Below are 218,227 nucleotides of genomic sequence, written 5' to 3' on the forward strand. Positions count from 1 at the left end.
GATGATGGTGATGATGGTGGTGGTGGTGGTGCTGATGGTGGCAGTGATGATCATGATGATGGTGGTGGTGGTGGGTGGTGGTGGTGGTAACGGTGATGAAGGTGGTGGTGATGATCATGATGATGGTGGTGGTGGTAGTGATAATGATGACTGTCACATGCAAGAGGGGCTAGACTTAAAAGCTCCTTGAAGACAAGAACTGTCTTTTACTTTTCTTTGTGTCCCTAGCACTTAGCACAGTGTCTGGCACCTAGTAGGTGCTTAATAAATGTGTGTTGACTGACTAACTAACTTCTTCTGGTTGGCCACCACAGGCAGACCTGGAACAATGGGTGAAAATTATAAGGAGGCACATTTCCACTTGAAGTAAGGAAAAACTTCCCAATGATGAGAGATATTTGTACATGAAACTTTCGGAGGGAGTGGGTCCCCATCACGGAAAGTCTTCAGGATGATTCTAGATGATTACCTGCTGAAGTTTTTACAGAAGGGAATTCTGCTCAGACGACAGTTATGTTCAACACCATGTGAACTCATTTCTAACTCTGAATTCCTAAGTGGATTCCTAACTATCCACAGTTTAATGGAGCCCTAGTCAAAGCAAGTCTTCACAAAAGTTGCAAATTGAGCCACAATGATTCCTCACTGAATCATACCAAGACCCATCTGTGATCTGAGGGAATACCCATCAATTAGAGAATGGCTGAACAAGTTGTGGGATATGATTGTGATGGAATACCACTGTGCTACAAGAAATGACAAGCAGGGGTGGAGCCAAGATGGAAGAGTATAAGCAGAAACTTTCTAGAGCTCTCCCCGCCCCCCAACCCAGGCAAATATCTGTAAAAAATGACTAAACAAATTCTGGAGCTACAGAACCCACAGAATGACAGAGTGAAGCAAATCTCTAGGCTAAGACAGCCTGGAAGGTTGACAGGAAACATCTGTTGAGCAGGGCTGGGAACAGAGTACAGTACAGTGTGGGCTGTGCTGGAACAGATAGGACCTGAGCAGGCCTCAGGGAACTAAATCACTGGCATCTGTGGTGGTTTCCATACTTCATGACCCCAAAATGCTGAGGAAAATTAGAAGGTCAGTGGAAAAAATCTGTGGGATCAGTGTGAGAGAGTAGAGTGATCTGGCCCTAGTCCCAGGGTGGCAGAGGGGATGGAGGAGCCTGCGATAGCCACAGCAGCAGGGGCAGGGGCAGGGGCAGCAGCTGTTCCTTGAGCTCTAGACTCACATCTTGTGGGGGGATCAAGCAGCTGACAGTACATACCCCCCCCACCCTGACCCCCACTGAAAGCACAGAACTACCTTGACAAAGGGCTCAAAAGTCAGATAAATGGCTGGGGAACTGAGCAAAAACTGGAAAACGAATCAGACTATAGAATCTTACTTTGGTTCAAGGAAGACCAAAAGAAGATAACAAAGTCAAAGCTCTTGCATCCAAAGCCTCCAAGAAAAATATGAATTGCTTTCAGGTCATGGAAGAACTCAGGAAGAATTTTGAAAATCAAGTAAGAGAAGTAGAGGAAAAATTGGGAAGAGAGATGAGAGTGATGCAATAAAATCATGGAGACTGAGTCAACTACTTGCTCAAGATGACCCCAAAAATGCTGAAGAATAGACTAACCCAAATGGTAAACAAGATCCAAAAAGCCAATGAGGAGAAGAATGCCTTAAAAAACAGAATTGGTCAGATGGAAAAGGAGGTTCAAAAGTTCACTGAAGAAAATAATTTCTTAAAGATTAGAATGGAGCAGATTGAAGCTAATGGCTTTATGAAAAATCAAGAAATTATAAAACAAAACCAAAGGAATGAAAAAAATAGCAGACAATATGAAATATCTCATTGGAAAAACAACTGACCTGGAAACTAGGTCCAGGAGAGAAAATTTTAAAATCGTGGGACTACCTGAAAGCCATGACCAAAAGAAGAGCCTAGACATCATCTTTCAAGAAATTATCAAGGAAAACTGCCCTCATATTCTAGAACCAGAGGGTAAAATAGAAATTGAAAGAATTCACCAATTACCTCCTGAAAGAGATCTCAAAAGGAAAACTCTTAGGAATATTGTAGCCAAACTCCAGAGCTCCCAGGTCAAGGAGAAAATATTGCAAGCAGCCAGAAAGAAGCAATTCGAGTATTGGTAGAAACACAAACAGGATAACACAAGATCTAGCAGTGTCTACATTAGTGGATCACAGGGCTTAGAATATGATATTCTAGAGGTTAAAGGAGCTAGGATTAAAACCAAGAATCACCTACCCAGAAAAACTAAGTATAATACTTCAGGGGAAAAAATAGTCATTCAATGAAAGAAGAATTTCAAACACTCTTAATGAAAAGACCAGAGATGAATAAAAAATTTGACAGTCAAACATAAGAATCAAGAGAAGCATAAAAAGGTAAACAGGAAAGAGAAATCATAAGAGATTTATTAAAGTTGAACAGCTTAATTCCTACATGGAAAGGTAATATTTGTAACTCTATTCTCAGTATTAGGGCATTTGGAGGGATTATATACATATAGAAAGAGGGCAGAGGGTGAGTTGAGCATGAAGAGATGATATCTAAAAAAATAAAATTAAGGGGTGAGGGAGGAATCTATTGGAAGAAGGAAAAAGGAAGAAATAGAATGGGGTAAATTATCTCAAAAAAGAGGCAAGAAAAAGTTTTTTCAATAGATGGAAAGAGGGGGAAGGTGAGAGGGAAAGAGTGAATCTTAATCTCATTGCATTTGACTTAAGGAGGAAATAACATGCAAACTCAATATGGTATGAAAATCTATCCTACACTACAGAAAAGTAAGGGGTAAGGGAGTAAAAGGGGGATAATAAAAGGGAGGGCAAATGAGAGGAGAGGTAATTAGAAATAAACACTTTTGAAAAGGGACAGGGTCCAAAGAGAGAATAGAATAAATGGGAGCAGGATAGGATAAAAAGAAAATATAGTCTATCACAATATAACTGTTACAGAAGTGTTTTGCATGACTACACATGTACATCTATATCAAACTGCTTGACTTCTCAACTGGGTCTAGGTGGGGAGGGAGAAAGGGAGAGAAGTTGGAAATCAAAGTTTCAAAAACGAATGCTAAAAATTGTTTTACATGCAACTAGCAATTAAGACAAACAGGCAATGGAGTACAGAAATCTATCTTGCCCTACAAGAAAACAGAGGGATAGGGATATGAGAAAGGAGGGGTGTAATAGAAGGAGGGTAGATTGGGGGAAGGGGTAATCAGAATGCACATTGTCTTGGGGTGGGCAGAGGGCAGAGATGGGGAGAAAATTTGGATCTCAAAATCTTGTGGAACTGAATGTTGAAAACTAAAAATTAATTAATTAATTTAAAAAAAAGAAATGACAAGCAGGGTGGTTTCAGAAAAACCTGAGAAGATGTATAAGAGCTGATGCAAAGTGAAATGAGAAGAACCAGGAAAACATTGTACACAGAAATAGCAATATTGTTCAATAATCAACTGTGAATGGCAGCTACTCTGAGCAATAAAGATGATCCAAGAAGATTCTGAAAGACTTATGATGAAACTTCCACCTCCAGGGAAAGAACTGAATGCAGATCAAAGCACATTTTTTTACTTTATTTCTCTTGAAGTGTTTTTTTTTTTTTTGGTTTGTTTTCTTTTGCAACATTGCTAATATGGAAATGTAAATGACTTCACGTGTATAAGCGATATCAAAGTGTTTGCCTTCTCAAGGTGGGGAAAGGGAGGGAGGAAAGGAGAGAATTTGGAACTCAAAATTTTTTTTAAATGTTTAAAAAATTCAAAGTAAAATATAATGAAATAAATTTAAAAAAACTGATGGGTGGAGCCCTGATTGCAATGCAGTTATAAAGGGCCCCCTCTCAATGAGAAGTCAGTTTTGTAATATGTACTTAGTAATGCAAGACTTTGGGGAAGGAAAAAAAAGACTCCTTTTCCTTTATGCCTGAGAAAGAAGGATAATAAGGGAAAAGGAGGAGTCAGCAACAACTGTGGGGTTTCTTTAGTATTCCAAAGAGTCTGAGAAAATGAAGTTATCTTGTTGGACATAAAAGAAAAAGCCAACATTAGGGAAGAAGTCTTGATAAACAGAAAAGTTGGGGGATTAAAGGTAAACAGGATCTTAGAACAAAGGACACAGAATGCCAGATCTCAGAGGGACCTTAGAAATTAGAATCTAGAAAGCCAGATTTTGGAAGGACCTTAGAACCTAGAACAGATGCAGACAGACCTTAAAAACCATTTAGTCAAACCCCACATTTTAGAAATGAGGAAATAGGGTCTTGAGATGGGAAGGATCACACCAAGTTCATACAACTAGCTAATGGCAGACCAATATTGGTGGTCCCCTGGTTTGCCAGCCCTGTGGTTTCTTCATAGCCCCTTACCATTTCTCCTAAATGGAACACAGCACAGCAGGCCAGAAGTATCCAGATGGATACATTCTGACTCATTTTTTTTTACCTACTTACTGTAGAGCTTCTGTCTGCCTCCTCTCTTGCCACATCACCTTTCTCAGCTGGGAAATGAGTCTGAACAACATTTTCCAATGTCCCTCACAGCTGGCCTGAGAAATTCAGTTCAGCCAAATGGTTCAGGCCACTTGTGTGAAAACCATTTCTTTAAAGAAAAAATATATTAGATTTGGTTTTGACACATCAGCAACTTTCCAATAAATAACAATGCTCCCCCCATACAACCATCTCATAAAAAAGCTAAGCAAAACTATTTAGTAATGAAATTGTGACTGCATTTTTTTCACTTCTAGAATTGATTTGTTTTTTACACTAAGGGTGGGGCAATGGCAAGGATGGCCTTGAATCTTATCTTTGCTGCCTATCACCTTTTTTCACCTTGCCATATAACCTCTCTGTGACCTCCATTTCTTCATCTGTAAAATGTGAGGGAAAGGAATGAGGGGAGGGGGGAAACTATACTAGAGTATAACTAGTATCCCTTCCAGTGGTAAACATGTGATCCTAAGACACCCTCCTTCCCCACGTTTTTTAAACCTGTCATCTGGAGTTAAGATTGGCTATTATGTTTGCCCTAGATGTCGTTTTTTTGTAATATTGTCTGCATTTACATCATCGTAGCTGTTGTATAATATTTTTATTGTTGTTGTCTATCGTTTCAGTTGTGTCTGACTCTTCAGGACCCCATTTGGGGTTTCCTTGGCAAAGATATTACAGTGCTTTGCCATTTCCTTCTCCAGCTCATTTGACAGATGAGCAAGTAGAGCAAGCAAACAGTTAAGCAACTTGCCCAGGGTCCAACAACTAGTAAGAGTGTGAGGCTATATTTGAACTTAGGAAGATAAGTTTTCCTGACTGCAATCCTGGCACTCTATCCACTGCACCACCTAGCTGCCCCTGTGTATATTGAGGGTTTGTTTGGTTTTCTTTTGGTGGGGAGGTGGAAATGGGGAAAGGTAGAGTTATTTGCTTTCTGCATCAATTCATAGACATCTTCATCTGAGGACTATTTCTTACCAACTCTGGTTTCACAGACAAATAGGCCCTGGAAATTCTCACTGTTGGAAGAAAAAAAGCTAAGAGGGAAGGGGGAAAGAGATGGGAAAAGAACAACAGAGAAGGCAAGGTGTAGATGCTTGGGAAATAAATAACTCTCCAGGCACATTATGCTTGGGCTGCACATTAGAGGCTACTAGCTCAGTTACCAAAATTTGTCATAGTCCATGATGTGAACATTTCATACTGGGTGTCTCAGAGTCATCTCAAACTCAACACATCCAAAGTGGAACTCATTATCTTTCCCCCAAAACCTTCCCCACTTCTAAACTTCTTTATTTGTTTCTAAGGCACCATCATCCTTCCAGTCTCACAGACTTATGGCCTCCATTTTATCCTCAATTCTACACTTCCCATCACACCACAGATTCAATCAGTTGTCAAATCTTCCCCTTTTCACCTCCACAACATCTCTCACATAACACCCCTTCCCTCTGCTTCATACAACCCACATTACTAATCTGCATTATTACAACAGCCCAGTCTCTCTTCACTCTAGTCCATCCTACACACTGCCGCCTAAGGGATTTTCCTTAAGCATAAATCTCACCAATTACTCCTCCACTCAGTCAACAATAGTGGCTTCTTGCTGCTTCTAGAATCAAATAAAACTCCTCCTTTTAGCTTTTAAAGACTTTCACAACCTGGTCCTAATCTGTCTTTCCAGTCTCCATGAACATTATTCCTCCACCAGCTCTAAGATCTAGCCAAACCAGTCTCTGTTTACACAGTTTTCCATTTCCCATCTCCACCCTTTGTTATCTATCCCCATGCTGAGAACTCACTCCCTCTGGCTCATAGAATGTCTCTCTTCCTTCAAGATGCAGTTTAAGCATCATCTTCTTTGTGAAGCCTTCCCCAGTTCCCCCAACTACTAGCATTCTCCCAAATTACTTTGTATTTAACTTTGTTGAATTTATGTGTACTTAGGTTGTATGGTAGATAGGTGGCACAGTAGATAAGTGTTCCTGGGTTGGTGTCAGGTTGGTGTCTATTTTCTGAGTTCAAATCTAGCCTCAGACACTTAATAGCTGTGTGAGTTAACCCAGTTTGCTTCAGTTTCCTCATCTGTCAAATGAGCTAGAGAAGGAAACTGTAAACTGTTCCAGTATCTTTACCAAGAAAACCTGTCATAAAGATTTGAACACGACTGAAAAACTACACAACAACAAAGTATATAGAGTGCGGGGCCTGGGGTCAGAAAGCCTTGAATTCAAATCCCACTTTAGACATTTATTAATTGTGTGACCCTGAGAAAATCACTTAAGCTTTGTCTGCCTCAGTCTCCTCACCTGTAAAATGAAGATAATAATAGCAGTTCCCTCACAAGGTTGTTGTGAAAACAAAATGAGATATTTCTAAAAATCTCTGAAAACCTTAAAGTACTATGCAAATGCTAGTCTAATGACTTATAATAATAATCTTTTATGATTACTATTACCATTATTATTTTTATTATCACTGTTAGCTACTATTGTTGGTTTTGTGATCCCAGGCAAATCACTTTCTTTCTCTGATCTTCATCTGGAAAATGGAAATAATAATACTTGCCCTAGTTAATCCACAGGCCAGCACTGAAGTGTTAGGTGAATGGAAGCTGTTATTATTATTGTTAATAATTTACAAAATCAAGTTTACCTTGAGTGAGGGTGGGGTCTCTGATAGAGTCACCCAAATCCTTGGATCAGGAAACCTAATCCAAAAAAAAAAAAAAAAGGCATTAGCTACTTGGCTAGGAATATCTTTTTGCTCTTTTTAAAAAAGAACTTGGCACTTGACAAAGTCTAGCTAGCCAAGACTCAAGGCAATAAGACAGGTTACTCCGCAAAGGAAAAAGCTGAGACAGGATTTCTTTTTTTCCTAGAGTTCTTGCTAGTCCATGGTGTGGGTGGCTATAAAAGTGATTTTTTGAAAGCCTCTGACTTTGAGCTAAAAGGGTGTTTCAGAAGCTATAATATCACTCTGCCCAAAGACTTGAGTTGAAGCTAGAAGCTGGAAAGAGAAAGAAGCCCCGCAGATTTACATACATTAGGGTCTTTAAATATAAAAATAATGATTTCCCACTCTACCACTTCCTAGGCACACACGCACACTACTTCACACGTGTGCACTTCTACTTGTAGACCTCACGTGTTCAATCTTTTGCTGATATTACACTGCTGCTGCTGTTTGCCCTTTGTTCTCGAAGAGGATCATGACATCAGGGAGGTGATACCATGACATGCTAGTAAACTGGATTTAAGTGAGGGAGGCTATGCAGAGTCACCAGCCTCACTTTCTCCTCCAGAGCCATATGGGATCCACTGGCAAGATACAGATCAGGAAGACTGGAGATGGCCCAGGATGAAGTAGGGGACCTTGGCCTTTTCAAGCTAAGGTCTTTAACAGGTCTCAGTTTGACTGAGGCAGAGCCCATTCAGTGATTAAGGCTTAATAAAAAAAAGTTGGTGAAGAATGGCCTCTTTAAAAAACAAAAATAGATCTGGGAGAGGAAGACCCTCAGGGTTTCTGGCCAAAACAGAAACAATTGTTATTTATATTCATTCTGAGCCAATCAGGGTCTAAATAGTGACCAAGTAGGGCTTGGTCTGGGACAAGAGTAATGTAGGGCTAAGGCTGGCCTTTAAGAGAAGAAAACCAAAATAACAACAAAAAAGTTTCAGAGATTAAAATTTATATTCCCTTTGAGCAGGGTTCTTCCAGGGAAGGGTGTGATACCCTATGTGGAGAGAGAAGAAAGAAAGAGAGAAATAGAGACAGAAAGAGAAAATGAATGAGAGAAAAAGAAAAAGGAAGAGGAAAAGAAAGAAGAAGAAGGAAGGAAGGAGGGAAGGAGGGAAGGAAGGAAGGAAGGAAGGAAGGAAGGAAGGAAGGAAGGAAGGAAGGAAGGAAGGAAGGAAGGAAGGAAGGAGGGAAGGAAGGAAGGAAGGAAGGAAGGAAGGAAGGAAGGAAGGAAGGAAGGAAGGAAGGAAGGAAGAAAGGAAGGAAGGAGGGAAGGAAGGAAGGAGGGAAGGAGTGAAGGAAGGAAGGGAAAAAGGGAGGAAGGAAGAAAGGAAGGAAGAGAGGAAGGAAGCCATGTTGCCCAAATGGAAGTTTGGTCCCTAGTGGGCAGCTCCTTCTCTAATCACAGAAGTTGCTGTTCATCCTTTGCTCTCTAAAAGGACCATGACATCAGGGAGGTGGTGCCATGACATGCAAGTGAACTGGATTTAAGTGAGGGAGGCACATGTTCAATTTTTTGCTTATGTTAGATTATTTAGGGGGAAAGAGTACCCCAAATTTATAGAGGAAGTATTTTGTTGTTACTTTTTCTACTGTACCACTTCAGTATTCCCAGTGCTTTAGCATGGTGCCTGGTATAGTATTCAATAAATGCTTCATGACTGACTAACTGATTAAATACCTCGGCATTGAATAATTGTGTACTCTTGCTGACTATTTAAAGATAGACCCTCTGATGGGGGCTTATCAGCTATGGTTTTAAGGGATACAGACCCACACAGTACCTTAAACCTGGAATAGTTTTCCCTGGTAGACCTGCTCTTTAAGTAGTGGGGTGGAGGTAGGAGAGACAGAGGGACCCCAGGTACTACACCTGTTTTAAGGATGAGAAAACTGACATTCAGAAAGGTTGTCTCTATGCAATGATGAATCTTGGTGTCTGTGTTAAATAGCCTCTCATTGTCCAGTCTTACCTAGTTAGTTCATGGCAGAGCTCACTCTGAAATACAGGCCTTCAATTCAACATTTATTGAGTACCTACAATATGCAAGGCACTGTTCTAGGCACTAGGGATACAAAGAAAAAAGGAAGCAGTCCCTGTCCTCAAGGAACTTACCCTTTTCTGGAGTGGTACAACACTTAAAATACGAATAAGTAAAAAGTAATACAAAGCACTTTCTTGGGGGAGAAGACATTAATGACAAAGAGAATGATGAAAAACCTTGATGAGGTGATGGTGCCTGGACTGTGATTTGAAGGAAAATAATGGTTTCCTTACAAATGATGCTAATCCAATGAATTTTCCACTCTACCACTCCATAATTACTAATAAGTGAAACTCCAAAATAACCTATCATTACTGAGTCAGGTCAACTGGCTTCTACTGTAACCAATGGACCAACAGAGGATTTCTATATAGAGAAATGTCAGCTATCATTATCCTTCCTGTGCAAACCTCAAAACAGCCTAGTGAAGTGAATGGAGTCAATATTGTTCTCCCACAATTTCCATATATGGAAACTGAAGATAAGAGATGGGGAGTGACTTGTAGTAGATCCTACACCTGGTCAGTGGTGGAGCAAGGACTAGAACCCAGTTCTCCTAGACCTCATCCTGGCCTCTTTCCACTCCACCATATGATACTGCTTTTTTCCACAGAACTAAAGGGGGAAGGTCTGTAATGATTACTATAATCACCAAAGCTCTTCTACTGTTGCCTCAGGGATAGCCTCAGCAGGATTAATAAAATTCATCTTTCTATTCTTTCCAACTCTGCCCATGTGCCTGCTGTGTCTTAATCAGATGTGTTTTCTCTCCCCTGAGCCCAACCTGCTGTACCTTATTACCATCATTGTCCACCCCCTGCATGCTTTGGGGAAGAGGAGGGGGATAGTGGAAGTTCTCACCTCACCACAGGATTTCCTAAAGAAAGTTCTTTGTACTGGCCTTAATTTCCTCAACTGTAAAATGGGAAAATAATAGCACCTACTTCCTAGGATTGTTGTGAAAATAAAAGGAGATATCTGTAAAGTACCTAGCACAATGTCTGGCATAGGAGGTGCTTATAAAGGCTTATTGAATTGAATTAAAGGAAAGTTTCCACCAGAACTATAAACTGATAAGAGCTTCTGATGCATAGAACAACTTCTTCAGGCTTCCACAGCCATTCTTCTTATCCTGACTCTGCCACTGACTAGTTAGCTATATGACCTTGTGTGAGTCCCATCACCCTGGGACACTCAGTTTATTTTTCTGGAAAATGGGGAACTCTGTCATTTTCCCTTTTTATTTCAAAGAGTTGTTCTAAGGCGAAAATGAGGAAATTAAAAAAAGCCATCAGCATTCTCTCTCCTGTCTCCCCAGACCCATTGGTTACATTCATTATTGTTTTTGTTCAGTCACTGAGTTGACTCCTTGTGAGGTTCTGACCAGTTCAAAACATTTTAATCCACTTCTGTCCATTCCAGTTTACTCCAGTTCTAACCAGTTCAGTCCAGTTTAGATGAATTCAAACCAGCTTAATCCTTGGTAGAGTCATGGCAAGATAGCAATTTCTGTGACAGATGTGAGAGTTTTAGCAGATAGCAAACTCATTAAGGGTCAACTGTAGGATAGCAACCTTTGGCTGGATTGAGAGCATAGATTCTGCCCTGATTAGATCACATGCGTATGTGTGTGACACTGGAGACATAAAAATTAAATGAAAACAATCCCTTTCCTCAGGGAGCTTCCATTCTCCTGGGAAATAAAATATATACACAAATAAACAAATACAAAATACATGTAAAGTATATGTTAATGGCCCTCTGGCTTCACTCATCATTCCTATTACTTTCTAAACCAAAATATTCCTCACTGGTTATCATTTCCCTTAATATGTTTTCTGCTTCTATTACATTATAAGTTCCTTGATGGCAGGGATAATGGTTGTATTACTGTTTTATTTGTATCCCTAGCACTTACCTCAGTGTCTGGCATATGAAAAATGATTAAGTATTTTTTCATTCATTCATTTTTTTAAAAAAAAAATGTATTAACAGCTGGGGAAACCAAGAGAGTCCTTGCTTAGGAGAAAGTATTCCCTTCATTACTTTGAGGAAGTATGGATTTATCAGGATAGGTACTCTACTTCTACCAACACAGACAGCAATCCCTCTATGCCTGTGAAGAGTTTCTGAGAGTTTCTTTTTCAGAGTTTCTGTGGCTAAAACATTGTCATACTAGTGTTGGGCCTCTCTGAACTCAGCTGGACTGGTCCTTGGATGACATCCCACCCACAGCCCATCAAAAGCCCCCAGTTTGGAGTCTTTCTGCTCAGTAGGACATGAACTTATGCTCTACTGGAATTGCCTTCAAGAATCTTGGGTCAGCTGTGAGAGACAAGGAGGCATCTGATTATGCCTTTCATGCAGTTATAAAGCAATTTCAAGAGAGAAATTTCAGGATGGGCATTGCAATAGGAGATGATTGCCTTTCTTCATAGAACATAAAACATTAGAACAGAAAGGGATCTCAGACCATGGAACATATAACATTAGTGTAAGAGGGGTCCTTAGATGATCTAATTTAACCCCTTCTATTTACATAAGAGGTAACAGACTAAGAGAAAGTGACTTGACCATAGCTATATAGAGAAAGTGACTTGACCATAGCTATATAGCTAACCAGTAGCAGAAGTGATATCTCCTAACTTTGATCCTCTCAATTCTTTCTCTTCCACCACAATTAACAAAGTATTTGTAAATGATTATCTCAAAGATCTTCTGTCCCACTCTCATACTCTATATTCCAAGACCATCCCAGGGAGTTAGATGGTTCAGTAGGGTACTAAGCATAGAGTCAGGAAGACCCAAGTTCAAATCCAACCTCAGACACTTACTAGCTATGTGACCCTAATCAAGTCACTTAATTCTGTCTGCCTCAAAATCCTCAACTGTAAAATGACAATAACAACCCCTATGTTACAGGGGTTGTTGTAAGGATAAAATGAGATAATATCTGTAAAGCATTTGGCACAGTGCATATCACATAGTAAACATTTAATAAATATTTGTTTTTTTCCTTTCTTTCTTCTTCCTTCCTCCCAGTTCTGCCATTCTAGAATTCCACAAAAGAGCCAAGAATTCTGTGTTCTATCCTCATTATGGTCAGGCTTATATAGGAATGTCCACAGTATAATGTCTTCTTGGGAAGAACTTAGCAGATTCTGAGATAAATAAGAAATTCAAATGGGCTTCCCCATTCTGATATAATCACCTGAAATTTCTGTCTAAAAATCTCTATTCAATTTTCCTTGTAAATGGTTGTTTAAAAATTCTTTGTTCCATCAGGCATTCCAAACTCTCTTAGAAATCATCTTGGAGCAGCTCTCTTGTTCATGAGATCTATATGCAAGGCTGGAGAAAGTTCATACAGACTACAGCTAAGGCAATGCTTGGAGAAAACTGTGCGGTGCGATGATTGAAGGAGCTCTGAAGTTGGAGTCCAGAGACCTAGATTTGGGACTGACCATGGCCATTTAGTAGCTGTGTGACCCTGGGCAAGTAATTTTCCTCTTCTGGAAGAGGGTTTCTTTGCTTGTGAAATGCAATAAGACCTGTCCTGCATTCCTAATGGGATAGACATGATCCAAAGGGAAAGGACAGGGGACTGTTCTTTGTAATGATGAGGCATTATACAGATGAGATGGACTATTATTGTTATTTTAACAAAAATTACTCAAGTAAGTTGTTTGTTTCTCTGGTGATGGTTCTGGTTCTGGTTCTGCTGCCTTCACTGCCTCAGTCCTTACTCATCTTCCCAGGTTTCTCTGAAGCTATCTCTTTGTTTATTTCTGATAGTACAATGGTATTCCAGTTTCTTGCCAACACAAAAAGAGCAGCTTTAGATATAGCGAGGAGACTTGAAACATAACTTAGGGGAATCAGTTGAAAGAACTGGGTGTATATTTCTTGGAGAAGAGAAGACTTTGGATAGTATTGGGAAGAGACATGATTATTTCCTTCCAGTATCTGGAGAGCTACCTTTTGTATGGATATATACAATAGCTGTAAAGAGGCAAAATGTGAGAGAGGCTGAGGAGTTATAAAGATGAGGTGCCCCAAGACAACTTGAAGACAGAGGGAATCACTTCCAGTGGATGCATCAAGGAAGGCTTTATGGTGGAGGTGGCAACTCTGTTGAGTCTGAAGCAGGTGAGGGATTCTAATAGGTGAAGATGAGAGGAAGTGTTCGCCTCAGCATGAGTGGTAGCTGGTGGATCTAAGCATGAACTGAATGGAAATCAGCAAACTGGCTGGGCTGGAGAGTAGATGGAAAAGAAAATTAAATATTACTTACTCTCCTTGCACAGATAATGATGTATCACAAGTCCTGACCCAGAAGATTTGTGTTATAGGGTCTATACTCATTAACCCCTCTCATGACAAATAGAGGAATAGGGGTTGTCTGAGCTCTTCTAAAGGCTGGGCTTTGGGGTCACGTTTTCTCTGGGCTCTGGAAATTGCCTAAAACATTTCAAGGCAGACTTGAATGCCCCTTGGATAGAGAGAGATGTCTAATTATCAGAGTGGATCCTGTCCCTAAAGAAAAGAGCTCATTAATTCTTTTGATCCCAGGACACTGTTAGACAATTGATAGGACTCTTTTCTCATCCCAGGGGATATCTTTGAGATCATTCTCTCCAGTGGCTCTATCCAGTTATCTTGGGGCTCATCTCCATCTCTCTGTGCAACGTCTTTCAATGGTTTCCCATTGCTTTCAGGGAAGTTCCAATCCTTCTGCCTGGCATTCAAGGACCTTTACCATTTGGCACTGCCTTTCTACTTTCATCTTACTTTACTCCCATACAAGTGTGCCCCGCTCCAGTCAAACTGAACTATGTGCACTCTCTCTTACGCCTCCTTGTCTTCGTTCTTATCCAAGGGTTACTTTGTCTGGTCTTTTCAGAGAACCCTGGAGTCAGGAGATTCCTCATAAGTCATCTCGTAGAAACCCCATGTTTGCTGAAGTAATCTCTTCTGCAATATCATCTGACCTCTGCCTGGGCACCTTCATTACTGGGGATGTCACTTGGGCTCTAATACGAATTACTTTAATGTCTCCACAAAACGCTTGTCTCTTAATTGAAATCCAAGTCATTCTTGCTAAAAGAAAGTTCTTTAAGAAGAGATTTTTCTAATTCTTTCAGGACTCATTCTGGGAATTGAGCTGACAAAAGGACCAGTCTGTGTTGCTTAATGTGCCCATTGCCTTAAAGAAGGATAATAAGCTTCAGAGCTGGAAAAACCATGAAAATCACTTAGCTCATTTTATAGATGGGGAAATTTAAGAACTAACTAAGGGAAGTAACTGTCTCAAAGTCACTTAGGTCATAAGTATAGAGTCAGAATTCGAACCCTAAATTACGTGCCATGTCTTCCTCTTAAAAAGGATAGGGGAGGACACCAGACAATCTTGGCAATTGTTAAAAATTGTTAAAAAAATTTTGATTTGTTAAAAATTGTTTAAAAAAAGAACAAAACATGAAGAAAAAGTCTAAAGGAACAAACATTAGCAATAAGAAATTTAAATATCTCTTTTTGCAGAAAACCCAAGACAGCCCCCAAAATAACTTAGTGGAGGTAAGCAATGCTTTTAGTCAAGTAGTGGAGAATTATGATAAACCCAACTCTCTTTCTATTTTGTACCACCCAGAATGATGTCTGTAACAATTAGCCTCCAAACCCATCATTTAACACAACAACTGGGCTGTATGTTTGACTCAGTAGAACTGGGACGAGTAGGTGACATTGCATTGTGATGAGAGTTTGTGTTCAAAGAATGCTTTAAGGTTTTCAAAGCCCTGTACATGTGTTCTCTCATTTCAGCTTCACAGCAACCCTGGGATTTAGGGGCTATTATTATTATCCCCATTTTACAGATGAACAGACTGAGGCTGAGAAAAGTTAAATAACTTACTCAAGGTCACATAGCAAGGAAGCATCCAAGGCTGTATTTGGACAGTAGAGGAAAGAGCACTGAGTTTGGCGTCAATAAGATCTGCTTTACTTTCCAGTACCACTCACCAGTGCCAACACTGTCACTTAACAACTGTGTGAGCTTGGGCGGGGTGGGATTGATAAGCTTTACTGAGTCTTAGTTTTCTTCAGGGTAAAAAGATGAAATTGGACTGGATGATTTCTAAAGTCCTTTCTGGCTTTGACACTTTATGCTTACAAGTCCTCTCCAGTTTTAGACAACTAATAATTCTGCACATTGTAATGGTCATTGCCATTATCCAGGTTTATAACCAAGTTGCATTCCACTCACTAGCTATGTGTCCTCTCCAAGGCTAAATTCCCAATTAGTTCTTTGGCTGATCCATGATATGTGAATGTTTTATGAAGAAGAGAAAAAAAGGAGCCTTTTCTCAGCAGATCCTACTTCAACCCTGGTCCCTGGTGGAAGAAGGAGCAGATACAGGTCCTCATTAAGACCAGATCACATCTCTTTATAAAGCACTTTTCTCACAATAAGCCCATGAGTGAAATCACATAACTATCATTACCTCCATTGTATCCTGGAGGCAGTTGACTCCCAGAAGGGATAACTCATTTGCCCAATCCCATACACTTAACCATTGCAGAGTTGGGGCTCACATTCAGGTCTTCAGACTCCAAACCCAGTATGTGTTTCATGATATCCTCCTGGATCAATGTTGCAAAATTAGACAATTCATATCCCTTTCTGCATCCTCGCAAAGCAACTGAGTGTGTATATGTCATTTTTTCCCCAACTTTGACCTTAAATTTCAGATAGGAAACTGGCAGTTAGGCTTTGCATTATCTCACCAAGTATTGCTTCATCTAGACCACAGAATGTCAGAGCTGGAAAGGGTTTTAGAGCATATGACACAGAATGGTAAAGCATGGACTCAATTATCATCTCTATTTCAGTGACTCCCAAATCTATATAACCAGATTTAATCCCTTTCTTAAACCCCCATTCCACAATACCAATTGCCTGTTATCCATTTCCACCTGTATGCCTCTATCAAAATCTCCAACTCAGTGTATCCCAAATGGAATTTTATTTTCTCCCAAATCCATCCTTCCTCCAAGCTTCCTTATTTCTCTTGGGGATAGTTCCATCCTTTCATTCTCCATGATAGGTAATCTCAGAATCATCTTGAACTGTAGTCTATCTCTGCCCAGCCTCCCCCACACCAATGAAATTAGTTGTTGATGCTGCTTCCATAACATACCTGACATTTATATCTCCCATGGCCATTTTTCACCCTATCTGCCTTGTTGTGAGACTCAAATGAGATAATAGTTGTGAAGTGCTTTGCATAGTGCCTGGCACATAGTAAACACTATGTAAATGTTAGGTATCATTACTACTACTACTGCTGCTGCTGCTGTTGCTGCTTCTACTACTACTACTACTATGACTACTACTACCCACTAACTATTATTATTATCCATTCCTTTCTCTCTCCCCTGGTCATTTTCCACATGGCACAATGGATGAAGCACTGGGCCTGAAGTCAGGAAGACTTGAGTTCAAATTCATCTCAGACACTTAACTTGGTCCCCGAGCAAGTCACTTAACCTCTATTTGCATCAGTCTCCTCATCTGTAAAATGAAGATAATGATAGCCTCTACCTCCCAGGGTGGTTGTGAGCATCAAATGAGGTAATCTTTGCAATGTGCTTAGTAGGCACTATAATAGTATAGTGGGCATCTAGGTGGCACAGTGGCACTCTATGTGCCAGCCCTGATGTCAGGAAGACCCATCATCAGGAGTTCAAATCTGACCTCAGACATTTACTAGCTGTGTGACCCTGAGCAAGTCACTTCACCCTGCTTGCCTCAGTTTCCTCATCTGTAAAATGAGTGTAATAGTAACACCTACTCCCTAGGGCTGTTGTGAGAATAAAGTGAAATATTTGTAAAGTCGTTGGCAAACCTTAAAGTGTTAGGTAATAATGATAATAATTAATAATAATAATGTTGTCATTTCTTGTGTTCCCAGTGCTTAACAGAGCCCTTGACAGAGAGGATCAATAAATGCTTGCTTGTTGACTTGACTTCCCCTTGACATTTCTCTGGATTGACTTATCTGTGTATCTGTCCTATCTCGAGCACCCTCCTTTGAGTGTAAGAGCCATGAAGGGAGGGGCTGTTTCATTTTTCCTCTTCTGTATCTCTAACATCTCCCACAGTGCGTTGAAAACAACAGGCATTCAGTAAATATTTGTTGAATTGAATGGAATACAGATTTTGGGAGCTGGAAGGAACCTTAGGCTAGAACACAGAATGTGAACTCAGACTGAGGAGGAAGGCAAGGCAAGGTCTCCTGATGAAAAGGGAAAGCAATGCCCTGGAATTTGTTTTTGAGCTGAAGCAGTTTATAAGAAGCATTTTCCATGCCAGGCCTGGAGGACTGTATGGAAGTTGAAGAATACAAGTTGCAAGGGGCTGAAAATCATTTTCCTGAATGGCAATTGAAACAAGATGTTCCTCCAGGGCGAATGGGAATGGTTCCTTTACAACCAGCCAGCATTTTTTTTTTTGCTTTTGCCGAGCAAAGCTTCGAAGGGACTCATTTTTCCAGGCTTGCTTTTCTCTTAAAAAGAAAAAGAAAAGAAAAACACAGAAAATTCTTTGAAATGGAAGCTGAACAATCACTTGAATGGGAGGTTAAATTTCCCCTATATTAGCATTGTCCCTTCTAGAAACAATAATGATCATCTTCTCATATTGGCACCATTGTGATGATCCTGAGGGTGGGCTGTGAGTTTTGTTGGGGAAATGTTTAGATTTCAAAGGATGCTTTTCACATAAAAAAAGAATGCATATTATCTCACTTATTTTTATAATCTTTCTTTATAAATCATCATGAAAGTTTCCATGGAGGATTGTGCTCTGGACTGATTGTGAGTCCTGGCCCAAGTACTTACTAGCTGTCTGACTGTAGGCTAGGCCCTTTCATCTCTCAGTGGTTCACTTTATCTGTCTGCAAAATGACAACAATGGGGGCACTACCCACCTTGCAGTTGTTGTGAGCAAAGCCTCTAAAAGTGGAATTTTTATAATAATCAGTAGTAGTAATTGTTGTGCAGTCACATCTGACTCTTCATGACCCCATTTGAGGTCCTTGGCAAAGCCACTGGAGTGATTTGTCATTGTCTTCCAGCTCATTTTTACAGAGGGGGAAACTAAGGCAAACAGGATTAAGTGACTTGCCTGCTGTCACTCAACTGGTATCTGAGGTCTTTTGAACTCAGGTCCTCTTGACTCCAGGCCTAGCACTCTCTCCATTGTACTACCTAGTAGTAGTAGTTGTGGTAACTAAAAAGCAGGATCTGGGTTAAATTCTATGTCAAATACCAACTCTGTCACCCCAGGGCAAATTACTTAACCTGCTTGGGTCCTGGTTTCTTCAGTTGTACAGTGGAGATAATAGTAATAACAAAGCCCACTTTCCAGGGCTATCCAGAGGATTCAGTGAGTTAATATACATATAAGGTCCCTTCTAAACTAGAAGGTAGGAGATAAATATTAGCTATTGTGATAGAAATGTAGATAAGGAGGAGGGGGTTGTACCTGCTGGCCTGTAAGATCCTTTCTGGCTTTATATCTGTGATTCTAAAAGTCTCTGCCCAAGAGGATTAATGTCAGGCGACCTAAGTTTCTCCCTCATTTATACCTAGATACTTTTTTCCAGTTTTATGTCCATTTAAAATATCCTTTATATAATATTTGTAAAATGCTTAGCATAGTGCCTGGCACATATACATGCCAGGCACTGCCATGATAATTACTGTCCTCATTACCATTGCCACCATCGTTATCGTCATCATTCCTTCTGTTCATCTCCAAAGTTGTCTTTTGATGAATTGTTTTAACTCTGATCCTGGAATTTCCAAAGCGCCTCCCTGGTCACACACACACACACACACACACACGTATGTATATGTATGTATACACACATATATATCCTATATATATGTATATTCTATAACGCATAAATATATGTATAGAAACATATTAATGTGTATATATATATGTATGGTCCATGACTATATAGATGTGTGTATATCAACTGTGCCACCTAGCTACTTCTAAGGGTGGTCTTACTGACACCCCTGACTCTCCTCCAATATATCAAACTGAGGTCTTCTCCATCAAACCAGTTCATACAAGGATGGAATCTCTCAATTGCAAGAAATCTCCAAAGTCACCTAGTCCAATCTCCTGTCCAATGTAGATACTCCCTCAACAGCCTCTGCTTGAATATCTCACTAACTTTGTTGGCTAATAGGTCAGACAACATAAAATCTCAGAGTTGAGATAGACCCCAGTAATCAATTCCCTACCTGATGAAACATTTCTCCTACAGTATGTTCAACAAGTGATTGTTCAGGCACTACTTTGGATAGATGAACTGAATTTTCCCTTTTTTACCTTGTGGTTTTGGAATTAAGGGGACCTGGGTTAGCACTAGGCAGTAGGACACTCACAAGGATTTTCCCCTTTCTAGGAATTTCCAGACCTTGGTCACAGAGGCAGAGTGAGGCTGTGGGAAGGAAGTACACAGGCTGGAAGTCTATCACCAACCACTTCTTACCTATATGACCTTCATCAAGTCACGGGGCCTCAGTTTCCTCCTGTAAAATGAAGAGATTTCCTAGATGATCCCCAAGGTCCCTTCCAGCTCTAAATACCATGATCCTTGGTGATGCCAACTGAGTGGGAGCAGCTTGACGTCCTCTGGACTGCTGTGTGTGCCAGGGTGTGACAAGGAATCACTTTTTCCCTCTCTCCAGCTTCCAAGAATTCACCCAAAGCCAAGAGTTTTTACTGCTTTTAAAATATTCAGGGTTTTTTTCCCTTCCCATGCCATATTTCTTCAGTGTTCAGTCAAAAAGTCCTACTTTTATTCTTCAGACATATCAAACAAGGGTGCAAGGCCCATTTGGACATCATTTAGTTCAATCCCCTCATTTTACAGAGCAAGAAAGCAAGTTCCAGGGAGAAATAAGATGTTCAAGGTCACAGAGGTTGTAAGTAGTAGTACTAGAATTTGAATTCACGTGCACTGTCATGAAATGTAATTTTTTTCCACTAAACTACACTGGTCTATCACTCTATCATGTTTCCAGATTTATTTTCTAATGCATTGACCTGGTAATGTCCTTACCTTGTGTGGTATTCAAGGCCCTTGGCAACCTGTCACATCTTCATGGTCTTACCTCCCACAAGTCTGTCTTATCTCCACTACACATTAATTAAATTAGAAAGCTCAGTATGCCCTCAAACACATTAGGCTTTTTATAATGTGACCTATTTCTTGTCTCTTTTCTCTATTTGGAATGCCTTCTTCCCCACTGAGCTACTTATGTCAAGTTCTTACTGCCTTCTGGCTTCCCTGGCTTCCTTCAGTACTTAGCTGAAATCCCATCTTCTACAAGAGACCTTTCTCAGGTCCCCCATCTACTCACCTCTTTCTTCTCTATCACATATTGTTGGTGACTTCCCTCTAAGCCACTTTCTTGTGGCTCTAAGAGGCTATAGCATAAGCAGCAGCTACATCTTGGTAAAACCTTCTCAGCAGATGAGCTGAACCAGATTGAGGGTATATGACAAGCCTCAAATCAGTTGGTGAGTTATGGCGATGTCTATTCACCTTCAGTATGTGAAGACTTCCCCCAGCAGAATGGATAGATGAGAACAATTTGTTCCAGTGATCATGATCCAAGGTGGCTGAAGCAGGTCCTGTGGAGTTGTTAGAGCTTCGTTAGACCTCAAAGATGCCAAGGTCATCCCGCATACTGGGACATGAGCAATTGCCTTGACTTTTCTTCAGACACTTAAAACTTCAGACACTTGTCTTACCACTGGACTTTGATTACTCTGGAAGTGAGAGTGAGGCTGATGACTTTGTGTGACTCTGCTTCACTTAATTACAATTCACAAGCAAGCAAGACATCACCCATTATCATGACCACCATCTCTACCCTGTTTCTATGGATGAAAGTAGTATCCGTCTCATGTTATTTCATCGATTAGTTGGGTTCAACTCTTTATCAAAACACTGACACATCAATTATTACTTCTAAAAAGAAGGTGGATCAGGAGAAGTCGCCCATAAAATTGGAGGATTTTCCTAAACAACCTGATAATATAATAGATTATGTAACCAAGGTTAGTCCCTGATCAAACTGAAGACATCCCCAGCTGGCCATTCAAAGAAGTCCTACTGATGAATCACTGAATGTCTAGGGATTGGCTAGATGAGTATCAGCTACATCCCTGGTGACATTTGAAATGCAAATAAGCTTCACTCAGCTCTAAAGGAGTGACTCCTTCTCTTCCCTTGTAACTCTTGGGGAATACACCAAATAGGGGGAGGGATTTCTCTCTCTTCCCTCTCCTGATTGACAAGAGGGTCTTGCAGCAGAAACACATGGCCATAGGAGGCAATTGTGAGGTACTCATTTAACTAGGAGTCCACTGTATAGCTCTAGGTGCATTGGTGGGTACCACTATTCAAGAAACACAACATCCATATTGCTCCTATCGGTTTTCATACAGTAGTGTAATAGGTATCGGTATTTAAATATTCAAATATTCAAGAACTATCTCAAAACAATGGTCTCCTTTGCCAAGGAAAATATTGCCAAGGACAATACTGACTGTCTTATTACAGTCTATAAACAAAATAATTTTTATACTATTTTTTTCTCCAGTGATGATTCTACTTACATACTGACACATCTAAGATGGAGACTCCAAATGAATTCTTAGGACTCATGAACCCATTGTTGTGGATATGTATTAAAACTCACAAATATGCATGGATGTCTTTGCCTTTCATAGTGACAGAGAGAGGCCAAAAATAGTTCAAAGAAAAGGCACTTACTGAAATGACACAGTAAGAAAGGCAGAGATGAACTATCTTCCCCATAAACTTGGGTCACAGTCTCCCATAAATACACCTAGCATCAACAGAGAGAGTGAACACATAGAAGTCATAAGTAGAAAGGCATACATGTAGGGAATGGATGTGACCAAGGCAAGGAGGGACAACTCACACTTCTGATGTGGCAAGGCCACTAATGTCCTCACGTGGCTCCCACTGACCTTGGTATCACAGTTCCCGTTATTCTCTCTTCAGAAATGCTTGCTCCAGGACACTATTTGGCTATTGTACCCACTGCCTTCAGCCTCTGACTCAGCTGAAAACCTCAGTGGTTTTGTGCTTCAAGAAAAAGTTTGTGAAGAAACAATTTAGACCATAGTCTGTCTTCTCCATGAAGAAGCAGAATGTACAAGGAATTCTCTCTCTAGAAGATTCTGTTCAAGAGCTCTTTAATTTGAAGTTAGGCATGAGGCAACTCTCAAAGTTGGCATTTTCCAAGAACTTCTCTTTTTCTTCTAGAAGGTCAGATTCTAGGATTGTACTAGTTAGGGAGCTCAGAATTCCCTCTCCTCTACACATAAGTTTGAGGCTCAAGGTGTGGTACCCTTGAATTCCCCTCTTAGCCTGTGTGCAAGCATATGTCTCTTATGGCCATCTGTTTCTGTTGCAAGACACCATTGCTGATATAAGGAGAAGAGAGAAAATCCTCCTCTACCTTGCTGCACTCTATCTTTGAGCAACTCTCCCTCACTTTAATCTGATTCACACACAAGTCATCACCCATGATGTCACTGATCCTTTTTGAAAACAAAGGACAACACAACAAGAATTTCAGAAAGATAAAGAGTGAATTTTATTTTATGGAATGATCAGACTAATATATCACCCAGGTGCCAGCCTCCTCTTGATGTATATTTGGGAGTTGCACAAACCACAGTAACCAAAGCCCATCTCTGCCCATAGGAACTAAGTCACTCTAAAACATAAATGCCTCTCAGGGGAATTCAGTAAGGAGAGAAAAGATGTGAGAGGGAAATGTCTCCTAGGGGAGGCAGAAGTTAAGTTTTGCTTTAAAAGATGAGTAAGTATTCGATAAACATTCTAGACACAGAACAAAATGAGACAAGGCACAGGGCCAAGATAAGATAAGCCATAAGGTTTATGTGGGGGAGCAAAACAGATTTTTAACATAAAATGTCCAGTGTGTTTTTTAGTATAAAGTTTGTTGGAGGGGAGTAGTATGAAAGGTGAAATAATATGATGGTGCCATATTATAGAGGACCTTGAATACCAACATAAGGAGTTTGAATTTTGTTTGGAAGGCAGTGGAACCACTGAAGTATTTTGAACAGAAGACTAATATGATTCGTCTTATGCCTAAGGAAAGTAATTCTGGCAGCAAGATGAAAGAAGGATTAGAGAGGTCAGATAGTGGCTATAGAAAGACTTGTTCTTAATGAGTAATAGGCCTGAACGATAAAGTAATAGGTTATCAGAACTGCGCAGAACCATAGAACCTAGAACATAGCCTGCAATAGCTAGAAGGGGCCCTAAAATGTAGAACGCCAGAACCAGAGGAAATCTTAGAGACCAATTAGTTCAAGCCCTTCCTTCCTCAGATTTGGACTTGAAGACCAGGGAGATAAAGTAACCTTCTAAGAGCATCTCCTCAAGATTTTTATTATTATGATTTGAATGATACAAGATAGTTTTACAACACTAGGGTTCTATCAGCTATCTCATCCTGAATGTGAAGAAGTTGAATTTTTTAAAAAAGCTGGAAAAACACCCCTATATCATATAATTAATAATGATTAAAATGATACATTTAAATGGTTATACAGGGTAATTTTTGTCTAGGCAGTGTCTCAGGAAGTAACCATTATTGCTAACAGTGGCCTACATGTTGAAAAGCATTCATTAGTCAATGCATTATTTAAGAGACAGAGAGCTTGGCTGTAGGAACTCATCTGACAGCGGCCCAGAGGAGACAGCAATTATTTTCATCCCTTTACGGTTCAGTGACTCATCCAGAGTATTTTTAATGCATTAATTTCTAAAGGTGACCATGTTGTGATAAATATCAGCTAGGTGTGCCTTTGTGCCAGACAACTGAAACAAAGGTCATTTATTCTTCATTCATTCGACAGATGCTTAGTGGGTGCCCAGCACTTTGCTAGTTATTAGGAGATACCAAAATAAAGAGCCTATTGTCAGGGACACAAAGGTAAGTTCATAAGAGAAGCATGAAGTGCTATGAGATCGAAGGAGGAAGAGATCACTTCTTGCTAGACAATCAGGAAAAGTTTCCTGGAGGGGGAAGCATTTGAGCTGTGCCTTAAAGCAGGAGAAATCTAAAATAAAAACTAATTGGAAAGACAGAGGAAAGCCCTCATATTCACTCATCCTCTCTATTTGATTATGAAATATTCATTACCACATTCCATATTTTACAATTCATCTCATCTAGGCCAGGAAATGCCATTTTTTTTCCTCCCTCATGACAACTTCATATGTTAGGCAGTATAAGATGTTTCCTCCTCCAGCTCATTTTACAGATGAAAAGACTGAGGCAAATAGGGTTAAGTGACTTGCTCAGTGTCTCAGGCTGGTTTTGAACTCAGGAAGATGAGTCTTCCTGACTCCAGGCCTGGCACTTTATCCATTGCACCCATATACCTGCCCAAGTCATGGACTTCCTACTTTTATCCATTGTTGGAAAAACAGGGGTAATAATTATTCAAATTTCTCAAGCATTTAAAGATTTATACACCATGAAGTAACCAAATAATAACATATCTCCTTTTTTACAGAACAAAGATTTGAGGAAAGGAAAGGGAAATAATTAGGACCAAGGGGAAGAAGTCACCAAGGAAATTTCAAGTCAATATGTAAGACTTGCTTAGGTCACACAGGTAGAAAACAGGGGGACTGGGATATAAACCAGGTCTCCTGACTTCAGGACTGGACCAATACTTCCCATTACACTGTGAAGTTCTCAGATTAGACTGTTCAGAAAGCCTTCCTCCTGAACTACCATGGATTCAACAACAGAACCTCCATTGCAAAACTGGCAGAGCAAGAACCATATATGGTGATAGTTACTGTCCTTTGTTTTAGAAGAAGACCAAAATGACATCACTATGTTGGGGTCAACACACAGTGTGTCCAACTGTGGCTGATCAGACCAGTTGAAGCTTGGAAGACTCTAGCATAGGTCAGGCACAAATAATCTATATAAACATCTGGAATGAAGATGTCTCTAAATTTGTACATCTCAGGTGTCTTTTGAGCTATTACAATTCTGCTTTGCTTTAGAGCACAGCTCCATCTTTGATGCAGGCATGTCATGCTGGGTAGCTCTGTGTCAGTATCTCCCATGTCTCATAATTGATTGCAAATTTCTTCAGAGAGACTTTGAGAGGGTCCATGTAATGCTTCTTCTGACCTTCCTGTGAGTATCTGCCCTATAGGAGTTCTCCATAAAACAGTCTTTTAGGCAAAAGAATGTTTGGCATTTGAACATGGCCAGCCCATCAGAGCTGTGCTTTGTGCTGTAGAGTTTGAAAGCTTGGCAATTCACCTTGAGAAAGGACCTCACTGTCCAAAATCTTATCTTGCTAGGTGATCTTTAGAATCTTCCTAAGACAATTCAAATTGAAGTGATTCAGTTTCCTGGCATGGTGCTGGTATACTGTCCAGGTTTGACAGGCATCCAACAATGAGGTCAGCACAAAGGCTCTGTAGACCTTCAGTTTGGTAAGCATACTTTCTTTCCAATGCTTTCCTTTGAAACCTCTCAAACACTAAGCTAACTCTGGCAATGCATGTGTCAACCTCATCATCTATGTATACATACCTGGAAAGTATGCTGTCAATGGAAATGAACTTATCCACAGCATTCAAAATTTCTCCATTTGCCATAATGGTTCCACATATGAATGGTATGGTGCTAACTAATGGAGAACCTCTGTTTTCTTGGTTTTAATTATCTGGCCAAAATTAGCACAAGTAGCAGAAAACTGATACATACTTCATTGCATCTCAGCCTCAGAGGTTGCACTGAGTGCACAATCATCTGTAAACAAAATGTCATGTACCAACTCTCCCTTTACTTTAGTCTTGGCTTGAAGCCTTTGCAACTTAAACAATTTACCATCAGTGCAACAGCTGACCTAGAAGTCATTTTTGTCCTCATTGGAGGCATTCTACAACATCACGGAAAATATCATGCTAAAAAACATGGTAGCAAGCACAGGCCCCTGTTTCACTCCACTGGTGACTGGGAAAGCTAGAGAGCATTGTCTATTATCCAGAACCCATGGAAGCACGCCATTGTAAAACTGATATATAACACTGATGAACCTCTCTGGGCAATCAAATTTTGCATAAGGCTTCATGACTGACAGAATCAGAGGACTGATCAGATTGATGAACATTGTGTACAGCCCCTATTCTGTTCCTTGCATTTCTTCTGGAGTTGTTTGGCAACAAAAGCTAAATTGGCCATTCCTCAGGCCTTTGTGAAACCACACTGCCTTTCACATAGATGATTGTCTTCCAGATGAAGATCAGCCTATTAAAGAGGACTCTGGAAAGAATCTTGCCAGATATGACTAAGAGATGAATTCTGCTGTAATTGTCACAGGACAATGTATTTTCTTTACTTTTATGGAGATGGGCAATGAAGGCATCCTTGAAGTCCTGAGGGGTAACCTCCTCTTGCCATATAACCTGGAAGATATCAGCCAGCTTTTATATGAGCAATGGACCCCCTGCCTTGTAAATCTCAGCTGGAAAAGAATCAGTACTAGGAGCTTTGCCACATGAGAGGAGCCTAATAGCATTCAAAAGCTCTTCTTCATTTAGAAGGTCAGCTAGAGAGGGATTGACTTCAGCCTGAGGTACGTGGTCAGTGACCTCAGCACTGACTGATGATAGTCTGTTGAGAACACTATGGAAGTGTTCAGTCCATCTCTCCAGGATCACATCCTTATCAATGTGCATCCATCAGCACTGAAGTATTAAGATGCACTATAGGTCTTTCAGCCCATAAATAACCTTGAGAGCATCATAAAAACACTTTGGATTGTTACTATTAGAATAAAATTGAATTTCACCTGCCTTCTTATTGAGCCTAGAATCCTGCATCTCTCTAAGCCTCACTTGCACTTCACTTTTGATGGAGTTGAACACTGCCTTCTTAGAGCAGAGAACTGTCCTGCTGGTAAACCTGTGGAATTCTCGATTTTTGGTTTATCAGCTCCTGAATTTCCCCATCATTTTTGTCAAACCAATCTTGTTGTCTGTGAGTGTTCTGGCCCAGATGAGTAAATGCAATGCTGTACACCAAATCTCTGAAAGCTGCCCACTCCTTTTCTGCTCTACTGTCTCCAATCATGCAGTGGCTCAGCTTTCCCTCCAAGTTAGCATGAAACTCATACATGGAGAAGGACTCTATTCTGTTGACATTAAGTCTTCTGGTAGTCATCCTGCCTTGGAACTGCCACTTTTGTTAAATGTGAATGTTTGGTTTCTAGAGGATAAATCTATGATCAGTCTAGTGCTCTATGACACATATTGCCTTCATTAGTCTCACATATTGTCTTGCCTCCTCTCCTTACAATGACATAGTCTATTAAATGCCAATATTTACTGCCAGGGTGCATCCACAAAGTTTTATTGCATTTAGATAAATGGAAGACAGTGTTAGTAATGGGAAGGTCATGAGATACACAAATGTTCAGTAGAAAGTGCTGTTGCTATTTCTGACGCCATTCCTCCCAGGGACTCTCTGATGTGTCTGATAGTCTGTGCCTAAAATCATCAAGAATTACAAGCTTGTTCTAGTTTGCCACATTGATGATAAGGGTCTACAGGTCTTCTTTGACCTCATCTGGGTTCATTATGATGGTAGCATGGCACTTTCCTAGAAGTGGCAATTACACTGTCATGAGCCTGCTGTTCACTCCTCTGAGTAGACATGCTTAGATAGTTACTAGATTGGTTTTGACTGAAAACCTACACCAACTTTACAGAGCTCCCCATCACCACAGCCACTCCAGACAACCATGTATACAGCTCTGACTTCAGTAAGTTGGCCTTCATTTGCCAGCCATGTTTCACTCAGGGCCACTAATTGGACATTATACCTACTGAGTTCTCTAACAACAAGAGCTGTTCATTTTTCAGATGTATTGGATTTTATGTTGTCCGTAAGTATGTATGCATTCCATGTACCAATGGTGACTGGAATCATTTTTTTTTAATTTTTATTTTTTTTAATTTTTTTTAGTTTTTTTTTAAATTTTTTTTTTTATTTAACTTTTAACATTTATTTTCACAAAGTTTTGGGTTACAAATTTTCTCCCCTTTTATCCCCTCCCCCCCCAAACCCAAGCATTCTAATTGCCCCTGTGACCAATCTGCTCTCTCTTCTATCCTCCCTCTCTGCCCTTGTCTCCGTCTTCTCTTTTGTCCTGTAGGGCCAGATAGCTTTCTTTACCCCTTAACCTGTATTTCTTATTTCCTAGTGGTAAGAACATTACAGTTGATCCTAACACTTTGAGTTCCAGCTTCTTTAGCTCCCTCCCTCTCCACCCCTTCCCTTTGGAGGACAAGCAATTCAATATAGGCCAAATCTGTGTAGTTTTGCAAATGATTTCCATACTAGTTGTGTTGTATAGGACTAACTATATTTCCCTCCATCCTATCCTGTCCCCCATTACTTCTATTCTCTTATGATCCTTTCCCTCCCCATGAGTGTCAACCTCGGATTGCATTCTCCTCCCCATGCCCTTCCCTCTATCCTCCCCCCCACCCTGCTTGTGCCCTTGTCCCCCACTCTCCTGTGTTGTGAGATAGATTTTCCTATCAAAATGAGTGTGCATTTTGTTCTTTCCTTTAGTGGAATGTGATGAGAGTAGACCTCATGTTTTTCTCTTGCCTCCCCTCTTTATCCCTCCACTAATAAGTCTTTGCTTGCCTCTTTTATGACAGATAATTTGCCCCATTCAATTTCTCCCTTTCTCCTCCCAATATTTCTCTCTCACTGCTTGATTTCATTTTTTTTTTTAAGATATGATCCCATCCTCTTCAATTCACTCTGTGCACTATCTCTATGTATGTGTGCGTGTGTGCATGTGTGTGTGTGTACTCCCACCCAGTACCCAGATACTGAAATGTTTCAAGAGTTACAAATATTGTCTTTCCATGTAGGAATGTAAACAGTTCAACTTTAGTAAGTCCCTTATGACTTCTCTTTGCTGTTCACCTTTTCATGTTTCTCTTCATTCTTGTGTTTGAAAGTCAAATTTTCTTTTCAGCTCTGGTCTTTTCATCAAGAAAACCTGAAAATCCTCCATTTCATTGAAAGACCATTTTTTCTCCTGAAGTATTATACTCAGTTTTGCTGGGTAGGTGATTCTTGGTTTTAGTCCTAGTTCCTTTGACTTCTGGAATATCCTATTCCATTCCCTTCGATCCCTTAATGTAGAGGGTGCTAGATCTTGTGTTATCCTGATTGTATTTCCACAATACTTGAATTGTTTCTTTCTAGCTGCTTGCAATATTTTCTCCTTGATCTGGGAACTCTGGAATTTGGCCACAATGTTCCTAGGAGTTTCTCTTTTTGGATCTCTTTCAGGCAGTGTTCTGTGGATTCCTTGAATATTTATTTTGCCCTCTGGTTCTAGAATCTCAGGGCAGTTTTCCTTGATAATTTCATGGAAGATGATGTCTAGGCTCTTCTTTTGATCATGCCTTTCAGGTAGTCCCAGAATTTTTACATTGTCTCTCCTGAATCTATTTTCCAGGTCAGTTGTTTTTCCAATAAGATATTTCACATTATCTTCCATTTTTCGAATCTTCTCACTATGTTCTGTGATATCTGTCTTTCTCACAAAGTCCTTAGCGTTCATCTGTGCCATTCTAGTTTTGAAAGAACTATTTTCTTCAGTGAGCTTTTGAATCTCCTTTTCCATTTGGCTAATTCTGCTTTTGAAAGCATTCTTCTCCTCATTGGCTTTTTGAACCTCTTTTGCCAATTGAGTTAGGCTAGTTTTCAAGGTGTTAATTTCTTCAACATTTTTTTGGTTCTCCTTTAGCAGGGAGCTGATCTGCTTTTCATGCTTCTCTTTCATCCCTCTCATTTCTCTTCCCAGTTTTTCCTCCACCTCTCTAACTTGATTTTCAAAATTCTTTTTGAGCTCTTCCATGGCCTGAGCCCATTGGGTGGGCTGGGACACAGAATCCTTGATTTCTGTGTCTTTGCCTGATGGTAAGCATTGTTCTTTCTCATCAGAAAGGAAGGGAGGAAATGTCTGTTCTCCAAGAAAGTACCCTTCAATAGTTTTATTTCTTTTCCCTTTTCTGGGCATTCTCCCCAGCCAGTGACTTGACCTCTGAATATTCTCCTCACACCCACCTCGCCTCCTAGTCCTCCCAGCCAGCATTTGGGGACTGGGATTCAAATGCTGCTTCCTGCCTTAGGGCTTTTGGTGGGGGCAGGGCTGCTATTCAGTGTGAGAACTAAGTTCAGATGGTCAGGTGGGGCAGGGCCACCTCTCAGGCTCAGTTCCCTCAGGGGGTTTATGTACAGACCTTTCACAATGGATCCAGGCTCCCGCCTGCTTGGGGAGCCCCTGTCTGCAACCGCCTCTCAGCTTCTATCTCCCAGGGGGCCCGAGCCATGGGGGCACCCCACTCCCCTCTAGACCCACCAAAGAGACTCTCTCACCGACCCCCGTCACCTGTGGGTGGAGGGGCTTGTGCCACTGCTGGAGATCCCGTCTCTGAAGCCTGCTCGGATCTGTACCTCTCGGAGCTGTGGCCGCCGCAGGGCTGGGCTGGGCTCCGCGTCTGCAGCCCGACGGACCATTTGCGAGAGGTTTGCAGGTCCCTCTGTGGGTGGAGGGACCCGCGTGGCCGCTGGAGATCCCGTCCCCGTAGCCCACTCGGATCTTTTCCTCACGGTGTCGCGGCCGCTGCAGGGCTGCACTCAGCTCCCAGTCCCGGCTCCCAGTCCGCAACGCGAAGGACCCCCGCGAGAGGTTTGCAGGTCTCTCCAGAACAGAAATCTCCCTCGCTCCAATATTCCGTGGCCTCTGGGTGCAGAATTCACCATGAGTTGGTCCCCTCTAGCCGTTCTGTGGGTTGTGGGTTCGGAGCTATGTGTATGTGTGTCTTTCTACTCCGCCATCTTGGTTCCGCCCCTCGACTGGAATCATTTTTGCAAAAGATTTTGTATTTTTTTGTGTTTTGACTGCAAGGTAGGATACCTGTCCAGCATGGTAAGAAGTCTAGGGTAAGGTTTGGTGAGGCAGTCAACTTTTAGTGTACCTTTTCTAGCCCCTTCCTCACGCTAGGAGGTGAGCAATGAGGTCCTCAGGGAAAAAACAATGCTGCTCAGAACCCAGGGGCTGCTGAATCTCACTGTTGCTCCAGTTCAGTGAGACAATGGCCCTATGGCCTGAGGCACCTCTGTGCAGAATTGTGACTACAGCTCCCAGTGTATCCGTACTTGGTGCTTCATCACTAGTCAATCGCCCAGGACTCTGAGGTAGGCAAAAATGGTAAAATGGTATGGGTGATGTCTTTTGACTCGCACATGAACTGAATATAAGTGAGTCAAAGTTGCACAAAGTCATCAGCCTCACTCTCTCTCCCAGAGTCATTAAAGTGCAGTGGCAAGACAAAAATCAAGACAACTGGCAACGGCTTGAGATGTAATGGACAATCTCGGCATCCACAATCTCTAGCCAAACTCTAAGTACTCCACAGTGCTTGCTTCCCACTTCCTTCATGGCCCATTGTAACATATTTTTCACATCTGCTCATTCCACCAGTAGAAGTCTTCACATGCTTGAAGTAGACACCCCCCTAACTCATTGATAGGTTTGGGGCCTTTCGGTTACCCTCAACCTAGTTTAGCCCATCTGTGGAGAGTTAACCAGGGTTTGCCCACTGCACATGCTACAGCTCTTTGAAGCCACAGGAGAGAGTTGGGTGAATCAGGTGTATGCCAAAGGTGGATAAGCAGCCCTGAAAAGGGCTTGACAAACCCTAGACATTCATACACCCCACTATATGCAATAACAGTGAGTAGGACCTGTCTTGTCTCATCCCTGGGGTCCATCTCTACATAAAATTCTCTGATAAGATTCTGACTGATGAAAATATTTTCATACTGCCCATGTGGGCATAGGATCATAGAACCTAGAGTTGGAAAGGATCATCCAGTTTCATTTTATAGATAAGGAAAGGGGCAGAAAAGGGAAGCAACCAAGATCACATAGTAAGGAGTAAAACCATAGTTCTGTCCTAGTTCATCTGACACCCAATCCAGGGCTCCAAACCAGGACAGACTCTCATCCTAGGAGAGCAGGGAGATTCTTCGCCTTCCCCAAGGACTCAGTCAGGCCATCAATCTTTCCCTTTCACATCTGTTTAATATCACTCTCCTTCCTGGAGATGTTCTCCAATTCCTATCTGTCATAATCAATCCACTAAGCTGACAGATTCCATATGAATCCCTGGAGAAAACTGTGGATTGCTTTTTTTCCCCTCTTTTACAATCAAGTTTTCCTTTGCTTTGTGCTACTTTAAGGAGATAAAATTGCTCACTAATACTAAAATCCTTACCAGTGGATTTTTTTCTATCATACCTCACTGAAAGAAGATTAGATTTGGCATCAGAAGACCTGAGTTCAAATCTAAGTTCTGCTATTTACTCCCTTTTAAAAGTTGAGAAAAAAATCAAATTACCTCTTTGAGGCTCAATTTTTAAATCTCTAACATGAAAGAGTTGAATCAGAGTCCTTTATCTATGTCCTGTATGCTATCCAGTCCTATATTTATGATCCTGTCTGTGATGAGATGATTTTTAAAGGCTGTTCCAGGTATAAAGCCTATGACCTTAATAAGCCTTTATTGAACACCTGCTTTGTCCAAGGATGAACCTATCTTCTATACTACAAGGGAGACAGAGAAAGGAGATGATGTCATCTTGACTTTCAGGTATTTTCAGTCTAGTTTGTAGAATAAGCATCTTACATCTGAAAGAATTAGAAAACATAAGATATACAATGACTATATTATAATACATATAATATAATATATAATATATTATATTATAATATAAAGGTATATATAATATACTATTGTATGACAGAGATTGTCAGTGTTTTAGGAGTTCAGAAGAAAGAAGAGCAGAGTTTTGTTTGGCTCCAGACACAGAAACAGGACCAAGGGGAAGAAATTACTGAGGCTTACTTCAAGTCAAAAAATTTAGGAGATCTGCTTAAGGATCATAGTTGTCTAACAATGGAGTGGGTTTCCAAATGTGGTAGTAAGCTGTCACTAGAGATGTCCAAAGAGAGGTCAGATCACCACCTAACCTGGTTCTCTAAAAAAACAACAACAAAAAATTCCTCCACTGGAGAGGAGTTTAGATTGGATGACTTCTAGAATTCCTTCAAACTCTGAGATTCTATGATTCTTGGCCCTAGTGACTAGAATGATAGTATAGCAGATCTGGAGGGGGTCTTAGAATGTTGGCCTTGGAATGTCAGAGTTGGAAGGGATCCTAGAGGGAAGAATGTTTAAACTGGAAGGGACCAAAGAACAGGAGATATAGAATGCCAGACTAGACAGTCCTGTAAGATAGCAGAATTAGAGAATTTCAGAGTTGGAATGGACTTGGGAGTCATTGAGTTTGAAAGAGATTTCCTGATCCTTCCCCAACTTCCAGTCCATTCTTACCTGCAAACCAAGTTATCCTCCTCATCCTTCTGCTTGACAAAATCTAAGTCTAAACATTTATTCTCTGGAATTAAACTGCTTCTTCTACCAGCCTCCTTGTAGACTGGAGCAAGTCAGACTGCAGAGCAGAAGCACACAGAGTGGGGAAAATCATTTGATGTTGATGTCATAATCAATGTTTTTCAGATGGGTGAGACTGAACACCAATTTGCCCTTATTCTTTCAACTCTAAAAATCAGGAAGTCACTGGATTTTTATCTCTGGAAGCTTTATTGTTTTTGTTTCCCCATGTCACCCATTTAAGACCATATCTCTTATCCCATTCATTCACATACCAGGACATAATGGACTATCCAGCCTAGGAAATCTTGGGCCTTGGCTAACACCTGTCCCAGTTCCAAACCCCACTTCCTCGCCCCCCCCCCCCACACACACCTATACCTTTTCACCTCTTATTCTTGCTCTAGGAATAATAATAGGATCAATATTGCCATGGCTACCAAAAAGAGCATGACAGTGATTGCCTAGTAGCTTACAACTATCCTTATCTAGTCTTCCACTCCCTTGTATATATGTCCTTTATTAGAATGTAAGTTCCTTGAGTGTAGGAATTGTATTTCCAGCACCCAGCACAGTGACAGGAACAAAGTAGATACTTATTGAATGTTTGTTGAATGATTGCCCTCCAGGCCCTAAACAACCTTGATTGCTTGGTGTTTGTGTACTGGTAATTCTACTCCAGGAGTCAAGAACCTGGGAACTTAGGCAAGGCTCTGAACCACCATGGACATTGGTTGTTTTATCTGTGAAATGGGAGTGACAATATTTTTTCTGCTTATAGGCTGTGGGTTGAACCAGATAATATCTTGAGGTCCTTTCCACCTCTAAAACTGATAATATTATCACACTGTGACACAGCTGAATGATATAATGAGCAACAGATTTGGGGTGACTGAGACAGCTCTTCTGTTCCTTCCACCTACACTCCTTCAACTTCCCTTGTGTGACCCTTTTTCCTTCAAAGCTGGCCCCAATAATATTAATAATCATAATCTTGCTTGTGGGCAGCTAGGTGGCACAGTGCATAGAGTGCCAAGCCTGCAGAACAAAAAGACTCATCTTCAAGAATTCAGATCTGGCCTCAGACACTTACTAGCTGTGTGACCCTAGGTAAATCACTTAATGCTATTTGCCTCTGCTTTTGTGGCTTTTTTCCCAGTCTGGAAAATGAGCTATAGTAGGAAATGGCAAACCACTCCATTGTCTTGACCAAGAAAACTCTAAATGGGGTCACAAAAAGTTGGACATGATTAAAACAACTAAACGACAACAAAAATCTCACTGCACAAGGTTAGACCTGATCATGGCATGAAAGTGACTCTGGTGTCCCAGACAGAACACTGGCAGAAAGCCAACCCAGGAAGCTGCTACCAAGCTGGAAAGACTTCAAGTCCAGAGCCTCTGATGAACTGAGTCTTCTGTTCAGATACCTAAACCTTGGTTCTCCCTAGCATCTAGCATAGGGTACTGAAATAGAAGGTGAGTAATACATGTTTGTTGACTGAATGAATGAGTGAATCAGCAGCAGTTTACCTTCCTAATGACACAGATTTGGCATACAATTTTTTTTTAATTTATTTATTTTAAGTTTTCAACATTCATTTCCACAAAATTTTGAATTCCAAATTTCCTCCCCATCTCTCCCCTCCCTCCACCCCAAAATGCTGAACATACTAACTACCCCTAACACTAATCTGCTCTCCCTTCTAACATCCCTCTCTTCCCTTATCTCCACCTTCTCTTTTGTCCTGTAGGGCAAGATAAATTTCTATACCCCATTACCTGTATTTCTTATTTTCTAGTTGTATGCAAGAACAATACTCAACACTTGTTCCTAAAACTTTTGAGTTCCAACTTCTCCTCCTTTCTCCCTCCCCACCCATCCCCACTGGGAAGACAAGCAATTCAACATAGGCTATATATGTGTAGTTTTGCAAATGACTTACATAATAGTCACGTTGTGTAAGACTAACTATATTTCCCTCCATCCTATCCTGACCCCTATGTCTTCTATTCTCTCTTTTGACCTTGTCCATTCCCGAAAGTGTTGAATTCTAATTACTCACTCCTCTCATTGCCCTCCCTTCCATCATCTCCCCTCCACCCTGCTTATTCCTTTCTCCCCCACTTTCCTGTATTGTAAGATAGGTTTTCTATCAAAATGAGTGTACATTTTATTCCTTCCTTGAGTCAAATGTGATGAGAGTAAGCTTCATATTTTCCCTCACCTCCCCACTTTTTCCATCCATTGAAAAGTCTTTTTCTTGCCTCTTTTATGAGAGATAATTTGCCCCATTCCATTTCTCTCTTTCTCCTCCCAATACATTCCTCTCTCACCCCTTAATTTCATTTTTTTTGGATGTGATCCCATTCTATTCAACTCACCCTGTGCTCTCTGTCTCTCTCTCTCCATGCGTGTGTAAGTGTGTAAGTGTATGTGTGTGTGTGTGTATGTGTGTGTGTGTGTGTGTGTGTGTGTGTGTGTGTAATCCCACCAACTACCCAGAGACTAAAAAAAGTTTAAAGAGTTACAAATATTGTCTTTCCATGTAGGAATGTAAACAGTTCAACTTTAGTAAGTCCCTTATGATTTCTCTTTCCTGTTTAGCTTTTCAAGCTTCTCTTGATTCTTGTGTTTGAAAGTCAAATTTTCTTTTCAGTTCTGGTCTTTTCATCAAGAATGCTTGAAAGTCCTCTATTTCATTGAATGACCATTTTTTCCCCTGAAATACTATACTCAGTTTTGCTGGGTAAGTGGTTCTTAGTTTTAGTCGTAGTTCCTTTGACTTCTGGAATATCATATTCCACACCCTTCAATCCCTTAATGTAGAAGCTGCTAGATCTTGTGTTATCCTGATTGTTTTCCCACAGTATTCAAATTGTTTCTTTCTAGCTGCTTGTAATATTTTCTCCTTGACCTTGGAACTCTTGAATTTGGCCACAAAGTTCCTAGAAGTTTCTCTTTTTGGATCTCTTTCAGGAGGTGATCTGTGGATTCTTTCAATACTTATTTTGCTCCCTGGTTCTAGAATATCAGGGCAGTTTTCCTTGATAATTTCATGAAAGATAATGTCTAGGCTCTTTTTTTGATCATGGCTTTCAGGTAGTCCCATAATTTTTAAATTGTCTCTCCTGGATCTATATTCTAGGTCAGTTGTTTTTCCAATGAGATATTTCACATTATCTTTCATTTTTTCATTCTTTTGGTTTTGTTTTGTGATTTCTTGGTTTCTCATAAAGTCATTAGCCTCCATCTGTTCCATTCTAATTTTTAAAGAACTATTTTCTTCAGTGAGCTTTTGAACCTCCTTTTCCATTTGGCTTATTCTGCTTTTTAAAGCATTCTTCTCCTCATTGGCTTTTTGAACCTCTTTTGCCTATTTTTAAAGGTGTTATTTTCTTCAGCATTATTTTGGGTCTCCTTTAGCAAGCTGTTGACTTGCTTTTCATGATTTTCTTGCATCTCATTTCTCTTCCCAATTTTTCCTCTATCTCTCTTACTTGATTTTCAAAATTTTTTTGAGTCCTTCCATGGCCTGAGATCATTGCATATTTATTTTGGATGTTTGGGATACAGAAGCCTTGACTTTTATATCTTTCCCTGATGGTAAGCATTGTTCTTCCTCATCTGAAAGGATGGGATAAGATATCTGTTCACCAAGAAAGTAACCTTCTATAGTCATTTTTTCCCCTTTTTTGGGCATTTTCCTAACCAGTTACTTGACTTTTGGGTCCTCTGTCAAGAGTAAGGTATATTCCTAGGAACTGTAAGATCTCAGTTCCTCCAAGGTGTCACAGTCAAGCCTGTACACTGGTCTGGGAGCAACCAGAAACTTTTGTGCCCAGAATCTGTGAATAGTAGAGTTTCTTCTCTACAACCACCTGGCCTTCAGTTCCACCAAGCCAGCACTGGGCACTGAGATTCAGATAAGCTACTCAATTCCCCCAGGGGCTTTCAGTGGGGGTAGGGCCACCATTCAGTGTGAGATAAAGATCAGCTGCTTGAGCATTAGGTGGGGGCAGGGCCACCACATAGGGCTGAGGTAAGAATCAGCTGCTCAGTTCCCCCAGGGGTTTTACGATCCAACAATGGATGTGGGCTGCTGTGGGAGCTACTGCTGCCAGATGAGGCCTCTGCCACACCTCTTGAGATGAGAGCTATGGGAAGACCCTGCTCCCTTCTCAGCCAGCTGAAAAAACCCTCTCACTGACCTTTGGTGTGTGTGGATTGAGGGAATCTGCAAACCACCCCTGAGACTTGCTTGTGTCCTCCTCCCAGCACCATGCCGCATGCCCAAGGCTGGGCTGGGCTCTGCTCTGGTGCGATAGATCTTTCCCATCAGCCTTTTAGGTCACCCTGAGCTGGAAATCTCCTCTATTCTGTTGTTCTGTGGCTTTTGCTACTCTAGAATTTGTTGAGAGTCTTTCTTTACAGGTATTTTATGGGCTATGGGGGAAGGGCTAGTGTATGTGTGTCTTTCTTCTCTGCCATCTAGGCTCCACACACCCCCCCCCATAATTTTTTTTTTTAGGTCTGCTTAAGGGACACAGACAATCAGCAGCACTCTGTGGCATTTTAATGGACCAGTGCTATACAATCTGTCCTACTAGGAAAGTTGGTTTGGAAAGTCCCCAAATGCATTGTTGAGTGCAACATGCATGAAGTCATGTGCAATTTAACAGTGCCATGTGTATCAGGGGCTTGCATGTTCAGCCTAAAGAGGATGGAAATTGTTGAATCAAGTTTTGCTATTGAGTCTGCAAGAGAATGTGACATAGTTCCAGCAAACCTTAGAGTTCCCACAGCAAAACTGTCTCTGCAAAGAGAACTCATTTTTACCAATGAGGAAACTGAGTCTGAGAAAAGTGAAATATCTGATCCAAGGTCACAAAGCTAATAAGTGGCAAGGGGTGGTGGGAAGGGGGCTGGAATCCAGGTCTTTTGACTCAAATCCAATATGCTTTCCAAATCACAGGAAAAGTTTATGTTCCAAGGCATTCATTTTAATAATTTGCTTGCAGATCCCTAAGCTCAGAGATGGACGAGAAAGGGAGTTTTAATCAACCCTCATCCCTGCCTTCATGAAACTTAGAATCAAGTAGAGAGCTACCCTAACTAGGCCATGGGAATGGTCTAGAAAGCCCTATTTCTAGTCACAGTCTCTGGAATTTTTCTGGGCCAGGAGGCATGTGGACTATGTAAATCCACAAGGATAAAATCCAATTTTTTGTGAGTCATAAGATTGGCCTTTGAGGCTCCCAGCCTGTCAGTGTTGGGTGAATATGACACATTGATTAGAGCCACAGGGAATCACTCCCCAGAGAAGTACCAAGTACATCTGTGAAACTAATTAAAGAGACACAGAAACTGAACCAGTTCCAACACCCTCCCTGAACCATCTCTCACATTTGTTCTTCCTTTACACCCCATGGCCCCCACTGGAATAAAGGCTATGATTGCCCCCTATGCGGGCATCTTTCTCACAGGCTATCCCATCTCTTCTCTCTCTGTCTCTCTCTCTCTCTCTCTCTCTACCCCAAACTATCATTTACATGTTGCCAGAATAATTACCATTGAGCACAGATCCAGGCATATCATTCTTCTGCTCCAAACCCTGCAATGACTCCATGTCAATCAAGTAAAATTCCATTTCCTTATCCTGGCATTCAAGGCCCTCCATGGCACGATGCCAAACAATCTTTCCAGACCTCTCTCCTATTCTGGGCTCAAGACAAATCAAACTACTCACCATTCTCTGATCTGTCCTGTGTACATCCCTCTATCCTTTGCGGACATAATTTCCTCTGCCTTATGTTGTTATTTTTCAGTCATGTCTAATTCTCTATGACCCCTTTTGGAGTTTTCTTGGCAAAGATACTGGAGTGGCTTGCCTTTCCTTCTCCACCTCATTCTACAGATGAAAAACTTGAGGTAAACAGGGGTAAGTGATTTGCTCAGGGCCACATGGCTAGTAAGTGTCTCAGGTGAGACTTGAATTCAGGAAGTTGAGTCTTCCTGACTCCAGGCTGGGTGCTCCATCTACTGAACTACCTAACTACCCCTAGAATGTTCTATATCCTCCTCTCTTCTAGTCAAGACTTGAACTTTTGAGGCCCGGCTCAAATCACCTCCCCCAAGAAGCTCTTTCGTGAGCCCCTACCTGTGGCTTCCTAATCCAAACTCATTCTCCCCTCTTTGGTGCAGTCAAGTTCATGTAAAAGCTCAGCTCAATCACTCCCTTCCCCATGAAGCTTTCTCTGAACTTGATGCTCTGATCTCAAAGGAATAACAGAAAGAACTTTGAACTGGAAGTCAGGATACTTAGGTTCAAGTAACACCCTTAATAACACCTTTAATAACTTAATAGCTATAACAATTTATATAGCACTTACTATGTGCTGAGGACTTTATAATTATCTCATTTGATCTTCACAGCAACACTGGGAGGTAGGTATTAGTATAACCCCCATTTTACAGGATGAGAAAACAGATAAAGAGAGATTAAATGATGTGGTCAGGGTCACACAGCTAGGAAGTATCTGAGGTCTTATTTGGACTCAGATCTTCCTGACTGTATGCTCTGAGTTCTCTCTACTACACCATCTAGCTGCCTCAATCTTCCACTTAAATGCTGTATGATTGTGGAGTGAGTGACCTTTCCTCTCAAATCCAGTTTCCTCATTTGTAAAATGGGATTCATAATACTTAACACTATCTGTTATTATCTACATATCAGATTGTAAAGTTCTAGGAAAATATGAGTTATCATCATGTTTACCCAGCTGATAAAGAGTTGTCTTCCTTCACTGAGGTAAGTTGGGTTCTCTCCAAAGGTAAAGTGCTGAGGGGTATGGATCTGAGTCCAAAGACTCACAGGACAGAAAGAACCCTTCCCCTACCTCTGAAACAAATCACTTATTCAAATAGTCTAAGAGAAGGGCAGACACATTGGCTGCTTTGAGGTTTTGAACATGCTATACAGGCATGTTCATTTTCTTTTTCCTATTAACCACTTTGTACTTTGGAAGTAAGTTTTGTTTATCAACAGTTCAGAGGAAAACCCTGTGGTGGTGTTAATGAGAGCTTTAGTCATGGTAACTGAGCTACCCTCAGGAATTCTTTTTTGATCCCATTTTTCCTTTCTGAATTCACAAGATGCCACAAAGCTTTAAAATAAAGAATACTCCAGTTTCTCCTAAGGCATGAAGGAAGGTGATTTTTCCACATTTCCTTAATCTAGCCCAACATCAATAAATGCTATAAATATAGATTTGTTTATGCAGCAGAGATCTGGCTTATTTCTAGACCAGTGAACAACAGTAAATTCATAGATTCGGGTTCTGATTATACTTTTTCTGTCAAGGAGAATCATGTTATGCTAAATACTTCCAGATAGAGAAATGATGCAACTGTGCAAATCAAAATGGGGGAGGGAGACAGAGGGAGGAGATGAAGAGGGAAAGGGAGAGCAAGAGGGAGAGGGAGAGGAAGATGGGAGAGGGAGAAGGGAAGGGGAGAGATCTGGAGGCAGCTAATGTGGGAATTCATCTAGCTTGGCTATACATATTTGTAATTAGTTTTGTTTTTCTTGCTGGGGAGTGTGGGGGGAAAGAATGGCAAGAGGGAATTCAGAATTGAACATAAAATTCAGTTGAATTTTTTTAAAGAGAATCACATTAAACTAACCTAGTGTAGCAGGCTTAAATGTGAAAAATCTTGGATTTGACCCTCATATGGCTCAATATTACTCACATGATCTTGGGAATTGCCTGTTAGACCACTTGTCTAACTACGTTGTAGACAGGATTTCTATTTAGATATGGGTTGAATTGGGTTGCTTCCAAAGTCCCTTACAACACTGAGATTCTGGGTGATTCCATGAATTCACCCTCCCTCCTGGTCTCAATTCCCACATCTTTAAAATAGGGATCAAAAAACACCAGAATAGAAAAGCATTACTTAAGTCCAGGGCTTTGGGGTAAAGTACATGAAATTTAAGATATTTGTGAAATTCAAACATTCTTTACTCTTGGCCACTCACGCCTTCCTTCAGACTTCAGTTTGAATTATTGTTTGATGATCGAACAGATGGTTGCATTTACTGCATACACACATATGCATAAAGATAACAGGGATAGAGATGTAGGCATAGGTATAGGTTTACATATAGATTAGATAGAAATAGATATAGATACAGAGACAGATATAACTATAGAAACAGAAACAGACATATCACTATAGAATAAAGGTATAGATGTTGTGCCCTAAAGAGCAAATTTGAAAATGTCACCTAATTTCAAAGTTGGAAGAGACCTCAGAAGACATCTAGTACAACCCATAGTTGAAAAAGAATTCTCTATACCATGAAAATAGTCCTCCTAGAGAGACCCACTACCTCTCAACCCATTCCATTTTTGTCAATAGCTCTAGTCATTAACAAGTTTTTCCTTACATGATTCTTAAATCCACCCAACTGAAACTTGCACCTATTGTTCTTAAATAAATATGCAAAAGGAAATAGCATTGGCTTTAGAGCCAGAGGACCTGGGTTCAAATCCTGCCTCTGATACTTAGTATTTGAACTAAGGCAAATCACTTCAACTCACTGAGTTTCAGTTTCCTCATCTACAAAATGGTGAGATTGGGCTAGGTTACCTCCAAGCTTATTCCCAGCCCTAAAACTCTGATCCTTCTTCTCCCTTGAGAGTCAAGCAGATAAGTCTACTAATGCCTCCTCCTCAGCTTGAAAACACCTAACAATCCTCCTCTAAATCTTCTCTTTTTTAAGCTAAACATTTCAAGCTCATTGGGCATAACCTCATATGGAATGATCTTTGAACCTTCTACCATCCTGATTGTCTTCCCATGGCAACACTCTAAAATTTCATCTTACTAGATTTGACCCAATGTTCTAATCTGTAAAGATCTTTTTGATTCCTGATTCTCATCCTGGGTGTTAGCCATTCCTCTTAGTTTTGTGTCATCTATGAACTGGAAAAGTATGCCACCTCCACCTTTATCCAAGAGTTGATAAAAATGCCAAACAGCACAAAACCAGGCCCCAGTCCCTGGGGCCCTTCCATTGGAGACACCTTTCCAAGTTGATGCTGATATCCAAGTTGACATTCATTCCTTCATTCCTCTGTGGGCTCCATACCTGACTCTCTGGACTTCTTTCTCCACCATGATCCATCAGCTTTCTCACCCTACAAGCTCTCTCATCCCCAATAGCCTTCTCACCCTGGAAGACCCTCTGTCTATTTGGTTCCTTCTTTTGATTGGAAAATTCCCACACCAACTATGTTTTTCCTTTCTCAGTTACACTCTTGACTCTCAACTTCTTTCTCCACAATTTCCCCATGTGATACTTCCCCAACTTTTCAGCACCTTTTCCAGTGCTGTCTTTCCCCATTAAAAAGTAAATCCCTTGAAAAGAGAGTCTTAATGCTTGTTTATATTTGCATTCCTAGTTTCTGGCACATAGTGAGCACTTAATAATTTTTTTGTTGCCTTGACACTGAACTGCTAACTAACAATGACTATTTTTTTAATTCTATCCATTCAATCATTTCTGAATCCATCTAATTTTATTTACATTTAACCCACGCATCTCCATTTTTTTTATAGCAGAATAGCATAAGACACTGTGGAAAACCTTTCCCAGGTGCTGGTTTCTGGTCCCCTACTACTGATATTCATGGCCCACTTGTATAGAAGAGGATGCCTGCTAGAAGCTGTTACCAATAGCAACACCCTTGGCTTCTCATCTTGAGAGGATAAGGACATTACTTAAATACAGGAACACGGCATTGAGGGACAATATCTTTCCAGGGAAGTAGACAAACAGGAAGGTCTTTCGGGAAGCTATGGGGCAAAAAGTGTATGTCTGTGAATTGTGAAGTGGTAGGGAAGACAGTAAGAAATACTCCCAGAGGTAAGAGGGTAAAACCGAAATCTAGAGGGGAAGAGAAGGCCCTTCTAGGGCTTTCCCTATTCTACTCACTTTTCATTCACAGCACATTCATAGCACATATGGCTTTGTATTCACCTGACTCATCAAGAGATTTAGGACAGAGTTCAAGCCTCACTATTTGTTAACTGTGTGATCCCAGTCAAATCAGTTTCTCCCCAGAGCTTCTGTTAACCCATATTGGTGGGAGGGCTTGGGAAGGGGGAGGTGAATAATCCCCATCTGCAGTGTAGCCATAAGGTGCCCATGAGATAAAGGATGGGAAAGAATTTGGTGAACTGGAAAGCCTGAACTAGTTAGAATTAGCATTGTTTTTGTATTTTTATTGTCATGGTTGTTATTATTTAAGACAAGGTCTCCCTAGTTGGCCCAGGCTGGAAATACTAGAGCTATTCACAGGCCTGATTCTACCACTAATCAGAATGGGAGCCTAGACTCTGACCTGGGCTGGTTTGCTCCCTACCTCAGGCAACCATATTCACCATATCAATATCTAACAGCGCGCACATGCACACATGCACACACACACACAAACACACATACACATACACACACACACACACACACACACACACACACACACACACAAACACATGCTCCACTTAGTTTGCTGTCAAAACTCCTGAGGTCAAAAGATGAATCAGCTTCAGCCTTAGCCTCTCAGGCAACTGGGATTATAGACATGTGCTGCCATGCCCAGATAATCGTACATACATACACACATATTGCATATGCTTTGTTATTATACATTATACATATTATATATGTATACACATATATTATATGCATATAATATATATGCACCCATACCCATATATGTATATATGTATATACACATTACATATATATTTTATGTATTATATGTACATATCCACACTCACCTACATGTATATGTGTATACACACACACTCACACACACACACATATATATAGTCTTTCCAACTAAACTTTAAATTTCTTTGAGGGTAGAGATGGTATTCAGGGCTTTATACAGGATTTGTGTATGCTTTTCTATGCCCTAGAAATAAATGCAATTTATTTGGTAAGGAGTAAGAGACATCCCCTTGAAGGCCCCCTGGAGCATTACTAGTCAAATGCTCACAGCTGATGTCCTAATCCAACCTTCCTTCCTTCCTTCCTTCCTTCCTTCCTTCCTTCCTTCCTTCCTTCCTTCCTTCCTTCCTTCCTTCCTTCCTTCCTTCCTGTGTCTTTCTGTTTCTTGGTCCTTCCCAGTTTTCCACTGTCCCAGGATTGTGATGAGCCTGACCACGCTTTATTCCTTTCTTGTCCCCCCCCACCCCTCCACAGCCCAGCTCTGTGCACAAAATCTCCCCTGACAAACATTGATTGGTGGACTGCAGGAGGGACAAATAGTAACCAGGCAGAAAGAAAAAAATAATAATAATCCTCCTTGTAAGAGGTCCCTAACTAGATTAGTTTTTTCTACACCAGATTCAAAAGGCTTCAATACTTTACTTCTCACTTTTCACATTAAAAGCCACATGGACATAGAGGCACAGATACGGACACACAGACACACATAGATAAATACACAGATATAGATAACTAGGCTGGAGCAAATAGGGCTTTGTCTTGGGGCAGAGGCATGGGAAGGACATGCTTCCTGGCAGGGAGAGAGGCAATCTAAGTACCATGCTTTGCAGGACCCTCTCTCAAGTCACCATCCCACTGCCTTATCACGGTGGTCCTCACCTGCAGTTTCCATCCTTCTTCCAATCACTGCAAGTTTGAAAGCTGAGCCCTTTGAGAGATGGACCAGCCTACATCTTGTCTCTTTTGCACCAGCAGTTGGATGAAGTCAGCCCTGCCACCAGGTCACATCCTTCTTATTCTAGCTACAGGCTTGCAGAGATTCAGACACACAAAGAGAGATGGACACCCAGAAACACAGACACTGACACTCATGGGGACCCAAACACAGAGACAATAGGCACCAACTCATACAGGGGCACAAAAACAGACAGTGACACTCTGGGACCCAAATTCACATATAGGGACACAAGCATATACCCCAGGAAATAGAATACAAATTTGTCAAAGTTTCTCATCATCTTAATGGAAAAGTTGGAGGTGTGTGTCCTAGTATACTTTGCTGTTGTTTGGTCATTTCAGTGATATATGATGCTTCATGACCTCATCTGGGGTTTTCTTGACAAAGATACTGGAGTAGTTTGTCACTTCCTTCTCCAGCTCAATTTACAGAGGAGGAAACTGAGGCACACTGAGCTAAGTAACTTGTCCAGGGCCACACAGATACTAAGTGTCAGCAGCCAGATTTGCACTCAGGCAGATGAGTTTTCCTGACCCCAGGCCCACTCTGAGCCACCTAACTGCACATAACACACTTAGATAGACTTAAAACCAGCTGAAAGTTTGGACCCCAAAAGTAGTCCTTAATGGCTCAATGTCAAATTGGAATCGAAGTCTCCAGTAAAGTGCTCCAAAGATAAGTACTTGGCACCATTTTAATGAATTACTTGGATAAAGGTATAGATCGAGGGTTCTTAACCTGGGATCCATGGACAGGTTTCAAGAGGTCCATGAAGCTGGGTAGGAAAAAAAATTAAATCTTTATTTTCACTAAAACCTCTAACTGAAATTTAACATGTCCTTCAATTATCTAAAAACATTAGTCTGAGAAGAGGTCCAAATAACCAAAGGAGTCCATGATAAAACAAATAAACAAATAAATAATCGAGTTCTGGTAAAAAAAATACTCTTATTCCTATGCATACTACTCCTACTCCTATTACTACCACCACCACTATTAATACTACTGCTGCTACTGCTACTACTATAAGTGACTACTACTACTACTTCTACCACCACCATTAAAACATTACTTCTACTGTTACTACTACCACTACAGCCCCTGCCACCACCACTCCTGCTACTTCTATTACAACTAATACTATTATGAGAACAATAACTGCTACTTCAATCGTAGGAATAACAATCTCTGGTGTTTCAAGGTTTAAAAAGTGTTTTATATACCTGCATAAAATCTCATTTAAACCTCACATGAAAACCATAGACATTCTAGGTATTATTCTCATTTCACAGATCAGGAAGCTCAAAAAGATATGCAAATGAAACCCAGGCCTTCCTGACCCCTGTGACCAGCACTGAGACACTTTATTGTCCCTCCCAGTTTGGTTGCATCTGTAAATGTGAAAAACCTGTCATCATGAAACAAAGCAGAGAGGTACAGTCAACAGCCAAGCTAACAAAATAAGGATCCAAAATGTTTCAACAGGCTAGAATATTAAGCTGAAATACAGAGAAAGTCTTAAAACTGGGTTCAAAAAAATAACTTCACAAATACAATGTGAGAGAAAAAGAGTCATGATGAGATTACCATTTATCTGAAATACATGTGAGGGTTTCATTGTACCACATCTGTACCACATTGGTTTCATTGTACCTCAATCTGAATCAACAGGGTGATAAGACAGATAAAATTTTTTTTAGCTACAAGAGACCTGTCTTCCACCACGACTGCACAGGAAAGATCCTTTTCTCTTGTCATACCACAGTTGGGACACCGTGTTCAGTTCTAGGTGCTATGTTTTCGGATGATCACAGACACATAGGACAAAATTCTAAAGAGGGCAAGATGGATGATGAAGCCCTTCACACACACATGCCATACGAGGGAGTGAGTTAAACTTGGAGAAGGAAAGAATTATGGGGAACATGATAGCTGTATATGGGGTTACTAGAGACAACACTGGTGTGTGGACAGAGGATTCTGGAATACACCTTCCATTCTCCCTCCATATGATGACTAGACCATGAACACCATTTCCAGGGACCTGTCACCATTGTCTCCAACAATTTGAAGGATAGTTACGTTGAAGAGAAATTAGCTTTGTTTGACTTGACCCAAGAAAACAGGTGTCATTGCAGAGGATTTGCTGTTCAGTTATTTTCATTCATGTCCAACTCGTCCTGACCCCATTTGGGGTTTTCTTGGTGAAGATACTGGAGTGGTTTGCCATTTCCTTCTCCAGCTCATTTTACAGATGAGGAGACTGAGGCAAACAGAGTTAAGTGACTTGTCCAGGGTCACACAGCTAATAAATGTGTGAGGTCAGATCTGAATTCATGCAGATGAGTCTTCCTGATTCCAAGCTCAGTGCTCTATCCCTTACATCACCTAGCTGCCCTGAGGCAGAGAGGATGGAAATCTCAAATGAGCAAATTTAGAACTGATGCTAGGAAAAATTTCCTCCCCGTTAGAGCTATTCAAAAGTAGACAGGGCTTTCTTAGGAGATAATGAGCTCTAGAGGTCTTTAAGCAAAAGCCCGGTGGCAGCTTATCAGGGATATTATGGAGAGGGTTCTTATATAGATAGATCCAGAGATACCTTCCAACACTGAGATTCTGTAACACACACACACACACACACACACAGACTCAAAGATGGAGATACAAGCCTAGATAGACACACAGTCACACATAGAGACACACAGGTACAGAAAAACATACAAATATACAGTTTGAAACTCCTAACGGTTCAAGATCCAAGCACTTCATGTTATCTCTTAATGTATCAGAGAACAAAACTGGCAGAGGCCTGCCTAAATACCTCGAGAATTTTTTTTTAAAACCACGTTTCAAAATATCCAAAGGTAAAACTATTTTAGACCATTTAAAATGTAAACACAAAAAGAAAAATAAGTAAATTAAGGCAGAGAGCAGAGTGTTCTCAGTAGAAAGGGTAGACAACAAAAGAGGTCATTACTTAATGGTATTTTGTTTAAATCCCATACTCCTGAAAGCAGAACAAGCCAAAAGCCTATTCAATTACCCACTGCCTGCTTACTTTGGGACCACATGGGGAAACTCATGACCATTTCAATCAACTCCCCTTCCTTTAAAAAAACAAAGCCATATGATATAATCAGAGCTATTCTTCATACCTCCTGAAAGCCCCAAAGAGCCTCTGGAAAATGTTTTGATAACATCCATGCACCCAGGACATGAAAACACAAAGAAGGTTCTGGTTTTGACTTTTTTATGTCCAAAGAAAATCTCAAATCCCTTTCTGCTTTCCAAGTGAAATGAGTCTGGAATTGGGAATCAGGAGACCCAGGGTTGAATCTCAGCCTTACCACTTGCTAGCTGTGTACCTAGAGCCAATCCCTCACCAGACTACTGATCTTCAATTTCTTCATATTTAATACGGGGCTGATAATACTTGTCCCATCTACATTACAGGCTTTGTGAGAAAAGTTCACAATCAATTTTAAAGCTCTATTGGAAGTATGAAGTAGTTCATTAAGAACTAAGGACTAGGGGTCAGGAGACGAAATTACAAGCCTGGGCAAGTTACTTAACCCTCTTTGAGGCTCAGTTTATTCATCTGTGAAATGAAGGGAGGAAAAGAAGGAAGGAAGCAAGGAAGGAAGGAAGGAAGGAAGGAAGGAAGGAAGGAAGGAAGGAAGGAAGGAAGGAAGGAAGGAAAAGAAACACAGAAAGAAAGAAAAGAGTGAGAAAAGGAGGAAAGACTAATGTTGACAAGAAGTTCTCTGCTAATTATGCTAGCTAACATTTATGAAGCCTTTGCCATTTTAAAAGCAAAGACTACAGCCCTAGGAGGTAGGGTAGGTGGCATGGGCATTATTAACATTCCCATTTTACAGATGAGGAAACTGAACCTCAGGGAGAAGTGACTTTACCCAAGATTACACAAGAAATAATTGTCAGTTAGTCTTCTGAGTGTACATTTATGTTTCTACAGGGCTTTGACATCCTGAATTGAAAATAATAATAATTTCCCCCTATTTTATAGTCTTTTAAGGATTACAGAATATTTTCTTTATAATAGACCCAGGAGACAGACAGGGCAAGTGTGAACATACTCACAATAAGTAAGGAATCAGAGGACCAGAATAATAAAGTAACTTGGGCAACATTATATAACTACAGAATTTTGCAGCAGGGTATGGATCTAAATCCTGGGCTCTGGCAGGTTCAGTGGGTCTAGGTTCAAATTCCAGCCCTGCTACCTACTGCTTGTTTGACTTTACCATGTTATATAACGTGTCTAGATGCCAGGTTCCTTAAGAATAAACTTTTAGAGTTGGGCTACATGATCTTATCAGATTTTCATACTACACGAAGTTGATCAAGATATGTCACATATTGGAAAGCAGTCAGGACTTATTCAAAAAATCTTAACAGCCTCCAATACTGGGCTGAATCTACTAAGATGAAATTCAATAGGAATCAATGCAAAGTCTTACATTTGGGTGCAAAAAAATCAGTTTTGCAAGGATGATATGGAGTGGTATGGTTAAACAACCTTTCATCTGAAAGAAATCTGGGGGTTTTGGTGGACCACAAGCTCAATATAAGTCTACAACCTTGTAACTCAATATGGCAGTCAAAAAAAGCTGATGTGATGTTGACCAGGCCTGGACTCAGAAAGACTTAAGTTCAAATGTGACCTTAGACACTTACTAGCTTTGTGACCCTGGGCAAGTCACTTGGCCCTGTTAACCTCATCTGTAAAATGAGCTGGAAAAGGGAATGGTAAGTCACTTCAGTATCTTTGCTAACAAAGCTCCATATGGAGTCACGGAGTCAGACACAACTAAAACTAATGAACAACATAGCTGCCCCTAGTCTTCTGTCCTGGTTAGATCACAGATAGAATATTTTATTCTATTCTGGGCACCCTAGTTTAAGAAGGACATTGGCAAGTCAGCAAGGGTCTTGAGCAGGGAAACTGGTATGGTGAAGGGACCTTGAATTCAAAGAATAGGAGGACTGTTTGAAAGGATTTAGGATTATAGCCTGGAGACATGAGAAGTGAGAAGTGCAAAGTGCGTGGGGATGAGTCAGGGACAAGTAATTCAACAAACATTTATTAAGGCCAGATGTTACTAAGATTGAGGGGGACTGTGTTGCATAGTGGATGGAGAGCTGGCTTAGGAATCAGGAAGACCTGGGTGCAAGTCCCACCTTTGAGACCTATTGGCCAACTGGGCAAGGCATTTAGGCTCTCAGCACCCATTGGCAACTCTCTTAAGATTAGGTGAAGAGTTGATACAGATCTTCATTGGTAGATAGAGTTTACTCTGCACCCCAGGTGTTTTCTATACCTATTAAATCACAGGTCTCATAAAAAAAAAATTAATGGAGACAGCAGGTATATGGAAAGAATGCTTGATCTGAAGTTGGAAGACCTACATTATATCCTAGTATGAGATCATAGGCAAATGACAACTTTTCTGAATCTGTTTCATTATCTGGAAATTAGCATTCTAGACCTTAGCCAGGATAACAATGGCAAAATAATGCCTTGTACTCCCTACCCCCACAACAATGTTGTAAGAAAAGGGATTTGAAAAACTCATAGATGTTTGAGTTGTTACTATCAAGCCCCTCCTATGTGTAGGGAGGCACTAGACTGAGTGGTCAGAACAGGCATCCAAATGGGAAAAAGATGGTTTCTCTGTACCCAAGCAATTTTCAATCTAATAACCTTCTCTCCTGCCCCCTCACTCATGTTCTCATCCCCCAAACAGGTAGGCCAAATCACCTAGAGCAGAGGAAATTGGCAGAGGCTTCCTTCCAATTCCAGTCCTCTCCCTCCCCCTACCCAGCCACCAACCTCTCTGCCCATCACCTGCAGTGACTTTCACCTTATTATTAATTGGCAGTCCTGTAACAACATTGTCTCTGAGGTCAGTACCCCTCTGAGGGTTGTTAAAAAAATAGCCCTCTTGCTTGCCCTCATTGCATCAATCAGTTAAACAACATTTATTAAGCACCTACTACATGTCAAGCTTGAGGTAAAGAGACCGGTCAGGAGTAATCTATATAAGAAGTGATAAGGATGTGAACCGAATTGGTGGCCGGATGAGTGTAAGTGATGCTGTGGAGATGGAGATAGCAAGATTTGGCAACTAATTGCATAAGTCTAGTGAGAGACCGCGAAGAGCTCATGCCAAGAACAGCCCTGGGGTCTATGTCCTCAGCTGAACTGGGAAGTAACATTTCCCAGCTCAGGAGTAAGAGTGGTATTTTAAACCTGTTCCAGGAAACAGCGTGGGATCACTAACTGGCAGCAAATGACTGAATCGAAGAAAAAGAAGTCTCAAGGAGCCCCCTCTTAAAGAATGATTTGTCAAGGAATTAAATTGTGTTTTTTTTTTTTTCACTACCATGGACAAATGTTGAAAGTGCACATTTCACAATTACCTCAGAGATTCTGGAAAGGTTTCACATAGCCCTTTAAGATTTGATAAGCATTAACTCATTTGATTCTTACTACTGGAGGAGATCAAGGGATTTACTATCCCATTCTACATGGAAAGAAGCTCAGAGACATTAAGTTATTTGCCCAGGGGCACATAGCTTGGAAATATCTGAAGTAGGATCCAAATATAGGTCTTTCAGATTCCATAGTTCCCTTCTTTCTAGCATAAAGTAAAGAATGTGGCTATCAGGGTAGCTAAATGGAAAGTTTACCAGATTGAGAAACAGGAGCTCCAGGCTCTTGTTCCACTGTGACTTGGACATTTCAGCCTCCCTGGTCCTCAATTTCCTTACCTGTAAAATGAGAGGTTTGAATGAGATTTATCTCCAGAACGCTTCTCACCTCTACTATTTCTATCTGCTCTATGTTCTAAGGTTCCTTGTACCTGTGACGTTCTATATTCTATGGCACTTAGGATAGGAAAAAAATGCCTAGACTATTCTGGGTACTTATATTTCTTCCAGATAAGGTTTGGGTATCATATGGTAGGAAAAACTGGACTTATGATGTGGCTAACTGTCATTATAAAGCCTGAGCGACATTATCCATCAATTTGGGCAGGGTGGGGGGGTGAAAGTGGGGGCACCACCCATCTGACTCAGCTTTGCTAAGGGCAAACTAACACAAAGGAAGGAGTTTTCCCTTCCAAATGAAGTACATTGTTCAAATCTCCTTCCTGGCAACAGTAACCTAACTATGTCAGCTCTTTACCCCTAAATCTCCTCCCTCTATCATTTTATAAGAATTTAACAAAATCGGATCCAAAAATTTTCTCTCATTTTTTCCACTGGATACATAGATTTGAGATTTTAGGGAAAGATATGAAATGTTCATATTCAAAAAGTCATGGGCATGATGAAACTTTTTAAAAAATCAAAAAGCTGCTGGCTGAGCTCTCATCTTTTGATTACCTGTCAAACTTTCTGACATAATCTCCTGCTGATACCATTCCTTTACTGCTTCTTCATTTGCTTCATCTTCAACAGATCTGGACTGAGTCTAGCAAATAAAATAAAATAAAATAAAGAGGCAGAAAATAAAAAGGAAAGAAATTCATTTCCTAATGAACCTAAGGTCCCCTTCAGAATCACACTGTGAACATGCTGCAGTCTTTTCCATTCACTAAGGTGTGTGTTCTTGCCTTATCTGACCCCTATTCCCCTTAATCCCTACCAAGCAGTCCAAACATCACAATCTTTGCCAGCCCAGAGAATTTTAGAACTGAAAGGGATCTTAGAGGTCACTTAGCCCTGTTGCCAGGGGCAACCACTTTATGCAGAAATTCCTCTAAATCCACAGATCCACAGATCTGTTGGTCACTGTTTCCTGCAGGGTATCTAGGGATGTGGGGATGTTAATTTGGGGTTTGCTTCTGTCCCTTGACTGCAAACAGTAATTTGATGAGTGTACTGGCCTCTATCCCTCTGGCACTGTTTTTCATAGAATCAGGAAAGAGCACCGGTCAATGGGTAAGGGATCGTTGAAATACTCAACAAGGAGCTGCCCTTGGAATAGGATACATTAGACCTTCCTGTCCAGCTTAATCTCTCTTGACCAAGTCATTTTTCCCTTTCTCTGGGCCTCAGTTTCATCCTTGGTAAAATTATGTAACTTGTACTAGAAGCATAAAATATTAGAATTTTAAAAGATCTTAACTTTCTAAACCATAGAGGAATCCCCTTTATGGCATCCAAGGCCATCCATTCTCTTCTTGAAAACCTCCCCTGACCTCATGAATTCCTTGCCTGCCAAGGAAGCCCATTCCTTTGTTAGAAAAACTCTCTCTTTGAGGAAGTTCTTGTTTATATTCAATCAACAAACATTTATCATGCTGGGTATTGTACTTGGCATTGGGGATAACAAAGATACAAATGAAACCATCCTTGCCTCCAAAAGCTTACAATAAAATCTGCCTTTTTATAGCTTCCATCACATCTAGTCCTTGAAGACAAAGATCATATCTTCCCTTTAAGTAATTTTTTCTCTAGATGACACATCCCTAGTTCAAGTATTCTGTGACCTATGATCCTGAATCACTTATCGTCTCACAAGACATACTTTGCCATTTTCTCCCCTCTGCATCAGAATACAAAGACTGACTTACAGAAGGAATTTTCATTAAAAAGAGGAAAATCAAAGAGACCCTTGAATGAGCAACCTTTCAGATGTATCAGAGATGTAGAGCCAGAAAGGACTATGAAGGTCAGCTGGTACTTTCTTCTTGTTTTACAAATGGGGAAACTGAGGCCCAGAGTAGGTTAGTGACTTTTCCAAGGTTACACATATAGCAGGTGGGATATGAACCCAGATATTCTCAGTCCAGACCCAGTTTTCTTTGCATTATGCAAACACTGAGAGTCCTCTATTGTCTCTGATGGGAGAAATATTAAAGCCGAGCACTTCCCCTTGTAAACACAAACATTTCTCCCCCCTGCTGTCATCTCTTTAACTTCTGCATCTTCCTCATGATGCTTCCTGCCTCGGAGAATAGACAACCATTTGCTCACATTTTCCTAAGTCTATGCCCCCAGTGGAGGCCAAATTATTTTTTCCTTAAAAAGCATTAGACCTTCCTTGATACTTCACTGGGCCAGGGGACTAAGGCTTGAACCACTGACTTCCCAGTGGTGTAAAGTCAAAAGTCATCACTAGAAAATTAGGAGTTCAGCACCATGGCCAACGTGGAGTCAGAGAAGATGTAACCAACTAAATCAGTGCTATATTCTTGATGAATATCCTTCCATGCTTTTGCTATGAAATTTCCTTTGGTTAATTGTTGGATGGTTGACAATTGCCTCATTTCATTCCATTCTCATACCAGAACTATCAAACTGGCTTGAGTCAGGTCTGGCCTATAAAACTCTCCTACTTAATAAACTCCAGTGACCTGCTCTTACTTCTAGAATCAAATATTCATGCCTCCGTATGGCATTGAGAGCTCCTCATAACCTGTCCCCACCCTGCTTTTCCAGTTTTATTGCCCAGGACTTCTCTTTACATGTTCTATGGTCCAGTAAGACTGGATTTCTTGACGCTCCCATTTCTCATTTCTGTATGTTTACCCTAATACTCCCTCACACCTCTAATACGCTCCCTCTTCATCCACGCCTCACAGAATCCCGAGATTGCTTCAAGGCTCGGGCCAAGTGCCATCCTGAAAGCATGATGCCTTTTCTGGTTCTATTCCCAGACCCAGTCACCAGTGCTTGCCCTGGAAAAAACCTAGTTTTTATTTATTTTGTATTTCATATATATATATTTCTGATGTAACCACTGTCTTCCTTGCTAGATTGTAAGCTCCTCTTTTATCTGTTTATTCCTGGTGCCTAGCATTGGGTACAATGTATAGTAGGTGCTTAATAAATGCTTGTTTATTGATTGATGTAATCTCATAAGGAATAATAGCTCTCCCTGGATGAGGTCTAAATTCCTAACCAATGAGGCAGTTTTAGTCCTCTCCCCTATCAATTAATCAACAGGTATTTATTAAAAACCTACTCTATGCTAGCATTGTCCTAGGCACTGGGGATACAAACATATACCCACTGTCTCCCTGGCTAAATTGTAAACTCCTCTTTTATCTCTTTGTCCCTGGTGCCTACCATAGGTTCTAATACATAGTAGGTGCTTAATAAATGCTTGTTTATTAAATGACTTCATTGGGTAAGAAGTAATTTTACTCTTAGTTAAGATCTAACTACCTGACCAGTAAGATAGTTTTAGCCCTCTCTCTCATCAATTAATTAGCAGATATTTATTAAACACCTAGCATGTGCTAGATAGTGTCCTAAAATAAGATAATCGCTATTCTCCAAGAATTAGAATACTATGGAATACCAATGATTAATGGACTACTGTATCAGTCAGCCAGCCTCAGGTCACAGATACCAGAGATGACCTAGCAAAGGCCTGCCTGACAGAGCATAGAGGGGACGTCCCTTGTGTATAAACTAGCAACCTGAGTTCCCTTCCTCAATCCAGAAGCCCAGTAATCAAGAGTACTTTGCCCTGACAGTTACAGGTTAGGACAAAGTGCTCTAAATAACATGGAGAGAGAAGAGCTCACTTTCAGCAGGGGAACAGGGCAGAGGGACAGAGGCTCAGGAAAGGCTCTGACTGTTAGGACATTTTGTCTTAAATGGAGCAGCAATCTGCCTTCCTGCAACTCCCCCTCCCTCTGCTAGTCCTCCTCATTCTACCCTCTGGGCCAAGCACAAGAACCATAAATACCTTCTTTCTCATTAGTGCAGAGTCTGCAACAAAGCCAAACACATTTAAAACTCACCAACAGACTACCATTAAAGGTAATTAGGGGTAAGCTGTTTAGAGGTAGAAAATACATTAGGAACAAAGCTTCAGTTGGAGTGTATTAGAAAGGATAACTGGATGTGAATTCCACTAATTTGCTTTGATACAAGTTAATTCAACTCTCTGAGCCTCAGTTCCCCATAAGGAAGAAAATGAAGGTGAGGCAGGGTGGAATGAAATGATTGCTAAGACCCCTATGAGGTCTACAACAAAACAAGTTGTGTAGTGGAAGGAGCTCCGCTATCTAAATAAGACCTGGGTTTGCAACTCAGCTATTATATTCACAAGTTGTGTAACTAGCAAGTCTCTCTAGACCTCAGTACACTCATCTGTAAAATAAGGATAATGTTTGCAACCCCTACCTCACAGAGTTACTGCTAGGAAAACACTTAGCATACCTTAGAGTTCTATATAAAAGTGAGCCATGATTATCATTGACAAGGAAATGAGACAAAAGTCCAAGTCATGGGCTAGCAGTGACTCTTGGAGTGAGGTGAGGGGGGACAAGAGAGGAGATGTGTTATAATGGCATAAAATGAAAAAAAATCAATTTACAAAGAAAAGTAAAAGTCTAGACTGAAGAGGAAAGTGAAGCAAACTTGTTGCATTCACCCTCGATCCTCTCTAGATGCTGTCCCAGCAATACCTATGCATACTCCAATGAAGGAACTTCTGTGGTCTTGTTATCCCAGACTGAATCAGGATAGGAGTAGTCTACTATGATTATATCTTGAAACATTTGATGGATGCCTCAAGGTAGAGGCAAATACTAAGAATAACAAGAAGAAGTTGTCCATTTAGAGGAAGTTCGGAACCTAGCCCAGGTATTCATTTAGTCATATGGCCTCAAGCAAGTCACTTATTTCATTGATGGGGTGGGGGACCCTCAGTTTCATCATCTATAAAAGAGGTATCAAAATATCTGTCCTATCCACCTCACAGGAGTGTTGTGAGGAAGGTACATTGGGAACCACTTCATCAATATCATCATCATGACAGTGTCCATAAGATTGGCAGTATCCTCAAGATTGGCAGTTCCTCAAGATTGGCAGTATCCTCAAGATTGGCAGTATCCCCAAACAGTAAAGTCTTCAGGCTCAGTCCTGGTGACAAATGGCATCTGTTGCATCAAAACCCCTGGCTTAGTTGGGCAGGAAGTGCAGACTGAGTTGAAGGGCATTACCATAGCAGGATGGATACCAAGGGAGTCATTCTTTTATGATCCATGAAACAGACTTTTGAAAATTATTAAAAATCATTTGATTTCATCTCACGATTAGTGAGCCCTCACTGCATGCAAATTCCTGACCTAGAAATTCATGAACTCATTCATAGTGGTGAATTATAGAATAAGATACAATGCTTTCCCTCCAAGAGTTCAAAATCCCATTGAGAAGTAAGGTGAGGGTAAAAATAACTAAAATGTGAGGTAGAAAGAGGGAATGATCCTAAAAAAGGTATAGAGGAAATTTGGTATGGGGTTCAAAGACGGGTCAGTTCAACCCAGAAATAATCAGTGAAGGCCTCATGAAGGAGGTGGAATTTGAACTAGACCTTGAAGGAAGGATAGAATTTCAATAGGTAAAGATGGCAGGGTGGGCATTCCAGGAAAAGAAACAGTGTAAACAAAAGCATAAAGGTGGGAAATCATAGGGTAAAAGTAGTACACAGAGGGAAGTAGTAAGAGACAAGGCTGGAAAAATCAACTGGTGCTTCTTGGTAGCCAGCCTCAGATGCTGAGCTAAGAAGTCTATACTTTATTCAATAGGTAATAGGGAGTTGCTTTAAGGATGTCAAACAAGAGAGTGATAGGATCAGAGCTGTTCTCTAGGAAGTTGAGTGGATAGGAGATGGATGGGAGGAAAGAGAGGCTGGCTAGAAAGCTATTACAATAATTTAGGTGAAAAGCAATATGGTATCACAGAAAGAACACACTGGCTCTGAAATCGGAGGAGAAGAGAAAGAGAGAGAAAGAAAGGGAAGGAAGGAAGAAAGGAAGGGAGGAAGGAAGGAAGGAAGGAAGGAAGGAAGGAAGGAAGGAAGGAAGGAAGGAAGGAAGGAGTTTTAGTCCACAAAGTCGCAAAGATAGGGAGCAGAACAATAGGGTGGTTAAGTTTCATGTTCTTTCTAACCAATGGCAGTCTGGATTGGATCACAATTCTTAGAGCTAGATTGTTTGTCCTTCATTCTAGAAGAGGACTAAAATGACATCACTATGTTAGAGTCAAGGTACAGTGTGTCTGTCTATGGCTGATCAGATCAACATGATTTCAGGATGCTCTACCACAGGTTGGGCACAAAGAGTCCATGTGAACATTTAGGGTGGATTCTCTAAATTTGCACATATCAAATTTCTTTTAAACTTTATCAGTTCTGCTTTGCTCATAGGGCACAGCATCTTCTCTGATGAGGGCACACCATGCTGGGTGGTCCTGTGCCAGTGTCTCCCATGGCACATAATCAATTTCAAAGTTCTTCAGAGAGACCTTGAGAGTAGCTACTTCTGACTTCCATGTGAGTGCTTACCCTGTGTGAGTTCTCCATAAAACAGTCTTTTAGGCAAGCATGTGTTTGGCATTCAAACAATGTGTCCAGCCCATTGCAGTCAAGCTCTCTGTAGTAGAGTATGAATGCTTGCCAGTCCACCTCGAGAATATGGTACCTTATCCTGCCAGGTGATCTACAGAATCTTCCTAAGACAATTCAAATGGAAGTGATTCTGTTTCCTGGCTATAGTTAAATCACAAGTCCAATCTGCATCCTTACCCCAGGTGCCAGACACTGTGCTAAGGGCAGGGCATACAAAAACAAAAAGTAAACAGTCCTTGTCCTCAAGGAGCTTACTTTCTGATGGGAGAAATGTGCAATAAACCCTGACCTGCTGACCTCACACTCTAACTCATTTGTATACATGTGATCTTTCCCCTCATTAGACTAGACACTCCTGGAGAGCAGGAACTGTATCACTTTTTTTATCTTTTGACTCCACAGTGAGTGGTTAGTGCAGATGTGAAACTATAATGAGATAAAAGATGTGAAAACATGTATGTCGTGAATTAAAATCATTTCTATTTTCTAAATGCAAAGAACAAATGTTATTCTTATGTTATGTCTCACAATACATTTGCATTTGGTAGATTTAGAGTCGTTCATTCAACCAGCATCCAACAAACTCATTCAAGGCCAACAGACAAGACCAGAGCAAAACAGTGAAGCCTGGAATGCTTTTCTTCAGTTGCTCGTCCTACATCCTTTTATTGCCTCTACTTCTCCTTGCTCTCCCAAGATTCATTACCCATTTGCCTAATGCAGCTCCCCGCTGTCCACTGGCTGGTTCCATGCACCAGTTCTCTACCTCTCCCTTTCCTAAGTCCCAAGTGTTTTTCCTGGTGAGGTAACAAGTGACATGAACAAATCTCTGGGGGGAAAAGTTAGATTTTTAGAGTCGAAAGGGACCTTATAACATGAAACAGAGCAAGTCAAAACTGAAAGAGACCTTGGAACGCTGTACATAGATTGTCAGAGCCAGAAGGGACATCAGAACATAAAACATATCATGTTAGAACCCTGAGGGTCTTCAGGGATCGTTCAACTAAACTCAAAGAGATTAAGAGACTTGCTAAAGGTCACCTGGCAAGTCTTTCAATCAGAAGCTCCAAATGGAATAGTCTGTATGAAGTACACTGAGAGCTGATAGGGCTGATCTTGAATCAGAGTAGGTCACATAGTGATCTGGAAACCAATCAGACTGCTCTCAGCGTTAAAGAAATTCTTAAAGCTGAGGCTAAACGTAGACATCATCAGGAAATGATGAGCTTGGACTGACGTGCTCAGAATAATGATGAGTCCTCTGACTGACGGAATTCTGGAGAAAATGGGAGAGTGAGGGCCTAGGAGTCAGGAGACATGGGTACTATCCCCAGCTCTGCCACTCCTTGGCTGTGTGACCTTTGGAGAGTAATTTTTATTCTCTAGCCCCATTTTCTTCACGGAAAAAGGTACACTAGATGATCTCAAATAATTGTCTTAATTTCTCACCCTGTAAAATAAAATTTAGAGAGCTAGAGCAGAGCTCAGCAGCCATCTAAGCCCCTGATTTCACAGATGCAGATGAGGAAACAAAAGCTTACGGGGGCTGCTAAAGGTGACACAGGTAATAGGGGAAAGAGAAAGGTTTTAAGCCTGTTTCTCTGACTCTAGAGCCTATGCACTTTCCACTGTTTCCTTAGGATAATCATGGCTATCTTATCTATCTTATAGGGTTCCTAGAAAGACTAAATGAGATGATATAGGAAAAGTATTTTTGCATATTCTAAAACACTGTGTGAATGTAAGGGATCCCATTCGACTTAATAAATATTTATTAAGGGCCTCTTGTTGAATCATTTCAGTCCTATCTCACCTTTGTGACCTCATTTGGGGTTTTCTTGGCAAAGATATTGGAGTGATTTGCCATTTCCTTCTCCAGCTCATTTTACAGATGAGAAAACTGAAGCAAACATGGTTAAATGACTTGTCTAGGGTCACACAGCTAGCAAGTGTCTGAGGTCAGATTTGAACTCAGGAAGATGAATCTTTCTGACTCCAGGCCCAGTACTCTATCCACTGCACTACCTGGCTGCCTACTGATCAGCAAAGCATGATGCAGTCCACTGTGAGTATGCATAGATGAAAAAGGATACAGTCTCAAGGAGTTAATATTTAATTGGGAGGGGGAGGAAGGATACAAGTGCACAAATAAGTATGTACAAGGTAGAGTATGATGGGGCCAAGAAGGGATTCAAAATCTAGTTCAGTTTAAAGAGGGAGAAAGAACTTTCAGCCTAGGTTGAGGCAAAGGTTGAGAAAAAGTTTCATGGGAGAGGTGGGCTCTAACCTGGGCACTGAAGGATATAGGATTCCTGCCAGCAGAAGTGAGAGGGAGAGCATTCCAGGCATGGCTGGGGCCATCCAGTACCAAGGAGGTCATAAGGAGGTGGTTGAGCATGGAGAAGAGCATCCCTAGGATTACCACCCTGACATTACCTACCTTATAGAGCTATTGTAAGGACCAAATAAGATCAGTGATGAGAATAATAATTAATTACTTCTAATGAGATTTTTCCAGTTCCCATACAAGGTTCTTGGAACAGCCTAAAGCACCAGGGATTATATTAATTCCATCCAATTTGCACCATTTATTCGTAGAGCTGATTGAAACTAGAGTGGGCAAAGGGGAGAGGCATGAAATAAAGTCGGAAAGTTAGGGTAGGGCCAGGTCATTGAATGCAAGTCTGATGAGTTTGTATTTCATGCTACAGACAGGGGAGGAAAATGGTCAGACCTCTGTCCAAGAAAGATTATTTTGGCATGTGTAGGAAGAATGAATTAGGGAAAGGAGACCAAGAAGGAGATATTATGATAATCCATGAAAGAGGGGGTGAGACCCTGAACCAGGCTGGTGGTCTGGTAAGTACAGAGAAGGAAATGGCAAGGGAGAGAGTCTTCAAGAAGACTTAGTCGGACTTGGTTATTGATATAAGGGATGAGGGAGAGGCCCAAGGTGACTCTGAGGTTTTGAACCCTGATGACTTGGGAGCATGTTGCTGCCCTTAATAGATATAGGGAAGCGAAGAGGATAGACAGGTTTTGAGGGAGACAATAACAACAGACAGGTTAAGTACCTACAGTGTTTTCAGAGCTCAGTGGTTGTCATTAGGGGCAGTACAAAGTTTAGATTGCATCCTGTGCCATCTCTAGCCGTTCTGGTGAATATCAGGCCACTGGATCCAGATGGCTCAGGAGAAGAAAGTGAGGTTGCTGACCTTGCACAGCCTTCCCTCACTCAAATCAAAGTCAATTGTAAGTCATGTCATAAAGTTTAGATAAGATATGGCTCCTGTCCTTCAGGAACATGAAGGCTCATGGGGGTAGAGAAGATGATGAGTTCAGTTTTGGATGCATACAGTTTGAGGCACCTGCAGGATTCAGGTAGAGGATCTAGATATATAGGGGCAGGTCATATAGGGTGAGTCTTTGAGATGATGGCAATGTATGTATTTGTTGTTGGAGCCTTCCCTGCCCAGGTACTTTTTATTCCCTCTGGTACCCATTTTAATGCCCTCATGCTGCCCCCTGGTGGCCCTACGTTCTCCATAGTGGTATCCCTGCCCTCTCACCTCACCCTCCAATCTATCTTCCCAGGCAATACTATCTTCCTACTGTGAATACTTCTCTGGCTGGTAATTTCTTTGGCTCTTTGTGTGTGCATGTATTTCTTCTGATAAACAAATTCATGTTTTAATATGTCAAATGTTTCAGAGCATCTACATGGATACTTTCATGGATCTGTGATCTAATTAATGTGGGTACATATCACAACATTTTATCTGGTAAAATTCTTGTCCTTGTTTTACAATTAAAAAATCCACCAAAGATCCAGCTACTTTGAAAAGGCTTTCCTTTGCATATTTACTCTTAAGATTAGCAGCCCACGTCCTTCTCTTGATGGAATCTTTCAGGTCATTTCTCTTTTTGGGGGGTGGGGCAAAATTTCAAATTGCTTTTGGTTTTTTTTTAATGTATATGTATTTATTTTTAGTTTTCAACATAAATTTCAACAAAATTTTGAGTTCCAAATTTTCTCCCCATTTCTCCCATCCCCCACCCGAAAATGCCATCCATTCAGATTACCCTTTCTCTCAATCTGCCCTCCCATTACACCTCTCCCTTCCCTTATCCCCATCTTGTCTCTTGTCTTGTAGGCTAAGATAAATTTCTATACCTCATTATCTGTATTTCTTATTTCCCAGTTATGTGCAAAAACAATTCCCAACATTTGTTCTTAAAACTTTGAGTTCCAAATTCTCTTCATCCCTCCCTCCCCACCCATCCCCACTGAGAAGGCAAGCAATTCAATATAGTCTATATATATGTAGCTTTACAAACAACTTCCATAATAGTCATGTTGTGTAAGACTAATTATACTTCCCTCCATCCTTTCCTGCCCCCCATTTATTCTATTCTCTCTTTTGACCTTGTCCTTCCCCAAAAGTGTGTACTTCTAATTGCTCCATCCTTCCATTTGCCCTTCCTTCCATCATCCCCCTGACCCCACTTATCCCCTTCTCCCCTACTTTCCTGTAATGTAAGATAGATTTTCACACCAAACTGAGTGTGCATGTTATTCCCTCCTTAAGTCAAATGTGATGAGACTAAGTTTCACTTTTTCCCTCTCACCTCCCCCCTTATCCCCTCCATTGAAAAAGCTTTTTCTTGGCTCTTTTATGAGACATAATTTGCCCCATTCCATTTCTCCCTTTCTTCTCCCAATATATTTCTCTCTCAATCTTTACTTTTATTATTTTAGATATCATCCCTTCCTATTCAACTCACCCTGTGCTTTCTGTTTATATGTGTGTGTGTGTGTGTATAATCTCTCTAACTCCCCAGATACTGAGGAAAGTTTCAAGAGTTACAAATATTATCTTTCCATGTAAGAATGTAAACAGTTCAACTTTAGTAAGTCCCTTATGACTTCTCTTTCCTTTTTACCTTTTCATGCTTCTCTTGATTCGTGTGTTTGAAAGTCAAATTTTCTATTCAGCTGTGGTCTTTTCATCAAGAATGCTTGAAAGTCCTCTATTTCATTGAATGACCATTTTTCCCCCTGAAGTATTATACTCAGTTTTGCTGGGTAGGTGATTCTTGGTTTTAGTCCTAGTTCCTTTGACTTCTGGAATATCATATTCCAAGCCCTTAGATCCCTTAATGTAGAAGCTACTAGATCTTGTGTTATCCTGATTGTATTTCCAAAATACTCAAATTATTTCTTTCTAGCTGCTTGCAATATTTTCTCCTTAACCTGGGAACTCTGGAATTTGACTACAATATTTCCAGGAGTTTCTCTTTTTGGATCTCTTTCAGGAGATGATCAGTGGATTCTTTCAATACTTATTTTGCCCTCTGATTCTAGAATAACAGGGCAGTTTTCCTTGATAATTTCATGAAAGATGATGTCTAGGCTCTTTTTTTGATCATGGCTTTTGGGTAGTCCCATAATTTTTAAATTGTCTCTCCTGGATCTATTTTCCAGGTCAATTGTTTTTCCAATGAGATATTTCACATTATCTTCTATTTTTCATTCTTTTGGTTTTGTTTTATAATTTCTTGGTTTCTTATAAAGTCATTAGCTTCCATCTGCTTCATTCTAAGTTTTAAAGAACCATCTTCTTCAGTGAGCTTTTGAACCTCCTTTTCCATTTGGTTAATTCTGCTTTTTAAAGCATTCTTCTCCTCACTGGCTTTTTGGACCTCTTTTGCCAATTGAGTTAGCCTATTTTTAAAGGTGTTGTTTTATTCAGCACTTTTTTGGATCTCCTTGAGCAAGCTGTTGACTCACTTTGCTTTTTATAAATTAATTTTTATTTATTTTCAGTGTTCTACAATCAGTACCACATAATTTAGATCTTTTTCCCTCCCTGCCTCCTCCCTCCCCCTTCCAGCCTGAGACAGCATACAATTTTATATAGGTTCCACACATATAGTCCTATTAAATATATTTTCACTGTAGTCATATTGTGTAGAAGAGTTAAAATGAATGGCAGAAATCATATGACAAACCAAAACATAATACAAAAGAAAATGATCTGCTACATTCTGTGATAGAATTCCATAGATCTTTATCTGGATGTGGAAGGCATTTTAGCTTAGAAGACCATTGGGAAAATTTTTAAGCCCCTGCATTGCAATGAAGTTCCAAGTCTACCAGAAAAAATTCTTACACACTGTGGTCATTGCTGTGAACAAAGTTCTCCTGATTCTGCTCCTTTAGCTCAGCATCAGATCATATAAGTCTTTCCAGGCCTCTCTGAAGTCTTCCTGTTCATCATTTCTTATAGTACAATAGTATTCTATTGCATTCATACACCATAATTTATTCAACCATTTCCCAGTTGATGGGCATCTCCTTGATTTCCAGTTTTTGGCACCACAAAGAGTGCTGCTATAAATATTTCTGTACATGTGGGACCCTTTCCCATTTTTATGATCTCTTGAAAATACAGTTCTAGAAGCAGTATTGCTGGGTCAAAGGGTATGGATATTTTTGTAGCCCTTTGGGCATAGTTCCAAATTGCTCTCCAGAATGGTTTATTGACTCACTTTTCATGATTTTCTTGCATTTCTCTCATTTCTCTTCCCAATTTTTCCTCCACCTCTCTTACTTGATTTTCAAAATCCTTTTTGAGCTCTTCCATGGCCTGAGACCATCACATATTTATTTAGAGGTTTTGGATGCAGAATCCTTGACTTTTATGTCTTCCTCTGATGGTAAGCATTGTTTTTCCTCATCTGAAAGGATGGAAGAAAATACTTGTTCATCAAGAAAGTAGCCTTCTGTAGTCTTATTTTTTCCCCTTTTTTGGGTATTTTCCCAGTCAGTTACTTGACTTTTGAGTCCTTTGTCAAGAGGGGGGTATACTCCGGGGACCTGTAAGTTCTCAGTTCCTCCAAGGTGGCAAAATAAAGGGAGAGGAGTTTACTCCTCTCATGGCCTGCCCTCTGGTTTGAGAGCTACCAAAGCTTTCCTGCCCAGGATCTGCAAGTAAAATTCCCTTTCCAGGGCCTCTACCAGCTGCACCATGCCAGCCAGCACTCTTCCTCACCCCAGGGCCACCACTCATGGCTGAGATCCAGATCTGCTACCCAATTCCCCCAGGGGCTTTAGGCCAAGGGTTCCAAAAATTGATGCTGTGGCTGCTGCTACAGTGGCTGCTGCGGCAAGGCCAGACCCCATTCCCTTCTCATGCAGGTGAAAGAGCTTTCTTACTGACCTTTGAAGCTGTCTTTGGCATTTGTGGGTTGAGAAATCTGGGAGCCACAGCTGCTGCCAGGGATGCAGCCCCCTGAAGCCCAATCTGCTCCTGTCCCTGCCGTACTGCAGCCTAGGTCAGGCTTTGCTCTACTCCACACTCCAGTGTGATATACCTTTCCTGTTGGCCTTCCAGGCTGTCTTGGGCTGGAAATCTTTTTCACTGTGTTGTTTTGTGGCTTCTGTTGCTCTAGAATTTTGTTTAGAGTCATTTTTTACAGGTATTTTATGGGCTGTGGGGAAGAGCTAGAGTAGGTACATCTTTCTACTCTGCCATCTTGGTTTCATCCCCTCCCAGGTCATTTCTGAAAAGCAAATTAATCCTGATCAGAAGGAAGAAAGGAAACAAGCACTTCTTAAGTGCCAACCACATGCGAGGCACAGTGCTAATTTGTCATAACAATCCTGGGAGCTAGGTGCTATTATACTCCTCCCCAGGGAAACTGAGGCAGAGAGAGGTTAAGTGACTTGCCCAGGGTCACAGAGCTAGTATCTGAGGCCAGATTTGAACTCAGGTTCTATTTACTTCAATCCCTCTAACTGGTCTTTTTTAACTGTGGAATCTTTGCCAAGACAACCTTTCCTGGTAGGACTCTAAGCTCTGGACCATTCCCTCCTTCCTGCTTCCATTAAAAACAAAAAACAAAAAACTTGCCTTAGGCCCAATAGTAGAGCATCTTCCTTTTCATCTTTTGCCTTTTTACCTTGGCAGGCCCCAGGATTCCACACCACTTTCCCTAACACACCAGGACCTGCTGCCTCTACTCTGCCATCAACATCACTTTCTCCTCATTGGTCACTTGGACTCCACCTCTGGGTCCTTCATCCCTAATGGGTTAGCTATTGCCTTATCCTTCCATGTTCCAGGCTTCCATCTTCACAAGCTGCACCATCCATACCTTGTCACTGAGCATGTCCTCTCATCCCTCCCCTTTCCTACTTCCCCTTTATATGGTGTCTTCCCCTCTGAGAACTGTTGGTTTCTCAAAGGCAGAGACTGTGTTAATAGTTTGTACTGAACAGTGCCTAGCACACAGTAAATGCTTAATAAATGCCTTATTTATCTAGCTAGTTAGCTTTCCTCAAATGGAATGGTTGGCACTAGGGGAAGTATATGGTATAGATAAGAATAAGACAGGGCTCCTCTGAATCTTTCTAGCCAATTTAATCATTTTCACCTCTTTGTATGAGCCAAGCCCTCAGCCATGCCTTGCTAGCATCCAAAAGGATTCCTTAAGTAGCTAAGATGTTTTGTTTTTTTTTCCCCCAACATATATATGAATGAGAACAAATTTCAGACTCTCCTAATAGACAGGGGCACCATAAGTTCCTTTCAAATCCTCTTAAGCCTTTGGCAACTAGAACCAGAAACATGCAAATTAGACCAAAGAATCTGGACCTTGTAAATTGCCCTGAATATTCAATATACCTCAAAGAGGCACTTAGTAAAACTGAAGGGTGTGAGATTTAGCTGGTAACTTTTGCTCAGCATGCCTAGTAGTATAACCAAGTCTTTGTCCCACTCACAACCACTCAGTGAGAAAGGGAGTGCAATATTATATCCCCATTTTAACAGGGAAGGACATTGAGGCTGCAAGAGTTTGTGTGGCTTGTCTACAGTCATATGGTTAATCAGTGACAGAGCCAGAACACTACCCCACCAGGTTCTGATTCTACCTTTAAAATCCTTTCCTACCATGGTACCTCCTCCATACCTAGACACAGACAAGTGGTTTAGCCTTTCAAAGATTCAGCATCTTCTGAAATAAAACAGAAATAACCACCCCCTGGCCTACCTTCATCTGAGGACTCTTTTGAGGATCAGATCACACAACAATAAGAAAAATCCCAAAAACTGCAGTGTTACATAAGTGGAAGGACTTATCACTATGATAAGAGGCAGAATGGTGTAAACATCGATGCCCTGGGAGCCCCAAGACCAGGATTTCAGTCCTTGCTGTGTCCTCTACCACCTGTGTGATTTTGGACAGGCTTCACCTCTCCAGGCTTCAAAGTCGGGGAGGAGAAGGAGGGTGTTGATTGTGATGGTCTCTGAGGTCCCTCTCAGTTCTGACATGGTTCAATTTGATGACGACAATTATATCATTTAGAGTCTATCCACTTGAGAAAGCTACACTCAGTGATGTGTTTTAAAGATACAGCCTAAGCTACTTAGGAGCTCTGAGGGGAAAAAAAAGTTTTATAAGAAGATATGAAGTTACTTATTTTTTCTTTCCCCCAGAAATCTGACTTTCTGGGCAAAGAGCCACTCAGATTTCTCATCAGCTACAGAAAAGTGAAAGTTAAAGAGACAAGAAGATCAGCAATCAATGGGACAGCTAATAAGCCTGGGAGATATTTTGGGGAAAGTCATTCCAGGAACTCGGCCACTGAAACTGTTACTGTAAAAGAAGGTGTGACATCACACCTCTGATGCCATTCAATCCTAGAAGATTATTTGTGTAGGACTGGCCCATGGACCTTGATGAAACACTTTGTAATAATAACAATAAATGGCATTTTACATATGCATTAATGTTTACAAATTGTTTTACATTCACCTTTATGGCAGCTTTCTAAAGAAGGTACGAAATGAGGCCCCTGAGCAAGTCTGCAGCTTCCAATCAGATCTTCTAAGCCAATGCCTTGTGCCCACCTCCCCATTATAAAAGCAATGGAGGGCCTGTAGTAACTTAAGGTTGAGAAGGCAGAATGGAAAGAGCACTGACTCTGGAGCCACACAGTCTGGGTTCAAATCCTGCCTCTGATGTTCGCTTATTATCTATAAGAATTTGGTCAAGCCATTTAGTCTCACTGGGCCTCAGTTTCCCCATCTCAAAAATGAAGGGCTTAGACTAGATGGTCTTTGAAGTTCCTTCCTGATGTAGCTCTGGGATTCTTTGATTCCATGATCTCTAAAATGTTGCTGCTGTTCAGTCATGCCTGACTCCTGTTGACCCCATTTGGGGCATTCTTGGCAAAGACACTGGAGTGGTTTGCCACTTCCTTCTCTGGCTCATTTTACAGATGAGGAAACTGAGGCAAACAGGGTGAAGTGACCTGCTCAGGGTCACACAACTAGTAAGTCTTCCTGAATTCAGACCCAGCATTCTCTCTAAAATGAAATAATCTCAAAGGTCTTTACAGCTCAGAATCCTGTATCATTAGCTACATCGTGATAAGAAAGGAAAGAGGCTGAAACAGAGATAGGGAGGGGAGGAAAGAAGGAAGGAAGGAAGGAAGGAAGCAAGGAAGGAAGGAAGGAAGGCAGGCAGGCAAAAGAAAAAGGAAAAGGGGAAAAGGGAAGTGAGGAAGGAGGGAGGGGAAGAAAAATAGATAATGACTGGGGGAAAGATAAATGGCGTTGGACAAGGCACAGGACAAACCATGGGAGCCACTCTTTTTTCAGCTGCTGAACTTAGCTCCTGTGTGGTTGGGGCCACATTGTCTAGTTCAGGGGTGTGTCAGTGCACTCCAGTGGGACCCCAGTTGTTGTTACTTGATAACCAAGAAGGAAGCTGCCTGGAGGCTCCTGGCTCATAAATCCTAAATGAAGCCTGTGGACCCACTGTCAGGAGACAGCAGCAGCAGGCAGGGCACTGGGCAAGGGCCTCAGTCACAGACAGCCCTTTCTCTCCAGATGCCAAGCCTGTGGATTAAAGTAACGAAGCACTACTTTTAATTTTCCATTTGATGCTTGCAATATGATCTTGGAGAGAGGGAGAAGGGACAGCATCTTTCTGCAGGATCAGGATAAATGTACCTCCTCACTGCCAGTGAGTCATCCCTTCATTGCAGACCCCTGCTGGAATATTTTCTCTTGGCCTTTTTGCCCAAATGAGCCACTTTTATTCTCTTTCTTTTTCATTTTCTTCTGAAAGGTTTAATGTTTTCCCTTTCAACTACACAAAAAAAAGCTCCCTCCCCATTTTTACTGAGCTGGTTTGCCCACTAATGGAGCTTTTCACAAGGGGCAAAGTGACACAAGCAATTGGCTTATGAGCCAGAAGCAGAAGGGAAGGTGATAAACATTTCTATCGTGTCTACCATGTGCCAGGCACTGTGCTGAGCACTTCACCATTGTTATCTCATCTCATCCTTGGTGGTTCTGATGTTGTTTAGTCGTTTTTCAGTCCTGCCCAACTCTTCATGACCCATTTTGGGTTTTCATGGCAAAGATGCTGGAGGGATTTGCCATTTCCTTCTCCAGCTCATTTTACAGATAAGGAAACTGAGGTAAACAAAGGTAAGTGATTTGCTCAGAGTCACACAGCCAGTAAGTGTTTGAGACCAGATTTGGACTCAGGAAGAAAAGTCTTCCTGACTCCAAACCCATCACTCTAACCATTGCACCACCACACTGTCCTACCCCTTAGAGATGGGTATTATTACTATTATGATCTCCATTTTACAGTTGAGGAAACTGAGGCAATCACAGCTTAAGTGACTTGTAGTTCTTCTTGAGTCCTGGCCCAGCTTTCTATCTACTATGATATTTCTGAAACTAACTCTGCAGGCAGTTTCCCCAGTTTCCTTCCCCAGACCTCAGTTCTAGGTCCGACTCCATCACTAATTAGTTGTATGACAATAGGCAAGTCACTTACCCTCATTGTACCCCAGTTTCCTCATTTGTAAATGTAAGATGTGTGTGTATGTGTGTGCTTATCTAAGATATATAAGCCCACACAGGTTTTCTAAATGCAGCTTACAGGTAGGTCTAAGATTTGGCCAACTTCTCTCAAGAGGAAATGGATTTCTGCCTTTAGGGAGACAAAAGAACTATAGCTGGGCACTGCCCTCCTCCCTCACTTATCTCCAAAGGTATATTAAACTAAAATTATAGCTATCTTCCCCCTCAAATATTGTTGGTGTAAGGGTTCAAGTCTAGTTCAGAACAAATGGCATTTCCCCGTCACTGTAAGTGGGGAGAAATCGCCCTCAGCTTATAATCACCAGCCTAGCCCCTTCCCACCAAATGCTGGTTAAGCAAAAGACAAGCACAAATGGTCAATTAACACATTTATTCAAGCAAAGAGCAAATAAGAATCAGAGAAGTTACATGGATTAGAATATGCCAGAAAATGAATGAGAGTAAATAAGCTTTTTAGACAGGAGTGAGACAAGATCTTGGCTCCATCAAGACAGTGGATCTGAGCTCACCCAATAAGGAGTTCCCTCTCTAGAGTCTATGGGGGAAGCATGCCAGATGTCAGGGCTATGCTGAGCAGTCAGCTTCTTCTGGTGTTTGCAGCTTCCAAAGTTTTCCCACTTTCCCCCTCCCAAGAAGTTTTCACATTAATTCCTCCCCTTACACAGGTACACAAATGTGTCACATCACACTCAGCATTCTCTCCATCAGTTTGGGGTGAAATTTCCTTTTGTATTTGCAGCAACAATGCAAATTTTGGGGAGAAGCCTGGTCACATAAAATAAGAATATTATACTAAAGAATTGCCAAGGCTCTCTACAGTCATAAATTCTGTGTTAAGGACAGCAGCAGCATGTCATGAAAAGAATGCTGGGTCTGCAGTCAGATGGACTCACTTCTGATTCTTAAGAGACCTTCAGCACTTCAATTAATTTCTATAGAATTTCATCTTCTTATCTATAAAAATGAGGGAAGACATTAAAGACTGCAGAACTAACTAGACAATCCAGGCTAGAGGTTATGAGGGCCTTGAACTAGGATGATGGCCCTGTCAGTCAGTCAATTAGCATTTATTAAGCACCTAATGTGTACCAAGGGAAGCTAGTGGATAGGAGACCAGGTCTGGAGGCAGGAAGACTCATCTTCCTGAGTTCAAATCCCGTCTCAGATTGTTGCCAGCTGTATGACCTGGGCAAGTCACTTAAGCCATTTTGCCTCAGTTTCCTCATCTGTAAAGTAAGCTGGAGAAGAAAATGGCAAACCATTCCAGTATCTTTGTCAAGAAAACCCCAAATGGGGTTACAAACAGTCAGACATTACTGAAAAACATCTGGACAACTGAATATGTGCCAGGTATTCTGTTAAGCCCTGTGAGTGAAGAGGAGGCAATACATAATTGAATTTGTGCAGGCAGAAGCAATAAGACTTGACAAATGATTGCCTTTCATGATTAGCTTTAAACACTGAAGTTTGTGTCTTATAAGCAATGAAGACCCACAAAAGTTGGAGCAACACATTTCTTACTGCCACAGAAGACAGAACTAGCCTTTATGTGGATGATGGCTCTGGCACCATCATCTATAGAGTGAGTGGAAAAAGTTGGCCAACCCCCCGACTGTGATCCAAGGGATGGCAATGGCTTCCCTGCCTCAAGTCCCTTCCCACCCTAATTCATCCAAGACACATCTGTCACAGACACTGTCCCGAAGCTCACATATAACCATGCATTCCTCTGTCCAATAAACTGCAGCAACTCCTTACTACCCCTCCAAACAAGTTTAAATTCCTCTTTGGTACTTAAAACTGAACACAACGTAGTCCCCTCCTACCTTTCCAGCTTTCTTCTAGTTCATTCCCCTCACACACTCTATGGTCCAGAAAAAGTGGCCTTCTTGTTTCTCACACATAACACTCTATCTCTCATCTTTGGACCATTGTCCTGGCTGGTTCCCATGCCTGCTGTGCTTTCTCTCCTCCTTCCCTTATCTTAGAATCCTCATCTTTCAATCATCGGTTCAAATTCCATCTTTGGCATATGCATTTTCATCTACCCACAGTGGCTAGTTCCTCCCTGCTAGATCATTCTGTTATCTGTTTTTGTATGAACTTTGTAAATAGGCCATATGGGCATATTGTCTCCCCCACTGGAAGATATGCTCCTTGAGGGTAGGCTCTGCTAGGCTGCTCTCTTTTTATTGCAGTGCCCAGCACACAGTAAGCCCTGGAGAAATGCTTGTTGGTTATTGATTGAGTGATGTGGGGTAAGAGGGTCTGAGTTAAAAAATCTCCTCAGCCTTTTAACTCCTTGCGTGACCTTACGCAAAAAAAATGAACAAGTAAAATAAAGCCCTGTTTAGGCTTCAATTTCTTTCTCTGTCAAAGGAGGGGGTTGAGATAGGGTCCTTCCTAGCTTAAAATCCGATGATCCTATGCCATAGCAAAGCTCTCTTGAGCAAAGCCACAGTCGTACTCATAGACAATTTCAGCCCACTTTCACTTGGGAAGAAAGGCTCCCAGCAGCCTACTAAAAATATTAATTTTTCAACAGAACATCATATTGAGCATCAAAATCAGGGTTATCTGGATTGGGGAAAGCAATTTCTTAGCCACCATCTCAGCTTTCCCTGCCTTATCAGTTTAATTGGGCTGCACTAAAGTTGTTTCCATCTCTTGAATAATCCCATACTTTAGAAAAAGGCTGAAACACCATGGAGATATGGGTGGGTCCCCAGGCACAAAGTTTAGATTTCTCTAAAGGGAGATTGTTAGCCTGAGTGTTGCAAATGAATCTTTAGCCTGAAGAAGAGAAGACATGGAAAGAAGTTACTTACTCCAAGGTCATCAGTGATTACTTAATGCATAAGAGTGGTTCAAGAGGTGTCCTGGATTTGACCACTACTATCCAGGACTGAACATGAAGAGGGTAGGAAAGTAGAATGATGAGAGCATTAGAGGAGAAAAACCTTATATGCACTCCCAGCTACAATATTTAATTGATGTGTGACCTCAGGCCAGTCACATTGCCTCTATTGCCTCAGTTACCTTATCTGTAAAAAGATATTTGTACTACTTACCTTCTCCCACTGATTTTATTCAAAACAGGTCCCCAAACTAATAGTTGGAATTTACATAAAGATTTGAGATTTTAAAAACTGAGATACATTTTCTCATTTGTGGGTGCATGACTACTCTTCCCCAGGAACTGTGCTAAGTATTGGGGATACAAAGACAAAAAACTCAGTCTCTGCCATTAGGAAGCTTCTATTCTATTTCACACAGCTTGCAGTAGATGAGAGGGCACAGACTCACCAGTCTTAACTGCTGCCAGAAGAAAGTCAAAGGCCAGATTGTGTTGCCCCTAGCTGATGGTCAGACAAACGTGATATGATTTCTTCCAAAAAGAGAGTCGCAAAATACCAGAGCTGGGAATGATATAGGCTTCAAGAGGGAAGGGATCTTAGAATACAGAACTGGAAAGAAAAAAGAAAAAACTCTTTAGAATACAGAACACTGACTGCCCCACACTCGAATGAATCTGATCGCATCAAATGTTAAAATGAGATGAGATCTTGGGACATAGAGTGTTATGGGTAAATGAGACCTTAGAACACAGAGGGAGATTCTTACAGATCATCTATCTAATCTAACCCCTTAATTTTAAAGAGGAAGAAGCTAAAAAAAAAAAGAGGAAAAAAGTCAGAGAAGGGGAGTGATTTGTCCAGAGCTCTACAGAGTTGAGTCTCAAATTCAGCTCTCCCAACAATTGGTCCCAAGATCCTTCCACTGTATCACATCACATCTGCAGAAGAATAGCTTATGTTTTCTTTAGCCTATGTACAAAGGCCAAAACCTTAGGGTCTAATCCTTTGTGGAACCCAGCTAAGTGCTTCTGATTGCCTTCCCTGCTGAAGGATAAATATCTCTGCTTCACACAATGACCTGATTGGAAGCTTGTTGAAATTTACAGAGCTTGTATTTTTGTTCCTGCAGATTCCATGTTTGGAGCCAACAGATGTTTATCATTAGGCAGCCCTGAGACACTGCCACCAAACTTTGCCACCCATTCTGCCTCGGGCTGTCTGCAGGTTCTTTTCATTTGCTTTGTGTGGAATGAGGAAGAGAAATACTTCCCAACCCAATGAGTACACCCTCAACCATGAGGCCCTTTCCTTAGATGAGCCCTCACCCTCCAATGTTCACCACAACCTTTTTTTAGGAGAAAAGGATAACTTATGAGGAACAGTCTTATCCCAAGGATTCAATCTAGAAGTTCAATCTAGAAGTCACCTTCCAGAGCATGCCCAGTCAGTAGTCTCGTTGAACATGAGTCCCTGCACTCCCTGTAGTCATAGCCCTGGACACAATATATACTGGGTGACTACGTTGTCATTTTTTAGTCATGCTCAACTCTTCATGACCCCATTTGGGGTTTTCTTGGCAAAGATACTGGAGTAGTTTGCCATGTCCTCTTTCAGTTCATTTGACACAAGAGGAAACTGAGGCAAACAGGGTTAAGTGACTTACCCACGGTCACACAGCTAGTGCACGTCTGAGGCCAGATTTGAACTCAAGAACATGAATCTTCCTGACTTCAGATCCAGTGCTCTATGCACTGTACCATCCAGTTACCCTGTCTATATGCATATAAACCTGTAAATATATAATATAAAACAATAATAAACAATTGAGAAAGGCAGAGAAAGTCAGAGGCAGAGAGAGACAGAGATAGAGGCAGGCAGAAAGATACAGAGAGACAGAAAAAGAGAGAGGAGTGATAGAGAAAGAGCGAGAGCGAGAGAGAGAGAGAGAGAGAGAGAGAGAGAGAGAGAGAGAGCGAGAGAGAGAGAGAGAGAGTGAGAGAGAGAGAGAGAGAGAGAGAGAGAGAGAGAGAGAACGCACAGTAGAGTAATCAGGAAAGGCCTTTGTAGGAGATTGTACCTGGCCTGTCCTTTAATTGGAACTATGGGTTAGACGAGGTAAAAGACAAGGAGGAGTTGCCTTCTAGATACGGTGGTCTATAGGTCTATAAGGAATGGGAACAGGATGTTGGCAAGTCTAAACATTGCAACCAAGAGTGGGTAAAGGCAGTGATATGACATAAGTCTGGAAAAAGAAGTGAGAGACAGGTTGTAGAGGGCTCTAAATGTCAGATTGAAAATGTTGTCTTTTATCCTAGAGACAATAGGGAGCCAGTGAGGCCTTTTGAATGGAGAAATGAGAGGAACAGCTTTATCTTTTAGGAATATCAACTTGGCAGCCTTGTGGAGGATGGAATAGAAAGGAGAGAGACAATGTAGGTATATAAACACCAGATGTTATTATAGCCCTGTTTGGGCTACTAACTACTCTTTGTAAAGTCACTTCCTTTCTGTGGACCTCAGTTTCCCCCTATCATACATAAAAGTTAGACTGGATGATCTCTAAGATTCCTTCTAGGGTCAAACAACATATTCTTTGTTTTATGGTTTCTTCTAGCACTGATGTTCCTTGTTTAATGTTCTAAGGTACCTTCCAGTGCTGACAATCTATGTTTTAAAGTTCTTCTCATTCTTAACATTCTGATTTAAGGTCCCTTCAAGCTCTGATATTCTACATTCTAAGGTAGTCTTTCTGTTCTAATACTCTCTGATCCTATTACACATACACATACACACATACACACACACACACACACACACACACACACACACACACACACACATTTCTAAAGGACAATGGAGTCTTCGATTTCTCCCACAGGTCTGGGAGTCTATCTCCAAGTCACTCTGCAGAAGTTAGAATATCGATGAGAGAAAATACCTTGAAGGCAGGGGTAGGAAGTTGGGGAGTTTTCCACAGAAACTGCAATAAAGCAGCAGGAAGATTAAGCTCACTGTCCCTCTCCAAGACTTCTGCTTGCGTTTGGAAAATATTCAGGCTTTCAGAAATGTCTGTCTTTATGATGACTGGGGGTAGAACTGACCTGTCAAATTCTTGTTCTTGAAAACACTTATTTCTAAGCCCCTTTTTACACAGTACAATTAAGCTGTCATTCCCAGGAACTCATCTTTATGAACAGAGTCAGCTGAATCTCAGCAGACTCCCCAACCACATGAAGGTCTGTTTCTTGGCCAGGCAAGAAGGTGGAATGTGCTAAGAGAAAAGTAATTGTGAGGATGGGGGGGATCCCCACCCCCCAAAAGGAAAAACTGAAGAAAAATGCAATGCTTCCAAAAGACTAAAACCCCAAATGGCTAACATTTAGAGCCAGAAGGGACTTTTTACAGCCAAGGAAACTGAGGCCCAGAAAGGGGAAAGTGATTTTCTTGGTGTCTCACCACTAAATAAGAAGTAAAGCTGGGATTTGAACACAGGTCTTTTGTCTCCAAATCCAGAACTCTTACAGATTTCTATAGAACACTCTAAAGAGATAGAGATTGGATTTTTTATTACATTGATATAGGGAATTCCAGGTGGGGAATTTACTAATATAGGACAACACAGAGCCTTAACAAGGGGCCTTCAGCTCTGAGAGGTTAAGCATCTTCCCCAGAGTCAAACAGCCAGTAAATGTCCAAGATAGGACTTGAATCTAGGTCTTCTTGGCACTAAGTCCAGCTCTCTATCCAGGGTGACACACTTTATAGTTCACAAAAATCCTTCCTCCATCCTGTGCAAGTCACTTAACCCTGACCGCCATGAAAAAAAAAGAAAAAGAAAAAATCTTTCCCTGCTATGAGCCAAGGAAGTAGGCATCACAATGCAGTATTATTATTCCCATATTACGAAAAAGAAAATTAAAGACTGGTAAGTGAAAAGACTTGTCCAAGACCACACAGCAAATGGCAGAGCTAAATCTCAAATTTCAGACTTTTGGGTCCCAGCTCGGGTTTTTTTCCACTGACACTTGACACCAGAGTTGGAAGGGGGCTTAGGGGCCATCGAATCAAACTTTTATTTGAAACAAGAGTGAACCCACAATGTTCCTAAAAAGTGATCATCTGGCCTCTGCTTAAACATTGTAGTGATGGGGATCTTTCTACTTTCCAAGGACTGATCCAGAAATCCAAAGAAAAACAAACCACAGTAGGTCACTTTTCCAGCTCAGATCAGCATGTTGACTATTTTAATTGGGAAGACTCATAAACCAAACAAAGAGAACAATTTTTGCAATAACAGCAACGTTGCAAAGACAAGATTACTTTGAGCCACAAGAATTTTGAATGATGCAATGACCAAGTATGATTTCAGAGGCCCCGTGATGAAGGGTGCTATCCAGCTCCTGAATAAGCGATGATGGATTCAAACTGCAGAATGAAACACATTCTTAGATACAGCCAATGTGGGGGAAGCGCAGGGTGGGGAGGGAAGGGAATAAGTGCCTACTGAATGCCAGGTCCTTTTCTAAGTGCTCTTTTAAAAAACAAAAAACAAATATTAGATCATTTGCAGGAAATTGTTTTGCTCAATTATGTGTATTTGTGCCAAAGGTTCTGTTTCTCTTTACAAAAAATAACAATGGCTTATTAATTAAAAAAATAAAATAAGGGTTTTTTTTTTTTTGGTTTTTGTTTTTGCTTTTGTTTTTGAAAGATAGAGTTGAGACTCTGACTCTGGGCTTTTATTTCTCCCTGCCAAGAGGAATTGTATTTTACCTTAGAGGTAAACAATAGTCACTGAAGTTTGTAGCATCTTTGCTGACCTATGTTTTAAGAATATGACTTTGGGAACTGTATGGAGGATGGACCGAGAGGCCTGAGGCAAGGCGACAATGGTAGCCTATCGCCATAGCTCAGTGAAGTAGAATGGTGGCCGGGTGAGCTCTCATCTTCTACTAAGGAGATGGATTAGAAGACTCTCCAAAGATTCACCTCACCTGGTGTGAGAAACTGGGGTGGTGTTACAGAGCGACAGAGGAAAACAAAGTTGAGAGAAAGAGACAGAGTGCTCCCAACCCCCTTTTAAAGAGAAAGGAGCAAAGACTGTGTCTAAAGACACAATCTACAGAGAAGGGTCTCCACCAAAGAAACCTTCATTATAGGAGCTATGTGTGGTTCTGGGAATATATTGATCTATCTCTATCTATAAATTACACAGATATAGATAGATAGATAGATAGATAGATAGATAGATAGATAGATAGATAGATAGACAGACAGACAGACAGACAGACACAGACAGACAGACAGACAGATAGATAAATCTTTGGAATTAATGTTCTCATTCTAGAATTCTCATTTTGTTTTTTACCTGACTTTGCATTTGTAGATTGAATGCCTGCAAACAGGGAGAAGTCTCGTTGTGCCAAGAGATACTAACCATGCTTTTACCAGATGTCCTAGCTAAGCACTTTGAGACTCAAGTAAGTATGAGGATATCAATCAAGTGAACCTGATACCTTTGGGTAATGTGTTTGAATAAAACTGTCAAGGAATAGGAAGGCCAAGTATCCACCACAGAATTTTATAATCAAATAATTTCAGAGTTGGAAGGTGTACCTGAGTGGCCATCTAGTCAACTCATAAACGAGCAGGGACCCCCCCCCTTAATAACATATTCAAGAAGTCTTGAAGACCCCTAGGAAAGGGGAAGGTATCACCTCTTGAGGAAGACCTTTCCGCTATTAGTTAGCTCTAATTGTTAAGAAGTATTTTTTATCATTTTTCATTAAAACAAAATCTGTGTCTCTGATTTCAAATTTAAATTAAATTTAAATTAAAATCTGTATTTTTGAACCCTCCACTTATCACTTTGAGTTCTGCCCTCTGGGGCCAAAGCAGAACAAATCCAAATGGAACCTCTTGCCAGCCCTTCAGACACATGAAGACAGCTATGATGTCCTTCTCAAGTCTTTCCTTCTCCACAGTAGTTCAGAGTGTCATCAGTCCTGTTCATCCATCCTCATAATTCAATTCAATCGATCAGGTAATTATTAAGTGCCTATTTTGTACAAGACATTCTGCTGGGTACAGGGAACACAAAGCCAAAAAGGATAGAGAACCTGACCTTAAGGAACTTACATTTTGCAAGCGAGGAAAGAGAGTACACAGACAACTACAATATATAATAGACTATAGTATGGTTTAAGATAAAGGAAGAGAGAGTGCCTACAACCAGGAATGTCAGGGAAGGCTTCATTGGTAGGTGGCACCTGAGTCAAGCTTTGAAGCTTCCTCATTGACAGGAAAAGATGAGAAGGAAGGACATAACAGGGACGGACGGAGCTAGCCTATGTTAGTACAAAAAGTCAGGAGTTAGAGTGTTGAGTTCAGAGAAAAGTCAACAGGCCATTGTGGCTGGAATGCAGCATTCCTAAAGAGTAGCAGTATGATATAAAGCTGCAAAGGGAGGCAGGAGTCAGATCATGGGGGGCTTTATATTACGTCAAACTTAGGAGTTGGAGTTTTAGTCTACAGGCATTGGTAAAGGATTTTAAGTAGAGAGTGAGAGGATCAGACCTGTGCCTTAGGAAAATTAATTTGAAATTTGGGTGGAAGATGGACTGGAGAAGGAGGAGACTGTCAACAGTGGTCCAGAAGAGGTGACTGTTACAATAGTTCAAGAGAAAGGTGTTAAGGGCCTGAATTTTGGTGGTGATCAAAACTCTCACTACAATGAGTGGAAAGAAAGGAAAGTAAAGAAAAGATGCTGAGGTGAAACCAATAAGTCTTGGAAACTAGTTGGCTGGAGTTGGGGTAGGAGTTCTGTTCATCCTTTGTTGCTGAAGAAGACCATGCCATCAGAGACATGATGACATGACTTGTCCTTGACTTTGTTTTGAGTGAGGGAGGGCTGTGCAAGATCACCAGCCTCACTTTCTCCTCATGAGTCATATGGATCCAGTGACCAAATATTCATCTGGATAACTGGAGGTGGCCCAGGATGAATGTGGGGGAAGAAGAAGAGGAAGGAGGCATCAAGAAGACTCAAGATTACACAGCAAGATGACTTGAAAGATGCTGGAGTGTCCAAAAGAATTACGGAAATTTAGAAAAGTCGGTTTAAGGGAAGATAGTGAATCACATTTTGAATAGGTTATATTTGAAAATATCAAGCAAGAAGCAGATGATGATGGACTAGAGATAAGGAAAGAGACTAAGCTAGGTATAATATTTTAGAGTCATTATGCATAGAAATTATGAGAGCAAACAAGCTTATTAAGTAAAGAGGTTTTGTTGTTGTTCCATTATTTTAGCCATGTCTGACACTTCATGACCCTATTTGGGGTTTTCTTGGCTAAGATACTGGAGTGATTTACCATTTCTTCCTCCAGTACATTGGACAGATGAGAAAATTGAAGCAAACAGGGTTAAGGGACTTACCCAGGGTCACATAGCTAGTAAGTATCTCATGAACAGGAATTTTCTTGATTCTAAGCCCAGTGCCACCTAGCTGCTCTAAAGGAAGAAGGTATGTAATGGGGGGTGGGGTGAGAGGTAGGATAATTTTTTAAAAGTTAGTTGAAATCAATTGGATTGACTATGAATACTGATACCTCCTCATCTATAAAATGGTAATAATTCTTGCACTTTTCCACCAATAGGGTCACTGTGACAATGCTATAGAAATATGAACAATTTTTATCATTGTTGCATAATTGCCTGGCATCTAGTAGGTGCTTAATACATGCCAGATGATTGATTGTTGAATTATCAGTGAAGGCAAAGTGACAGGCATTCAAGCAGGAAACCTATATCAACAAAGCTTCTCAAGATGGCAGAGTAGAAAGACGCACACACACATAGCTCCGAACCCACAACCCACAGAACAGCTAGAGGGGACCAACTCACAGTGAATTCTGCACCCAGAGACCATGGAATATTGGAGTGAGGGAGATTTCTGTTCTGGAGAGACCTGCAAACCTCTCGCGGGGGTCCTTCACGCTGCGGACTGGGCGCCGGGACTGCGAGCAGAGGGCAGCCCTGCAGCGGCGGCAACACCGTGAGGAAAAGATCCGAGCGGGCTACGGGGACGGGATCTCCAGCAGCGGCACAAGCCCCTCCACCCACAGGTGACGGGGGTCGGTGAGAGAGTCTCTTTGGTGGGTCGAGAGGGGAGTGGGGTGCCCCCATGGCTCGGGCCCCCCCGGGAGATAGAAGCTGAGAGGCGGTTGCAGACAGGGGCTCCCCAAGCAGGCGGGAGCCTGGATCCATTGTGGAAGGTCTGTACATAAACCCCCTGAGGGAACTGAGCCTGAGAGGCAGCCCTGCCCCGACCTCAGCACCTGAACACAATCTCACACTGAATAGCAGCCCTGCCCCCGCCAAAAGCCCTAAGGTGGGAAGCAGCATTTGAATCTCAGTCCCCAAATGCTGGCTGGGAGGACCAGGAGGTGAGGTGGGTGTGAGGAGAATATTCAGAGGTCAAGTCACTGGCTGGGGAGAATGCCCAGAAAAGGGAAAAGAAATAAAACTATTGAAGGCTACTTTCTTGGAGAACAGACATTTCCTCCCTTCCTTTCTGATGAGGAAGAACAATGCTTACCATCAGGCAAAGACACAGAAATCAAGGATTCTGTGTCCCAGCCCACCCAATGGGCTCAGGCCATGGAAGAGCTCAAAAAGAATTTTGAAAATCAAGTTAGAGAGGTGGAGGAAAAACTGGGAAGAGAAATGAGAGGGATGAAAGAGAAGCATGAAAAGCAGATCAGCTCCCTGCTAAAGGAGAACCAAAAAAATGTTGAAGAAATTAACACCTTGAAAACTAGCCTAACTCAATTGGCAAAAGAGGTTCAAAAAGCCAATGAGGAGAAGAATGCTTTCAAAAGCAGAATTAGCCAAATGGAAAAGGAGATTCAAAAGCTCACTGAAGAAAATAGTTCTTTCAAAACTAGAATGGCACAGATGAACGCTAAGGACTTTGTGAGAAAGACAGATATCACAGAACATAGTGAGAAGATTCGAAAAATGGAAGATAATGTGAAATATCTTATTGGAAAAACAACTGACCTGGAAAATAGATTCAGGAGAGACAATGTAAAAATTCTGGGACTACCTGAAAGGCATGATCAAAAGAAGAGCCTAGACATCATCTTCCATGAAATTATCAAGGAAAACTGCCCTGAGATTCTAGAACCAGAGGGCAAAATAAATATTCAAGGAATCCACAGAACACTGCCTGAAAGAGATCCAAAAAGAGAAACTCCTAGGAACATTGTGGCCAAATTCCAGAGTTCCCAGATCAAGGAGAAAATATTGCAAGCAGCTAGAAAGAAACAATTCAAGTATTGTGGAAATACAATCAGGATAACACAAGATCTAGCACCCTCTACATTAAGGGATCGAAGGGAATGGAATAGGATATTCCAGAAGTCAAAGGAACTAGGACTAAAACCAAGAATCACCTACCCAGCAAAACTGAGTATAATACTTCAGGAGAAAAAATGGTCTTTCAATGAAATGGAGGATTTTCAGGTTTTCTTGATGAAAAGACCAGAGCTGAAAAGAAAATTTGACTTTCAAACACAAGAATGAAGAGAAACATGAAAAGGTGAACAGCAAGGAGAAGTCATAAGGGACTTACTAAAGTTGAACTGTTTACATTCCTACATGGAAAGACAATATTTGTAACTCTTGAAACATTTCAGTATCTGGGTACTGGGTGGGAGTACACACACACACATGCACACACGCACACATACATAGAGATAGTGAACAGAGTGAATTGAAGAGGATGGGATCATATCTTAAAAAAAAAATGAAATCAAGCAGTGAGGGAGAAATATTGGGAGGAGAAAGGGAGAAATTGAATGGGGCAAATTATCTCTCATAAAAGAGGCAAGCAAAAGACTTATTAGTGGAGGGATAAAGAGGGGAGGTGAGAGAAAAACATGATGTCTACTCTCATCACATTCCACTAAAGGAAACAATAAAATGCACAATCATTTTGATAGGAAAACCTATCTCACAATACAGGAGAGTGGGGGACAAGGGCACAAGCAGGGTGGGGGGGAGGATAGAGGGGAGGGCATGGGGAGGAGAATGCAATCCGAGGTTGACACTCATGGGGAGGGAAAGGATCATAAGAGAATAGAAGTAATGGGGGACAGGATAGGATGGAGGGAAATATAGTTAGTCCTATACAACACAACTAGTATGGAAATCATTTGCAAAACTACACAGATTTGGCCTATATTGAATTGCTTGTCTTCCAAAGGGAAGGGGTGGAGAGGGAGGGAGCTAAAGAAGTTGGAACTCAAAGTGTTAGGATCAACTGTAATGTTCTTACCACTAGTGCTGGGGATGGAAGCTCAATTCCATGTGGACAGTCTCGGGCGGGTAAAGGTGGGAACTTCTAAATCTTAGAGTTCTCATGAGGCCCCCCATAAAATACCAGGGAATTGAGGAGTGAGACCGAGCAATCTCGTGTATTTCCGCCTCTTCCCATGAGAAACGTGATGGGAGGAGCATCCCCCTCGAGACTGTCCCGGATCTGGGCACACCTATTATTATCTAACAGGCACGGTATTCAGGTGCAAACTATGCGGCCAGAGAGCTTAATTAGGATCAGGAAAGCCTGAAGGCTCTCTTAGCTCGGGAGGGGCCCTTACAGAACAGAGGGCTCCGTTTTCCCTCTCTTCGCTCTCCCCTCCCCCTCTCTCCCCACTTACACTTCTGCTTCCAGTCTCTTATTATAAGATCTTTGCCTCCTTGGGAGATTCCTCGCTCCCTCCTAAGGAAGAATTCCCCCTGCACTTGTAACCAGGACCCTGAATAAAAGCTTAACCCTTGTTCGACTCCGGAAGGTCTCTTCTCTCATACGTTTATCCGGTTTGGCCAGCCGAAGACCTGCGATAGAGGTAAGGTAAGACTCGGGTAGCCCTCAGGCCTCTAGGCCTGGCACACTAGGAAATAAGAAATACAGGTTAAGGGGTAAAGAAAGCTATCTGGCCCTACAGGACAAAAGAGAAGACGGAGACAAGGGCAGAGAGGGAGGATAGAAGAGAGAGCAGATTGGTCACAGGGACAATTAGAATGCTTGGGTTTGGGGGGGAGGGGATAAAAGGGGAGAAAATTTGTAACCCAAAACTTTGTGAAAATAAATGTTAAAAGTTAAATAAAAAAAACAAAAAAAACCAAAGCTTCTGTTGATATTCAGGGAAATATTTGGGTCATATATTAACCATCTGTCGATGTTTTGTCAGGCGAGAAGCACAAGTAGCTTCTAAAAATGGAAAGGAATTGATCCACACATATGTTTAAGGCATTTTGAGCTGACGTTTTGCAAACACTCTCAATGTGTTGTAGCAGCAACTGCCCCACCCCTGACTACTTTTATGTCTCCTTAGGACTTGGGGCTTCTTCTTCTGTTCTTCACAGTGGTACAGAGGTGACCCCAGGATCTTGAACTCAAACTCTGATGGGTTCTACCAGATTCAAAAGGCTTTGACTCTGGCTAATGATGAGTCATATATATGCCATCCCAGGATCAGTACAGGGTCTCATCCCCATACGGATGGCTACCTATGGGTCATTATTTTGACTGCCACAATTCAGAAAGACTACTTATTAAGATGTAGAAAGCTCATGACTAGAATTAGTAGAGGGTATACTCACACCAATGAAAACAAAGAGCTTTAAAGTTTTGAAATAATGATACTTATAATGAATTATTATCCACTTACTATATATTTGTTGAAATGAGTTAAATTGAAGTGTAGAGTTTCATGTTGCTCAGGGGACCTGGGATCAACTGATTTTTCCTACCTATAACCACTGATGAAATTAGAGATTATAAGGGGTGGAGAACCTTCATGGCATAGTAGATAGAGAGCTGGACCTGGGGAAAAGAAGATCTGAGCTCAGATCTCACCTCAGAAACACACTAGCTATGTGACCCTGGACAAGTCACTTAGCCCCATTTTCCTCATTTGTAAAAAGAGCTAAAGAAGGAAATAGAAACCACTCTAGCATCTTTGCCAAGGAAACTCCAAACAGGATCATGAAGAATCAGACATGGCTGAAAAACAACTGAACAAAAACAGAAAACCAGTATTAAGATTCCACTGTTGTCCTGCTCAAACAAGAGGCAGCTAAGTGACTCAGTGGAGAGAGAGCTGGGCCTGTGGGCTCAAATTCAGCCTCAAACGCTGGCTAGTCATGTGTTTCTGGCCAAGTCACTTAACCTCTATATGCCTCAGTTTTCTCATCTGTAAAATGGGATTAATAACATTGCTTACTTCACAGAATTGTAAGGAAAATGAGGCAACATTTGGAGAGCACTTAGCACAGTGTCTGGCATTCAGTGGAGTGAGAGTGATTAGCTGTTGGCTGGTGAGAGGCTCCTCTATGATCCTGGAAGCTCTTTTAAAAGCGCATGCTTTCCAGTTAAGGGCATTGAGGTGCGAGACAGCTCAGGGGAGTGTGAACTCTAAGAGTCAAGAGGAAAGTCAGCTATAGAAGAACACAGTCTTGGAGAAGGAATCATTCCTGAGGGGATTCCTTCCATCATTCCAGCAGTGATGATGTCTTGAAATGAAGTATCTAACCAGGAGAATTTACCACCCCTGACAGAGATCCAGCCTAGTGAGCCTAGCGCAACAACCCTCTTATCTGAGAGCAGGAGAAGCATCCTCACTGTTGTTGTAGCTCGTCCTTCATTTTCAAAGAGAGCCAGTGACATCACAGATGTCTTGAGTTGTGTGTGAATTGGACTTAAGAGAACATGAAGGGAAGGAGACTGGATCTCAGTCTTTGCCCACATTTCCTACACACACACTTCCTCTACATGTACACTGAATGTGTGTCCACTCTTCTCACTGACTCTAAGAATATTTGTACAAGTGGCAACCTGTGTTTGGGGTGAGGGCAGCAGAGTTGTCACTACTGTTCATGTTATGCAGTTTTTATGTTATGCAATTTTAGTAAATAGTTTTGCTTATAGGCAAGTGAATGACTCCTGGAGTGGACTTATAGAATTCAAAGTGTGTGGATCCTTGGGGTACCATAAACCCCCAGCCATCATCCCTCTGGGCATAAACTGGGAGGCTAGCCCAGAAATGACACTACATATAATGTTATGATATAAAAGATGTTATAATGTAATAATAAGTTTATATATTATAAGGACCTTTTCCAGCTCTAACATTCTGTTGTCTGTGATAAATACCACAGCATATATGTCTACTGATGTTCTATTCCCTAAAAATGAAGACAGAGATGTAATGGATGTAGAATGATAGATTTGAAATAAAGAACCTGAGATCAAATTTAGGCTCTGATGCTTACTACCTGCATGACCTCGGGAAGAGGCATCTTCTCTGGGCCTTTGCTTCCTTGTCTATAAAATGAAGGGGTTGTGATAAATAGGTTCTTAATCATTTTGTCATGGGCTGCATTGGGAATCTGGTGAAAATTATAAGCTACTCAGAATGCTTTTAAATGCATAAAATAAAATACATAAGATTTCAAAGGAAGCCAGTTATATTGAGATACAGGTATCAATTTTTAATAAATTAATGGACCCCTGAACAAGATCATTATCTAAGGTCCCTTCTAGCCCCTAGACCTCCAGGCTATAATCTGATGTAGGACAATATTCCTCCTAGCTAAGATTTTGCCTTAAGTATTAAGGTAGAGAGTCAGGAAAGAGATGGGAAAGGAAGCATTGATGTCCATGAGGAGGCTCCATCTTCCCTGGGCCCATGGCTCCCATGTAAATTCTTGGTATTTAATAGCTAATTCTACCCTGGTGATGATTCTATTGATTGTACTGCAACTGGTCAAGGAAGAACAAAACATCATGGAGTAGCCTGAATTAGCAACAACAACAATGAAGAATTTAAAAACAAAATATTTTTCTTAGACATGGGAGCACAAAAGGAAACTAAAAAAATGAAGTCCATCTGTATGCCTGAGGCATGATAGCTTCAACATGCCTGACACTAATAGGATGCCATAAGAGCTCAGTTGGAGTGGGTCCTAGAGGCTAACATCTCATTTTACAGGAGGGGAAACTGAGCCCCAGAGAGAGGCAGAGATTTGCTCAAGGTCACAACAGTAGTGTGTGTGTTTGTCCTTTGTTGCCAAAGAAGACCATGCCATCAGAGAAATGATGACATGACTTGTAGAACGGGAACAAGAACCCAGGATTTTTGCTGTGGTTAAATATTCTTTCTATGAGGCCACACTGCCTCCCTTATTCAACCAGTTAGCCAAGGTTGTAGGTTTTATTCCAGATGTGTGTGTGTGTGTGTGTGTGTGTGTGTGTGTGTGTGTGTGTGTGTGTACAAATGAAGGAATGATTCCCTGGGAATGGATTCAAGAGGGCTAATGGCCATGATGCTTTGCTATGAAGATGGCCACAGAGTAGGGACTTTGAAGTCCAGACATGAAAGCCTTGAAAGCAGAAAGAGGGGAAGTATGAGCAATCCCATAACTGTTCCACCTGGATCTCATGAAAGGGGCAACTTCAGGTCTGCTTGTTCAGACAGTCACAAAAGGTCAGGGAACAAAGAAGCAAAGACATATAGAACAGAAGCTCTAATGGCAGCCATCCATCAGTCTGCAGGCGTTCAGGGTCCACTTGGTAGAGAGGGCTATGGGAACTGGGAAGCTTACCATCAATGGCCTCATCAGGAGCAGTCAAGGACAAGGGTGGAGGGAGGTAGGGAAAAGGAGGGTTGGTCCAATACAACTGTTAAAGTTTTGAAAAGGCCTTAGAAATCATAGGATCATGGGACTCATTTCAATTTTTTCTAACTCTCATTTCAGATTTCTTTTCATTGAACACTAAAGAAACACTTCCATTTTATAGATGAAATGAAGGCAGCACCATCTAGAGGAAAGCATGCCAAACCTGGAGGGTTATCAGATCAGATCCTAGCTCTGTCAATTACTACCTATGTAACCTTGGACAAATCACTTAACTTCTGGATCCATTTCTTTATTTGTAAAATTAAAGAGTTGGATCAAAGTTTCCAAAAGTGGGTGATTTGCCTCCTTGGGGTGCTAGAACATTTGGGAGCATAGAAGGGGATAGTAGTAGCACTGGGTATAACTAGGGGGCACTATTAAAAAGAGGGGGTGGTGGAAGCATAAGGAGAGAAGATAAGAAAATTTTGAAAACCATTCATACATGTTTCATTTGTTGTGTAAAGTTAAAGTCGTAGTGATTACATTATTTTCCAAACAAATATACAAAATGTAAGTTAAAATGAATCAGTGGCCAAGTCTACTGACAGATGTCAACAAGCAGGTGTTGGCAGGTGAGCATGTCTGGAAGTCCAGCATGTATCAGCAGGAATATGTCTGTGTAATGACTTGTTTATAATATGATACTATATGGTTACATGATGCAATATTGCATCATCAAAATTTCAGTGTAGGAAGGAAATCACAAATGTACAATAAATTATTGAATTTAAGATACGTCATATATATATACATATATATATTAATGATGTAAATTCAAAACAAAACATTAACAGGCTAAAGAACATAGATTTCCAGGGAGTGGGGGTGCTGAATAGTCTTTTCTGGAAAAGGGGGCAGTAGGCCAAATCAGTTTGAGAACTTTTGGTCTAAATACCCTTTACAGTCCCTTTCTGCTCTAGACCTACGATCCCAGAGGATCCCATAGGTCTCATAATACCCAGATAAGAGAAGTGTCTTCCAGAAATTATGAAGTTCATCTGCAGAGATTCTGAAGTACATGGATAAGGGCACAAAAATAAGGAAAGGATGAGAAATTAGAGTTAACAAGGTCTCAGTGAGACAATATGGTGGACATACATTAGGGTTTCCCAACAAGGTAGGGAGGGACAGCCTGAGGCCCAGGAGAACATTCAGAGGATTTGAAACTTGAAGACTCTTCAAAGATTATCTAGTCTAGTCTCTACTGAACAGAAATCATTTCAGTAACATCCCTGGCAAGTGATCATTCAGTTTCTACTTGAATACTTCCAAGGATAATGACCTCATTATCTTATGTGGGTTAGCTCATTCCTGTTTTGGACTATTTTAATGTGTAAAACCAGGAAAGATGCCTAGGTTTCCGGGTAGTTCAGGAGTTGTACAACCTGAAGTTTCAGGGCCATAGGCAAAATGATGTCTGTAAGTGGTGCCCAGCCCTGTTATGTATTGAAGACTTTGTGTTTGTTACAGGCAGGCTATGTCTCTTTAGCAAAGAAAACCGGAGCAATTATCTTTTAGAAACCTCCACCTCAAAATCTAAGTCACCAGGAAAACAGCATTCACCAGTATTTCTTTTAAATGTTCAGTGGTGGTGGTGAAATTCTGTCCCACTCCATTTGACCAGAAATTTTTTTTAGTGTCTTCTGTGTGTGGTTGAGCTGTGAAGTATATAAAGGTAAATTTCTTTCCTTGAGATAGAAGACTTCTTGGTTACTGGTACTGTCCACCACATACAGCGCAAGAATTCTCACCTCCAAGCTTTTGTTCATGGAATGACTTATTCCTTCCTTCCTAACTGACCACACCCTGAAGGATCTTACACAAAGAATTGAGTGCATACAAGGTATTCCCATCAGCCCTGGTGGGAAGAATATGGCCCCAGAACTTTCTCATGACCCTGAAAATGACAAGGAAAGTCAGGGGAGGGAATTTTAAAAGGAACTAAATTTGAATAGGAAGATAAGTTGGGGAAATACTGCCTTCATCACTCAAGCCTATGGTTTATCCCTCTCCACATGCCTTGGTAGAACTATATTATCCAGACAAGTCACACTTCATAGGGGAAATTCCCTTCATAGTAGCCCAAAGTATAGTACAGATCACCTAGGCAAAAAAGGACAAATTGATGAAAAAGATCATAAGTCTGACACAGAGATGTGATACAGGAGCGATGGACACCTTCATTTATCCTGGTTTCTGGTGGAGCTTCTTTCTCTCTGCTAAAAGTTTCATGATGCTAAAGACTATCCACATCTCATTCATTTTTAAATCTCTCTTAATGCCTAGCACAGTGATTGGCACACTGGCAGAATTTTAATTGTTTGCTGAATTGAACTTGCATGCTTAGGGGAAAATGCTCAGTCTAAAGCAATGGTTCTTAACACTTTTAGGTCCTGGATCTCTTCCATAATCTGATAAAGCCCACAAACTCCTTTTCAGAATCGTGTTTTAAATGCATAAAATAAAATATGTGGAATTACAAAAGAAACCAATTATATCAAAATACAATAATCAAAAAAATTAAGTTCATGGACCTCAGGTTAAGACTCTTTGTTCTAAAATAATGAATTCCAAATGTTGGAATTTTCAGCACCATGGCACCTAAATGATATGCACACTACATAAAGGTGTTGCTCCTCAATGACCACATTCCCAAACTTTTATCTGCCTCACCATCACAAATGGCTTTTATATAGACTGTACATGTTCTCATTGAGGTTACAATAGCCCTTCTATATTCTCAAAGGGGAATAGACACAGGAAGATGAGTCCAGGATCTTAGAACTCAGAATGGCAGAGTAGAAAGGGACTTTAGAACATAGAGTGTTAAAGATTGAAGAGATTTTGTAACACAAAATGTTAAAGATAGATGCAGCTCTACAACACACAGAAAGTTAAAGCAGGAAGAAACCCTGGAATATGAGACATTAAACTGTAAGGATCCTCAGAACAGGATGTTGGTCAGAATAGGACCTTGGAGTCAATATCATCTGATCTTTTTTTGTGCCATAGGACCCCCTGGAAGTCTGGGGAAGCTGATGATCCCCTCTCAGAATCAAGGTTTTAAATACATAGAACAAAATATGCAGAATTGCAAAGGGAAGAATTTATAGTGATATATGTGTATATACACATATATACACATACATACATATCTATAGATAGATAGATATAGATATAGATATCTCTACATATTTTAAATCCAAGTCAACTGACCCAGGTTAAGAAATATGTTCTGGTCCAACATTCTTTTTTTGCATAGGAGGACACAGGACCAGAAGAGAGATGCCAAATCACACAGTGAGATAGCAGCAGAGGTCTGTTCTTTTTCCCATTTATTCATAGCTTTATACCTTGAACCTTCCTAAGAAAAGAACAAGAGGAATTTGGAGCCCAGTGAAAGTCACATGTTCCTTGTAAGGCTGTGTATGTTTTTTGCACACCAACTTGCCTCACAGGTATGAAAAGTGCTGGAGAAAATATTGGCTTGAAAGTCATGAAAGATAATTAATCTTACTTGAAAGGCCTTTCACGGAGCCTGGGGCTCTGAATCTGTAAGCTAGTGCACAGTCTGAGGCTACTTCTATTTAAAAATTAATGGTGGTTCTGGCAGTATTGGAGTCAAATGAAAAGTAAACAAAGAAAAATCCTCCGGGGATTAAGAGAAAAGAAGGCATACCCTGAAGCCTGCTCTGAGAGGGGGAATGGGATGGAGTTTATGACCTTTGACACCATCAGTCCTCTGATTTCCTGCTGATGAAGAATAGGGGTGTGAGGAGTGAGGATGCTGATGCTGACCATCAACAGGTCTTCACTGACCACTTTCTTCTAGTTAACATTCACAAAATGTTTTCAGTATGGCAACCCCTTTTCTTCACTGGGGAGGGTTGGTGTAAGCATCAAATAAGAACTGATGAGGGCTTGGGTGAGAATCAAATTATTCATGTCAAGTACTCTACAAAGTGGTCTGAATGTCAACCTTCAGTCCATCCCCCCTCTACACACTCACAATCAAATGTATAGGCTATGCCTCTAATAAAAATAACAATAGAAATAATGTATTAATATTATTATATTAATCACATATATTTATTTAGTTGCAATTTTATTATATCTGATTATATAATCAATTAATTGACTGATTATATAATTATATAATATTATATTAATAATAATAACATTCATTTAACTAAATGCTTACTGACTGCTTTCTTTCCAGGCCCTCTGTGAGGTAGTCAATGCAAATATTCTTAGTCCCATTTTATAGATGAGGACACAGAGGCTCATAGAGGTAAGATGGCATGTCAAAGTTTACATATAAGTAGCAAGTGGGGCAGCTGGAACTCAAAAGGCAGGTGGCAGCACAGTGATAGAGTGCTGAACCTGCAGTCAGGAAATCCCCAAATCAGGCTACAGACACTGACTTGCTGTGTGACCCTGGGCAAGCCAATTAAATCTCTATTTGCCTCAGTTTCCTCAGCTGTAAAATGGGTTTACCAGTACCCATCTGGCAGGGTTGTTGAGAGGCTCAAATGAGATAATGTTTGTAAAAAGTGCTTTGCACAGTACCTAGCACACAGTAAGCACTATATAAGTGCTGATTCTCACCCCTCCCTCAGACTCAGGTCTTCTCCTAGTTCAGTAACTAGAATTGGGATTGGCTACGACCAGAATGATCATTTGTGTTTACTCATTCATTCTCTATTTCCGTGGAAGTCCTTTCCTTATCCTTTCCTCTTCTATTCTATTAATGTATTAATCACCTTCCATTCATTTTGTATATGCTTATATATGTATACATTGTCTCCTCAAATACAATGTATGCTCCTTGAGGACAGTAATTACTTCATTTTTGGATTTTTATTCTCATGACTAACACAATGCATAACAGATGGTAAGTACTTATAAAGTCTATTTATTGATAGATTATTTGATCCCCAGTGACACAGTACAAGTATTATAATCTTCAGCAAAAGAATAAGGAAACTGAGGCTCAAGGAAAGAAATGGATTAATCAGTCAATCAACACGCATTTATTAAAGGCCTACTATGTGCAAAAGCCAATGAGAGAGTGCAATTATTATTATTTCCATTATACAGAAAACTTGGGCTTATAGATCAATCAATAAGTATTTATTAACTATTTCCTACATTCCAGGCACTGCGCTAGGTGCTGGTGACAAAAGGACAAAAATGAGATGGTCCTTGCCCTAGAATGTACGGGAACTTACATTCTATTGGCTCTACCAAAGTGTCTGTAATATTGATAATAAACGTCCCTCCCAAATGTAAAGTGATTTCCTATGTATGATCTTATTCCCTCCTTGCAATATCCATAGGAGGAAACAGGAGATGTTAATGAAAAGTACATCATCGCCACAGATTCTCAAGGTAGGAAGGGATATCAGAAGTCATTTTGCCCAAATGATCCCTGCATAAAAAAACCCTCTACAAAATACTGAAAAAGTGGCCCCTCAATCTTTGATTTAAGGATTCCAGTGACGGGGAACCCACTGATTCCTGATAGAATGCATTCTACTTTTTCACATTGCCAATTGTTAGGAAGTTTTCTCTTAAATCCACTCTAAATTCACCTTTTTACACCTTCCACCCATTGTCCTTATTCCCTGGATCCAAGGAAAACAAGGCCTAATCCCTCTTCCACATGACAGCCCTTCAAATATTTGAAAACAGTTGGTATACCCCAACAAGTCTTGTCTTCTCAAAACTAAGCATCCCCATTTATTCCAGAGGTGGGGAGCCTGTAGTCTCGAGGTCTTGAGTTCTGTGAAGTTTGGATTCAGTCAAAGGGCTGCACTTGAGGATGTAGAGGGCCACATGCGGCCTCGAGGCCACACGTTCCCCACCCATGAAATCAATTCTCAAATGGCAGACACTCAAGGCTCTTCACCATCCTAATGGCCTTTCTCTAAACACTCTTTACCTTATCAATATATTTCTCAAAACATGATGCCTGCAATTGAGCACAATATTATAAATGTAGCCCAGCTGTGGCAGAGTACACCAGTATCATTACCTTCCCAATGCTGGATACTGTACCTTTTTCAATAGAGTGTCTAACTCCTGTCACTAAGGTCTACAAATTGCTTCCTAGGCTATAATCATGGGGAGGTAGGCATCATCAAGTATCATATCAACCTATTTTACCAATGAAGAAACAGAGTAGTGATTTGCCTAAATTCAGACCCAGTAAGTGGCAAAGCCAGGACTTCAGCCCTGGGGTTCTAACTCCCACCATAGGACTCTCTCCACACTGCACAATTTTATGCTTTTTTTGACAACAAAACCCTCAATCCCTGAGCCTTTCTCTTTTTTTAAGTTAAATTATGGGTCACTGGTTAAATGCAAATACCCTAGGACCATGGAAGTGGTTAGAAACAAATATCAACTCTGTCTTAGACCTTCTGAGGACTCTTGGAGGGCTAAAGACACGGCATAAAACACACTGTGGGATAGAGAATGTGTTCCAAAGGGGATTGCATCTGGCAATTGCATTTCCCCCTTTTGGCTTGGGAGCACTCGTAAGGAAATGCCCAGCTCAATCCTCTCTTTGTTCAAGAGTCAATATTTTCCCAAGTATTTAAGAGGCTGGCTGACTCTGCTGGTGCTGATCACATGGGGGAAAGCTGGCGGATACTCTAGTCTCTCAAGTTTCAAGGCAAGAAGGCTTAATGACTCAAAGACTTAAGGTACTTCTGAGCTAGAAGGGACTTTGGAGACTATCTGGTTCTACCATCTCATTTTACAGATTAGGTAACCGAGGCGCAAGGAACAGAAGTGAATCCCCCACAGTAAGTTGCTGGCAGAGTATATTGTTTTACTAAATGACTAGTCACAACTGCTAAGGCAAACTCCCTGTCTCAGCAAATCTCCTGTTAGAGAGGGAGCTTCTAATATTAACTCTACCTCTTTGGGGACACCTGGCATGGAATCTGTAATAGAAAGAGCATTGGAGGGAAAGTGTTTATTATTATAATCAAAGAAGTAGGGCAGCTGAGCTGTGGGGGCAGGAAGACAGCAGCTGCTGCCAATAATCTTAAAAAGAGAACCCAATTCTCTTCTATTCTGAAGTTACGTGGTAGTAGCAGATTAAAAGCAGAGAGAACCAGAACCCCTGGACTTGTGTTTGGTTATGGGTTAATACATTATACTACAGCATAGAGATGTTTGGGAAGTAGGGAATGAGAGAGCGAGGTGAGACACTTTCATAACAGCCTAGTGTGTCTGAGCATGTTTCCTTCCATGTTTCCCATGTGTGAAGACATCTTGTGTACCAGACTTTACTGTGGTCTACGTCATAGAGAATGCTGCAGGACTTGGCCACAGTGACTCTGTGTCATAAGGTCAGCAGTAGCTACACTCTTGACAACAACTTCTGAACCTTTTCCTATTTATTCCACAAAGTTTGTCCTTGTCAGAGATTACAGGAGCCTGACTAGTATCAGGGAATCTTGAACCTGAAGAGGCCAGTTTTCAGCAATGTATACAGTCCTTAGTCCAAATAAAGTCCAGATCAAGACTGAAACCTTCTTCAAAGGCTATTCAAAATTCAGTGTAATCAAGGCTAAAATCAGGGAATTAAACTGGATGGTCTCTCTAACATTCCAAATTCCAGGATCTTCTTACTTTGATGTGACATTTCACATTCAAAACAACCCAGAGATCTGTTTCCTTAATTTCTATGTTGATATAAAGAAAAATTTCACCAAGAGTAGCCATTGTATCCTGTATTTAATTCAGCTGCATCTTCCAAGCTTTCCAAGTTGGCCAAGGAAGAAAATTCCTACCAAAAAATACATATGCAGTATTTGGTTTCATTCCTTTACAGCATATACTCTCCAAAGAATACAGAGCATGGCCACATTTGATGAGAATCACAGAATCACAGGTCATTTAAGGAAATTCTGTAAATGTGAACTGATTGCCAAAGAGTAATGACAACATAAGAGATTGAGATTAGCATTGTTTAAAATACTACCCCACAAGAGAAACTACAATGGACTTTCCCCTTGAATTTGGATCCAGCACCAGTTCGCTCATCTGTCTCTCCTGTACTGGGGAAGGGAGGCAGGAAACTGAAGGCCCTTTCCCATTTCTGAAGTTCTAAGATTCTAACAGCCCACAGATTCAGATCCCATCCAGCCTGATGCTCTGTGTTCTATATTTTAAGGTCACCTCCAGCTCTAACATTCTACATTTTAACATATTATGTCCTAAGATCTCCTCTGGCTGAAATATTTTATAAGTCTGTAATTCTAAAGACAGATGAGAGGAGGAAGTGAACAAAGGAAATGAAGTGAGAGAGAGTTATAGAAGGACTAAAATTAAAGCCATCTGGGAGAAGGAATCCAGAAGCCTTCTTCCTCACCTCATCTAAACTGTGGCCCAACACTGATATGATCCTACAGAAAGACCTCCTTTCCCCTCAAAGTTCCCAGTCTTGCCAGATTACAGGGAATACAGAGGCAGGGGCTGCTCAGGAAAATGCCTTTAGGTATATATCATAGAACAAAACCAAGACTCAGAGTTACAGACTTGGAAGAGATCTTAGAAATAACTTTGTTTAAAAAATTATAATAATCTAGTCATGTCTGACTCTTCATGGCCCCATTGAGGGTTTCTTGGCAAAGATACTGGAGTGGTTTGCCATTTCCTTCCCAGATCATTTTAAAGATGAGGAAACAGAGGCATAAACACAGTGAAGTGACTTGCCCAGGGTCACATAGCCAGTAAGTGTCTGAGACTGGATTTGAACTCACGAAGATGGCTCTTCCTGACTCCATGCCCTGCTGCCCCTGTTTTGTTAAATGCCTTTTTAAAGGTGAGAAGACTGAAGCTCTGAGATCAACAGACATTGTCATCAGTAATATAGATAGTTGGTGACCAAATCAGAATGCATCTATTTCTTTCTCTATTTATGGGAAAAGATGCTTCAGTCCATTAAGGTAAAGTCCCCTGGATGCATTTACAGGAACAAATAAAAGCAACCACAAAAATCGAATGAACCTGAAGCTGGGTAAAAAGTCGGTCTCTAAATTAATCTCCTCATTCCTCACATTTAGTCATTTATTCCCAGTTCTGGTGACTCATTGTAGCTGGAGGTGCCTCTGAATTAAGGAAGGCCATGTTCAAGCCCAGCAACAGATTGTGTAGCAATCATCCAAGGACCAGCCCCTAACTAACTGTAGGGAAGCTGTTCACTAGATCAAGCAGGCCTGAGTTTGAATCCTGGCAGAATATTCATTGGGCAGCCTTGGATAAATTACTGCTCCTCTCTTGAACTTGGTCTGTAAAATGGGGACATAGGACTAGACTGTCTCTATGGTATCTTTGAGGAGAGGGAGCTAGTAGAAGTAAAGTAAAAATTCTGAGTATACAGAAATAAAATATGTAGGGAGGATGCAAGGCTCATAAAAGCCATTTTGGCTAGCATGGTCGAGATGACAGTGATACTTATAAAGCATTTTAAAGAGTTGATCCTCATCTCTGGAAGGTGGATTATTATTATCATTAGCTACATTTTTACAGATGAAGAAACTGAGGCTTGCTCCGAATCACAGCTAGTGCTGCCTGAGGCAGGATTGAACTTGTTTTCCTGACTCTAAGTCCACTGCATCACTCAGGGGTGGGGAACCTGCAGCTTCGAGGTCACATGTGGCCCTCTGAGCCCTCAAGTGTAGCCTAAACTTCCTAGGTCCTCAAGTGCAGCTCTGTGTCTGAACCAAAACTTCCTAGGTCCTCAGGTGTGGCCCTTTAACAGAATCCAAAATTCCTTGGTCCTCAAATGTGGCCTCTTGACTAAATCCAAACTTCCTAGGTTCTCAAGTGTGAAGGTTCCACATTTTTGGATTCAGTCAAAAGCCTGCACTTGAGGACCTAGAGAGCCATATGTGGCCTCAAGGTCACAGGTTCCCCTCAACCCAGTCCTAGCTGATAAGAAATAGGTATAATAGACTGGTTGTGGTTCCTTTCTCTCCTTGATTCTATACTGCCTCTGGTAGCAATGTTAGTAAAGGGAGAAACAGCATGAGCAGAGAAATGGAAGGGAGATCTGGGGGGCTCAACCAGCCACTTCTGTGAACTAGGGCCAGACAAGTAGCTGGAATCCACTTCCAAGTTCAACCAGAAAGCTAAGCAAAAGCATAATAGGAATAAAGAAGATGAGGTCAAAGATAAGATTAGTAGAGAACAGGACTTGCTTAGAAGGGATCTAGTCCAAACTCACTTTATAGACAAGGAAGTTGAGCCAAAGGGATGAAAGGTGACATGCCCAAGGTTAAAGAAAGCCTAAGTGGTGGAGCCAGGACTCAAATCCAAGGCTTCCAGAGAAGAGGAATACAGGAATCTGGCTGTGATAAGTTGAAGAAAGTCAGACCAGGAGCATCTACTATATTACCAAGCTAGGGCCAAGATACTCCAGGAGAGAAAACCAAGTTCCCCACAATGCTCACTTTGCAGAAAAGATGTCGACCAAATCAATCTGGAATGGTACCTTTGTGCCAGTTTTAATAAGGGGCTCAGCTGTGTGATGGTGAAAGTTAATTTTAAAAACTTACATAAGGGAAGCTCAAGAAGCCTGACTTTCCCCAGATCACCCCTGCCTACTCTTCCCTGACCTTTCTGTAGGGATGGGAGAAGGTGCAGAGAGAGGAGCCCAAGCCAACATCAGGATATCTAAGGCCGTTGCCTTCTGCCTCTGACCCAATCAGTTTCTCTAGGCTCTTCTCCCATCATCTCCTGCCACCTAGATGTCCTCACTATTCCCTGGCCACTTGTTCCATTTTTACCTCTCTTAAATGTGCACAGGTTCAATGTTGTATTTAAGAGAGGTGGATTATTTTGTACAAGAGATGCAGCTTGGCATATTACACAGTGTGCTTGGATAAATAGCCAGCCAGCCTCCACCTGAATACACTTGGTGATGGAAAAGTGGGTAGATCACTCGACTCGGAATCAGACATTCTGGATTCAAATCTGTCTCTTACTTATTCCCTATCTGTCCTGTATGCAGCTTGCTTTGTGTATATCTGGTTGCAAGTTTCTTAAGAGCAGAGACTGTCTTTTGCTTCTTTTTGTATGCCCAGGACTTGGCACAGTGCTTGGTACATACAAGATGCTTAACAGATGCCTGATGACTGACTGATTCTGATTCTTACTGTCTGTGCACTAGAAGCAAGTCAGTTAAACACTCGTCCCTCCATTCCTGCATTGGCAGAATGAGGTTGATAATGGTACTTAACTCCCAAGGCTTTTATGAGGACCAAATGATGTACTATATGTAAAGTGCTTTATAAACCTATTATTATTTGCATTATGATCACTTCTATATATGTCCTATCTCTCTTATTAAGCTCCATGGAGACTGTGATCAGAGACCATGGATGTTTTATTTTTTTATCTTCCCCTCAGTGCCTAGCACTGGAACTTGGCACACAGAATGTTCATGTTGTTTGCTCAGTAATTTTCAGTCCTGTCTGACTCCTTGTGATCCCAATTGGGGTTTTCTTAGCAAAGATACTGGAGTGGTTTGCCATTTCCTTCTCTAGCTCATTTTACAGATGAGGAAACTGAAGCCAACAGGGTTAAGTGACTTGCCCACGGTCACACAGCTAACTAAATGCCTGAGGTCAAATTTGAACTCAAATCTTCCTGATTTCAAGTCCAGCACTCTATCCCTTGTATCACCCAGCTATCCCCTATAGTAAGTACTTAAGAAATAATTTTTAACTGAATTGAAGCCTTTACTTGTTCTACTGCCCCCAACGGGAATGTGAATCCCCTTCATCTCTCTCAACCTTTCTCTCTCCATGTATTTAAATTCTGATCCTCCAAGAACCAGATCTTCTTCTAGTTCAAGTCTCAGCTTTCCTGTGAAGTTTTCCTGGCCAATCAAATTCAAAAACATTCATTTCAACACTGACTATGAGCAGTGCAGTATATAAACACTGGACCACCACAGAAATGTCTAATGAGCAACTGGTGATGTAGCAGTAGAGGTCAAGATTGAAACTAGCATCAGAAAAGTTGTTCTGGTGATCATCTATGTAGAAATAATAGATGAACTCATAGGAGGTTATGCTGACCCTAATGTCTCAAAGAAGAGCCATGAGGCATAAATAAGGATGATGACAATGTGGTAACCAAACAGGGAGAAGAAATGAGAGAGAAAAGTGCCATGAAAAGACAAGGAGGAAAGACTATCAAGGAGGAAGTGGTGGTGCTCAGCAGCATCAGATGCTTCAGAGAGGTCAAGAGGGATTAGGAATGAGAAGAGGGTGTGGGATTTGGCCATTAAGAGATCACTGGTAACCTCAGAGACAGCAGGTTTGGTTGGGTGAAGAAGTCAGAGGTAAGAGGAGAGGAAGGGAGTGAGAGTTAATTGGAACATAGACAGCTGTTTCTAGAACTTTTGGCTTTGGATGGGAGGAAATATGGAGAACTGTAGCTTAAAGGGATGTTGAAGTTAAGAGGCTTTTAAAAGGGATGATTCAGGCATGTATGTAAGCACATGGCAGGAGATAAGAGGGAGAGAAAATTTGAATGAAAGGGAATAATTGAGAGGGCTGGCTGCCAGAGAAGACAGGATAGGACTGACTTGAAAGTACTGTAGAAGAGTTGGCCTTGGCAAGTAGGGTCTTCTTTTCTTCATTGGATACTGGAGCAAATATGAGGGAAATGGGGGTTTAGGGTTTTGAGGAACAAAACAGTGAAGGAGTTCATCAGGAACAGTCTCTATCTCCTTAGTAAAGTATGAATCAAAGTCCTCTGCTGAGAGGGCACTTAGAGTGGTTTTAAAGACTTGGAGAAAGAAGAAAAGGCTTATGGAGCACAGTAGAGAGCCAATTAAAGAACAGTCAAAGGATTATTTTACCATAGAGAGGGCCTAGTTGAGATTAGATAGCATAAATTTGTATTGGACCCAGTCAGCACAGTTGCATGGCTTCCTTCTGCCTGGTTCAACGGCACCTTAATAAGAGCAGAGAAAGTAGATAATGGGCTTTAGTCAGAGATGGAGTTTTATAATGCATGAGTGGCCCTAGGATAATGGGATAAGGAATCAGAATGTAGAAGACAGGATATAGTCAAGATTGGGAAAGAAAGGGAAGTTGGTGCAGAAGTGATAGACTGGGAGAGATGATGATGATGATGATGATGATGATGATGATGTGATGAAGGTGAAGATGATGATGAGGTGAAGAATAGGTCTAGAAGGAGTGAGGCATAGGGCAAGAAGAAATGTTACAACATCATAGATGGAGACAGGAATTTCAGAATCTTTGACTATGGAAGAGGAATGTTTATGGATGATGGTGGGATCAAGGAGATGGCTATCCAGGTATGTAGTTGAGGTAATAGTGGAGGTCATAGGAGTTGATGAACTGGGAAGATAGAATGTCTGAAGAGTAGTATATTGGAGTCCCCAAGTGGTATTTGTCCTTCACTTTCCAAAGAGGACCAGTGATATCACAGTGACTTATCTTGACTTTCTAGTGAAATTGGATTTAATTAAGGCAGAGCTGCATGAATTTGTCAGCTTTACTCTCTCATCAAAGTCTAGCAGCTAGACAAAAGTCAGGAAGACTGGTGATGGCCCCAGATACAGTGGGTGACCTTGGCATCTTCCATGTCTGACCAAGTTCTAAGCGCTCCCCAGCCCCTGCTTCAGCCACCTTCATAGCCATTGGAACAAAATGTTCTCATCCATCCATTCTGAGGGAGGAATTCTTCATGTTTGGGGTAGACACCCCCTTAACTCAGTGATGAATATGAGACCCATCAGTTACCCTCAACCTGGTTTAGCCCATCTGTCAAGATGGTTTAATCAGAGTGTGCTACATTTTCTTGAAGTCATAGGTGAAAACTGAGTGCCAGGTAGACACAAAGTAGATAAGTAGCCATGAAAAGGGCACAGCAAGCCTTTACATCAGAAGCACTAGTACTCTCTGAATATACCATACACCCCAGAGCAGCTAGGTGGCAGTGGATAGAGTAGATAGCTAAGTGGATAGAGTGCTAGGTATGCCTGGAGTCAGGCCTTTTCCTGAGTTCAAATCTGGCCTCAGACCCTTACTAGCTATGTAACTCTGGGCAAGTCATTTAACCTTGCTTGCCTCAGTTTTCTCATCCATAAAATCTAAAGTTTCACAATCTGGATATTTGCCACTGATGCCCGCTTTCTATATACTTGTGACTTTGGCTAAGTCACTTCACCTTTCTGGGTGTCAGTTTACCATTTTGCAAAGTGAGGGACCTTCACTAAATGATCACTAAGTTTTCTTCTAGCTCTAACATTCTATGTTCCAATAGACTAAAATTTTTAACTATGTAATCCTTATTTTACTTCTGTTTTTTCCTCCAAGGTGAATGATCTTTGGTGCTAAAGTTCAGGCCAGGATGAAAAGGACAAAAACAGAGCCCTGCAGGGCAATAAACAAACCATCAGTGATATAAATGCATATGCATGTATATAGACTGTGTATACACATAAAAAAGAATTCAAGAAGAGATAGGCCATTTGCTTCACCACTACTCAGGTCCCATTTGGGGTGTGTTCTACTTCCTACTATCCTTAGGAGTTCAGAGTTAATTATTATTACACTTTATGGTTGCATTCTCAGCTCCTCCTATATCTGGTAATATGGTAGGCATGGTGATTTGGCTCATTAAATCACTGATGAAGGGAGTGTTACGTGTTGCTCTGAGTTCTAGTTTCCTTGGTAATACCTTAGCTTAAGAATAGATTCCTCAGAATCCTGTTTGGTATCTTGGACCTTTGTTAAATCAATGAGTTAGAGGAATGCAAGGGGTATGGCCTCAGGGAGCTTCTATTCCCAAGCTATTGGTATAGAAAAGGGGCAGTAGAAAAACTCATTTCATCTCACTCCTTCTCCTAATTCCAGACAATGAAAATGTTTCCCAAGTGAGTCATGGAATTGAGATGACAATTTTCCTTCATCAATGGGATGATACTCTCTTAACTCCTTAATGTGGTCCTCCTAGAATCATGTGGGCTATGTTGAGGGAGATGGCTTCTTATTCTCAATGGAAGTCAGACTCTTTTTATAATATGACTTCTTCCTAATAGAGTCCCCAGTGTAGAAAGGAAAGACTGAGAACATGTGACCTAACTGACCAGCAGTAGTGGTCAAATCTCCTTGATTTTAATTCTTGTCTCTCTCTTCTATACAGACTGGTCATGGTTATGGTTATGGAGAATGGTATTCAACTGTGGGTACCAAATTGTGAGCAGGTATATCGATAAACTGGAATACACCCAGAAGATATTGACAATTGGAGACCATGGTAAAAGAGAAGGACCCAAGGACGCTCTTACTGGAGAGAAGAAGATGTAGGGGGAAACATAGTAGACAGCTACCATGCATACAGTCTTCAACTATATGAAAATATGTCATTTGGGAAAGGGATTAGACTTTTAAAAGGAGCATAGGGATTGGGAATTGAATTAGATTTGTTCTTGACCCCAGAGATCAGAACTAGAAGCAGTGTGTGGATTTAGACACATTTAGGATTGATAGAAGGGAAAATGTACTCACAAAATTAATAATGGGTTCTCCTTCTCTGGGGCTTTTTGAGTAGACTGGATAGCTATTTACTGAGGATGTTAGAGAAGCAATTCAACATATGGCCTAGGTCATATTGAAGAGTTTCTGAAGTTCCTTCCAAGGCCAAGGTCCTGTTATTCTTTAGTTACCTTAGAATGTTCTCTGTTTTTTATGTTCTATGCTCCTCTCAGATCAGACATTCTGTTATCTTCTAATATTCTTTATTGTAAGGGTCCTTTCAACTCTGGCTTAGAGGCCAGCTTCTAGTTCTAATTTCCTATATTCTAGGTTTTAATCTCCCCCTGCTAATATCCTATGATTCCAGTATTCTATCTCCTGCATTGTATCATTCCAACTCTAATATTTGTGACTCTCTGAAATCAGAATTCTATCTCTGATGGGCTGTTAAGGCTAGGGTACAAGTCTATCCATATGGTAACATCTGCTTTTCCCAATCAGAGGAATTACCACCACGCAATTTAATCACTTTCCTATGACATTAAATCCTTTATTTCTTTTTGCATCTCTCTTCTTAGATGAAGAAACAATAGCCTCAAACCAGATCAGTAGGTCATCCACCCATCAACATATGCTGGTATGGAGCAGAAGCCAGTTTGAGCGTAGAGACTGGTCGCTAACTCTGAGAAATACAGATGTGGATGACATATGCCATTGGGAAGCAAACAGGACAGTGTTTCTATTTCCAGTTCTCTGCCTGCAATCAGAACTATTCCCATGGATACACTCTGGGCAATTCATGCAGTAATTACCGGTGGAGTGCTCTAAAGTATGTAACCGTTAACCTTCATTACTGATATTAACAGGAGTGAGTATTTTATGGGTCAGAGCCATTTTGGAAAATGCCATGTTATGACTCATAGAAGCAAAATCATTCTCCCTCTTTAAAAAAAATCAATCATTGTTATTTCTGGTTTTTTTTTCAATTCAGTAGCTGCTTAAGGAAACAATCATCTGTTTTCTTCAGTGAGCAGTTGAAGAGTTTTTTTGAAAAGCACCTGGATTTAGAGTCAGAGGTCCTGTGTTTTAATCTGGACTCTGTGACTTATTACCTGTGTGACTGGGACCAACTGGAGCTCAGTTTCCTCCTCTCTAAATGGGAATGGACTAGACCTTCAAATGTCTTTGTGGTTCTAAAACCTATAACTCTATGAAATGTTTAACTGAAATTTCTCAATAAAAACAGGAGAGACAATGACACAATCTAGATATAACCAGGCTAGGGAAAGATTGGGGGCAGTACCATTACGGGATCCATAGCATATTAGATAGAGAAGAGATGCAAATAATTACCTCTTTTCTGAGAAGCGTTAGGGTTTACAAGGTGTTTTTCCTCACACTGACCTAGTGAAAAGTGAGAGAATATCTTCATTTTACAGATGAGGAAACTGAGGCTCACAAAGTTTATATGACTTTCCTAGTCTCAAACATAGAACATGCAGCTGTGTAGCTCATTAGCATAAATATAAACTGGAAAGCACTTTGACAGAATATACATATATATCTATATCTACATAGACATATATAGATATAGATATAGATACATACAGCATCAAATACTCTCAAACTATTGATTGTCGACCAAATTACTTTTTCAATTTTTTTCCCCATTAACAAGCATTTATTTTCTCTTCCTATCATCTTCTCCATCCCCCACTGGAGAAAAAGAAAAAGAAAAAAGGCCCCAAATCACTAATAATGAAAAGAAATGTAAATGAAAGAAGCTCTAAGGTTCCACATCAGCCACATTTCCTGAAGAAGCTACCTATTATCTACTGTTAATGCCTCCATTAACTCTCCACCCACTCCTCAATCCTTTGCAACCTGACCTCTGACCCCATTGCTCAAGGAAAACTGCTCTCTCCAAAGTTATTGATGATCGCTTAATTAGCAAATCTGCATGGACACATTCTCTCTCTACCTTCATGACCTCTCTGCAATCTTGTGCCATTGATACACTCTCCTCCCTGAGTTTTCATGACACTACTCTCTTGCGGTTCTCCTCCTAGCTCCCTTCTTCAGTCTCCTTTACTGGATCAGCATCAATATCTCATGTGCCCCTAACTATGTAGCTCAAGGGTCTGCCTTCTCTCTGTGTCTTCTCATTTGGTGACCCCATCAGCTCCCAAGGGATTAATTGCATCTCTATGGAAATGATGCCCAGATCTACACATCCAGCCCATGAATCTCTAACATCCTATTAGGAATTTCAAGTTCAATGTCCAATAAGCATCTCAAATTCAATATATCCCAAATTGAACTCATTATTCTTTCCCCCAAACCAGCTCTTCTTCCAAACTTCCTTGTTATTATTGAGATTACCCAGTCACCATCTTCACAAGCTTATCATTCTGATTCTTCACATTCCCTCATTCCTTATACCTGATCAGGTGTCAAGTCTTCTTTCCACCTCCAAAAAAGCAGCCCTTTACACATAGTCCCTTCTCTATATTTAAACAGTCATCACCTTAACTCAGACCTTCGTCACTTCTCATCTGTACTGCTGAAATAACCTCCAAATAACCTGCCTCAAGTCTTTCCCTGCTCTAATACATCATCTTCCCAAAGCCACCCAAGTGATTTTCCTAAAGCATGGGTCTCATCATCCTACACACACACACACACACACACACACACACACACACACACACACACACCACTCACTAAACTCCAATGGCTCCCTATTATCTCCAGGATTCATATAAACTGTTTTATCTTATGCCTTAAAATGTGATTGGGAAGATAAGAAAACAAACTGGAGAACAGTACAAGACAGAATATCAACCATGGCTAAATCAAGCCATTGTGTTGTAAAATGTCTGATTAAAAAAAATTCTCAAGAGATTCAAAGCTCTATGAATAAAGAAAGACCATTGCTATGTAGGACAAGGCAGACCTTGAATGATGGATAGAGGAAAGCTGAAGAATCTCTTCCAGAAATGGAATGTCCAAGCCATAAGGGACCTTAAGAACCATCTAGTCTAGTTCCTTCATGTCACTAATTTGCAGAGGGACCAGAATTCAGTAGTATCTTCTCCTATCGAGCCTCTGAAAATTTGCTGGACACCAATATGGTATGCACCTGCTTACACTCATTCTTAAGAGAAGGGTGGTACCATGCCATAAGTTTTAAACATGTCCATACACATGTAATCTATTTATTTAAAAATATGGAGGAAAAAATAAACCTGACTGATAAAGACTGAAAGCACAGTGTCTGCATTTAAACAAAGGATACTCCAAAGGCTCTGAGTCACCCAGCAAATCAATTTGACTCCAAGTATAAACCCCACTGACAATGGTTAACTGTGACACAGAATGTAATTAAACAAAAAGCAACCGGAAATTTTTTTTAAAGAAATATTCCCAATATAGTAAAACCTCAGGGATATGGTATTAAAAAAACAAAACACCTTGATGTGGATTTAGAAAACAATAGATTCTGGTCCCAGCTCTAGCCCTGTTCAACTTTGGACCACTCCCATCCATTTCCCTAGCTTACTTTCATCATCTGTACTGCTGAGTCTTATGTAACTCAATGGTGCATAAGGTTGCACTGCTCTGACTCCAAGGCTATGACTAATTTAGACTAACTGGGAGGGAAGCCAGGCTGAATGATAGATTCATTTCTAGACACAGAGAATGTTCTATACAACCATGGAAGAGTTTGTGGAATTATAGGTTGATTCTTAGAGAATGCTCAATAAGATGGCACCTAGAACCATAGAAAGTTCTACACATTACAGAACAATTTTGAGAATAATAGGAGTGGGTTTTTTTTTTCAGAATTCAAGCCCTCATTTGAGGATTTATATTTAAAGATATGCAGTTTGTTCACTTTCACATGCACTTTGTAGTTCTAATTGCTATGAAGAAGAAAAAATGGACTTGCTTTAGTGGAACAGATAAAACTCATTTCTAATTAGCAGCATTCAACCATTTGTCTACAATGTGTTCAAAATAAGCCTTCTCTTTCCAGCCTTATTCACACTACTCTCTTCCAGGAAAACTGGACAAATATATGGACCCCAAACCCTAACTCTCTCCTCTGTCCCTGTGCCTTTATTCATACCAGAATGTTCCTCATTCCAGTTTTTGCATATTGAATTTCGACCCATTCTTTAAATCCAAGCTCAAATGTCACCTTTTCCAAGAAGCCATCTCTGATCCTGTAGGATTGTTAACTTTCCCCTCATATAGCCTTGTTTAGTGCTGCTATATTGCACTTAGGATATAACTGGGGACTGAGGACCACATCTATGATTCCATTGGCAAAGGGAACTCCTGGGTAAAGAAACACAGGAAGGTCAATTGACTTTCCAAAAGGGACTAAATGGAAGAGTTGAGATTTCCCCTCTTTGATTAGGAGCTCCTTGAGAGCAAGGATTGTCTTTTGCCTTTTCTTTGTATCTCCAGAGCTTAGCACAGGATCTAGCACATTGTAGGCACTTAATAAATGCTTATTGCCTGACTGTCTATCCCATAGTCACACAGGTCATATGGGGAAGAGCTTGAGATTTCATCTCCCCCATAGAATATGAGCCCTAGCAGGAAGAGACTGCTTCTGCCTTTCTGTATCCCTAATGTTTAGTACAATGCCTGACATATAGTAAAAGTGTAATAAATGTTTATTTTTTTGAAAAAATTCCTTCAATTCCCTCTAGTAATACAGTTATTATTTTCTCTGAAACTTATAGTCATACAAAATTGCTTAGGATATTGAGATATAAATTGAGTTGCCCAGCCACACAGCCAGGATGTGTCAATAGTAGGGCTTGAACTGAGGTTTGAACCTAGGCCAGTCCTGTATCCACTACACCTCACTGCCTGTCTACAATATGATATTGTGTGTTACTGTTACCTGTGCTTCTATCATTCTCAGATATTCACTAGCATGCAGTGAATAGGGCTGTGTCCCAGGTTTCTGTGGGTCAGGGAGGTCTGATTCCTCCCCATTGTAACCACTATCCTGGACTGATGAGGATCAACTGTTTCCAGTATTCACCCCCATGCTCCATCACTATGGAGGCAAGGGTAAAGTAAGGGCCGGTGCCCCAAAACTAAACATGTAAGGAGATACTATCAATTACCTAGTAGCTTCATTTTCTGTGACTTCTACCCCAATGATGAACTTCCTCAAGTACATGCAGATAAGAGAGCAGAAAGAACCCTGGGTTATCAAACAGAAGACCTGGATTTGAATCTCACTTAGACCATTAACTAGCTGTATATCCTTGGATAAAGAGATTCACTATATATGTCCTCAGTTTCCTTATCTGTGATTGAGGATAACACACAACCTACTTTTTATTGATTTTTTCAACTAGCAAACCTAGTTTATATATCCTACTTTATGGGGTGGTTATGGGAAAAGCATTTTGTAAACCTAAAAGTGTTTTAGGGATGGGAGTTTATTATTATATGAGTATGTATGACAAAGCACCATATTTGCAGTACAGAGGCCCAGGATGCAAATCCTGACTCCACTACTTGTCATTTATGTGACCTCAGACAAGTCACTGAATCTGTCCAGGCCTCAGTTCCTCATCTACAAAATGTAGATCTGGGTCTTGACAGAAATCTCTAAAAATCTCTTCTAGCTCTAAATCCTAAGGCTGTTCTGAAATCATCTTTCCTCAGACCTGGGGGTGAAGGAGTCCCAGAAAAGGTTTGGGGCAAACCCAGAAAGGGAAGCAGGTTAAGGCCAGGAAAGAAAAATTTCTGATTTCACAATTTTGAGAAAGGTACACTTCCACCCCTCACCAGGAACCCATGAGTATGAGTCAGTGTTCATATGACTTCTCTCTTCCCTTGCTATACAGCTTCACACATCAAGATTCAAAGCATGGTGGGTGAGGGGAGAGAGCAGAGATTTAAAAAACAAAATGTCTTTCATCTGCCCAGATGAATTGTCAGTAGCTGAAACTGGAATGATGACAAATACCTGCCAAAAGGACTCCAAGTCCGAACAACTGACTAAGCCCTTTAAAAAAAAGATAAATTAGCAAGGATCAGTTCTTTAAGGGTGGTGGGCTGGGTGCCTGGGTATGGTTGGGAGTTTTGAGAACCATAATGCAATAAGAAAAAAAATTAAATCTGTCTTCTGAATTAGCTCCACCTGCTGGTCATGTGAATTTATACATGAAAGAGAATCTCCAGCTAAGATATTCACCATAGCAGGGGAGGAGTTTTCACATCTTGCCGGGGAGCCCAGAGATTCTGCAGGAGCCACCAAGGTTCCAAGGAAGCCATTTAGGGTTCTGAGGAAACTCACCAGGATTCCACAAAATGTTATTAGTCTTTTACCCCAATTAGAATGTAAGCAGGCATAATCTTTTGCCTCTTTTTGTGTCCCCAGGGCTTAGCATGGTGCCTGGCCCATCATAAGCTCTGTATAAATGTTATTTGTTATTATTGATGGTGCTGTGGTTGGACTCTATGTGTTTGCATTATAATGGAGAAGACTTGTAATAACTACTTCAGTGCTTACAAGCTACTCAACCTGTACATGGAAAGCTATCTTTGAAGGGTAGGCACTATTGGGATGTGGAGCAGAAAGGCAGAGGAGGAGTGATGACGATGATGATGATGATGATGGTGATGATGGTGGTGGTGGTGATGGTGGTGGTGGTGGTGGTGGTGGTAGTGGTGGTGGTGATGGTGGTGGTGGTGGTGGTGATGATGGTGGTGGTGATGATGGTGGTTGTGGTGGTGGTGGTGATGATGGTGGTGGTGATGGTGGTGGTGGTGGTGGTGATGATGGTGGTGGTGGTGGTGGTGGTGGTGGTGGTGGTGGTGATGATGATGGTGGTTGTGGTGGTGGTGGTGGTGGTGGTGGTGATGGTGGTGGTGATGATGGTGGTGGTGATGGTGGTGGTGGTGGTGATGGTGGTGGTGGTGGTGGTGGTAGTACCTCTTTTTGGATCGCCAGGGCTTAGCACACTGCCTGACACAAAGTAGGCATTTAATAAATGTTTACTGATTGATTATATCAGTGGTGTCAAACTCAAACAGAAATGATGACCTGCAAAAAGACCCTTGTGTGCTGCATAAAGACTTGGAAGAACACATTATTAACATTATCTATGTTCTATTATTTCTTTGTTAAATACTTCCCAATTACATTTTAATCTGGTTCTGCCTCTGATCTGCAGTAGCTTACCAGGCATCTCTCAAGTGGAGTTAGGTTGCTATGTGGTGAGAGAATTATTTTTCTATTTTAAATGTGTTCATCACCCCCATTGGAGACCCTGGGCTCTGAAAGGCTAGACCAGCAGACTGTCAGAAGTTCTTAACTTTTTTGGGTCTTGGATCCATCTGGCAGTTTGGTGAAGTATATGAAGCTCTTTTAAAAAAAAAATGCTTTTAAATGCATAAAATAAAATACAGAGAATTTAAAAGGAAACCAATTAGATTGAAACAAAGATGTATTTTTTTCCCATCCAAATTCAATAATTCTCTACCACCACCACTACCATGGTTAAGAACCCCTATTGAGTATAGAATAAGTTCTGGTAGGTCTTGCCAAGACAGAAAGCTTTTCTATAAGGGCCCAGCAATAAACTGTGTAACTGTCACTCAAGAACCAGTCTAGATAAGTGCAGGGAGACACATCACCAGTCTGTTTCCAACTTTTTATTTTATTTTTTTAAATAATATTTTATTTTCCTCCCAATTACATGTTAAAACAATTTAACATTTATTTTTGGGTTTTTTTTTTTAAGTTTTAAGTTCCAAATTCTGTCCCTCCTTTTCCTCCCCTCCATCCTCCCTGAGACAATAAGCAATCCAATATAGGTTATATATATGCAGTCACATAAGACATTTCCATACTTGTCATTTTGTATAAGAAGAATCAAACTTAAAAAAAAGAATGAAAGATAAAAGAAAGGAAGAAAGAAAAAGGGAGGGAGGGAGAAAGGAAGAGAAAACAGCATGCTTCAATTTGTATTCAGCCAATATCAGTTCTTTCTCTGGAGTTGGATGGTATGCTTCATCAGTACTCCTTTGGGATTGTCTTAGATCACTGTATTGCTGAGAATAGCCAAGTCATCCACAACTGATCATCACTGAAATATTGCTATTACTGTATATATGCTCTCCTGGTTCTGCTCACTTCACTTTCCATCAGTTCATATAAGTCCTTCCAGGATTTTTTGAAATCTGCCAGTTCATCATTTCTTATAGCACAATAATGTTCCATCACAATCACATACTGCAACTTGTGGAGTCATTTCCCAATTGATGGACATCCCTTCATTTCCAATTCTTTGCCACCACAAAAAAAAATCTGTAAGTATTTTTTGTACAAATAGGTCCTTTTCCCTTTTTTCAAAAAAAAAAAAAATTCTTTGGGATACAGACCTAGATGTTCCAACTTTTTAAATCAAAGGGGTTATACTAAGGAATAGAGAGGCAGCAACCTGAATCAGGAAAGGCAGGAACCACACCAACAAAATCATTGATCACTGAAGTGTTGACATAAATAAAGATGTTACTTCTGCAACGAAGTCCTTTCCCTTCAAGCAATGTAGTAAGAGGAGAAAAGCTAGTGGATCTACAGTCATCAAATTTGGGTTCAAATCCCAGCTGTGCTATTTACAAGCTGTGTAACCTTTGGTCAGGTCACTAACTACTTTAGGCCTCAGATTCTTGTGTTCTGTGATGTGAAGGTGTTGAACTGGATGACTCTGAGACCCTTTCCAACTGTATATCCTCAGATACCCTGAGCATGTCTTCATCTTTACCATAGAAAAGTTCCTTTACTCTTTCTCTTCTCTTCTCTCTCCCCTTCTTTTCTTTCCTCTCCTCTTCTCTTTCTCCCTCTCTCTTCTCTCCTCTCCCTCTCTTTCTCTGCTTATCTCCCCTTTTCTTTTTTCTTTCCCCTCTACTCTCTCTGTCTCTCTCCCCCCTCTTCTCCTTTCCTCTCCTGTCTTCTCTTTGCCTGAGTGTATATAAGTATAGCCCATATATCTCTTTCTATACATGCATATGTGAACACATACATATACATACATATATTATAAGACACACAAAGAACAGATATTGCAATGGAGTCTGTTGTTGTTAGTCATTTCAGTCATGTCCAACTCTTTGTGACCCCACGTGGGGTTTCCGGATATTGGAGTGGTTTTCCATTTACTTCTCCAGATGAGGAAACTGAGGCAAAAGGGTTAAGTGACTTACTTGCCCAGGGTCACACAGATAATAAGTTGATATTACATGAGGAAGAAATCTAATAATACTGAATGTAAGAGTTGGAAATGACCTCATAACAAAGAATGTTGGACGTGATCATCTCTTACAATCCAATTTTCTTTGGGGGGAAAGTGATTTGCCCAAGGTCACAGAGGTAGTTTTAAAACTTGGCTTGTTTCAGTTTTCCTTCTCATTGCTATTTTCATACTTTTTTTGGTTAGCAAATTCCATTGTTTATAGTCCTAACCTTTTGCTGGATTATGCGTTTTAGAAAGTAGAGAAACTATGCTTCTAGATGAAATGACTACATGTGGTCTCATATCTTTATAGGATATAGATTTAACAAAAGTTTGAAATCTGTAAACTTATTGTACTACTTCCCTAGTTGGAAACTTGAGCCCAAAGCAACCTAAGATGTTTGAGAGGGAATTCAAAAGGTCTTTGAAAATACGTTGCTTTGGGATTGGAAGATACTTTATCAAGAGAAATGATCTTTTCGTTGGGATTTTTATCCTTGAGCTGTCTTTTTCTGGGTTCCTACGGAGAAGTCTGCAGCTGTCCAAGGCAAAGTTCTGCATACAAAATGATAAGTCTGTGTCCTATAATGGTGATCTGGAGAAATGAAGCTGTTCCTAATGGTTGGTCTGGCAAGCTGGAGGGCCCCCTGTTGCAGCACTTGCATAATTCAGTAGGGAGACTCCCTTGCAGTTATGATTAAGCTGTCAAATCACAGCTGTGCTCAGGTTTGGAGGCCTCCAGATCAGTTGCAGGAAATACAAATGAGCAATTAGAAAGTTTTCCATTTTTACTTTGGAAATATCTAATGTATTAGGTCGTTACCGTCTGTCTCTCTGGGAAAAAAAAAGGCTAGGTTTACGTTTGTCCCAGTCTATAACGGCAAGTTGGGCGGCTTCACAAATGAATCAAACAAACCAGTGTTGAATAAAACAATAGGCCTTGATTAAAGTGAGTTCTCATTCACTTAAAGGAAGATCAAACATGAAATATAGGGGTTGGGGGAGATCACAGATATGAGAGGGTAGGGGTACATCTTTAGGACATTGCAAAAAGAGGAGAAGGGTCAGTGATGGTCCTATGAGAGGATATCATCAGACTTGTCATATTCAGCCTCTGCCCAAGCACATCATTCGTCCTAACAAATGTCTAGGAAGTCAGGGTCTTTTATCTCATCACACCAGGGCAACATAGCTATAGAAACGGAAGTTCAATGAGGTTTACATGCAGGGAGCAGATGCTCACTCAGGCCTCTCTGATTGGTTCCTTCTTTCTGATGGTATAGGGAGGAAAACAATAGGGTGGGGATTCTTAATTTGAGATCTGTGAATTTTTATTAAAAATATCTAATAGCTGTATTTCAGTAGAATTGATTTCCTTTATAATCTCATGCATTTTAATTCATGCATATAAACAATTTACTCAGAGAAGGGGTCCACAGATTTCACCAAATTGACTTCCATAGGGGTCTACGACACAAAAAGTTCAGAACTACTGCTCCAGAGAATGATGAGAACTAGTTGTTGTATAGGTATTAAGTATGGGAGTTTTCAAGATGGGGTACTGAAGTTTCCAGAAAAGAGCTGGTGGAGGGCAGAGAGGACATGTTAGGTAGGGATATGTTAGGTGGGTCCACATTGGAGTGCTCTGGAAGTCCTCCCACCCCCAATGAGATAGGTTTTTTTTGATCACCAAGATGATGAAGCAGGGACAAGGCATGTCATCAAAGAACATCAATGCCATGACAATGATAGGATCAAAGGATCCTAACACTGAGGATCCCAGCTCCATCACTTGACAGACTTTCCTAGAGAGAAGCAACATGGGTTGACCAAAGTCATAGAGCCGTATGTGACTGAGCAGGCAAGTAAACATATATCTTCTAACTCCAAATCGCATTTATTCAGCCTTTGGGGATTACAAAGCACTTTGTGTCCATTAGTTCCTATTATATATGATCAGGTAGGCCAAGCAAATGTTATTAATGCCATTAGAGCAGAAGAAATTGAGACAAACTTGGAACCAGCCCTTTCTATCGCCCTACTTGCCTATACGTTGGACAGTTAGAAGACCAAAGGAGCTAGCTCTTCCCATAAGCCTTGAGGGTAGATCAGCTCTGGGTGGGGTTCTCTCTGGCTTCATGCACATGTCACTCTCATTGATTGGACAACAACAGGTCCCAAGCCAAAATCACTGGGTCATCCTTTGGGCCCAGACTGCTCAGAGTGAATATAAATAGCAATTGTTTCTGTTTTGACCAGAAACTAAGGGTCTTCCCCTCCCAGATTTTTACACACACACACACACACACACACACACACACACACACACACACACACAAGCACACATCTACATATATACATGCATATATATACATACATGCATATACACACACACATATTTGACTAGGCAAAAGAGAACATTCTTTATCCTTAATCACTGAACAGGCATTGTTTCCATCAAACTCAGACCTGGGAACGACCTTAGCTTAAAAAGGCCAAAGTCCCTCACTTTGCCCAGCCTTGCCTCACTTACAAATCATGACATTGCCCTTCTGATGTCATGGCCCTGTTCTGAGAACAAAGGACAAACAACACAACTTTCAGTCAGGATTTTGGACTTCCCCTGATTCCATTGGGCAACTCAGTACTTAATCTGTTGTCAACGAATGGAAGCCCCATAGTGTAGACAAGTATTCAGCTGGGTTCTATCTTGGCTCTCCCACTTATTAGTTGTGGAACACTGGTCATCTCTCTGGGCCTCAGTTTCCCATATGCAGTGTCTAAAGTCATAGAATCAACACTAGAGGGAAATTTGGAAATCATCTTGTGCAACCTCCATTTTATTGATAAGGAAACTAAGGCTTAGATGGCAGACCAAACTGGCAACAGGCTGTGGACTAAAAGAGAGCATCACAAGATCAGCAAGGCAAGAAAATTCAGGGCCCAACCAGGAGTCAAAGAATAATCTTACTTGGTTAGAAAGTAGAGTAGGAGAAGGGGAGAAATACAGGAACAACTAAATGATGTCTATGTTTCATTCCACCTCTAACAATCCCGTAGGACCATAGATTTAGGGCCTGAATGAGCTGAGACATATCAAACCAAACCTCTTTGTTTATATTTAGGTTCCAAAGGTTTAAATGACTCGTCTCCAGTCACATACTCAGTGACCGTCTGAGAGAAGACTTGAGCCGAGCTCTTCTTGAATCCCATGTAGCACTCGGCTCACTATTCCGTGCTTCCTAGTCCCTCTCCTATGGGCAATAAACTCAACTCTCTGCACCCTGAATTCTGGCAAAGAGCCTCTAATTTTCCAGTCACTGGCACAGTACATCATTTGAATCCTTCTATCAATGTAAGATAATGAATATTCTGAAGAAGGGAGGCAGGGGGAAGAAGATCCTTGATCTTAGCCAGAATTGTTTTGCTTTGGATCTGCTTTGATTAAAAATCACTAAGCCCATAATTAAACTGAAGAGTGGAAATTTACAGGCTGCTAGCTAGGATGAGAGGCAGCAAGAGATTAGAAGAAAGCAAGAGACCAGAAGCCAGGAACTCCAAGTTTTATCCAAGCTTTTCCAGGGCCCCTCTGTGTGACTTTGGGTCCCTTTCCCTCTCTAGCCTCAGTTTCCTCATCTGTAAAAATGAAAAATGATCACCAAGATCTGATCAGCTTCATTTAGACTCATAGATGAATTTGATCTTCCTAAGCTTGGATGTATGCAAATGAGTACAGCACCTTTCCCTATTCAATAGCATAGGAAAGACAGAACACTATCTTTGAAAAGGTGATCTCATCTAGCCTCCCATCCAGTAGAATGATCCGTACTGCAACATTCCAGACAAGTGGCCCACTGGCCTCTGTTTGAATCCTTTCAGGAATAGTGAACTCACCACCTCCCAGGTCTAGCTGTTCTATCATTGGCCACTATTGACAGGTATATCTGAGCTGAAATCATAGGATTTAGAGCTGGAAGGGGCTTTAGAGTTCAGCTAGTCTAACTCTCATGAGGGAAATGAGGCCTAGAGGAGTTAAGTAACATATCCAAGATCACAAATCTAATAAGAAACAAGCAGGACTCAAACCTAGGTCCCCTGACTCCAGATCGAATCTTCTTTTTAATTTATACGCACTGCTTCTACTCCAGCCCTTCAGAGTCACATGGAATAAGGTTTTTTTCTCAATGAAAAGTCTTGAGACATCTAAAGGCAATGATCATGTCCCTCCTAAGACTTCTCTTATTCATCCCCATTTCTTTACATTGATTCTCATAGGACAGGGCTTCAGGTTTTCACTGTCCTTAGTATGTAATGACTAGAACCGACCGTAATCATTCAAAGGTGGTACATCATGACATTTCGGAGGCCATAACTGCCCTATGGGATCAGAGAGGTTGCAGGGCCCTGGAGGTCACCAGAATGAAAACTCCATGAGGACAAGGAATATGATTTTGACTTTCTTAGTATCCCTAGCTCTTAGCACAGTGCCTGACACATAGATATGATTATGGATTGATTGACTGACTGACTGATGTGTGTGACAAGTCTAAGATGAAAGCTTTTAGTCACATTTCTCCTGGTAGTTTGGCAAAGATCTAAAACTGCAACAATTGAAGCTTGGAGAGTTGACTTTCCTGAGCTATACCACAATTCTGGAGGACTAACTCCAGATTCTAGATATCAAGTGTAGTATAAGACACTCTGCCACGGATGAGCAAACGGCACTCCAACGGCCAAATCTGACCCACAACCTATTTTTTAAATGCCATATTTTAAAATACAAAAATCATTATTAGCAACACAAAAAGTAAGTGGTAGGTGGGACTTCGCCCTCGGGTCATAATGTGGCAACCCTTGGTCATGGCCAACATTTTGTGTCATTGCCCCTATGAGAGTCTGAAAGATGGACAGCCCCTTCTCAGAACAATTTTTTTAAATGAAAAAATAAAATACAAAGGATTGCCAAGTAAGGACCAATTACACTGAAATCCTGTTATTGCAATGGTTTTAAAAACAAATTCGTAGATCCCAAGTTAAGAAGCCGTGTTCTGTAACATTCAAACAAGGACTTACAGAGCACATTAGCAGAGAGGAGACCTTCAGTTAGAATCAGAGGACTAGAGACTGAATCCCAGTTCAGTTATTCATGATCTATGTCACTTTGGGTATGTAGCTTCTCCTCTGTAGGCCTGTTTTCACCTGTGTGGAACAGTGACCTTTAAATTCCTTTCTGCTTCTAAATACTATAATCTGTTATACCCAACCTTGTGTTAGGTGCTATAGGGGATATAGAGAAGCTTAAAATATGTTTCTTGTCATTAAGCATCTTACAGCATGGATAGCCTTTATACACAAGAAATAATTAAATTGAAAGAGAATACAGTCTACTATTAATTACTAAATATTCATAATATCAATAAATACCACCTTTCATCAATATAGTACTTTATATCTTTTGGTTCTCATAACCACCCTAGGCAAGAGGAAGAGATAAAGGGAAAGTATCATAATTCCCTTTTATAGATGGAAAGAGTGCAAGGTTCAGAAACACAGTGACTTGCCCAAAGCCACATAGCAGAGTAAGAACTAGGACCTGCCTTTCTCTTCAAATTTTCCTAGAGCATTTGGTCTGGGCTTCTCTTTGCTCCACCACATTGTGTCATGCAGCACACATATTTAGCATGCATTATAGCCCTGCTTTCACCCCCATTAGGGTGTAGGCTACCTGAAGCCAGGGATTATTTCAATTTTTCAGCTCTGTAACTAGAAGATGAACCCCAGACTTTTACACACACTAGGGACTTCAAAGTTCACTGAACTGAAATGAATTCAGCCTCCAAGTCCACTTCAGGTAAGTGGGAAATCAGTGTGGACAGAAGCAGGTGGGATTTGAACTAGCCTTAGAAGGAAGCAATGCTCAGAGTTGAGCGTGAGCAAGACCACATCACACATGCAGTAGCTAAAAGTTACCCATGACAGCTGACATTCCATTTTCAATCATTCTCTAAAATATTCACTGGGACTGAGAAATTGTGTATCCTATCTTTCCAGAGATAAGCATTTTTACTTTTCATTACCAAAGGCTTTCAGCGTTTATAGGAAAATGAGGGAATATTATCTACCACACACTCAATGACAAAAAGGCCTGGAATTTAATAATTCAACCCCATTACAGCTGAATGAAAAATTGCAATTTCCTTCTAAAAAGTTCAGTAAGATCTTCTCTGTGAAGTTCATTTCTCTGCAGAATGCTTAGCTCACTATTAAGGAAAGGGATTGGATTTGGAGTCAAAGGACCTGCACTCATATTCCAGTAGTGTTACTTAGGACCTTCAACAAGTCACTAACCTTGTCTGAGACTCAACATTTCTCATTTTAAAAGGAAGAGGTTGAACTACTAGGGATTCTTAAACATTTCTGCTTCATGGCTCCCTCTGGAAGGCTGGTGAAGCCTATGGACTAAAATATGTTTTTAAATGCATAAAATGAAATACAAAAGAAACCAATTATATTGAAATCCAGTTATCAAAATATTAAATAAACATGTTCATGAACCCCAGACTGAGAAGCTCTGACCTTGGTTTTCTAAGGGTTCAAGTCTATGCTCTAAATCCATGATCTCTGGAAAGGTCAGATATAGTTGTATGGAAAATGGTTTGTAGGCAATATAACTTTCACTCAAAGACTCTTTAAGTGCTTTCCCATCATGAGTTAGTGACCTTGTGACCCAGAAAATTCGACTAAGAGATTAGGATCTAGCAGGTTTTACCAATCTGGAAAGGCTTTGAGTAGGGGCCTAGTGATGGACTGTGGGTCTGCCATCCCTAGCCCAACCTAGTTAAGTGAAGAGACAGATCTTTGTGAAAAGGCTGGCTACCAAAAGATGAGTCAACTCACATCCCGGGTCACTGACTTGGTTCCATATTCTCTTCAGTTCTCCATGACACATGTAGGTCAGCAAGGTACCATATGGGGATGGTAACCTCCAGCACACCCAAAATTCACAGCATACTTACTCTGGTCCAGCCCCAAGAATCCCTCACTCCTTGGGATCTCCCACTATTCCTAGACTGCTGATCCTTAATTACTGGGAATGACCATCATTTGATTTCGCTGTTCTTATCCCTAGGATGCCAATGAAAAGTCACAAACTTGATCTGATTTCAATTTCTATAAGAGGAAATACAATTGTATTTTAATGGATGGAAAATTACTATTTGCCGTTTCAGGCATCTATGTGCAGTCGTTTCAGAGTAATTTCAGTGTCATTTCTGACTCCATGGGTGAAGTCAGTCAGACTTCAGTCTCATTAAAACAAAGGCCAAAATTAACAGCTTGAGCACTTTTATTTAGATGAGACTGGAAGGACCACAAAAAGACAGAAAATGGAACAGCTCCATCAACTTTTCAGCAGTGGACTTTGTCTTGTTATACCATGCATCTAGCTCAGTGCCTTGCACATAAGCCGTTGCTTAATAATTCTCATTGTATTGCATTGCATTGACTTATTAGGATTACTGATGGCAGTGGAACTACCACTGTTTGGATTCTAACACTTCTTAGTACTTAATGTACTATTTGTTGTTGTCTAGTCATTTTCAGTCTAACAGACTTTATGTGACCTCATTTAGGATTTTCTTAGCAAAAATACTTTAGTAAGCTATTTCCTTCTCCAACTCATTTTACAGATGAGGAAACTGAGGCACTCAGGGTTAAGGGACCTGCCCAGGGTCACAGAGCTAGGAAATCACTGAGGCCAGATTTGAACTCATGAAGATGAGACTTCCAGACTCCAGGACTGGTGCTCTATGCACTATGGCACCATCTAGATGTTCCTAATGTACTGTATGAAAGTGGAAATAGCACTTAAAGAAAATTAAAGCTTAGTGCCCAGGACACAGTAAGCACCTAATAAATGCTTGTTGACTTGATTTAAAAATGTGACTAGATCATATCCAACCAAGGATATAGGAGTCTGGACTGAAGATGATGGAGTTCTGAAAGCACTGAGGTGCCGATTTTTAAATATCTCATCAAAGAAGACTCAGAGTAGTAGAGAAAAATCTATGAAATCTTCATAAGAGTAATATATACACCCACACTGAGAATATTCTTCCTTAATGAAAATAACCAGAAAAGGGGGAGCAAACTAATTTTTTAATGTTTTATTGATGTTCTCTGCTTTTTAAAATATGATTTTCACTTCCCACTAATGGCTTTTCCCTCTAACCAATAGGGCACTGTCCTCTACCCCTACTCCTGCACAGAAATATAGTCCAGCAAAACAAACCAAGATAATGGCAATGTTTGAAATATGACTCATTCTTCATCTCTAGTTCCCCACCTCTACTAAGAAGTGGGAGGCAGGCTTTACCATCAGTCCTTAGTCAGACTTTCCCAAAAGATGTTCTATAGCATGCCACATTTTCAGAGTCACACAACTGACCAAAATGGGTAGAAAATACAAAATTCCACTGTCCTGATTATGTTTTTTAATATACTTGATTCAGTAGAATAAAAGTATTATAAACCTCTCCTCCAATAAGAAGTGGGTTAAGAAAACAGAAAATTCTCTATTAGCTGCTATAACAGAGCTAATTTAGCTCAAAGCCTCTGATTCTCAGGCAATGTGTAAAAGAGGTAAACATACACTCATCAGTGGCATTCACTATTGCCCAGGAGAAATTCCTATTCCGATTCTAGATCAATCAATAAATAAACATTTACGAAGTACTTGCTGTGTGGCAGATACTGTGCTGTGTGCTGGGTGGAAGAGAGAATCACAGTGGTGGAGCTGGAAGGGACCATCTATGTTGTCTAATCCATCCTCCTCATTTTACAGATGAGGAAACTGAAAGCCAAGAGCTTGCTCATTACAGGACTTGCTTAAGGTCACCTAGCTAATAAGGTAACAAAGCCAGGTTACTGGCTCCACATGCAGTGGTCTTCCCATTATGTTTGGGATTTCCTGCAGGTGTTGGGATCCTCCAGAGGTCCTTTTTGTAAATGACATGCTAACTGTACCCAGTCCAAGAATACCACAGAACTTCTTCAGTTAAATCCAGAACCACTCAAATGAATTTAGCTTAACCTTCAGACTGGGGAGTGGCAGGGGATATGTAATTAAAAGTTCCAGTTGCCCAAGCTTTTGTATAAAAATGGACAGGCATTTCACTGAGTTAGTACTTCAGTATATACTGTATATCTTGCACTAGTTGAAAAATGAGAAGGTCTCAGAAATAAATGAAAGGGCAAAAGCTAGAAAGAAAGAAGCAAGCTGGATGGCATTTGGGAAACTGAGTCATGTTTTCAGTGATTCTAAGCTATTCTATAAAAGAAAATTCCATCTTTTTAAAAGCAGTCTTCTGTAGGTAATGACGTATGGCTAAAATCATGAAACACCTTTGATATCTTCAAAGAATCCAAATTGCATATCGCCCCAAGGTTAGTGAATTATAAGCAATGACTTGTGCACAAGGAAGGGAGTAAGGGAAATTGTCTGAGAAATATACAGTCAGAAAATGGAAGAAGGCTAGTTTTGTAGCAAACCCAAGGGATAATGCCCGAACAAATCATAGTAGGAATCCACAGTTATGGAGGCAAGGTGAGAGACTACTAATTGAGATGAGCATTTCCAAATTAAGTAGTGTGATTCAAGTCTCAGAATCTAACAAGCAGGTGGAGAGGTGAAAAGAGTCAAGAGGAAAAAGTAAAGGGTTGTTTTCGGTGTCTTGACTGAATTTTTTGGTGCCCTACAGCTCAGTACATCTGAGCACAGATGTTACAGTTCTAACCCATGAAATGTTAAAGGACCAGGAGAAAGTCCTCCAGCAGGTGAGGTAGATCCTCTGCTCAATTCAGTATGTCTTTATTGAACGCCTGCTACAGCAGGTGTGAGGCTCAGCATTGGAGACAGAAAGACCAAAAGATGAAGCGATCCTTGTCCTCAAGAAGCTTATGGACTACTAGAAAGAAACAGTGACACAGGTAAGTCGATACAAACCATGTTCAAAATAAATACAACATAATTTCATTTTACAAAGTAAACTTCATATGGAGGATTTAGGGAAGAGGGGGCATGAGCAAGGTCCCCACAGAAGAAGAAGACATCACAATTTGCTCTTTTAGAGGGGACATCCATACTGATAAACTCCAAGCATCCGCCATAGTATATAAGGTCACATAGATCTATCTATTCATGTCACTTCAAGGCTCAAAAGCCTTTAATGAGGGAAAATTTAGACAGGCTTCATAGAGAAAGTGACACTTGAAAGCCATATGAAGCATTATGGAAAGATCGTGGGGCTGAGAATTAGGAGATTTAGGTCCCAGTTCCATCTTTTGCTCCAATAAGTTGTTTAAACCTTGAACAAATAATTCACCCTCTTGATACCACTAGTTCCTCATCTGTAAAATGAAGGAATCAAGCTAGTCGATCCCTAAAGACCCTTTCTCCATCAATGGCTTTCTGAGTTGGGCTTTAAAATTCAACGAGCTACAATCGAATGAACCAAGAGTGTTATAATTATTCACTTACTGAGTCAAGGGAAAACAGCATGATACACTCAGAACTTACTTAACTGTAATTTATTGATCTTATAATAAAAGGACAGATATGTATTTTTGCAAATGGAAACACCCAGGGGTCCCAGCTCCAAATAGTCTTTGAACATATTTGCTGTACAAGTCCAAGTAGGGGCTGGTCATTTCCACCAAGAGACAAGAGCAGATCATCTCTATGGTTCCTTCCCTTCCAGTTCAAGCCTGAGCTTGGTGCCCTCCTTCCTTCCTACTTCCTCCACTTTTTCTGAACATTGCCCGCTTCAGCAACTTGAAGCCAGGACTGTCTTGTTGTTTGGATCCTCAGGAGTTGGCACAGTGTCAGTCACATTGTAACTGTGCTTAATAAATACTCTCTCTCTCTGTCTCTCTCTGTCTCTGTCTCTCTGTCTCTCTCTCCTATGATCTTGTCACTGCCCCGAATGGCTCACTACCCTGCCCCTAACCTGAATATTCCTCCATATTGACAGTGAATAAACTACTCAGGCTCATTTTACAAATGTACTCATCTAGGGAAAGTGATGGACCAACTAGGTGTCCCAACGGACAGAGCGCCAGTCCTGGACTCAGAAAGACCTATCTTCTTGAATTAAAATCCATCCTCATACATTTACTAGCTGTGTGACCCTGGCCAACTCACTTAACTCTATTTGCCTCAGTTTCCTTATTTGTAAAATGAACTGAAGAAGGAAATAGCAAACCACTCTAGTATCTTTGCCAAGAAAACCCCAAATAGGTCACAAAGACTTGGACATGACTGAATAACAACAATGGAAAGTGAATACCAAGCAGCTAGGAATCTATCAAACAGAGGTAAGCCATGTGAAAAAACATCCTTGGGTTGGTCTAGCAAATTTAGTGCTTATCTCTACTTAGACCTGTGACTGCTTTTGAGGTATCCCATCTCTTTCCCACACCAAGTCTGGCAGCTTGCTTCAAACATCTTGACTCACTTCCCATGGGGGTTCTTGTTGAATTTCCCCACTTCCTTTCCAAATGGGACACTTTGGCCCCAGTCTGGGAGTTCAGACAGAAAAGTGTCAGAGTCTGGCCTCAGGAAATGTTCTGCCTCCGGGGGCAGCCACAAGGAGACATGAAGTGTCCCCCACCTGTCAAGCAGCCAGGCACACAGTCTATCTTGGGATCATTCATTTGCTGAAGCCTCTGCTGTGTTTTCTCAGGGGAGAAGCAGCTGTCCTCACCTGTCTTATTGCAGGGCTGTGATGTGTCTCTGGAGATCTGAGACCTGATTTCTTCAAACCTTGCAGCAAGGAATGGCAATCAGGATGAACTCATTTTTTGCCCCCCAAACCTTCTCATTCCCATTCCAACTTCAATATTTCTGTCTATGGCACCTCCTTTCATCCAGTCATCTGCAACCCAAATTCTGGGATCATCTTTGACTCTTTCCACTCCCCCCTTTCATTTCTAATTAGTTCTCAAGTCCTGCTACTTCCACCTTCTCTCACATCCATTCCCTCCTCTCTATCCCCACTGCCAATGTTCTAGTTGAAGACATCACCACCATTTAGCTATGTTTTTATGACATAGTGGGTAGGGCCTGGGGCTAATGGTTAAGAAGATCTTAGTTGCTGGCTGTGTGACCCTAGGTGGGTCACTTAAACCCTCCCAGCCTCTATTTCCCTCTCTGTAAAATGGATGTTACTTACATTACAGAATTTTTGATAGAAGCAAAGGAGATACTATTATGAAAAATTTTGAAAACTTTACTATGATATATATCAGCTCTAACTACAATTATTATTGTGGCTGTTCTGGTGGGTATTGTTGTGATATCCTCCTAACAGATCTTCCCACCTTCATCTCTCTCCTCACCCTCAATCCATTCTTCAGAATACTGCTTAAATAATCTTTTTTTTTGTATTTATTTAGCATTTAGTTTTTCCCTAGTTACATGAAAAACAACTTTTAACATTTGTTTTTAAAATTTTGAGTTTCAAATTCTCTCCTTTCTTCTCTCCCCACCCCATAAACTGCCATTAAGAAGGCAAACAATTCATTACAGGTTATATATGTGTAGTCATGCAAAACATAGCCATAATAGTCATGTTGTGAAAAAAAATGTAGACAAAAAAAAAACAACAACAAACTCAAGAAAAATAAAGTTAAAAAAAGTATACTTCAATCTGTATTCAGTCACCATCAGTTCCTTCTCTTGGGATGGATAGCACTTTTCATCCTAAGTCCTTCAGAGTTGTCATGGATTGTTGTATTGCTGAGAATCAGCTTAAATAATTTTACTTATGTATAAATTTGAAAATAACTTCAGGGATTCCCTATTACTTTTAGGCAAACTGGTCTACTTTCTGTTCCTCTAATATACCACGCATCTTCCTTTCTCCAAGGCTTGGCTCACACTGTTCCCTATGCCTGGGATGTCTTTCCTTTCCCTTTTCACCCACTGAATTGCTATCCTAACTTTAAAGCCCAATTCAAGTGATGCCTTCTCTCTACTTCAGTAACGACCCTCCTCCTAGGCATATGCATAGAATGTAGAACTGGAAGAAACCTTTGATCCTAGGATGAATCAATCAACAAGCAATTATTCATTATCTACTGTAAGTATAATGTTAAGTGTTAGAGACATAAACACACACACACACACATGCACACACAGAGACACACAAAACCCTTAAGGAGCTCATACTCTAATAGAGGAGATGGGATTTATATGCATAAAATGCATAAGAAGTAGATACAGCAATATATGAGGAAAGGCACAAATTTCATGGGGGACTCAGGCAGGCTTCCTGTAAAAGATGGCACATGATCTGAGCCTTGAAGGAAGCCAAGAATTCTAAGAGGAGATGGAAGATCTGGAAGGTACCTTAGTATAACCTATGGATCTAATCCACTCATTTTACAGACAAAGAAAGGCTCTGAAAGTGGAATAGACACTTGTCCAAGTTCATGCAGCTCCTGAGCCACAGAATCCAAATCTTCCGACTCTGAATTCAGTGTTCTTTCTATAACCCCAGTGACCATCAATGAATGGTTCCCTAACTCCCTACAGGAGGACAGGCAAAATGATTCCAAGGACTTCATCTCATTCAATAGTTCAGTACACTCAATAAGCAAATGGAGAACTTACACTCCAGTAGTGCTAATTTCCAGATGTATATAGGTGATGTGGTAAGACAAAGCATGATACAGCAAAAAGAATGCTCAACTTGAAATCAAAAGAGATGGATTTCTGGTTCCGGAAGCCAAGATGGTGGAGGGATTGGTAATTGCTATCTCCCTCCTCTTGTTCACCTTGAAGAACCCAGAGAGTATCTCCCCGGAAAAAAACCATGGAAGAGTGGGAGCAGCAGAAGGGGCAAGCAGTCTCTTTGCCCATGAGGCTAGGAAGATTGCTAAGGAGAGTCCCTCTTGCTATGGCTGAAGGGGACCAGTGCAGGACCAGAGCTGTCCCAGACAGCCCTTCCTCAGCAAACCAGGAGAAAATCCTGAGCCCCAGGGTAGTGAAGCCAGCAAACACCAACACCAGGAACCCAGGCATGCCTTAGCACTCCAGGGGAATCAGGAAGACACGGGATCACCAACTGCTGAGCTTGCCTAAGCTGTAGCTCAGCAGAGACCTCCTATGGCCAGACCACCCCTCCTCCACACTTAATAAGCTAGCTCCAGGGTAACTACAAGGTAACCCAAAAAGACCTCACCTGGCCTCTGCTTTCCAACATCAACCAGCTCAGCACTGGTAAGCAGCAGCATTTTAGCTTCTAGCTGAAAGAATTGGAGGCCACAACACACAAAACCTCAAGTTTTAGACACAAGAACTGTGGGACAGAGGCTCCTGTGCCCAACACACAGAGATCTATTAAAAGCCAGGAAAAGGGTGATTATCATGAGTAAGAAGCAAAGCAGAAAAGATCATAGAATCTTTCTATGCAGATAAGGACCAAGACACAAATATTAAAGAGGTCAGCATTTAGATTATATCTGAAACTTCAGAAGGGAATACGAACTGCTCTGTAAGAGCTCAGGAAGGATTTTAAAAGCCAAATTACAGAAATAGAAGAAAAACTGACCAATGACTTTAAAAATATGAAAAAAGAAATCATAGAAGAATTTAAAAGGACAATTGGACAAACGGAAAAGGAAGTACAATACCTAACTGGAGAAAATAACTCCTTAAAAGGAACAACTGGACAGATGGAAAAGGAGATGCCAAAGTTAACTGAAGAAAACAATTTGATAAAAATTAGAATCAGGCAAGTAGAAGCTAATGAATCTATGAGATATCAAAAATCAATCAAATATAATCTAAAGAATGAAAACATAGAAGAAAATGTAAAATATCTAATTGGAAAAACAATTGACATGAAAAATAGATCCAGGGGAGATAATCTAAGGATTACTGGTCTACCAGAAAGCCATGATGAAAAAAAGAACCTGGACAACATCATCTAAGAAATCATCAAGGAAAATTGCCCAGAAGTCCTAGATCCAGAGGGCAAAATAGTCATCAAAAGACTCCACTATTCACCTCCTGAAAGGGATCCCAAACTAAAAACACCAAGAAATATCATTGCCAAATTCCAGACCTATTAAGTGAAGGAGAAAATACTGTATGCAACCAGAAAGAAACAATTCAGATATCAAGGAGCTACCATCAGGATTACACAGGACCTTGCAGCTTCTACATTAAAATATCGAATTAACGGGAATATGATATTCCATAAGGCAAAGCAGCTGAGACTACAATGAAGGATTAATTACCCAGCAAAGTTGAGTATAATATTTCAGGCAAGGAGATGGACATTCAATGAAATAATGGATTTCCAGACCTTCCTGATGAAAAGACCAGAACTCAATAGAAAATTCGATCTTTAAACATAGGTCTCAAGAGAGGCATAAAAAGGTAAACATGGAAAAAAAAACAAAACCAAACTTCTTACTCATTATGGGTAAACTGTTTACATCCCTATAAGGGAAGATGATACTTGTTAGTCTTGAGAACTGTATATTTATTATGATATATAAAAGGGATATACATAGATAGAGGGAGCAGGTATAAATTAAATGATGAGATGATAACAAATGTGATTTACAGGTGTGAAGGGATTGTAATGGGAAATGTGAAAAGGAGGAGGCAGAAGAAAGTTCTTGGGGGAAGTTTTATACCTTTGAATGTCTACACAAATAAAATAGAGAAAGAGGAGGTCAATGAATTGGGCTTGCAGATGAAAAAGCTAGAAAAAGAACAAACTGAAAATTCCCAAGTAAATATCAAATTAGAAATACTGAAAATGAAAGGAGAGATTAATAAAATTGAAATTAAGAAAACTATTGAATTAATAAATAAAACTCAGAGTTGGTTTTATGAAAAAACCAATAAAATTGATAAACATTTGTTCAATTTGATTGAAAAAAAGAAAGAAGAAAACAAATTACCAATATCAAAAATGAAAAGAGTGAACTAACCTCCAAAGGAGAGGCAATTAAAACAATAATAAGAGGCGGAGCCAAGATGGCGAAGTAGAAAGACACACATACACATAGCTCCGAACCCACAAACCACAGAACAGCTAGAGGGGACCAAGCCAGGGCGAATTCTGCACCCAGAGACCACGGAGTATTGGAGCAAGGGAGATTTCTGCTCCGGAGAGACCTGCAAACCTCTCGCTGGGGGTCCTTCGCGCCGCGGACTGGGCGCCGGGATGGGGAGCGGAGTGCGGCCCTGCCGCAGCCACGACACCGAGGGGAGGAGATCCGAGAGGGCTACAGGGATGGGATCTCCAGAGGCCACGTGGGTCCCCCCACCCACAGAGGGACCTGCAAACCTCTCGCAAAAGGTCCGTCGCGCTGCAGACGCGGAGCCCAGCCCGGACCTGCGGCGGCGGCCGGGGCTCCGAGAGGCACAGATCTGAGAGGGCTCCGGAGGCGGGATCTTCAGCGGCGGCACGGGCCCCCCCACCAACAGGTGACTGACGGGGGTGGGTAAGAGAGTCTCTTTGGCGGGTTGAGAGGGGAGTGGGGTGCCCCCATGGCTCGGGCCCCCCCGGGAGGTGGGGGCTGAGAGGCAGCTGTGGACGGGGGCTCCCCAAGCAGGCGGGAGCCTGGATCCATTGTGGAAGGTCTGTGCATAAACCCCCTGAGGGAACTGAGCCAGAGAGGTGGCCCTGCTCCTGACCTCAGCACCTGAACTTAATTTAACACTGAATAACAGCCCTGCCCCCGCCAAAAATCCTAAGGCGGGAAGCAGCATTTGAATCTCAGTCCCCAAACGCTGGCTGGGAGGACCAGGAGGCGAGGTGGGTGTTAGGAGAACATTCAGAGGTCAGGCCACTGGTTGGAGAAAATTCCAAGAAAAGGGAAAAGAAATAAAACTATTGAAGGGTACTTTATTGGAGAAAAGACACTTCCTCCCTTCCTTTCTGATGGGGAGGAACAATGCTTGCCATCAGGCAAAGACACAGAAATCGAGGATTCTGTGTCCCAGCCCACCCAATGGGTGGCTCGGGCCATGGAAGAGCTCAAGAGGAATTTTGAAAATCAAGTTAGAGAGGTGGAGGAAAGACTGGGAAGGGAAATGAGAGGGATGAGGGAGAAGCATGAAAAGCAGATCAGCTCCCTGCTAAAGGAGAACCAAAAAAATCTTGAAGAAATTGGCACCTTGAGAACTAGCCTAACTCAGCTGGCAAGGGAGGTGCAAGGGGCCAATGAGGAGAAGAATGCTTTCAAAAGCAGAATTAACCAAATGGAAAAGGAGATTCAAAAGCTCACTGAAGAAAATAGATCTTTCAAAACTGGAATGGTACGAATGGACGCTAAGGACTTTATGAGAAAGACAGATATCTCAGAACATACCGCGCAGATTCGAAAAATGGAAGATAATGTGAAATATCTTATTGGAAAAACAACTGACCTGGAAAATAGAATCAGGAGAGACAATGTAAAAATTCTGGGACTACCTGAAAACCATGATCAAAAGAAGAGCCTAGATATCATCTTCCATGAAATTATCAAGGAAAACTGCCCTGAGATTCTAGAACCAGAAGGCAAAATAAATATTCAAGGAATCCGCAGAACACCGCATGAAAGAGATCCAAAAAGAGAAACTCCTAGGAGCATTGTGGCCAAATTCCAGAATTCCCATGTGAAAGAGAAAATATTGCAAGCAGCTAGAAAGAAACAATTCAAGTATTGTGGAAATACAATCAGGATAGCACAAGATCTGGCACCCTCTACATTGAGGGATAGAAGGGAATGGAATAGGATATTCCAGAAGTCAAAGGAACTAGGACTGAAGCCAAGAATCACCTACCCAGCAAAACTGAGTATAATACTTCAGGAGAAAAAATGGTCTTTCAATGAAATAGAGGACTTTCAAATTTTCCTGATGAAAAGACCAGAGCTGGAAAGAAAATTTGACTTTCTAACACAAGAATGAAGAGAACCATGAAAAGGTGAACAGCAAAGAGAAATCATAAGGGACTTACTAAAGTTGAACTGTTTACATTCCTACATGGAAAGACAATATTTATAACTCTTGAAACATTTCAGTATCTGGGCACTGGGTGGGAGTACACACACACACACATGCACACACGCACACATACATAGAGACAGAGTGCACAGAGTGAATTGAAGAGGATGGGATCATATATTAAAAAAAAAAATGAAATCAAGCAGCGAGAGAGAAATATTGGGAGGAGAAAGGGAGAAATTGAATGGGGCAAATTATCTCTCATAAAAGAGGTAAGCAAAAGACTTATTAGTGGTGGGATAAAGAGGGGAGGCAAGAGAAAAACATGAGGTCTACTCTCATCACATTCCACTAAAGGAAAGAATATAATGCACACTCATTTTGATAGGAAAACCTATCTCACAATACAGGAGAGTGGGGGACAAGGGCACAAGCAGGGTGGGGGGGAGGATAGAGGGGAGGGCATGGGGAGGAGAATGCAATCCTAGGTCGACACTCATGGGGAGGGAAAGGACCATAAGAAAATAGAAGTAAAGGGGGACAGGATAGGATGGAGGGAAATATAGTTAGTCCTATACAACACAACTAGTATGGAAATCATTTGCAAAACTAAACAGATATGGCCTATACTGAATTGCCTGTCTTCCAAGGGGAAGGGGTGGAGAGGGAGGGAGCTAAAGAAGTTGGAACTCAAAGTGTTAGGACCAAATGTAATGTTCTTACCACTGGGTAACAAGAAATACAGGTTAAGGGGTCAAGAAAGCTATCTGGTCCTACAGGACAAAAGAGAAGATGGAGACAAGGGCAGGGAGGGAGGATAGAGGAGAGAGCAGATAGGTCACAGGGGCAATTAGAAAGCTCGGGTTTGGGGGGGGAGGGGATAAAAGGGGAGAAAATTTGTAACCCAAAATTGTGTGAAAATATAAATGTTAAAAATTAAATTAAAAAAAAACAAAACAATAATAAGAAATTACTTTGCCCAAATGAATGCCCATAAATTAGACAATCTAAATGAGATGGATGATTATTTTAAAAAATATAAATTGCCCAGATTAACAGAAGAGGAAGTTGAGTACTTAAATAACCCCATCTCAGAACAGGAAATTGAACAAGCCATCAATGAACTCCCTAGGAAAAAATCTCCAGGGTCAGATGGATTTACAACTGAATTCAATCAAACATTTAACGAACAGTTAATTCCAATACTACATAGACTATCTGGGAAAATTGCCGAAGAAGGAGTACTACCAAATACTTTTTACGATACAAATATGGTTCTGCTACCTAAACCAGGAAGAGCTAAAATAGAGGGAAAAAATTATAGACCAATTTCTCTAATGAATTATAGATGCAAAAATTTTAAATAAGACATTAGCAAAAAGAATACAGCAACTTACCATGAGAATAATACATTATGATTTATGCCAGGAATGCAGGGCTAGTTCAATATTAGAAAAACTATTAGCATTATTGAACATATCAACAACAAAACTAACAGAAACCACATGATTATCTCAACAGATGCAGAAAAAGCTTGTGACAAAATACAACAGCCATTCCTATTGAAAACACTGGAGAATATAGGAATAAGTGGAACTTTCCATAAAACAATAAGCAGGGGGGCGGAGCCAAGATGGCGGAGTGAAAGCAACGACTCACCTAAGCTCCTGGAAAAACTCCTCTGGATATATCTGGGGGGAGAGTCTGACCAGACTTTGGAGGTGTAGAATCCAGTGGGAGACGGACTTTGACAGATTCGGAGCCCAGGCTGGACTGGAAGGTCCACGGGAGGGATCTGTTCCGCGGGGGTAAGACCCCGGCGCACAGCGCAGCGCGGTCGGCGCGGCAGGGCGGAGGCGACCCGAGGGGCCCGAAAGTGGCGGGCGAGACCAGCGGAGCAGGAGATAAGCCAGGCCGAGCCAACGATATCAGCGCAACAGCCTTTGAAATCTTCAGCCTAAAGACGGGACTTCAGTGGGTCACTACTTGAACATCCAGGAGCTGGGATGCCGGAGTGATCAGTAAGTGCTCTCCCCTCCCCCCCCGATGACCGTGAGGGAACCATAAAATTCTTCCCCAGATTGATCCTGGATCAGTGGGAGCAGCAGAAGGGGGCGGGTGGTCTCATAACACCAGAGGCTGGAGAGGTGGCAAAGGGGGATTCTTCCTACCGTGGTGGAGGCTATCTGGAGGGACAGACGACACAGGGCAGAGAAAAATTCGCACTGAGACCCAAGCAAGCCGCAGCCCGGGAGACGAGCCCCAGGAGGGGCGGGAACACGCATTAGCCTCTAGGCGTGCCCCAGCCCTCCAGGGGAAAAGGGAAGACAATAGGGAAGCTGGGATCACCATCCCCCCGGACCTTGCCTTTGCCTCAGGCCAGCTGAGGAGATATCCTGAGACCAGACCACACCTCCCACACACCTATCAAGCTAAACCCAGGGTTGATCTGGGAAACAACAACAACAAAAAAAAGCCTGCTTTTAGCCTAGACAAACATCAACTCAACTTAAAAGATCTGTATCTTCTGACTGAAAGAACCAAAAGCTACAACACTCAGCCAACATCATGAATCGGAAAAAGCAGACGAAAAGTGAAAAAACCATAGAATCTTTCTATGGGGATAAGGACCAAAACACAAACACCAAAGAGGTCAGAGCTGAGACTGTACTTCCATCTGAAACCTCAGATGGGACTATGAATTTCTCGCAAGCACAACTAGATTACCTGGAACGTCTGAAGAAGGATATAAAAGAAAAACTGGCCAATGATTTTAAAACCATAAAAAAAGAATTCACTGATGAGAACATCAATCTGAAAAAGAAAATTGAAGAAATGGAAAAGGAAGTTCAAAAATTAACTGGAGAGAATAATTCCCTAAAAGGAAGAGTTAATCAAACGGAAAAGGAAACTCAAAACCTAATAGGGAAAATTGATCAGATGGAAAAGGAAACCCAAAACCTAACTGGGAAAATTGGTCGAATGGAAAAAGAAGTACAAAAATTAAATGGAGAAAATAGCTCCTTAAAGGGAAAAATTGGCCAGATGGAAAAGGAGATGCGAAAGCTAACTGAAGAAAACAATACGATCAAGATTAGAATTGGGCAAGTAGAAACTAATGACTCAATGAGGCAACAAGAATCAGTCAAACAAAATCTAAAGAATGAAAAGATAGAAGAAAATCTAAAATATTTAATTGGAAAAACAACTGACCTGGAAAATAGATCCAGGAGAGAAAATCTAAGAATTATTGGCCTGCCAGAAACCCATGATGAAGAAAAGAGTCTGGACAATATCTTCCAGGAAATCATCAAGGAAAACTGCCCAGAAGTACTAGACTCAGAGGGCAAAATAGTCATCGAAAGAATCCACCATTCCCTACCGGAAAGGGATCCCAAACTCAAAACCCCAAGAAATATAGTTGCCAAATTCCAGAGCTATCAAGTGAAGGAGAAAATACTACAAGCAGCCAGAAAGAAACAATTTAAATATCAAGGTCACACAGTCAGGATCACACAGGACCTTGCAGCTTCTACATTAAAAGATCGAAAGAATTGGAACCCAATATTCCGTAAGGCAAAGCAGTTGGGACTCCAACCGAGGATCAACTACCCAGCAAAGTTCAGCATAACATTTCAGGCAAGGAGAAAGTCATTCAACGAAATAGGGGATTTCCAGAGCTTCCTGACCAAAACACCAGAACTCAATAGACAATTTGATCTTCAAATGCAGGTCTCCAGAGAATCATAAAAAGGTAAACAGAGGGGAAAAAACAAAAACAAAAACTTGCAACTCAATTAGGGCAATCTGTTTACCTCCCTGTAAGGGAAGATGATACCTGTTAATCTTGAGAACTGTGCAGCTATTATGATAAAAGGGATATATGTAGAGGGAACGGGCATAAAGTAAATGATGTCATGGCAAAAATATGATTTAAGTATGAGAAGGGAATGTAATAGGAGGTGTGGAAAGGGGGAAGCAGAAAATGGCAAATTATATCACAGGAAGAAGTACAAAACCATATTAGAGGGAAGGAGGGGAGGGAGATGAGCATTGTTTGAGAGGTACTCTCATCTGATTTGTTCAAAGGAGGGAACAATAACCTTAAGCAGATAATCCTAACTAGCTCTATAGGTAGTAGGAGGGGAAGGGGGAAGAAAGGGGAGGGTGGCTAAAAGGGAGGAAAGAAGCAATAAGAGTAAAGGGGACTAAAAGGGAGGGGGGCTAAAAGAAGGAGGGGAAGGCTGCAGGAGGAGGGGGAGAAAAGTGAATACTATTGAGGAGGGGAAGGGAGACGGGAGAGTTAAAAGCACAAATGGTGGGAAAGAGGGTGGAGGGAAATACACAGATTGTAATCATAACTGTGAATGTGAATGGGATGAACTCTCCCATAAAACGGAGACGGATAGCAGAATGGATTAAAAGCCATAATCCAACAATATGCTGCTTACAAGAAACACATTTGAAACGGGGGGATACACATAGGATAAAGGTCAAAGGATGGAGCAGAATATATTGTGCTTCAGCTCATGTAAGAAAGGCAGGAGTAGCAATCCTAATCTCAGACAAAGCAAAAGCAGAAATAGATCTAATCAAAAGGGATAAGGATGGAAACTATATCCTACTAAAAGGCACCATAGACAATGAAGCAATATCATTACTAAACATGTATGCTCCAAGTGGTATAGCATCCAGATTCTTAGAGGAGAGGTTGGGGGAGTTGAAGGAAGAAATTGATAGCAAAACTATACTAGTGGGGGACCTCAACCTCCCCCTCTCTGAACTCGATAAATCCAACCTTAAAATAAACAAGAAAGAGGTTAAGGAGGTAAATAAAACTCTGGATAAGGTAGATATGATAGATCTTTGGAGAAAATTAAATGGGAATAGAAAGGAATATACCTTTTTCTCAGCGGTACATGGAACATTTACAAAAATTGACCATGTACTAGGACATAAAAATCTCACAATCCAGTGCAGAAAGGTAGAGATAATCAATGCATCCTTTTCAGATCATAATGCATTAAAAATTACATGTAATAAAAGGCCATGGAAAGAGAAACCAAAAATCAATTGGAAACTAAATAATCTAATTCTAAAGAAGGATTGGGTTAAAGAAGAAATCATAGAAACAATCAACAACTTCATTCAAGAGAATGACAATAGTGAGACAACGTACCAAAACTTATGGGACACTGCAAAAGCAGTTATTAGGGGAAGTTTTATATCTCTGAATGCTTACATAAATAAAATAGAGAAAGAGGAGATCAATGACTTAGGCTTGCAGTTGAAAAAGCTAGAAAAAGAACAAATTGAAAATCCCCAAGTAAATACCAAATTAGAAATACTGAAAACCAAAGGAGAGATTAATAAAATTGAAATAAAGAAAACTATTGAATTAATAAATAAAACCAATAGTTGGTTTTATGAAAAAACTAATAAAATTGATAAACCTTTGGTTAATCTGATCAAAAAAAAGAAAGAAGAAAACCAAATTACTAACATTAAAAATGAAAGGGGTGAACTCACCTCCAATGAGGAGGAAATTAAAACAATAATTAGAAACTACTTTGCCCAACTTTATGCCCACAAATTCGACAATCTAAACGAGATGGATGAATATTTTAAAAAATACAAATTGCCCAGATTAACAGAAGAGGAAGTTGAATACTTAAACAACCCCATCTCAGAAAAAGAAATTGAACAAGCCATCAATGAACTCCCTAGGAAAAAATCTCCAGGGCCAGATGGATTCACAAGTGAATTCTATCAAACATTTAAAGAACAGTTAATTCCAATACTACATACACTATTCTTGAAAATTGGGGAAGAAGGAGTCCTCCCAAATTCTTTCTATGATACAAATATGGTTTTGATACCCAAACCAGGAAGAGACAAAACAGAGAAAGAAAATTATAGACCAATTTCCCTAATGAATATAGATGCAAAAATTTTAAATAAGATTTTAGCAAAACGAATACAGCATCTTATCACGAGATTAATACATTATGATCAGGTAGGATTCATACCAGGACTACAGGGCTGGTTCAATATTAGGAAAACTATTAGCATTATCGACCACATCAACAACAAAGCTAACAAAAACCACATGATTATCTCAATAGATGCAGAAAAAGCTTTTGACAAAATACAACATCCATTCCTACTAAAAACATTGGAGAACGTAGGAATAAAGGGAACTTTCCATAAAATAATAAGCAGTATCTATCTAAAACCTTCAGCAAGCATTATATGCAATGGGGATAAGCTAGATGCATTCCCAATAAGATCAGGGGTGAAACAAGGTTGTCCATTATCACCACTATTATTCAATATGGTACTAGAAATGTTAGCTGTAGCAATTAGACAAGATAAAGATATTCAAGGAATTAGAATAGCCAAAGAAGAAACTAAGTTATCACTCTTTGCAGATGATATGATGATTTACCTAGAGAATCCCAGAGATTCAAGTAAAAAATTACTTGAATTAATAAACAACTTTGGCAAAGTTGCAGGGTACAAAATAAACCCACACAAATCCTCTGCATTCCTATATATTAGCAACAAAGTTCAACAGCAAGAGATAGAAAGAGAAATCCCATTTAAAGTTAGGGTAGACAGTATAAAATACTTAGGAGTCTACCTGCCAAAACAAACCCAGGGACTATATGAACACAATTACAAGACACTTTTTGCACAAATAAACTCAGATTTAAGTAAGTGGAAAAACATTAGTTGCTCATGGGTAGGCCGTGCTAATATAATAAAAATGACAATTCTACCCAAATTAATATACTTATTTAGTGCCATACCAATTAAACTATCAGACAATTACTTTCTAGAGCTGGATAAAATAATATCAAAATTCATTTGGAAAAACAAAAGGTCCAGAATATCAAAGGGACTAATGAAAAGAAATGCTTGGGAAGGTGGCCTAGCGCTACCAGACCTTAAACTGTACTATAAAGCAGCAATTATCAAAACCACTTGGTATTGGCTAAGAAACAGAGAGGTAGACAAGTGGAATAGACTTGGCACTCAAGATGCAGTAGGCAAGGAATATAGCAACCTTCTGTTTGATAAACCCAAGGACCCCAGCTTCTGGGATAAGAACCCATTGTTTGACAAAAATTGCTGGGAAAACTGGATAACAGTGTGGCGGAAATTAGGCATAGACCCATACCTGACACCGTACACAAGAATAAAGTCCAAATGGGTACATGATTTAGGTATAAAGATTGATACCATGAACAAACTGGAGAAGCAAGGAATAGTGTATTTATCAGATCTATGGAGAAGGGAAGAATTCTTTACTAAAGGAGAGATAGAATGCATTATGAAATGCAAAATGGATAACTTTGAGTACATTAAACTGAGAAGTTTTTGCACAACCAAACCCAATGCAACCAAAATCCGGAGGGATGTAGTAAATTGGGAAAAAATTTTTACAGCTAAGCTCGGGGATAAAGGCCTCATTTCTAGAATATATAGAGAACTGACCCAAATGTATAATCATACAAGTCATTCCCCAATTGATAAATGGTCAAAGGATATGAACAGGCAATTTTCAGAGGAAGAAATTAAAGCTATCTATAATCATATGAAAAAATGCTCTAAATCACTATTGGTTAGAGAGATGCAAATCAAAACAACTCTGAGGTACCACATCACACCTATAAGATTGGCAAACATGACAGAACAAGAAAATGATAAATGCTGGAGAGGATGTGGGAGAGTTGGAACACTAATTCATTGTTGGTGGAGCTGTGAGCGCATCCAACCATTCTGGAGAGCAATTTGGAACTATGCCCAAAGGGCTACAAAAATGTGCATACCCTTTGACCCAGCAATATCGCTACTAGGACTATATCCCCAAGAGATCATAAAAATGGGAAAGGGTCCCACATGTACAAAAATATTTATAGCAGCACTCTATGTAGTTGCCAAAAACTGGAAGTCAAGGGGATGTCCATCAATTGGGGAATGGCTGAATAAATTATGGTATATGAATGTAATGGAGTACTATTGTGCCATAAGAAATGATGAACAAGAAGACTTCAGAGAGGCCTGGAAGGACTTATATGACCTGATGCTGAGTGAAAGGAGCAGAACCAGGAGAACTTTATGCACAGCAACAACCACAGTGTGTGAGAGTTTTTTCTGGTAGACTTAGATTTTTGTAATAACACAAGAACTTCTGAAAAAAAAAAAAAATCCCAATGGTGGACCTCAAGGCAAAATGCCTTCCACACTCAGAGAGAGAAATATGGAAGTCACTCACATAATGTAGCAGATCATGTTTGTGTATGTGTATCTGTTTGTGTATCATGTTCTGATTTGTTATACGGATTCTTTTATTTATCTTAGTCTGACTACATAGCATGACTATAGTGAAAATATACTCAATAGGAAAGTATATGTAGAATCTATACAGAATTGTATGCAGTCGTGGGGAGGGAGGGAGGTAGTGGGGGGTGGGTGGGGAGGGATAAAATCGCAATTGTATGGCAGTGATTGTTAAACATTAAAAAAATAAAAAAAATTAATTAAAAAAAAAAAAAAACAATAAGCAATAATACCTAAAACCATCAGCAAGCATTATATGCAATGGGGACAAGCTGGATGGATTTCCAGTAAGATCAGGGGTGAAACAAGGATGTCCATTATCACCACTGTTATTCAATATGGTTTTAGAAATGCTAGCTGTAGCAATAAGAGAAGAAAAAGAAATTGAAGAAATTAGAATAAGCAAAGAAGAAACTTAAGTTATCACTCTTTGCAGATGATATGATGATATACTTAGAAAATCCCAGAGAATCAAGTAAAAAACTATTTGAAATAATAAACAACTTTGGCAAAGTTGCAGGTTACAAAATAAACCCACATAAATCATCTGCATTTCTATATATTACTAACAAAACCTAACAGCAAGTGATAGAAAGAGAAATCCTATTTAAAGCTATGGTAGACACTATAAAATATCTGAGAATCTACCTGCCAAAACAAACCCAGGATCTATATGAACACAATTACAAAACACTTTTTGCACAAATAAAGTCAGATCTAAGTAATCAGTTCGCGCGTAGGCTGAGGTAATATAATAAAAATGACAATTCTACCTACATTAATTTACTTATTCAGTGCCATACTAATCAAACTATCAGATAATTATTTTCTAGAGCTGGAAAAAATAATATCAAAATTCATCTGGAAGAACAAAAGGTCCAGAATATCAAGGGAACTAATGAAAAGAAATGCTATGAAAGGTGGCCTAGCCCTACCAGATCTCAAATTGTATTATAAAGTAGCAGTTATCAGAGAGGTAGACCAATGGGGTAAGTTAGGTACTCAAGACACAGTAGTTAATGAATATAGCAATCTACTGTTTGACAAACCCAAGGACTCCAACTGTTGGACAAAAATTGCTAGGAAAACTAGATAACAGTATGGCAGAAATTGGGCATGGACCAATACATGACACTGTATACAAGAATAAAGTCCAAACGGGTACATGATCTAGGTATAAAGATTGATACCATAAACAAATTAGGGGAGCAAGGAATAGTGGATTCATCTGATTTATGGAAAATGGAGGAAGTTATGACCCAACAACAGATAGAGAACATTATGAAGTGCAAAATGGATAATTTTGATTACATTAAATTGAAAAGTTTTTGCACAAACAAACCCAATGCAACCAAGATTAGGAGGGAAGCAGAAAACTGGGAAAGAATTTTTGCAACTAGTGTCTGTGATAAAGGCCTCATTTCTAAAATATATAAAGAACTGAGTCAAATGTACAAGAAAACAAGTCATTCCCCAATTGATAAATGGTCAAAGGATATGAACAGGGAATTTTCAGAGGAAGAAATTAAAGCTATCTGTAAGCATATGAAAAAATGCTCTAAATCACTATTGATTAGAGAGATGCAAATCAAAACAATTCTGAGGTACCACATCACACCTATCAGATTGGCTAACATGACAAAATAGGAAGATGATAAATGTTGGAGAAGATGTGGTAGAGTTGGAACACTAATTCATTGTTGGTGAAGCTGTGAGCTGATCCAACCACTCTGGAGAGCAATTTGAAACTATGCCCAAAGGGCCACAAAAATATGCATATCCTTTGACCCAGCAAATATAACTTCTGGGACTCTATCCCAAAAAAGATCATAGAAATGGGAAAGGGTCCCACATGTACAAATTTCTAGCAGCTCTCTTTGTGGTGGCCAAAAACTGGAAATCAAGGGGATGCCCATCAATTGCGGAATGGCTGAACAAGTTGTGGTATATGAATGTAATGGAATACTCTTGTGCTATAAGAAATGATGTACAGGTGGACTTCAGAAATACCTGGAAAGACTTATATGATCTGATGCTGAGTGAAAGGAGCAGAGCCAGGAGACAATTGTACACAGCAACAACCACGGTGTGCAAGGAATTTTTCTGGTAGACTTAGCATTTCATTGAAATGCATGGACTTAAAAAATTTCCAATGAACTCTTGAGGCAAAATGCCTTCCACATCCAGAGTAAGAACTATGGAATTGGATTGCAGATAGAAACAGACCATTTTCTTTTGTATTATGTTTTGTTTTGTTACATGGTTTCTCTCATTCTTCTTAATTCTACTATGCAACATGCATTTAATAGGAATGTACGTTTAGAGCCTATATAAGACTGTATGCCGTTTCAGGGAGGGAGTGGAGAAGGAGGGGAGAATGAGGGGGAGAGAGTGGAAAAAAATCTAAGATATATGGAAGTGACTGCTGCATACTGAAAACAAAATAATTCAATAACAAAAAAAAAAAAGAAAAAAAGAACAGACCAGAGTTCAAATCCAGTCCCTGACACTGTGTGACAGCAGGCAAGTCATTTAGTCTCTCTGAGGCTCTGATTTCCCATCTGTAAAAAAGGAATAATGGTATCTTCATTTCTTACTGTATAATGTTACTGCAAGAATCAAATTATATGATGCACATAAAGTGCTTTATAAACCTTAAGGTGCAATATAAGTATTAGATATTGTTTTTAAAATATACAATCATCCAGGAATCACTTACTCAAGCAATAAGTTATTTATTAAGTGACAACCACGTCCCTGACCCTGTGTTTGAGTGCTAGACATACAAAAATGACACTGTCCTTGCCCTCAAGGGACTCACATTCTATTGGGCGAGAAAATATGTACACATATAAGAATCTACAAATTAAATGCATACATGCTAGGTAATTTGGGGTGAGTACACTAGTGTTGGAGGGAGGGGGGTCAAAAAAGGCCCTATGATATACATGTATATCACAACAGAAGCTGTGATATATTTTTCTCAATTAAGAGATACTGAGTCCAATTAATATCATGTAAGAGTCTGAGAAATTTTTCAAGATTGAAAAAGGGTCATATAGAAACCACTCCATTATACCAACACCATCTCCTCCCCACGTGGCATGTTGTTTTGCAATTCTGTAGAGATTTTATCATTCAGTGTCTCATACTCTAGGTACCTATACATATCTTTTAACCCTCTGGTCAAGGACAGGCTCTGTGAAAAGAGGACTATTAGTGCTATAGACAAAAGCAGTAAAAAGTCAGAAGGAATAAGAGGTTTTGGAGAAAAGATAATAAGCTCAATTTTGGACATGCACTCTGGTAAAAATGTTCTGAGAGCAACTGGAGAAACATGGAAGCAGGAAATGGGATGTCTAGTTCAGGAAAAAGCCAGTAGGCCAGGTTGGCTGGAGTTGGGATATTATGACCAGGAGAAACCTGAGACAAGTCTGGAAAGGTAAACTGAAGACAAATTGTGGTGGGCTAGAGAAATCCTAGGCTAGAGAAAATAGGGAGCCACTGATGTTTTTTGAGTCAGGTTTGTGCCTTAGAAAGATTATTTGGTATTTGTACAGAGGATAGATTTGAAAGGGGAGAGCCTGGAAGTAGGGAGACCAATTAGGAGGATCTTATGATAAAGTGAAAAGGGATGAGAGCCAGACCAAGGGTGCTGGTAGTGGAACTGCAGAAATAGTTGTGTATGCAAGAAATGTTATGAAAGGAGAAGCTACAGGATGTAAAAACTGATTAGATACAGGAAATGAGGGGGGTGGAAGAGTCAAGGATGATTCCGTGTTATGTTATGAGTGCTGTCACTCAAAAACCTTGAGAGCTGGGAGGAAAAGTGAGGTTCTAGTCTCAACTTTACTACAAACTTGCTATGTACGACCTTGGGACAAAGTTGTGTGAACCTGGGCAAGTCACCTAACATGTCTGCCTCAGTTTCCACATATGTAAAATGAATATAATAGCACCTACCTCTGAGGATTGTTATGAGGCTTAAATGACATGCAAACCTTAAAGCACCATATAAATGCTACCTATAATTATTATTAGTAATAGTATCACTGCTTTGTATATTGCCTCCCTGTACGTAGTTATTTGCATGCTGTCTCCACCACCAAATTGTAAACTCCTCCAGGAATGTCCTTGGCCTTTTTGTGTATCTCCAGTGCTGAGCATGGTGCCTGGTACATAGAAGGCCTTTAATAAATGTTTATTAACTGACTGTTTTGTCCTCCTAAAAAGAGGCGAGACAGAGATCAGAGACAAACCACCCTTGCTCTACCTTCCATAAGGAAGAGAAAATATGGCCCCAGAAGACCTTGGTCTCAAAGAGACACACCACTTCTATTCAAGCGAGGCCCCATGCTAGAGCCCAGGCCTGCTCAGGTCTGCCTCCTTGTAAGAAATGGAAGCAATGGCATATTTCCTACAATCCAACTTCTTTAGATCTGAAGTTCAATAACAGTGTCCCTTTTCTAAGAAAGGAGAAACCATTACTGGGAATTCTGGTAGCCTAGGCAAAGTTTTGAGAGAGAGGAAACACAAAAGATAGCCCATCACAATTGAGAGCAATCTTACCGGGAGGTAGGGTAGCCTCTCCATCAGAGTCTGTGCCCCTGTAGCACAATCAACACTGCCCAATCCTATCTATCACTCCGGGTAAAGAAGGTAGGTAAGAGGCAAGTTGTGGGGCAGAGAGAAATAGACCAGTAAGAGGGACAGGGCTCTTGGAGAACAGAAAGGGGCAGGCAGTTGTGCTTTGTGCAGAAAATCTCTGTGGAGAAAAATCATTCCTGGACGTCAACAAAGCCTCAGTTACTTTGCCCTAATTGGAGCTTCAGAAGAAAAGAGTCAGGATGGGTTTCTTTGTTTTTTGTCTTAAATCAAGGAAGACGCATTCTTTTAAAAAACAGGAAACTACTCCCTCATTGCTGCCAACATAATTTAATGGGCTCTATTTATTGTTCTGGCTAGAGCCCAATGGGTACAATGTGCCCCTCCTCCATTTCAAAAAATCATAAGGTAACTGAGTGTCAAGTGTTAATTATGATATTGGCAAAATATCTAAGCAGGTAGATACGTAACAATCCCTTGGCCAAAAATGGGATGTATATTTTGGGAGGAAGGAGAAGAAACAGGGAAGGAGAAGAGATAGGACCTTGGGCAACCAAAAGTTTCCACTGTCCCCATCAATCCTCTCTTCCTATAATCACTTTATTCATTCCTTCATTCTACAAACATTTATAAAGAATCTATTATATTAAAGCACTATATTTGTCTGAGAGAGATAAAATTTTTGTTATACTTGACTAGTCACTTTCCCTCATTCCCCATATCTAATAAATTATGATTCCTGATTATTCTACAACCCATTTCATATCCATACCCTTTTCTCCATGATCCTAACTCAAGTCCTTGTCACCTCTTAACTGGCCTTCTAAAATAGCCTCTTTTTTAGCTTTTATTCAGCATTTTATTCTTCCCTAGTTACATATAAAAACAATTTTTAACATTCATTTTTACTACTCTGAGTTCCAAATTTTCTCCCTTTCTCCATCCCCTCCACCCATTGAGAAGGCAAGCAATTTGATATAGGTTATACATGTGTAGTCATGCAAAATATATCCATAATAGTTATCTTGTGAAAGAAGATACAGACAAAAAAACTCAAGAAAAATAAAGAAAGTTTTAAAAGTATGCTTCAATCTGTATTCAGACACTATCAGTTCTTTCTCTGGGGATAGAGAGCATTTTTATCATAAGTCCTTTAGAGTTGTCTTGGATCATTACACTGCTGAGAATAGCTGTCATTCACAGTGGATCATCTTATAATATTGCTGTTACTTTGTACACAGTACATTTCACTTTGCATCAGCCCATAGAAATCTTTCTGGGTTTTTCCGAGAGCATCCTGCTCATCATTTTTTATAGTACAATACTGGTCCATTATAATCACATACCACAACTTGTTCAGCCATTCCCCAAGTGATTGGCATCTCCTTAATTTCTAATTCTTTACCCCAGAAAAGAGAAACTACAAATATTTTTGTACATATAGGTCCTTTTCTTTTTCTCTTTTAATCTCTTTTGAGATACAGATCTAGAATTGGTATTGCTAGATCAAAGGGATGCATGGTTTTATAGTCCTTGGGGCATAATTCCAAATTGCTTTCCACAATAGTTGAATCAGTTTACAACTCCACCAACAGTGAATGGAAGTCTCATTTTTCCCATATTGCCTCCAACACTTGTCATTTACCTTTTCTTTCCTATTAGTCAACCTAATAGATATGAAGTAGTACCTCAGGTTGTTTTAGTTTGAATTTCTCTACTTAATAGTGAATTAGAATATTTTTTTCATATGGCTATAGACAGCTTTGATTACTTCATCTGAAAACTGATCATAACTTTTGATCATTTGTCAGTTAAGGAACGGCTCTTATTTTTATAAATTTGACTCAGTTCTCTAAATGTCTGATAAATGAGGCTTTTATCAGAGAAACTTGCTTCAAATTTTTTTTTCACAGTTACTATTGCTTACTATTTATCTCCATCCTACTCCCACTCTCTGTTTATTCTATTCTCTCTCTATCTCCTTTCACCTTGTCCCTCCTCAAAAGTAATTTGCTTCTGACTACCCTCTCCCCCAATCTGCCCTCCCTTGTATCACACTCCTTTCCTCTCCTAGTTTTCTGTTGGGTAAGAGACATTTCCATACCCAATTGATTGTGCATATTATTCCCACTTTGGGGAAATTCTGATGAGAGTAAGGTTCATTCACTCCCCTTCACCTCCTCTTCCTTCCCCTCCACTGTAAAAGTTTTTTTCTTGCCTCTTTTATGTGAGATAATTTATCCCATTCTACTTCTCTCTTTCTCTTTATCCTAGCATATTCCTCTCTCTCATCCTTTAATTTGTTTTTAGATATCATCCTTTCATATTCAACTCACATCTGTGCCCTCTATCTATATATGTACTCCCTCTAACTGCCCTAATAATGAAAAAGTCTTATCTGTTACAATGAGTTACAAATATTACCTTCCCACGTAGGAATATAAACAGTTTAACTTTATTAAGTCCCTTTCCTATTTACCTTTTTATGCTTTTCTTGAGTCTTACACTTGAAAGTCAAATTTTCTACTCAGCTCTGATCTTTTCATCAAGAATGCTTGAAAAGCTTTCAGAGGAAGAAATTAAAGCTATCTATAGTCATATGAAAAAATGCTCTAAATCACTATTGATTAGAGATGCAAATCAAAACAACTTTGAGGCACCACATCATACCTATCAGATTGGCTAACATGACAAAACAAGAAGATGATAAATATTGGAGAAGACGTGGGAGAGTTGGAGCACTAATTCATTGTTGGTGGAGCTGTGAGCTGATCCACCCATTCTGGAGAGCAATTTGGAATGATGCCCAAAGGGTCACAAAAATTTACTTATCCTTTGACCCAGCAATATCGCTTCTGGGACTCTATCTCAAAGAGATCATAAAAATGGGAAAGGGTCGCACATGTACAAAAATATTTCTAGCAGCTCTCCGTGGTGGCCAAGAACTAGAAATCGAGGGGATGCCCATCAATTGGGGAATGGCAGAACAAGTTGTGGTATATGAATGTAATGGAATACTACTGTGCTGTAAGAAGTGATAAACAGGGGGCAGAGCCAAGATGGTGGAGTAGAAGGATACACCTCTAGAAGCTCTCCTCCCCAAACCCATAAAATACCTGTAAAAAATGACTTTAAACAAATTCTAGAGCAGCAGAAGCCACAAAACAACAGAGTGAAAGAGATTTCCAGCCTAAGGCAGTCTGGAAGGCTAACAGGAAAGGTCTATCACACCAAGCACAGAGCACAGTGCAGCACACCATGGGCCACACAGAGGCAAGGATAGGACTAGAGTGGTCTTCAAGGCACCACCGGCCGCAGGTGCAGGTCCCAGATTCCTCAACTCACAAACACCAAAAAACAGCTTCAAGGATCAATGAGAAAGCTCTTTCACTTGGGTGAGAAGGGAACACAGTGGTCTAGCCCTGGCCCCAAGCAGTGGCAGCTTCCATTGCTGGAGCCCTGGCCTAAAGACCCTGGGAGAATTGAGCAGCAGATTTGGATCTCAGCCCTGAGTGGTGGCCCTGGGGTAAGGAGGAGTGCTGATGAGGTGGAGTTGGTGGAGGCTCTGGAGAGGAAATCCTGCTCACAGACCAGAGCATAGGACAAGAGAGGACTAAACTCCTCTCCCCTGATTGTGCCAACTTGGAGGAACTAAGAACTTACAGATCCCCAGAGTATACCCTCCCCTTGGCAAAGAACTCAAAAGTCAAGTAACTGGCTGGGAAAATGCCCAAAAAAGGGAAAAAGAATATGACAATAGAAGGTTACTTTCTTGGTGAATTTTCTTTCTCCCTTTCAGATGAGGAGGAACAATGCCCATCATTACAGGAAGACCTAAAAGTCAAGGCTTCTGCATCCAAAACCTCAAAAACAAATATGCAATGGTCTCAGGTCATGGAAGAGCTCAAAAAGGATTTTGAAAATCAAGTAAGAGAGGTGGAGGAAAAATTGGGGAGAAAAATGAGAGTGATGCAAGAAAATCATGAAAAGCAAGTCAACAACTTGCTAAAGGAGATCCCAAAAATGCTGAAGAAATTAACACTTTTAAAAATAGACTAACTCAAATGGCAAAGGAGGCCCAAAAAGTCAATGAGGAGAAGAATGCTTTAAAGAGCAGAATTAGCCAAATGGAAAAGGAGGTTAAAAGGCTCACTGAAGAAAATAGTTCTTTAAAAATTAGAATGGAGCAGATGGAAGCAAATGACTTTATGAGAAACCAAAAAATTACAAAACAAAACCAAAAAATGAAGAAATGGAAGACAATGTGAAATATCTCATTGAACAAACAACTGACCCGGAGAATAGATCCAGGAGAGACAATTTAAAAATTATGAGACTACCTGAAAGCCAAGATCAAAAAAAGAGCTTAGACATCATCTTTCATGAAATTATCAAGGAAAACTGCCCTGATATTCTAGAACTGGAGGGTAAAATAAATATTGAAAGAATTCATCAATCACCTCCTGAAAGAGATCCAAAAAGAAAAACTCCTAGGAAAATTTTAGCCAAATTCCAGAGTTCCCAGGTCAAGGAGAAAATATTACAAGCAGCTCAAAAGAAACAATTTGAGTATTGTGGAAATACAATCCAGATAACACAGGATCTGGCACCTTCTACATTAAGGGATCTAAGGGCTTGGAATATGAAATTCTAGAAGTCAAAGGAACTAGAATTAAAACCAAGAATCACCTACCCAGCAAAACTGAGTATATTACTCCAAGGGGAAAAATTGTCATTTAATGAAATATAGGACTTTCAAGCATTCTTGATGAAAAGACCAGAGCTGAATAGAAAATGTGACTTTCAAACACAAGAATCAAGAGAAGCATGAAAAGATAAACAGGAAAGAGAAATCACAAGGGATTTACTAAAGCTGAACTATTTACATTCCCACATTCTCATTATTTGGGTAGTTGGAGGGATTATACACACACACACACACACACACATACACACACACACACACACACACACAAAGGGCACAGGGTGAGTTGAACAGGAAGGAATGATATGTAAAAAAATAAAATTAAGGGGTGAGAGAGGAATATATTGGGAGGAGAAAGGGAGAAATGGAATGGGGCAAATCATCCCTCCTAAAAAAGGCAAGAAAAAGCTTTTTCAATGGAGGGGAAAAGGGGGAGGTGAGAGGGAAAAAGTGAAACTTACTCTCATCACATCTGGCTTAGGGAGAGAATACCATACACACTCAATTTGATATGAAAATTTGTCTTACACTACAGGAAAGTAGGGTAGAAAGGGATAAGTGGGGCATGGGGGATGATAGAAGGGAGGGCAAATAAGAGGAGGGGGTAATTAGAAGTAAACACTTTTGGGGAGGGATAAGATCAAAAGGGAGAATAGAATAAAAGGAGGGTTAGGATAGGATGGAAGGAAATATAGTTAATCTTTCACAACATGACTATTATGGAAGTATTTTGCAAAACTACACATATATAGCCTATATTGAATTGCTTGCCTCCTCAGTGGGGATGGGTGGGGAGGGAGGAAGGGAGAGAAATTAAAACTCGAAGTTTTAGAAACGAATATTGAGAATTGATTTTGCATGTAACTGGTAAATAAGAAATACAGGTAATGGGATATAGAAATCTATCTTGCCCTACAAGAAAAGACAGAAGATGGAGATAAAGGAAGGGAGGGTAGATTGGGGGAAGGGGTCATCAGAATGCACGGTGTTTTGGGTGGGGGGAGAGATGGGGAAAAAATTTGAAACTCAAAATTTTGTGGAAATGAATGCTAAAAACTAAAAATAAATAAATTGGAAAAAAAAAAGAAATGATGAACAGGAAGACTTCAGAGAGGCCTGGGAGGACCTATACGAACTGATGCTGACTGAGGAGCAAAACCAGGAGAACTTTGTACACAGCAACAACCACAGTGTGTGAGAAATTTTTCTGGTAGACTTAGCTCTTCATAGCAATGCAAGGACCTAAAAATTCCCAATGAACTCTTAAGGCAAAATGCCTTCCACATTCAGAAAAAGAACTATGGAATTGGATCATAGAATGAAGGAGACCATTTTCTCTTGTGTTGTTTTGTTTTGTTTTGATGGTTTCTCTCATTCATTTTAATTCTTCTATGCAACATGACTAAGGTGAAAATGTATTTAATAAGAATGTATGTGTAGAACCTATATAAGATTACACACTGGCTCAGGGAGGGTGGGGGGACAGAGGAGAAAAAAAATCTAAGATATATGGAAGTGACTGTAGAAAACTGAAAACAAATGAATTAATTTTAAAAAAGGAATGCTTGAAAGTCCTCTATTTCACTGAAGGTCTACTTTTCCCCCTAAAGTATTATATTCAGTTTTGCTGGATAGGTGATTCTTGATTGTAATTGTATTTCTTTTGCACTCCAGAATACCATATGCCAAGCCTTTCAATCCTTTAATGTAGCAGTTGCTAAATATTGTGTTATCCTGACTAACTCCACAATACTTGAATTGTTTCTTTCTGGCTGCTTGTAGTATTTTCTCCTTAATAGCCCCTTTTTAAATTAAATTTTATTTTTTCAATCAATGAAAATATACCTTCTCTCCCTACTCCCTTCCCTTCTTCCCCACTGAGAAACGAAAAAAGAAAAGCAACAAATCTCTGCAGTGGCCATGTCCAAAGGGATTTCATCATTTCCCATCTCCTTTACCCAGGCTGTCCAACATTTCTGAAATATCTCTCCTCACCTATTCCTCTTAGGATCTTTGGCTTCTTTCTGGGCTTATATCAAGTGCTCCTTTCCTACATGATGAATATCTTGATCTTCTTAGCTACTAACAGCCTCCTACCATTTTTGTATTCACTGTGTATTTATTTTGTATATAACCCTACTCATATTTTTTATTTACTTATTTATGTGCACACTGTTTCCCCTAAGTAGGATGCAACTCAAGGAATTAGTTCCTTGATGGGAGGAACTGGTTAATTTTATCTTGTATCTCCAATATCTAGCACAGTGACAGTGTTTAATATTTAATATCTCAATCTGAACTCTAAACCATCACCTCTATCACTGGTTCTCTGGAACTGTGGCTGGTCATTACATTGATCAGAGTTCTTCAGTCTTTTAAAATTGTTTGTTTTTATAGTACTGTTGCAGTATAAATTGTTATGCTACTTTTGCTCACTTCACACAAGTCTTCAGAGGTTTCTCTGAAATGGACTCTTTCATCATTTCTTACTGCATAATAATATTCCAATACATACATATACCAGAACTTGTTCAGTCATTCTTCAACTGATGAACACCCTTTCAATGTCCAATTCTTTAATCTGCTCAGAGTTTCTGCCTGCTTAGAGTTTGTTTTGCTAAGAGCTAACCTCTTCCTTAATCTACCCTTCCTCTTGTTCTCCTTCTCCCTTCTGCCCTTTTCCTCCTGGTTAGCTGTTGAATGAAATGCAGTTCTATATTGAACTGTAAGAATTCTGACCTCCTTTAATCAGGGCAGATGAGAATGAGGTTCAAGTACTGCCTGCTCCCCCTACCTGTTCCTCATTCATTATATAAACTTCTACTTGTGTACCCCAGTTATATGAGATAATTTTCTCCTTTGCTCCTCTCCCTTCCCCTCCCCTTGCAGTATTCCTCTTCCTCTTCATTTCCATTCTTCTTTTAAGACCATCAAAACATAACAGAGCCATTTCTAGACCATCTGTCTAATTAGACTCCCTCCATGACCTCTGACGGTAATAAGATCAATGTATCATGCCCCTATAATAGAATAACAAACATAGTTGGTTCTAGTTTAATTTTTTGTGATTGTTCACTCACATTAACTTTTCTATGATTCCTTGACTCCTGCATTTGTACTTCAAAGGTTCTATGCAGCTTTGGTCTTTTCATCAGGAATGCTTGGAAGTCTTCTATTTCATTGGACTATTTTTCTGCCATAGGTTAATTTTGCTAGATTCATTAGTGTTGGCTGTAAACCTATAGCCTTTGGTTTCCTGAATATTTTGATCTTATTTGTGGTAACTACTAAATCATATATTACCTGACTATGGCTCCTCAATACTTGGATTCTTCCTTTCTTTCTGTTTGCAGTACTTTTTCTTTTACTTCAAAGATACGGATTTGAGCTATAATGCCCCTGAGAATTTTCATTTTTAGTGTTTTTTTAGGAGATGACTAGTGAATTTTATTTTTTACTTTGCTCTCCAGTTCTAAGTTTTCTTTTATGATTTCTTGAGATATGATATCTAAGCTCTTTTTTAAATTATAGCTTTTGGGTAGTCTAAAGATTTTTAAATTCTTTCTTCACTGAAAAGTTTTCCTGATCAGTTATATTTTCTTCTACTTTTTCAGTCTTTTGAACTTGTTTTAATATTTCTTATTACCTCATGAAGTCATCATCTTCCTTTTTTTATATTATGATCTTTATGGAATTTGTTGCTTGAATAAGATTTTGGATCTCCTGTTCCAAGTTGTTAATTCCCCTTAACATTTTTTTCTTTCATAACTCTCATTTTCGTTTCATTTTTTTCCCTCTAGAACTGTTATCCCCAGTGTCTACAAACTTCTTTGTCTCTCTTCACTGACCTGAGTTAGAAAAAAGACTCATGGTGATTTTTTTTACTTAGGTTTCCCAATTAGGACTCAGTCTGTCACATTTTCTATTCTATGTGAAGGAGTCATAGGGTAAAGCTTGGCTGTTCTTCCTGATGCTCTGACATCTCAGCCCTGTCCTTTTAAGCCTTTTAATTAGGCTTCCTCCTCCAATTTCTCCCTTCTCCAATCCATCCTTTACAAGGTCCCAAAATTCCATTCCTAAAGTATGGAGCTGACCAAGTCATTCCCTTCCTCACAAAGCCCAATTGTCTCCCTATTGCTTCTAGGATAAAATACAAATTTCTCTGTTAATGAACCACAGATTCCTCTGCTTGGTATATAAAGCCCTTCGAAATCTAACTCTAGCCTCTCCTTCCAGACTTACTACATATTATTCCCCTCTTCAAACATTCTACTTTCCAACCAAGTGAAAGACTTGTTCTCTGTCCATTCTATTCCATCATCTCCCATCTTCTTGACACAGGCCATTATCTTCAATGCCTTCCTCATCTTTGGCTCTTACAATCACTGGTTTCTTTCAAGGTTTATCTCAAGGAATCCTCCCATTTGATGACCATCATAATCTTCCTAGTTGTTGACAGTCTTCCATCCCCACCATCATTCTGTATTTGGTTGGTATTTATATACATATATATCCCTATCCCTATTTTTAATATACTTATCTGCTTTAAAATTCTATTTTATTTTCAGTTCTGAATTATCTCCTTCCCACCACCCCATTCCCTTACTCATTAAGAAAGCAAGAAAAACAAAATCTATTATAAATATGCATACTCAAGTAAAACAAATTCTTGCCTAAGCCATGTCAAAACAATTCTTCATTCTGCACTCTGTGTCCCTGTAACAGAAGGTAGACAGCATGTTTCATCATGAGTCCAACTATGATTGGTTCCATTGTGTTGCTCAGAATTCCTAAGTCAAAGTTGTTTGTCATGAGAGTGTTATTGTCACTGTATAAATTGTTCTCCTGGTTCTGCTCATTTTACTTTGTATCAGTTCATACAAGTCTTCCCAGTTTTTTCAGAAATGCTTCTCTTCTTCATTTCTTATAGCACAATAGTATTCCATCAAATTCACATATCATAACGTGTTCAGCCATTCTCCAACTGATGGACACCCTCCACCACAAAAATAGATGCTATAACTATTTTTTGATATATGGGTCCTTTTTTCTTTCTTTGAATTCCTTTGAAGACTTAGCAGTGGTATCACTGGATCAAAGGGAATACATAATTTAACAGCTTTTTGGACATAGTTCCAAATTGCTTTCCAGAATGTTTGAACCAGTTTACAGCTTTACCAATAGTACCTGCTTTCTCACAGTCCTTCCAGAATTTGTAATTTTTCTTTTTTGCCAACTTAGTTAGTCTAATGGGTGTGAGGTGGTACCTCAGAGGTTTTATAATTTACATTTATGTAATTATTAGTGATTTAGAACATTTTTTCATATGGCTAGTGAAAGCTTGGATTTCTTCTTCTCAACACTGCCTATTCATATCCTTTGGCTATTTACAGGTGATTTAGCCTTAATGTTCATCACATATGGCATTCCATCTCTGATTTCCTTGCTTTTGCACGGGCCATCTCCTATACCTAAAATATATGCCATTCTCACATCACTGCTACTTACACTGCTATGTTTCCTTCAAGAATCAGTTCAAGTAGCACTTTCTACATGAAACTTTTTCTGTTCCCTCCAGCCATATGCCCTCTGCTCCAAAAATGATCCATATGATATATATTCTTATATAGACACATCTCTTGAATACAGGGAATGGTCCACTTTTGTCTGTGTATCACCAGCACCTAGCACTGTGTCTGGCAAATAGCAGAGGCTTATTCAATGTTTGTTGATTGACTGATTCAGACCTAGACAAAAATGTGAGCAAAGGCACAAAGACCCAAGAGTTCTACGCATGTTTTAGGGCTTCAGAGATGGGGGCCACTTAGTGGGGAAGGAGAAGAGAGAGAGTAGTGCAATTTGGCTGGAATACAGAATAATATATGGAAGAGATTTAACATGATAAGGCTAGGATGGTGCCAGATTGTGGAAGTCTATGAATGCCAAACAAAAGAGTTTGAATGTTAGTAAGCTAGATCACCCGATTTATGTGTAAGAAAAAGTATTCTGAAAGTTGCATGAAGTATGAATTGTAAAGGAAAAAGCAGATGAGAGAAAATGTATTAGGTGCTTCTTGCAATAGTCCAAGTGGGTATTAATTCCTCTTCCTTTCTCCAAATGTGAGAACCTAGAATTCCAGAAGTTCAGCTGATGAATTGAGAGTCCAGCTCTCAAAAAAAAAATATCCCTTTATTCTCCCTAGGGACTTGAGTAAGACACGTTCTTTGGACCAAACCAGCAGTGTGTTCTTTAATTAAACAGGAACACCTGTTCTTCTGCTACCTCATTTAATTATGAGCTGAGTGGCATCTGTAATCTAGCCATTCTATACAATGCAGAATATTATGAAAATGCCACCAAACCTGGGAGACTCACTGGAACAAATGTTCATTCCAAGGATTGTACTGGGCCCAAGGAATGACTCCAACATCTTCTCTGCTTTTTCAACTCTCCTGTTTCCCCTTAAACTGTTCACACATCACCAGGATATATGCTAGGATTCTTTTCTGAGAGGAATCAATGTTTTTTTCTCAAGTGTGGTATGCTTACCGTCTGCTATTAAGCTACCCAGAATTGACCTTGGTAAAAGGCAGTGGAGTCCTCATCAGATAGGAGCTTCTCTCCGTTGTGGGGCACAAAGGTAAATAATAGTGTAACTTCTACATGAGAAACTCTTGCAACTCGAAGGATTTGAGCATATTCCATGGTGATTTTCTCACTTCCCTTACTGACTCCACCCAAAAAACCTAGGGAAAAAGAGTCATGCCACTACTCCATCCTACCCTGAGACCAGCTCTCCACTTACAAGAATGCAATTCAAAATATTACAGAGGAATTGTATTAAAGTGAGGAAAATAAAAGAAAAACCCTTGAAAGTGTAACTGTTGGTCCCAAAGATGTCTGCACATTTTAGAGGTTGCTCCCACAAATCCTACCCCTCCCCAAGCCCAGCTGTCACTTGCTACTCTCTGCTGGTCAGAGGAGAGAAGTGGCATTGGGAGCTTTTTACTGTCTCTGGCTTATAGCCATTCTTCACAGCTCTCTCCAGCTCTGAGTTTGCCATTTTTCAGCCAAGCCAACGATGAATCTCAAGAGATTTCTCAGTCTTTCGGTGCCATCTGCCCTGTTCACAAGAAGGCAAAACCTCTAGAGTCCTCCTTTTCTTTCCATGTGCCATTTCCTTTAGCCCTCTCCTATCCTCTTCTCCCTCCTTTTCTCCTTCCCCAGATTCTGTTCTCTTCCCTTCTCTCTCTCTGTCTCTCTCTGTCTCTCTCTCTGTGTCTCTGTCTCTGTCTCTCTCTCTCTCTGTCTCTCTCTCTCTCCCTCTCTCTCTCTGTCTCTCTCTCTTTCTGCCTCTCCTCCCCCCTCTCTTATTTAATCCCTCTCTCCACCCAGTCTCTACTATTTACAACCCCACATATCACCATTCATACTCTCAGTCAAATGTTATTTATTCACAAATGGCAAAGGAATGAAGGGAAAGAGGAGAAAATCCTGAACTAACATAATAGGGTCCATACCCTCAAGGAACTAACAGTCTCATGAGATATGTAAACAATTAACTATAATATAGATGCAGCAAGAACAGCCCCCCAACTTCCGAATCAAAGGCCCTGTGCTAGCAGCAGCCACTAGGAACCATCACTCTTCTTTTTACAGGTGATGAGAATTAGAAGTTCAGTCACTGGCAGCACACGGTCACAAAAGGAGTACCCACCAAAGCTAGGTTCTGGACCTAGATCCTCATGCTAAGAAGTAATCTCTCCACTCCGTTACACTGCTTCCTCAGGATATTAGGGGACGGAGAGAAAAAAAACATTTGTTGTTCAGTTGCTTTTCAACTGTGTCCAATTCTTCATGACTCCATTTGGGGTTTTCTTGGAAGAAATACCAGAGTGGCTCATTTCACATATGAGGTAACTGAGGCAAACTGGGTTAAGTGACTTGCCCAGTATCACATAGCTAGCAAGTGTCTGAAGCCAGATTTGAACTCAGCAAGAGGAGTCTTCCTGCCTCCAGACCCAGCATTCTGCACACTCACATTTCCATAGCCCCTTATACACAAAGTGATATTGTCACAGCTACTCTGTGAGGTTAGCTATGCTTTGCGAAGACATGTTTCAGACCAGACTTGTAATTTCTTTGGTATAGAGAACTCTCAGGAGAGGAACTCCCTCTACCCATGCAGATCAGCTATGACTTGTTGACCTTAGAAAGTTATCTAGGGCAGGCTACTGAGAGATTAAGTGACTTGACCAGAGTGACCCAGACTTTATATGCCAGAGACAGAACTTGAGGTCAAATCTTGCTGTCTCTTAGGCTGACTTTCTGGCCGCAATCCCATAGCTAACTTTTGTACATAACAGATAATAAACGTTTGCTGGAATGAATTAAAAAGTGGTTCAGGGAAATGAAATGAAAATCAAGATTTAATGAAGAGTACGGAGTGGGAAGGGTGCTAGGTGGCACAGTGGATACAACATGGGCCCTGGAGTCAGGAGAACCTGAATTCAAATCCAGCCTCAGACACTTACTAGCTGTATGACTCTGGGCAAGTCACTTAACTGTGAGGGAAGGGAAGGGAACGGAACGGAAGGGAAGGGAAGGGAAGGGAAGGGAAGGGAAGGGAAGGGAAGGGAAGGGAAGGGAAGGGAAGGGAAGGGAAGGGAAGGGAAGGGAAGGGAAGGGAAAGGAAGGGAAGGGAAGGGAAGGGAAGGGAAAGGAAGGGAAGGGAAGGGAAGGGAAGGGAAGGGACCTTCTTAGCTCTCACAATGTAGCCTACTGTTTGTAATGCTGGCCAAATTCTACAGAGTATATGCAAATACATTTGTAATAAATATGTTGTAAAGGAATTTTGTTAAAAAGGAATCCTTTGTTAGAAATGCAAAAGCCCATGTCTTTTGGCATTCAATCCACTGTTTTTTTTTTTTTCCGCTATACTTACTCAATTTGTTAACTCAACAAATATTCATGAAAGACATTTATAAATAAAGTACTAAAAGGCATGGCAAAGACTATAAATGTTAAGTGTGGGCTGGAGTAATCAAGTATGGCTTCATGAAAGTGGTACTTGAGTAGGATCTTGAAGGATATAATTATATAATACCTCTTTTGTGTGTGTGTGTGTGTGTGTGTGTGTGTGTGTGTGTGTGAGTGTGTGTGTGTGAGTGTGTGTGTTCTGGTTTGCCTACTGTCCCTACAAAGAAGAGGGAAGGGAACTTTGTGGCTTCTGGTTATAGCAAGGAGCTTCAAGGAAGTGGCACTGATGACTCATCTCCCTGGCACCTCTCTCTGAGTCAGCCCTGCACCAAGGAATATGTGTCCTAAGAAGGTCAGGAGGAAATATGGTATTACTGTAGTGCCATCTCTCGGTTCAGGGAGCTCCAAGGTCTCAACTACTGACAGTCCCTCCCTTTGCCATAAGGAAGGGAATTTCTTCCAGTACTATCTTAGGAACCTTGCTTCTTTGGAACTTTGCACATAGCCCCAGTTCTCTCAAATACTAATTAATTAGGTAGATATTTGGACCAGATGACCTCTCAGGTGCCTTCTAACCCTAAGACTGTTCTCACCAAGTAAAGATACTTGGGCTCTAGACCAAGCTCTTCCACTCACTCCCCACGGAACCTGGGTCAAGTCACATCTTTCAACCTCATGCTTCTCTAACAAATGGAGAAAATTTGGAGTCAAGAAGACATAAATTCAAATTTTTCTACAGATACGTGACCCTGGGGCCAAGTCACTTAACCCCTCTGTGTGTTGGTTTCCTATCTATAAAATGATGAGGTTGGACTCAATGACTTCTAAAGTCCTTTCTAGCTCTAAATCTATAACCCTATGATCCTTTTGGTACCTACCTTGAGAGGATCACCTTAGATAATGGGGATAAAGCTGCTTAGAAATAGTTAAAGTGTCTCCCTTTTATAGAGAGATAGAAAATATACACCTAAGTACTTATATATCTATAAGTATAGAGAGACTTAAACTATTTCCAAGCAGTCAGTATACGTGTGTGTGTGTGTGTGTGTGTGTGTGTATTATATGGAGACTTTATTTCTAAGCAGTTATATAAATGTGTGTGTGCAGAAGAGAGAGAGAGTGAGAGAGAAAGAGAGAGAGAGAGACAGAGAGAGGGAGAGAAGTCTTTAACAAGGTTAGAAGTGGAGGCAAGAATAATTTTCACAGTGGGAAGGTCTTACACATAGAAAAACCTTCCTCCTCCTCCCCTTGATCTCCCCACTAGAGTTCTAGTATTCTCATGTTAGCCAACAATCTGCACTTTGGCTCAAGGTCACTCAAGACATAAGTGATTAAATGGTCATTCATCTGAGGTCTATGGTGCCCCCCAAGTTTTGCATTTTTCCCACTGTACCCCAATATCACCTACCCCACTCTATACTTCTATGGCACCTCATCTCTTGAATTTTGGGGCACATTTGTAGTTGAAAGCAGATTCATGTGTATCCACTTCATCTGCATTTTAACTGAGGTGTCCTAAAGTCAGAATATCTTGTCCCCTTAGTGAGTGAATTGTAGTATCCCAAGGGAACCTGACAGGAACTAGGGCTTAAGTTCGTTTCTAAAGGACAGAGGGAAGAATAGAGGTCATTCTGGGCATGGGAAATAGGATGCACCAAGATCTTGATATCTTTGTCTTTCCTATGCTGGTTACCAGAGCCCAAGCCAGCAATTCTAGACCCCAGGGCAAACAAAATAATCAACTCATCAACTTCTTTAAAGTCATATTCAGTTGGCAGGAGTGTGAAAGGGGCAGTGGGAAAACTCTGGGTCAACAAATGGCAGCTCTTAGAGAGGTTGCCATGGTAGAAGAGGATAGGGGGACAAGGTAGGGATGAGTTTGGGGTATGGAGGTCACAAGGGGATGGCCTGGGGTAGGAAGCATGACATCTGGTAACTATTTTAACTGATTATTCTGGCTGACTGGGCACTAAGCACAGTAGTTCCTACCTGTTACAGAACAGCTATCATTACCTTTTAATTAGGACACCCTGGTCAAAGTCCTAATTGCCTTCCCTGGTTACCCTAGCCAAACTGTTTTTCCCTTCCCCTATCTGAGGTGCTATATAGTGCAACACTGTCAGCCTTGGGAGAAGGGAGGACAATCTGACATAAATCAGAATGTCAATCCAACGTAATGGATCAGAATGCATCCTGTTTTCTTTTTCTTTTTTTAATTAATAGGCAGGAAAAGCAATTAAGGTAATGTGCCTGTTGACTTCACATGACATTTTTTTTGACATCAGAAAAGAACAGTGACTGACACTATTACTATCCATCCTTGGAAGCTAGTAACATAAGATCAGAAGGGCAAGGTTACTCAAATGAAAAGAAAAAAAGAAAACCATCAGGAAAGGTCTGGCAGACAGGTAAGGGCTCACTTTAAAAGTTTCTCCAGTTAGTTTTCTGGTCCTCTTACCAAACATCTCTACAGTCCCAGAGTAAAGGCCTCAAGACTCAAATTCTGTTAGACCAATTTGGTTGTGGAACTACCTACCCTCTGCCTATCCTATTCACCTCCTCCATGAAGTCTTTGCTCCCAAAGAAAATGTTCTTCACACTAGAAACCAGTGTAGACTCATAGGAAACTGAAGCCCCAGAAGAGATGAAAAGATACTAACAGAACACATCACTACACTCAAGGCTTCCCACTTTCACATTCATTGTTCCATTCTGTCTGCATTAACTTCCAGAAAAATCTTTTTTTGGTCTTGTTTTGTCATTACTTCCCTATTCAAAAAAAATCATCAGTGGCTACCCACTGCCTAAAAAAACTATTTTCACTTCTCTCAATGGCATTCAAAGCCCTCCACAAGCTTACCTTTCCAACCTCACCTCATAGAAACACTACACTCTAGACAAGCAGAATTTTTGCCCCTTAACCCAGTACTCACATATCTGATCATAGACAGTTAAGTAGGGGGCTTGGAATCAGAAAGACCTGGATTCAAATCCTGCCATATGACCCTTATCAATTCAGAACCTCCCTCCACCTTAGTTTCCTCATTTGCAAATAGCACCTATCACACAGGGTTATCATGAGGGTAAAATCAGATAAATACTTAAAGTGCCTTGCAAACTTTAAAATCAGTTTAAGGCTAAGGTGAAAATGTATTTAACAAGAATGTACATGCAGAACCTATATAAAACTGTATGCCGTCTAAGGGAGGGAGTGGGGAGGTAGGGGGGAGGGGAGGAGGTAGGAGAAAAAAATCTAAGCTATGTGGAAGTGATTGTAGAACACTGAAAACAAATAATAATAATAAAAAAAGAACCATGAGCTTGTGTAGCTGTCAGGTCCTTTCTGAGAGGGCACTGAGGCATGACATACTGAAGGTTTCTGATCAGGCTAGTAGCACCAGACAAGCTTTGCTTTAGCAGAATCACACTCGAAGGAATTTGTGGATCTTCTTAGATTCATAGTTCCAGATAGCAGAAAAATATATTGGGGTCAGTTGCCCTGGGTTCAAGTCCTAACTTTCATACATATTGTCTAACTTGGATAAGGCACTGTCATGCGTGCTCTACCCAGTTCTCAGGGTGTTGTGAAAAACACACCAAGTCAACATTTTGTAAATTTTAAAACACAATAGAAATGTGAGTTGTTACTATTCTAATTAATGGTCCTGGTGAGAGGTGATAAGGTTCAAACTAGGCTTGAGGCAGCAAGAATAGGGACCAGTCTCTTCCAATTCTGAAACTTAATTATGTTTTTCATTCCCCACAATGTCTCGTATAATGCTAGGCTCAATAATTACTTGCTAATGTGAACTGGAGATATAAGCATATGGCCGTGTTCGAGTTAACTGGGACAAAGTAAAATAATTAAATTTAGTGACGTACAATAAGCCCTGTGCCATTTTACATCTTTTAAAAAACTTTTTAATATGCAATGCATCCTCCTTTTGCTGCAACCATTTATTTTACACGACTAAGCATTGAGTTCCCACTACTCTGCCCATGTCCCTCAATTCTTCCTCATGAAACTACACTTTTATCACATTGGATATTGAATGTTTCTTGGATGAACAGTCCTTTTTTCCCCCTAAGTCTAGCTTTGATTGCAGCCCACAGGTTTTTCAATGGGGTTTAAATAAAGAAGTTTCCAGGCTTTTGGTGCATGTTTATCTCCATCACATGGATAAACTTCTTACACTCTTTGTGATATGCAGCATGGGACAAAATTTTCTTGTAGAACTTAATCTCCACTTGAGAATTTCTTCTCATTAGGTCAATGCTTCTATCAGAGTTCATTTCCTCAGCAGGGATACAACATTCAGGCCCACTGGAAGAAAAAAATCCCCAAAACAATTTTAGGGATGCATTTTTACGATTGAATGAAGACGTTCAAATCATAAAGGCTCATTTGGACTTCCAAAAGATTGTTTCCATAGAGCTATGAATGAAAAAAATGAGTTTCTATAATAAAAAACTACTTTTTTTCTCCCAGTCTTCAGTACTGAAATGAAAGGAACATTAGCCAATCAAGTCTGATCCTCTCATAAGTCCTATCCTCTCACAAGTCAGACCCTCTCATTTTACAGAGAGGGAAACTGAGGGCCAGGAAGGTTCTGTGACATGATCTAGGATAGTGATTCTAGAGAATGGTCTGTGGATTCCTAGGGGTCATAAGGCCCTTTCAGGGGATCCTCAAGGTCAAAATTATTTTCATAATACTAAGATAGTATTTGCCTATTAAAATGTTTCTCCCTTTTCCAGCTACATATCCGTGAGGCTGGATTTTCTTTATATACTTCAAATAAAACAACATATCAAACAGATTGAATGCAGAAGCAGATATAGAATCCAGTTGTCTTCTATTTAACCAGACACTAAAGAAATTTGCAGAAATGTGAAATAATGCTATTCTTCTAATTTTTTTGTTTTAGAAAATATAGTTATTTTCATTAAATACAATATTAATGTTAACTATAATGAGCTTATTATTATTTTAATAAATATTTTTCATTTTCTTCTATTTTAATTTCTAACATTGTAAGTATCAATAGCTATAACCATATAAACAAGAGTTTTTTCAGGTCCTGAATAATTTAGTGTAAAGGGGTACTGAGACCAAAGAATTGCCAATCTAGATAACACTACCAGTAAGGTGACTTGGCCTTATTAATTTCCCCATTTGTATTAGTATTAGTTTCTACATTTGTTGTGATAAGGAAATGAGAAAATATAAATAAAGCAATGTATAAATACAAGCTAGTATGATTATTATTGGTCCTGACCCCAACGTGTAAGACCTAGACCAAACCACGTTGTGATTTTATACTGGTGAAATCAGATTAAACGCAAAACAGACAACAGGAAGATGAGGGGCAGACAGTAAAGGGGGCAGATCCACCTCTGTCTTGGTGATGGGTTAGAGCATAGCCTCAGGACATTTTTCCTCATATTTTTTAAATCTAACCTTGACACACATCATAGTGCTTTACTGTAGGGAAATACATAGTCCCTATGTTATGGCACTAACAATGTAATGGACAGAGACATTCAATTTAATTCTATCCCCAAAACAGTTGGTATCTATGCACAACACTTTACTAGGTGCAAGAAGAAATAGAAGGTTTATATAAAATATAAATCTTCATGGAGCTTATAGTCAGGAGATATGGAAATTCAATTCAAACAAACGGACAATTTTTAAGTTGCACTGTGCAGAGACCTATGTCGGGGGTGGGCCAGACACTGTTAAGTGCTGGGGCAATAACGAAAAACAAAAGACAATCCCTGTCCCCAAGGAGCTTAAAATCTAACGAGGGAGACAACAAGAAAACAACTATGTACAACAAGCTATACACGTGATGGGATCTCAGGTGGAATTATGAAGGAAGTCAAGGGAGCCAGGAGGGAGAGATGATGAGTGAGAGCATTCCAGGCATGTGAGACAGCCAATGAAAATGCCCAGAGTCTGGAGATGAAGTGTCCTGTCCAAGGAACCGCGGCCAGTGTCACTAGATCAAAGAGTTATGTACACAAAGGAGTAAAACGTAAGAAGACTGGGAAAGTGGAGGAAGGAACAGGTGGTGAAGGGCTTTGAATGCCAAAGGGAATTTTCTATTTGATCCTAGAGGTAAAAGGGAAACCACTGGAGTTAACTGATGGGGCAAATGGGGTACGGAGTTGGAGTGGAATGCCACGATCAGTCAGATCTGGTAGCATTTTATTCATCTTCATAAGTGAAGTTGTTTTTTGGGGGGGATGCAGAGGGGCAGAGCAACTCAATAAATACCTAAGATGTCTGTGATCTATATCGGTAGAGAGAAAGAAACCACACAGATGGATTCACAGATTCTTCAAGTAGTGAACATATAAGGGTTTTTTTTCTTAGAAAAGTTCCTTCCATATGCTGGTATGTGGCCCAAAATAACAGTGTTTTACTGATATGCTTTCAACAAATTCTAAATATAGCACCAAAATCCACCAATTTCAACAGAAGTCCATCTTTCGATTATATTTTGGTTCAGTAGTGAGGCATTTTGTTATAAATGGATTTGTACATCAGGGTCTTGGCTGGGGGCAGAGTAGACCTAGGTAGGAAGCAGGAAGTAATTTAGTAGAGCCAGACAGGAAGTGGGGGGTGGAAGGGAACAAAGAGGTTTCTACAATAAGTAAGATCCAATCAAGAAAACAGTACTCCCTCTGAGCACTGAATTTAAATATAATTCAAAACAGCTTACAAAAAGTTATTCTGATGTCCAAAAAACTGGTTAAAAGAGGACTTGACCTGTTTTTATCTTCCTTTGCCACTTGCTTTTGCCTTGCTGGGCAATACTGCTTAGTAGCGGATACATTAGTAATTATAATAGTAAACTACGTAAACTACGATCAGTGTTCCATTAATGAATCAATAACGAATGACTGTGGCTGTCCTATATAACTGAAGAACCTTGTATTAACAGTACAAAAATTAACCGTAGGCTGTGAATTTGTTCCTAACTTAAGGTGCATGTCATAGGCATAAAGCATCACAGAATGTTGGAGCAGGGTGGGGCCTTCCAAATCATTTAGTCCAATATCATCATTTTATGGAGGAGGAAACTGAGTCTTAGAGAAGAATTATGACACAAGATCACACAGCCAACTGAATGGCAGACTCAGGACTGAAAACCTCATCTGCTGACTTTATACTAAGTGTTCTTTTGATAACACCATGCTTATAGTCATTGTATCAAAACATTTTTAAAGGCCCTATCTTGCACAGCTCATTGTGTTGGGCTTTGGGGGAATACTTGACATGAGTCCTATCTTTATGGAGCTTATGGTCAAGTATTGGGGATAAAACATATACACAAGTAATCATAATTCAAATGAATATACATTACGGGCCAAACAGAGTCATACTGGCAAAATGAAGTGCTACACATTTAATAAGTGCTGACTGAAGTTCATGCTCAGCAACTTATCTGTGAAAATTACCAAATTGTCAAGAGATAATGGACTGAATACTGTACATGACAAGTCCTTCATAAATCCTTCCCTGGTAGGAAGAGAAACACACAAATAAATGTAAATAAACAAAGCACAAAAATAAAATAAATAAAAATACACATCCAAAAGTTTGCTATCAGGTACTTTGGGAGGGAAGGCACTAGCAATAGGAGGCATCAGGGAAGGCTTCAGGCAGAAGCTGGGGCTTAAGTTGTATCTTAAAGGAAAAGAGAGACTGTATGAAGGCTTGAGGTAAGGATTTAAGGCATCCTGGGCTTGTGAGATGGCCTGCAGATGGAGTTCAGTGTGTGAGAATAGAGAGGTCATTTGGGGTGGATTACAATGTAAGAGAGTGGGAGAGGTTGAGAGGGCTTACAAGTTTATAGTTTATCCTAGAAAAACGAGGAAGCCACTTCTGATCCACTAATATAATAAAAATTATAATACTGATATAATATTTGTAAAGAGCTTAGCATAGTGCTGTTGGTCAGTCATTTATAAATCATGTCCAACTCTTCATGAGACCATTTGGGGTTTGGGGTTTTCTTGGCAGAGATACTGGAGTGGTTGCTATTTCCTTCTCCAGATATTTGACAGATGAGGAAACTGAGGCAAACAGGGTTAAGTGACTTTCCCAGGGTCACACAGCTGGTAGGCCAGATGTATGAGGCCAGATTTGAACTCAGTTCTGCCTAAGTTCAGACCTGGCACTCCATCCAATGCACCCACCCAAAGCACATAGTAAATGCTTAATGATGCCTGTTCCCTCTCCCCCTCCTACTACAGTTGATTAAATAAAAGAGTTGTCTGTGCTTTAAAAACAAAAAAAAATTTGGCAGCAGTAGGGAGGATGGACTAGAGTGGCGATAAACTTAAGTCACGGAAACCAATTAAGGAGCTATTACAGTAATTAAGTGGAGAAGTGATGAGGATCTCAATGAAGATGGTAGCTATGGGCACCAAAAAGCTGTCTAAAACCCTGGGAGGTTATAGACACAGGCAATCAGGGAAAGCATCATGGAACATGTGACTTGGGCTTAATGAGTGAACAGAAGAAAGGCTGGGGTTGAGAAAGGACATTTCAGTTCAGGGAACAATAAGGACAAAGTAGCAGCATTCAGAGGGCACATAGAGCAACTTAGATCTACAAAAAACAGATGAATTTGCCCAAAGCATTGACTGGCTAGAAGGGATGAAATAAGAATGGACAGGACAATGAGGCTAGATTGTGAAAGGAAACTGAACTTATGGAGAAGCTGCTGGAGGTTTGTTTTTGTTTTGTTTGTTTTTGAGGCAATCAGGTTTAAGTGGTTTGCCCAAATAACTCGTATTTGAGGCTGGATTTGAACTCAGATCCTCTTGACTTCTAGGGTCAGGGCCACCTACCTGCCCCTGCCACTAAAGACTTTTAAGCAGAGTAGTATCATGTCTCTGTGTATTCACATGCATAAGAAGGATTATTTGGGTACCAATAGAAAGGATTGATCGGAAAGGACAGACGACCTGTTGGAAGGCTATTACAAGAGTCCAGGCATGTGACAATAAGGGCCTGGACTACAGAGGTGGCAGAGGAAATAGAGGAGATAGAGTTAACAGAAAGTATTATTTGACTGATGATGTGAAGTAGGGAAAAGTCAACAATAACTCCAAAATGAACTGCAATTAGCCTTGGATAAGGTTTCCCAGAAGAGGTGACATTCAATTGGGCTTGAAAGGCTGGTAAGAATTCAACAGTTAAAATGGATGAGGATATTCCATGCGCAGGAAACAATGTAAGCAAAGACAGAGACCACATATAGAGGACAAAGAATAGTCCACTTTGGCTGAAACAAAGCATATGCAGAGAGCAGTCAAGTAAGGTAAGGCTGGAAAGGTAGACCAGTTGTGGAGAGCCTCAAATGCCAGGTTAAATGTATGCCTGTGTGTTTATGTGGCAGGAAAGATGAGGCTTCTTAGATAATAAAATTTTTGCTATGTGAAGGTGGAGGTAGTTGATCTAGACGTTATTAATCAATTGATTTTCTAGTCCAGTTGATAAAATCATGCAAGATAAAACTTGGGTTATCAGAGACAACTAGACATTAAAGACTTACATACAAAGAAGAGTTTATATCTTATTGCCCCTTTAGTGTGAATTTCTTCAGTCATTTGATGGAATTAACAGGTGGCTAATGAAGTCCCCAGCAATCCTTTAAAAGGGAAAATATTCTCTAGGAAGGCTGTCGGTCAAGAGAAGAGTTCTGAGGAGAGTGAGCTCTAGATGTTAAAAAATAATAAATGGGCCTGTACTAGCAGTCAGAAGTTAAGATGCAGAAAACAACAGCCCCAGGGAACTCAGTGAAGCCACCAAAAAAAACCACTGCCCACAGGGAGCAGCACCAAAACACCGTGAGAGGGCACTGCAGTGCCAAGGTGCCTTATTACATGTGCTCTCTACTGGCACAATCTATGTGTATGCCCACTGTTCCTGGTGACTCACCCCTTTTTTGGAAGCGTTTCCCCCAGGATTATGGAAGGGAATGTTTAATATTTTTTCTTTTGATACAAAACTCGTCAATGACTTCCTTTGAGCTAAACTGTGTATATATGCTGATTACTAAAAGCAAATGCATTGGTGGAGGCTCACGAGATGTAGTTTTAAGTCTGTGTATTTAACCCTTAAATACAAGTTGGAGGAGGGATTCCACCAAAAGGCATGCTTTACTTAGTTATTAAATCTTTGAAAATATGAATTCCATGTTTCATGGTCCTAAATCACGACCTCTTTCAGTCATTTATTTACTTCTTCAAGATATCAAAAGATCTGTAACTTCCACCAAAACAGACCACAGTTCCACATCACGGTGTTTGTGAGTTAGGCTGCTTCACTTCTGGCAACCAATCTCTACAAATAAGCAAGCTGTTTTCAGATAACAGATAAACAATTTGCCCTTGTACCCATACTTGCAACTTCCCCAGTTTAGCACAAACTGATAGTATATGTCCTGATTCCAAAGCTTTTGAGGACTCAAAGTCATTGACACACCACAGCGCCACGTTGGTGAACAGTAGTATCGACAGCATTTCTTAATTTGGGTCTAATTTGACACCAGCCCTATACTGAGTTCTTCTCCTACAATAATACCCTATGGCTTTCCTAATTTGTGGACAACAGTTATGTTTAAGTAGAAATCCTATTGGAGTTCAGCCACTGATCAGCAGAAACAGCATCCTGCAAAGCTACAGCAAAAACCTCATGCAGGGCCACAATTAGTTAAGACACAACAGTCAGTCTTAATAACTATTCTATCAATTTTCTGAATGCAACAAGCTTTTAATTTTCTGACATCACTGAGGAAAGTTGTCATGTAGACACTGAAGAATTATATATGGGGCATTAAATTTGTTTGAATTTGTGTCTGGTATGTTTGATGTTTTGGAATTCATTTAACCTTTAAGACTTCAAGGATTCAGGACTCCACTGGTGTGTGTATTGCCTCTACTAATAAAGATCACAGATCCACCTCAGTGACCCCTGAAAGAGTAGGGTCTAGAAAAAAGTGCTTTGTAAACTTTAAAGCACCGTATAAATAAGAGTTAAATCCCAATGAGAGAGGCCGATTATTGGAAAGTTGGCCATCAAATAATGAATATTTTGAGTCACCAAAAAAACAAATAAAAAATTGATAAAAAAATCTATTAAGGCATGTACATACATATGTAAATCAATGATCCTTGAAATAACAAAGCCTTATCATTATCATCCCTCTCTCTCAAACCTAAGCAAATTAAATTGTATTTGCCTTGCCTTTCTTACTTTTAGGTTTTTTATTAGCAACAACACATAATTTATGTTGCTTTTTATCATTTACCAAGGACATGCCTCATAACAATGGTGTGGTATAATTTATCTCTAAAGAGAAAACTAGGTGAACTGACTTGCTTAAAGTCACATTATCCTGTCAGCGACAGAACAAAAACTCATATCTGGGTCCTCTGGCTCAAAATCTCCTATTATGATGACCAAAGAATGAATGGAGTAAATAACGCAGGTCTGGACAACACAACATCTTGACAGAGTACTTGGTAGATTAAGGAAAGCAGTGAGATGTCTTCTTCCACTCTCCAAGCCTTGCTTGGTTAGGAATGTGGCAACATTAAGGATGTAATCTGGAACCTAGGATAGACTAAAGGGATGAGGGGAATAGGATAAAAGGAAAACAAAGAATCAGTTCGAAGAAACAGAGGGAAGCTGGATTTCAGATTGTAAAATATAACCTAGGGCTTAAATTTAGAGGCTTACTTAATAAACTTAAAGCTTACTCATGAGAAGTCTGTGGGCAGGGAGCTTGGGGAGGCGATGGGGGAGATAGTGGATGGGAGAGATAGAAGGATAATACAGGAAGTTAAATGGGAGGCTTGAATATATCACAGAGGAAAAAAAGCAGAATGAGAGTTTTTCCACGGCCTCTGGGAGATTGAGTTTTGAGCACACAACACTTTTTCAGTTAAGCTGAGTGATGTGAGACAAGAAAGCTTTTTAAATTCATCTTTGAAAGTCTTGATTTCAAAGCCACCTTATATTCCTGACCCTACAAGGAAAATGGAAAAGGGAGGCCATAATTTCAACATGGGCTTCAAAGATAACGACCAATTATTTTACCTGTATCTGTTATTTGCAAGAGTTCTTAAATTCCATTTCATACGTAACCTTCTTTTGTCTTTTGAGGTAAATAATACTTTCATTTTCTCTACTAAGAATGATCTTTGGGATTGGGAAAGATAGAACGTAAATGGCCAAGAGTTGAAACCCAAGGAGGAGCAGGGAATAAGCACCCAGAAGACCTCAATAAATTCAAATTCCCAGGAGCAAAAGTATGACGTCCCTAGATAATAAAGAAAACTATCAGGGATCTTCAAAAACATCATGTACTAAAGAGTTATGACAGAATTGGGAAAAGCCAAATATTCTAATTTTCAAAAAGGGGAAAAGATTGTTTTTAAATTATAAGCCAGTGAGGTTTTAATGCAATTCCTGGCCAAATTCTAGAACATATTATTAAAAAGAATGTATTGGGGCATTTAGAAAGGAAAGGGTACGCTAAAAGTCACTATGGTTTCATTAAAAACATATTACTCCAGTATAACAGAAAATATAATAGAACTTTTTGGATCAGATGATAAGACAATTAGGTGAATTCAGAAATAACTAAATGACCAGAATCAGACAAGTGATGAATAAAGTGGTGTGAACTTGGAGGGAGATTTTTAGTGCCATACCCTAAGGATTTGACCTTAAGCATTTAACATTTTAATGACTAGAATGAAAACATAAATGACATCAGATGACAGTTAAAAATGTATAGGGGCCAAAAACAAATAGTGGAAGGGACCAAAATGATTCCTCACTGGCTAGAAATAATGAGTCAAACTAATTTAGATGAAATTTAATAAGGATAAAGGTAAATCTTTTTTCTGCAGTTCAGAAAATCAACTGTCCACACATGAAATGGAAGAGACCTAGCTAGATATTTCATGCAGAAAAAGAAAGCACCAAGCATTATAATGGACTGGAAATTCAATGTAAGTGAATGGTATGACCATGGCAGCCAACAAATGATATAATTCATTCTTAGGCTATATTAAATAGACATGTGGTGTCTAGAATGGGGAAAGGTGATAGTTCTGATATATTTTTGCCCTGATCAGACTGCTTTTGGTATACTGTGATAGTTCTGGGCATCTCATTTTGGGGAAAAAAAAAACCTGGATGAACTTAGAGCATATTCAGAGAATGTGAGACAAGATTGTGAAAGAATTAGAGGCCATGTAATGTAAGGAATGATTACAGGAGCTAGAGGTGTTTACCTTGGAGAATGAGAAAACATAAAAAAATACAAGGGATATGATCACTACCTTTCAAGACACATAAGTATATGAAAAGAATAGGATTATTTGTGCCTGGCTTGGCCCCTAGGGGCAGTACTAGCAGCAATGACTGGAAATTACAAAGAAAGAGAGTTTAGCTTGAGTTAAGTAAAATTTTCTTTACAATCTGAGCCGTCCAAAAGCAATGTGGGTGGCCTTCATGCTAGGTACCTTTCGACTCCCAAGATTCTGGGAAATCTGCTCCTTGAACTTCTCAGTGCTGAAAGTCCTCTGCCTCTGTTTTCTAAGAATCAATCTCCTCCTCTTCCCCCCACCCTCCATTTAAGTCATGAATATTTTCATGCAATCTGGAGGTATTAGAATCAAAACTTAGCCCTCTGAAGAAAACATGAGTGTCAATTTCTTCTTCATATTCATTCTCTAAAAAAGATATAGATATATAGATTGACCGAAAGTTGAATTGTGAACTACAATACTTTTTCAATGAGAAAGGCCAGTTCAAGCAAAAGAAAGTCACAAACCCAAACAACTCTTTTTAATCATATGGTATTTTTAAAAGAACTATATAGCTTGTTTTACTTATTCAGAGTCTGTATACAAACCTGAGTAATTTAATTTTAAACATCATCCAAAATATACACTGTATGCTACAAATATACAGAATTGCTTATACACATTTTAAAATACAAAATAAAATTTTATGTTCAAAAATAACTGGCAACATTTTGTTTAGTTTTAAAAAACTGCAACTCTTCACAATAGGTAAGTCCCATACTGCCAGATGAGTCTTAAGAAAGATGAAAGGAAATATTCAAATTAGCTTGCCACAAGAAACTTCAAAAGATAGGTAGGTTGGATATTAATATCCAACTGCTTTCACTCAACCTGCCCACCCCGCCCCAGGATCTGTGTTCTTCAGCTTGCTGGTGCAGTATCAGTGGATCTGCTTTATCTTCTTCAGAGCCTGAGACTGCCGTAACTCCTGGGTTCCATGAGCATATGAGCAGGACTCAGAGGTCAGAGAACAACCATTGGGATGGTGCATAAAAAACCAACAGAGCCGTGTTTTAAAAGCTTCTGATGACAGTCTCCGTTTAGCTTCTGGCTGGTTTTTCTTTGCATTCTTCTCTTCTCTCCAGTCACGAATGTACACTCTTCCATTCACAACTGGGGTTTGAAACACAAAGAACAGAACAGCCAAACTATTAGCAAGAAGCTAGGAGATTTGTGCATGAGGTTCCTGAATGATGAAGCAGGTACTTCAGAATGTAGACTAGGAAAACTCTGCTGTACTCATCTGTTTAATCATGTCCAGCACTGCTGATAGATACTGCCAAACAGCCTACTGCAGAAAAGGAAAAGGTCTGCATAGACACCAAAATGCTTACAGCAGCATTTTTGGGGACAGCTAAGAACTGGAAACAAAGTAGATGGCTACTGATCTGGGAACAGCTATACAAATACATACCAGTCACATGAATGTAATGAAATGTTACTATGCTATAAGAAAAGAGGAATGTGATGAATTCAGAGAATCATGGAAAGATCTGCCTGGAACGGACACAGAATAAAGTAATCAGAGTCAAGGATCACAGCATCATAAATAAAAGAAATCACAAAAAAGATAACCAACAGTGAATGAGGAAAACAGAAGAAGTACGAGAAGACATCCTCTCCCCATCCCTTTGCAGAGAAGCAGTCCACAAGTGTTATTCATTGCACATCATTTCAAACCTTTTTGGGGGGGGACTTAAAAGTACTATTTATTATGTGACATAGCTTCTCAGGGGTTGGAGAGAAGTTTGGGAGAAATTATGGTGATAAAAAGTAAAACATAAAAAGATATCAATAAAAATTCATTTTTTGAAAAAAAAGAAAAGGTATTCAACAGGTAGAGAGCAATGGTAATACATCTTTGAATCTTCCCCAGTTCTTAGCACAGTGCCCTAAATTTAATCAATGTTCTTAAGTTTAATGAAAAAGGGGACTATTTGTATTGGCCAAATGACTGGCTTTGACTTTCTTTGAATATTGGCTTTAAGAATGTACCCATAAGTCAAAATGCCACAATCCAAATTCTCCTTCAGTGCCACAATGTGGCATAAAGGTGGCCTTGGGATCCTGAACATAAGGCCTATGAAACTGAAGAGGCTTCAAGCACAAATTTAGTGACACTACCTATGTTATCGACCAGCTAAGGCCAAGCCTAGCTCAGCTCAGGCAGCCTGTCCCAGAAGGCTGGCCAACAGAGGACTAAGTCCGCAACAATTCAGTAAAGGAAACCAAACTAACCAATTCAATTTAGCAAATATTTATTCAAAGCACCTCTGTGGTAGGTACTGTGCTGGCCACTGAGAATATAAAAACAAAAATTACACAATCCCTGCCCAAAGGGAACTCACATCTTTCAAGGGGCACGGGGGGGGAGGGGGGAGGGCATGGTGGAGAGAAAAAAAGATGATATACAATGTGTATATAGATAAATAAACAAAATTTAATTTGAGGAAGCAGAATGTATTAACAACTTGTGTTGGGAGGGATGGAGATGGGGTGGGTAAATTAGGAAAGCCTCACAGAGGTGGTACCTGAGCTGAGACTAGAAGGAAGCGAAGGATTGTAAGAGCAGAGATAAAGAGAGAGGATGTGGCTATGAAAAGACAAAGGGATGGAATATGAAATAGATGTTAAATATTCAAAATCCTTACATGTGCTGTTATTTATAAAAAGCTAAAAATATACACATTCTGGGAAGTCTAGTCCCTAAGGTGATGTTAGATTGTGCGGAAGAAATCTGGCTCCATCAGTCAAGGAGATGTGGTTGAACCAATTTTGTGGGACCATTTGAGGTTAACTGGGATTAGGTATTCCTTGTGCATTCCATTTTATTCTCTCTTCTCCAACAAATTCAGTGACTCCACATGAAACACAGCCAAAGCAACCAAGCCCTTCCTGGCTTTCACTGGAAACCATAACATTGGCCCAGATTCACCTAAAATGTTGCCAAGATTAAAAACCTTAGGGGGAGTGAGAAGGAAGAAAATTAAAAGAATGTTTTAAAAATCTAGCTCAATATTTGTATTACATACACAACTAGAGGCTATGTGAATTGGGTTTGGAATTTCTTTTTAAAACACATACTTCCTGAACAGAACCAGGAGAACATTGTACACAGTAACAGCAATATGGTAAGGATGGCCAACTGGGAAAGACTTGGCTATTCTGACCAAGATAATGATCCAAGACAATTCCAAAGGACCCATGATAAAAACAATGCCATCCATCTCCAGAGAGAGAACTGATGGTGTCTGAATGCAGACTGCAGCATACTTCCTTTTCACTTTATTTTTACTACTTTATTTTGTTTGTGTTTTCTATCATATAACATGGCTAATATGGAAATGTTCTGCATGACTTCACATGTATAACTGATATCAAATTGTTTGCCTTCTCAAAGAAGGAGAGATACAAGAGGAGGAAAAGAATTTGGAACATAAGATTTTAAAAAAGGATTTAAAAAAATTTACATGTAACTGGAAAATATTTAACTAAATAAAAACAATTAAAAATATATAACATACGTCAATGTTATGATCCTAGTGAGAGAATTTGTCCCTCGCAGCAGACAAATCCTTATCAAATATTGTCCCAAAAAGCTCTTTGGAAAATAAGCTCTCTCTGAGAAATAATTCAAGAATTACTGGAGTACCTGAAAGTTATGATCAAAAAAAGAACCTGGACAGCATCTTTCAAGAGATTATCAAGGAAAATTGCCCTGATATCCTAGAACCAGAGGATAAAATAGTAATTGAAAAAAATCTACCAATCACCTCAAGAAAGAGATCCCAAAATGAAAACTCCCAGGAATATTAGAGCCAAATTTCAGAACTCTCGGGTCCAGGAGAAAATACTGCAAAGTGGTCAGAAAGAAACAATTCAAATATTAAAGAGTCACAGTAAGGAATACATGGGATTTAGAAGCTTCTACATTAAAAGATCAGAGGGCTTAGAATATGATATTCTGAAAGGTAAAGGAGCTTGCAACAACCAAGAATCAACTACCAGCGAAAGTGAGCATAATTAGGGGAAAAAATGGACATTCAAGGAAACAGGGGACGTTCAGACATTACTGATTAAAAAGTCCAGAGCTAAGCAGAAAATCTGATTTTCAAATACAAGATCCAAGAGAAGCATAAAAGTGCTTTTCAATAAGATTAAACTGTTTACATCTGTACAAGGGAAAATGATACTTGTAGCTCTTAAGAACTGTATCTCTATAGGATGGTTAGAAGGAGTATACACAGAGGGTACAGGTGCTGACTCTGATGGAATGATATAAAAAAATATGCAGTGAAAAAAAGGATTGTAATGGGAGAATTAAGGGAGAGACAGAATGGAGCAAAATAAGTCACATGCAGTGGCATGAAAGATCTATTACAATGGATGTCTTCAGATATTTTCCTTTATCTTTATTAAAAGTAATTTTCTCTTGGAAGTCACCTCATCACTTTTGAGCCAGCTTTCTTTTTAGAGTCTACCTATCCTTTCTTTGAGCTCTTTAAAATCTTCTCCCATAAAGTATTAAATTACCCCTATAACTAGGCTCAGCATTTCTCTCATCTATCACAGACCCTCAGAAGACCAAACTGGTACATGACATCCCAAAGTTCCCATCATCTCTGCTTCACTAATCAGTGTTGTAAAATTAGAATAGGCTGAAGCTAACAAAATAAAACTGAATAGGAATAAATGTTGCAGAGTGTGGTAGCACATTCCTACGTCCCTGCTATTGAAGAGTCTGGGACTCTGCTGGGACAGAAATCATGACATAGACAAGTCTGCACTAAGTCTGGCACCAAAATAGGGAGTGAGCCCCAAAAAGGAGATGACCATAAGGTAGCCTAAAAAGGGGTAAAACAGACCAGATCACAAAGAGGGCCAAACAGAGCTCTCGTGTCAATCAATCAGTAGTGGGGTCAGGCCTGTGAGTGTCTATTGTATTTCCATCCTGGACAAGACAAGATGATCACTCTCAAAAAAAAAAAGAAAAGAAAAGAAAGGAATAAATGTAGAACCTTGCCTTTGAAGTATAAAAACAATGAAAGAATAAGTACAGAATAGGGAAGAAAACTAGAAGTCAACTCATGAGAAAAAGTTCTATGATTTTTGGTGGATAGCAAGTTTTACAAGCATCAGCCACGTAATGTGGACAGCTTGTGAGATCAATATGGGTATTCCATCCAATGATTCAAATTACAATCACTCTGTGACTTAATAAACTGTCCTCATAAATCACTGTAGATTATTCCTTTCTTTTAATTCAACTAGCTGGTTCTTGGATTTTAGAAAGACAGCCTGTCATCTTTCTAGTTTTCAAGAACTACACAGACCTTGTCCTCCACTAGCCTATCTTTCAAGAAATGAAAGTCACCTTGATAGGATGATGAGATATTAGAGCTGGACTTTAGCAAAGCATTAGACTGAATTAACAAAAACTTGGTGTTCAAAGGGAGGAATGTAATAGCTGTACTATCTTTCGGGCCCTGGTCAGAACACATGTGAAGTGGTGCCTGTTCAGGCTGCCAGTCTGGAATGGACATTATAAAACTTCCATGTGTATGTATATAGGAGAGTGAAGGGAACGGTATGTGAAGTAGAAATTGTGCCAACTGTTGATTAAAGGAACTGGGGGTACTTAGGCCAGAGAAAAAATTTATATAGCGATTTGATTGTTGTTTTCAAAGAGCTGGAAGCTGCTCATGCAGAAGCAACTTCATTGGTTCCACCTAATCCAGAGAGCAGAACAAGCATGCTTTATTCATGCTTATTTTGCACCAAGCAACAAGATTTCTTTCCCTACACGGCCCCATTAGAAAGTAAAATGTAATGACTATTCTATATGGAAAAGTAACTTAGAAAGGTTAAACAGCGTGCCTGTAGTCACACAGCTGGGAAGCAGAGGTGCTGACACTTGACCAGAGCCTCCTGACTTCCAATCTAGTGCTCTTTCCAATACACCAAGCTGCTAATAAGGCTGTGTAAGGTAGTAAAGTCAATCTGTCCAGTAAACAAGAACATGGGCCCCAAAGCAAAGGACCTGGGACAACTGTCCTGATTTCTTATTACACTCCTGGCACAGCTATGGCTCAAGTACTAACATAAGCCAACAAAAGGAATCACAGGTAAAACAGGAATAGTAATTGTACTACTTATTCCTCAGGGTTGTTTTGAGGAAAATGCTATTCTATAAACCTTAAAAAAATACCCCTATATTTTATGTTGCATTCCTAAAAGTATTATAAAATCCTAGAACTACAGTGTTGGAAAGGATCTCAGGAATCATCAAGTTTAACATGTACCTACTTTATGAATCTGGTCTGTAAAATTCTCAATAAACCTAGTTTTAACTTGAAGACTTCTAGTAACTAGAAAATTTACCACCTCTGCAAAAAGCCAATTCCAATTTTAAACGCATCATATAACTAGAAGTTCTTCCTTATGTTGAGTCAAAATCTGCCTGCCTACACTTTCTTCCTCATTTGAGACTTCGTATACTGAGTGGAAATCAATCTGATTCTCAAATTTGCGAGTTGGAAAGGCCCTCAGTGGCTATCCAGTACAACAATACACAAAAGGAATCATTACTATGGCCTAAGCACCAAGTGGTCACACAACTTCCTCTTGAAGACCTCCCATGAGAGGAAACTCACAACTTCCAGAGCTGGTTGGTACACTGCTGGTCAGTTCAGATTGATTTGCTGGGAAGTTTTTCCTGACATGCAGCCTAAATTAGGCCTCTAGAACTTCCATCCATTTTGATTCAGTTCTCCAGGGCCAAACCAAACAAGTCCAATTCCCCCTTCTCCACCTGACAGCAGGCACCAGGTCCCCTCTGAATCTTCTCTTGTTCAGGTTAAGCACACTTAGCTCCGAGTGTGACATGGTCTCAAGGCCCTTCACAATCCTGGCTGCCCTCCTCTAGACACTCTTCTCTCTTTAAACTAAGACACCCAAAACCGAACACAATACTCCAGGTATGGTCTGGCAAGGTGACAGTATAGTGGGACCATTATTTCCCTATTCCTGGAAGACATACTATTTTAATGAGTCCCAACACTACATTATCTTTTTGGCTGCCACAGGACACCACTGACTTGTGTTGAACTAGCAATATCTTAGAAACCCCAGATCTTTTCCAGAACAATTGCTATTTAAAATGTTTTGTACCTACATGTACTGCTGAATTTCATCTTATTAGGCTAAGCCCAAGGCTCTAAACTGTCATGAGTTTTTGGGATCTCAAATTCATGCTCTGTTACCTGGTTTCATTTCCTTCTCCATATTTCTTTTAAAAATTTAAGTTGGTTGGTGAGTACCCTGTGCATTCACAGTGATTTCGAGACAAATCTCATTTTTTTCTACCTTGTTAGAACTATTTCACTTTCTGTCTTCAGAATCTCATTCTTGAGCATCTTCCTGGACTGACTTTCCTTACAGTACTTTAGTCAATGGGCCTATTTTTCCCCTGAAGTCTCTGAAATCTCTTTTCCCAAAATTTAAGGTACGTGTCAAATGAACCCAGATTCTCCCTCCTTTGCTTTTTCGTCATCTGCAGCAGACTTGACTTGAGCTCCACAATTATCTTTGCAGGTTCCCATGTGTGCAGCACAGGGCATTCCAGTCATCATCATCAGTAAAAATAACATGATCAGTGACAATGCTATTAATAATGGTACTAACAATAACAGCTGAGATTTACACACTACTTTAAGGTTTCCAAGCAATTTACATGTTAACTCATTGGATCCCCACAACCTGGAAGTTGGTGCTATTATCATCCCATTTTATAGATGAAGAAACTCCAGCTGGGAGAGGTTAATGACTTGCACAGGGAAAATACAGGTAGTAAGAGTCGGAGGTAGAATTTGAACTCAGGTCTTCCAGACTCCAAGTCCAGTGCTCTATCTGTTGAGTCCCCTACATACTTTGTTTTCTGAAACGTTTTAGCTCATAAAAACATAACTTAAACAGCACACGCATCATTACCTTCAAATACTTGATGACTGTTTTTAAGCAGCGTTTGCAGGCCTCCACATTCTCTTTTTAATCTTTGTAGAGTTTCTCTATCTAACTGATTTGCTACTTCTGCCAAGGAAAGGCTTCCTGTTGAGCAGGGAAAAAAACAAACTATAAGGTTTCTTCCCAGAAACAAGGTATTTTTAAGAACATATAAAAAAAAGACCTAGGTAAATATTCAGCATAGGAAAATACATTTAGTTTTGTCATTTTACATACTTCAAACACATGTCTGGTTCTTTTTGCCCTAATTTAACATCCACAATAAATCAAAGAAATCATTGAAAAATAATTCAGAACATATAATAACCATAGGTATTACAGTCCAATTGTTCATATCTGATGCTGGTGATTTTCATGATGATTCTTTAAGTCTGTATATTACTTGAATTTTTCAAAGTACTTCCTGATACAATCTGATACAGTGGAAAGAGCCCCAGATCTGACATTTGATCAGGACCCCAGCCCTACTGTGTGACTCTGAAAAATGTCCACTTCTAAAGTGACGACTGGACAAAATGACCTCTCAGATCTCCTTCACCTCCAAATTCTATCTGGCCACCTTCATGTTCACTATCATTCCACCTGATCCTCCCAACAGTCTAGGTAAGCAGTAAGCTAAAGTACTAGCTTCATTTTACAAGTGAGGCAAATGAAGCTCATTGAGTACACAATTTCAGAGATATAAAGCATGTTGGAGATCAAATGATTCAGAAACTTCATGTCATGAATGAGGGAACTGAGGCTTAGGAAAGTAAAGTGACTTGTTCAAAATCAGTGTGAGTGGCAGAACCAGAACCCCAATCTATTGTCTCCAGGCTCAGCAACTTCTCGCTGCATCCTATCATAATGCCTCTCCCTACAGAATCTCTATCAAAAGAGAATTCAATTCCACAATTTAATGCAAATTTATTAAGTCCCTATTATACGCAAGGTACTGAAGAATATAAAAATGAAAAATGACAGAATCTGGTGTCAAAAAAATTACACATACACAAAACAGTACAACACAAAGGTGGACAGATGTTAAGGGCAAAGGAGAGATCAATACAAAATACTAGCTAAGGTATTTTACCAATGAGGGAGAAAGGGAGATAGAAATCGTGCTTCTCCATCTATACCTTCCTTCCCTTCAGCTCTTTTGTAACCATGATCACCTATCCTCTCTACTAGGCCTTTCCTCCCCACCTCCCTTTTCAGCTTCCTTCTAGGTACTGTCTTTTCCCACTAGAATGTAAGGTCCTTGAGGGAAGGCACTGACTTTCTCTCTACTCCTATTTGCTTTCCAAGCACTTGGTACAGTTCCCAGCTCATACTAAGTGCTTAAATAACTGTTTTAACCTAGAGTTGAAAGGTGTGTTTGTGGCTGTGAAGAAGAAAAGCTGACAAATATTTGGCCTCATTAGTAGAAATATAATTTTTAACAACACAATAAAACAAAACAAAAACCTTGCCTTTCTTGGGTTTACTGTTATAGCTACAAAGGAATTCTATTTTCTAGTTTCAAGTAAGCAACATTTCTTGTTAACCTTCTTGCAGTTTAAAAGGATGATTATTTAAGGTAATTTTTGTAGGATAAAAAGGCTGACAAAACTGGAGCAGAGATGGCATCTTCAGGATACAATCAGAGGCTTCCAACCTGGCAATAAAGAGGGAGGTCTTAGCTCAGAACACAGATCTCTGAGGAATCTTCTTTCCATCTGCTTTGCTTCCTGAGTAACAGTAACAAGTTTCTAGCTCTTTCCTCTGGACAAAGAGAAGGTTCCCACTCTGCTTTTCTTGCTCCTCACTGCCTTCTACCCCATCTGGTAAACAGTCAGAAAAAGGGTCCTAATTCAGCAGCCTGGGCAGGTTTCCATGTTTACAATGGTTTAAAGTGTGTTGACAGTTCAGGAGCTACTGCATTCTACAAGAAACTTAAGAGCATCGAGGTGATGGGACCTTCCTGAGATCACAATAACAGTTTAGTGGCAGGGCCAGGATTCAGACTGATGCCGTGACTCTAAATTCTGAGCCTTTTCCATTATGTCACACTGTATATAGCAACTGATATTCATTTGTTTAATCTCTACAGGTTGACATTATGTAATTCTGGGGCCTAAGTTTGAAGTCATTATTTTTCTGGAAGAGTTAAAAGACTAGAATTTCAATAATGCAGAGATTAAATTAACATGTACTATATGTAAAACTTTCTATAGAAAGCACTTCTTTGCTAAAAAAGAGAGTTTCTTTTAAATTTCATAAATAAAAAAATAGGAGAAATGTGTCTCTATTAAAGAAGCTTAGCACAGTTCCTAGAAATGGGGTTAATTGTTTACCTCCTCGATTCCAGGTTTCTGAGCTTCCGTCGATGGAGTCTTTTTTGAGGTTCTGCTGCGTTCCATTCAACAACAAATTAGCCACTTTCAAAACAATGTGATCAATGAAGTCCCGAGGGAGAGAAGCACAGTTCCTAACTTGTTCAATTTTGTCTCTAGGTTGAAATCCATTTATCCAGATTCCACCTTCCTGAGGTACCTTCCTTTCATTTTCAGGAAACTGACCTTGGGGAGGCTCATCACTGAGACAGTTTAAATATGTATGATGGTCACAGTGACTAGTTTCTATTGTGCTGCCTAAAGAGGAACAAGAAGAGTCTTCACTTTGGGGAATCTGACCACAGGACTGCCTGTGTTCAATATATCGTGTTCTCTGCTTATCAAATAAAGCTTCTTCAGGAGCTGGATATGTTCTGGATTTTCCAATGAGGCAAACCTAAATTTACAAAAAAGTAAAACAATTGCTTTGTTATGCTAGCACAACATAGACCTGTAGGATTTAGCATTCAAAAGAACTTAAGGCTCATCTAGTCTAACCAGGTGCCTCACATGTGACAGATAAGGAAAACTGAGATTGAGAGGAATGAAATGCCTGCCCAAGTTCCATAAGGAGGACAGCCAGCCTCGAGCCAAGGTATGCTGCAGCAGAACCAGGGCTCCATGCATAGACTCCTTCTGCATACCATCCTTGACAGAATGCTATTTTTCTCTATATGTGTACCAGATTACGCACAAATGTAACAAGCACAGGATTCACATTTGCTTTAAATTAATAGCAAAGCCCATAAAAGTCAGTTTGCACAACTTTCAATAAAGATTTCTTTCTTAAAGACAAAAAATCTGAGAGTGAGTCCAGGACTTAGCATAGTACAAGGCCCTTAGTAAGCACTTAACAACCAGGAGAATAAAATGAGTTGAAATGAAATCAGGTATTGCTATAAGGTAGTAAGACTGATGTCTGAACAAACACAGATGACCTGAAGCATCCCAGTGTCCTCATATATGACACTGTATAAAATAAACTGAATGCTGCTCTTCAAAGTGGTCACCTTCTAAACTTGTGCATTTAACCCAATACTGCTGCCAGATGTGTGCCCTCTTTGGGAACAGCATCCAGAGGTATCACTTTATAAGGACAGCTGGAGAGGGGATTCTCTCAGGTAGAGGTTGAACTAGATAGTTGCTGAAGTTCTTCCAACTCTAAAATTCTTTAATTCTGTAATGAATTTTTGCTGTTTTCAAAAAAATCAAACTTACCACTAATAAGCAAAATTTTGCCAACACTACAGATGTTCAAAAGAAGGTGAAGGCTCTGAAGGAAATTCCCAAAGTAAAGTTATAAAATGTATGGATCAGTTATCAGCATTGCTAGGGTAAGGGTACCATGTAAGAGTGATCATTCTGGAAAGTATAACATTAATCTGTGCTCAAGTTCAGATGTGATCATTTAAAAGAAATAAATCTCTTTACCTTAAGTCACAATTCAGTTCATAACAGGTCTATGAATAAATAAATGAACAATTTAAAAAGTAAATAAATGGAAAGTCATTTATTATATGCCAAGTACTTTGTTAAATGTTGGGGATACAAATTAAAAAAAAAGAGATAGTCCTTGAACTCAAGAGTCTGGGACAGCAGTGAGGAGCCTGTGTTCTCAAGGCCACAAGTGGTCCTCTAGGCCCTTTGACTGAATCCAAACTTCACAGAACAAATCCTGTTCCACACCCCTGGTCTGGGAGATAAAAGAGTTGGAGAGTGGTGACCAGGGAAGGACACCGTGGCTCTGATGAATAAAACTAAGGGTATGAAAGAAGCCAAGAATTGTCAACTACCACTCCCCTCCACAAGAACTACTCCGAATTTACAAGTATAGAAGAGCACAGTAGTGACTACCAGCTCAAACAATGGCCAATAGTTTGTGATCAACCTGCTGGGAGACTCTCTTGGTCTGTAGAATTCTATTTAAGCCCTATAAAAATAAACACTACTAAATCTACCAAGACACCAAAGTTTTCCTCAGCCCATCTTGCTTCTATTTCTAAACTTGAAAAATTTATAAAACATAAGCATCACATTTCATTAGAAGGTCACAAGCTAATACAAAATTAAAACCACATCAATATCTCATTAATTAACAGAAGGGCAGGTAAACCTGAGCTAAAGAACCTAAGAATGATCAAAGCTTACTCTTTTTGTCGACGGGATTCGAAGGCAGTCTTCCTCAACATGGAACCCACAGGTGAGCCCCACTTCTTTAATAAAATCAAGGTACTCCCTATACTGTGTCTTCTTACTCTGCCTTCGGCAATATTTTCCAGTGAAATCAAAGAAACAACATGGCAGGACAAAGTAACAGCAACTATATGATGACCTATAAAAGTAATTAGCAGAGGTTTAGAAATGAAAAGTTACAGATAACCCTATTAACTAAAATTAAGCAAGACTACACATTCTTCCAACTCAGTAAATATTAAACACCAACTCTGTACTGAGCACCACTGTTTTTGTCCAGATCTATGATTTCACTGGTATAAGGGATGCCCTGTGAGGAGACTCCCTCCACCAATGCAGATCAACAACTTTCAGGAAAACTACAGTGTTAAAGAGTTGTCTAGTATATTGAGAAGTCACTGTCTTAGTTACTGTCTAATTTTAAAACAAAATTTATATAAGATACAGTCTCTGCCCTTACGAAGCACTACAATCTGAATGTAGTAGGGTGATATATGCATGTGTATTAAATCCCACTGACAGATTATAAACTATAACACAAAATAAGTAAATAAAATAAGTAACAAAGTGCAGTGTGATCCAAGGAGGAATACATCACTATCATATCATAAATACCATCTTATGATATATCATAAATACCAAGGAGGAAATCAAGGAAGACTTCACAGACGTTGAAGGATGGGGAAGAATTCAACAGGTGAAAACGAAAGGACGGAAAGGAACAACCTGTAGTTAAATGGAACAACCTGAAGAGGCATGGGGTAACAGAGAGAAGTAGGGGGCGTGACAAGGACACCATGTTGAAAGTACGGGGCAGACTGAGGGGAGTTTTGGAAATAAAACTGGGAGAGTAGAGTGACACCGTATTGTCAAGAATCATTAAGATTTACTAAAACAATTTTTCTCCATTTAATTCCACTAATCAGTGATTCAATGGCAGAGTAGAGAGAAGGAAGACCTCAAAGTTAGGAATAACAGCGTTCAAATTCCACCTGACAGATACCAGCTACGTTACAATGGGCAACCTATTTAACCCCCAAGAAATCCTCTAGGATCTCAAAGTTACAGAATAATTCCTTAGATGCACTGATATAAAGAGTTCCATATACCAATCATAGGTTTGTTTATATAAATGTACATGTGTATACATATATGTATGTGTACACACATACATATATGTATACATGTACACACATGTGCATACACACTCATATACACGATATTTCTTTACTTCCTCACTACTCACTCTCTCCTCAACCCCTAGTAATCTGGTTTCCATTTACCCCATGCAATCAAAACAGTTCTAAGGTCATTAAATATCTAATTTATTCATCTATGGCAGAAAACATGCTAAAGAGTCTATCAAGGAAGAATAACAGGACTGCCACAGAGCAGTAAAGGCTCAACTGAAAGTAAATAACACAAATCTATAGTGGACATATTCCACACAAATGAGAGGAGCAGGGACAAGGGATTCAAGGTGGAAAACAGGTCAACTGTTCTAAAGCTGAACGGGGCAACTTGAATATTAAGACTGAAGAAAGGAAAGTAATGCCTGGGCAAATGTTATAAACTGCAGCAAGGAGAGATAGGATGACTGGAGGTCAAAAGAATGATGAAAAATTGGTTTAAGAGGAATGAAACAGGGAGCTGGAAAGACAGGGAGCAATCATCAAAATGATATTTAAACCTTAAACTGGCCAAATCAACTGCTTTACTATAAAAAAGTCTTCACTGTTTTCTTTTGTCCACTGAATAAAGTTCAAACTCCCTCTATCTGGTATTTGAGGCCCTTAAAAATCTGACACTGCCATTTCCATCCCTGGCCCCCAGTGGTCTTTCTCCACATGCACTCTGCTGCAGCTGCATGGCCACATCTTCTCTGCTCAACATCAAAAGGACTTGTCAAATCCCTCTGCTTGTTCCAATTTACCTACTTCTTGTTTTCTTCTCTTACAATGTTCTTTGTGTATTCGTCAGTAAGTTCATCAATAGCATTTATTAAGCCCTTACTACATGCTAGGCACTGCACTAAGTGCTGGAGCCAGGGGCAAAAATACTGCCTCTGACATGGAGGAGCTCACCTTATAAAAGAGGAGACAACAATTAGCCAACTGCAAATGTGCAGTGCACACACAGAACAGACAGAAGGTAATCTCAGAGGTAAAGAACTAGTGGTTGTGAAGATGGGCCAGGAGTTGGGTGGAGGGAAATCAGGAAAGGCTTCCTGGAGGGAAGCTATAGAAAGGAAAATAGAATATATCTAAGTAGGAGACACTGTAGTATAGTGAAAAGCACATTAAAATTCCAGTTCCAGTATTGTTCCTATAATCTCCAGTACCTTGGGTAAATCACTTGACCTCTCTTGGGCTCAGCACTCTCATTTATAAAATGAGGTAGCTGGACTAGATGATCTTTAACGTTCCTTTAAACTATGAAAAACTGGCAAAAAGGAAGCAAGAAGTGCAGCAATCATCAGATTTGGACAGGTGGTCACCTTTCCTTTACCATGTCACAAAATGTTTTTCAAACCCTGTATCTCCTTCAACGTTCAACAGCGCCCCCACCCCCTCACTGCATGATGCTCTGAGTAGGTGTAATTCAAGAGTTAATCCATGTGAGTAAGATGACATTGTTTGGACCATGGCATTTGAGATTTTATTTGGTTTTGCATTTTACATACCTTCTGTGAAGCTAATCATTATGAACAGTATCCACTTTAATCTCCTAATTTTCACAGGTAATTCAAAATACCTTCCTTTAAAATGCTAAAAATTAGTAGCTAACTTTTTTTGATGAGAACAGTAAAGTCAACATTTTCTTAGGTGGGGAAAAAAAAACCACTCCCTATATGCTTTCTCCTTTTACTACAGTGTAATTTTTAATTTCTGCTGGTCCCTGAAAGTTCTGACATATTTAGCTAGGGGCAAGGAAGTTCAAAGTAGGTACAAAAGATTACTTTAACATTTTGCTTTTATTCTATAATAATGAAAGCTAAATTGGTAAGAATAAACCCTTAGGTAAAGAAGGTCTTAGAAACCAGTTATTTACCATTAAATTATATAACTTCTTTGCAAATCAGATTGCCTTCTGGGTTTTCATCAAAAGCAAAAATTATCTCCAATACAGGATTTTGATTGTGTGGATATAAATCTCTCACACTATTTTAAAGTGATTAATTTATTAGAATATGTTTTTCTTTTGAATATTAACTTTAGTTCATTTCTCCGCACCTTGTGAGAGGGCTTATTCCACAAAATAAACACAAGATGATTTTTTATCTGATAAAACGTTGATTTCAACAGAGCAAGGACCATGTTTATTCATTGGTGACCTCACTTAGCATCAAACACATGGCGTTCTAAAGAGTAGGTGGTCAATAATGTGTGCTGAACTGAGGGGCACAGTGCAAAGAACGCTAGACTTGGAGTCCAAAGACCTGGGCTCAGATCCCAGTTTGGATACTAGTCATACAGGTAAATGTCTTTTCATGACCCTCATCTTCCTTGTCTATAAAATATAAATTACAAACCTGTGCTATCTATTTCCTAAGGTTGTGCAGCAGCAAGCACCCTGACGCATCCAGGATGGCCCACTAGCACAGTTTCTTATAAATGGTTTTCTAAAAGGAAACCAATTTTTGAGGAGTCAACAACCTTGTTTAGTCACATTCACCAAAAGAGAAAATACAAGCAGAGAAATAAAGACCAAGCGTCTAACTGTCTGACCATAAGCAATACATACATCACAGACCAACAGATAGATCCAACTCTCTGACCATTACATGTATACATAGTTACCAGAGACAGAAGTACCCACATCTGGGTTTTCAAAGCTGGGGGTGCCCCTTAATAGCTACCCAGCGTCTCATCTGGCACAGGAACCTTCTTCCAAAGAGTAAGCCCCAAAGCAAAACCTCACCTCAGAGTGTATATATATATATATATATATATATATATATACACACACACACACACACACACATATATATACACATTTCCGACTTGGGGGGCATCAACACACTGGTGACCCGGAGCCTCATTAGAAATTAACAAAAGGTGTGGGCCTTCTCACAAAACAAGCCTCCCCTAAACAAGCTTCCCTTAATGGGCTCCACCTGAGGCCTATTAATGGGCTGGGAAGATCTTTTAATTCTCATTAACATTACAGGTAGTTAAAAGAAAAACACTTGACAAAAAACCATACAAATGGTTAAAAGACTATATAAACTTTTTTTTAAATAACTAGAATTAATGTCTAATGGTCATAGTTTAGATCTCAAAATGTTATCACCATTTTTATACCAGATATTACCTTGCTGCAATCACAGGTATCCATGGAGTAAGCTCATCTGAATGGTTTCCAATTAACCAATCAACATCTGGGAAAAGGTAACTATCATTTGGTCTGATTGCACCTTCCTGAAACAAAGTATAATTTGTGTTCAAAGAAATCTCCAATTAACTAAAGAAAATGTCAGGCTTGTGTTTTAAAAATACAAAGGAGTGAAAATTATTTTTCTGACAGTTGATCTTCACTTAGTTATTAAAATGTATTATTTTGATACTTATAAGTAGGAAGAAAAAACTAAACACCCGCTGAGATTTTGAGCTGTATATTCTAGTTTCAAGATCAACTTCTATAATCTGAGGAGATAATACCTTCTACATTGAGTTACCTCTCAGAAAAACCAGACCAGTAGCCCAGTTTTGTTGAGGGTAACAATTAAATTATGGATTACTTAAACACTCCCTACTCTTTCAAGGCTTTCAAGAGACAAACCCATCTGCTCAAGTCCCATGTTCTCCACCACGTTCCTCTCTACCACAAAAAAAATGAGATACTTACCAGACAACACCAAAGTAGTCTATTTTGGGCACTAATCAGTTGTGAGGTTTTAACAATTCTTTTGTCAATGATCTTTTTTATGACACTTCCCAATGATTCTCATCCCACAACAAAAACCTCCATCCCAGCACATCAGTATGGCTAAGCAAAACTAATCAGTATATTCACCCACCCATGTCTGAAAAGGGATGCTTCATTCTACTTCTTTAGTCCATCACTTCTCTCCTGAGAGATGGGATACGTGCTTCATCCTCAGTCTCCTGAAGTCATGACTGCTCACTGTGCTGCTTCTGATTGTTAAGTCTGTCAATGTCACCATTCAGTTGTTGTGATGGCAATCAAATTAGGATCTTTTGCTGTTCTTGTTTTGCTAAAAGTGCCTCTGACTGCATAAGGTGATTAAAGATCCTCCCCACCCATTGATGGACCCTCCTTGAAGGAGTTGTTTTGTAGGAGGGTCCCAAGTACCTTTTGTTTTTTCTATTGAGGCACTGGGTCAGAGGGTTATGCCTTCTGGCTCTGAAAACTGTATAAATACTCTGAGGATGATGTTTTACTTTGAGGCTTACTGAGTGGAAGTGTTTGTTTGGCCAAAGGAGGACTCTGAGAAGCTGCTAAGGAGTCCCCCTGACTTTGAAAACCCAGATGTTGGTGCTTCCTTCTCTGGTAATTATGGGCAGACAACTGGCCTTGTCTGTTGAATTCAGGCTGAGGAAGCCATGTTTGTTGATCTTTGATTTCTCTGTATTTTCTCTGAAGTTCAGGGTGCTGACTCCCCTGAACTAGGTGAATGATATATGTGCTTAGTTAAAGGAATGATACCTGTGCTTGATTAAAGTGATTGTTAATCCCTCAACATTTGCCTTTTCTTTTATGAATGCAGATCTAAAAACCTGTGATAGCAGGCCCCCCTGTGTATTTTGGGGTGCTTACTGATACAGTTGTTCAAAGATTTTCCCCCTTAACAAATCTTACCATTCTGAGTTAAAATTATCAGGAAAACCTTCCATTCAGATATACTATACTTCAGACAGGTATCACTTAGTTAAGGTTGAAGTTGGTCAAAGGATCCCAGGATTTTGACCTGGAAGAGGCCTCTAAGACTATCTAGCCCAACCCACTCATTTGACGGATGAAAGAACCAAGTCTCAAATGGGTTGAGAGACTTCCTCAAAATCATGCAAGTAATAAAGTTAAGATTTGAATCCAGGGCCTCTGACTCCAGTCATTGTTCTTTATACAACAATTTCATTTTACATCTATAATAAATACACTGTATTTAACCAAGTAAAAGGTATCCCAAAATATAAAAAAATTCTTCTGAAAAGATGAAATAAAAGTACTATGTTAGTACTCATAATTATTTACTATTAAAATAGGAGGCTTCTTAGAAAGTGAATCAACCACAAAAATGAAAAATTCTCTACTCTCAAGAAACTTTTATTCCGTCAGAAAAGATAACATGAAGTGTAAAGGATGACAAATTTCAAGGGTTTAAATGCTGACTCTGCTACTTACTACCTGTTTAAGTGCTACCTGTGTGACTAAGCAAATCGTGTCATTTAAAAAAGTTCAAGATACATAGTTTCTGGGTAATTTGATCATTTTATTAATAATGCAAGCAAATTATTAATGAAAGAATGGTCTGTCTCTCTTAGACCAAAGATACTTATGGCAGCAAGGCTCATGGTTTATACACCCTTCAAAGAATATGTTTTCAATGAAGGGCTGCAAGTGACATTATGGCATCCTTGGAGAAAGAAACTATCTCAGACCACTCTCTATCTAAACTAAAGGATCTATCTCTAAGCAAGCTTGGGCTTCCTTACCTTGGAATAAATTCCTTGAAAAGTTGGGTAGGGTCTGACCAAGATGAGGACAGTTAATGTGGTTAATAGGTAATATCCTTCACAAGACTGAACCTTTTTTAAAATCAAAAATTTAGAAAAAGAGGAGAGCCTCTGAATCTCCCCAAGATAATAGTTATTAATAATAATTTCTTTAACATACACTTTCCTTGGCCTCAGTTTCTACATTTGCAAAATATGAGGTTTAGTCAGTGAGTCAATATGTCCCTACTATGTGCCAGGCACTGTGCTAAGTGCTACGGATACCTAAAAGAAGCAAAAGGCAGTCCCTGCCCTCAAGGAGATCACAATTTAACAAAGGAGATAACAAGCAAACAAATGTATACAAATAAGCTATGCACAAGATAAACAGAAAATAACTGAGAGTAAAGTCTCTAGAATTAAGAGGGGTTGGGAAAGATTTTCTGTAGAAAACTGCATTTTAGTTGGGACTTGAAAGAAGCCAGGGAAGTCAGGAGGCAGAGGTGGAGGGTAGGAGTGGGGGTGGTAATATTCAGGCATGTGAGACAGAGAAACTGTGTGGAGCTAGAGAGTTTAGTTAATGAAACAGCCAGGAGGCTAGTGTCGCTGGATCAAAGAGCACATAGCAGAGGAAAAGGTGAAAGAAGATTAGAAAGGTACCTGTGGAGGGGTGAGGTGGGGGTAGGCAGAGTGGCAGGAACTAGGTTATAAAGAGCTTTGAACACCAAACAGCAGATCAAATAGACTAAATGACCTTTAAGGCCACTCTAAAATCAAAATATAATCTCTAATTCATGCATCATGTGTTTGTGTGCACTTATATATTTTTATTATAAAAAGGACTGGAACAAAATATTTTGCAGTATTTGTTCCTTTACTACTCTTTCAAAACACTGACTTGTTTTTCTCTTTAAAACATCATAGATTAGTAAAGTCACAATTTGCATTTAGATAATTACCCATAATCAAATTTATAGTCATTTTGTCTAATGGCACTTCTGAAAAACAAAAACCCACCTGCTCCTCTCATAAACAATTATAAAAGAGCTAATGAATATAGCAAATTGCAACATCCTTATTTTTTTTTTTTTAGCTCAAAGAAGAAAAGTGAAATCAAGGTTCTTTTTTGTGGTTTCCATAATGACATTATTATAAACAGGTGTTTTTTCTTACTAGAAGTAACTTGTCCTCTAGTTAACAATGAGATCTGATAAAAAGAGGTCTTTTAAAGTTTTCTTTCATCTTAAAATATAAACTTCTTCATTATGCTGATTCATCCATTTGTAGAGAGTCAAACTTGGGGTCAGTATTAGAAAAAAAGTTTTAACAATTCAAACTGGTCTAAAATGGAAAAGGCTGTTTCTGAGTTATCAGGTGCTCCATTATGCAGGGGGCCATTTGTCAGGGGGTTTCATGAATAAGGAAGGGAACTGAAGTCAATGACCCAATTTGTCTGTGAGACTAAAACCATGCTTCAGTCCAATCCTTCTCTGAACAGGAATTCTCTGTCAATTAATCAACAAGTATTTATTAAGCCCTTACTATATGTGCCAGGCTCTGCAATAGCTGCTGAGAATATAAGTACAAAGAATGAAACAATCCCCACTCAAAATTAGTTCCATTAAAGAAAAAAATTTTATGATTTTCAAGAGTACCAAGGCTGGTAATAAATTATTTACTCTGAATATCCTCTGGTAAATAAAACATTATCTATTTTTGGTTACTTTTAATTTGATTAAATTCAACTCAACATCTACTAAGTATCAGCTATGGTAAGTTAATAGAGAAGATACAAAATTGAAGATAAGGTTCCTGACCTCACAGACAGTTATCTATATGGGAAATGAGACACAAATAACTATAATTCAAAGTGCATACGCTGATCTTTTGCCAGATTAGAAAGCAACTACAGAAATTTAATTATCTTCTGCTCCAGAACACAGCAAGCAGGCTTGATTTTTTTTTTTAAAGGGTTAACCCAGAAAATTGGTAAATACAACAAAACATGTAAAGAGTCAATGTTGGAAGGGCTGTGGGAAGACAAGCAAGCTATTAATACATTGTTGGTGAAACAATACGTTGGCCAAATCATTTTGGGAAATAATTCAGAATTACTCAATAAATCACTAAACTCTTTATACCCTTTGAGCCAGAGATACCACTGGCTGGGCATATACCCTAAGAAAATCAAAATCAGAAAATATAAGGTGCCATGTATCGCAAACATTTATATTATTGCTTTTTATTATAGGAGGAAAAAAAAATGAAAACAAAGACGAAAATGCCTGAACTGTGGTATATGAATACAATGGAATATTATTCCAATGTAAGAAACAACAAATATGAGGAACTAAGAAAACTTGGGAAGATCTGTCTAACTGATGCAGAGTGAAGTAAGCTAAATCAGGAAAGCATACAAGACTACAATAATTCAAATGAAAAGAATACTAAATCAAAGCTAAAAGCTGTCACCTTAATGAACAACCTTGGCCTCAGAAAAAAGATGAGGAAATGTGATTCAACACTTCCAATGGAAAGGAAGGGGAGGAAGGGTGCAGAATGTTACAAATTCAGTGTTGGTTGATTTTTGCCTGTCTTCCTTTGTTACAAAAGAAAGCCTCACCTGGGGAGAGGAAGGCAGAGGTTGGGAATAGGCAAGGAGATATCCAATAATAGAAAAACAAAAGTATCAAGTAAAAGTTTTTTTTTTTTCCTTCAGGAAAGGGCTTAAATGTTCAGCGGGCAATAAAGAAGTAACAGATGAGAAAAGTGAAAAGTATGAAATTTTAATTAGTTGTGGAAAAGAGAGTCTCTTTAATTGAGTGGCTGAATATGAGGCTGAGAGATTTCAAGGGATCAAAATGCCCTTTTCTGACTCTTGGTTTTTTTTTTGTTTTTGTTTTTTCTTTTAAAGCCAGAAACAGGTTTCTGAACTGTACTCTAGATATATGCCAGCTGTCCAACTTATTGAATCACCCCAGATACTCCCTGGGATCAGGAAGGGAGGCCTTGTGGCATAATAACTGATATGAGATCATAAAAAGAGCTTCAATGGACATGAGGTTACCTAATCCAACATTTCATCTTACAAATGAAGAAACTGAGGTTCAAAGGTTAAATGGTTTAACCAAGGTCATAAGAGTCTAAAGTGGGATTCTAACCCAGATCTTTTATGTATCCAAAATCAACTCTCTTTTCTCACCGCTTCTTTATATATATCACACTGCTTCTTTGCTTGAAAAAGAAATGGATTCAGAGTCAGAAGACCTGGATTGGATTATCAGTTATGCTCCTTCCTACCTGTAAGACTTTGGAAGGTCATTTAATTACTTTGGGCCTTAGTTTCCTCAAGTTAATTCTAGTGATTTCCCTCTGCTGATTATCTCCAATTTATGCTCATCTATTTTGTGTGTAGTTGCTTACCTGTTGTCTCCCTCAGTAGACTGTGAGCCCTTTCAGAACAGGTGCCGTTTTCTGCCTTTTATTTCTATCTGCAACGTTTGGTACAGTCACAGGTATTTAGTAGGAACTTAATGAATGCCTGTTAACTGTCTGACCATGTGGTACCACCTTGAATCCACTTATCATCCCATTGACCATCCTCTGAATGCACAAAGGATTTCAAGTTTCTATCAAAAACGTAGGATGGGATAGAAAATTCCAAATGTGGCATAACAAAGGCAGAGATCTCCTTCACTTGGAATACTGTGCCCTCTAAATGATGACTAAACTACCAAGGCATTCTAGCTACCACATCGGACTTCAGTGTTTACATCTATGATTATGTTAGTAACATATGACCAGGATTTTTCTGCATACATGCACTGAACAGTAGTTAAATATAACTAAAGACAGGAAACATTAATTTCTTCAATTCACACTGAAAGCTACAAAAAGAATCTATTATTCTATCCTTTTCAACCTACAGAAATCCTTGAATACCCAAGAGCTGACCAATGAGGATTATCACTGGGGGTATTTCTTATCATGCTATAAATACATTAATTTTCTGCAAGTAATGAAAACAATGACAATCAATGCTAAAGTCATTTAAACAAAAATGTAAATACCTCTAATTGAGTTTGTGGTCCGTACATGTTCCATATTTTTCTTCTTCGAACATCAATCCCTCTACCCGGATGCTGAAATATTTGATTTGTCAAATCAAATGGTTACTTTGACAGCAAGACAGAATAAAATTAATACTAATCTAGTATTAGGAGAAATTGAGCAATGAGAAATTAAATGTCTGGAAACATTTACTACATTACTAAAAACATTACTACAAACTAAACCACAAGTACTAAAACTAAACTGATGAGAAAGGGATACAACACTGACTTACTTCTTAAAGTACTAAAAACAAAGAGTGTGCTCTAAGACGGCTGTATCTACCTGCAGCTACCAGAAAGAGTATTCGATTCTCACATAGTCTTCTGCCAGGCCTGAGCTGAAAGCCTTCTCATAAGTTATGGATTAGTACTATGCTTTCTCGTTAAAATACACTTTCTACCTCTGTTCACAAATGTTATACTGCAAATCCAGTCAAATATTTATTAAAGTATTTTAAGTGAATAGCAAACCAATTAGTTGTGGGCTATCAAACTGACTCAACAAATGCTGAGTCTTGTATTATGTTTCTGACGGTGAGAGCAGAGGAAATCGGGAAGTATAGAGTAAACAAGCAGTCAAAGTCAAGGAGGAAAGAAAGGAAAGAAAGGAATGGAAGGAAAGATGGAAAAAAGAAAGAAGTAAAGAAGGGAGGAGAGGGGACAAGAAGGGAAAAGAGCTAAGGAAAAAAGGGGGAAGAGAAAAGAGAGAAGTATATAATGTACTTTTTTTTGTGCCTAAAAAATGGTCATTTAAATAACTGTTCTCTCTATTAAGATACTTAAGTCCTTCGTTTTCTCAATAGCTAGATTAATTTCATGATTACTCTATACTTACATAAATGGAACAAGTCTGAGTGACCTTGAGTTTGATTCTTTATAATAAACATAATAATAAAACATAATTAAAAACACAATAGCATATTTTTAAAATAATAATGTATTTTACCCCTTCACTGCTTAAGATATGAACAAGGAGACCGTTGCCACACCCCAAGTCGATAAAGGACTGTTTTTCAGTTATGCCCTTCTTAGCTCGTTCTTCTTCCCAAAGAACCTAAGCAAACAGAGGGAGAGAAAAACATAGTTTCTAATCAACTCTCTGCAAAAGTCAAATCATTTCTAGGATACAAAATATCTGTTTGAACAGAGGAGAAAAAACTGATTTGAATAGTTTAAATTCCTCAGCATACATTACAAGGCCCACCATAATCTTGCCCCACCCTGTCTAAGAAACCTTAAGACCCCATAGTCAGTAACAATGTCTCAGTCACATCTGTCTACTTCCTCACCTCTGCTTATCTTCCAAAACACATGCTACATTCACTACCATATCTTATTTTAATTCGAACCGTTTATTCATATGTGCATCCTCACCTTCTCAGCACCCTAAGATCACTGCCAGATGCAAAACCCATAATATTGGGACTCTGATTTTTATATTTCAAATCTTGAGATGGGAGCCAAAGAAACTAAAAACTCTGGATATTTTGAAAAGTGAAGCAATTCTAGTATCCTGAGGAACAATAGTACAATGATACAGACGGTTGTCAATATAAAATAAAGATGATTTAATGTAAAATAAAGACATGTTTCGATGAGATTCTTGGTGAATTTACAAAATAAATATCACTTTGGTCTGGGATAAGTAGTCCAAGAATGTGACACATTTAAGATAGGAACTGAGTTGCAGGAGTTTTTAAGACAACACTGGATAAAGAATTGCATGAGTTCCCAAAAAATTTCAATTTTAATGTTTATAATTTTTCAAAAGCATAAGGGAACTCTTAAATCAAGAAAAAATTAATCTAGAATAGGTAGAGAGGAAAGGTGGCTAGGGACTAAATTGCCAAGGAAAAAGGAATATGGAAAAAAGAAAAGGCATGAGACATAAGATTATCGGGTAATGCCTAGAGTAAGGAGATATAGGGCAAAAGTTCTTTCCACAAGTCATCATCTTGGAAATTTCAACATCTTCTTGTGGCAAGACTATAGAACATGATCAATTATCGAATATCTTTCTGTTTACACTAATTTCATTAGATATCTGTTAATTTAGCCATAATCTGAAGAACCTACATAAAAGCATCCTCTGACCTTAGTGTCCTGCTGCGAACAAGCAAGACTTTACATTTCAAGCACACTTGTAGAAATTCAGATACATTTTAACATACTGACACAGATTAATGGTTCTGTCAAGCAAAAATTCAAGTTGAAAAAAAAAACTAGCCAATTAGAAAAAAGTAAACCAATCTTAATTGCTAGATTTGATGACTCTTCTTCACTTTTGCAGAAATTAGATATTGGTTCCTCAGGATTCACTTACATTAGATAAGTTCTTACCAACAGATAAGTAGCAATAGCAACATCTTCATATACAAACTTTTCAGGATCTGTTACTTCAGGCCACACCTGAAAAAATATAAATAACAAATTTTAAGGCCTTTTTAATGTTTTTTTAATTGGAATTTTTTATTTCATTAAAAAATTTCCCATTTACATGTTAAAAAAATTTAAAAATCATTTTTTAAAGTTTGAATTCTGAATTCTCTCCCTCACTCCTGCCACTGCCCCCTCCTTGAGAAGGCTAACAATATGAGATAGACTATATATGTGAAGTCATGCAAAACATATTTCCATATTAACTGTATTTCAAAGGAAAAAAACAGACAAAAAATAAAACAAGAAAGAAAGAAAGCAAAAAAGTTATGCTTCAATCTGCATTCAAAGTTCATCAGGTCTCTCTCTAAAGTAGAATAGAATTTTTCATTGTGAGTCTTTTAGAATTGTCTTGCATTATTGCATTGATCAGTGCAGCTAAGTCTTTCACAGGTGATCATCATCACACTATTACTGTTACTGTATACAATATTCTCCGAGTTCTGCTCATTTCACTTTGCATCACTTCATGTAAGTTTTCCCAGGTTTTTCTGAAACCACCTTGCTCATCATTTCTTACAGCACAACAGTATTCTATTACAATTATATAACACAACTTCTTCAGCCACTCCCCAATTAATAGGCATCTCCTCAATTTCCAATTCTTTGCCACCACAAAAAAAGCTGCTATAAATATTTTTGTACAAATAGGTCCTTTGTCCTTTTCTGTGATCTCTTTGGATAGAGACCTAATAGTGATATTGCTGGGGCAGAGGACATGCAGTTTTGTAGCCTGTTGGGCATCATTCCAAATTGTTCTCCAGAATGGCTGAATCGGTTCACCACTCTATCAACAGGGTCCTGATTTTTCCACATTCCCCCCCAGCACCTGTCATTTTCCTCTTCTATTAAGTCTGTCAGTCTGACACTTGTGTATGATGGTATCCCAGAGTTGTTTTAATATGCATTTCTCTAACCAATAATTATTTGGAGCATTGTTTCATGTGATGATTGACAGCTTTGATTTCTTCTTCTGAAAACTGTCTATTGATCTCCTTTGACCATTCATCAATTGGGGAATAGCTCTTATTTTTTATAAATTTGGTTCAGTTTCCTATATAGTTGAGAAATGGGGCCTTTATCAGAGAAACTAGCTGTAAAAAATTTCCCAGTTTCCTGTTTTCCTTCTAATTTTAGCTACATTTAATTTTATTTTTACCAAAGTTTTTTAGCATCATGTAATCAAAATTAATTATTTTACTTCCCATGATCCTCTCTATCTTGTTTGGGTAATAAACTCTTCCCTTATACACATATCTGACAGGTATATTTTTCCATGCTCACCTAATTTACCTATGATATCAGTCTTTATGTCTGAATCATTTATCCATCCATGATTATCCATTAAATTGGTATATGGTGTGAGATGTTGGTCTGTCCCTAGTTTCTGCCAAATTACTTTACAGTTTTCCCAGGAACTCTTGAGTTCTTACCCCAAAAGCTTGGATCTTTTGCTTTATCAAATATTAAATTACTATGGTCATTTTTTACTGTGTATTAGATACCTAATCTATATTCCACTATCTCTTAGCCAGTACCAGATCATTTTGATGATTACAGCTTTGTAATAGTTTGAAATCTAGAACTGCTAGGCTGCCTTCCTTCACATTTTTTTTTCACTGATTCCCAAAATTCCTGATCTTTTGTTCTTTCTGGTTTTTGCTTTACGTTCTACACGAACATTTGTATTAAATGCATGTTGCACAGAAGAATGAAAATGAATAGGAGAAACCATAAAACAAAACAAAACATAATACAAAAGAAAATGGTCTGTTTCTATCTGAGATCCAATTCCATAGTGTTTTCCCTGGATGTGGAAGGTGTTTTGCATCAAGAATCCATTGGGAATTTTTTAGGTCCTTGCAATGCTGTGAAGGACTAAGTCTACCAAAAAATTCCTCCCACACTGTGGATGTTGTGTGTACAAAGTTCTCCTGGTTCTGCTCTTTTCACTCAGCATTAGTTCATATAAGTCTTTCCAGGCTTCTCTGAAGTCTTCCTGTTCCATCATTCCTTACAGCACAATAGTATTCCATTACATTCATATACCACAACTTGTTCTGCCATTCCCCAATTGATGGGCATCCCTTTGTGGTTTCTGGCCACCACAAAGAGAGCTGCTATAAATATTTTTGTACATATGGGACCCTTTTCCATTTTTATGATCTCTTTGGTTAACAATCCTAGAAGTGATATTGCTGGGTCAAAGGGTAGGCACATTTCTGTAGCCCTTTGGGCATAGTTCCAAATTGTTCTCCAGAATGGCTGGATTAGCTCACAGCTCCACCAACAATGAATTAGTGTTTCAACTTCCCCACATCTTCAACATTTATCATCTTCCTGTTTTGTCATGTTAGCCAACCTGATAGGAGTGATGTGGTACCTCAGAGTTGTTTTGATTTGCATCTCTCTAATCAATAGTGATTTAGAGCATTTTTTCATACGACTGTAGATAGCTTTAATTTCTTCCTCTGAAAACTGCCTGTTCATAAACTTTGACCATTTATTAATTGGGGAATGACTTGTATTCTTGTACATTTGACTCAGTTCTCTATATATTTTAGAAATGAGGCCTTCATCACAGACACTAGTTGCAAAAATTCTTTCCCAGTTTTCTGCTTCCCTCCTAATCCTGGTTGCATTGGGTTTGTTTGTGCAAAAACTTTTCAATTTAATGTAATCAAAATTATCCATTTGGCACTTCATAATGTTCTCTATCTCTTCTTTGGTCATAAATTTCTCCATTCTCCATAAGTCTGACAAATACACTATTCCTTGCTCCCCTAACTTGTTTACAGTATCAATCTTTATACCTAGATCATGTATCAATTTGGACTTTATTCTTGTGTACAGTGTCAGGCATTGGTCTACGCCCAGTTTCTGCCACACTGTTATCCAGTTTTCTCAGCAATTTTTGTCAAACAGTGAGTTCTTATCCCAGAAACTGGGGTCCTTGGGTTTATCAAACAGTAGATTGCTATATTCATTGACTACTGTGTCTTGAGTACCTAACCTATTCCACTGGTCTACTCCTCTATTTCTTAGCCAGTACCAAGTGGTTTTGATGATTGCTGCTTTATAACACAATTTGAGATCTAGTAGGGCTAGGACACCTTCCCTAGCATTACTTTTCATTAGTTCCCTTGATATTCTGGACCTTTTCTTCTTTCAGATGAATTTCATTATTTTTTTTCTAGCACTATAAAATAATTCTTTGGTAGTTTAGCGTAACACATTGGAATTTTTAAGGGTTGGAGAGATGATAAAATGAATGAGATAACAGGGAAAATTTGTCCCCATGAACTTATTCCATATAATTAGATATTACTGACTAGCCCAGTAACAAAAAACATCTATCTGGTACTATACAAATAAAGATAATATCTTGACTAACATGGAGTTTGACTAAGATTATTCCTCCCTGAGCGAAACAGACTCTGTCATGAGGATGTGGCCCAGAGAATGAGTTGGTAATAAGTAATAATTATATCAGGCTTCCTTACTTATGATGTTATTATATTTCTTGTTGCTTCTTTTTCTATTATAAAGTAAGGAAAAACACCCAAAAAAGGGTATTATTTTCACAATGACTATAGTTCAAATGCTATATGCTTGAAGAATCCTGATTTTTTTGTGCTCTTTAGAAAGACAGTAAGTCAATAAGCATGTATCAAATGTTTATACTGTGCCAGCAACTACACTAAATGCCGAGGCCATAAGGAAAGAAAAAAACCCATCAAGGAATGTACACTCCAATGGGAAGACAGCACATGAATAACTAATTACATAAGAGATTTGTACAGAGTAGAAAAAAGGCTATCTGAAAAGGGAAGAATTAGCAGCTGAGGGTACCAAGAAAGGTCTCTTCTAGAAGGTGAGTGTTGAGCTAAATCTTGAAAGAAACCAGAGTTTCTAAGAAACAGAGGGAAGGGGAAAGAATATTCCAGGTTCAGGAACAGCCAGCACAAAGCCAAAGATACTGGAGATAGAGTGTTCTGTTCAAGGAAAGACAAGGAGGCCAGAGTAGCTAGATCACAGAGTAAGTGGAGGGGAGTAAAGTTTACGAAAACTAGAAAGGTAGGAAAGGGTCAGATTATAACTAGTTTTAAATGTCAAACAGAACAGTTTATCTTTGATCCTGGAGGTAACAGGAAGTCACTAGAGCTTACTGAGTAGTGGGGAGACATGGTTGGATCTACATTTTAGAAAAATCACTCGGGCCATGAGGGGAATGTAGCCTGGAGCAAGGAGAGACTTGAAGCAGAGACTAGTGAGAAAGCTATTGCAATGGTCTGGACAAGAGGTGATAAGGGCCTGAATTAGGATTGTGGCTGGCCATAAGAATGGAGAGATGTTGCATAGGGAGAAACAACAACCACTGGCAACAAATTTGCTATGTGGGGAGAGTGAAAATACAGATGAAGCACTGAACAATTTAAAAAAAAAATGTTAAATTGGGAATATCATCACCATGTATCGAACACTAATAAATAGAAAGACAGCAAAGAAGAAAGAAGAAGAAAATGTCCTCAACTAAAGGTCTGGGGTTCTAAAATGGTCTCTCCAAATTCTGTCATGTGACCTTAAAGGAGTTGCTGAGCCTCAGTTTCCTTATTTGTGAAACTGAAATAATAATATCTAGTCTGCCTTCCTCCTAGGATTACTAGGAGGATTAAATGACTGTAAAAGTGTTTGGTAAATAATAAAGAATTATATAAATGTGATGAGTTGTTTTTACTTAAACAAAACAAGGAAGTAGCTGACAAAGCTCCCCACACCCCTCTACTATACTTCTTTGCTGTGTACGCTGTATTACTTACACTTGCTGACTGCAATTTGTGGGAAATTTGAAATTTTACACAACTTTAATTTTAACTTATGACATCATTTTACATGACTTCATTGAAAAACAAGACTGATAAGGAAAATCTGGTTTTCATCAGAATTACCTTAACCATTTCTTTGTACTTCTCTTTGAGTTCCTGGTAAACTTGACTATATTTCATAAGTGAAATAAGTGAAAGAGTGCTTTTAAATTCATTCTTCTTATTCTCCACAGACCACCTGGCCAACTTGGACAACAATTCTTTTCCAAGCCAGGAAGACTTAGGGTATATAATTCCATCTGAATCCCATCTTTCTGGAGAGAAAACTAACATGGATATATACCTTTAAAAAAAGGGAAGAAAAACAACAAATAAGCAGGCTTACCTAGAAAGCATGTATTATGCACTTACTTCCACAAAAGAGGAAACTAGAAACTATAATTAAATTATATTTTGCCACAAATATGAAAATGATTTGGATCCTGGACACATATTTTCTCTCTGAAGCCCTGCCCAATCTGGCATCTCACCTTACCTCCTATGGCTTCTCACATTTACACCAAACTGGACCACTCAATGGAGCCCATCATACAGACACGTGCTCCATAGACCTCTATACCTTTGCTTTCACTTAATTCCTAAGGCTTGGAAATGTCTCCTTCCCCCTTTTCACCTGTCAAATTTCTACGTGTCTTTTAAGAATCAATTCAAATACCAGCTCCTTCTTTAGACTTTGCAGAATCATTTGTTTTCTAACTCTCTAATACACTTCCTATGTTAATACAATGTATAAAGATTATTTGCATTGATCTTATTTTGCCAAGTGACTGAAAGCCCCAGAAAGCAGGGACAACCGCTTATATAAATGTTATATAATCCTCTTGATTAAGCAAGTCAGTGCTTAATAAATACTCTATTTAAATCTAACAAAGGAAAACACAGAGAAAAACAGGATGCATTCCCCTTTGGGATCCTATGCCAATATGCTTCTTGTAATACTATTATAATTATGTTAATAGTAATACTTGTAATACTATAATATTAACTTTGTTTTCTTTAATGAATGTCCTTATGATATTACCCTACTTGGTCAGCCTCTAAAATAATATAAAGTTGTGCTTAATCATTCAATTTTTTTGTCTATTTTCAGGAAAGCCAATGAAGGCTAAAGTCACCCATATAAGGCCACTGCTGTACAATACCTCAAGAAGACTGGAAACTCAAATCTACTGACCTGAAAGTGTCACAGTTTGATCTACAAAGATATTAGAATGTCAAGTTTCAGGATGCTTTTTCCATCTGTGAGTACAAATGTCTAAAATTTCTTAAATACTTCAAAAAAAAATCTGTCATATGTATGAAGTACTCACTCCAGTAATGAGCAAGAAAACTCCTACCTCATCTTAACAAGCGATCTTCATAAGCTGCTGTCATTAAAATATGTGTGTAGAGACCTCTAGCAATATCTGTATCTGTACAGACGTAGATATAGATCTACATAGAGATTAGACATAGATATAAATACACATACACATCATAAACTATACATACACACATGTGTGCTTCTGTGTTTGTGTTTAGCTTGACTCAATCTGGGTCAATATGTACAGAGCCTGCTGACTGGCATTCAAAGCCTCCCCAGCTCTGTAAGCTCTACTATTACTACTACTGACCTTCAAGTCTTAGGTCAACTTCACACTATAAGACATTAGAGGAAAACTTTACTATAAGCTTCATAAAACACACTTAGGTTGTAAGACAGCCTTACCTCATTCCATTAGACTCAGGTCAAATAAGGGCACCTTAAGGGCTAACATGATCAGCCAACCATAAAAGAGTTCTCAAAGTCACTCAAGGCAATCCCAAAAAATGAGTTTCCAAAAATGCTTTGAACAATGACACGATGACAATAAAGATGGACAATGAATCAAATGTACTGCTTCCCAAGATGACAACTTTCATTTAGACATATAAATCTGAAATTCTCCATGACTCAATTTTGCTCCATGTTAAAAATGTTCTCACATGATCACAGAAAAAGGAAAATGACTCATATGAACAAAAATATTTGTAGCAGCTCTTTTTGTGGTTGCAAAAACTTGGAGACTTGAAGAACTGAAGAATTGCTGAACAAGTTGTGGTCTATGTGTGATGGAAACCTACTACGCCATAAGAAACAAGCAGGATGGTTTGAGAAAAACCTGGGAAGATTTATATGAACTGATGCAAAGTGAGCAGAACCAGAATACTATACACAGAAATAGTAATATTGTTATCATGGTCAACTGTGAAGGACTTAGCTCCCCTAATCAGTACAGTAATCTAATACAGTTCTGAAGGACTCATAATGAAAAATGGTGTCCATATATAGCAAGAGAATACTGAACTCTCAGTGCAGCCTGAAGCATAATTTTTTCACTTTACTTTTCTTGACTTTTTGTTTCCATAACAGTGTTAATATGGAAATACGTTTTACATGACTTCACATGCACAAGTGGTATCATATTGCCTGACTTCTCAATGGGTGAGGGAGGAGCTGAAGGGAGGGAGGAAATTTGGAACTTGAAATTGTAAAAATGAATGTTAATAAATAAAAGAATAAATAACCTTAGAAGAAGCAATAATGTCCTCGCACAAGTATATTCTATGCACTCCTGAAACAACGGGCCAAACACACAGCCAGAAGCTCCCGAAGGCAAGTTTAGAGCTCATAAGAAAATAAACAAAACATAAAATACATCATACTTTACTAAAAGGGAAAATCTACGTCAACACCATCAAGGTTACTTCCAAGGCAACCTTCCAAGGAGAAAGATATAAACTTGACCAAGCACAATATTTTTAGAAGACAATAAAAAGCCTTAAAAGGCTATTGATTAAACCCCAACTCTGCCCTAAGAAAGTCCTATGTTACAAAAGGTCACACTGGTAAAGCATAATGGAAAGTTATCAACAAACTTTAACACACAAACTATCTGCTATCAATCCAGTAGATGAATGAATAAGCATTTATTAAGCAACTCTTATGTGTTCAGCACTAAACTAGGCAGTGGGAGTGCAAATATAAAAACAAAAATAGATGAGTTTGTACTCTAGTAGGGAAAACGACATGAATAGAGGAGGGCTTACTAGCAAGGCGAGTCTTCTGAGGTCTCTGGATTCACAAGCCCACTACCCTAGTTCAGAACCTCATTACCTCTTGCCCAGACTGTTAGAACAATTTCCTATTTGATCATCCTGCTTCTGATCTCTTCTATTTTCTCCACAAGCTGCAAAAATAATACTCCTAAGGCATAGCCATGGCCAAACTAATCCCCTTTTCAAAAATCTTTAGTGAATGTTTTAGCACTACACAGCATTACAGTATGTTATACAAAGATGATCATAAGACCAAGCCCATATCTTTAAGCATTTCCCTTAGGGAAACAAAACTTTTAACATATGATTCAACTTTTTAAAGTGATTTGGGTTTTCATTGTTTTTGTTGTAGTTTACTTGTTTTTGTTTTCAAAAGTGGGTACTCTTTCTTATCCAGGTCAATAGCTTCTCCTGGGGCCAATCCTATGGATTGGCTTGAACCTACTCCCTTTTTCTAAATGGTTCCAGTTTACCTGTTCTTAGGCAACCTGCTGACCCTCCACCCCAGAAGCTTACCATTTTTGCTTGCCTTCTAGACTCTCCACAGGATTTAGTTTTTGCTGCAAAGAACTCCTGAGTTCCTGCAATCTGCCAGCCCCAATCTCCTCAGAAGCAGAGACTACAGGCATGCATCACCATGCCCTGTAGTCACTTGGTTTAATTAAGTGGTACAGAGGCAACATGATATAGTAGGTAAAAATTACAGCCTTGAAATCAGGAATATCTGGGTTCAGGTTCAACCTCCAAAATATATTAGCTATATGACAAAGTGCAAATTACTAAACTTTTGAGCTTCTATCACCTCTCTAAGTTTATGATTCACTGGTGAACTGCCAATCTACATTGCCACAGAAATTTCAATAGAAAGAATTCTACGTGCTCAAAACCACAGACTCAATCTAAAAGAAAAAATTACTTGGTAGTAGTCCTAGGTACAATAGGAGTTCAAATATTAGGATGATGGTAAAAATAATACTTTACCCATATTATAGCATGTATCTAAGGAGAGATATAATTAGACAAATAATAAAGGTAAGGTTCAAAAACATGTTCAAAGCAACAGATACAGTATTATCTATATCTCTGGATCATGAAGTTACGTAAAGAAAAGAAATAGTCAAAACAGTAACAGAAAAAGAGTATTTTTAAGGGCTCTTACCATTCTTCATCTTTGTTGTGTTTAAGCTGAATTTGGTAGATATTGCTTTTCTTAACTTTTAAATGTTGTTCTCCTTCCAGAGGTAAAAAGGTTACAGTTCCGTTGAAGATGTCTGGGGAAAAGGATTGGGGAATGGTGTGATTATTTAAAACATCTTATATGTACTCCATCAGAGAGAGCAGACAAAAAAACATATCCCATCCTCAACCATATACATGAAAACTTTGCATGAGTTTCTGACTAGGGTCTCATTTCCAAAACATATATGGAAAATATATAAGAATATATTATATACATATAAGAAAAACATAAGGAAAAAAGCATTGCTCAAATGATCAAAGGATAAAAAGATCAATTTTCAAAAGGAATATATCCATCAATATTAATAAGAAAAAATGCTCCAAATACATAATAAATGCAAATTAAAGCACTTCAGAGGACCCACATCACACCCATCAGATTGAAAAAATGATCCCCCAAAAAAAGATGACAAATGCTAGAAAAGCTAAGAGAAAACAGGCTCAATAACCTACTGTTGGTTAGAGATGTGAATTAGTACAACCATATTGGACAGCAATATGGAACTATGTCCCAAAAGACACTAAGTTATGTATGACCTGTGACCTAGCAATATCACACTGCCCCAAAGAGACTGAAAAAGGAGTAAAAAGAACCTATACGTACAAAAATATTAATAGTAGATCTTTTTGTAGTTTCCAAAGAACCAGAAACTAGCCAACTAAACAAATAATGGCAGATGAGCAAAATAGAATGCTATTTTGCCATAATAAATGAAAGGGATGGGTTCAAAGATACCTGAGATTAGAGAAGTAAGCAAAACCAGAGCAATTTATGTAACAACAAAGATAAATGACTTTGACAGAGTGAAGAAATCTAACCCATGCCAACCAATATCATAGAAAAATAATAAACTATGCTACTTTCTGACAGAAAGGTGATGGATTTAAGATGAGAAGTTTTGGACATGGATATGTGGGAATTTGTTTTGACTACTATATTCATTACAAAGGTTTTGTGGGGTTTTTTCCTCCCTCTCAATGGGGTCAGGGAGAGGCTAAATGCTTGTCAACTGAAAAATAAAAACAAATGAAAGGTTTTTTAAAACAAAGTATCTGGAATAATCATGCATTTATTCAACAAACATTTATTAATCAACTATCATGAATTATAAGTACAGAGTGCCAAATTCTGGAGAAGAGAGTACCTCAAGAGGACTTAAAAAATCTAATGGGGAGATAAGGCACACATGTACCCAGCTATAGATAAATAATGTCCCTAGCCAATACTGAAACCTGGGCTCCAGACTCCATATCACTATTTACTTTCTTTACCTCTTTAGGCCTCCTCTGAAGGTTGAACTAAATAATCTCTGGAAGGTCCTTCTAAGTTTTAAAATTCTAGAACAGTACTATGTTTTTCATGCTAATAAAGCACAGTGGTCACAATAAGAGTCTCAAGAGTTTCATATCCTATGCTCCCTATACTGTTGCCCTAAAAAGATCGATTTTTATAAATACAGGAATGTTCCTGTGAAGCAATTCTATTTTTAATAACATCATCCTATGTCTTTCTAGCACAGGAAAATATCTGTTTTCCAGAACCCACTTCTCCTGCCTCCCCCCCAAAAAACATCCAAAACTCCAAAGAATTTAACTTTTGGTAAAACAAAACAAATAATGACAAGATTATTTTCAAAGACTTTCGTCAGAAGACTGCAAGATATGGTAGAAAGAGCAACAGACTAGGAAAACTCCTGGTATTCCAGGTCTGCTTGCACCATTTATTAGGCAGAAGACCTTCAGGCAGCAAATCATGAAACCATTCATAGTCTCAAGCTCTTTATTTTAAAAGGGGGGACATCATTTCCTTCCTTGTCACCCTAATAGGATTATTTTGGAGACTAGAAGAGATCACCTATGGCAAAATCTTCTGAAAACTCTGTAACCATAAATAAGGGGTATTTGACCTCTATCAATTCTGAAATATCATTCTTTCAGACAATAAAACCAGTATTGCATTTAGGGTCATATAGTTGATTCACAAAGTTTTACTGATTGTATATATGTGGAAAGTAAGACATCTTCGTTTGCATCTGTAAGCAAAGCTGCTTTATATCTCTTGGCAGGAAGAATAGGCAAAACCTTAGCAGTTTAATAAATCAGAAAATAAAAGGAGTCCAGAATTTAATAAAATTGACCGCACTGAACATTACTAGCTTTCTCACTTCCTACCACACTAATGAAGCTTTGGGTCACTGCAGGGCATCTGTGTTGTGCTTTTGGTTGACCTTACTTGGATAAAGGCTCATGATCCTTGCTCACTTGATACCAGTGTTCTAAACAAGAACAACTCTAAAATTCAAATATCCTTCTCTTCTCCTGCATGGGTATTCTTTTCACAGATGCAGGCTTAGGCACAGCTGGTAACAAACCAAAGGAAATAATGCATTCTAATTACTTTACAATTCCATAATTAAATCACACAGTGAAAGTTATTTTTGCCATGACAGGCTTTTGGAAAGACTCAACACAAAGTCTGTTTTCCCATCAGTAAAATGAAGCCCCTTTGAGCTCAAGATCTCTCAGCAGATGCAAATATTTTCAAGGTATGGATTCCAGAAGGGGCCTAAAGGAAAGAATATGAGTGACTTCAAAAGGACTAAATCTCACTATATCTTACATAAGGAGATTGCTTGAGGTACTAATTTTGCACTTCTATATCCTTTTCATAGGTAAGGACATTAGAAGTTAAGACATTCTACAGAATAACACACGTGGTAAAAGCTGTTGTTAGGTCGTTTTCAGTCATGTCTAACTCTTCATGACCCCATTTGTGATTTTCTTGGCAATGATACTAGAGGTCCAAATCATTGTACAGAAAAGGAACTGAGTGAGGCAAACAAGATTAAGTGACAGGGTCACACAGCTACTAAGCTTCTGAGGGTAGATTTGAATTCAAATCTTCCTGACTCCAGGCCCAGTGCTCCACTGGGACACTAGCAACACTCAAAAAAGGAGGAGGAAAAACAACAAGAATATACAACTATACTTAATAGAATTAACTCAATATGATTCTTGGAAACTCATGTATTTCTCTTGGAAGCAGTTCTAAATAAATTAAATGGAACAAGGTTACCTGGCCCTCAAAAAAAAATTTATTTTCTAGACTGAACCAGTCTCCTACCTCCCTAAATGTCCAATAGTACTTTGTACAAAGTAGATGTTTTATATCTGTTGAATTTGTCAAACTTATTTTGAAGGGATTTCCTATTACCAAAAATAAGAAGTATAGAGCAATTTGCCTAAACAGATACATCAAGTCAATAAAATATTGTGCATCACTTTTGATGATCCCAAGCTGTTTCCAATCCCCAAATTTGCTCTTTATCAGTCAAACTTTTAAGTGCCTACTTTGTATAAAGCACTGTGCAAAACCATAACACCAATACACACAGTGATTCTAAACTACAAAGCAGGAAACAACAACTTCTACTGGTAGCAGGAATTTCCTGAGTTCAATTTATAATTGAAATTACAGGTCTCATCCAAAAAGAAATACTCCCACTGATGCTATACATTTAATAACCAAATTGTGGATAACTCAAAATGCAGCAGAGACATTAAGTAACGTAAACAAGACTACAGCATTCCAATGATGACTTGCACACAAATTTATGTAAATCCCACCATTAAGGATGTGGGTGGACAGAAAAGGAGGTGTGCCAGTGTGCTCATTTGTTAACTATTCATAAAATATTTTTTTTTGAATGAAAAAGAATTTATTCAGTTCTTACTATACATCAATCACTATGCAAAATGCTTGGCATACAAAAATAAGCAAAAAGACCATCCAAGCCATCAAAGAGCTCTTACAGTCTATGGAGGGGGAGGGGAAGAAGACAACATAAAGGGGTGCTAGGTCATGAGAAGGAGGTGGAGGATATGGGCATATAGTTTGGAAATAGAATGGAGCACTGGAGAAAGTTCTTCTGTCACACTGTGTTGTCCAAGGGCCAAGGTCCAGGATCTGGGGTGAGGAGGAGGAGGAGGAAGAGGAAGGAAGATGATCAGATTACAGACCACATTGTTTGGAAATGTCTTGTATTATGGGATCTTTGAAAGACGTAACCTCATCCAATCCTGAGTGGCCAAGGGGATGTCCTTCAAAGTCTTGGGCTCTGCACACAGTTTACGGATGGCTTCCCAGGTCTCTTGGCATAGCTTCTCCCCCAAGGTGGCCTCCACTCCCCCACGCCAAGCTGCCAGCTTGGGCCGTCCCTCGAATATATCAAAACCAGCATAGAAAGTATACATCAGCTCTTCCAGTGCCATCAGATCAGCCACAGAGATCTGGTCACCAGTGAGGAAGGGCTTGTCCTGCAGGAAACTCTGCTCCAGATGTTGTAGGAGTTTTGTTATGAAGGCTATGTTCCTGTCCACTTTCTTGTTGGGGATATGGGCATCAATGAGAGGGCCCAGCACCTGAATCCATAGCACTGAGCTGAATGTGCCTCAAGTGGAATAAGCATGCCAGTACAGATATTCTCCAACCCATGCCTGGGCCTGCAGATCTGGAGGAAATCAGTGATCTGGGGTCTTATATTTCTGACTCAGGTAGTGCAGGATGGCCACACTTTCCGCCAAGGTGAAATCTCCATCTTTCATGGTCGGCACTCTCTTCAGTCTGTTCACTTAGGCAAAATCATCAGCCATGTGCTGCCCCCGGAACAGCTCCACGCTCTGCACCTCGAAGGGGATGCAATTAACCCTGGCGAAGAGGCTGGGTTGGGAGAGAAAGTCCAGGTAGAGTTTCAAGCTCATGGCTGTGACAACCTGAGGGGATCAGATGGGTCCTGATGTAGGAGGCTTATTCATAAATATTAAAAGAACCTGAGGGAAGCCGCTACTAAAATCCTCTGTAGAGGAATTTATACTCCATGTACAAGTTAGGAAAGAGCACCGTTACGTGCACAAGTTAGCAAAGTATGAACAGGTTTCTTAACCTGTACTAGTCCAGGTGGTACCTATAACAATGAGATCACAGATAAAAGTCACAAAGGGAATTCCAGAATCAGATATACCTTCATTAAAAAAAGAAAACAAATCTGTCATCAGCAGTAATTTTGCCTCCTAGTAGAAAGCTGGCTATAGCAAACACTATGTATAAGATTTTCTTCTATAACAAAATCTTTATGCTAATTTATCTTTACTAGGAAAGTAAAATTAGTCTTCCGGTTAGAGTTGTTCTTATTAGATTAAAAAGAGCAAGACATGACAAAATGACTCTGAGGAGAAAATTAATTTGCACTGACAGCAAGAATAGGCTCGCAAAAATTTTTTGCTAATGAAAAGTGTGTGAATGTAAAATAAACATCACACCAACTTTGAATCAGTTTATATAAAAATACAATTTTAATTCCTTTCCACAATGCAAAATTAGGAGACTGAATTTATATGGATCACATTCAAATATTATCTTTTATTATAGGAAAATACTGTTTTCCTTTCAAACAATTCCAGATACTTAAAATTCATCCCATTAACCTGATTTACACTGGCAAGGTATAATGGAACTATAATATAATCTCCATTGCAGATACAGAAAACAAGAAAAATTAGCCAATTTATGCAAGGCAGCAAATCAGTATTATCATCTATGTCAAATTTTATTTAATAAGGAACCAAATATATAGTACAATTCTAGGTGCTACATAATTTTTTAAAAATGAGTCAATACTTATGGTAAAAACCAATGTTAATTTTTCAAAATAAATCACTGCATTTTTTTTAAAGAAACTGAAAAACAAAACCGTTCAAAAATTTTTTATCAGTATTTAGATGATTTTACTTGTTGAGAAATTATCAAATCAACAAAAATTTAATGGGTGCCCACTATGAACAGACACTATAGCATCTTTTTTTTTTTTTTTTGACCAGACCTCTGATTTTATGATGCTCATAATTCCCACCAGGAAATCTCCCTCTGTTCTGTAATTCATATTTTTAAGAGACTTGTTTGTCTGGGGCACTGAGAGCTTTAAATAACATGCCACCAGCCACCCATCCAATGTGTTAAAGGAAAGACTTAAACCAGGTCTTCCTGACTCCAAGGCTGGCTCCCTATCCACTAGGCCATGGTGCCTCTTAGGCACTGGTAATATACAGACAAAAATGAAGCCTGGGCCCTGCCCTCAAGGAGCTTACACACTACAGACATGAATGGCCCCACTGAGTTCTCCTAGATTCACCATCTCTAATTATTTCTCTTCCTGACCCCTTAAAATAAGCGTTACTATATCCTACTCTTAGCCATCTTTTCTTCTCTCTCTCTCTCTCTCTCTCTCTCTCTCTCCCTCTCTCCCTCTCTCCCTCCCTTCCTTCCTTCTTCTCTCCCTCTGACATTAAGATATTTCCACCTGGATTTTATACAGGCATCACAAATTCAATATACAGAAAAATGAATAAGTACTTTTGCCTGGACATCTACTGGGCTTCTACTCTCAACTTCTCTAAGATGCCTTTCCTGACTAGGATTCCTGCACACTAATGTCTGTCCAGCTATTTTGTGCAAAGCATGTGGTTCAAATACAATATTCAATTTACTGATTATTTTACATATACTATTGGGATCTGGAGTCAAGAACACCTGAGTTCAAATCCTGCCTCAGACACTTACTAGTGTGTGATCATTTAGCCTCTCTGACCTTCAGCTGCAGGCTTCAGGCACAGCTGGTAGCAAACTGAAAAAGGAAATAATATACTTTAATCATTTTACAATTCCATCTTTAATTCACACACCAGATGTTATTATTACCATGAAAGGCTTTTAGAAAGGCCCAACGTCAGGCCTGTTTACTCATCAGTAAAATGAAGGCATTGGACTGGAACAGTAACATGGCACTACAAATTGCTTTGGGGATCAAATGAGGTCACGCTTGTAAAGTGTCATATAAATACTAGCTATTATCATCATACCCCACTTCAATTAAACTGATAGCTCAGGTATGGACAGAGTATTCCCTCTAACTTGAAATCTGAAATGAGTTTCTACTCTGACACTTATTAGCTGTTAAGCATCAATAAATTGCTTCCCCACTTTGAACCTCAGAGTCCTTTTTTTCAAAATGGGGCCACTGTGGGAAAAGTTACTTTATAAATTGTAATATGCTATATAAATGAGGTTGGGACAGGGAACTCAGAAAATTCTGTCCTTAACCAGCAGTGTAACCTTGTAGGTCACTTCCCCTGCCTTGTCTCAGCTTCTGTCCATTTCTTCTGCAAGTAAGCTATTGTTGAAATAATGTAATCCTCCTGTTCCTCCTCACCAATGCCTAAGTAGTTTTACACAAAAGACATACTATTAGAAAATGAAAGGAACTAGAAAGGTAGTGTGAACAGAGGCAGCATCGGGTAGTATGCATCTAGGAGGCATAGCAGACAGAAGCAGTAAGCTGAAAAGGAAGCAAGACTGGAGTTAAAATTCTTGCCCCAAGTATTTACTAGCTATGTGATGCCAGCAAGTCAACCTTTCTCAACTTCAAAGAGCTCATCCTTGAAATCTCCTTCATGTGGCTGTTGCAAGGATCTACTGAGATGTAAGAGGCTTTGTAATGTTTAAAGAGCTACTGGAATACCAGCTATTATCACTAGTTATTGTAGCAGCAGCAGTAATAGTAGTATTAATACCGGTAGTAGTTGCAGCAGTACTAGTACTAATGGAGGTAGTAGTAGTACCAGCAGAATACAGTAATACTAGTATTACTAGCAGCAGCAGTACTACTAGCAGCAAGCAGTACTAGGAAAAGGAAGAGTAGTACTAGTAGAGTGTTACTAGCAGTAGTAGTAGTAACAATACTACTAGAAGTAGCACAAGTAGTAGCAATATTAGTATTATTAGTATCACTAGCGGTAGTAGCAATCCTAGTAGTAGTGCAAGTAGGGCTAGTCGTACTACTAGAATGTTACCAGCGGTGCTGCTAGTGGTAGTAGTGGTAGTGTTACTAGTGGTAGCACTAAAAGCACTAATGTTACCAAAGGTAATCCTATGAGTACTGCTAGGGGCAGCAGCATTGCTAGTAGTAGTAGTAACACTAGCAGCAGCAGCAGCAGATAAAGCTGAGGATGGGACGGACCTGGGTTCAAGCCCCCACGCTGACCCCAGACAATCACTTAGTCTCTCAGCGGCGCCTGGCTTGGTAGATGCTGGTGGAAGCCTCCCCCAGGTCTCTAGGTCGCTGTGTCCGAGGCGGCCGGGGGGCTGTCAGGCCCCCCCCCCCCCGTCCCCTTCCCCGCCCCCCGGGCTCTCCCACCCCACCCCGCGGCTCCCTGAGAGGACACACAGACGCGCGGCCCCCGCCGGGACTGAAGGAGCGCGGTTACCTTTGACAACCATTTCTCTGGTCAGGCCCGGCCCAGGGCGGGGCGCGCCGGCTTTGGGGATGAGGGCTCGGAGCATTACTTCGAGCTCGGCTCCGGCCTCCGGCTGCTTTTCCACCTGCGACCCCCTAATAAAGTGCAGCACCTCCTCGTCGGCCGTGACGAGGTTCCGGAAGAGATGCTCCAAGGAGGGGTCCGGGTCCGAGGGAGGGGCCCGGGAGGCCTCCGGGGCCTGGGCCCCGCCGCCGGCTATCTCCAGCTCTGCCCCCGGAGGACTCCCCTTCGCCGCCTCCTGGGCCTGCCCCGGCGCCGGCCTCCCCGGGGTCTCCAGCCTGGCGCCGCACAGGCGCTTGTTGACCACCTGCGGCCTCTCCACCCATACGGCCACGGCGGACCAGAACCCCAGGGGGAGCAGCGAGCCGCTGTCCGTGACCAGGGCCTGCCCCACTAACCCCATGTCACAGCCGGGCCCCTTCAGCATCAAGATACCACAGGGTAAACTCCGGCGCGGGAAGATGACGCAAGCGCCGCCGCTGCATTTCCCCCCACGGGCGGGGGCAGAGGAGGCGCTGCCTTTATACGTCGGAGCTCAGACACAGGGCCTTCGTGGCTCTTGCCCTCTCTCCCTTTAACGTCACTTTCTGTTACATTTCCCACCTCCCGCCTTGGCCAATCTCTGCTCTCCCTTTTCTCCGAGCGGGCATAAGACTTGTTTCCCCCCCCTCCCCTCCCACCCCAGGGTTTCTCAGTTTCACAGAATGTCACTCGAGGCGTCTTGGAGGTCCTTCTAGGCCATGCTTCTCACCTGTAAAACACCCTGTTTGTCCTGTTTCTATGGCATGTTTCTATGTTTCCACACTAAATTCATCCATTCAACAAACATTAATTTTCAGGGCTCTGACAGCAATGGTAGAGGGCGTGATCTCTCTGTGAATCCCTTATTCTGCCCTTCTGCTTCCTTATTGTGCTTTAAGTTAGATTTCTATGTAATTGGCTTTGCCATTTGCCCAATCAGTGTCTGCCATGATCTTTTCATTGAAAACTATGAGACTTTCTCAAGCTTTTTCAGAAAAGGAAGAGCCTTTAAAATTAGCCATGAACTAACAAAAATTAGTTTTTAACATTTTAACTAAAAAATTTACTTCAACAATTAGCTTAGTGGGTTACGCATATTCCTCAAGAAGTACCCCATTCCTTTAAAAATATTGACTAGAGAAGTTTTTTTTTTCTCTCCAGCACCTTTGATGCCAGCCCCAAGCACTTTACAACACAGAGCAGGATCACTACTAGGTAAAGAGCTTACATGTATCTGAACTGGAGCAGCCAGGTGGGCACAGAGGGTAGTGTACTGGGCCTGGACTGATCTAGATGGGTTAAAATCTGGCCTGAGACATTTTCTAGATGTGTGACCCTGAACAAGTCACAACCCTATTTACTCCAGTTCCTCATCTGTCAAACGAGCTGGAGAAGGAAATAGAAAACCTATTAGTATCTCTGCCAAGAAAACCCCAAATGGAGTCACAAAGACTGGAATACAACTGCATTCTTCCTCTTCCTTCCACCTTCTCCTAGGGCATCCATATTTCTCACCTATCCACTTTTTTTTACATCATGCTAACATAATTCACTATTGTATCCTCTTTCTATGTACAATACTTCTAATTTGACTTATAATGATAAAGTTCTTAGAAGATATATGAATCATCTTCTTATATTAAAAGTATACCATTTAACCTTACTGAATCCTTTGATTTCTCTTTCATTGTTACCTTACCATGCTTCTCTTAGATCTTGTATTTGAAGGTCAAATTTTCTTTTCAACTTGCGAGAAGCCTACAGTCAGAGGGCATGACCTGGATGAGAAACCAGCAAAGGGGACAGAGAAGGAGTAATCAGATAGGTAGGAGGAAAACCAGGAGAGCGTGATATCCCAAAAACCCATAGAGAAGAGAATATGAGGAGGAGAGAGTGATAAACAGTGTCAAAGAGTACAGAGAGAATGAGGATTGAGAAAAGACCATTGGAGTTGGCAACTAAGAGATCATTAGTAACTTTGGAAAGAGGACGTTCAGTGTAATAAGGTCAGAAACCAGAATTATAAAGGATTGTTATTGGTCCTTCATTTTCAAAGAGGACCAATGACATGGGAGAGGGGAGTGTACTAAACTTAAGTGAGGGAAAATTGAACAAGTCATCAGTCTCACTCTCTCTTCCAGTCATCAAAATTCACTGACATAACAAAAGTCAGGACATCTGGTGATGACCCACCATACAATGGATGACCTTGACATCTTTGATGTCTAACTATGCTCCAAGGGCTCCACAGTGCCTGCCTCAGCTGCTTTCATGGCTGTTGGAACAAATTGCTCTCACTTGTCCATTCCCGTAACTCACTGATGGAGTAATCTCTTGGTTACCTTCAACTTGGTTTAGCCTGTCTGCTTGAGATGGTTTATTGGGGTGTTTGGCTACTGTACATGCTACAGCTTCTTGGAGGCACAGGTGAAACTTGAGTGCCAGGTAGACACCAAAGGTGGATGAGCAGCCCTGAACAGGATTCGCTGAGCTCTCACACCACAGGTGCTAGTCTTCCTTGTACACCCCCCTCCCCCACATACATACACCTTGTAAAGGATTAAGAAGACAGAGGGGAGAAATTGGTAGTAGCTACTGTATAATTTTTTTTCCAGGAGTTTGGCTGCAAAGGAAAGATATATAGGATGCTAGTGGGGTGGGATGGAAGGATAGAATGAAAATTTTTTTTTAACTTTAGGATGAGGAGACAGGGACATGTTTGTAGGCTGCAGAGAGGGAGAGATTGAAAATAAGTAAAAGAGTGGAGATGACAGAAGGAACAATCTGTTGCAGGAGATAGGAAGAAATGGGCTACACTTGAAGAGGTAGAGGGATTAACTTTGGTAAGGAGTAAGGGCACTTCATCATGTGAGACAGGTGAAGGAAAAGAGAGAGAGATACACAGGGTACAGGTGAATTGGGGGTGAGAGGGGAGAATGTATTGGCTTTGGGATGTTTGTAGTTTATCTCATCAGACCATCTTGATGGGATCCCTACTTAAACTCATCTGGATATCTAGGTGGGAGGTCGGCACTTGTTAGAAAGCATCAGCACAACTTGGAAGATTCCATGTCTTTGACCTCGGAGGTTACTATTTCTGGGGAGCTGTGTCCCCCAAACTCACAGCGCACAGATTTTGAACATTTCCTCCATACTGTAGAAATGTAGCTCTTTTCTGTCCTGTTTTGTTGCACTCCTGACGAGATAATATATGTAACCGTGCTTTGCAAACACGAAAGCCCTATATACCTAGTAGTTGTTACTGTTATTATTTTTGATTTTGTTGCCCCCG

The 218,227-nt window shown here is 39.9% G+C and overlaps 1 protein-coding gene and 1 pseudogene across 8 annotated transcripts; both read right to left on the reverse strand.

The window, feature by feature from the left end:
* Nucleotides 1-52,471: 52,471 nt before the first annotated feature.
* Nucleotides 52,472-216,713, reverse strand: TRMT44 (tRNA methyltransferase 44 homolog). 8 transcript variants are annotated; one of them, XR_011969444.1, is made up of 13 exons: nt 214,864-215,387; nt 213,189-213,224; nt 206,465-206,576; nt 202,291-202,510; nt 197,246-197,314; nt 195,852-195,959; nt 194,864-194,935; nt 188,431-188,537; nt 184,072-184,255; nt 181,885-182,320; nt 179,537-179,653; nt 53,172-53,259; nt 52,472-52,553 (listed from the first exon to the last, which is right to left on the reverse strand). XR_011969444.1 is itself a non-coding variant. In XM_072620126.1 (12 exons), the coding sequence occupies exons 1-12, from the start codon at nt 215,339-215,341 to the stop codon at nt 162,433-162,435; spliced, it is 1,974 nt and encodes a 657-aa protein (XP_072476227.1). In that variant the 5' UTR covers nt 215,342-215,387; the 3' UTR covers nt 157,898-162,432. The 8 variants fall into 8 exon arrangements, 7 of the variants coding, with proteins under 7 accessions (XP_072476227.1, XP_072476228.1, XP_072476224.1 ...); XM_072620126.1 differs by lacking the exons at nt 52,472-52,553; nt 53,172-53,259 and adding an exon at nt 157,898-162,467; XM_072620127.1 differs by lacking the exons at nt 52,472-52,553; nt 53,172-53,259 and adding an exon at nt 165,102-165,674.
* Nucleotides 210,241-213,154, reverse strand: LOC140511137 (glutathione S-transferase theta-2 pseudogene; annotated as a pseudogene).
* Nucleotides 216,714-218,227: the final 1,514 nt, after the last annotated feature.

The sequence above is a fragment of the Notamacropus eugenii genome, chromosome 6 (assembly GCF_028372415.1).
Source record: "Notamacropus eugenii isolate mMacEug1 chromosome 6, mMacEug1.pri_v2, whole genome shotgun sequence".
NCBI classification, from domain to species: domain Eukaryota; kingdom Metazoa; phylum Chordata; class Mammalia; order Diprotodontia; family Macropodidae; genus Notamacropus; species Notamacropus eugenii.

Excerpts from the sequence above, each read along its gene's own strand:
- TRMT44 (XM_072620123.1), bottom strand. The coding sequence starts at position 215,341 with ATGCTGAAGGGGCCCGGCTGTGACATGGGGTTAGTGGGGCAGGCCCTG. Across the intron at positions 213,225-214,863 it reads CAGAGAAATGGTTGTCAAAG|TTTGCTACCAGCTGTGCCTG; the intron begins GTAACCGCGCTC and ends TTCCTTTTTCAG. Across the intron at positions 172,661-179,536 it reads CAGTCATCAAGTATTTGAAG|TTGTGAATGGAAGAGTGTAC; the intron begins GTAATGATGCGT and ends TTCAAACCCCAG.